Genomic DNA, 264572 nt, shown 5'->3' with positions numbered 1-264572 from the left:
AACAGATATTTTGAGATTGTCTGAGCCTCTCTCAGGCACTTAGTGCAAAATATGAAGAGCTAGCTGAAATCACTGGGGGATTCAGTGCTAAGCAGCCAGACTTTGCACTAAAACTGTGCAGGAGCATTCACATATTCCCAGGTTTGGAGCAGCAACAGCTTTACCCACTACTGCATTACTCTCATGATGCAGTCTCCAGCTGGGAGATGTTAGCAAAAAACTCCATCATCGGAAAAACTTCTGAACCAGCAAAGCTTTGTTGCTTAAGTAAACATACATCTAAGCACATAGTAACAATATCTGACTCTTTCCACAGGTGCTTTTGAAATCATTAGTCACAATTTATGGAGGAGAAACAATAGCACAGTGACTTGCCTCATCTCATACACCAAGTAAGGGCAAAGTCAGGAGCAGAACCCGCTCCCAAAAGTTAATCCCCCTGTTCTCCTCTTGCCTGCATCTCTCTGATGGGCACAACTACCTTTAATACTCAACACTCACAGGGATACACTTTACAGAAGATCAAAAGACAACTTTCTGCTCTTCTCACATATGGGTGTATGTGCACGTGTAAGCAATTAAGTGTGATAACATGTGCACAGTTAAGTGTATGGTTCCACATGCGTGTGATTACATGTGCAAAGTGTACCTGCAGCTTTGCGGGGCTGCTGGTGAGCAGCGTTTTCGGAGCTGTGGCCAGGGTGCAGCCATCTGATCAGCCTGACTGCACAAATACAAACAGCAAATTGTGGAGCAGGCTTTCTACCGCGGGGCCAAACAAACACGATGAGACAGAAAATGGCTGAAGGGATTTATTTTTTTTTTTCTGAAATACTGTCTGACAAAGAATCCTTTTCTTTGGCTGCCCAGCCTCAGAATTACCAAGAGAATCAGTCACTTGGCTCAGAAGAGAAGGTTAATGTTTAATACAATGCAAAGCCCACAGGCTTCAGATAGGTAAGTCATTTATAGCTTTTTTTTTCCCCCCTTTCTTTCGTGAGATTAGTGAGGGGATTTATTGCTCCTGAAAGCGAGGGATTGGGACTGCTGGCTCAGCCTGCATGAGTCTCATGCGTCCAGGCCTGCCAAACCAGCTCAGACCTGACCTGGCGTATGCACCCATCCCACGCCAGTCCTGGGCATCCCCTCTGCCAAATGCATCATTCTGGCCCTCCTCTGGCATACTCTCCGTGCTGGCGAAGGAGCAGAGCTGGGCTCTTCAGAGAGACCATGTCAAATTTACTTGTCTCCATCTCGTGATGCCCAGCTCCACACACACAGCAGTGATTTTTTGGGGAGGTGAGCATGGGCAGGCTCCTCTGAGCCCAGTGACACCCGCGCCCACCAAGGCTGCAGATGCTGCACCTCCCACAGCAGCTGTGAGCCTGACCAGCTGTGGTGCCCTCAGCAGCTGGTTCTTCATGGCTTAGTCTGTAACACATGTTATAGTTTCACTGTAGGCATAAAGGGCATTTTCTGCAAGTGGTATGTGCTGCATCTCCCCCAGCAGCATCCTCCAGGCAAGCATGTTCCCTACCGTGTGGGGATCCTGCACCAAGATACGCAATCTTCCAAACCAAACATAATACAGCGATCAGAGGAGCAAGAAAGAAGAGCATCACCGGCACATACAGTGGGCTGGGGCAGGGAACCAGAGGCCCAGGAAAAGATCAAGGTGAGGGAGAGACTGGCAGAGGCAACAGCACCAAGTCATGCATACTACAGTGAGGAGGAAAGTACAGAAATAAGGACAAGCCCCCAGGGAAAAAACTGCAATCTCATGGACTAGCACAAAGCTGGACATTAGGGTATGCTGAGCTGTGGAACTGCATCTCTCAAGCTCTCAGATCAAGTTTCTCATCTTGCAAAAGGGGAGGAAGGTTGAGTTTTCCCAGGGAGAGGGGAGGTGGGGGTGTGTTACTCAGTGCTGCCCTGGGGCTCAAAAGTTGCTGTTATGGCAGAGAGCAGAGCTCCCTGGGTGACCAGCAACAACGATAAGCAGGAATTTATCATGCAAAGACCTGCCAGTGAGCAACAAAGCAGGCCTGAGCCTCCTCTTTGGGGAACAGTATCTCTAACTGATTTAGAGGTAGAAACTCAGGTGACAGGACTATAAACCACCCACATTTCCCTTTCCAGCTCTGGTTGTTTTATATATGATCCTCCAAGCAACCTTTTCCTGACCAATTGCTCTTCAGTGGCCATGAGGCTGAAGAGAGGATGCAGAGTTTTCCACCCTGCTCAGTGCAGAGAAGCAGCTGTCAAGCCAGGCACAGTGTGAGCAGAGGTACTGCACAGAGAGATCATTGCAAAAGCCTTGCAAAACTCAGCTCAGAGAGCTCCTGGGTTCAAGGGAGGGGAAGAGAGGAAAGGGACCACATAGAAGGTGAGACCTTGTGGCTTCTGTCTAAGAAAAAGCTACCCCTCACTGCCCAGAGCCTGTGGTTGCACCAAGGGTGGCTTTCGGCGCTGCTGCACATGCAACAGGACCTGACTCACCCCATGTACTTTGGAAAGTCCAACAGCTCAGATGCAATAAGTCAGCAGGAAAGGGCCAGGGGTTCCAGTCACTGAACCCACCCCTGGAGCCCCGTGCCAGCAGGCTGGCTGCCAGCAGCCCAGCTCAAAGTTCAGAACGTGCTCTGTGCCCTCTCCAGTGCACAACTCCTATTGTTGGTGCCCAGGACAGCAAGATGCTCACAAGAAAGGACAAGAGTCAATCGACCAGCACTGGATACTTGCAACACTGGCAGAATCTGCCCTCCTTTCTGCTGCCTTCTCGAGGAAACTAAAATACTATGGCACCTCTGATCACTCTCCATTTCCCCTGGAGCCCTAAGGAGTGCTCATTCACACAATGTGCTGGTTGTGCCACTGGTAGTTAATCCTTACAATACCCTGGTTACTTAAGTTCATAATTATCCTCATTTCGTTATAAAAAATAGACACATTTTTAATGGCTCTGAGAAAGGGTTACTGAAGCTGGGATTGAAACTCATGCTTGTTTAACCTGTTCCTACCCAACTTTACTGCTGCAGGAATGTTGGGTCTGCCAGATCTGAGCTCAGTGGAGCCTGCCATATAAAAACATACCTGCCCAAATCTTGGAGAGGGAGATAGAAATCAAAGTCTCTGACAGCACTCCTGGATAATACAGGCTTTGCCAAGAACAGCATGCAGAGGTCAGGAGGACTGATTGGCAGTGACCTGGAACCGCTTTTCCCAGCATTTGGGGACAGTTCAGCACAATTCACATGCAAGGAGCCTCCAAAGCCCTGACTTTTTCAGTAGGCACATATATATCCTGCAGCTGCTCTGATGCAGCAGCATGGCTCTCAAACTTGCAATGAGGAAACAAGGGATAGGTTTATGAAATGCATTTAGCGTGACCTGTAATTCGTGAGCAAAAACCCCACCAAATCACAGAGATGGGGCAGTCAGATGTGCACCAGAGGAGCTTGGGTCCACGTGGATGGAGGATCTCCCACTTGAAATGATGGCTGAGATCTTAAGTTAAATCTGACTTATCAAGTGCACAAGGCCCATTTTCCTGTCCCAGGATCACCAGGGACAGTGTGCTCACCAGTGAGTCCTTGTGTTCCCAAATACTCATGCAGACCTGCTTGCCAGACCCAGGGAGACCAAACAGCAGTGACATTACGCACCACCACAGCTGAGATTTGCCATACTCCAGTTCTGAGCCACGTTCTCCTTGCCAGTGGCCACAATTTAATGCAGCTCTCCCCTTCCCTGCTCCACAGCAGGAAAACACAGATGTTCAGCCTCTCAGCATCAATTCACAATGCTCAGAGACAGGAGGCAAGGCAGCTGTGTTGATCTAAAGCCTCATGCATTAACTCTGCTTTTCCCAGTGGCTGATTCATTGGTTAGGACACAGCACAGCCAGCAACAGCCAGACTCTGTGGTCTTAAGTGCATATGGTTATGAGGTAAATAATTTAGCAATGTGTTTCCCAACTCCTTTCCCTGTGATTTCATCTGACAAAGAAACACCAAAGACCCACAGCTTGGCAGTATCATCATATATGGTCCAATGGTCATGCTGTTCTCTTCTCTGGGCTGATGGTTATGGTGAGGAAGCAAATAACTTAATGAAGCAATTACTTATATCAAATCAGCAGGTTTTGTTCTTTTCTTCTACCTTAATTATGAGAAACCAGGAAGAATGTTCAATTACTCAAGGCAGAATTTCATTACCAAACAAGATAGCATCTGCTTGACCACAAGGTACATCAGATGGCCATTTCCATAGAACAGCCTCTCCCATGGTTAGGGGAGGGAACACTTCAACCTGAAATTAAAGTTGAAGAGTGTGTGAAGAGACAAAAATTACAGGCAGTAGGCCAATGCCCATTCAATAGCAGGAAAAATCCCTGAACGTAAGGGAAATCTGAATGAAAGGTCATAAGTGTTTTCCGTTTTGAATAGCCCCAGCCTCTGAAAACAAAACTCTTCAAGGTGTTTCATGAGCTGACCCACATGAATACCTCCCCTTCATAATCATTGTAAAATCCTGGCATTTCTGAAAGCAGCCCCAGCTGAGCACTTTGAAACTAGCTGCAAGTTTGAAAAAACAGGTCAAACTCTCAAACCTTAATCCACTTTTTCACAAATATACAACCCTGCTTTATGGCTTTTACGGTCTGAGTTTTAGTTGAATCTACAAGGAATGAAGCAACGACCATAGCTTTGTGTCAATCACATCCTTCCAAAGAGGTACAGAAGAGATCTGGATCTTACTTGCCACCAAGTGAGAATATCACTGGTTTTTATCCAAGCATCATATATAACCCAGCACAGGGGCTGCCCTTGGTCAGATCAGATTGTCAGGTACATTTTCACAAGTGCAATTTAGAGAAGCGAACACACACCCCTTGGGAAGGAGGAAAGGTGGAACAGAGGCAGAGTGCTGGAGCTCCAGAAAGCCAGGCTTACTGGTCCACTGCACCTGAATGGACACAAAGAATGGGACTAAACTTCTGAGAGCAGAGGGACTGCATACCATCATCCTGACCCTCCTCAGCAGCAACCAGATGGGCTGCAGACCTCAGCATATGCCAAGCAAAAAGCCGGGCACGATGGTTTTGCTGCTGTTGTAGCTGCTTATGTTTAGAGACATCCGTGGGCACTTAGGGAATAGCACAATCATTCTTAAATCTATGCTTAACTCTCTGCCTGCCATGATTTTTAAATCAATCTCTGAATGCAACTCCCAGTCCTGCAAGTGTGATCCAGAGCACATTCTTAAATGTGCGAACTTAAATGTTTGCTGCCCATATTTGCAAGCGTGTGAGAGGCACAGGGTGCCCCTTTGCTTTGACAGCCCTTAATGGAGAGGCAGACCCAGATGCAGAGGGGGAAGACACTGGACAGGAGCCATGGGGCCTGCTAGAACTGGAAAAGGGGAGCAAGGAACTGGAAAAAAGAATCAACAACAATAAAAGAGCCCACAGAAAATGTGGATAAAGGAAAACCACAGAAGGATCAACAAGAGTCTGCCTATAATCACTACCAAAGCAATTACAGAATTAGGGAAGATTTATAACAGACTGAAGAGCTGGATACTTGGCACATGGTGTGGAAAAGCTGTAAGGAGGGAATTCTGTGTGCTGGCAGCAGGCTCGGGAGCCGCAAGTGATGCAGCCTCAGCAGTTCTGTCCTATACAGAGCAATCTGAGCAGCATTTTGGATGCCTTTTCTTGTACCTCTCAGCTTCCAACTATAATTTGGTCCAGTCATCAATTCCAAGTCTTAAAAACCAAAACAAACAGAATTTATTTATGCAGAATGTTGAAAAAATATGAGGACAGATTAATAATAGCCACCGTTTCCTTAATGCTATAACAGTGCAGTTTCTAGCCAGCACTGGCAGCTCTTATGGAAGCAAAGTACTATTATTCAACTTCGCAGGTGGGGAAACCAAGATACAAAAGGGCTACAGAAAGCAGCTGGTTTAACCCAGATCTAGAGTTATAAACCTGTACTATTATTACACATATAACTCCTGATATTCTTGAAAATTGATGTAGGTTTATCTATGATATACTGTCATCCAGCATTAGCCATCACTTTTGCCTCTGCTTCACATGCTAAGGACATAATTCCATTGTTATTTTCTCTTTTCTTACACTGACACATCTTCATTTCTTATTTTTCTTTATCTTCCATCTATATCATTTACTCTAGAATTTAAAAGGATTTTTGCCATCAACTAGCAGCACCTAAAATGCCTGCACAAGACTTGAGGCAGTGGACAGACCAGCCTCTCAAAACCAACACACTCATTTCCAATCAACTCATACATGAACAAGCCCTAAGCCTAGAAATCCAAGACTTCCAGATTATTTGGGTACAAGTACCTTTGCAGCTCCAGAAGAGCCCAGAGGATTTTCCCATTGACAGCAAAAGGAGCAAATCGAACAGACAAGGGAGCTGCAACAGGCAGTGGCTTTAAAAGGTAAAAAATCAGCTTCATCTAAAGCTCAGCAGTGCCAGTAATGAAGCAGCCAGGGCTGCCTTCACACCCAGCTCCGAGCTGATCAATCAAAATGAATCATTGCTTGAGAGAGACAAGGAAAGGAGTAATTTAAACACTGAAACAAGCCTGCTGCAGTTCAGCAGGTAACAGCATGACTGACCTAACATACCCACCTCAAAGAGAGACTGGAAACAGGCTTGAGAGGGAGGGTGCAGGGAGCATCTGTCACAGTCATGGTTAGAGCAGGGGGCTGGTGCTGCCAGGATCCTCCCAGTCCCCATGAGGGACTGTCCCAGTATCGCTGCTGGGGAAGCACCTTAAGAGCCTGAATATGTATTTTCACCTTCTGCATTTCTTGAAAAATATCATACGCTTTACAAACTGTGGCGATGTTTTAGCACTGACGGTCGCACTTTGCAGACGGTTCCTGTCACGGCAGCACCAGTGATAAATTGAGTAAATACAGCCATGCTATGCAAAGCTGCCTTTCTTCTTAATGAGAAAGGGACAAGGATAGCATTGAGGGTAACTAAGAAAATAGAGATGGAGTTTAATTCCAGTTCTGTATGAACTGGCAGGAAGCGCAAAATTGCATTGGGAAACGGCTGCATGAGAACAGAGGACTCGGGTCTCATTGCAGACCAGACCCTCATCCCTGCCAAAAAAAGCCGGGCAGCATCAGAGGCTCCTGACTGCTGTCAGGGGTTTAGTGGTGTGGGTTTGGGGGGTTTTTTTTTGGGTGGTGGTTTTTTTGTGGGGGGGGACTTTAAAGAGTCAGCTAGGGCTCTAGCTAGAGTATGAATGGTTTCCTAACAGAAATGATTTCAGAGTCTGGAGCAGTTTCAGGAGGAGCTTGCTGAGCTGGCTGGTGCCAGGAACTATGTGAATGTAGCAGCAAGGAATGTTTTCTCCCTCCTCATCCCCCCCACGCCTCTCGGCTGCTCCTGAGACAGCACTGAATGAATCAGAAAAAAGTCAATTGTCATCCAGAAAGCCCGGGGGGGGATCTGGCCTCTGTTTCCACAAAGGGAAACTCTGCAGAGTAGCTGGAGAAGTGGTCACCTGCTAGCAGGGTCACAGCACAAACCTCACCCGCAGCCAAAGGAAAACAGCTCTGCTCCAAGGAGAAGGAAAAACCAGGAACTATCAAAGGGATATTGTATAAGCCCTAGTGCAAAAGCCTTCCTGCTGTGGTTACATTTTAATAACTCATATTTCCGAGAGGAGCGGGGCGAGCGCTGCCTGCCGGGACTGGGAACAATGGCACCAGCCGGGCCCGCCGAGGTTCCTCATTCATCGCTTGCCCAGCGAGCTCCCAGCCTGGCCTGCAGCCCCGTTCCCTTCCCAGGCTCGGAGTCTGGCACAGCAGCCGCCTTCACGCAATTGTTTCCCTGCTTGACAGATTAATTTTCACTCTGGTTTTTGTTCTTGTCTTGCCCTCTTGTGGCTGGGCCAGAGATCAGACGATCCCCGCAAATGGGTGCACTGACACCATCCCTGCCGGACTTTGCGGTCACTGTCCGCAACAGGGCAAGAGCTTTGATTTATTTAACTTTGCAGCCAATATTGCTTACTGCTCCTTTTCCTATGAGGTCATTCTGCATGTATCAAAGTCAACCACAAATATTCCTTTTTTGCCTTTGCTTTTCTTTCCCTATTAAGATAAAACATACAGAAATAACTGCAGATGTATTCCCCCGGCAACGGCCTTTAGCCATCACCTTTCTGAAGGGAGTACATCCAAATCGTGATGATGAGCACTGACTTTGTGTGGCGAAAAGCAGTGGAAAGGAACAGCTTACCTAAACTGCTCAGAGATGCAGCTTCATGGTACCGCACATTTCAGTATTTACTCGCTGATCTGAACCCAAATGGATTCAGTTCTACCCCCAGGCAACTCATTAGTAGAAAAAAAAAAAAAAAAGAAATGTGTTGGGGAAATAATTCTTTCCAAAACATTCATCAAATTCTAATTTCACCAGACCATCTCTACAGCCACCTGTCGTAGCAAACACTGCATGTCTTACTTATGCATGTTGTTCTTTGTGGCAACATCAGCTTTCCCAAGGAGTCAGATGTAAGGTTGTTCATTCTGAACCAAAATGCAAGCTTTTGTGCAAAAATTTTAGCAGTCACCAGGTGGAGCTATTCATGATATTTCCATTTCTGTAGGTATTTAAACCATGAAGAAATATGGGAAAGTCAGCCAGCAGTGTGGTGCCAGGCTTTATAGAGGCTGAGCAGAAATCAGCCTGATCACTGTCTACAAATCTCTGCATAGAGTAATTCTCGAGCCACTACTTCCAAGCTCTGCATAAGCAAAAGAACACATGGTATAAATATATTGCTTCTTCCATTAAAGCCAAAGCATTTTTCTAATAATTATTACTAGCAGTATATGAGCAGTGCCTCTTAGCTCACCATTCTGATACAAGTATTAGAGGACACCAATACCCCTGTCCTTTCAGCAACATGGTAGTAACCTATTCCTACAGGTTTTCAAGAAGCAAGTTTGTCTTGCTGAGCCATGCCCATTTCGTTGACACTTCAATTTATCTAACCACAAAAGCAGCTTAGCCATTGACAAATTACACTGTTTATACAACTAACATTTCTGGAAGGGCATCTCTTTTCTAAGAAACCATGAGCACTTGCAAACCAGTCTTTTTTACAGAGAGCAAGAAAGCCAATGCAAAAGTGGTGCATGTGCCTGCCAGTTATAATTGAAATAATTTTAATAATTCATGCCTCATTACCTTGCCACATGGCAGTTCAAAGACCATCTCCTAATCCTTTAACCCATTTCTCCTGTGTCCTTTGGTTTGGTTTCTTAATCAGTGAAGAAACAAAATGGGGAACGCTCATCAGCACTTGCCCATGGGAACAAAACCCAAAGGGGAGCTGCTGAGTCCAAGATCTTAATCCCCTTCCTCCTATTCTTATTTTCCTGATTTGATCCATTGTCAGCTGGAAGAGCAAAGAAATGAGTAAACTATTTTATAACACCAAACAGTTGGCTGAAGCTGGAATTGCTTTATTGTGTGCTAGGTATTGTACCACTATGTGCAAGGGCTACTCTTGTTATTTAGCAGCTTCGTATGGCCAGTTAAGAATTGCTGGAAGATGCAGATTCCACATTGTGCATCTTTTTATCCTGGGATAACTCTTTTAGGCTTTTTCCAGCTCTGAGTTGTCCTCCGCATGCTCAGTCCCATGGCTGTGTCCTTTCTTGTTAGGGAGAATTAAATTTTGTAAGTTGTAGGAACAAAGCATTATATTTTTTTAATGGTTTTGAAGACTTCTTGTTGCCCCCTTCACCATTTAGTGAGATAACACCTAATATCTGTTTACTGTTTCTGTCCTATATGGGGAGATTGTGAACAAGTAAGGTGTAAAATTATTTATGACTGCAAGTATGGTCCTATTCACTTAGGAAAAGGAAATAACCTTGTAAAACCACATTCAATGTAAGCATGGTATATATTTACACACAGGAGGTGTCTCTCCTTCAGAAGCTTAACTTATGGGTATGAGGGGGACCAAACTACATATATGCAAACATGCATCAACATATGCAAAACAGCACTAGAATTAGATTTCAACACCAGAAATGCCAAGAGCAGAGACTATAATTTCTAAGCAGTTACTCAATATGTTTCAGCAAGCAGATACATAGAGCTATAGATAAACCAACTGATAGCTTAATGAAAGTTGGAACATGAAGAAAATCAGTCTATGCCATTGCCACCTCACCTACAGCACAGTTGACCCAGCCTACTCCAGGTTGTTGCTTTACTGAGCCATGTGTCTCCCAGCCCAGTACAAACCCCATCCCATTAGCAGCTAACCAGCATCCCAATTCCTCTGTGCCCCAGGCCCCATCTGCATCTCTGCAAAGGCACAGGGAAGGCTTCAGGAAAGCTGGTGGCACAGAAGGTGACAGCGTTCTCAAACCCCAGCAGAAAGAAGTGTATATGCCTATGGATTTCAGGATAGCATAGTCTCCTGAGAAACACAAGTCTTGGGCAGCTGGCAGCAGAGCCAGGGCAGGGTCACCTTGGGGAACTTTCCAAATACAGAAATCAAGCTTCAGGTGACATTGAAAGAGGTGATTTATGCCAGCTGACCTGTGGTATTTTAAACCAAACTTAACTAAGTCTAAGCAAACCAAGGTTTCTCTGAGCACACGCAGCTGTTTCCATGCCCTGGCTGCACCAAGTAGAGAGTGACTGACCCACCTACTCCCCTTTCTATAAAGTGCTTATCACACAAGTTGCTGTGCCTATGGATGGTCTGGATTCGAGTCCTCCCCGGTCTTTTCCCAGGATGGATGAATGCCCAGCAAGCAAAGTGATCTTTACAGGGAATTTATCAGGCAGCCTGAGCAGCACTTTAGAAGCCGAACGTTACCTTTGAAGCCCTAAAATAAGACCTTTTGCCATACCTCTCTACCTGCAGGGTGAGGACAAAGGTGATCAAACACAGGTTTCTTTCACAAATAAGCACTGAGCTGAAGAACACTCTTTTCCTGAACAGGAAGAGACAAGCACAATAAGCGTGACTCACAGAAAAGCTGCTTTGGTGACAGGCAGGGTGCTCAGCCCAAGAGGCCATTTCAACCTTTACACCCCATCCAACATGTCCTGCTCCTCTTCTCAAATGTTGCAGAACCAAGATGTTCAGGTGGCTATTTGTCTTCAGAATATTAATGAGAATTCTTAATTTCCCTTATCACTGTTCACAGCAACAAGCACTGCCCAGTTACAAAAATTTAAGATTTTCAAGCACCATCAAGTTGGATTTTCCAGTTTGTAGAAGAGTAAAAGTAAAGGTCACAGTTGTCATTACAGCTGTCTCCTTATTCAAAGCAGAGTGCTTTATAGTAGAGTTTGGCCCCAGTTCTAATCAGCATTCAGTACTGGAGAGCCTGGGGCTCTTCTGGTCTGGGCAAAGGGCCAGAAAGTGACTCTGAACAGAAAAAGCAAGCGAAGCCCATTCTGATTTCACTGAGCAAACCAGGTGAAATACAAAAATAAGTCAATTAAAACCACAAAGCTCTAATTCAATTTTATAGCATTCTTTCCAACATTAGCAATTAGTTACAGTAAAACAGGCGAGACAACTGATCTTTATTTTGGTTGTGTTCTTTTAAGAATGATACAAATGGTGCCTCAGAGAAACTGCTGCCAGCATGTAGCATAACTCGTACAAAGCATCAAAAAGGAGCCGTCGATCACGGACTGGATCAGAGCAGGAGTCCATCTTCCAATTCACAGCAAGGTGCCAAAGCCCTGTTCTGAACTGCTGGGAAAGATTATCTGCTCAATTCATCCTCTCTCAGAGCTGGCTGCTGATCCCTTCTCAATTCCCAGGCACATTGCACCCTTCAGCTTTGTGTAGCTGAATCTCCTCCAGCCTTTCCCTTCCAAAACCATGTTAAATTCTTTTAAAGGACCTCAAGCATTATCCAGTTCAACATGAAGAGAGAAGCTGACCATTTCTCTCCTCCCGCCCTGGCTACCCCAGGCAGCTCCATTGCCAACTTCCAACACATCCTGACCATATATTTAGTCTGTAGTAATTTGCCTTGTCTCGTGCAGATTGATTCCAAGCACAGGGATTACATATCCAGTGAGGCATCCAGCCCTCTCTGTAAAAGCCCAGAGTTGTGGATATTTGACTCATCATGCTGCTGCTGCCAGAATTTGAAACACTGCCTGGTCCAGAGCATCACTGTGAGTCAGAGGAGCCCAATGGCAACTCAGGGAGACAATCCCAAATATCCCTGTCTGTCTGCACTGAGAGGGTGTATGGAGTGGGGTGAGAGTTACCATTAGACTTGTTCAAGGAGAGGATCAATGCTGAGGGCACACTGAGTCCCCTTGGCAGTCCCACTCCAAAATGAATGCCCTCAACTGGGCACAGTCATGGGCATTTTTTGGCATAGGGTCTCAGGCACAGTAGAGTCACCACAGAGTCCTTAAAATGGCAAAAAATGTCAGCCTAACCCCCCACATTTTCAACTCAAGCTCATTCACTGCCTTTACAAGTAAAGACTGGGTTGAGACACATGGTTGTAGATAGATGACTGTCACTGATGTCAGACAACCTTCTCCTAAGGAATCCAGCCCCTTTGATTTGTTCATCTGTAAAGGTGGTATAACATGGCTGTAGAAGAATATCTGACAATTATTCCCAAAGGACTCTTATTCTGCTCCTGTACCAACCAGTGTCTTCAATCTAAGCCTGGAGGTAAAGCTGTTCAATCAAAGCAGATCAATAGTTTTGAAGAATCCCCTGCAGTGACCCAGCACAAAGTAGATGTGCACCATGGCTTGGAGCAAGGATGGCAGAGCAGGGTGGTGGAGGAGCAGGGTTTAGCATTCACTTCACAGATACTTCATGGCAGCAGGTAGGATTGAATGAACACCTTAAGTCACTTCGCAAGAAAGGGTGATTCAGGGCTGTTTAGACTGACCTGTGCCTTCCAGGTTGTAGGTACAAATGGACTGAAATTCAGCAGCAGAGCCATCGCTGCCTCAACCCCAAAGATCTACGCCCCTGGTCAAGCACACTACAGGTGAGACTGGCCTGGGGAGAGCAAATCTGATGTGCAAGAACAGGATGTGCTCAAGCTGGAAATAGTGCATAGAGCAGCACTGAGAGAAGAGCTATCGGGAATCATAATCCCTGCCTGGGGCAGAAAGTTTCTGCACTCAGCAGCGGGAATCCGGGCATTTGTGCACCACAGGTGAGAGATGTACATGCTGTAGGAGTCACTAAGACCCAGAGACATGGCAACAACTTGCACCTCTAAAAACACCTAAGGGAAGAGGCCTTTACAATGGTCTTGGTCATGTGAAGAAACCCTGGAATAGTTGCTGGTGGTCAGATTAAACTGCTCTGCAGGATCCCAGCAGGTCTACTTGGAGATGAGCAGCAGCTCAGAGCAGCTGTCCCAGAACACCCTCCAGCACTGAACCAGGGTCACACAGGAGCAACGGGGACCCCGCCAGGCTGGAAGGAAATGAAATATGGTTATTTTCTCTCTAGAGCACATACACCTAGAATCCTGTTCACCCTAACAACAAACCCCGGTAGGCAAATTTCTGAGGAAATATCACCCTCTTGTGTCCAAGGTGAAGATAGCAAGAAATGCTTCCAAAAGTGGAAAATCAATCCAATCCACATTGCAAAAGCTGCACGATGGCTCTTTGGGTCGTTATTCTTGAATTTAGAGAAGTGGCCTTCAGGCTGTGAACAGGGTGCTTAGAGGGAATGGTAGAGGACCTGCCCTCCAGAGCATCTGCAAGAGGTAGTGAAGGAACATACGCTGCTGTTACCAGTTTAAATTCACTAATTGAGAGTCTCAGCCCCACTTAAATATGTTTAGGAGACTATAAGTTGTTAAAGGTGAAAAGCACCAATTCCACAAAAACACAAGCTAAATACTGTGGAAAGTAATCACCTTTGCATACAGGCAGAGATCTTCAGGGTTGACACTTGCGCCTGCCATCAGACTACCCAGCATGAATGATGAATGCAGGAGAGAATCAGTGCAGAAGAATTAAATACTAATAGTTCTGTTGTTACCAGGGCTCTGCTACTAACAGTTAAACCATTACCAAAATCTATTACCCCAGTGTGTCTCCCACCCGTGACATTTCTGTGCTTTGCTTTCAAGAACCCAAGACACAGTCTGTGCCCCCAGCACAGTGTGACAGAGTATGAGCCAAACAACATAAAGGGGGATTTGCCAAGGTGCAGTCCTGGGACACCTCCTTGGTTTAAACTGTGCTTTCACTTTTCATAGGGATGTTAATCTGCTGCTCAGGTCTTACTTCAGAGATGAGCTGTTATCACTAACCACAACTTCATGTTCCATCACATTCTTACTCCATCCTTAACCATCAGCAAAAGGCCATCTGCAAGTACAACTTGAGTGAGGTGAACCCATTTTCCTTTGAGGAAAAAGTTCTCCCAGAAGGTCCAGGGCTGTTTCTCATGGGCTTTGCAGGTCAGTGGCATCTCTCCTGCAACAACTGCCACCAGCCAGTGGGACACAACTTGTGCTGGTTCTTCGATAACACTCACACTGTTCATCCACATCTCTCACCATCATTAAGGCTTCTGCATGTGGGTTCTGATTTTTAGCTTGTGGGTTTTAATTTTCATTTTGTCCATGGACATTTCTACATGCTTGTTCTATCACACACATGGCACTAAATATGATAGCATCTCTTCAGGGAGAGTTTACTGCATCTTCTGATTGTTTGACTACTTTATTTGGTTTAGTCGCCTCACTATCAGCCAGTGTGAAAATATTTCCTGCTGTCCCATCCAGGATAGTTCACTCACTCCAGGAAAACACAAGATGCTATCTCCATTTCCGTTCCCCTTGGTCTATTTCTGCCCATCTCCTACAACTACTTACAAAGCAACAAACACAAGCTGTTTAGCTTGGAGGAAAAAAAAAGTGATAAATAGCAATAAAATAGCCTACTGCAGAAGCAAGATCTACAATGTGTATGTCATTTAGATCTAATCAGAATGTTAATACGCATTAAATGGTATCCAAGAATTTCAGATGTGTTTAATACAAGGGGATTTGCATATCTACCACTGAGTTTTTAATCCTTGATAAACGCATAGAATAATCAATTATTCAATGAACATACAAGAGTTTGCTGATTAAATCTCAATTATAAAGGCAAGTCTTACCCACTCTATTTATTATGTCTGTTATCCCAGCATTGCCTAATTAAGCCACATTTGATTACGGGGTGAGAAACATTTATTGCAGATATTGTGGCTCTGTAATTGATGCATATCTGTGGCCTGGCTGTTAAGCCCTAATAAATACATTTTAAACAGCTAATTATTTAATTAACAACAGTCTCTTCCAATCTCAGTGTAAAGCATACTGAAATCCTTTCATAAAAGTCCTAATAGGAGTGAAAACACTGGAAGATGCTTCATTGTTTTCCTCCCTCTCCCCCATATGCCAGTTGTTACTGGGATTTACTGGGATGCTCCCAGCTCCACTGCCAATGCTTTCCAAAGAGACTCCACTGCGTGGTCTGGGATCCACCAGTCCAGACTTATCTGCAGTGTGGACATCTACATCTGAACCGATTGTCTGCTAAATCCCATGGAGAGGAATAGACCGTAGCAAAAATCAAAACCTCTGCAGCGTGTCCACAATTTGTTTGTTTTCCTTCAACTATGAGAACTTCAGTCTTCATCCTTGCTGAGATCCTTGCACCAGGAAAGCTATCACAAACAGTTGTAGAAAATGGAGAAGGAAGACTGAGGATGAACTCTTCCTACGTATACACACATACCCACAACACCAGCTCCCAAACAAATACACACATAGGGAAGGCACATTACAAGGCAAGATTTAATGACAGCTGCTGCAGTTTGGCAGCTCTTTGACTCTCTGGTGCTTGTCTGCAAGATTGGTAGTTTAGTCTACAAAGCTGCTATCTTTTGCTTGTGGTTTAAAATAAACATTTCTCTAATATCTCATTTTCTTCAGATGAGAACATTCAACATTCAACATAACACCCATGTTAAAAGCACTTGACTAGCTCATACCCTTCTAACACCTTTGCTAAACTGAAGTAAGATTTGCTAATGCAAACCAAGTGGGACACAATTGCAGCAGACTCCAACATAAGCAGATAAAGTTAGAACTATTTTTTGCTAAGAACTACGGAAATAACCCAAGAGCTCCTCAGAGCAGTCTGCAAAGCAAGTCTGCCTGCCTTCACAAGGGGGTTCCTCAGAGCAAGTGATCTTTGAAAATACCATCACTTAATTATCCATCTGTTCGCTATCAGAGAGTGATGTGCTTCGGGGTTTTTCCCTTTAGAAGCCAGAAATTGTGAACATTTGGAAAAAACGCCTGAAAAGGAGGATGTCAAGCACCATCCCCAGTCCCAGCCAGAGCCTGTCCATGTCCTCTGGAACTAGGCTGTGTTCAGAACAGAGGCAGTTTCCTCATTTGGTATTTTATGTAACAAGCACTGGCAACCATAATATGTCTTTACTAAATTCAGTACAGAGAAGGCTGTGCACAAGTCTGTGCATCACTCACCCAAAGATACTATTCTTACAACACTGGTGCCTCTTGTTCTCCTCTTTGCCACAAAAGAGCACGAGAGAGGTAACAACCAACCTGAGATACTTTTATATATGGATGGCATAACTTTCTCATCATGTCAACCATCCTGGTTTGTTTGCTAATGAATAATCAAGCATGATATGCAAGGCAACCTCTTCAGGAACTCTGTATGCCACTTTATAGAGTACCAAAAATAATAGTAATATCATGTTCTCAATAAATTTGTGTCCAGCTGTTGTCTGCCCCTAAATCTAAGTTACATGGCAGCAAATAGCACACTTGCCTTTCAGAGGATGGGAAACATCCTCAGTCTCTGTAAGCAGCAAGTCAGACGCTTCATAGTCTCTGAAAAAATCAGGCACTGCAGCACATCAAACCAAAATTTTGTATGTAAAAACAAGTACTGAATACTAATAGTTTACAATTCAGTTCAAATTGGCTCAATATCATCTGGTTTTTTACAGTGTCTCAAAGAATTACTCAAAGGACAATACTCTCATTTTTATCCTGGAGGACTATATGGAAGCAACAGCTATCTATTACACACTGGGGTTAAATGCAGGCCCTTTGTGGTAAGGCAAGTGTTGAAAATAAATACAACTACCTGCGTCATCCACCCATGGCTGATGGTCACAGTGCAGACATTTCTCTGGAGTGGGTTAATCTCTTTTCATTTGTGAGCTTATTTTTCCTGGGAGGAAGACTCCAAGTTAAACATCTATCATTAAGACTAATCTTCAAAAGAATTTTAATGAAGCAGAAATCTTAAATGTAGAAAATTAAAGAGGCTTCTGTTTTATCCCTAGTATCTAAATCCTGTAGGCAACATGAAAGTCACTGAAATACCTCTAAGCCTGAATAATGCAAAATGTACAGATGAAAACCTTCCTCTGATGAATATTTGATAGGAATAGGCTCAGGATGGGAGGTGGAGAACATGCCTTCACCCACGTGTGTCTGTATGTACATGCAGAAAGCACTAGAGATTTAGACGCTGCCCTTGCCATGCAGGAGCACAACTGCCAGCTGCTGTTCCATCACCCAGGCAGGGAGCACATCCCCCTGCTCACCACAACCTTCCCTGCAGGTGCATCAGTCCCTTGACCCTGTTTGCATATCAAGCCCCTCCACGTGATGCATCTACCTGCTCAGCCTTAAATTGCTTTAGGAATTATGTTTTTCTTGTTAAACACAAATTGCACCTCAATAATCTCTCTCATTAGCTCTTTTTGTGTTGCTACCAGCTCTACACAAGATTTATTATGAGTCTCTCTCCTCAGGCAGCAGTACCTTCAAGGTCCCCCGTTCTCGGCCAAACCGTACCATGGATACTACTCAAAGAACAGAGCTGTTTTGTTTGCCTGGCACTCCCAGGTACACGCTGTATTTTGAGCACAGCTCAGGATCAGGCCAGACAAATTACAAGGAAATTAAACTCTACCACAGGCTTTCTGAATTATGCCACCGGCAGGAGCCTTCAGGAGTTGGTTGGACAAGCACTGAACTCCTGGCAAGGTCTAGCCCTAGGTACAGCTAATTAGTTTTTGTAGTAGAGGTGTGGATCTGATGACCTCTCAGAGTCCTTTCCAGCTCTACACTTCTATCAGCTCTGATCTTCACTAGCTTTAGCCCAGTACTTCTGCTTTGGCATCCTTCAAGATGCCTCTTCCTGTGCTTGGGTAACATCCTGTACATTTTCCCATTCTCTTAAAAGGATATATTTTTAACAAATCAGTGTTTTCCTCCCTCATTAATGGAAATGTCCAGAGGGGTGGCAAGTGGTGTCTCAAGACAAGCATATGAACAGATATTAACAAAAATCCCTATGCTATCATACCACTAATCACAAACATGTGATCAAGTGTTTTCCTGTAAAGTACTGAAGCCAACTCCTACTGTAATATCCACCATTAAAAGTCTTTTAAACAAACTTCCAGAGATACGAAAAAAAGGAGGCAAAAAGTAAAACCATTTGAGACCACAGAGTATTAAATATGTGTTTCCTTCTCATAGCCTCTGGTATTTCCTTCTCCTCCAGCTGTAAAGAATCTCATAGTAACAACCTCCCTCTTCCTTGCTTCTCAACCAGCCAGGCCTTTTGACAGCATTAAAAGCAGCTTTAACTGGAATCTGATGTAGTAAATTGAAGCACCTCAGAGACAACACTTGTTGTTCTTGAGGTTCTTGAAGACATGTCCTGTTTTGTTGCAAAGGAAATGAGTAGCACACAAAAGTGGGGAGAGAAAGACCAACAAAGAATAAAAATGCAGCTTCCAACTCTCACAAACTAAACTTGCTGCTAAGAAGATATGTTGCTCAGGCAATGCATGAGCCTTCTTGGTCACAGGCTTGCAGCACAGTTGAAAACGGTAAAAATATCTAGGAGCTAATTTAGAAACCTGTTAGAGGAAGGACAGTCGCAGACAAAGTGCTGTACCAGGGAGGGGATGGCAGCCAATACCCAAGATGCAAGTTGCTGCATTTAAAACAACCACTAAGACATAGCAGAGCTGCAGAAGGTTATAAAGTCACCTCATTTGCTTGCTGGCTTGGTTGAGACCACTGCTAGATCAAGCACAATACACACTCAGAGCCATGCTGGGTGTGCTGGAGACAGCAGGCAAGTATAGCACCTTCTTCCCACCAACACTGCTCTGGTACAGCTTCCTCAGAGCAGAACAGCACCGCCATTCCCCAGCTTTTCCAAACACCTCAGGGACTAAAGCTATAAACATTTCTTGCTCTTTCCAGGATATCTTTGCACTGACAATTATCACAATTAACTTGCTTTCAAAAATTCATTGTATACTGCTCAGATGAGGTCATGTTTTACACAGGTAACACAGCAGGTTAGCACACAGAGCTGGGTTGCTTTTCTGAGACCAAGCTCCTGGAATACAGTAATGATGCTTCATACACTCCTCTAATCATGTTCTTCCCCATAACCACTACAGCCTGCCCCAAAGCAAACAACAAGTCAGCTATCATCTAATAGTATTTCTAATACAGAGTTGTTGGACCCACAATTACTAGAAAGCCAGCCAAAAACAAAGAAGGAAATGTAGGACAGTACTAAAGAATACTTTTCTACATTTGTCTTTTTAAATACTGCAGCTTTAAACCCAACAAGAATAATACAGCACTTACCTGAAAATCCTGGCTGAGAGCTCAAGCAAACCAACCTCCTCTCCTTCTGCTCCTGTTTTATACTGTGAATCCCTGAGCACCAAGGCAGCCCCGGCTGCACCTCATTGCCCGTTCAGTTCAACTGTAGGAACCGTCTGGGGGGAATTAGTTTCCTGCCTTCTCCTGCTCTGAAATGGGCTCTATACCCACCTGTGTAGTGTTAGTAAATTGGAGCTGCTTCAAGGGGAACATACGTACAGCTGAGCACACTTATTATTTACTATAAAAAAGTGACTTCAACCAGCAAAGGATCTTTCAGAACTGATAATATATTGTCCAAACAGATGCAAATAATCTGCAAGTTGGTCTATATTTAACTCAGGCTGAAGAGCATTCAAGAACCTCTTTCATATGAACATGTTAACATGAACCTTGGGATGATCAACCAGCTGGGCTACTTGGCAGAATTCAGTAGCACATCACAACTGCCATGTCCCAGCTCAGAGTGACTGGTACAGTCTGGTGTCATATTGAACTAGAAATACACAGAGGAGAGATGTACAAGCATAATGTGGAAATGCCCCAAAAAAGTGATATAGCATGTGAGCTGAAAGGCTCTTTCTGTTGGCAGGATATGTAAGTGGTCATAAACATCCTATTCAAATCTCCACTCTAATGTCAGAGGTGCTATTTGAGATAAATAAACCACACCAAAAGATAAAATTTCAGATCATATAATTTGTGACTGACGGAGCAAGGTCAGCTGATAATAGGTTTTGGTGACAGAGATGTTATAGTCACCAGCCACAGAGAAAAGCCACTTACAACATGCCGCTAGCACAAGCCAAAAGTTCTGAGGAAAAAAAAAGAAAGCAGGCGTGGTGTAAAATCAGGAGATGCTTTCGCGTGAGTCTTAGTGCTAGGAAGTAGATGAGATCAAAGATTAAAAATCAAATCCTTTCAATGTGAAGCAATGAAAGTGATGCCAGCTCAGAGCTGAAGAGGTTTGATCGTCATATTACCCTTTTCTGCTTCATTCCATATAATAACAGAATAGAAATATGCAGGACATGTTCATGTTGGTGGACCTGCATGATCTGCAGGAATGAAAAGTGCTTTACTGCCTGGCTCAGCCTCCGAGTTGCTGCATGGCCTTGGTCCAGTGGCATTAGCAATCTAGTGCCTCCGCTTCTCTTCTTAAAAAAAGAAAAAGCAGAATACTGAGTTAATTAGTGAATGCATAATGCTCTTAGCAGATCAAGCCTTATTCAAATATTGGCTATTGCCAGTAGGACTGCAGCTCTGCCCCAACTGCAGGAGCATCAGAGCGGTCGTGCTGAGTCTGCAAGGCACATTCATGTGGTCAAGAGGTTCTTTATTACAATCTGAACTTTGTGCTTTAGAGATGCTTGTTAGTAAACCACAAGGAGAACATTGTCAAAGCAGGCTGGTCTTGGGCCAGCAAGGAACTGTTTCCACCGACTAACTCGGTGGCCACAACCAGCTGTAATACAGAGCACAGCGTGGGAGACGGACAGTGAGGGACCGCAGGCCGGGTCACCCGCTGATGAGGCTTCAGAGAAGGACTTAGCGAGGCTGTGTTCAGTCAGCTTGTGCACCTGAGTCTTTCTGCTCTGCAGAAGCAGTGTGACAGCCCTTCCTAGCACACAGGAACCACGATCTTCTGAAGAACGTTATCACGAGTCCATCTCTCAGGACAGTGACAAGCCACACCGCTGAGCAGCCCATTCTGCATCAGCGCTGGGTGTCAGATAGAAACATAACACCTCGAGCATCCCTGCAGCAGCCAGACTGCTGTATCTTTACCACAAAGACCACGATTCTTTTTCTGAGACACGAGAGCAGCCTAAGAAAAGCTAGCTGAAGAAAGCAGGTATTAATGAATGTAATCGTTTTTATCATGATTATTTCTGCCTCTCTTTTTGTTCCACCAAAGTGGTGCCCTCAAGTCCAAGTGAATAACTAGAATTGAACAAACAGCCCATCTCTGCCTCCAGCCAAGTGCACTATTTGCTAACTTGCCATGGTCATAATGGTGAGATTTACCAATAAAAGAACCAGGAGGACAACAGACGTCCTTTTGAGGATGGATGCCTCGTGCTTTACCCACTTCTGAGCAAGTCTAAAAGCTGCAAAGCCTCAGTTCAGACTGTTCATTTGAGTTTTTCTTTGATCTGAAAACCTCCTAGAAGCTCTCCACTGTTTCCTGTTTTGGCTAAGACATAAATATAATTAGCTATTTCTGCATGTAACAACTTTATTTCCAAAACAGCCTCTGAAAGGGAGGAGTATGTGGCTCTCTGAGGAAGGCCTCTGTTTTTAATTTTAGCCTAGACAGTCATTACAAACTGTAGTTTCTTCACCTGCAGCGTGTGCACACATACATGCACAGTTTCAAGTTAAAGGCTTTTTTGGAGCCTTGAACTGGTTTTCTCTTTTGAAAGAAAGAGTTTTGAGTCCAAAAGCTGTTAGCGTCACCAACTGCCATCATTGTCAGGAGATTCCTTACAAAACTTGTACTATGAGCAGCACAGTGTATGAGAAGGAGAGTCACAGAGAAATCCATGGGGATGTTATGAAGTGCTTCTTAAATGAGTTTCTCAGAAGTCACAGACATTTGGACAAAATGTCACCTCACCATCCACCCCTAAAAAGCAGATGAGACCATAGCTATATACCTTAAATGTCACTCTCCCACAAGCTTGCAGTCAATTATGTCTCTGATCAAACATAACATAATGCAGGTGCAAACCATGAGCAGTGAGCTGGTCTCTGTGGTTTCTCAGAAGGCTGGTCTAGGAGTTGTAAGGCAACATGTACAGACAGAGAGCACCACAAGAAAAAAAAAGTGAAGTTAATATCACATCCACAGACTTGTTGCCCTCTGTGTCTTAATTTGGAAGATTTCTTGCATGCTGCACATCGCCAGTATCCAGTCATTACTGAAGTATTTGGAATAGTATTACAAATACTCTAAAAATAAGAAGCTGAGCAGCAGAAAAAATCATTAACTAGAGCAGGAGTGTATTAACCAAAGATGTCAGCTTAAAAAAAATGACGCTGAGAAGACATTTCCAGCACTTCAGGACTGTGTGAAAATCAAATCTGTGAACTACCAGAAAAAGCTGCATGTTTTCAAATTGACTGTAAGCTGACTGCTAAAACGCAATTGCAAGTTGAGTGTTACAAAACATTCAAAAAGAAACTAAATGCCTTGAAAAACAAGTGCTTACAAAAGGTTTATGCCGTGAATGAAAATATTTTTTTCACTAACAAAGGGACCTCGAGAAATCACCGCTCAGTGGCTTGTCTTCACCAGAACCAGTGGCGCTGGATGTATTTTGGTCATATCTTCCAAATAATAACAGAAAGTCTCATACATGAGTTGTTGGAAATTATCACAGGCAGCAACCAGTGGCAGACAAGTGGAAGAAAATAACTCCAATGTAGGCTTTAGAAATGTGTCATGTAGTACTGAAAGCTTCTAGAAGCGTATAAATATTTGTTTGCAGGATAGTCACTGGAAACAACCCAGTGTCCTACAATATGTCACAAGCCACAATGAGAGGAAAACCTACTTCTGTCCCGTACGTTGTCCTCCTGAAGAAAGTTTTGTGGCTCCACTCAGCTTGTCAACCTCCTTGGTACCTGAGTGAAAACATGTATTTGTCAGATGCGCCTTAGTCAAAGGGTTAAAATGCTTTTCTTAGTCAAATTTTACTGAGTCTATGGGCTCTGTTGGTGGCAATCTACATGTGCTGGCTAGTCTCTCCCATTTTGCAAATAAGTAAAAATTATTTCTGATGAGCTCTCTCCTTCCCGCAAGCTCAGCCCAGGCCTCTCCATACAGACCCGGTCCCCTGCGTCACTTCTGACGTGGTTTTACCTCACCTGTTGTGTTTTCTCTGTCCTGACAACACTGTCCTTGCTCAGCTGCCTTGGCTTTCTCGCCCCTGTGAGGTAAATCCTGATACTGGAGCTGTAGTTCTGCTCCTCCATCCAAGGTTGTTTTGCTTCCAGCTGCGGTTTCTGTCCTTTATCCCATAAAATGGGGTTGGGGACCTCACTAATACCCTGAGACCATTCTCACTGCTGGGGTCTTGACTTGTTCTCAGAGCCTTACACTGCACTTCCCACCTCTCCTTGAAAATCATTTCCCTCCACAGTGCAGGGACAGGAGATAAAAACAGCCAAGGCAACAGGATAAGCCCAGAGCAATTCTGTCTTCAACTCTGGAGATGAAGAATTCAGTTTGTCTGCCTTCCAGGGAAGCTCTGAGACGACACCGCATTTGAGGACCTCTTCAACCCTCTTGAACAGCAAATACCAAACCCATTCTGACACCACACAATTTCCCAAGCAGTTCTCTTCAAGCAGTTAATTCACCACTGCTTGGGTTAATTATGGGGCTGATTTTCTACCCCTCCACACAGATACAACTCATGAAATTTCTCACTATATGTCATTTTCCTCAGCTAGGTATTACTTTTTTTTTTTCTTCTTTTTATTTACACCAAGCCAAAGAAACCACCTCCACTACTGTTTCACAGCTTGGTTTTTTTTTTTTTTTTTACAGTTGTGGTCATGTTTGCACAGTAGTATTGCTACAGAAAGCTGATGTCAAATGCCACTTTGCTCATCTCGAAACTCTGTACCTTGCCTCTCTGCGAGTATTGCACTTTTCCACTAAACCTGCACCTTTTTTCAAAGATGAAAATGTGACGAAAAGGGATTGACTACGGGCACTTTAGTTCCTAGTTTGGTATCTGATTTTTCCTCTGGGAGCAGCTTTGGGGCGCGCAGGTGCCATGGGTGCCACAAGGCCACCTGTTACCATAGCAACGGGGCCTACTGCCAGTGGCTCAGCTCCCATGGCGAGGGACACCCATGACCGGACAAGGGACTATTCTGGGGACCCATTTGTGGGCACTTTAGACAGGGACAACAGTGGTGAGGAGCCATCTCCTGCTCCAGATTTAGCAAACCCTGCGGCACTCAGACACCCTGACCCGGTTCAATGTGCCATTCGAAGGACAGGACAAGCTTCCCCGGCACCATCTTGTTTCTTGCCAGTCTCCATTTGACATTTTTAGTTCTTTGGGAAATTCATCTTAGCCATTGTGAAAGGATTGCATGAATATGCATTGTCTGAAGTGTTCTTTGGTATTTTCTTCAGTGCCTAGTTTTAAAATGAAAAATCCCCCACGTGTAGACTGTGTAAATAAAGTGGAAAATAGTTATTATGTTGTCTGTTGAGGTGTTGTTAGGAGCAAGTTATACTGCATTTTGCAAGAAGACTTTGAATCACTCTATTTAAAGGAAAAACAAAAAAAGAAAACCAAACCCAAAAAGAAATCAGTAAAAGAAACAGTCCAGTAACTAGCATTCATTTACAAGACATGTGAAGTAGTCTTTAATACATGTATAAAAATATCGAGCAACTGCACAAAGCCACAATCACAAACATCATTTTATTCAGGTGCATCTATGTGAGGATCGCAGGTTCTGCGATCAGCAGACACCTCTCTGGTACAAGGTAAACCCATCCCTCCTCCAGCAGATTTCCCCCTCGGGTCTGGTACACGGCATTCTCGAGTGACATTTGGAGGGCGACGGGCTGTCCCGAGTGACAGGTTTGGCTCGGCAAGCTGCGACCTTGGCAGAGCTCGCCTGTGCCATAGCTCTAGCTATGAACTCCCATCAATGGCAAACCGGCCCTAACCCTTCAAAAAACTAAACAAATACATCAATACAGAAAAATTCCAGTCTCAGCCTGTCCCCAGAAGCCACAAGCCAACCCTTTCAATCCTGGCTCTAAAGAGGGCAACTCAATATTCCTCTGGGCATGCAAGATTGTTGACTTGCCACAGTGGACCCAGCTCTGCAAAACAAAAACACCCCTGGGAGAAGCTGCAGCCCTTTCTTAGCTAGAGGAGAATTAAGCTCATCATAGCAACCTGTTCTAAGCCATTACTAAACTAAATTTAGTTTCTATTTGACTGATGCGCGTTTTTGATAAATTCCCTTGTTAAGAGTGATTTTGGATCAGACTCACCCATGACAGACTGGAATACAGGCATTGGCGTTATCCCAGATTAGTTCACCTTGTACTGCTCAGTATAGAGTCATTGACCTGGAAAAATGCATTCTGCTGTGTAGTCCTAAGATATCTGGAGTTTGAGACAACACCAGCGCATCACAAATATTTCTGCTGTCCCACAAAGCCATTGTTCCCCGAGTCTAGTCATTTTGCATGTCAACCCTGTCAAGACCCACATCAACCACACCAGTATCTCTGACAAAAGCAGTAATTTAAAATCTAGGCTTGATTGCATTTTTATGGGACCATTATGTTCTTTGAATAGGTGAGCCCACACATATCTCACACTTCACTTGTAATGCACTCTGCCATGAAGGTTCTGAATTGTCTTCAGAAGAGATTTCTTTGCTGTAACTGTTGAGTAGTTTAAGGTACCTGAGCTTTTGGGCAGACCCAACGAGGATTCAGAAGATAACTGTTACCCATGCATATGTGGATCCATTGAATATTATTAAACAGGCCTGTTATGGTCTTCCTGAGCACTTACCAAAGCTCAGAACCAAACTTCTAACTCTATCCCCACTTCCCTGAACGGGTTATTCATCAAAGAAATGAGCCCATATGTTGCATCTAACTAAATGCATAGTCCAAAAATACTACTTTCCACACAACACTGCAAACACATGGGCAGGATATGTGCAGTTCTCTACATTTTCTGTACAGTTCTCTACCTTTTCTGTACCTTTAAAAAAAAATAAAATTCACAAGTGGTCAAAAAAGTAGAAACGGCTTAGGAAATGAGGCAGGTTTTTCCTTCCACTGAAGAAGGTAGATGACAGGATTTTCAGATCAGCTACTGCATCAGATTGCTCTCAGAGAGACCTGTAAAGGAGTGGTCAATCCACGCATGGTCCCAGCTGGCAGAAACTTAATTGCCAGTGCAGTAAATGTTGTTCCTGATCAAGGTGTTACGTCTGGAACTGTAAGACATATCTTCATATACTGTATTTGCTTTCCTTTTGTGGAAATATTTCTTCATCTGCAAAGCAAAGCAAAGCGCCATTCAGAACAGAGCTTGAAAAGACCCTCACCAAGGAGGGAGATAATTCACATCTTAGGAGTCCATTTGTTCGAAGTGGAAATGTACTTTGAAAATTCCTCTCAGAACCCAATGAGATCTTAGAGGATTAGGTGGAAATTGTCCTATTAGTTACCTTATTTAACCTATTTATTTAACTTTCTATTCTCGATCTGATGTAATTTGACTTAAAATTTCCTTCAAGAGTTGGGTGTAACTGTGGCCTCAACATAAATGTTTATCCTTAGTTTGCTACTGATGACACAAGAGACCAGTTTGGCTTTACCAGAATCATGTCATACTGCTGGTTTTTAGCAGTACTGAAGCCATATGTGGAGGAATGAGATAGGAGCCTGGCCTGTGAACCACATTCTATTAATTTTGAGTAATCTTTATGGAGCTGAAGTATCTATCAGTGACAAATAACTTCTGGGCACTTTCTGCAGAGTATGGATGTAAAGAATCCCATTAAAGGAAAAGAAATTGTCACTTTTTTTCCTAGGACAGAGCAAAATTGTTTTCTGACAGCTACTTTCAGACATTAGGCTATTTCATGACTTTTTGTTGCCCTTGTGTCCTCCCGAAACGTTCTCTTACATCTATTACAAGACTGGTGTGTACAACTCCATTCCCAATTGTCAGGAAAACAAACAAACAAACAAAAAACCAAAACGCAAAACAGAAGAGTGAGGTGCTTTAGGTTTATCAAATGTTTGCCTGACTGAATCACTATTTACAAATAATATCAAGGCACGTATGCACTCAACACGGTTCAGTTTTGCTTTGGCAGGGTAACAGCATACTTACATTGAGACGGTACGAGGTGCAGCAAATCAGCGCAGAAAACAGAAGCACTACTATGATGATAAGACCATAGAAGACCCAGGAACTACTACCGCAGTCCGTCTGCTCTGCTTCTGCATGTGAAATTATATTATTATTATAAGTATGAAAAGGTAGGGTTCTATTTTTCTTAGGAAAAGTATTATTTACTGGTCAGTAGGAAATCAGCTATCACCAGCATGCTACACAGCCCCATTTCTCATCCCATTAGTGTCATTCCCTGGGCTCTTCTAGAGGCGGGTGATGACCGCAGGTGGCATGTGAAGGATCAGTGAGGACACTACAAAGGCCATGCCTTCCATACCACTGATCATTTAGGTCAAAGAACTGATGTTAAAAACACTAATTCATTTCCTAAAATTGAGAGATTATTCACACGCATGCTGAAGAGTTTGTTGTTGGATTTTACGCCCTTTTTTTTTTTTTTTTTTGTAAGATGCAGGATTATGGCAAGTTTTCTCTTTTAAAATTCCCCTCCGGTTGCACAAGGCAGGTAGAAACATAGTGCCTGTTTCTGTGTCCTAGTACACCAGGGTGCAGAGGAGTCTGAGCACTCTCTCCAAACTTTCCCAGGTATGGAAAAGTCCAGCCATGGGTTAGTGCTTCACCTGTCCCAACTGAATTTCTGCAAGTTTTTAGTCCACCTTTTGTAATACAACACGCCTATAGTCATTTATGATTAAACAAGCAAAAGGACAGTACCTTTAATCAGCATCATGGTGCCACTTCCGTTCACTAGGAGGAAAGAGAAATTTTTCACCACCCCAGCACATACATATATACCACTGTCATTTTTCTGCAGGCTGTGGAGAGTTATCACTATTTTCTTTTCTTGCTTTGAATACTCCAAGCGATTAGAAAAAGCAGGGGAAATAGTTGAAGTATTCTGGCTTGAAACATGTAACACTCTTTCAGGTTGCATGTGAGTCTTGAGCAAGAAGATCCCTTCATCTTCATGGAAGCTTTTCAATGCACATGTAATGTTGACAGACTGGCCTTGCTGAGGATTGACATAGAGCGGTGACTGTTCCACAACTCTACTGGTTTTACCTAAAAACAAGAGAGATTACTGGCTAACACATAACACAGTGCATTTTCACTAGGGAGCAACCTTCTGAGAAGGTTGCAAGCATTGAAGAGGATCAGAACCAAAAAGAGATTTAAGGTAATTTATAATAACAAAATAATTTGGAGAAGCAGTACATAATCAACAAGATGGAATTCATTTGAGAAAACACAGCCAAGAAGTTTGAAAAGAGAAGCCTAAGGAAGGACATGATAAGTCTTCACAGATGTAAACGACTATTACTGATCCAGCAATCAATTAGGTTTTGCACGGCTCGGAGCCAGGAAAGAAAGAAAACCCTGTGGTTTTTGGTAAAAATGCTTTGGTTTAAATGGTCTCATCAGAAGGGTAGGTACATAGAAAAATAGCTGCCAAAGAATATTGTGAACTTAACCTTTTTCTAATTAAAAAAAACCCAAAAAAACATAAAAATTCTTCCCCTGACCAGCAATGACTGCCAAAAAGAGCACTTGTGTCCATTCATAAGTTATTAATAAGAGAAAAACCTCACATCCCTTTATTCACTGATGCCCAATTTGCAAACCTTGCCCAGCACCAGTTTCCCAATGATCACCAATTTGTCATTTCAGATGAAACAGTAAAAACAAAAGACATTCGCAAAAACTGCTACCAAAAAAAGGCTCATTGCTTTGGTAGTTACTCATAAAGATTTGAGGGATTGTTTTGTAAAGAGCTCTGGCTCCTCAGCGTTTCCAAACTGCTACAGCAACCTGTGACTCATGTGAAAACCTGTAGCTAGGATTAAATTGGTAATGAACTGATGTTCTAGGGCGTTTTTTGGTACTGTTCTATCTAATGTGTTTTCTTCACCTTTTCAGGGAACAGACCCACACTTTCCTGCAAATCAGTACAACCCCTGAGCGGGCATGGGTAAAGTTGGGTCAGACTCTCCCTCCCATTACACTTTCTTCCAGTCTTTGATTTGAAATATATACCTGTAATTAGTAATTCGTGACATAAAAGGTGGAATTGGCAATACCTTTCACCACTACTATGGTTGTCTTCCCAAACAGCTTTTTGTGATGTCCTTTGTTTTTAACATACTTAGAGCATCGGTAGATATTGGAATCGGATTCCTGTACATTGTTCAGAGTTATCCTGAGATTCCTTCCTTCTTTTGAATACTTGACACGTTTAGCCAAAGCAGGAAAGATATATGAAGTATTGTTCTGGGAAATATACAACACATTGACCGGCTGTATGCTAGTTGTCAAGTACATTCCTGCTTCATTTTCTGAATCTTTCATTGAGCAAGTTATGCTGATGGAGTCTCCTTCCCAAACACTGATAATATCTGTTGACTGCTCATTTTCTTCACCTAAAAATAAGAAATGCAATTGAAATTATAATATCAGAGTTCCTCTTGATCTATTATCAAAGTAGTTTTCAAAAACAACTACTCTGTCAACAGAACAGTTTTGTAAGACTGGACCTTAGTCTTGTTATCCTGTATAGATCATCTCTTGGCTGTCCTAAAACTTACAGTGTCTGTCATTCCCATTGACCTGTGCAATTCAACATCTCCCCAAAGCTGAAAGGTACTCAACAAAACACATTGTCTTCTGTCAACTCATGCAAAAAGTTTAGTCTGCCCTCTAGATACACAGTATGATCCTACTAGCTCTCAAAATACAAGCTTCGCCAAACTTAGTCCAATTATTGGAGCTGGTTGAGGATTTAAATCTGGAAATCAAAGGGATAAAAAAATGGCAGATTATGGAAGAAAGCTACAGATTTTTTTTTAAGGCAGCTTTAGCAACATCAGGAAACTAGACAATATAATCTCTTAGAAACAGAACAGCAGAAGTTGTAACTCCAGCCTATACCAAGAAACAAAGGTATAAAAATATATGAGACCCTTCGAGTTCTTTGACAAACTCAATATCAAAAGAAACTGGACAGTACGTACTAATGCAATGAACAGTGAGGAATAGAGGGATCGAATGGGAAACACCTAAAAGAAATTACATTGCAAGCAAGAGAAGAAATATTAAATGTAAAGTATTGCGTATCTAGGACAAACAGAAAAGGGAAAGAAAATATTGAAACTTGTGAAATGTAAAAGCGTCTATGTTGTACGTACCGTCCTGGCCAGGGAAGCAGGGGAGAAGCAGAAGAAAGAGAGATGCAGTTGGGAGACATGATATCCACAGCATTTTCTTTTTAGTTGTTCTCTATTTGACTGATGAGTTAAAGACCTGAAGAAAGGGTTGTATGCCACGAGTTGGCCTGTTTTCTTCCAGCTACATCAGCTGTCTACTAAAAGAAGTTAGCAATGTGCTGCTAACATGCATGAGAGGGAAGAGAGATTTATCTCAAGAGGTGTATCTTGGTTTTGACTTCACACTTAAAACGCCCACGGTTTCCTACTACCGAACAACCCCCAACCCTGAGGACAGAAGTAAAAAGTCTCTATGGTGAGCACCTACCTTCCCTCCACAGTCAACGGAGAAAAGGTAGGTTCAAAGTTGTTCTTCACAATGCTGAAGTTGGGCAATGATCTTCCTGTTGTGGCCTTACTGGAAATGTTGGCACTTGGTACAACCAGTTCAGTCTGTCAGTGTTCCACGGGCTTAGAAAATGCAAAAGTCTTGGCTTTGTAAGGAGCAGGTGGATGCTTCGTTACTTCAGGTAAACCTTAAATTATTATACAAGCCCTGCTCACAAATCTACAGGTGTGACGTGCATCTTGGCAATGACAATGTGCATGATTTCCAAGCGACAGCATGGTCTGAACCTCTCACATGCCTCTTGGCCTCACGTTTCATAAATATTCCAGTGGTGTCTGCAGTACCCAAGAGCTGCTCATCGCCAGCAAAAGGGAATCTCAGCTCACATGTAGCTCCTGCTGCCTCCCTGACATGAAGAGAAGCTCTTCTTGCAGGCCTCGTTCCCTGTGTGAATACACATGGACGAGGGATGTTCCCAAAGAGTTCATTGAATGCTTGAAACCTCAGAAATTTCATCAATTATTGTAAAGAAAACAGAGTTCAGTCAGGTTGTGAAATGAGCTTTCAATAAGCCCTACAAAGGCTCTCTACAGGATGCATAAGCAGATGCCAGAAGACATCTCTTACTCCCTGCCTTTTCTTTTGTAATATTTAAGAAGCGAATCATGACAATAATACTGGATTATGAGTTTGGGAATCATGTGACGGTGAAGCTCTGTAAAGGAGATGAATACACCAAATAATATGATCAACACAGGGTTACCAATGAATGGCCAGTTTTTAAATTGATGCTTTATTCTGAGTAGTATAATAACACAAACCAAGAATCATTAAAATGAAATTACAACTGTCAAGTCATGGCAGTTGGTGAACCAGACTCTTTAGTATCTTTACACGGTTTTTATTTCATAAACAGATATTTACTTGGATAGATTTACTTGTGAAAATTCACAGAAAACCACACAATTCAGTTGCTTAGAGAGAACACTCTAGATCTATAAAGCTATTTCTGACAGCTTTTCCTGAGATGGGGGAAGTGGGATGACTGGTATTTATCAGCAGAGCACAATTCAGGAGGATCAAGGGGAAACAGTTGGTAGTGATGCCTCTGAATATCACATCTGCATAATCACCAGAAGGAAGAACAGATCTCAAGGGAAGCGTGCTTGAGTGAGCCAGAAAGATCGAGCTGTGACTTGTGTCTCATGACTGATTCAGCCAAGTAACCGTCCCTGGGCAGAGGTGTCTGTATAAACAAAACATGTGCGGCTCTCTGGCCCCAACAGGTGTTAAAGAGCAGAAATTAAATCTGCACATCATTAAACCTGATCCTCCAAGTTAATACAATGTGAGTTCTCAAATAGCACTGGAAATTTCAGCCACAGGTTTATGAGTAATTAAACTATGTAAAAATTATTCAGCAAGTATTCATACTGTTTCATGGATCTGCTTTTCCAGTTGTGCTGCTGATGATTTTTGCTCAAAAGTCTGACACTAGATGAGGTCTAATGTGAAATTTTGAGGATTTATTCAAATGAAGTGAGAATGATAAATCATTTGAAGATGACATACAGCCTGTGAACTACCCAATGGGGATCCCTGACGTGCAGCATCCTTCACAAACTGCCTGCATGCAGGATACCTAAAACTATCTTCAGGTGCAGAAATATTGTAGTCTTTTCCGACAAAGATACAGAACGGGTATGTCAATATGCTTTCCTGTCCACTGGAGTTACTGCTGAAAGTGTCCTACACTAAAATTGCCAGTATTATGACCTAATTTGTGAGGGAGATTTATATCATTCTACTGTTCAGCCTGGGAGGGGACTATGGCCTCCATGACCCAACACTGTTTCTGAGGGAGCTGGATAGAGCCCGCCTGTTCACTCTTGAACAGGAACGAATACCCAGAGGAGACGTCCTCGACCTGCAGGTGGTTGCAAAATCAAGTGTCTGTTCAAAAGGCCAAAGCCCTCTACTTCAACAAACCAGTCATACGAACAAAATGCTTTTTTGGATCTAGAGACCACCTGGGAGTTAAAAAAATAAAGACCTATGGACATGCTATCGCGTTACAAAATGGAAGACACGCAGAGAGCACCTGCCTGAGGGTTCAACACATCCTTCCTGAGCATAGATAAAGTTCTCTGAAGAATTTCAGATGAACTGATAGCTTCAATCATGAAAACCATTGAGAGAATTCAGCTTGTTTAAACCTGAGCTGCTGAGCCAGCGACACATTTTGCGATGACTGGTGTCCTCAGTGAAGCACCACAAGAGGATGGGAGACCCAGGCAGCTTCTTGCATTGCTCATGAAGGTCTGGAGCTGGGTGACTGTGGCAATCACAGTGAACACAGGGATTTGCTGAAGGTACATTTGTGAAAACTGCCGTGAGATCCCGTATGAAATGAGTATGTGTTTATTCAGCTGAAGGCTGTATGTCATTACTGAGGCGTATGCTGCTGGTTTTCTCATTTGTAGGTGTTTTTTCAAATAGGTGTGCCGTCTTCCATGTCTGGAGCCCATTTGATTTTTTAAACATCTGCAGAATTGAAGGAAAAGTATCTGTGAGGCCATCAAAGGCACATGTTGATTTCAGAGAGAATCATAATCAACTGCCTGTATTTAGGCTTGGAAATCTGAAGTGTGAAGTCCTCAGGGCAGCAACTGTCCCATCTCCTACTGGACCACCTCTTGCCCTGAAAGGTGAAAGAATTGCAGCTTCATTGCCCAGCGAGTTCGTGGCATCTCTGCTGAAACCCTGCCGTGGTTGTCCTGGCCCATCAGCCTTTGGCTTATGGGGGTCTCTAGGACAGGCCTGAAACGTCACCAAGCATTACGGCACAGGGCAGGACCTCAGGAGTGGCAATTTTTTTACCTATCACACCAATATATCTATTAATCTGTCTTAATATAACAACTGAAGTGAAACTAGCATTGTGTTATCTCTACTGGGGTTTGCAAGAACTTGTGCAACCCATATTTTTCACAGTTAGCCTTGCATTTTATCTAACCGTAGATGGTCAAACATCTCAGTTTGTTCCCATTGGCTTCCTTTAGAGTTACCAGAGAGAAATAGGCACCTTCACAAGGTAATTCATCTGCTTCATCTTAAAACCATTTTAAGGTAGGATAAAACACCTTCTCAAGGCAGCTATTTCTCTCCATTTACTAGAAAGGGAACACAAGATAAAAATCTTAGGCTTTTACTAACTTCTAACCATCAAGTTAACCTTAAACAAATTCAAACTTAGAAATTTAGTTCTTAGACTCTTAGAAAGAAACAACCAACATTTGTTTCTAAAGGATGGACTCATTCAGTAACTGACAGGTGATGTCTTCAGCTTCTGGCATTACACAAGGTCCTGTAAACCCTGGAGCCAAGGTGGCTACGGGATATAGGAGGGAAACTGTATGTCAGGGTCAAGGGCTTTCTGTAGAAATGTGTAAATGACAACACATGAGCACTGGAACCACTGCAAGGTCATGGAGGGGCTAAAACCTATTGACTCAGATTTGATAAGGAGAGGAAATGGACAATCACTGAACGTGGTTCTAGTAAACACATCTAATGCTTCACTGAACACCTTACTGCCATTAGTAATGTGATTTCATCATTTGCCATAATTAAACCCCAAAAAGTCAAATCTTACCATTAAGAGTCTTATGGAGCACTATGACAGGTCCCAGGAAAAAAAAAAGCAAAAAAGTACAAGCATTAGAAAGGATTTACTTAGAAGAATTAAAACAGACTTGCCATTCCTTTTTCCCAATTCATATTTAACTGAAATTCCTGAGCAACTCACTGGTATTCATCTCAAACAGATCCACAGGCCTCCTTCAACACAAATATCATTTAGCAACCTCATAAACAATTTTATGGAAATGAGATCCAGACAGAAAACCCTGTATGCTTTTTCCACTACCAGAACAGCCTGTAATGCACATTACCCATAGGAAACATAACATTTTGTCAGACTGTACCTTGACGATTTCTGTTCCAGACACGACACGCTGCCAGTGCTGCTGCACAAACCCCCACGATTATCACTGTGGTGATGATGCCAACGTTGATTGAAAATCGAGGAGTATCTGCAGAGTAGAAGAAAATAAAGAGTCCACATGAATCAAACAGACACGCAACGCGCAGAAAATAAAAGCCGGAAAAATGTTTTTCAGGGCAGCATCATCCTGGATGCTGTCTGGACAGTGTGCATTTCAGGAACAAGGATCTGGTAAAGATAAGACATTCAGCTACATTATGCATCCTCAACTATGGGTTCAAATGTCACTAAGGAAATCCATTTTGACCATTTTTAAAAGACCTCACTGCACAGGAATTTAAACATATAAGTATCTAGAAAGGTTATTTTAATACTGGTCTAATTTGGAAGAGAAATAACGGAATCATCCAGCACACATTCAAAAATTACCAAAGAAAAAACTCCAAAACAAAAAAGCCCCAAACAACACCACAAAAAGCGAAGAGCCATACCCCTGTCAAGGACTCTCCCCAGAAAAGGATAAATAGTATTTACTTGTTTCAAGCAAAGACGCTCTGTCCATAACCTAACGAAGACGACAAGGATTTCTACAGTGAAAGAAATTTGGATATAAAAATAATTGTTTGTGATAAATGTCCACTTACTCTGGAGGTAAAGTCTCATTTATCATTTACTGGTAAGTGGAATTATTGGAAACTTGTTGCACACCCACCACACACCACCTCCTCTCAGCATCCCTATATCTACAGCTATATAGATATACCTATGGATATATACTTCCAGCACTAGACATCCCCATGGGCTAGGGGAGAGTCTCTGAATTGGACGGCTACAGCATGTTTGTGTCCAAGATATGAACGTGCAGTACAACCACTCCCCCTCCACATAAAACTCTGTTCACATTGAGCTGTCCGGGCAAAATACTCTCGGAGCAAAGGACAAACAAACACGTGAAGAGATGAACCTAGATTACCCTCATCAGGGATGTCGGCTGTTGATTTTCTGGCTCTCTTATCTGACATTTCGGTGTAGCACTTCAAGGAAGGGCTGGGCACTGAGACGTTTGTCTCTGCTACACAGCAAGTTTTAATGGTGTTATCCCTCGTGTTTTCTGAGGAAACTGAAAGATAAAAGTTTCAATTATAAATAAGGATCATTTATAAGATCTACGATCAAGGGTTAAACGTTAAAGATGTTAATAGGTTAATAAAGTCTCCCAAATATGAAAGAGTTCAGTTTCAAAACCAGAAATGTTTTCTATATGTTGCTAGCCAGGCTCCCAGCAGAGCATACCTCCAGAATCCAGCATGCCACATGAGTCTCCCATTCCTATGGCTTTCTCCCAGACGATGGCATAAATTCCTCCAGGAGAAGTATTTTCTTGCTTAAAGCACATAAGGATTTGTGTTTCGGTGGTCACCAACTGAATTATTTCATTTGAAAATGTCTCACTTTGCGTTTCACCAATTTTTACAAAGTCTTCGTAGTTGGATGATTTGCAGATGTGGCTCTCACAGTCTTCACAGTGGTAGACTGTCACGTATGTTTTGCCAAAGGAAGAGACTTGTGCGCCCTCCACAGGGTTGTTACTGGGCATGGCGATATCTAAATGAGAAAAGAAAGAAAAACTATTTTCTACCAGTTTTCTCCCCAGACTTTTAGTGTTAGAGAATGGGATGAGTTTTGGTGAACAAACCCAGTCATGGCTTAGGAGACATTGTCTGCCAATGGGCAATGAGCCCAGTCCCCAAAATAATTTTGGGGGTAGAAATGTGACATAATTGCCCCACTGCTGCCACTGGAGTTTCAACTAGGAAGCTGGCAGCTCGGCAGGTGAGTTGAAAGCCATTTCTGTTGTTGAGCTAAGAGGTCCTCTGCCCAGACTCAGATGAACTGTCTGGGAAAGAGCCAGTCCTCTGAGAGAGGACTCACCTCTGACTTCACACAGATCCAAAAAGTTATGCTTCCCAAGTCAGGTCATTGGAACAGGTCAAATCAATCAACCTTCACCTTCTTAATTTCTTTTCTCACTGTAGTGGCTTTGTGTTCTTTGTTTTAACTGGACACAGCTGAGCTTTCTAATAACAGTTTTAAAGTTTTGATCAGTGAAAAGCATTGAGAGCAAACGAGGAGACTCACTTGGACAGGGAGCTGCAATGGTCAGAAGCAGGAAACACAACAGCGTGAAGTGGGGAGAGTCCATCAGGCTGCCCTGGGTGCTCAGCTCCAGCAGCGTTGGGTGCTCGGCTCCAGCAGCCTTGGGTGCTCTCCTAGATCCTCCAGATCCCAGGGCAGGCTCACCAGGCTCTTCCCTCAGTCATCTCTCTGTTTGGACATTAAATATAGTGTTTAGAATCCATTATCTTTCTCCAATCAAAAAGAAAACAACTTCCATGCCAAGCGCATCAACCTTCTTCTAGCCAAGAACAGGCAAAGAAATGCTTGTGTTGCTCAGCTGCTACTGCACTCTGGGATGGCTTTTGCAAACACCAAAATCGCACCCTGTTTCAGCTCGGTGTCACTCACATCAAAAGGCACGGGGACTTTCGGCGGGGAAAAGGAAATTCCTCCTGAGGCTGCTGGGCAGCAGGCTCCGTGTCCAGCATCTCCAGGGTCCCCAGGGCAGTGGCCCTGCACACATCACTCAGTGGTGCACGCAACAAATAACATCTTCTCTTGCTATCGCTTCCAAAATACACAAAAAATTAAACAAGGGAGGTGTTTCCCACTGAATGAGTGTTTTGCTTGGCCTAAGAGGAAATATTTTCTGTCAAATTGAATTTTATTTTTAATTTAGAAGACTTGATGGGACATATCTGTTCAAATTAAATGAACAAACAAAAACTTAGTATTTCTTTTCAAAAAATGTCTTGGATTTAGTCAGAAATTCAACCTCAATCACTTCAACGAAAATGTCGTGAATTTGTGAAATATGCTTTAGTAAAACACAAGTTTCACTTTCCAAAGGAAAAAAAAAAAAAATCTGGAAAATTCTACTTTCCCCACTAGCCTGCCTCAGCAAAACACAAACTGCTTTGCCCTCAGGAGCTTTTCATTAGAAGCCTTGATTAAAACAACTTTTTTTGCTATGTCACTACCCAAGAAGTACCTTGAGGAAGTTCTCAAATTAATTATGCCTTAATTCTTAATAGTGCACTAATTCTTCTGCAGAAGTTAGTAATTGCTTCTCTCTCATGATCTGTGCTAGTCTAGAGCTGCTGAGCATCCCACCCCGATTCCCAGAAACAGATGAGACAGAGGAACACGACCCACAAAAACAGCCCTTTCCAGCTGCCGACAGGCACAAGTGGCAGTTTTCACGACCATCTGCAAAATTCCCCATGGAATAAAACCTGGGGCCCCTCTGCAGCACCCCAAGATCTCAACACCCCCATGCAGGGCCCAAGCCCAGGAAATGCTGAACCAAACCGAGCTCCTGGAGCTGCTCCACACACCATCATAACAGTGTGACCCGTCCACTTCCACCTCACACCACAGGAGGGGACAATTCTTGCACTTTACGTGCATTTCTTCTCACCTGTACAATCGTGCAAGAACTTCCTCTTGCCCCACTAAGTGTTAACAACACTCAGAGCACCAAATGAGTGCAGCATCTTTTCTCATCTTCTCATGCAGCTAAAAATAGTTCCTATCTTTTTGATTTTGAGTGGGTTTTTTTAAAAAAAACCAGATAAATCAGTACCATTTCACAGATTACTCACTTTATCCTCTTTCCTGCTTTGCAAAGCACCAGTTAACAATGCCAGTCCCCCCACAACGTGGGTGAGCAGAGTGCCAAGGGACCGTCATCAACCTTAAAATCATAGAGTCATTTTGGCTGGAAAAGATCTTTAAGATCATTGAGTCCAACCATTAACCTTGCACTGCCAGGTCCACCACTAAACCATGTTCCTAAGCACCACATCTACACATCTTAAATACCTCCAGTGTAAAATACCTCCTTGTCCTCCTCGGATCATATTCACCAGCCTGATGCAGTTCCCACAGACCAGCTGCAGCACATCTGGCAGAGTTATTTGCCCAGACGTTAAGAACAATAAGTGTTGTTTTGGTTCAGTTTTTTTTCTGCAGTAGTGTTCAGCCTGAGATCTGTATCTTCTGTTCTTGTTCATTCTGTTTTCTCCTCTCTTTTGTGGCTTTCTTGCCTCATCCTTGCCCTTCCTCTCATTCTGCTCCAACATCTCCCTTCCTCTTCTCTCTGGTGACATTCCTTCCTACTCCTGCTCTTCATTTCAAAAGCCAGAATGCTTCACCAAACATTTGTCCCCATCCACTGGTCTGTCTGAGAATTCTCTTTTTCGGCAGGTTTCTGAGAATCTTCAGCTGTCCTGGCCACCTCCTGCCATCAGTTTTAAACTTACTTTAACAATAAAACACTCAAATCTAAAACGAAACATGCTTTCTAGATAGCAAATTCTTTTCATCAAGTTTTTTGCCTGCTTGCCTTTATTTTCAAGGCAATACAAACCTTTACTTTTCAGAGCTACAGAAGCTGTCCACAGAGCTATAATAAAGCAAAACCAGACCCTAAAAGCAGATCAGCTGCAAGCAGAAGATGAGAAAAGTAACAACCAGGAGGATCTGGACCTTTCGCTGAACACCAATCATTCATAGTCAGCTGATGAGCTTTGCCCCAGGTCACACCTGACGCCAGGAACAAGACAACCAGAGATCACTATCAGGAGGGAGTGGATTTAACTAGAAAGTTGCAAAGCCTTAACCATGTCTTTTAGTTTTGTTTTTGAAAGGATCTGTTTGAGGAAAAAACACTACCTGAAACTCTCCTGCTTTTCCTTCTCCCATAACTTCATAGCAAACACAACACAATAAACACCACCAATGTTTACCAAGACAAAAAAGGAGTGTGAGTCATAACACAATAGCATCATTGCCACCAGAGGAAAGATCCTCTCTCAAAGTTAAAAGCTAACAGCCTGGAGTACTCTGGTTAGACACCTGCATTTTCCTACGCCGTTCCAAGTTAAACCAGCTCCCTGCCTTCCCAGGGGGACCAACCCCCGGCCCAGCTCAGCCCAGGCTGCCACCTCCGCGGGGACACTGTGGTGACCAGCGCAGAGCTGCGGCCGGAGGCCACACAAGTCCCGGCCATGGGAGGTGGCAGAGCAAGGCTATTGTCCTGGGGTGGGATGTTCTTCCCTCTCCAACCCACCATGAAGTGCAGCTGTGGACACGGGAGATCCAGCGCTATCCATAGAATCATTTCAGTTGGAAGAGACCCTCAGGATCATCGGGTCCCACCATTCTGCAACTGCAAACATGGCATTTCCCTGTCCCGCCTCTTTCTGCCAGCTGCACGTCCTGGGGGACTATGGCTTCATGAGCATTTTAGTGTATGGCTTACACGGACAGGCAGAACTGTCTTGGTGGAATAGCACAATGCATTTTCAGGAAAGATCTGTCTGGTAACCCAAGCATCCTGTGGAGAGAACTTAAGTTTCCGTTCGAAGAAAATAATACTATTGGAGGAAATAAGGAAGGAACAAAATCAAAAACAAAGAACTTCAGAAGATCCTACAGATTTTGTTTTCTGCTCCAAGTCCTTTACCAGAAAAGGAGTAGAATTTCCATAAGAGCTAATTTTTGTATTGCTTTCAGTTCCAGTTTCACCTTCTTGATAAGCTGAATACGAACTCCCAAAAGGCTTTCGCAATTAAAAAAATAAAGAAGTAAACAAAATCACGGGCAAAGGTAAAACAGCTACTTCCAGAGGAAGCCTATGAGTGCTGTTTGTTTCCTCGGTCCCAACAAGATAGTGCAGAAAGCAATCACAGGGCACGGCCTGAGCTGAGACATCTGCAAAAATCCTCTTAAAAAATTTTCCTCTCCAACCATTAGAAAACACTAGGAACGTTTTATTTTCTGCTTTAAGGCAAGTAGAATGAGCTGTTTCACTGGTTTAATTTATTTTCTTTTAAAACAAATGTCCCTCTTGAGTGATGCTTTCTGGTTTGATTTGTTCTGAACCCACAGCCACCAGGACCCCCACAGGTCCCTTTTGGGAGCAGAGCAGCAGCCCCAGGGAAAACAATGTACAACCAGCTCCAGTTTGAGTAACAGCTTCTCACTGAAAAGGAGGAGAGTTGCAAAGATTTCTACTGCGCCCCTCCTGGCAAATTATCCTTTATTTGCAAATGCGACAGCATGGCAATTTTGGAAAAGGAGATATCAGCAAAACATGCTAAGGAATTATGATAAAAAAATAAAGGTTAATTGCACGTGGGAAAAATTATTTGGGAATTACAAGAAGATGAAAATGCTCTAATAGATTTATTCTACTACTTCCGTGGTCACTCACAGTCATATAAAGGGCACCACTTAATTGAGCTGCTGGGATTTTGCATTCACACAAGCAATGGGAAAGCAGTGCAGAACTGCAAGTTGGCAGTCAGGGCTGTAAAAAGTGCTGTTATACATTGAGCAAGATCATGCACACAAGTAATACACATTCGTCCCTACAGAGAAAATGTGAAACATGCTCATCATTTCCCTTCTGCCGCAGACTTTTTAGTGATGCCTACTTAAAAAGAGGGAACAGCAACAATTTCTAAGATAAAAAACCTGGCTGTAAGACAGGACCCCTCTAGCAAGAAGACAGCATGAGTACCTCAGAAGCCAGTTGTGCCGGAGGAAGCTTTTGTTCCCTTCCCCTGTCCATGCGCCTGAACAGCCTTTCCGGCTCCCAGTTCATTCAGCTTCTCCTCCAGAGCCCTGCACAGGAAATGCAGAAGCCACTTGGATCCCAGAGAAAGAGGCACAGCAGCAGCTTCTCCCTTCTTTAAAAAACAACTAGATTTTCACTTTCACTTCTCACGGAGCACAGGGCAGCAGAGTCACAGGGTGATGCAGACAAGGTGAGTTCATGGGATTCTGCAGCTGGAAAACATGGAAAAAAAATTAATCACACTCCCCAGGAAACCTCTCAGGAACCTGCTTACGGGTACCTGGGTTGTAAATCTTTCTATTTATTGCAACAGTGGTGGGAATGGGCTCAATTTAAGATCTGCTCCTGAGTCTCCTACTAACTTGCCACGCAAGAGATCCCAGTGCGGCGGATCTGACCTGAGTTCAGTTTATTCCCTGGCAGTGATCAGTGGTCATGAGCTATCAAGAAGTTGTTCCAAAAATCAATATTGTTATAATAAGCCAGTCCCAGCCCAGCTGCACAGCTTGTGTTGGAGATCTTTCTTCTTTCATTTCCTCAAGGATAAGGCCCTCCACATTCATGTTAAGACACGTTGCTCTCCGAGAAAAGCATGAAAGACCAGTTGTGCAATATGTTTCCCATTTGTTAAAGATTTCTTTCTCTAGCAGGCTGAGTCTCCAGCTCCTGGGCAGCAGGGCTACTCTTCCATAAACTGCTCAAATAAGCTGCTGGGACAGTCTTTAGGAGGGACACCATCCACCCTGCCCTGCACGTCAGAGTTCGATGGGGCTACGAGAAAAGAAAGTGAGGGGCAGAGATCTGCAGGGCTATAAGTGTTGAACTGATGAAATTATACACCACAGGATGCACGGTCAGTACTGAAGGGCTTTCAGTGCACACAAAATATCCACCTGTCATATAGCTTGTCCTGGAAGCTGGGATTTTGCCTGTGGCAAATCACTTTTAGTCTCAAAAACCCAGAGAAAGTCAAAGAAGTGGTGTGGCATTCAGGGTAGGTGGCAGAACTGATGGCACAGGAGGAGAAGCCCATCGAGCTGGATTGGGAACTGGTGGCCAAAACCTGCTGCTGAGTCGGTGTAGGTGCCTGAAACAGAAGAGCTGCACAGTACTGAAGAATAAACAGCACCTCATAGTAGATAAAAAAAGTGATGAACCTCATCTCAAAACCAGGGAACAGTCAGGAGACCAAAATCCCACCCTGCAACCTGCTACTGAGAGGTAGCTGCAAGGAGAGTCATTCCTGTTCCCAGCACCCACATAAACAGACCTGGAGAAAATGAAGAAACACTTTTAAATCTGTTGTCATAATGAACAAACAAATCATTGCTTCCTTGTTCTTTCTAAGTCTGGGATACAGAGAAGTACTTTCATTTCTGCATTTGCTCAGAAACATTTCCTGTCAAAATAACTTCTCAGAAAGTGAGACCTGTAGTCAGAGAGTGGCTGTGAGGCGATGGCAGGGGCTGCGCATCCCAGTGCTCCTGGCATGGCCAGAGGGACAACGTAATCCTCTTCTTGCCCCTCCAAAATGGGGCTAAGCTCAATGCACAGTCAAAGCGTTGCAGAATAAGCTTAATCAAACTAACTTTTAAATTGTATTCTATTCTTTTAGCTGTATTCTTTTGATTTAGTAACCTGGTTTAGCATGAGTAGAGTGGCCAGGCCTGCTGGAATTCCAGGCCACATGCTGTGAACCTTTCCTAACCTGGTTGCTTGGTGGTGGCAGAGCCGTGAAGACCAGTACCAGGAGATAAAGAGGCAACACTGCCAGCAGAGGTTGCAAAACGTCAGGATAAGGACAGCGAAAATGCTGCCTGGAGGACAGAGAAAGAGAATCCAATAAGACACAAAAAAGCCCCAGACCCAGAGTTACCACTGGACCAAAAGGTGCATGGATAGCGTGTGAAGGACACGTGAAGAGTGGGTGCAGAGATTGTGAAGGATTTAAAAGCCCAAATGTCTTTTGTCTCAGGGTCCCTTCTCTTGAGAGACACCCAGTCTGGTTTGTTTCTTTGCTGTATCTTTCAATTTTTATCTGAGACTATGCTACAGGATACCTAGGGTCAAGAACGTTTCTTTAACAAAAGGACACCTATACGGGAAAGGCTCCAGAATTTACCATGGGTGGGATTACACGTGCACGTATTATGGAGTATGGTGAGAGTTCACTGGCTGCTGCTGGCAGCGTTGAGTTGCTCAGCTCATCCCAACACGATACGTCACACATTGCGTCTTCCCCTGCCATCTGAAATGACACATAATGCCTCCTTGAAAAATAACTTTGAATCATCAAGTCGTTTTGGTTGGAAAAGACCTTTAAGAACATCGAGTCCAACTGCTAACCTCACACTGCCAAGTCCATCTCTAACCCACGTCCTTAAGAACCTCATTTCTGCGTCTTTTAAACCCCTCCATGGATGGTGACCCCACCACTGCCCTGGGCAGCCTGTTCCAATGCCCGACAACCCTTTCCAGGAAGAAACTTATCCTAATATCCAATCTAAACCTCCCCTGGTGCAACTTGAGGCTATTTCCTCTTGTTCTATCACTTGTTATTAATACTTGGGAGCAGAGCCCGACCCCCGCTGGCTCCAAGCTCCTTTCAGGCAGTTCAGAGATCAGAAGGTCTCCCCTCAGCTCCTGTTCTCCAGGCTGAACCCCCCAGGTCCCTCAGCTGCTCCCTAGCACACTTGCTGCCATAGAAAGTGGCCCATAACTTGCCATTATAGAAGAAAAACAAGTCTGACGATACAGCCTTCAAGTCAATCAATTAATAAAGAAATTAAAAGCAGCCCTGTGCGTGATGTTTACCCTGAATGCGTTGCACCAGGTGTACTCTGACATGCAGATAAGGGAGATAACACCTCGTGATCTGTTGCTATCGCCACACGTAACCTCAGTCCCATGTACCACAGCACACAGCATCTCCATTGGGAGACAACGACCCTTTTGCCCCCCGTGAATCCACATGTACCCTCTTTCTCTGCTACATCATCTGTTGATCCCATTTCCAGGTTGCAAGGGGTCTCAAAGAACAAGGGAAGGAGAGATGCACTGCAGCTCCCCGCTTCTGAGCTGAATCCCCACGTGCTTCAAGAACAGGTTTTCAGCCACGTGCACTATCGCACTGGGCTGCCTGGCTCAGATATGACCTTACGGACACCGGGAGACGAGCACACATGCTAGTGCTGGGTGGAAAGCACGTCGGAGCTTTCTGAACGCTTTGGCTGCTCCAAGCAAGAGCAGTCCCTCAGCACCCCTCAGCTGCAAGGGACTCCAGATGAACCCTTTTACTCACTAGACAAGAATTGCTTTTTATTTTTTTAAATTAGGGAAACAATAATGGTTGTTTCCAAACTCCACATCTTTGCCAAGTGGACCACTTGAGAAAAATAGTTGTCCAGCACTGTTTCAATGTGTGACGCAAATAGCTTAAGGGAACAAGTCGTAGCTAAGGAATATAGCAGCAGAGGCACATTTGGCTTTTTTGGACCTCTGGAGGATTTAACAGTTTGAGGAATTTCTAACAGGACTAAACTCCACTCAAATCCAGCCCATCTCAATAGCAGCTGTGTTCAAGTTCTAGTGCAAGCTGTCAGTTCAAAATACATCAATATTCTGAGAATCTGACTCAAAATTTTGATTTTTCTTTTAACTTATATTTCACAGAAAAAGTTAATTTCCAAGTAAAAAAAAAATTGGTAATACCCATCCACACAACCGGTTCTTCAAATTAGGCTCTTCCTAAGGGCCACAGTATTGAGTTCCCCTGGCCCTGTTTTCATGTGTTTTTTCATTTTCACTGTTCCCTGTGAGCAATACCCAATTCCTCAAATGTCTGCTCTCTACAAGCAGGGGACAGACGTCTGAGGGAGACATATGCTGCCTGCACTACAATTTCCAGAAACAGGCAAAGAACTTCAGTATCCAATAACTGTTTTGAGTATTTTATTTTAGTTTATACAGATAGATCTTGCACTTCATCCTTTGACTATAAATTAAATATGGGATAAATAGAAAGAAAAAAAAAAAGTCTTCAGTGAGTAATCTCCCCTTCTCGTAGTCACCCAGAAATAAGCTTTAGGAATTCATTTTTCTTTGTGGGCTGCAGAACCATGTTGTCTTGCATTTTTTGACAAGAGACCGTCTGGAAATAAGATCACAAACAACATGCCCTTTATCTGCTAAAGCATTTGTAAAACCTCAAGTACCTGTAGTGGCTGACCCTCAGCCCACTCCTGCATATCCACCAATTTCAGTTAAAGACAAAATTTTCAAGTTAGTTACACAATTTTTTCCTCAAAGCCCAACCAACTAACTTTATGTATGAAGGACAGACAGTTGTATTCTGCTTTACTCATGTCACTACCATCCGGGTCCTTATTAGACTGTGTTTATATTGCGATAATCCTAGAAATTCTGCTTCTTAATGAAGCTTCATTTTGACTTCCAAGATAATCTCCAATGTGAACTTTCTCCTATGGCCAAGGAATCTTCTACTTCGATCCTCCCTGACACCACAAAACCCCTTTCCTTTAACCCAGAAATACCAGCCCAGAATAATAACATTAACTTTAGCCAGAACTTTACCCAGAAAACTAACATGAGAAATGAACCAGAAGACATGAGATGAAAATAGAATACTATGAATACAGAAGAGCTGGGAATTCCTCTTAGGCATATGCCTGACTACAAGTAGTGCTTTGGACTTCCTTTTTGCTTCAGAGAATGATTACTTGGTTTTTATATATCTTATTCCATGTTCTGGGAAATCAAGAGAGTGATAATAAGGCCCAGGGATTACTGTCCCATTATATTATTGGTCTCACGTGTTTTGCCACTGGTTTTGGTTTCCAAATCTCACTTAACCACAAAACCTCCAGTTTCATGTTTGCAAGGGACTTCCCTGCTAATCTGGTACATTAAGAAAATAGCACACAAAGTTGTTTATAATTATGGCAATCAATGTGGCATCATCCAAACACATGAGGTCTTCTGGTGCCAGCGCAACCACCCCGGGGGTGCAGCCAGGGTCCCCTGGCACTAAGGCAACCACCTCGGGGTTGGAGCCAGGATCACCTGGGACCCACACCACCACCCCGGGGGTGCAGCCTGTGTCCCCCAGCTCCCAAACCCATTCAGCACCCCCCCAGTGAATCAACACCCTGACAGCCGGGCCGGACGGGGGGTCCTGGCCCAGGTCCCAGCGCCCCGAGCGCTGAGCGGGCAGCAGCTGCAATAAATGGCGATGGGCAACCAAGCGCCGGCGTGGTCCGAGTGGGGGGCCCTGGGGCAGGGTGGGAGAAAGCCCCGCCGTGTTTGCTTTCTCAGGAGAAAAATAAGGGCTAAAAAGCCACTTTGGGGGTGCCCAGGTGGACCCAGTGGTATCCAGGGTCCCCCCAGAGGGATAACTGGGAGCACTGGGAGGAAACCAGGGGGCACCAGGGCAAAGGCCCATCCTGCACCCTGGGGGGGCTGGGGCATCAATGGGCTTAAAAAACACCCCCAGGGACTACCTGGGGGGTCGGGGTGAGGGGGTAACCAGGGGGCTGTGCAAGAAGCCGGGCTGACCGTCGGCAGCCGGAGGAGGGGAGCGCTTTGCTCTGGGCGCTGCAATGCGGGTCGGGGGGATCCAGAGCTGGGGGGACGCAGCAGCTTCATGCCCGGACCCAGGGTGCCCACAGCCGCCACGTCGCGGCACTTTGCAGTTACGAGAAAGCACCAGAAGGTTCTAGTTGATGATGCTCTGGTCGTGTCCACACCCCTCGGCTGACAGACGGGGCCCTCGTTTAATGAAACACCTCGGTGCAGAGAAGCTTCTAGACCACTGACCATATAGGGGCCCAGCTCGGAGTCCATTGATCTTTAAAAGGAGCCTGTGGGACTCTCTTTGCGTTTTTGTTGGGACAGCTGTGGGGACGGAGCGTTGTCCTCAGAGCGCGGACCCTGCGGGAGCTGCCCGGGCAGAGCCCCCCAACCCACTGGGGAGTGGTCGTGTCGTCTGGGGACCCTGGAGAGCCCCCAGCTTCCGTGAGTGAGTGATGTGCCTTTGCAATTGTCATTTAAGGGAGAGATGAGCACAGCTCAGCTTCAGCCAGGACACCTCTGCGCCTTTTTTTGTTATTTCCCCACCTTCCCTTTCCCGCCGAGCAGACAGAGGGCTGTGGGTGTGCATGCTTAGGGAACGCCTCGTATTCAGCAGCCACCTCCGTCGCTGTCTCTGCATTTATATACGTTAAATATATATTTTTTAAAAAAAAAAAAAAAAGGGGGGGAGGAGGTCTGGGGAGGGGCGGCAGGGGGCTCCCGGGCCCGTGCCGCCTCAGCCCCGCGCGCCAGGCTCGAGCGCCGCCGGAGCGGCCGCCATCTTGGGCGCGGGCAGTGAAGCCGCCGCACTGAGGCCGCGCCTCGTACCGCGGGGGAGAAGGGGGCAGCTGGTCGCTCTGTGAGCCGCCCTCGGGGTGCGGGTGGTGCACCCCCCGAGGAGGGGGAGTTTACGCCGTTTTCACGCCTCCTCCTCAGGTACCGGCGCCGCTCGGGCAGTGGCTGATGCCCCTCTCTGTGCGGGGAGAGCGCGGCCGCTGCGCCCTCACCTAAGATGGCGGCGGGGGCGGTCTCCCGCGGACACGATGGCGGCGCAGGGCGGCCCCGCTGCAGCCGGCTGGCGGGGCTCGCTCGGCTGGCTGAGGGGACGGGGCTCCTTGCAGCCTTGCTGCCTCACAGGGAACCCCCTTCCCAGGCTTCCCGCCCTCCCTCATCTCCCCCCCACCTTCCCCAGCCAGAGGGAACCCCTTCCCTGCCCGGCCGCCCCCCCATCTCGGGGTCACTTGTCCCCTGGTGTCTGAGGTGCCTCTGGGTGAGCGGGGCGGGTTTGGGCTGGGCTGAGCCCAGGCCTGGCTGCGGGGGGATGCTCTGCAGGGAACACCCCCCGCCCCAGGAGCGCTGCTGCTCCGGTTTATTTTCATATTTCCCGCCCTTAACACTGTGGCACGGCGGCGGACCAGCGGACTGCAGGTACCGAAGGGTTCCCCTCCTCCTCCCCACCCCTTTAGGGATGGTAATCATAGTGGGGAGTAAGAAAAGGATGCTACAGAAGCTGTTGTTGCCTTATAAATCTGTTTTTTCTCACTTCAGAGCTCCGCCGGGCCTGCACGACTCCCTGGCGATGAACGCAGCCAGAAGTGGCTACCGGGTCTTCTCGGCCAACTCCACGGCAGCCTGCACTGAGCTGGCCAAGAGGATCACGGAGTAAGTTCCTTCTCTTCCAAGTTTCTTTTCTCCTCCTGAGCTCCTCTGAGCAGCAGGATCTGTGCAGAGCGGCTGGAGAGGCTCCTGGTGTCCCCCCACCTTCCCAAGCCAGAGGCATCTGCTGCGGACACCTTTGCTGGGGAGGCTTTGCACTGAGAGCGTTCAGCTCTGTCTTTCTCCTCTGCAGCACCGGTGATCCCTCCTGATGAATCAGTTGGACCCAGCGATGAAAACAGTCAGTCTGCTTTCTGCCTCTTGAGTCTCTGACACCCATTTTGATGCTGGAAAGGCCGTGTTGCAGCAAAGGCTGTAAGTTTTGAGGAGGGAGGAGGTGAAACTGGGCTGAACAAACCTCAGCAGTTTTAACTGCTTTGGGAGATGCTCAGAACTTTCTCTGCTGCTTTGTGCAGGGACAGGTTGGCAACCTCCTTTGCTCAAGAGCTTCAGTGCTTGGAGAGTGTTGCATGTGCAGACCTGGGTGCAACACCTGCAGGTGCACTGAGCAAAGTGGATCAGTTAATCTCCACTTTGGTGGGGTAGGAAAGGTCGTCAGCACATGCTGACGGAAGAGGATTTAGCTTAGGGATAGAAGAGAGCCCCTTTTTGTCCAGCCCATCAATTTGGGCGGAGTTTGACCTGGGCTTGGCAGGGATGGATGCGCCGGGTCCTGCTGCAGATGTGGAACAGCTGGCTCTGAAACAGGGCTCTTGGCTCTCAGAGCAGCGCTGAGTTTCCTCCAGCACTTGATCTTTTGTTCTGAGTTAGTTTGCTTCAGATTGGGGCACCCCATGCGTGGGCACTCGCGGGCAAAAGTGCTTTTCTAAGAGGCAGGGGTCTATGTATTGGGGAGCTGTTACCCTGAAGCAGGATTTGGGTTTCCTTTCTGCTTCCTTTGAGCTACAGTTCATAGGAACCTGCTTCCAAAATCAAGACCATTAGGTGCTTATTTGCCTGCCAGGACAGAGAGCATCCTTGCTACCCCTCAGCTGCCAGCCCATGCCTGCCTGCAAGGGTGTGCTTAGATTGGAAATACTATAAATGCAGGTGTGCTGGCACCTTAAACTTGAAGACCATTTTGTTATTTGCCCACCTAGCTTAACAGTGTGTTCAGCCCTTAGCACAGGTGATGTCCATGAAGCTGATTCAGCTGTTAGGCTTTGAGCTGGGCCACGTGCTCCTTCACCATAGAGGTGGCCGAGCTGCCCAACCTGGCTGGGTTCCATGTGAGGGACATTTGGTTGAACCCCTGCTCTCTCTCCTTGTGTCCCTCAAAGGGACATCCCTGGCATGGTGCTCTGGGTGTCAGGGACCCAGACTGCAACCCCAAGGTAGCCTGGGTACCAGGGGACCATGGCTGCATCCCCAGTGAGATGCCACTGGCATCAGAAGTCCTCGTGTGATTAAAGGGAGCGCCTGCCAACTTCTCAGGGGTCACTGGTGCTGTCTCCCCGCTTGCATCCCCAGGGAGCTAGGATGCATCCCTGGAGTCCCCTTGCTGCTTCCAGGCACAGGCTGTGTCCCTAGTCCCTTTGACCCCAGTGCTGAGCCTTCCCTGCTCTCGGTGGCCACATCCAACTGGGGCTCTATGTGGCTCTTTACTTGAACCAAAGCTTGTTTCTTCCCACTGGGGATGCTGGGGCAAAGTGACTACATGGTATCAGTTCTCCTAAAGCAGTTAAGGAGCTTGAGACAGGAACATCTCCTGGCTCCAGTTTAACCAACTACTTTTGGCTTATGGGCAGGGTAAGGTTTGAACCAAGGCCAGGGGATAACTAGGGCTATGTCCTGAGAACAACCGTGGGGACAGTGGCACAACCCTCTACTCACTGGTTCCATAGGCTCTACCCAAACAGAGTCCAGGAAAAGAACCCTGAGCAGGCCAACAGCCCTCAAGAAGCCCTGACCTCACTCCTGGCAGGTCTGACAAGCAGTTTGAAGGGCAGAGAAGAGCAGCACTGCTCACATTTTTAACAGTGGTTTCCAGTATGCAGAGCATGTTCTGGTACTGGCTCCAAACAGGGCAGCACACACTTGTGGATCCGCTCAGGAATACAGGCGGCACAACAGTGCTGTCACACCAGGCTGAGGAGCCACACTGTGGTCACACGGCACAGCTGCAACCTGTTCTTGTACTTGGAAAACCATCAGCAGCCTTAACAGCTTATCCAGCCCTGCACACCCCTCCTGAGATTTGGCTTGGAGGGATAATGTGTGCTGGATGTTGGAGAAGACCTTGCCACTCTGGGCTTTCACTCACCCTCACCAACTATGAGACAGGACACCAGCACCATCTCCCCTCCCTGCCAAACACTAAAATAAACCAAAGCTCGGAAAACTCAAAGTTAGATTAACCACTTAAGTCATTCCTCCTATAACCAGTCCAGAATGCATAATGGGAAATCGTAAAGATGGGAAGCATGTCAGAATGCCACACTCAGACCCTGAATCGAACGCTGGCCGGATGGGGCCATTGAGCCTCCATGGCACTTGGGCTTGTGGGTGGCATCCAGCCCAGCTCAGAGCTGATTCCTTTTCCCCTGCCAGCAGCTGGATCCTCACTCTGCCCCCACCACTGTTCCCAGATCAGGAAGGTGAAGGATGCTCTTAGACAGCTGAGGGTGGCTGGAACTGGCAGAAAAGCAGACGACAGCGGCCACGTGAGCCAACAACTGGGGTGAAAGGATGGGAGAGGGTTTCCTACCCCACAGGGCTGCGAGGGAGCCTGGGGGTCTAGGAGCATCCCAGATTGGGGGGCGAGGGACACCCCCACAAAGGCTAAGCCTGCCCCTGTCTCGCTGGCCAGGCCCAAGCAGCGGAAGGTAAAGGCAGAGTGGAAGGAGTTGGGGGAGCAGGGGGAGCCAACCCAGGCCGAGCCGGAGCAGTTTGTGGCACGAGTATGTGAATAAGTTGGTGACAGAGGCAGCTGAGCAGCTGCAGGCAGAGGTGAGGTCTGGGGACAGCACTCCCAACCCCTGCTGGCTTGGGGGGAGTCCTGTCGGGGTCCTGGCCACATCACCTGGCTGGATGGGGCCATTGAGCCTCCATGGCACTTGGGCTTGTGAGTGGCATCCAGCCTGGCTCAGAGCTGATTCCTCTTCCCCTGCCAGCAGCCGGACCAGCCGAGGCAACGGCGCAGAGCACAGGGCAGGAGCAGGCAGGGTGCCCCATCTGCAACTCAGACACCAGGGTGCAGGTGGGGAAGCTCCTCCAGCGCTGCGAAAAGGTCGAGGAGCCAGCAGGCGGGGGGTAAGATGGAGAGGCATCCAAAGAGGCAGAAACAGGCAAGGGGATGTGGCGTAGGAGGTGAGGTGTAGGGGGCTTGGCAGCCTAAGACAGCATCCTTGCGAGCGTCCCCCCTTCTGGCTGTCCCCCTGGGGACCGTGATGTCCTGTCCTGGGGCAGATGGCTGAGGATGTCACCTGTCCTCAGCTGGACCACCAGGAGCTGGGGCCGTTCCGGCAGCAGCTGGAGGAGCGGTGGAAGAGCCTTGGGGGGCAGGTCCAGGAGAAGGTGCTGCCGCCAGAGAGTGACGATACCACTGGGATTAGGAAGTGAGTGCGATGGGGACAGTGGTGGCTTTGGCACAGCGCTGACCCAGTTCCTGCTGGCTGTCCCAGCTCGTGACGGTGTGGTACCCTGGCGTGGGAGCGCTGTGGGCAGCGCCCAGTGGGGATGCTGAGCAAATGGCTGTGCCTTCTGCTCCTGCCAGCTGCAGCTTCCTAGCATAGAGGAGGCACAATGAGAGGGAACGTGTGGGAGGAGCCCTCCTGAACCAAAATTGGGGGGTGGGTGCAGAGGCTTTCTGGGGCGGGGGATGGCATGCAGGCAGGGCTATGCCCCCCAGGAGCTCCCCCAGCCCTTATCTCCCCCCTCCAGGCAGCTGCTGGCTGGTTTCCATTGCGTGTCCTTCGACCAGCACCTGTCTCTCAGGGAGCGCACAGGCGTGTGCAGATACCCCACTGTTCCAGGCCACCAGCTTGGGGATGCAGTCTGGGTCCCTGGCACCCAGACACCCATGCCAGGGATGGAGCCACCACTTGCACGGTGCAGCGGTGCAGGCAGCAGCACAGGCAGCGAGCCTTGTGTGTTCCTTAGGCTGGGGACCACTCTTCACAGCCCTGCGGAGGTTCCAAATACCTTTCCTCTATGCTGCTCTGAAGGAGCAGGTGGAACAACTTAAAGCTGCAAAAGCAGAACGTACAAAGTTTGGGAACCTGCACCGACTCCTCCCAGAAGGAGGTGAGAGCACAGGGAGAGCTGACGGGGGTTGTTTGTTACGGGGACACCCTGGCTCAGGGGCTCATCATGCTCAGAGCCTGGCCCCAAGGGTGAGACCCCCTCAGCGACAGCACATCCCCTTGGACTGTGTCCCTCTAGGCCAGGAGAGCATCGCCAGGATCCTGGCCAACCTGCGGGGGCAGGTGTCCTCCATGCAAGGCCCGGCCAGGGACCTCCAGGAGAAGGAGGAGAAGGTGAGCTGGCAGCAGTCCCCAAGGGGGCTGTGGGGATGCCAGGGGCAGTTTGGGCACAGAGGGAACAGCCGAAGGGCCCCTGTGCTGGAATAACACAGGGGGCTGTACCCTCACTCTTGCCCGCACTGTGGGGCCTGTCTGCTTTTCTTGGTGGAGGGTCTGTCCCGCTGCATTCTATTCCCAATTAATTTTACCTTTTTACAGGTACAGCTCCCTGGAGAAGGAGCTGGCAGTTGGATTGCTTTTGGTGGTTGGATTGCTTTTGGCGGTTGGATCGGTTTTGGCACTTTCATTGCTTTCTGTGGTGAGGATGAGGAAGGCTGCCAGCTGCCCATCCCTTCCAGGCAGAAGGGTTGAGACCTTGCTGCCATGGTGGGGGGTAAACCAGGCTCGCTCAGGCCCACACGTGGCTCCTGCCCTCCTTGGGCACCACGAGGCTGTGCCATCCCTGCCTGTGCCGCCTCTGCCTTGCTGGCACAAAGGCTAAGCCTGCCCCTGTCTCGCTGGCCAGGCCCAAGCGACAGAAGGTAAAGGCAGAGCGGAAGGAGTTGGGGGAGCAGCAGGAGCCGACCCAGGCCAAGCTGGAGCAGTTTGCGGCTGAGTATGTGAATAAGTTGGTGACAGAGGCAGCTGAGCAGCTGCAGGCAGAGGTGAGGTCCGGGGGCAGCGCTCCCAGACCCCGCTGGCTTGGGGGGAGTCCTTGGGTTTGGGGGCGGCGTCCAGCCCAGGGTCGTCCCCGATGTCCCCCCACCTCCCTCCAGCTCCACCACAGGGACCGGTCGCCCCAGTGCCATTCTGATCCGACAGCTGCATCGCTTTGCTCTTGGACCAGGGTGTTCTCCTCTGGAGGACTGGCTGTTCAGTGCTACTGGTGGTTTGGGAGGGTTTGCACTGATAACTTTTATGTTATTATTGTAGTAGTGTATTACTACTATTTTGTTGGTTTATTAAGCTGTCTTTATCTCAACCCATGAGTTTCTCCCTTTTGACTCCCTGCCCTACTCAGGGGGTGGGTGGGTGAGCAAGCAGCTCTCATGGGTTTGATTGCTGCTTGGGGTTAAACCTCAACAGTCCTTGTCACCCAATGTGGGGCCAGAGGGGCTGGGATTTGGCCTTTGCACTGCTGCTGTTCCAGGCAGGGTGTCAGCTTGAAAGGGTCGAGATAATGACAGATTTTTGTGTTTTGGGGGCCATCTAGCAGTGTGAAAGCAAATTGCATTTGTTACATTGGCTTGAAAGCTGCTGATGCAAACCTTTTATTATTTACTGTGGGAATTGTGCTCCGTGATGCCTTCGGGATGGATGGTTTTGTTAGTGTTGATGTGGAGTTCATAACCTCTGCAAGTCGGTCTAAAGTCATTGTTTTGGGTTACATAGCATTGGTCTGCATAGTCAGGTTTGCGCTGATGGTGTATTTAGAGGGTGTTTCAAAAAGATTGACCCAGTTTCAAAACAGTATATTTCGCAATGGCAACACACTACATTTACACAAAAATTGACAAATGGTTTAAGGAGTTAGCAAGTTTTAGTAACGTTTTCATAAATGCTCCATGTTCCCTTCACCTGCCTTGCGGACAACATGGAGGTGATCGTTGAATTCTCAAGTTGAAGTTCCAAATCCCTCTCAAAGTGTCATCTTCTCCTGAGGTCCCTGCTGCCGTGGTTCTGTTCTTGAGGCCATCTGATGGTGGCACAAAAAGACTGTCTTTGACGTACTCCTACAAGAAAACATCGCAGGGTGTGATGTCGGGGGATCTTGGGAACCAAGAGTGTAGCGCCAAGTCTGGGAGTCCCGTGCAACCTATCCAAGGGTGAGGCATTTAGAAAACGTCAGACCTGCAGGCACCAATGTGGCAGTGCTCCCTCTCAGCGAAAAAGGACTTAACCAGGATCTTCATTAAGTTGTGGAAAGAGCCAGTTCTGCAGCATTTCCAGATACCTTTGCCCTGTAACTGTGTTTTCATCAAAAAAAGGCCATAGACCTTTCTTTGGGAAACAGCACAAGACATTCACTTCTGAAGAATTATGCTTGTGCTCTACAGTTTTGTGTGGATCTTCTGATCATCATATGTGCACATTGTGACGGGTAACTTGGCCGCTTAGATGAAACGTCGCTTCACCGCTAAAAATCAAACGCAGCAGAAGCTGTTGTCCTTCACATTCTGTAACATCGCATCACTAAATTCTACATGCTTTTCTTTGTCACCTGCACAAAGGGCCTGTCCGAGTTCCAACCCATGCAGCCTCACGATGAAACGTCGCCTTAACACACACCGGACAATTGAATGAGGGATCACAAGTTCTCGGTTGGCAAGACAAGGGGACTGGTGCATGTTACGCAGAAAACTCAAATTCTTCTCAGGTTTTCCTCTCAAGTGCATGGTCACACTGTGCTCTTCCCTTAGATACAGCCTATTTCATCAAATCGTCACTACCAACGATGAATGCTCTTTGGCATTGGCAGATCAACGCCAAAACGCCCTTGAAAGGCGCACTGCACCGCAGTTACGGATTCAGTCTTACTGAATTGCAGACCGCAAAATGCCTTGTGTTGCAGGGCCACTGTCTTGCGAATGACTGAGGCCATTGGCTGTTTGTGTGCTGGGAGAGGTGTCTAACCATAATTCTAAATTATGTTGTGCCCTTTCAAAGTGGTAAGAGGTTAATGGTGGTTTCTGGTTGCAGAGATACAGTGATTTCAAATTGGGTCCATCTTTTTGCAACAGCCTCTCTTGCTGCCGGGCCAGAGAGCCTGCTTGGAAAAGTTCATCATGTAGATGCTCATATGCCAAAAAATTGAGCCACTGAGGGACATGAAAACAACCAGCAGGGGGATGCGGCTGCTAAAATGAAAGTGGCTGAGGTGGATGCGAAGTGGCAACTATTGGTAGCTTGGTGAGCCCATGATGGCTCAGGTCATCAGAGCTGCAACGTGTACACGGGCTTGTGATCGAGGGGTGGGCTTAACTATGGACACTGTTGCGCTGCAATTAAACAAGCCAAATGGTTAAAGCATCTGTGGGATGGAGGGTGATGGTCGAAGTACAAATCTGGACAGGCCTGGCAGATTGATTGGATCACACTCCCACAAACCCGCCAAGGTAAGCACGATGTGCTGACAGTGGTGGAAAGATGCCCTGTGCCTGATGCCACTGCCCAGAACACTGTCCTGGGCTGTGGACAGCAATGGCTGTGGTGACACAGCACCCCAGAAAGAACTGAGTCTCACAATGGGACTCATTTCTAAAACAAGCTCAGACACAGCTGGAGCGTGATACAGTGTGGGTGTATCACATCCCCTGCCACGCACCAGCCTCTGGGAAACGGAGCAGTAAAATGGGCTGCTAAAAACTACGGTAAGGGCAAGGGGTGGTGGAACTCTGAAAAATGGGGTTTCCATTGAGCAATTGTGCCTGGTTGATCAACACTAGAGGATCCATCAATGGGGCCCGGCCTGCCCAGTGAGAACTGCACGAGCTGTGGGAGGGGATCAGGTCCCCGTGCTGTGTACGGAGCAGGGCAGGGAAGGCAGCTGGGGTGCTCCTGCTTCGCAAAGGCAAACCCACCCGTGGGATCGCTGCTGCTCAGGGACCTGGGGGCACTTAGGGGATGATGCTGAAGGATGGAGAAGTCCAGTGCGTACCTCAGGGTTTGATTCTGGGTGGGAATACTTAATATTGAACTGTATCCTGCTAATTGCTCCATAATACTACACACTATACCAAGAGTATTGTGTAAGTATTTTTTAGATGAGCGCAGTGGTGATGGAACCAGAGCTGACTTCAGCGAGCGGCACCTAGAAACTTCTTCGGGGTTGGCATCTTGAACCCACAGACCACGGGCACGAGCGCCACCAGATCCACCCTCTGTCCTGCCTTGGGAGACTGTTGTGATAGATGAAGCCCGAAGTCATTAATGAGTGTTTTGAAGGGATGGCCATGGACTCAGGGAATGGTATCTGTGTGTGTGTATGTGTACATTTATATAAAAGTAGTAGTAATTAGAGTAAAACTTGAGCATGATGTAAATGATATGTAATAAAGGGTGGAATGTGTTGGATTGACTGAAATAGAGTTTATTTTCTTCGTGCAGTTAGAGACTTACTGACAGCTAGCAGGCTGCTTTTAGATTCACTGTGATAACATTCTTTCTCTCAGATGTTTTTTGCCTGAGAAGAGCTGAATGATCTCTGTATCTTCCCAGTCGCAGCCCTGAGCTGAGGCTGGGTGCGGGGGGCTGGCAGGGGGCAGGAGCTGTGGGGGCTCTGGGGCACAGGACATGCCACCAGGAGCTCTGGGACCTGCTCCAGGAGGGCGTCAGGGACACTGGGGTGTGCTGGATGTTGCAGAGAGACAGAAGGTCTCGGCTGCTCAGAGTTGGGTCATGCGGGTGGTGTCAAAACCTCCCACCCAACAGCGTCTTTCGGAACACCCACCCCCCTCCAAATCCAATGGCTTTTGACAAGCGTGGCAAAGCTCTGGGCAGCACAGCCGTCCCTCCCAGCTGAGCCCTGTCCCCACAGCATGGCACTGCCCGGCTGGGGACACCCCGGAGTCAGAGACATCCTGATGGGTGCCCAACTAGCTGGGTTCTGCAGCTGCCGCAGTCCTGCTTTGGGTTGTTTTTTTTTTTTTTAACACCAGTTACTTGTGTTTGCAGTAGGAGCTGAGTATCTACTGAATTTTAATTTAGTTCCAAGACTTAAGGACTAAACTAGGAGTGGCTGTGGAGAGTCAGGGTCCCCCCACACCCTGGAGCTGGTGGCTCATCTGCGGTGGGGGACACTCAGGTGGCATTTGGTGAGAGTACAGAGATGGGAGTTTGGCCGCCCCCTGGCACATGGGGGTCTTTGCTGTGCCGGCACAGCCCCCCCACTTCCCACGGCTCTGGGGCGTCCCCTCTGTCCCATCATGGGGACAGCAACAGTGGCTGCTGCAGGCAGCGGGGGGGGACTCGGGCCCCATCCCCACTGGCGATGCTGTGGCACGGGGGGGCTCACCCCTGTTGTCAGTGGTCCCCCCCACCAGGAACATCCTCCCGTCACAGAGAAAAGGCAGGGACAGCTGGGGTTAAAAAAGTGATTTTTTTAAAATTATTTTTATTATTTTTAAATTAATAAAAAACCTTCAACCTATTTTTGTATTTTTTTCTTTTTTTTTTTTGTTTTTTTAAGCAAGATTGATTTGAAAACTAAAAAACCCCCCCTGGCTCCCCCCTCCCCTAGGAAGGGCCATGAGTGGCAGTTGCAGTGACAGGGGGGACATCACCTTGTTCAATCCCCTCAGGCCCTGGGGGTGTCGAGGGAGGGAGGACGGGGTGAGGGGGGACCCGGGGGGGCTGTGCAAGAAGCCGGGCTGAATTTCGGGAGCTGGAGGAGGGGAGCGCTTTGGGGGCTTCAACAAGGGTCTGGAAAGTCCAGAGCCAGGGGGGCCCAGTGGCTCTGTGCCCCCATTCCAGGGTGCCCCCATAGCCATGATCCAGGGTGCTGACAGCTGCCTCTATTTATTTTTTTTGTTATTTTCCCCCCGCCTTCCCTCTCCTGCCCCGCTGCAGCGATGCTGGTGGGAGGGGGGCCATAAGAAACCCCCCCACCCAGCACCCACCTCCGTGCTGCTGCTCCTTCTCTCTGGATTTATATACATTAGATATATTTATATATTATAGTTATATATTTTTAAAAAAGGGGGTGGGGGAGAAAAGACCAGCTAGAGGCTCTCAAGGGCCAGTGCCCTCCCCAGCAGTGTGTGCCCCCCCCCTTAAAAATAATAATAAAACCTAGAAAATTCTTCCAGTGCGTTTCTCGGGGGAGCCCCCGCTCCCAACGCCCTGGCCTGGGACCCCCCGACCCCCCCACCTCCACCAACCCAGTCTTATCTCTGGCCGTCCATGGTGGCCATGGCTTTCTGTGGGGGGGCAGCAGGCTGGGGGGCGGGGGGCCAGGCGGGCTGTGGGTGGTGCAGGTGGTGGTGGAGGCCGTGGGCGGTGGGTGAGGAGGGGGGCAGCCAGGCGGGCTGGTGGTTGGGGGGCGAGGAAGCCCAGAAAGGGCTGAAGCTCCCAGGGGGGGAACAGGCCATGGAGGTGATAGGGCTGTTGCTGCTCTGCAGGCTCTCGGAGGTTCGCAGCTTGGAGAACATGGCCAGAGCATCCGGGAAGTTGGGCGGCGTGGCCGGCGTGTTGCTGGGGGTGCACATCTGCGGGGGAAAAGAGTGCAGGGGTGTCAGATCATTCATGGATGTTTTTGGAGTCTCAACCTGCCAACCTCCCCATCACTGGAGATCCTGGCTGCATTGTGCAACAGGGGATGCTCAGAGCCCAGCTCTCGTGGATATTGGGGTACCCAGCGCTGCAGGGTCTGGGTGGCTCCCCCCAAGGTGTGGGGGCTGCCTGGGGAGGGTCTCCAGACAATTTGGAGCATCCAGGGTGCTCAAAGCGCTGGGGTGCAGTGGGTTTGGGGAGGGGGATGCTGCTCTGATACCAGCTGCCCCATGGAGGGGAGCGGCAGGGACAGGGTGATATAGTGGGGACCAGGACAATGGGTGGGGAGAGTTTTGGGGTCCCACAGGGCCCTCTTCACCCAGCTCCCTGTCCCGCCCTCCCCTTCACACCCTGTTAGGGCACAGAAAGTCAGGCAGGGCCCCCCGGGACATGAGGCACTGGCTGGGCCCCACACAGTTCCTGGTACAGACCCTGCTTCCTGTGTACCCAGCTAAATTTAGCGCCCTCCCCATCTCGCCCCCCAGGATCAATCTGGCCCTTTTTGAGGCCAATCTTGCTGTCAGAGGAAAATCCGGATGGGGGGACCCAAACCCATGCTGGGGCTCAGGGGCTGGAGGCACCAGGCACCCCGATTCAGCAAAGCACTTGCCATACTATGAGTTTGGGGGGTGCTAGAGCCCCAAAAAGGGGATGGGGTGGGGGGGCTTCACCCCAGCGGTGCCAAATAGGGTGGGCACCTGCCCTAACGCCCCTGCCCCCTTTTTTATCTGCAGAGGGGGAGCAGTGTCATGCCACAGGCTGCTCTGAACACATGCATGGGGAGGGTTACAAATGGCACCATTTTATCCAACTAAATCCCTGGGGGAGTGGAAAATGGTCTTGGGAGGTGCTTCCCCGCCTCGAGCAAAATTCAGGGTGGCTGTACAGCAAGAGGTGCAGGCGAGGGAAGGGGTACACGTATGGGGTGTAGACAGGGGGATGCACGGACACGGAGGTGGCGCGTACATGGGGGGGCTTCACCCCTTGGGGTTAAATCCACCCCAAAACCCTGTTGTCGTTGTGGGAGCCCAGGGCAGAGCCAAGCATCTCACTGCCATGCTGCACATGGGGACATCGAGTGGTGCCAAGGGGCCAGGGCAGCACCTGCTGCCTCCAGATTTTGCTGATTTAGCAACGGGGAACCAGGGAGATGCTTCCCATGGGGAACAGCAGCTGCATCTCCCCCTTCCCGGGGGTTATCCTGGGATTTGCCCCCAGCCCCAGCTGTTCCCCAGCACACGCAAACCCCCAAATCCCTCTTACAGGTTCCTCTTCATCCCCATCCCGGCTGCCCTTAGTGACAGTGCTGGCAGGGGATGGGGGAGCTCCTGCACCCCAAAAATGCAACCATGGCCAGGCTGGCACCAAAACACCAAAGGGGTTCGTGGTGAGCTGGGGGTGTTCCTCCCTCACCACACACAGACTTTGGGAGAACCCATTTCAGAGCTCACCTCAAAGTGGTGGAAAGCCAGCTTTCTTGTTTTAAATAAAAGACTCTTAAGTTTGGCAGTATCTGAAAAGATACTTGTTGCAAAACAAAACAAAACCAAACAAACAAAAAACCCAAACAAACAAAACCCCTATAAACAAAACCAACCAAAACTGAAAAACTTTTAGTGACTGTGTTTTGGAAAAAGCAACCACCACCACAGCCACACTCACACCAGCCCTGGGCTGAGGTTGGACACTGTGCTGGAGAGGGGGACACGGCTCTGAGCTTCTGGGGTGGTGTTTGCAAAATTAATTTTTTAAATTAATTAAAAAAAAAAAAAAAGCTGTATAATTATTGCCTTCCTCCTCTGACACACTTTTATTAAGGAGCTGGTTGGCCGTCAGAGGGTCTATCCCAGCACGAGCTGATGCTAAAACACACCAAACAGCTTCGGTGAGTCCCTTCCTGGGCCTGGGGGGTTTCACCAGGCACGGGGACCCCGCTCTCTGCGGGGGCGAAGGGATGTGCCACCCCAAAGCTCGCACCTTTGTTCTCTGCTGCTTGAAAAAGAAACAGAAACTGCAACCGTAAAGCTGCGCGGGGCATTTTAACCTGAACCAGTGTGCTGGGGGGGGGGGGGGGGGAGGGGGTGGAATAGCAGCAAAAAAATGCCAAAAATGCGAGGTGGGAGTATTTGGTGAGCAAAGGTATTTTGTGACCACACGGCGTTAGAAATACACCGCGGGGAGGGGGAGAGACGTCCAGCTCCGGACCCTCGGTGCCGTGCAGGGTGGGGGCGATGGGGTGGGAGGTGGGTCCTGTTTGATGACGGGGAGCGCGGGGACGGGGAGCGGGACGGGTTTCATCAGCGCCGCTGCGTGTCCTGCTTCCGGCAGGAACCGCCGCGACCGGGCTTCTGGTGTGAAAACACGGCAGCGAGGCCCGGATCCGGCCGGCAGCTCCTCCCGGCCCATCTGCCACCGGGAAAGGGGGTTTTCTGTGAGATGACCCTTTGCGAGCTGTTCCTGAGGCGGCGAGAAAATGCGCAAGGGGAGGAGGAATTAAAATAAAAGGGGTTTAAGTGGGAGCCAGCCAGCAAAATGAGTTTCTGTGAGAGAGAGCGCACGATGCCAGGCTGGCTGGCGATTTTCTGATGGCAGGAGAAAAGGAGGAAAAAACCCAAATATATACATATATACATATATATATAGGCTTGGCCCAGACGTGCTCCTTCCCCCATGTGTGGCACCATTTAGTTCCCCCAACAGGAAAAAAAAATTAAAAAACAAAACAAAAAACACGACAAAAACCACCCAGAGGGGAATAACTTCCTCCCCTCGGCCAAGGGGACGTGCCCTCGGCCAAGGTCAAGCGGTGTTTGGGGAAAGCGGGGGGGTGGCAATGTTGTGTCCCCCCACCCCGGCTCGGGGAGCCCAACTTTCAGCGCGATGCTCGGGGAGACAAACTATTTCCTGGCAGACATTTTAGCTCGTGTTTACATTCGCCGGCTGCGTGTTCCTCCGGGCGCGGAGCAATATGGCTGGCAGGGGAGCTGACAGCTCCGCGGCCGGGGGGCTGCGGACCCCTCTGGGGGGGCCCAGGGAGAAGTTGGGGGGTCCTGAGCTGGGTGGTGGTTGAAGGTGGGGGGGCTTGGGGGTGGTTGGCAGCTGCTGGGGGGGGGGTTAAAGGTGGTTTTGGGGATAATTGGGGGTTGGGGAGGGGATGGGGGGGTCTTGGATGAAGTGGGGGGGTCGGGGGGGGGCAGGTCCCACTTACCATCTGGGGGGGGTGGTGGCTGCTGGGAATGTTGGTCTCCTGGAAGAAGGCGCTCAGGGCCGTCTGTGGGGACAAGCCGTCAGCCCCAACCCACCCGAGACAAAGGGGGAAGGAAAACACGCCCCCCACCCAGCCCACCCGCAGCCCCTCTGCTCCCCTCACCCCAACTGGGACTGCCCCAGAGGGGGAACCCACGGGTGCCCCCCCCCGCCAGGCTTATGGCGGAGGGGGCCTGGTGCTGCCCTTCACCCGACCCACTCGGGATCGTGTCCCCCCCTCGTACAGGGGCTCCCCACGCGGAAGGGTGCAGCCCACCCCCTTGTTTACACGGCCCCCCCCAGCGGGCCCCCCCCCCGGCCCCAGCTCGGCGGTGGGGGGGGGGGGACGCCCCCCCGGCGCCGGCCGCTGGGCTGCAGCTCGGGTTACGGTATAAATAGACCGGGGGGAGCTCGGCGCCGGTTCCGCCCCCCCCGGCGTGGGTGCTGGGGGGTCAGCGGCGCGGCCACGCGTGTCCGTGGGGCCGGCGATCCCGTCCGCCTTCCGCCCCGGGGCTCTGCGGGCAGGGGGGTGGCGGGGTGGGGGGGGGGACGGGGGAGGTGGCGGCTCCCGGTTTGCAGCAGGGGGGGGGGCCGTGGCCCGTACCTCGAACTGCCAGTGGGCCGCCTGCAGCAGCTGCTTGGCCTGGTCGGCGGCGCAACCGGCCGCCAGCACGAACTGGTTGATCATCACCTGGTGCCGCAGCTCCTCCATGTTCACCGACATGGCCGGGCCGGGGCGGGGGGGGGGGACCCCGCCGAGCGCTGCCCGGAGCGCGCCCGCCGCCCCGCGCCGCGCCGACACCGGGGGGCGGCGGAGGGACCCGGGGGGGCACAGAGTGGGGGGGACACACGGAACCGCCCCGCCCCCGCGCCCCGATTGGCTGCCGCCGCGCCACCCGCCCCGACGGGCCTCCGGTTCGAATCTTCCAGCTGCCCCGGCGCCGCGCCCCGCCCCGCCGCCTTCCTATTGGTCGATGCTTGTGTTTTGGCTGCAGGCCGCGCTGTTATTGGTCCGCGAACGTCGGGGAGGGCGGGGCGGCCAGCGGAAGGAGAGGCGCGCGCGCTGATTGGGCGCGTTGAGTTTTTTTCGGAAGGCGTTGGTGACGTCACGTTCATTGAGGAGGTTCATTGGGAAGCGCGGGGGGGCAGCAGCCGCCCTGCGAGTGCCCCGGGGCTGGGGGGGCCGCTCCCCGCGGGGTGTCCTCCCTTCACCCCGCCTCGGCTGCCCCCAGCAGGGCTCTGCCTGCTGTCCCCCCGCTTCCCAGGAGTCCTGTTGTCCCCTGGGCAGGACCCACAGCGTGAGGCCGGGGGGCAGGAGGGGGGCCTGACCTGAGTTCAGCCGTGTCTCCCCTCCCATAACAAGGCCTCGCCAGGAGGGGGTCAGGCAGAGCTTCCAGGTTTGAGGGGGTTTTTTTCTTTTTTTTTCTTTTTTTTTTTTTTTTTTTTGGTAATATAATGTTTAAAATCCTTGTGACTCTGAGCCTCAGCCACAGCCTGCAAGGGCAAGCAAGCCTCTCCTGCCACATTTCCCCCCGCTGGGTTTGGGGACTGAGCAGGACTGGTGCACACCTGAAGGTTTTTAATTAAAAAGGAAAAAGCAGCATTTAAAACCAAAACAAAGCGGGGACTTTGCAAATGGATAGTGTGAAAACAGACTGAGCTGAGAAAGAGCCCTCGGAGGTTTGGACATGATGGTGGTGACGAGTCAGCTGAGGGAGAGGGATGGAGACTTCAGAAGCAGCATCTGTGGCTGGTTACCCCCATGGCAACCACCGTGCGGGGGATTTTGCAAAGTCCTAATGATCCTGTGGAGGTGGGGTCCCGCAGGCAGCAGCACATGGTGCTCCCCCAACCCACCCCTAAGGCAGGTGGAGGTGTGAGAGGAGCAATTCCAGCAGAAGACAGAACCCCAAACCTGATTGCCTCCTGCGTGCAGTTTACACGGAGCCCCAGAGAGCGCTCAGGATCTTGTGCTTGCCAGAAACACCCGCTTGTGAGCACAGCTCAGCTTCTAGCTGAGTTAGCACAGCTGCGAGCAACTGGCCTTGGGTAGTGACTGCCTGTAAAACCTGGGAAACGCTGCTTATGAGCCCTCACTCAGAAACCAGTGGGGCTTGCACAGGCAATGGGCAACCGAGACCATGATAAAACAGCATTGGTGACATTTGGAAGAGCGGGCAGGGCGTTCAGTCCTTCAAAATGAAACTCTTTGCTTAGCCTGTCTGCTGCAAACACCTCGCTGTTTCCCACCACACCAACCAGCTGGTGGAAAAACCCCTTTTTGGGGCAGAATTTGCAGCAAGGGCAGGACTCATCATCACCCTTCCCTAGCTTGATCCTGCCTGAGATGTGTTTCTATCCTCCCTGGCAGACACGCTGCTCTGCCACCCCACAGGGGGTGGGGAGTCACCCTTCCCAACACCTCACTCCACCTTCCCAGCCAGGAGCTGCTCTGGGATCCAGTCGGGAGGGCTGATGATGTGGCAGCCCTATTTAGGGGCTCAGCACCCTCTAATGAAGGGGCCAGCCCATCCCCAGTCCTTGCACCCCCCAGGGCTGCGGCAGCCTCTCCATGGGGCTGCACAGACCTGGGATCAGAGCAAGCCCACCAGTGGGTTGTTGGGTCTGTGGTGGGTGCCAGTGACTGCTGGAGGAACTGGGAGTGGACTGGGCATACTGGGTACATGGACAAATGTTTGCTGCCGTGAGAGAACTGCTCACTCTCCTGTTTAACCTTTGAGCAAACTGCTGCACCCTCTCATGCCTCAGTTTCCCTCTCAGCACAAGGAGGGAGAAGCAGGAACTCCTTTCCCTGCCAAACACATGCATCAAGTCCCACAGCCAGGCAAAATGAGCGCTTCAGGCTTGCATCTTGCCCAGCAGCAGGTGCATTTTGGGGGTAAATGTTGCTTCTTCTGTATGCACTGGATTCCCTTTCCCAACAGCCACGCTGGGGTTTGTCCCAGCTTTTCCCGTGCTGGGGTCTGGCACAGTTGCAGCTGGGCAGGCTTGGGAGGGAACCTGCCCTTGAAGCCATATCGTCACCCAGCTCCTGCCTGTGCTCCACTGCGGCACTGTCCTACAAAATCCTCTGCTGCAGTAATACACCGCTGAAAAAAAAAACACAACACGCAAGCCGTGCATGCAGGCAGCGGCTCTGTGTGTAATGACTGCTGGGTTATGGATCTGCACAGGGATAACTTTGAATTATTATCTGCACTAAAACCCTGCAGTCTGTTGTGTGCCGGTAATGAAATGTGCTGGCTCCCTCTCCCAGGCTTGCGTTTCTCGCTGCTGTCGCTGGCTGGAGCGAGGCCGGGGAGTGGGGCCGCACAGGCAGCTCAGCAATGCTGGGCTGGGCTCGGTTTTTGAATGATGCATCTGCAGAACAGGCTCCCCAAAATGTGTGTGGGGGTGAGCAGGGATCAGCCCCTGGTGTCTCAGGGCTCCAGCACAGAGAGCCAGAGCTCCCGGCATTGATTTCACCCTCGGCTCCTCTTTGGCCAATGCTGGCACCCACTCGGGCGTGACATCCAGTGGTGCGGACACGGTGTCACAGCCAGGGCCACAGGTCCCAGTGTGATGACAACAGGCAGAAAAATGGGGTACAAAGCTGCCCCTGGGCTTGCCAGGGTGGCGGCTGCTCTTTGGTTTGGGTTTTCTCGGCCGCCCTTGGGGCTGTGCGGGTAGAAAGCAAACGGGGAGGGAAACGTGTGTGTCCCTCTGCAGGGAGGCTGAGGAGCGGGGAGCCCCCGGGATGGCCTTTGCTCGTCACTGCTGAGTAGCCGAGGACATCGAGGCGGCTGATCCGCCTCTCTGCACATCTCCCGTGTGATATTTATAGCACTCGTGTTATCAACTCAAATCAAAATCGTGTGGTGCTCCACTGACTTTCACTGCAGGACTAATTAATCACCGGGGTTTTTAAGCGAGCGGTCGAAGGGTCCAGCTTTCACCTTCATCCCCAAGGGGAAAATGTGAAGGTGCCCTGTGCTTCCCAGTACCTTAATGCTGGGGAACTGGGGGAGTTTGGGGCTGTGTTGGGGTGCAGTTCCCTGCCTCCAGAGACTGCACGGGGCAAATGCAGCTACTCCTGGTGTGGAGCAGAGCTGAGGGGAGTGGATGAAGGTGTGCACTGGGGGGGCTTTTTCCCTGACCCCCCTGCAGCGCTGTGCAGCCTCAGGGTTGCTGCCGGAGGGGCTCAGCCCTTGTGCTGGTGGCTGCTCTGTTTCTGTCCCCCTGCACCAGGTCACCTCTCGGGAAAAGTGGGGTGGCTTGGCCTTCTCCAAGGGGACACCCCGGCTGTTGAGGGCCATGGGGACAGAGCAAGCCCTGGGCTGTCCCTGTCTCTGGGGGTCCCTGGGATGGGGCTTAGGGGGCGAGGGTGGGAGGAAGGTGAGACTGGGGTGGGCAGGGGTCAGTGGGGTGTGTGACTGGGAGGGGGCAGATGAATGGTACAGGGGGGCAAGTGGTACAGGTGATGCCAAAGGCGACCAGTGAGCTGCAATGGAGGCAGCTGGGTGGCACTGGGGCCACGCGTGTGCCACTGAGCGGGGCAGGTAAGTGGCACCAGAAGGGGGACACCGGGGCAGGGTGATCTGGGGGACAGGGGCAGCGCCTTCCCCCCTTTTCCCCCAGCTCTGTGGCATCCCGGAGCTGGGGCGGGGCCGGGGTGGGGCGGGGCGTGGCCGGGCAGGGGGGGCAGCCCCGGCCCCGCCCCGCCCCGCATTGGCGCAGCCCCGGCGCTGGCGCGGGGGCGGTGCCGGGCGCGGCGCAGAGCGGAGGATGCTGCGGGCGGGGGCCGCCAGCAGCCCCGGTCCCGGTGCCGGTCCCGGGCGGGAGGGCAGCCCGCCGCGTCCCGCCCGCTGAGCCCCGGCCCGGCCATGGGGGCTCTGACCAGCCGGCAAAACGCAGGGGTGGAGGAAGTGGATATCCCCGCTAATTCCGTCTACAGATACCCCCCGAAATCCGGTGAGCTCCAGTGGTGTGGGGGGGTCCCGTGTCCCGGCGCCGCCGCTGGGCGGAGGGGAGCGGGGAGCGAGCAGGGCAGGGACCGGGTACGACCTTGTTCCGGTCGGACGTGCCCCTGTGCACCCCAAAGCGAACCCTGACCGCACGCAGCTGGGGGGGGAGCACCCTAAAAATATAGCGCTGGTACTGGGCACCCAGCGGCTGTGCGGAGGGGACGGGGTCACCTCTGCGTCTGCCCGCAGGATGCCCCTTTGCCAACCAAACCCAGCTCCCGAACTTGGCTGAGTTGATATGACTTTAATTGATATTGTTATTATTATTTGAACCCAGGCTCTGCGGTGCCGGGCTGGGAAGGCTGGCGCTCTTTTTATAGCCGGTTGCTCCGGTGCTGGCTGCTCTGGAAAAGCCTGGGTTTAAATTCCCGGGAGGATGAGGGAGGCTGGGATGGGAGGGATTGGAGGGGATCCCTCCTTCCCAGAGCCCTGCCCCATAGCAGCACCCCAGCTTCTGCAATGGGGAGACGTCACCTCCCCTGGCTCCTCACCCTGCCTTGAGGCTCGGCGGTGATGTCTCTCCTGCTCCCGAATCCGGCCCTGTCTCAAACCTTGTGCGTGACCTTGGAAAATCTGTCCCTCCCCTCTGTGCCGCAGTTTTCCATGCAAAGGGACAGGCTGAGCCGGTGTCCAGGGGGGCGTGATGGGGTCATGATGGAGAGAGACGATGGAGTCTGGTCCTTGGATGGGTTTTGCTTCAGAGCTGCAAAAATACTGATATCAGTGGATAATGCCCAGGAGTACTGTGTGTGTGCGTGGGGATTGCCACAGGATCCTTGCGGCACTGAATATGATTAATAGGTAACTATTTTGGTAGTTAATAGGATAAAGTAAACGTTTGGATCGTTAGCACTGTGACAAATTACTAGCTAATTACAAATAAAGATCTCCTTAGGAAGAATTACAGCCAACACAAACCCTACTCTTGTCCTGAAAAGCTGTGCTTGGCTTTTTTTTTTTTTTTTTTTAATTCTGATCTAGAATTGGTTGCACAGCTGGCTGGCACATCTGCAGCAGTGGGGGTTAGCTGGGGCACTGCAGGGTGGAGATGGCAGATCCTCGGCAACCCGTCCTCCCGCGGGGCTCCCCCAGCTCCCCCATTTATGCGGTTTCAAGGCCTTTGTCACCCTGATGCCAGCTGAAGCTGGATGACCCCATCCGTGGCTTTGCTTGCTCTCTGCAGGGGCTGCAGCTCTGTGCATTAGGGGGTTTTATCTTGGACATGCCTTAATTAGGGGGTCTCAAAATATCTGGCCACAGAGGGGTGGAGGGTGCCAGTCCTGTGCCCTGCTCCTGGGGAGCAAATGCACCCAGCTGAGCACTCCTAAACTCATCTCAGCTGGCAGAGAACACCAGGCAGATGCTTAACTCTGGCTTTCAGGGAGAAATCAGGGCTTTCAGGTGTGCTCAGCTGGACTGGCCCCACCGGTGACAGTCCCCGTGCTGCCCAGAGCCCTCAGGGACAGTGGCAGGAGGTGCCCAGGTGACATGGCCATCTGCACCGGGACAAGGGCACGCGGGGGACTGTGGGAGATTATGGCTGTTTCGCTTTTAATCCGAGAGGAGATTTGCCTTCAGTGCTGCCGGCAGCCGAGAGGGAGGCAGGGGAGGACGTGACGGGCAGCGGAGCCGATTGCTCCACGGTGGCAGCGCTTCTCCTGCCTCGAATGACACCTGGAAACGGCTACCAGCTTTGGAAACGTGGCCCTAGGAGGTGTCTCATGGGACCCCAGGGCATTCCTCTATCTCTGCAGATGTGGTTTTCACTGCTGGCTCGCTTGGCATGGCTGGTGCAGCCCATTAGAATAGGGCAGCTGTGTCTTGTCCCAGTCAAGCATCTCCCCTTCCCATCCTGGGGGTCCCATCCCCTCCAGGCAGGCTGCAAATGGGATTAGTTAAGAAATGTTTCAAAGTAAAGGCTGGGATTTACTTCAGTGGCTCTGATCTCATGCTGGCAAAGGTGATGGGAGGGAGAGCAAGCGGAGGCTGTTAATGGAGCCCGCTGCCTGGCTAGTGCTGAATTAAATAATCCGCGGCAGGCTGGTTCACCAGGCAGCGATGGGACATCCTGGGGCAGAAGCACCCGGTGCCTTTTAACCACCCCGGGCTTCATCCAGGCAGTGCTGTGCCCGTGGCAGCACCTGCTGCCGCGGGGTGTCCTTGTGCCAGCACCGTGCCACGGTCACCCAGCTGGGATGAGCCCAGGCTGTGTAAAACCTGCCACTTCCCTCACTGGGAGCGTGTGGAGGGGCTGAAAAGGAGCTTTTCTATTCTCTTTTTAGCTGCTTTGGAGAGCCGGGCTGTGACCCTGCTGAAATTCAGGCTCTGACGTTCAAGAGCCAGGGGCTGCATTAGTAGAGCTGAGCCAGAGCCCAGCAGGACAGCGATGGCTCGGGGGACGAAGCAGGACATGTGCCACCACGTGCCAGAGCCAAGAGAACATCCACGGCACGCACCAGGGTCTGTGCCCACGGCGTCCTCGCCCGTCTCGGGGCATCTGGGCAAGGCGGCATCCCTGGCAGTCATGGAGAAAAAGGACTGACAGTGTCATCAACACCGGCTGGTGCCAGATATGTCCCATGTGACGATGCTGGCAGGCACGCAGGACATGCTTTGTTTGCTGGGAACATCAGGCAATTTGGTTTTATTCCTCCTTTCCAGCAGCCTCCGTGTTCAGCCCTTCCTGCACGCTCGCCAGGCCTCTGAAGTTTCAGATCTCATTAAAACCCGGGGCTTTTCCTTCCCCAGGGGCGGGCGTTGGGTGAGGATTTATAATTAGCTGCTAATAAGGTGGCTGTGGCTGGAAAGGTGATTCCTTCCTCTGCCACCCAGCCATGCCCACGGGGTCACCGGCAGGCGCTGGCACGGTCCTGCTGCTGCCCTGGGCTTTCCCGGGCAGAGCCTGGCACAGCTTGAGGTTTTTGGAGGACCTTTCCTGGGAAGGAGTGTGGGACCAGTGCTATCTGCTGCAAAGGGGGAGCTGAAGCCCCTGGGACATGCACAGGGTGCATGGGGAGCTTGCAGCACCCAAGGGTGCTCCCAAGCCCTGGCAGAGAGGCTGGGTGATGGCAGCATGGTCCTTAACTCCTCTGCTCATCCCATGGGAGCCCTGAGCACTCACCAAACCTCAGCTGGGGCTGTTGCAGAGAGCCTGCGCTCCATTTTCCAGCTTTCACCAAGTGCTTGTTTAAATATAATTCTTTTCCATCTCCTGCTCTCACCCCAAGTCAGAGCCAGGAAAAGCTGTGGATGGCCCCGTTCTCCCCTGGCCGTGCTGCTGCAGGCACTTTGCTCTTGTTGGTTTTTGTTTTTCTTTTTTTTTCACGTGGCTGCGTTCTTCCCTGGGGAGCTGCCTATAAATTATGCACATGGAAAATGGGACCAGAAAGCAGCAGGCATCAATAATTGATGGTCGACGTTTGCTAACGGGCACTCGGCATCCGGGCATCCCTGCGCCACGGGGCCTTTGGGTGAAGCTGTGTGGCCCCGCTTGTCCCTCCAGCCCCAGAGTTAGATCCCCTCTCCTCCTTCCATCTGAGCTTTGGGCTTGGTTTTGGGTTTTAAATGCAATATTAAAGCCAGATCCAGCCCTGGGCAGTTGCTGCATCTGCTGGGAGGTAACGGCGAGCTCTGACTTCAGCCCCCACAGGCAGAGCTGCAGCTCAGGCTTGAGCTCCTTTGTCTGCAGACCCCAAAGGTTTAGTTTTGGGGCGTCCCCGGCAGGGGCTGTGGGTGGCTCTGTGCTGTCGGGTGTGGGGTTTTTGCAAGTCAGACTCTGTCCCCATGGCTGGTGGGATGCAGGTGCCATGTCCATCCTCCATCTGTGTCCTCTCCTGACTCCTGGTACTTCTGCTGACCCCTCGCCAGCGCAGGGATGGCTGAAGGTTGGGGTGACCTTGGGTGGCTCAGGCTGGGCTGGGGCTTGCGGGGGTTCCCTGGGGAGGGGGAGATGAGGACAAGAGAGGCAGGAGGAAGGCAACCATAAAGGGTCTCTTCTTGGCCATCTGCCCCTTTGCCTCTACCTGCTTGGAGGATGCCAGGGCATGAGTTCAACCCAAAAAGTTCATAGGGAGGTGACCTTGGAGATGATGCCACGGATTTGGTGGCTTTGTGCTGCTCCATCACCTGGTGGAAGCCCCATCCTCCACCTCTGCTCAGACCATCTCTGTTTTCTTTTTTTTTCTTTCCAGGGAGCTACTTTGCCAACCACTTCATCATGGGCGGTGAGAAGTTCGACTCCACGCACCCCGAGGGTTACCTGTTCGGCGAGAACAGCGACCTCAACTTCCTGGGGAACCGGCCCGTGGTGGTGGGCGCTGGCGGGACGCGGGGCGGCGGGGGGACACAGGACCTGGGTGTGCCCCTTCCCAAAGTGGTGGTGACTGTGTGTGTCATGGGGGTGCACGGTGTGAGGCTGCTGGCTGCCACCCCCCAAGGGCAGAGCCAGCCTGGGGGTGGCCTGAGCAGATTCTTTGATGTCTGATATAAGGTTTGGCAGCTTGCAGCAGCCTGTCCTCCCTCGGGGGCTGACCCACATCTCCTCTCAGCCTGTGTGCCCACATCCACACGCTCCACAGCAACATCACATTAGTGCTGTATCTTTCCAAACTTGAGCTGCGATGGGTGAATAGGTTTGCAGATGGTTGGGAAAGGACTGAGCGATTGTGTGACCTCTGCCTTTGGGTGCTGCTCTCCCCAGTACCTTTGTTGTGGGTCATCAGACCTGAATGTATTTTCTGACCCTCGAGGGCTGCTTGCACGCACAAACCCGCCAGTGAAGAAGATGGTGAGGGGTCATGGGCTGATTTAGTCCAATTTTTCTCGCTCCCTCTCCAAGAGTGTTGAAGAAGTGTTTTTTCCAAGTGTTGAAAAAAATTCTAAGTGAGGAATTAAAAGGCACCGAAGTTTTTCTATTGAGATAAATGTACCTGATGCTAATGGCTCTGTGCTGGGCTGGCAAGGCTGCTGCCATCCCTATTTGGGTTTTTCCACCTTGAAATTGGTTTTAAGAGCATTTTGGCAGCATTGTACGGCCCTTCAGTAGGGAAGCACCTGGTCCCGAGGCTGTGCCAGAGTGTGGGGATCCTGGTAGAGCCAAAGGCAGGAGCCACCCCCCCCCCAAAAGCTATGAACACTGGGTGAGCAAAGCCAGGGCCTTTCTCCATTCTTTGTGAAAATGCAAAGTCAGCACTCAGGTTCTCTCCAGCAGCAAGTGCCGAGAAATCCTCTCGATTACAGTAACAGCCTCTAAACTGCCCAGCGAGCTGTTCCCATGTCAGACATCCCGACAGCAGAAGCAGCAGGGGAAGGTAAAGGAACAGCTTGGAAACAGCAGAAAGAATTAATATCGCACTGCAAACTCAATTGCATTGCTCTGGCTTAATTAGCGGCGGCTCCGGGCTGCAGAGCTGTGACCGAGGTCCCTTCTCCCTGGGAAGCGGGGGTGTTTTGGAGCTGGGCTTTCGGCTCAGGCCAGTTTGGGGGCCCAGGGGGGTTACTGGGGAGGAGCCGTGTTGTTTCTGGCCCAAGCCTGTGTCCAGGAGCTGTTTGGGCATCTCTGATGCTGCTTCTTGGCTGTGCTGCTTTGGTGTTCTGGCCTGCTGGGAGAGCCCTGGCTGGGCTGGACATGGCAGAGGTGGCCAGTGTTTTTTGATGGGGGATTTATTTTGGGTTCCTTGGGTAACAAGGGGCAGGAGGCCTTGGAAAAACTGTGTCCTGTGTCCTCCCTGAGCTGAGCAGCTCGTCTGAGCTGTTAACATTGCTGCTGCGGGGATGTGCAGAGCACCCAGAGGCTGGGCAGACTTTCCCCTCCACAGATACGTGATAATCTGGATTTTCCAGCTCGGAACAGGTTCCCAAGGGGCTGGGAAAGGCGTTGCAGGTTTAAGTCACCGTGCTGGGACACCTCTGCAGGGGCTGAGGGGCAGAGAAGCTGCTTGTGGCACCTGGAGAACATGAGGTGGCTGGGGGAAACTGAGGACTGTTGGACCGTGCTGCTGGGTTTCCCTGCCCACGCAAAACAGCCTGGCTCTGCTTGTAGAAAAACCCCAAGAAAGACTTCTTGAGGGGTTTTTTTTGTGTGCGTGGTTTTTTTTTTCCCACTTTAACAGAAACTGGCCTGACCCAAATGTTGCTGTAGGCACGTGGTTCATGTTCTTAAATGGGTAAAAGTTACAGCGAGGTGTGTTTTCTGTTGTTTTTCAGCTTGATTTAAATCGAGGAGATGCAAAAAAAAGTCCTTTAAACAGCCCCTTTCTGATGTGCAAATCCGGTTTGCAAAATTTCATTCAATAATCCCCCCACCCTCAAAAAAAAGATCCCAGGCGTGGGTGTGAAAGTGCCCAACGGGTGACGGCAAAGCAGTTTCTGCAGCGAGAAATTTGCCTGTGGCGCTTCCCCATCCTGCCCGGCCCAATGGCCCCCGCAGGGCTGCACCCTGGGGACCCCGCGCCCCCCATCACCCACCCGGGTGCTGCGCTGGGGGGTCGCACCCATGGGTGCTCTCCCTGCTGGGGTGGGCTCTGCCAGTTCCTGCGGGCTGGTTTGGGTATGGCGGGGCTGGGCGAGGTGCGAATGAGGAAGATTGGCTTCCTTCGTTAATTTGGATAGCAGAGGATGTATCGTGACATGGCGTGGCGTGTTGTGACAGGGTTTGGTTGCAGCTGGGAGACTCTTCTCACTTGTTCTCTTCCAGCTGCAACTGGGTGATTCTGCAGGTGCCTGTGTAGCACTTGTGACTCATTAAGAATCTCATTAACACCAGATTAATGACTCAGCTGCCCTTTTCCCCTCCCAGAGGGGAGGGAGTGGGGGAAGTTCCAAGGTGCTGTGGGTTCATCTTCACAGCATCTGCTGCCAGCAGCTGTGCTGGGTCCTGCTCAGGTTTTAACCTGCCTTTCGATGTCACCAGTGGGACCAGAGCTGCGGGATGGTGGGACACAGGAGGTGAAGGTGGAGCAGCGATGAGGCGGGGCTCTGCCTGTTCCCCCAGCTCCATCCATCCTGCTCTGCAGGACTTTTGGGATTTGGAAGGTGACGGTGGCTTTTGGGATTTGGAAGGTGACAATGGCTTTCCCACGTGAGGGCGCCAGGGACACGGGAAATGGGCACCTGGCTCCCCACAGGACATCCCCAAGTGCCATCTACAATTCTGTCTTGTCCCCTCGGTATCGGGGGTGCAGCGGGTGCCTTGCTGTCCCTGAGCCCCCTGTCCGGGCTGGGGGTGGCGTGGGGGGATGAAGGGCCCCAGGCAGCCCGTCTCGTTGCCGCTTCCCTCTCCCATGGCAGCGCTGAGCCCTTTGGCTCAGGTGAGCATCTGCCATCCCCGGTGGCACCTGACACCCTCCTGGCTCTGGCTGTCCCTTGGCACAGGGTGACAGCTCGCTAACGAGCTGGGCATTAATCCCAGCGTAAGCATCCATCTCTCAACACGTGTTTGTGTTGCTCCCCCGGTGGGGGGGCCTGATCCCTTCCTGGGGCTCAACCTACCTGGGAAATGGAGAATGGGGAAATGGTTCCTACATCCCTTCCCCAGTGCCCGCAGTGTCCCTTGGGTGGCTGTGGTTCCAAGGAGAGGGTGTCCCCTCTCTCCAGCAAGACCTGTAACCCCCATGGAGGGTGCAGGGGGACAGGAAGGACAGGGTCACCTTGGAGGATGGCACAACACTTTTCCCTCATAGCGATGCTGCCTGCTTGCCCTGTACCCTGCATCCCCCTCCGGCCAAAGGGACAAGGAACAGCCCCTCTCTGTGTGTCCCCTGGTGAAAGCATCCCCTGCAAGGGCTTCTGGGCTTGCTCTTTGCAGAGGTGATGTCCCTGTCATCACACTATCTGGTACCCAAGTGCCAGTGGAAGCTGTTGGTGCTCAGCACCCACCCAGATGTGCAGCGCACCCCAGGTCCTCCTGTACAGAGTGTCAGGTCAAGACTGGGTCGCTGGGGGGGCCCCAGGACAAGGTCCATGGCCGCTGTAACCCCCCCCTCGTGCGTCTGCCTTCACCGGTATCTCTCTCATCCTAGTTCCCTTACGCTGCTCCACCTCCTCAGGAACCTGTGAAGACCCTCAGGAGCTTAATCAACATCCGCAAGGACACCCTGCGCCTCGTCAAGTGAGTCCTGTCGGGGGGAAGATGGGGCTGGGCCCCCCGCAGCCATGACCCCTGGGAAGGGAAGGGTCTGGCTGGATGCTCGCAGGAGATGCTGAGCGCAGGGATGCTCTCAGCCCATCTCAGCACAGCTGGATGGAGAGGGACGAGCCACCGCTGTCAAATGTGCCCCTTCCCCTCCTGGCACGGCTGAGCTTCCCGGCTGTGCTGGCTCCACCGCGAGATTAAAGGAGCTTAGTGCTGCCTTTGAAGGGCTTTGCTTTTTCTTCCTCCCCCACCTTCCCAAAGCTTTGTTGGAGGGAGGCCGGGGATTGCGGCCAGGCCAGTGGTTTGGGATTATGGCTGAAATCTGCCTGTGGTGCTTCCCAGGCTGTAGGCTTGACCTTGGGCAAGCTGGGCCCTCCTGGTGTGCCTCAGTTTCCCCTGATGGATTGGGGCAGCCCCTTTTGGGGCCATCGGTGCAAGAGGATCAGTCCTGGGGCACCCCGAGCTGTCCATGAGGGGTGCCCATGTCCTGGACCCTCTGTGCTCCCCAGGTGCTCGGAGGAGGTGAAGACCCCGGGGGAAGAAGACAGCAAAGCCAAGGTGCACTACAACGTGGAGTTCACCTTCGACACAGATGCCCGTGTGGCCATAACCATCTACTACCAGGCGAGCGAGGAGTTTCACAACGGGGTGGCAAGGTGAGGAGCCCCAGTCTGTCGTGTGTGTCCACCCAAGCCGAGTGTTCCCCCGTGGTCAGGGTGTGGGGCTGTGCTGATGGAGATGGAGCTTTTCCTTCCTGGAGCATCTCCCCTCCTCAGGGTGGTGGTGCTGAGGATGGAGGGGGCTCCTCACCTCTTGTTACCTCCAGGTCAGAGCTGAGACCAGGAGAAATCATTGCTCCTCCTGGTCCCCCCCAGGTTGGCTATAGCATTGTCCCTGTCCCCTCCTGTCCCTGGGGTTATTTTAGCCCCATGGGTTTAGTCCTTTTTAGGACTTCTTACCTCAAGCCCTAAGAAGTATCCATAAGGGGAGGAGTGACCCACCTCTCTCTCATCTTCCTGGTATCCCTGTGACCTTGAGGGGCTGGGAGGAACTTGGGGGACATCTGTGGTGACTGTAACTCTGTTCTGTCCCTGCGGGACAGCTACATCCCCAGGGACACCAGCCTGCAGTCGGAGACGGTGCACTACAAGCGGGGGGTGTGCCAGCAGTTCTGCCTGCCCTCCCACACCGTGGACCCCTCGGAGTGGAGCGAGGAGGAGGTGGGTCCCACCAGCCTGTGGCATCAACCACGGGGTCGGCTATGGTTTATGGACGTGGGGTGAAGCCTCCAGTGCTGCTCCATCTCACCAAACCTCCTGTTTCTCTCCAGCTGGGCTTTGACCTGGACCGGGAGGTGTACCCCATGGTGGTGCAGGCGGTGGTGGATGAAGGCGAGGGTGAGGAGGGGCTTCCTTGCTGGGTTGGGCTTTCCCGGTTGCTGGCACCACAATACCAGCCCTTGCACCAACTGGGCAGAGCCTCCTGCTTCTCCTTGCTGCCACCACAGCCCTGCGTGTCCCCTGAGCCCTGCCCGTCCCTTTGTGTCTTGCAGAGCACATCGGGCACTGCCACGTGCTGCTGGCCACCTTTGAGAAGGTAAGTGCCAAAGCTGGGGTCACGCTACCCCATCCTGCCCCCTCGTTCATGGGGTGCGAGAGCCCGGAGAAACCCTGTGGGGCTCGGGATGGTGCTCCTGGGCTGGGGCTGGTTTGGGTCTGCTCCTGAAATTCTGGGAACGTCCCCAAAATCTTTGGTTTTTAAGCACTCACTTTTAAGGCGTTTGGTCTCAATTACACCTTCCTCGCTCCAACAAGTCTCCAGCCTTGCAACATGTGTGACATCCCACACCTGCCTGCTACCAGGGTGTTGGGGAAAAAATAAAATTGCTGCAAAATGGGCTGGTTGGGAGCGAGGTGGGAGCGGTGACAGGTGGGTGGGTGCTCGAGCATGGCAGTCCCTGAGGTCCTCAGCCCCGTGCCCACCCGTGTGTTCTCCTCCCTCCAGCACAGTGATGGCACCTTCTGCGTGAAGCCCCTCAAGCAGAAGCAAGTGGTGAGTGTCTGGATGTCCAGTGCAGGTGGTTGGTGTTGGCATCGAAGCTGCCAGGGCGGAAAGCTGAAGGATTGAGCATTTATTCCCCCAGCCTTTGTGGTCCCTTGAGGGTGTGCTGGCTGGATCTTGCTGGCTTAGGAGGCCATCGTGAGGCTTGAGGTGTGGGATATGCCCCCCGTCTGCTATACATCTCATAGAATCACAGGACGATTTGGCTTGGAAGAGACCTTCAAAGCTCATCTGATCCAACCCCTGCCATGAGCAGGGACATCTTCACCAGCTCAGGTTGCTCAGAGCCCCATCCAGCCTGGCCTGGGATGTCTCCAGGGATGGGGCAACCTGGGCCAGTGTTTTACCACTCTCAGTGTAAAAAAATTTCTTCCTTAATGTCATGGTAGCCATGCTGTGAGTTAGCAGCCTTGTCCTTCCAAAATACTTGGTGAGTTTATATATGTAGAAGTTAAGGTGAAGGATGCATCCATCCATGTGTCCCCATGGACGGTGGCAGCTACCGCCTTGCACATCCCTGGCGGGGGAGGCAACAAGGGGCTTTTGGGGAGCAGCAAACTCCTGTGTCAGCAGCCCCTGCCCTGCTCCTGCCTCCTAGGGAGCTTGGGCACCACCGGCAATTTGAAGTGCATCGATGCAAAGAGAAAGCAAGAACGTGCAGGGATGAGGAGGGCTCGCCCGAGGAGGGGGCCGGGAGCTGCGGGGGCTGTGTCTCTGCTCCTCACGCCTTCCCCATGGGGTTGCAGGTGGATGGTGTGAGCTACCTGCTGCAGGAGATCTACGGCATCGAGAACAAGTACAACACGCAGGACTCCAAGGTACCTGCCTGCATCCCCCAACCTGCATCCCGTGGGTCTTCCCTTGTCCCCCCTCCCCTTCCCCCAGCACAGGTCCAGCAGCTCAAACACACTTGGGGCAAGAGTTTGCAGCACAACATGGAGATGCCTGGTGTGATGGAGGTGGTTGGTGTTGGCGTCGAAGCTGCTAGAAGCAGAAAGCTGAAGGATTGAGCCTTTTCCCCCCATCCTTTGTGGTCTCTCAGGATCACGGTGCCTGGATCTTGCTGGCTTAGGAGGGCACCGTGGGGCTTGAAGCGTGGGACATGCCTCCCCCTCTGTTCTGTATATATATAGATGTAGAAGTTGGAGTGAAGGATGTGTCCCTCTGTGGGGTGCCTGATGGCTCCAGCCCCATCTCCCAGCCTCCAGGAGGGGAGGGATAAGGTCCCGGGGTTGTGTTTGGAGACCTGGCAGCCTAGGGCCGCTGGCAGGACCTTGCAGCCAGCTCTTGGGGCACCCAGCTGGTATTTAAGGGCACCCACCCTCATGCCTTGGGGGCTGGGGATGCTGAGTGGTTCCCATCTCTCCTGTGGGGCAGGTGGCCGAGGACGAGGTGAGTGACAACAGCGCCGAGTGTGTCGTCTGCCTCTCAGATGTGCGTGACACCCTCATCCTGCCCTGCCGCCACCTCTGCCTCTGCAACACCTGCGCCGACACCTTGCGCTACCAGGCCAACAACTGCCCCATCTGCAGGCTGCGTAAGGGCCGGGGGGGCTGGCATCACTGGGATGCAGGTGGCATCACTGGGATGGAGTGGGCTGGCATCACTGGGATGGAGGGGGCTGGCATCTCTGGGATGCAGGTGGCATCACTGGGATGGAGTGGGCTGGTGTCTCCCATCCTTGGGTTTTTAAGTCCCTCCAGCCCCACATACCGTGCGGGGATGCCCCTTCTGGGAAATGGGGTGACATTTTAGGGGGAAAGGAGGTGTCTCCTTTTGGCACGCAGTTTTCACCCCGACCTTCATCCTTGGTGCCGCAGCTTTCCGAGCTTTGCTTCAAATCCGAGCCATGAGGAAAAAGCTGGGTCCCCTCTCACCCACCAGCTTCAACCCCATCATCGCCTCGCAGACCTCCGACTCCGAGGAGCACTCGGTCAGTGCCCCCCACCCCACTGGGGCCAGACGAGGGAGGTTTGGGGGTGCATGTGCTTCCCGAGGTCAGGGTTTGTTTATTTAATTAATGCAAATTGATCTTGCAAAAAAATTGCAAGTTTGATATTTGGGGAAAAAAAAAAAAAGGCTTTTTGTTGGGTGGAAAAACGGCAGATTTGAGGCTTTCATTCTGTGCAGGTATTAATAGTTTGTCTGTTCTCTGGCTTTTGGCTTCTCCCTGGGGGCATCCTGATCCTGCCAGGAGCAGGGGTGGGGGCAGTGAAATGTGTCCGAGGGTGGGGACCCTCATCCCATCTCCTCCTTCTCCCCAGTCCACGGAGAACATCCCCCCAGGTTACGAGGTGGTGTCATTGCTGGAAGCCCTCAACGGGCCGCTGACACCCTCGCCGGCCACCCGGCGGGCACTGGGGGACCCTCCTGCCACGGGGACCCTGCCCTCCTACGGCAGCGACGGCCCCCTGCCCCCCCTGTGCACCCTCTCGCCCCTCGAGCGTCTCCCTGACTGTGGCCCCCCGGGGCTCAAGCTGAAGAAGAGCATCTCCAAGTGAGTACTGGGATGGGTGCGGGGGGCTGGGGGGCTGTAGGTGGAGTTGAAGCCCTCTGCCTTATTCCCCCCACCCCGGGCAGGTCCATCTCGCAGAACTCCTCCATCCTGCCCGAAGAGGAGGATGAGAAGTCGTGCACTGAGTCGGAGCTGAGGGTCTCCCGGAGGAGATCCCCTGCCCGGCGCGAGGAGGTGAGAGCTCCTCAAAACATGCTGGTGATGAGCCGAGGCACTTGGGGGTGGCTTGGGACCAGAGGGTCTGGCTGGGGTTTGCTCCTCGTGGCTCTTTCTCCATCCCTAAAGATGCCTGAGGGAGACGGATCCATCCTTGCCCAATATCCCCCATCCCGTCCTTTCCATGGACTCCTCTCGCAGGAATGCGGTGCGACACCCGAGAGCGAAAACCTCACCCTGTCGTCATCGGGAGCCATCGACCAGTCCTCGTGCACCGGGACCCCCCTCTCCTCCACCATCTCCTCCCCAGAAGGTACAGCAGGGCACAGCTGGGCTCACGGGTGCTGGCCAGACAGGAGAGCGGGCTCACGGTCGTGGATCCATCATGCTGCGCGGGGATGCAGAGGGGGTTTGCGTGGTGCTTTCCTACCCTGCCATGGGTGCTGCGTGAAGCCCCAGGGTGTCACCTCAGCTTTGCCACCCATAGACCTGAAGATGGGGGACGTGGGACACCAATTGCCTCTGTTTCATCACCCCATAGACCCAGAGATGGGGAGGCATGGGGGCACCAGTCACCCCTGTTTCACAGAGTCATTTTGGTTGGAAGACCCTCAAGACCATCAAGGCCAACCGTTAACCCAATGCTGGCACTTACCCGTATCCCTAAGAACCTCACCTCCATGCCTTTTAAACCCCTCCAGGGATGGTGACTCCACCACTGCCCTGGGCAGCCTGTTCCAATGCCCAGCAACCTTTTCTGGGAAGAAATGTTTCCCAATATCCAATCTAAACCTCATCACCCAAAGACCCAGGGATGGGGTGCTGTGAGCCCCTACGACCCACTGCTGGCAGCTTTCCACCTTTTGCACCCACATGGCATGCATTGGGTCCTTCCTCCATGCCTTGCTTCTCCTCATTAGCCCCGTTTTTAATTAGCCGGTGCTGTGCCGCAACTTGCACCAGTGTGCTGGGGGGGTCTGGCAGCCCCGCTCAGGCCCCGCTCTCCCCCAGAGCCCGTCAGCAGCAGCCTGGCCCAGTCCGTCATGTCCATGGCCTCCTCCCAGAGCCAGCACTCCCAGCTCAGCACCGACACCGTCTCCTCCATGTCCGGCTCCTATGTCGCTCCCGGCACGGAGGAGGAGGAGGAGGAGGGGGACATGCTCCCGTCGCCTGCAGCCGCCAGCGCCACAGCCTCCGATGGAGAGGTAGGGGCTGGGGGGGTTGTTAAAGGTGCCTGTCGTCCCCAGGTTTGAGAGCTTCCCCTTGGGATCTAAATTCTCCCCCAAAGCCATCAGCATTTATTTTTTTAGTCACAGAATAGTTTGGGTTGCAGGGCCCTCCCCAGCTCCCCCAGTGCCCCCCCTGCCATGAGCAGGGACATCTGCACCAGCTCAGGTTGCTCAGAGCCCCGTCCAGCCTGGCCTGGGATGTCTCCAGGGATGGTTCATCCACCACCTCTCTGGCCAACCTGGGACAGGCTCTCACCACTCTCGCTATAAATAATTTGTTCCTCGCATCTAGCCTAATCTTCCGTCTTTCCCACTTTCTTCCTGCAGTCGACGCCTGTGGAGTCCCCAGATATAAACTTTGTCAGCATCTCCGCTGAGGAGCGTGATGCTGAGGTAACGTCACCACCCCATGAGGGGCTGGGAGCCGTGGTGTCACCCGGCGTGGCGTGGGGACGCCGGTTGTGCCCACCGCATCCCCGCAGGGCTGGGATGGGGCTGCCCTGGGGATGGATGGGGTGGTGGGGGTGTCCCCTGTCCAGGATCATCTTCCTGGTTCACAGAAACCCCCGGGGCCAGGGGTGTCCCCCTAAGAGGCATGGAGACAGCCCCGTGGGGCTGCTAACACTGGCTGCCTCTCACCTGTGCCGCAGGGCAACGATGTGCTGGAGGATGAGGATGCTTCTCCCACGCAGGAAGACGGTAAAAAGCCCCGGGTTGTTGTTGTTGTCCCTTCGCTTTCAGTTTGGTGTCACTGGTGGGCAACTGAGCACGTGGCAGATGTTGTGCTGTCCCCAGCTGCCGTCAGGGGCAGCTCTGGGTGGCCCTGTAGGCACTGGTTCTAGGAAAGCATCTGTCGCAACAGGGCACCCATGGGTGGGATGAACACCAGTGGGTGGGGGGAAGCCGGTGGCCACGGGGATCCCAGGGACGCTGGCACGGGCCACAGGGCAGGTGGCAGCTGGTGATGGTGGTGTTTCCAAGCAGCCAAGTGGGAAAGAGGCTTCTCCCTGTTTTTTCCCCTCACCAAGAAGGTTTTTCCTCACATCTATGAGAGTCTCCACCTTGGGGACCCCTCTCCAGACTGGTTCCCAGCAGAAGGGACTGCAAAACTCTTCCCTTTGCGATACTTTCCTAATTTTTTTTTTTTTTTGGCCTGTCCTCAATGTGCTTTTTGCAAGCCAACACATGCATTGAGGGCTCCTCTTGCCTCCCCTCTTGTGCTCAAATAGCCCAGGAAAGGCATGGGCATCCCTGTGCCATCGGCCACCAGCCACCATGGATTTCTTTTGGGTGATAGGGAGGCCCCCAGTGTGCCCCCTCCCACCTCTGCAAGTCTCTGGTCTGCAAAAATAAACCAAAACTGTTCCCCTGCCCAGCCTGGATGCTCAGCCGAGCTGGGAAGCAGGAACACCCCTCCCCAAAACACGACCTCTGCCCTGCGGGGAGGTTCCTGCTGACAGGCGTACTCCAATATGACAACTGGGGCTTGTGGTGGACATCACGGGCATCCCAGCCCCTCCAGGAGCAGAATGGCCTTTCTCCTTCGGACACGGTCCTGCCCCCATTCTTGGTGTTATTTGGGAACATCCCTCTGGAGGTTTAGTCACCTGCATCCAATGGATGCGGGTTACAGCATGGGGGCTGATCTCTCATACAGGCGATGCTCAGAAGCAGAGTTACCTCCCGCAGCCCTGAAAGCCCCCATCTTCCTCCCGCAAAGCTTGGCTACAGCTTCTTTTGCCCCATGCAATCTCGTTGCTGCCTCCCCACAGCATCCCTGCGGCTTTTTTGCCTTTGTGCTGATGCTGCCGGAGAGGCGCCGGTGGGAGGTGACGGGTGACACCGTGGCCTGGCTCTACCAACCAGGGACCGCTTGGCCATGCCCAGGGGAAGGTTTGGTTGAACCCCGGGCCGGTGGTGGGGGAGCAGATCCTGGTTCTCATGTGCTGGAGCCCATCGCCACTGTTTCACTGCCCTCCAACGCAGAAAGGAGCAGCTCGGACCATGCCCAGGCGTTATTGTCCACTCTTCACCCGCTCCCATCTAGATATGTCATTTTAATTTTTTTTTTTTTTTTTTGAAAGAGGGTGGGGAGGGGAAAGGAAAAGAGGCTATATTCCCCCACCCCACTGCTTAAAAGGCAACGGCGGCCCCCGCAGCGTTAACTGCCTTAACTCCCTTCCAGGCCCGAGGACAGGCGCTTTCCTCGGTCTGAGGTGTGACAATAACAATGACTTGGGCATCGCACACGTGAAAGCGCTGGACAATAAACTGTGCTCTGAGGCCTGCTTACCTGGTGAGTGGCCATCTGCTGAACATGAACTTGGGGTTGGGGGGGACAGTTCCATTTTTCCCTATATCACCTCAGCCCTTTGCATCCATCCCTCCTCTCCCAACACCATCACCATCATCCCCACTGTCCCCATCCCCACCAAGCTGTCCCCACTGCACCCCACCGCCTGTCCCACTGTGGGGCTGAGCACCAAGCACGTCACCATAGGTCAAGGTGACCTGTCCCCACCGGGATGTCCCCGAGGGGGGTTGCAGACTTGTTTTGCTGGGGGTGTTGTCCCTTGGCCAGGGGGCTGCTGGCACCCCGGGGGGACACCAGCCCTCCCTGTGGTTTTGTGGGACAGCAGTAGCCTGGTCTGGAGTTACAGTGAGCACAGCAGTATTTTGGGCCAGCCCTGCCCAAGGGCTGCCTGCCTCCCCCTCCTCTTCCTCCAGCTGGGGCATGTCAGGTTGAGTTGTCCTTCTGCAGAGCCCCAAAGTTCACCCATCTTTTCCATTTCTTCACGTTTTCTCTCCCACATTCCTTCCATTTCTCTTCTGTTTCCTCCTCTCCTTCTCTCCATCCCCCTTTTCTTTTTTTTTTCTCTTCTTTCTCCTTCCCAGCCTCTTCCGTCCGTGTGAAAGTTCATGTTCGCTCTGTGCCAACACGGTTTTCTCAACCCACGCTTGTGTTCCCTCCCTGGCCAGAGTTGCTGAAAGACGACAAATGTATTGGTGACCCCTGGTCCCCATGCAGGCTCCTCTCCATCAGCCCAGGGTGGTAAAAACCGGGCAGGAGGAAAAAGCCCAGACAAAACCCTCTGAGGGTCCAGGTCTGCATCAATACGTTTGTGGACAAGCTAAAAGCAACTCTGCCCCTGCCTTGTCCCTTCGGCTAAATTTGTGGCAGGTCCCAGACCCACAGTGGGTGCTGGAGAGACAGGAGGGTGGCTGGAACCAGCCCGGCCCTCCCCGGGAGGCAAAAGTCCTTTCTCCCTCCCTTCTCCTCGAGGAAAGCTTTCTCTCCCGCTGCCTTGTCTGTTCCTTATCTGTTCTGTGTTTCCATGCTGGAGAAACACGGCTGAGGCTCTTGGCGAGGAAAAGGTGCCTGCCACAAATGTCCCATGTTCCCTTCATCGCCGTCTGGCAGCAGCAGGCTGAGCCCCGGGGGAAGGCGGGGAGGGGGCTGGGGTGTCCCAGGGCCCCCCTGCCTTTGCTGGGGGTCCTGGCCAAGCATCCCCTGGCCATGGCACCAGCCCAAGCCATGCCTGCCCCTGTCCCCTGTGGTTGTGCCAGGGGAAGGATGAGGAGGAGGTGGCTTTGCAGCCCAAAACAGCCCCAGCATGGGGACAAATTCTTGCTCAGCTGCAAGAACTGTGATGGCTTCGTGTCTGCCCCCCAGGCTGGGGGGCAGAATGTGGCCCCCGGGCTGAGCCCAGCCAAGGATGCGCCTCCCATCCTTTGGCCACCATGTTTGTCCGTGCGCCCGGTGGCTGCGCTGCTTGGAGCCCTTGTGCAGGGAACAGCGGGGGCTGCTGCAGGGCGGGCAGAGCGGGGGCTTCGGGGCTGCCCCTGGTCCCCTGGCGATGGCAGAGGGGCCAGAGGGGATCACTCCAGAGCTCTGCCCTAAAGGGTTTAGAGAAGGATTGTCCTGGGGTGCTGGGAATTGCTGGGGGATCTAGGGTGGTGAAGGAGAGCAGCTGTAATGGCCGGTTGGTCATTTCCTCATTGCAGTCGGTGTTTTGCAACGTTGGTTTTGTTCATTAGACTCAGGGCAGCTCCTTCCTTCGCTGACCCTGTCTGCTCCTTGTCAGCAGCCACCTGCTATTGGGACTCGGCTGCTTCGCGATAGAGATGATTTAAGGCGCAATTTAATGCTCGTGGTGCTGGATTGCAATCACGGGGCCAGTTTGCATGCACTGGAAAAGTCCTTTTTGGCAGAGATTTCTTGCAGGTTTGGATGTAACCGCATCCATGGGGCTGGCAAGAACAGGATGGACTTCTACTTTGGGGACAGATGCTGTTTTCTTGAAAGAAAAACACCTTGACCAGAGATGATGATATTATCACCATCCTCATCATCATTGTTCCTCCCCCAGTTTTTCTTGTGGGGAGGCTTAGCCATGCTCAGACCCACGGGGTGGTTTTTGCCATCTCTGTCACGGATGAAGATGCGGGACATGGTTGCTCAGAGTGAAAAGCTTTGCTCATCCCCAGCATTGGTGTGAAATCTCTGCAGATTTCGGCCTGATGGGAAAGGGCTTTGGGAGGAGTCGAAACACCACATCCTAGGGATTTTATAGGACACAAGGTTTAAATAATACCCACAGACCCCTGGTCTGTGCAGTGGGTTGCAGGGGCTGTCCCCAGGGCTCAGAGCATTCTCCAGACAGGGACAGGGTGGCTGAGGCAGCGTTGGAAAGAGAAACCGGGGGAAGGTGGCTGCTGGAAGGGCTGGCAGCAAGGTGGAGAGGGCTGGGGAGCTGCAGTGTGGGAGGCGGCAGGAGACCCAAAATCCCCCGAGGGCTTTTGCTGGTTTAAAGCCGCAGCTGAGCTGAGCTGTAAGCGATATGGCAGCGGTTGGGCGAGCCGGTTGGGTTTCGCCGGGATGCTCTTTGGCAGCCGGTGTGCGCAGGGCAGGTCTGATGGCTGCTGACGGCGGGGGGGACCCACCTCCCACAGCCCAAGGTGGGCACGGGGCCAGGTCCCCACAGTGGGGCCAGACCGTGTCCTGCTGCATCCAGCTCCAAGGATGTGCTGAGCTGCGCTGGGTCTCTGCTCCAGAGCACTGCAGTGACTTACACAATATCAAGCTCTTAATGGGATTTCAGTGCACGTGTGTGCAGGTGTGTGTGTGGTCCTGTGTAATTATCCATTCTCTCCGGGATTCACAGACTTACCGTGCCTTGCTCTCCAGCCTGAGCTTGCCACAAAAAGCCAGTTGAAACAGCAGCTGTCACCTCCCATAAATCAGCAAGCAGCAGGTTTTTGTTGCTGCTTCTCTGGGAAAGCCTCAGCGCTTGCCCTTGGACTTGGGGTGCCCCCGTATGGCCCCACCAAGGCCCAGAGCTGCCCTCATCTCTGGCTTAACCTCATTGGTGGGAGCAGCCACTCTGCTTTGGGGGTACAGCCCCTTCCAAAGAGCAACACGGAGCCTCTGTTTGTTTTGGGAGCAGGACACAAGGCAGGTCCCCAGCTTTAACCGGGACCCTGCAGGCGGAGAGGAAGAGTGCAGGGACGTGGCTCCCCAACATGCCAAGCATGGCCACCCCTCGGTTCTCCTTGGCACGAAACCCTGGGGGGCACCACGCGTGACAGCCCACTCACACTGTGCCCAGTGGCGGCTCCTCATCCTCGTCCCAGACCCATTCGCAGGTGGTCACCCCCTGGCCCTTCACGGTTTACTCGCTCGCGTGCATGTCCCCCGACCCGCCAACGCTCCCACCTTCACCATGTGCCTTCTGGTCTCTCCTGCCACGCAGCCGCCGCGCCGGACTCCTGCCCCATTCACATTGAGGAATAGGTATGACCCCCCCAGAGCCTGCGCCCGCCTCGCGCCCCATCACATGGGGGGATTGGTGCCCCGCGCCCCGGCATTGCTGCCGGTCCCCTCCCTGTCCTGGCCAGGGTGACAACATCCCTTAGTGCCTGATGTACAGCCCCCACAGAGCATCTGCATGTGTCTTCTCACTGGGTATGGGGGGGCAGAGGCAGCCCCCTTCCATTTGGGTTATTAAAACCCAGCCATGGTGTGCAGCACTTCCTGTTTGCCCTTCGGCATTCCTGGGAAATTGGGGATTTAAGGGGCACCCATAGCCCCAAGAGGTAAGTGCAGGTGCTTGCCAGCCCCCCCTGCAGCCAAAACCCACAGGGGGGCTGGGGAGGTGGGCATTATTTGGCGAAACTCAATTGCATCCCTCCTGAACAAATGAGCCAAGCATGCCAATGGGCTTTGGGAGCCCCTAAGCCCCCATTTTAACCCCCATTTTCTCCCCCCAGGCCTGGAGGCAGCCAACAACAACGTGCGGCTCCCACGGCAGACACCCTGGCCCCGCCGCCCCCCCGGCGCCCCAGACCCGGAGCAGGCAGCGGCCGCCCTGCCCGTGTGAGGGCTCAGCCTCGGCGGGGACACGCGTCCCCCTGCCCGCCCGGAGGGACCCTGGTGTCCAGGCACCGTGGGCATCGCCAACTCCACCCCTCGGCTGTAGCGGGACTGATTTTCGAAAGAAAAGACGGTAACCTCAACTCTTCCTCCTCGGGCCCCCCTTTGCCAGAGTGGGGAGTGAGAGCCACATCACTTTGGAGCCCCCCATCAGCACCTTCCCATCCTCCAGCCCCAGAGGGGACAGGTTGGAGTCCCCTCCTGCCCCTGGCCATCTCATGCCCCTGGGCTGCTCTCCTCCAGCATGTGGAGCAGATGGGTCAGGGTCACCCTAAAATGGAGTCCTGGGATGTGACTGGAGGGGGATGATGGGATGAGGGTGCCCAGGGGTGCAGGTTAAGGACGAATGGCATTGCCATTCTCAGTGCATGAGCTGGTGACCTTCATGGGGAGGCCGGACCCCCCCAAGTTTGCTGACCCATGCCCCTGCCATGCTATGGGATGTCCCTATGCCATGGGATGTCCCCATTAATGCACTGGTGGTGATGGTGCCCCCCCAGCTCCTCCTCCCTCCACTCTTCTCCTGGGCAGCATCTGGGCTCTTGTGCCAGGCCCGCAATGTGGCTTTTCCCCAGGGATGGAGCAGGGCGGCAGGGGTAGGCAAGGGACCTGGTACACACCAGCCCCCCAGTCACCAGCCCCCGCAAGGCGTTGCAAATTGAACCTCACTGTCTTCCGCCCCGCTGTGAGCTCGGGGCTCGGGGCTGTGCCCTCTCTCCAGAACAAGTGCCAAAAATGTCACCCCTGTCCCACCCATCCTGCCCTCTCCATCACACTTTGTAGCAGGGGGTGGATGAGGGTGTGGGAGCTGCCCCTGTCCCCCTGTCCCCTCCCCTCTGTCCCCATCCCTCTGGTCAGCACTGGGCTGACAGCATAAGTGGATTTTGCTCCAGGGGACAAGGACATCAGTGGGGTAGGGACATAGCCACAGCCCTCACAGACCTGCTGGGGCCATTGGCAGAGGCCAGGCTACACCCTGCGGAGCACCAGAGACAGTCAGAAGCCACTTTGAAGAGCATCAGACCCAGCATCCCAATCTGGCGAGCTCTGGAGCTGTTTGGGCCAGCCCGGGGCAGGAGGCTGAGCCACATTTTTCCCCACCTGGTTTTGTCACACAGATGTGACAGCAAAGGCCACCTCCTCTTTGCAGGAGGAAACCGTTTCAGAGGTACTTTAGGATGGAGATGTTCAACCAGTGAAAGCAACATCCCCCAGCAGCGGGAGCAGGTCCCCACTGCCTGTCAAGCAGGGTTCAAGCTAGAACACAAGAGGTTCCACTTAAATTTGAGAAGAAACTTCTTCTCAGTTAGGGTGATGGAACACTGGAACAGGCTGCCCAGGGAGGTTGTGGAGTCTTCTTCTCTGGAGATATTCAAAACCCGCCTGGACGCCTTCCTGTGTAACCTCACGTAGGTGTTCCTGCCCTGGCAGGGGGATTGGACTAGATGATCTTTCGAGGTCCCTTCCAATCCCTAACATTCTGTGATTCTGTGTCCCCACGGTGGAGCATGGGCTGTGCTAATGGCCATGACCCCACTGGTCCCACCTCGAGCTGACACCATCCCCTGTCTTCTGTAAGCTCAACAGCTCCCAGATTCCTCCCTGGGAACCCCAGGCTGTTTGGGGGGTGACATCTCCAAACCACTGTCCTGTGGGATGGGAACAACTAACAGCAGGGAGGGCTGGAGTGGCAGGGACAAACCTTGTCCCCCATTTGGGGACATGCCCGGTGCAGTGGTGGGGCCATCATGGGTTTGGGTGTCCCAGCCCTGAGCAGCCAGTGGCACCACACAGGGCACAGAGAGAGCTTTGGGGACTCGCCATTGTGCTGAGCTGAGAAAACCAGGGGGCCTGTGCGGGGGTTGGCTGTTCCCTAACCCTCTAGCATGGGCAGGGGAGGGAAAATCAGGCGGATGCTCCAGGCGTGGCTCATCTACCAAAGCCCAACTTGCCTCGTGGTTTCAAAGGGGACAACAAGAACTCTCCAGGCTTGGCCAGACACCACAGCGACGGTACTTGTGGCTGACACCAGGTCAGGGCAGAACAGGCAGGTCCTTGCTCAGGAGTGTCTCCTGAGGTAACCAGGAGGGTTCTCTGGCCACTTGGAGTTGTGTGTCCCCAAGGCTGCAGGAGCAGCAAAGCAAGCTCCTGGGGTGGCTGCAGGCAGGGCAAGCACTCGATGACAGAGAGGAGCCGGGAGGATGCTGCTGCCTGGGTGTGAGGAAAGAAATGAGCATCCTCCACCATGGCACAGGAGAGAGATGGGATTTGGGTGTGGGTGACAGCGGTGCCATCCTTGGCCACTCAGAAGGGACAAGGGGTGAGCAGAAGCTGGCAGTGCTGCCAGCGTGGGGTGAAAGGCAACAGCCCCTTGTCCCAGCGATCCACCCGTCAGGGATTTAAGGAAGGAAACCAGATTGCTGCTTACAACTTTGCTTTGAGCATGTTTTGGATTTTAAGAGTATGTTTAATAAAGGGTATCTTATGTCGACGAAGTGTCCAGAGCCATTTTGTGGTTACAAGGTGAGGGCGCTTGGGGGGCTCGGTGGGTGGAAAACCTTTTTTGGCTGGGAGCATCACCCAGGTACCTCCCCAAAACCAGCCCAGCTACTTCAAATCTAAAGCACTTCCCCAGGTCCCTTCCAATCCACATTACCCAATGTCCTGGTTCTGGTTAAAACAGGACCAATTCTCTTCTAGGTATTTTTACTTTCAGTTAAGTTTCTTCAAAGTAACTGTGCTTTTGTGAAGTTGGCTACATGGTTTTCAGCCCATGTCCGCTCCAGAGCTGATAGCACCTCATGTTTCTCCTTTTACTGAGCTAATGGTAGGAATGGAATGAAGAAAAAGCCCTGGTTTATATTTATTTCTATAGCAGCCAAGGTCCCACAAGTGAGGGGTTGTAAAAGGGCTAGGGACGAGCATGAGCAGAGGGGAACCTGCCCGTGTGCTGGGGAGGGGGTTTGACCCCCCAGCTTGTCTCACCCAAATACCTGCAGATCCTGGCAGGAAAATCCCTCATTCTACACAGCACTGAGAGAGTCCTCACTGTTCTATTTCAAAGCCCTTGGGCTGGCAGTGGGGGGCTCAGGGATTTCTTATAGAGGCATATGCCTGTAATCCTTTTAATTAAATAAACATGGGCCCCATCCTTTAATTTTGGGGGTCTACCAGCCCACCTCCCCCCTTCAGCTTTGCCTGAATTGCTGTGGGCACCTCAGAGGTCAGAAGTGGAGCGGGGGGCACAGGTAGGAGGAAAGGGCTGGGATTGCCCCTGTGCCAACCCTACTTGGGGGGCAGGACACAGGTTGTGGGTGTGCTGGTGCTGTGGGGGCTGGATTTGACCCCGGGTGGGGGGTTACGGCGGTCCCTGCATCCTCCCCGCAGCATCCCTGGGTACCACAACCCTGCCCACCCAAGACCCTCAGCCGCTCCCCTATCCCCATCCGGGGGGCGGGCTGTCCCCAAACAACCAAGTCTCAGCCAAAAACTGGCAGGGCCCTTCCAACTCCCCATGGCAACGCGCGGACCAATGGGAGGGCCGGAAGCTGTTTACGGGGCGGAGCGTTGCCGTGGCAACGCGTGAAGCCTTTCGGAGCAGCTACTTAACGGCAGCCCCCGGGCGGCGGCAAATCACGGCGGCTCGGCGGGCAGGGCCCGGCACCGCGGGCACCGCTACCGGAGGGGGGATCGCACAACTCCCCCCGCCATCCCCAGGGCCGGAGCTTTGTTGGCTTTTTTTTTTCCCTTTTTTTTTTTTTGCCTTGCCTTTTTTTTTTTTTTCCTCTCCTGTTTTTTTTTTTTTTCCAGAAGCTTCTTGCTCTCTCGTGAACTTTGGAAGTTGGGGGACATCTCCGGGACGGGGTAAGGGACGGCGGCGGTGGCGGAAAGGCGGGGGGAGTAGGGGGGTTGGCCGGGGAGGGCGGGGGGACGGGCCCGCCGGACAGCGCTGCCCCCGGGGGCTCGGCCGGGCGGCTCGGGCGCAGCCGGCGGTCGGGGACGATGGGTTTGCACGGGGCGGGGGGGATTATTGTTACTTTTCTTTCGATTTTTATGCCCCCCTGCTCCCCCTCCCCGACCACTGCCGCGAGCATTTCTGGGGTTTCCCTTGCTGCGGGCACAGGAGTTCGCAGAGGCTGGGTGGTGACACTGGGGACAAGGCATCCGCACAAGCTGTCACTGCCTTGAGCCGTATTTTTGGAGGAAAAACCTGTTTTGTGGGAGCGGGGCGGCCGGTTCCATTCCCGCCCCCCCCCCGCGACTGTTGGGCTCCGCATCATTCAAGCGATGGAACTCCCGGTCCCAGCGGCCCCGGCGCAGCCGGTACCGGCCTCCTCCGCCCCGATCGGCCCCGGGGGACCCTCTGCTCCCCCAAAACCACGGGATTTCGGGGTTCCAGCCCAGCAGCGAAGCCAGAGGCGCATCCCCAGCTCGGGAATAACTGGAGCGTGAATCCGCGGGCTCACTCTGAGTGAGGGTGCGCTTGGGGTGGGTCCGCGCTCCCCCCTCCCGGGTTGTTTTAGGGGTGCCAGGGGAAGGGAGGAGCAGAAATAGCCTGAAACCGAGGGAAGGTGGTAGCCAGGGGCGGGGCTGAACTTTAAGATCGGGGTATTGGATCCTGAGATTTTGTCCTGCTAGCGGCAGGTGGGAGGAACATCCTCGCTTTGTGGGACGGCAGGGCTGGATTTTGGTAGTTTGGGAGCGGTTTTTGTATTTTCTTTTTCAATTCTTTCTCCCGCCGAAGGCTTGCTGGGCAGCACCAGCCCTCATGGAGTTGGGTGACACCGGGGTGCGAGGGTTTGAGGCAATTTCCCCGAGGTTCAGGGCTGCTAAAGCACGCCGGGGGGGGATCACGGCTGCGGTGCATAGCACCCCGGGGATGGGTCTCACCCGGAGCACCCAGACCCAGCCCTGCTCGAGTGCTGGAGAGCGTCTGCACCTCAGGGAGCCTCAACCCTCTCCCTGTTGTTATTGCAGGATCTGCCCCGTCCCCTCCCTCCCCTTCACCTGCCCCCAGTGAATGCAAGAGCTGCCGACGCACCCAGACATGGCTCAGGGGTGGCTGAGTCGTTCGCGGCCAGGCAAGGGCAGCATGGGGGACTCGGATGACCTGGATGACAGCCTGACCAGCCTCATGTGGCTGCCGGACTTCTCAATCCTCGCCAGCATAGGCAAGTCTTCCTCCTGCCCCAGTGGCCCGGACCCCCACGACTGTCAGAGGATCCCCAGCTTTGCTGCTCCGTGCTCGCCCCTGGCTGCCGACCCTGCATGCATGGGCATGCCCCACACTCCCTGCAAGCCCATCTCCTCCTCCACCTCGAGGACGGCACACCACGCCGTGGCCATGCCCCCGCAGCTCGCTGAGGACATTGACTACAAGACCAACCCGCACATCAAACCACCCTACTCCTACGCCACCCTCATCTGCATGGCGATGGAAGCCAGCAAGAAGCCCAAAATCACCCTCTCTGCCATCTACAAGTGGATTACTGACAACTTCTGCTACTTCCGACATGCTGATCCCACCTGGCAGGTAGGAGATGTGGAGACCCCTTGCCTTGTCCTCTCTCCCAGCAGGGCTGGGGAGGGCTTTCCACCACCTCCATTGCACAAAGTAAGGTCCTGCAGGGATGCTGGATCCTACCGGGATGCTGGATCCCACTGGGAGGAGAGTGGCACCGGCAGTTGGTGGGGAAGGGCTGTAACGGGAAAGTGCTTGGGTGCACAGAAATGTCATGGCCATGAGAGCGGTGGAGGGAAGGAGCCGTGATGGGGGAGAGCTCAGGGTCATTTTGGGAGCAAGAAGGTACCTGCTGGTCCCTGTGGCTCCTCTTGGATCTAGGGTGAAGGCGTCTCTATCCGCAGCTCCTCATTTCTGGAGCCCTTTGGGGCTGCACACATGTGAAATCACCAGGTCAAGTATCTCTGGGTGCTGATGACCAGGCGTAGGAGAGGGATGGAGAGGAACCCTGGGGAGATGCCACTTGTTGGACAAATAGCTCGTTGGGGAGGTTCAGAGCAGAAATGCTGCTGCTTTCCAAGCAGGACAGAGGGCAGGTCACCTGCCCCTTGGACAGGCGAAGGAGGCTCGATTGCTGTGACAAGCTGCTGAGGCCTCAGAGGGAAGCCCAAGAGAGGTCAAATAAGGTTGTTGTCCCCAGCTGGCATGAGAGTGTCCCCAGGGGGTTGGGGACAGCCCCCAGGCTCACCAGCTGTGGGGACAGGCTGAAACGCAGGGGCTTTTCCCAGCCACCTTGGCTCGCTGCCCTCCTCCGTCACACGAGGGGACCGCTGGCATGTGAGACGTGGGCAGGAGGGACCTTGGTGGCTTGTCCCTCTGCTCAGGCTATTCCCAGCCCAAACCCACAATGTGCCAGTGATCCCGGCAGCAAAACTGCAGCAAACTCCCTGCCCAGGTGTTATCCAGCTTCTCCCCAGGGCTCTTGAAGCCCATCACACGAAGGGAACCCGCTGGTCCCTCTCCAGGGTCAGCGGGTCCCCCCCCCACCTCCCTCGTGCTGGGGGGACCCACAGGAGCGACTCGGGGGGAGGAGCTGTGTGCCAGCGTGTTGACTTTTTCCTGCAAACTCACAGCTGGATAATCACCACGTTTTTAATTAAATGTGTTTATTAAAAAAAGAAAGAAGGTTTTCAATCCCTCTGTGCAGAGATGCAGGGGGTTCATGGGATTGTTGCAGGAAGGAATGATAAATATGTTAACGGGACGAAGGGCAGCCCAGGCTGCATGAAATCTGGGATGGGGAGGGGAGATGGGCAGCAGAGAATTCAGCTTGCAAGTCTCTGACCCTTGTAAAATTTTGTTAAACTGTAAATCTGGAGTTACCACAGCCTGGGTGTTTCCAGGGATACCTGTGGTCCCGCTGCTTCTTTCTTCTTTTTCTCCTTTTTCTGTATTTTTTCTGTATTTTTTCTGTATTTTTTCTTTCTTTTTTCTTTTTCTGTATTTTTTCCTTCTCTTTCTTTTTCTCTTTCTTTTTCTCTTTCTTTTTCTCTTTCTTTTTCTCTTTCTTTTTCTCTTTCTTTTTCTCTTTCTTTTTCTCTTTCTTTTTCTCTTTCTTTTTCTCTTTCTTTTTCTCTTTCTTTTTCTCTTTCTTTTTCTCTTTCTTTTTCTCTTTCTTTTTCTCTTTCTTTTTCTCTTTTTCTTTTTCTCTTTTTCTTTTTCTCTTTTTCTTTTTCTTTTTCTTTTCTTTCTTTTCTAAGTTGCATTCTCATCCCCTATCCTGATTCCCGTACATGAAGACAGCCTGGAAAGGTCATGCCACCCATACTCCGGGGGGAGATGGATATATCCCTGTGGGAGCTGAGTGCTTTGGAGAGGAGCCAACACACCCAAGGAGCTTCAGCCCAGAGGAGGGTTTTGTTGTGTGTGTGCATGTTTTTCAACAGCTCTAGGCATTCAAGCCTTGTTTTTCCTATTTGGCATTACGGATTATGGATGAATAAGCATAAAGATATCCAGGCAACATTAAAAAAAAATACCCTCTACCATATCCAATCTCTTAATACAGTCTTGGCTTTGTGGAGTCCAATGCTGGGTTATTTACCCAATAACTGAGTTTCCTTTCTGATTATTCACATCACTCCAGGCACATTCAGGGTTTCAGAACAGCTCGACGGGAGCAGAAACTCCACTTTTTTTTTTTTTTACTTTTTTTTTTCCCCAGCTCATTTGAGTGGTGGCTGATGAAGTTGCAGTGATTTCACAGGGAGCTTCCCCAGGCCAGGACGCACTGCTGGGGACACCCAGGGCTGCGGTGGGACAGCCCACATGTCTCTCCATTTTTGCCCATCTGGATTGTGTCAGCCTGGATGCAGAAAGGCACAGTGCCTATTTTTAGGCCAAATATTTTCCCCTCAACACCAGCAATATGCACCGATGAACTGGGAGATGCAAGGAGGTCCCTGATGATGCTGTCCCCCATGGTGCTGCCATGTGTTGCCACATGTAATGGGGCCATGGCCATATCATGTAAGGACCCTCCTCTTCCTCCTGAGCCACCAAAGAGGACCTGACCTCCTCCAGCTTAGCTCCATGCCTAGAGCAAGTCTGGCCAGTTTCTCCTAGTGGAGAAATTGGGGCCCCAATGGCCACAATTTCCAGCCAAGAAGAATTACCCAAAAGCCTCACATTGGCTGGCAAGTCCTGGCTTGAACCCTGTGCTTGGTTTGGATGAATTGAGGTAATTTTCCATAGCTTTCTTGATGATGGCAAGCATGGTCTTCTGTTTTGAAGGTAGTTAGAGAATAATAAGACAGCACCCTGGTATAGAGTTAATGTTTTCTTCCAGTGACTTTCCAATGTTTGGAATTTAGTATGAGAGAATGTAAGAACTCACTGATGTTGATACGTATTGATAGGGAAGCCCTTGGCTCCTGCCAGCCCTGGCTGGATTAGACAGGAGGCACGAAAACTCTGTTGGTGACTCGGGGCGGGAGAGTTTCTGCTGGGCATGTAGTGTGGGATGTCTTGATGTTGCTGGTTCTTTATTCTTCTTCCCAAAGGTCTTTGCTGAAAACATGCTTTTCCATCAGCCTCCCTACACAGGTAGGTGCTGCAGCAGCAGCAAAGTGTTCAACCTTGGTTTTTTTTCTTTTCTGGGTCTAGAACTCCATCCGGCACAACCTCTCCTTGAACAAGTGCTTCATCAAGGTGCCCCGGGAGAAGGGCGAGCCAGGGAAAGGTGGATTTTGGAAGCTGGACCCCGAATATGCTGACCGGCTCAAGAACGGTGCTTCCAAAAAGCGGAGGATGCCCCCGGTGCAGATCCACCCGGCCTTCACCAAGAAAGTCCAGCAAGAATCATGGTGCATCACCAGCCCAACCACTTCAGCTTGCACCTCCAATAACATCCTCAACGTCAGCACGGAGTCGCAGCAGCTCCTGAAAGAGTTTGAAGAAGTCACCAGCGACCAGAACTGGAACCTGGTGGATGGCAAAGCAGGTCACAAGCGCAAGCAGCCCTTGCCCAAGCGAACGGCCAAGGCGCCCCGGCTTTCCAACTCGGCTTTGCTGACCCAGGAAGAGCAGAGCGAGCTGGGATCACTCAAAGGTGACTTTGACTGGGAAGCCATCTTTGACACCAACCTGAACGGAGACTTCTCCACTTTTGGGGATCTGGAGCTCACGCCTCCCATCAGCCCCGTAACGCGTGACCTGGACTTGACGGTACACGGGCACCACATCGACTGTCCCCAGGGGCAGGAGCAGGTCCTCACCGAATCCAGCCAGAACAACTTGGACTTTGATGAAACCTTCATGGCCACTTCTTTCCTGCAGCATCCCTGGGATGAAGGGTCGAACGATTACCTCTCCAACTCCATCAACGTGGAGCAGTTGTTTGAGCTCAACGACGTCTCTTTGCCAGCAGACGGGAACGACTGGACCAGTCTGGCCTCTCTCCTGTAAGAGGCCAGTTGCCATTCAAAGCCCACTCAGACTTTAGTAGGATGCTCCCTGCCATGCTGGTGGCACTTGAAAGGGACAAGATTTTCTACAGATAGACACACCCATAGTGACTTTTGCCAGCTTCATCGTAAGATTATTCACAGGAACACCAGGGGGGAGAAAAAAAAACCACAAAACACCACCACCACAACAGGAACTGTTTGATATATCTTTAAAAGACACACCAGAAGTCTCTAGTTCATGACTTTCCTCAAGAGAAGAATATAACATTACTTATTTTTTTACTTTTAAAGGAAGAAATGTGAATTTCTTTTTTTTTTTTTCTCTGGAAATGGACACAGCATATGTTCCTCCAGGGCTAAAGGAGAACATCTACGAAATCCCATACATGACATGAGATTCCTGGTGGCTTAGGACTCGATAGACTAAGTGCAATTTTCTCACCTCTTTGTCTCTCCATTTCTCTCTTTCCTTTTTCTGTCTACGGTAGTCGGTAGGTATAATGTGATAATTAGCTTACAGGTAAATAGAAGTCCCTTCTGGATTCTCTGAGTTCAACCTCCCTCCTGACTTGTGCCTAGGGAAGAAGAAAAGGCCTATATATTCAGCAAGTCTGCCTCTTTAGGTGTTTTTATATAATCTATTATATATTATATATTCAAAGAAACCTATATTTTTAGCATTAGAATTTCTTAATAGTGGGGGGTTAGGGGAAATACAGTTTGGGAGTTGTTTTATATTTTCAGTGGTTTTAAAGGCTTGTGTTTGTCATTTTGTAAACCAAGACCACACGAAGGAGGATTCCTGCACCAGCAGCAACAGGTTTCATTAAGGATCCAGGGACTGGCCCCAGCAGGAGCAAAGCAGCAAGGCCCGGGGCGCTCTCAGAACTGGCTTTTGTACTTTTTTGTACCCAAAATCCTCGCTGTGGTTGCTGGAGGGTCTAGACCACCATAAACTTTCTCTGTCCTTCACCATCTGACAAAGGCCCTCTCTGTTTTTTGGTCCAAAACTGCTCCTCTCCACTTCTCTTGCTCATCCATCAGGCTCCAAGCGGCTGCCGGGACAATGCAGGACCCCAAAGGAGGATGTGCTTTTGGGGAGCCATGAGGAAAACACCGTGGCATGGCCATCATCTGGCAGTGATGGGGTCACTCCGCATTGAATGCTCCCAGGTGGGACCAAGGAGGAAAAAAATCCACATCCAGGCTCCATCCAGGAGCCTCAAGCCAAAGACTATGCGTGCAACAGGCTCTGAGGAAGGCAGCGGAGATGAAGTCTCCCTGATGATCTTGCAGATGGTCCGTTAGCATCTCTGCAGCCTTGTCACCATCCGGCCAGGAGCTGTTTGGCACCCAGGAGAGCTGCTGGGACTGACACGGACTGAAACTTTGGCCCTTGGGCTCCGTGGGTAGCGAGAGCGTGGTAGGGTCCCCGCAAAGTAGCTCAGAATCATTTCAGGAGCGGAGCCAAACTCTGCTGAAACTTGACTGGAAGGTCTCCAGAACTGGATTCTTTGCCTCTCCTTCGCTGTAGGTTCTTAGAGATAGAGTAGCCATTAGGTAGGAGTAAGTAGAAGCTGTAGATGTAGTGGTGTGTCTTAGACTTGCCGAAAAAATGAAAGATTGTAAAGAGTTTCTTTTTTGGTTACAAAAGCACTTAGAACCTTTCATATGAGCAATATAATTTAGCGAGACTACAGTTGTGGTATAAGAATCAATAAGCAAGCCTTAAAAAAAATATATAAATTACCCTCGGAGTAATTTACACCCAAATTTGGGGATAGAGTTGGAGCCGTGGAGGTGGGAGCACAAGTTCTACATCCTCCCGGTAAAGCACAGTGCGGGCTGAGAACCCACAACTTCAGCTCATGCAACCAGCAGAGCTGGAGCCAGAGCCACCGCTTTGCCCAGGTGCCAGCATCTGAAGTCCCCCAGGATGCCACCACATGGCTGGGGACAGTGTCCTAGAGCCAAGGAGCGAGGGCCATGTTTCTGGGGGATTTGGGGGTTGGCGTAGATGTATATACCTGTATTGGCGATACTTCTTTTTTAATTGTTGTTTTTGTTATATTTTCCTGTTTTGGGGCCTCTATACTGATGCTGAAGAACTGCAAAGATATGTGTGCAATTTAACCTTTTTTTCATGGAAAGTTATTTACAAAGTAAAAAAAAAAGAGAAGAAAAAACCCTTTTGCCTCCTTGTTTCCCTCCAGCATGGCCTGGCTCTGTCTGCCCCTCTCCCTGGGGGTAGGGGACATCTCACCAGCCCTGGTTGTACACCCAGCCCCGGTACACGGCTGCTACCACCCCCCTCTGCAGTGGCACAACAATTCCCTGCGGGGAAACTGAGGCAAAACCACCACCGGTGGGACGATGGTTACACACCATCTGTGGCACAAGGGTGGCCGTGCCCTGAGTCCTAGGAGCTGCTCCCAACCCCTGGAGCATCCTTCCCTGCTCATATCTCCTGCAGGTGACATAGTGTGAGTGCCTGACACTGTCCCTTTGCTTAAGTCATGTCCCCACCTGTCCCTGTAGATGCCCTGAGAAACACAAGTGGCTTCGGAGCCCTCCTGGGTACAGGGTGGTGAGAGGAGCTGCACAAAAGCTGCAGGAACAGCCGAGCCCTCGTGAGGCCAATTACGCCGAGGAGCAGTCGGGCTCCACCACGGCACAGAAGAAAAGCGGCGTCCGATCAGCTGCCAGCCCAGGGACAGGGGGTCTGGGGGCAGTGGGTTTGGGGAGCCCCATGGGGAGGGCAGGGTGGCTTGGGGTCGTGGGGCTGGCCGGGGCCAGGCTGGGGAACCTCTCTGTGCCCCCAGTGTGGGACTGTGCTGTGCTGTCACGGGGGGGTGGTGGGAGAAGGGGCCTGGAAGAGGACTCCGAAAAAAGGTGGTTTGGCCCCCAGTTGGTGGCTGCCCAGTCCCTCCTGTCACATCTGAACATCTCCAGGGACAGAGATTCCCCTCTGGACCCTGCCTGGGGCTCATCCAGCTTGGTTCCTTGGCTGGACCCACTCCAGGCTCTCCATCGCCCTTGCTCTGGGGGCACAGCCCTTCCTGTCTCCTCAGCACATGAGGAGCACCCTATCACCTCCCTGGTAATCTACTGGATCCCATCAGCACCAGGCACTGCAGCCTTCAGCCCCAGAGCCGCCCGTTTGCTCTGCAGTGGTCACAGCTGCTCCCAATGCAGCTAATCTCAACCCAAAATAAGGGCTGGGCTCACTGCAGGGGCTGGTCTTGTCTGGTGTGGACCTTGTGCTGGGAGAGCAGGATGTGGCCCTTGGGATGAGGTAGGGTTGTCCCCATAGGCGACAGCTTTGGTGTGTCTAGGGGGGCTTTTGGAGGCAGATCTGGGCTCTCCTGTCAGCTTGGGAGCCATGAACCCCAAAAGGCAACAGGGAATTCCTGTCCAGGCTTCTCTCTGTGTGGCACTGGCCAGGGCTGCAGAAAGCGGGCAGCCCCCTTGTCACTTCATTCGCTTCTTTATTTTGTTTTGCCAAGCACAACCATGTAGTTTCTGTTTTTAAACCCCTTGGAAAAAGAGGAGCCCCCAGCACCCCCACCCTGCCAGGGGACTCAAAAAAACCAGCCTTGCCAGGAAAAAATACTCCAGCCCGCCGGAGCCAGTCGAGGGTTTTAAAGTGAGACAGGGTGAATATAAAGGAGGCACCAGGCGAGGCCTGAAACAACCTTGTTTTGTTCAGCTTCTGAAAGCAACACAACCAACTTGGACGTGAATTTTTTTTTCTTTCAATGGATGGTTTGGTGGTGAGGGGGAGTTATTTTTTAAGCAGCAGCCAGGAGGTGCACAAGTGGGGGTACTATGGAGTGGGAGCATTGCTTCCCGTGGGCAGCGGCAGGCAGGACACCATGTTGCTGCCCGCACAAAGCCCGTGTGTGCTCGGGACGAAGCCTGGTGCCAGGAGGAGGTCAGGACCTGGCAGCACCCGGCCTGCCTGGGCTTGCCCATGGCACTGGGTGACAGCCCATGGCTGGGGCTGGTCCAGCCCTTGCGGCTGCCCCGGCTCGCCCGGCACAGGGCAGCGATGGATTGGGGACTCTCAAGCTGGTGGTGTCCCCCCTGCTCTGTGCAAAGCATCGTGCAATGAAAACACGGACCATTGCGGAGTTGGCCATGTTTTGGGACATCTCAGCACCCACCAAAGTAGGTTTGGGAAGAGCCCATCTCCAAAAATCTCTTTGCAAACTTGGCCTTCACAGCCCCAGCCAGGTCCTTCCCCAGGTGGTTATTAAGCACATGGCAATTATTCCTGTATTATTTATTTCTGCTGTTCACCCATCCGGCTCTTCATCCATCATCCCTCCCTGATGGGCAAACATTGACACCTCAAACCAATCTCCTGTTCACAGAGGAGGGAAAAAAATATACACATAAGCCCTCCTTTTCTCTCCTTTTCTTGCCGTGTCTTTCTTTCCCCTCCATTGAGTGTGGGACTGGCATGGAGCCATTCTGGCAACAGCCGGCTTTCACTTGCTAATCATCCTAAATATTGAAAATCAATGCCTAGAATAAACAGCTCAAAGATTGGGGCCATCTCTGCTCTGTTTGGAAATGCTAATCTCGATGCCTTTTGTTTTCCTTGTGTGGATTTGGTGCTGTGAGTTTTGAGGAGGTCACAGCTCATGGGTTCTCCCTCTACCCCCAGATTTTATTTTTTTAAAATTTTCCCTCATCGTGAAAAATTCAGCCCCTTTTAACATCCCAGGCTGGGATGGCTGCAGCGGTGAGGGGGGAGCAAGGGGGAGGCAGGATGGAGGAGGGTAGGGAATAGACTCGCCTTGCATAGCAATGAATGAACCTCCAACGTTTGGGGAAAAAACACATTCCCAAACGTGCATCCAGGAGTTCACATGAGTGAGAAATCCCATGGGAACCGTGGCTGGGCAGGGAGCTTCATGGGGATGGAGTGACATTGGGACAGCCTGGCCCCCAGCCCTGCGATGAGGGGCAGAGCTTGGGGACAGCTCAGGGACTCCCTCCTCTGTGGCACTGATTTTTTTTTTTTTTTTTTTGGAGGGTTTTGTATCCGAGAGGATGGAGGTGCCATAGCAAAGCCCAGACAGGCTGTGACAGGCCCCAGAGCTGGACCCCGATTTCTTTGCCGGGAGGCATGAGGCTGGATGCAAACATCTTTCTGTGGGGTCATGGGGGCTCTGGGAAAGGTGGCCTTGGGGACAGAGAGGAGACAAAGCCCCTTTTCTGCTTTTCCAGCAGTGACCTTGCACTGCTAGCACAGCCCAGCAGCGTCTGTATATCTCGGATGGCTTATAGGGTCCTGACGGGGAAACTGAGGCAGGGCAAGGCGGGGGTGGTCTGACAGGGACCAGAACCTGATTATCTGGACAGCACCTTTGGAGCACGTCCGCGTTTTTGTGCTTTCGCTCATGTTTTTGGCGCTATGCATGGGGGCACAAGGGAGCCCATCCAGCAAAGCTCCCCTCTGTGCCCCAAGCAGCCCGGGACGGGTCCGTGGGCCGTTGCCAGTGGCCGTTCCCGGTGGTGCAGCCAGCACAATGCATTGGCAGGTCAGGGCTTGCCCTGCAGCGGGGGGGAATGCTGGCGGCTGCTCGCCCAAGCCACAATGCAACGGCCTCTGCGTAAATGCCGTCACGAGGAGACGCTCGGCATGCTGCCCCTTCCTCCTCCTCATCCCCTTCATCCCATTGAGGTGTGCCCAGGGAGGGGGCTGCAGTGCCGCAGGGCTCCTGTTCCTCCAGCCCATGCCACGGATAGTGGCCCCTGTAGGCAGTGGGGACACATCCAGCCCCCGCAGCAGAGGGGCTGAGCCACGAGAGTGGTGCCAACATTGCCTCCTTCTTTGGGAAACCACGTCATGCCAAGGTCGAAACTTGGCCGGTTTGCAAACAAGCACCAGGGCCATGGGGATTTCTTTACAAAGGCTATTGGTTCGGGTTTGTTTGTTTTTTGTGGTGTTGGCTTTTTTTTTTTCCTTGAGGTGATTTATTTCCAGGTTTGGAGCATTAGGGCCATCTCACGTCAGGAGATTTTTCTTTTTGTTTTTCACTGCTATCAGGACAGAGAGAAACTCACTTTAGAGACCCAAAGCAAACACCCTCCTTTGGTGTCTGTGTTTGGGGAATAGCCCAACTTGGGGCAACATGGAAATAACCCCCAAATATCCAGGGGTTACAGATGGAACTGGCCAGGCTGGGAGACGTGGGGGTGTGTGAGTGGATCCCGCCAGATGCAGGGGGAAGAAGAAAAAGTTTTTGAAGAAAACAGGAGAGGCTCTGGCAGAGAAAACCACTTAGAGTCCTATGTCTACACTACTAAGTCCCCTTAGGGGCAGAGGGTGTTTCAGGAAAGGTTTATTTAACCATTTAGTGTTCCCATTTTGCTTACAATCTTGCTTCTACTTTGTCTGCTTAGATTTCATGACTGTTTACTTCCAAATCCACCCAGTCCAGCTCGACCGCTCCATCAAGGGGCTGAAAGACCACTTCCGTAAGAGCAGCTCCTCCTCTCCTCCTCGGGGGTGCCCTATTCCCCTGCCATTCAGGACGAAAGGAAGGACACCCCCACCAAAAAGCCGATCAAGAGACCAGGTGAGTCCCTGAAAGGGGGATCTCTGTCCTGTCGCTCCCAAGATGGCTCCACAGCGGTGATGGGGGCTGTAGGATGGGGGGTCTCTATCCTGTTACCCCCATTCCAGCAGAGCACTAAGTAAATAGTGACGAGGGGAACCTCGTTAATCCTGCTCATTCATTTACAAAAAGCCATTTAAAGCTGGCTACGCAGGCAGTTATCAGAGTACAGGGGAGGTTTTCCCAGCGGGTCCTTAATTCCCTCTGCAAATAAAGCCAGAGGGAGGGAGAGCACAGCTTGTGTCTGCGATAGATGGGGCTTGGGAGGGACTTTTGGGACCAGCGTTCCAGGGACTGATCCCCACAAGCCCCCTTCCTGCAAGGAGCAGAGGATCATGAAGGGATCCTGCGCTAGCTTGGGCGCTGTTTCAGTGCAATTTCTGCCACACTATATCCTATCCTGGAGCAGCCGGTGCCGCACAGGAAGGACCGGGAAGCTGTAGGAGCCCAAACACCAACCCCTGTCCCACACAGACCTGGTTTTCTGGGAGCACTGTGCATCCCTACGGCACATGATGATGCTCTGCGCCCAGGTCGAAATCAAAGCAAAACCACTGGGACTTGGAGATGTGACCAGGGAGGCAAAGTACTCTGGTGGGTTTGGTTTCCTGGTCTCATTCCTTCAAGTTCACGGCACGGTAGCGCATGGGTGCACCCCGTGCTGTCCCTGCACGCTGACTCCCTCTTTTGGGGACTCTTCCCTTTTAATCCCACCTGGAAGGGAAAGTTGGGGACTTCTCAGCCAGCTCAGAGTTCCTGGTTTTTCTGGCTGAAGATTAATCACTTTTTTCTATCCAGCTGACCCAAGGAGAGATGAGAATAGGCTGCAGCTGGGGAGGAGGCGAGGGCAGCGCCACCAGCAACGGTGTTCCCACGCGTTGTCACAGCCCGGGTCACGCCGCGGGGGCACAGAGCCCGGGACAGCCCTTCAGCCCATAATGAAAGTTTTGTAATTTTATGTTAATCCTGGCTCCTCCATACTCTTGATCTCTCTCCTCTCCCACATCAAATGCAAAGCCCCGTCGGAGGCTCCTGGTTGTATTAATCTTGTTTTGCCCCCGCCGTCTCACCGCCAGCTCCCGTGGCGTGGAGAGCGCCGCTGCCCCGTCACGTCCCTGCTGTCCCCTCTGTGCAGGAATAGGATTAACCCCACCGGTGGGAGGCAAAGACAGGCATAATTCATTTTTTGCAATAAAGTGACTATTTTTCAAGAAGGAACTGCTCCTGGGGTGAGCAGTACCAAACCACAATGTAGGGGACAGAAAGTCCCTGCTTTGAGAACTATTATTAATTGAATTTATCCGAATCTTGTCAAGATTAAACATTTTGTGCAATGACCTCCACCACCACAAAGGCAGCCAGTTGCAATGTGGATTTGGGGGAAATCTGGGTCTTTTCAGTGACTTGGAGCCAAGCCCTGAGCAGGGAAAGCAGAGCCCCTCCCTGCCTCAGTTTCCCCACCTGCAAATCAGGTTGATTCTCTTTCCTGCAGCATTTTGGGCGACCAACGCCTTGAACACCTTGTCCCCAGAGAGAAGTGACTGTCACGTTCCTGCAAGCATGACCCACTTCCTCGTGCCTGTGGCAAAAACTCCTGTTGCTGAACAACAGGGCTATGATGTTGTTCAGACCCCACATCCAACACCCCAAAGGTGTCCAGCTCCAATCTGATCCCACATCTTGAGTTTTGGAGCACTGGATCCAGCTTTGCCTAGCAAATGCTGCAAAAGGGACTCATTAGTGCAGCAAAGCCTCATCTGAACATCACACTGAGGATGCAACCCTTATTCAGCCACGTTGGCTGCATTTTTCCCCAGTGCCCACGCTGACGGTGAGTGCATCCACCTGGATGAAAATTCCTTTTCTAAAGGATAAAGAGGGGCTTTTTCTCCCCGTTCCGCTTCACGGAGGGAGAAGCAAAGTGCGACTCAGCATTCCTGCACACTGCTGAGTCACCGCGTCCTCCTTTCATCTGCCGGCGCAGAAAGCGGCTCCTCAGGGCCCGCGGGGACCCTGACGCTGGCGGTTCGCAGGGTGGGAAGAGCGGCACGGCCGTGGTGACCGGCGGGAAGGCGGCGGGACCGGGGTTGTCTTGGAATTGCTGTTCCGCCTGTTGCACCCACCGCTGGAGAAACAGCCGGTGGTGAGCTGGGGCGGGTATTCACAGCCTGGAGCTCCCGGGCGTGCTTTGCACCCTTTTGCCCTGTATTTTAACACACGTTCAAGCTGCAGCTCTTCTACTCTTTCTTTTACATTTTGCCAGAAATAACCCCAGCTGCTTTGAGTCTTTGCATTTGACCAGCAAGACAGTTTTTTCCTCACCTTGGATGTGGCGTTGTATCTCATGTTTGCACAGCCTCTGTCAGTTTTTACAGTATTTATTGGCAAACCGACTTTCTGAACATTTTTTTCACCCTTTATACCCCACCTGGCAGCTGGGACATGGGCTGGGTGCCTCTATCCCAGCTCCCCTGCTTTGCTCTGAGGGCTCAGTCACCCCATGAGGGGCTGAGGAAGTTTTTTCACTGACTTTTCAGGAAATATAAAGCACTATACAGGGGAGCACACGCAATTGTTCCCCAGGCTCAGCAAGGAGAGATTTCCTTTTGGCTCTGGCTGAGGTGGCTCTGCTGAACAGGATAAAAAAACCTTCCCAATCAGACCAGCCCAGTGGGGAAAAGCACAAGAAGCTCTGGGCGCTGACCCTGGAAAGGGATCTTCTCTTATACCCATGGGACAAGATTGTCTCTAGCAGATGTCCCCATAAAACACAGGCTGGCAGCCACGGCCGGGCAATGTCACACACAGAAAACGCAGCGCCCTGGCTATGCATCGCCGCAGCCAGAGCCCAGGCATGGCTGTTTGCTGTGTGATAAGGTGGATTGTGAAACACGCTGAAGTTGTCGGACAAAAGAGGCCTTTTGGGGCTGTTTCAGCTCCTTTCCAGAGCCCGGGGTGGTTTGACAAGGGGAAGATGGATGGGAACGTGCCGGTCCCTTCGCCCAGCAGGAGAGTTGCCTTGGAGCGGGATGAGATGGCGGGAGGCTGGGACTGTCTGTGCTCATAAAAGCAGCTCCCTGCTCCAAGCTGGTTGTGGTTTATGGGGGTGTGGAGCCCCATAACCGTCCCAGTGTGTGATGAACTCAGCCATCCCCACTGCCACTGCAGGAGGAAGAGAGCAGCTTCCTTTCAGTGCTTAGAAGGGGCCGATAAGAAAGACAGGGACAGACTTTTTAGTCTGTTGTGGTAGGACAAGGGGTGATTCAGGCTGGACATGAGGAAGAAATTTTTTACAATGAGGGTGGTGAGAGCCTGTCCCAGGTTGGCCAGAGAGGCGGTGGATGAACCATCCCTGGAGACATCCCAGGCCAGGCTGGACGGGGCTCTGAGCAACCTGAGCTGGTGCAGATGTCCCTGCTCATGGCAGGGGGGGCACTGGGGGAGCTGGAAGGTCCTCTCAACCCAAGCCATTCTGTGATTCCATGATTCCCTGTGGTGTAGCCTTTCTTTCTGGAAAATGGATGCAGAACAGAGGCAGAGTGACTTGTGTTCCTGCAAATGCCTGCATTTCCATAATTCATATTCAAGTTTATTTCATTTCCTTGGGCTTAAAACTCTGTAATCTTCCTCCACACGTTGTTTCTCTCCCAAGGTGTGCAGCCTGGGCATGGCCACCCCAGCAGCTCGGCAGGGGGAAAAGCTGGGTGGCTTTGGACACCCCCTCAGGACAGGTGAGGACGCCGCTAACATTGAGGTTGGAGCGGTTGCTCTCGCCCAGGCGGGGCCGGGGATGTCGGGCTTCTGAAGCCCGCTCTGCCCTGAGAGAAAGAACTGCCACACTGGGACCCGCCACACAACCCCAACATGGCGGTCACCACAGCCGCCGTGCCTGCGCGCCTCTCCCCGCTGCCAACAGCGCATGCGCCGCCCGGCCCGTGCCCGCCCGGCCCGTACTTAAGCGGAGGCCGCTCCCTGAATGGCTGCCGGTCCGGCTGCGCATGCGCGATGTGTCCTGCCGCTCCCAAGATGGCGCCGCGGCGGTGACGCGGGGCGGGTGGCGGCGTTCGCAGTGGGACTGAGCGGCGGAGCGCGGCCCCGGCGCCCCGCGGCAGGATGATCCCCACCGAAGAGGTGTCGGCCCGCAGAAGGGAGATCGAGGACAAGCTCAAGCAGGTGGGGCCGGGCTGGAAACCCGCTGCGGGCACGGCCGGGGCCCGCAGGCCCAGCTCGTTGCCTGGGAGACGGGGCCGGGAGCGGCCGTCCCCACCGGCCCCGGGAGCGGCCCGGGATGCTCTGAGGGCCCGGTCACCCCGCTCCGGGTATGGCAGCACCCCTGGGTACCTTTCAGAACGTAGGGCCCTGGTTTTCAGCGTCAAGGGGTGTCTCTGCTCTTTATTTCCCCCTCTGCGGCCTGGTGGGTTCTGGGGGCTCCCGTGAGCAGCAGACTGCTGTTCCTCCTCCATCTCCAGGCTTTGGTGACTTAAAACCAGGACTTGGTGGTCGCTTTGTGTTGGCCACTTGAGTTCACGGCTGTTGGTGGGATGGTGCTTGTGTGACACTTGTGCTATGGCAGGGAAACGTGTTCTGAGCCAGTGTGTCCCCATGGTAAAAGTGTTAATATTATACTGTGCTGTGACTTGAGTGTGCTAAGGCTCCTGGGCTTGAGGTACCAGAGTAATCCATAAAAACCTCAGTCATTGCATTATGTACTTCTCGCCTTGGGCCAATTGCTGTGATTTCTGCTAAGAGGTGGCTTATTAAAATGTGGCCTCAGCATCAGACCAAACATGGTTTGCTGCAGTGTTTAGTGGAACATGTAAAAACCTGCACGTAATGTTTAGTGACTTAAATGCTTACTCTTCAGAATTGCGGACTATGTTTTCATCCTACTGGCAGGAAGAAGACACTTTGTCCTTTATCAAAGAGAGCCTTGAGAAGAGTGACCAGCTTACAAAGAACATGGTAAGGTGGTCCTTGAAGTTCAGCCCTGCTGTTGGGCCTGGGTTTACTCTTTTTTTTTCTTTTTTTTTTTTTAGGAGAATCTGTTTTCAAGACTGTCATTGTGCCCATCTGAGGAATGCAGAGTAATGAACCGCTTGCTCTGCATCTGTGTTTTACACTTCAGTGATAGGGCAAAGTAGAAAATTGATGAATGTTTCAATACTAAACTTCTCTTGTGGGGAGGTGAGGACTCAAGTGAGTTGTTGGGCTTGTCTCATAGTCTCTTTACAGCCTGTCCTCTCTCTTGGGAAGAGGCATTAATAGACCCCAGACTAGTTTGTGCAACAGTGTCAAGTTGTTGCTTCATGAAGTCAGGTCTGGTTTGGATTTTTATTTTGGGAGTGTTCTGTTTAAGATGTAGAAAGTAATCGTTGTGTTCTAATTGCTTGTAAGCCCTCAGCTGGTGTACTGTGTCCAGTTTGGGGCTCAGTGCTTTAAGAATGTCGTAGACGCTCCAGAGAAGCATGGAAAACATGAGAGTGAGTCTTGAAAGGATTTCATTTTGGCCTACAAAAGATGACATTAAGGTGCCCTTTATGAGTTTACTAAGATTTTCTACCTTTCGGAAGCGATGTGACAGTACCTTTTTAAAACTCTATGATGGAAAAGAAGGTTCACACTATACAGGTCCTGTGCTTTCATGTTGTGCATCTCGTGTGGGTCTTAGTGATATAGAGTAAAGTGGCTGCTGGTTTATGCTTTTGTTGCTCTTTTTATGTAGGGCACCTCCAGGCAGTTCCTGTGGATTTGGGTTTTTTGCTGTCAAATAACATTTTGGTCTTCCTTAGTACTGCTTGGAACATTATTTTCTCACTTTACAAACCTTAAATTCAAGTTGGGCTTATCTCTGTATGGTAGGTGGTCTGTTTTGTGATTATTAATAGAAATTAGGACATAGAGGGATTAAACAGCCTGCCTAAGGAACCGTGGCAAATTAGTACCAGAGTCCAAAAAGAGAAGCTGGGACCTGAAGGTCCCCAGTTACCCTGCTCTAACTACTCCCCTACTGCATGGATCCATGTGGAAGGATGTCCTCAGCTGTTTCTCTCTTGGCATGTAGGTTTCTATCCTCTCCTCCTTTGAAAGTCGTTTGATGAAACTGGAGAACTCCATCATCCCTGTCCACAAACAGACGGAGAACCTGCAGCGCTTGCAGGAGAATGTGGAGAAGACCTTGTCCTGCTTGGATCACGTCATCAGTTACTACCATGTGGCTAAGGACACAGAGAAGATTATAAAGGAAGGGTGAGTTGAGCAGCTGGATCTTGCTGGGGAGCTTCGTCCTGTTGGTCTTTGGGACAGAGGCAGGGGAGCTGACTCCACATGCTCATCATAATGTTCCTTGTACACTTCCCACACTTTCCCTACCATCGCTCCACAGTAAAGCTCCTGACTTGACCTTCAGCAACCCCCAGAGGGCAAAGTCTTTTCAAACTCTGCCCTGGCATCTCTTCCAGGTTTTGCAGACATGCTGCCATATGAGTCTCATGAGCACTGGTGGCTTCTTTTCTTTCCTTCACCCTTTTCCCAAAGGTTTTTCCTGCCCTCTTGATGTCGCTGCGTTCAGGACGAATCGGAACTGTTCTGGAACCCGCTTTCAGTCTGTGGGAGGGTGTTGGGATGGCCCTTGTCTGTGGTGGGATGTGCAGCTTCCTCTGCCTTCCCATTAGGAGCTGACTGGGAGAGGAAGGCAAGGCTGGTAGTTGTGTGCTGCTCAATCACGGGTAGTTGTGCACCTGCTGTGTGGATTGGGTGCTCTACTGTGGCACTGAGTGGAGGCAAAAGGGAGTCCCATGATCCCCTCCCAGTTGAAGAAAAGGGAACTGAAATTTTATTTGCTATTTTTATCCTGAGTTTGGTCTGGTGCTTTCTTGGTACCTTCTTTCTTCTGGGGGCACTACTTTTTATTTTTGGTTTTATTTTCAGCCCCACTGGGAGGCTGGAAGAATACTTGAATTGCATGGACAAAATCCAGAAGGCAGTGGAATACTTCCAGGACAATAGTCCAGACAGCCCGGAGTTAAACCGTGTGGTAGGTCTTGGGTCTGGAACCTGGCGTGGGTGAGACAGGGACAGACGCAGCCCTCCTGCTTCTCCTCTGGTTGTGTGAGGCTGACGGACTTGCTACCTGGTTAAAAAGTTGTGTGGGCACAGCTGAAGAAACAGTTGTTTTGGCTTCTGTTTAGGTCTGCACTCAGCAGCATTTCTGCTCGTGGCGTTTTGCTCTCTTTATGCATTGCATTCCTGAAAGTGTATCTTGCACATGTGGTGGAGCTGATTTAACCTCCTCCTGATTAGCTCTTGTCAACCCTTCAACTGCTTGAGCAAAGTGGGAGATCTGTTTAAATCCCACTTGAAAACTGAGCAACTCCCAAACGTTTTTTTTTTTTAATTTAATTCACTTTGAAAGTCTCTTAGTTACAGGCGTTGTTGGAGCTTGAAGCACAAACCACTTGACAGTGGTTAGAAACACTTCAGAAAGTATGTTCTTATGCAGAAATACTTGTGGCTGATTACAGAAGCCCTGTGCTCCTTCTGTCCTTCTGCTGTTTTGTGCCAGAAATCCCTCTTTGAGAGGGGCAAGGAGTCTCTGGAATCTGAGTTTCGCAGCTTGATGACACGACACACCAAGCCGGTCCCACCCATCCTCATCCTGGACCTGATCAGCGGGGACGATGAAATGGAAACGCAGGAGGAGATGTCTCTGGAGCATCTCCCAGAGAGTGTCCTGCATGACGTTATCCGTATTTCTGGCTGGCTGGTGGAAAATGGCAGGAATCAAGGTTTGTAGTGCTGCGTGTTGTTCCCTTGACGTTTTTATATTAGGTGAGCGCTCTCCAACTGCTGCTTGTGTGTGGTTGAGAGCAAAAGCAGGGGGTTGGGGGTTGTGTAGCACTACACAGCCTGGCTTGTAGATCACACTCCTTCCTCTGTGAAGCCCCTGCTCAGGTGCTACTGTGACTAATAAACCATGAGTAGTGCTGCTGTTGGTAGCTACCAGTGCTAGCAAAACTAGGGACTGCCTCAGTGGCTCCTTTCAGGTGAGTAGTTCAGTCTCCTTTCAATCACCTTGAGATCCTGCTTTTTTTTTTTTTTTGCTTTTTTTTTTTTTTTACAGCATTTGTAGTAAGACTCAAGTGTAGTTTTTCAATTGAATAAAATGATCTGCTGGTGGATGTGTTGAGAGCAAAAGCCATGTAAATAAAGCCCAAATTAACTTAATGCATAGTCTGTCCTATAGCAGAAATCCATTTAACTTGCATCTCTAACGCCTTCTGATGGAGCTGCGACTATCTAGTGCTCAGGTATTGTAAATGTGCAAGCCACAGGTCGCTTATTCCTTTTTGGGCACTATTTATGAACACAACTTTTTTCATTAAATGTGACCAAGGGTGCGGGGAAAGCAACACAGAAGACTTTCTTCAGACAGTATGTGTGTCTACTTCTCTGCAGCATCAAAATCTGCCTGTAGCTTTATACTCTATGTAACTTTTATTAACTCTGTATAACCCTTAACTTTTCCTTTGGGAGTGAATGACTTTGCGGACTTGTTACAGGAAACCTGTATTTTCACATACAGCTCCTGGAATCATCACCCACCTCAATGACTGGCTTCTGAGTGGGGATTACTGTGCTTACCAAGCACGATGAACATCTTTGAAAGCTCCTTAAGAATTTTGCTACGATCAAAGGCAGCTCAAGCTTATGTAGCATATTTTGTTTAGCCAGTTTTATTTGCTTTCAAATGATGGATACCTCATTTAGTTCCTGAGTGCCCTGAATCCAGACAAGTGTGTAAAGTATCTCATGAAGAAACTTGGCACTTGAATTGTTAAATGTCTCCCATCAGTTCTACAACTGATGTGCTCTCAGTAGTGGTGCACAGACTTAATCCCCTTAATGGGAGGGATGGGATGAATACTGCAGGGGAAGGAAGAAAAAGTTTTTGGAGAAACAGGAGAGGCTCTGGGAGAGAAAACCACTTACTTTGAGTCCTACGTCTACACTACTAAGTCCCCTTAGGGGCACAGAGTGTTTCAGGAAAGGTTTATTTAACCATTTAGTGTTCCCATTTTGCTTACAGTCTTGCTTCTACTTTGCTTAGATTTCATGACTGTTTACTTCCAAATCCGCTCGGTCCAGCTCGACCGCTCCATCAAAGGGCTGAAAGACCATTTCCGTAAGAGCAGCTCCTCCTCGGGGGTGCCCTATTCCCCTGCCATTCAGAACAAAAGGAAGGACACCCCCACCAAAAAGCCGATCAAGAGACCAGGTGAGTCCCTGAAAGGGAGATCTCTGTCTTGTCCATCCTCTTGTCTGGGTATTGAATGCGTATCTGCAGGCCTTCTCACTGCGGAGGTAGCCTCTGGGTCTAAAATGTGCTTTTAGGACAGGAGCAGGGGTGTGATTTCAGAGGTGAGCACCTCTTCTCTGCCCTGAGTTCAGCAATGAGAGTACAGACATTTTCTGTCTCCCTTTGTCAAGTCATCAGGTCTATTCTCTGGGTTCTGTGAAGGGAGGAGAGGGGTCTTGTGTCCAGGGAGAGAAAAGGCTCTTGCCTTAACAAAGGAGGGAAGTAAAAAGAGATCTGAGAGGGCTGTAAAAGGATATGATCTGAGAACACTTGTGCTCAGCCTTCGAATATGGAATATAGCCTGTGCCACAGCAAGATCGAAAAGTCAGATCTGATAAAACACATCACTTTAATCATTAGCTATTAATAAATTCTTGTGCTAGGAAATAAGGAACTCATTGGGGGCTGAGATGGGGACTAGGTAGGTGCCTTCAGAAATGACATCTGAAATTTTCTGAATTTTGGAAGGACTGTTAAAGCTGTTGCCTTGATCTATCGCTGGAAGAGTCATGAATGTGGCTGGTGGGTTATTCCACCTCTCCTCATAATGGAGTTTTGCTGCACTTTCTGTAGCTGGTGAGGCTGGTCACTCCAGTGTACTGGAGCGCAGAACTGGAGTTACCGTCTCTGAAATATGCCATCTAGTGGGAGCACAGCCAGGAGAGCACAGCGATGTACCTCTGTGTGTCACAGCACGCTGATGTCTCCTCTGTAATAATGATGGAAGTCAGAAAATATTGTATTTCTGTGTATTTGCATGGCAAATACTCTCCTACCCCAGTATTTTTTTTGTGTGTTGTCCAAATATTCTCACTGGGTTCAGGAAAGTAGTAGGAAATGTGGGTAGGGACAGGGAATGGATGGGATGGGCAAAGGGAGGAAAATAAATACCCATTTTAATTCTGTTGTGTTTATTTTTATAACCCTGATGTGAATGCAGTCCTCATCCCAGGTAACGTGCGTCTATGTGTACGTGTGCTGGCCCTGGTGCTCGCTCTCTCTCTTCTGTGTGTGGAGCGGCTTTGCTGGGCCTCTTCTTGCTGAAGCAGAGGGTGTGCCTGGGATATTTGGAGAGGGAGAACTGCCTGGAGAAGGCTGTGACATCCAGAGATCACCTCTCTGGTCTTTTAAAATCAATCTGTGCCCTGGGGCTGTTCCTGAGAGCTGATAGACATGTTGCAGTTGGTGAGTGCTGTCACTCTCTGCATTTCAGTGGGTTTTCCCCTGACAAGGAGGTGTCTCACCTCACACTTGGCTTTCCTCTGGAGTTTGGCAGATAGTTACTTGCATAATAATTTGTCCCCAGTGTTGGGAGACATGTAGAGGACAATATCCTCCTGCAAAGGAGAACTAGCTATGCTGCAGATGGCAGAAAAACAGTGTTTAAAATTGCTCCTAAGCATGATGGCAGTCACTTGTGTTCAGCTCCTGAACAGTGGCTCCTGCCCAAGAGCATGATTACAATAGGTAAATTTTTTTTTTTTTAATTTTTCTCTACTGGAAAGATGCCAGGTGGGGATCTGTAGCTGAGCCATGAGCAACTCAGGTTGTGGATGCTTCAAATCTAGTCTACAGTTCCCAGTTATCACCTGATACTGAAAAGATCTGTGGGTTTTGGTTGCTGTGAAGTCAGCATGGTTGGCAAATGTTTCTGAGCAGCCTGGCAAATGGAAACATCTTCTCTGTGGTGTAAGTAACTACTCAGGGACGAAGGTAGATTTAAAAAAAATCTCTAGGATTTTTTTACTGTGTCTCAGATCTTGGATGCTCACATAGAGAGTAGAGAAAGGAGCCCTCAAGCATTTGTTCCTTACAAATGGGAATCCTACAAAATGGATGCATTTGAGCATCCCAAATTACTTGTCACAATGAATGTCTCTGCTGTAGATCTGCCAGAAGATTTTTGCCTCTCTTTGTCCAGTCCAACTGGAGTTTGTGAGATGGGCCAGGTAGAAGCACAGAGCACAGTCTGAATGAACTTAGAGCTGACAGTGTCTGAAGGAAAGAGCATTTCAAATCATCTATTGAGATATTGTTAGTCTCAAGAAAAAAAGGGGCTATTTTGTCTCCAGTCTTCTGTGAACAAGTACAGAGAACCAGACTGTAGCTCTTGAAGAATGGGGATGGTTAAAACTCATACACTGGCCATTTCTTTAGCTACTAAATTGTACTAAAGTGAAATTAAATATGGGAAAAATAGTCTTTGAGCAGAGATTCACTGTTTTTTCTGCAGTTCTATCAGCTTTCAAGGACAGCTCATGAAGTGGAGGTCTAACACCTTCTGACACAGTAGCAATATTCATCTGAGTGTTTGATTCCCCTGATTTTAGCCTTTGTTCAATTATGGACAAAGTTTTTTTTTTTTTTTTTTTCCTTCTTCTGTGCTATTGCTTTGGTAAGTAAAGTCAAGTCCCACCAAAGGTGTTTCAGACCTGGGGTTTTCTTATTGTTCCAACAAGTGAGTTGATTTCCTTAGTCCTTAAGGAAGAATATCCCAGCGCACACCCCAGTGCACACTTTAACCTGTTGCGAGGGATAAATAACCAACTAAATCTGATGTGCTATGAACTGTTTACCCACAAAGTAAAGAGCAAGAGAGGCTACAGGTAAAGGGAAGGTGAGGCATTAGGGACAGAGTAACAAGGCAGAGACCCCCCCTTCTCTCCCAGTGCTATGTTGGATTTTGGAGAACATACTATTAATACATGTCTACGTATTGTTTCAGAGGGTCTTCATCTCTTCATTGTTTGTTTCATTTGTTGGTGTACTCTGTACCATCTCATGTTGTTACAACATGCAGTTGAAAGTCTGGCTGCTGGAGATGCTTCTAAAGCAGAGTCGTCTTCTCTTAACTGAAACTTGCTAAGTCAAGTTGCACTGATGAAGTGCTCTGTGGGCTTTTTTTTTCCTAGTAGTTTTCTGTTTGAAATGTCAGTCTGGCTCAGAAGGCAAGTGTATTCAGGTTCCCAAATCAGCCTGCTGCAAACAAATGCATATAAAATATTAAGGTAATCACTTCTTTGTGATGCCTGTAGACCTAGCGCACTTCCATTGGCTTGAGAGCAGCAGGTGGCTCAGAAGCTCTGCATTGCCAGGCAGGACAGGGCCAGAAGATGCCGGTGGGGCACTCACCCTGGCTGCCTACAGGCGAAAGCCAGGGAGTTTTAGCCAGTTTTGTATGGACTCCAGCAGCTGGTGCTTCAGAAAAGAGAATGCATTGCCATTCTGCGTGGTTAGAAAACTCTCTAATGAAATAGAGAAACAGGAGCACAATGTAGAATTGGAAAACTGTGCCTCATACATGCCCAAAAGCTAGTTAATTTAATAATTGGGCCACAGGAGAAAAAGTTTCAGGTGATTTTTGACTTTGGGGGGAGTTTGGAGGTTCTTATCAAGCCCTTTTCCAGTTTACCTAGGCCCGAGGTGCTACCTGAAGGCAGGCTGTGGAGTCTTTGTGTGGTAGAATAATGAGCCTGTTCCTGCTTCCCGCTTCCCATATCGATCACTGCCTGGCTTGAATGTGATGATTTCATTAGTAGCTGAAATGCCATCCCATTTGGTTTGTGAGCTGCCTAACAGGGGAAAACAATCATGGAACAAAAGCATTTGGCTTCCACTGGAATCCATTAAAGCCTAATTGCAATGCTAAGTAGGGGGGATACAGCAGCACTGGAGTGATGCCTGTGAACGCTCCGTGTGTGTCAGCGTAAACACAGGTAATTGTGCTTACGCAAATAAAACGCAGCAGAGGTGGTTTTTGCTCTCATCTGAGAAGCAACTGTCAGGGTGGGCTGTGGAGACACACACCACATACCTGTGAAGTGAGATCCTATTGACAGCAGCAGCAGTTTGACTGTCTGCTTGTTTTTCACACCCATTTACCCTCTTTTTTTTTCTTTAATATTCTTTTTTTTTTTTTTTTCCTTTCCCTGGATGCTTGAAAGCAAGTAGGAAAGATGAAAGAACTGGTAGAAGAACAGTTCCTGGGCTGAGCTGCTCTGCAGCAGCTTGGCCGTGGTAAGAGCAGGAAGAAATAGCTCAGTGCATCTCCAGAACTTGCTATATCCTGCTTGCTCAGAGGAACTCACTGTTGTGCTCAAACTCTTAAGATTTCTGAAAGTAGCCAAGAATAAAGTGGAAGTGTGGAGTGTGAAGAGCATCGGGAAGCCTGGAAGAAGTGGCAGAGCCCTCTCATATGATCATGTGGCAAAAGCTACGATTGAATGCATCAGCGCAGCAAGGGTGTTTAGTCTTCCCACCTCCTTGGTGTGGGTCTAGAGGGGAGTTTTTCCTGCTAGGAGAATGTTTTATGGAAATGATATGTTTTTTTCTTTACTAAGTGGTTAAGAACACTCTGAACTGGTAGAAGAAAAATGCTGCCAGTGAAACATGACACGGTAGGAACCATGTTCTGTTAATTAGTGAGTGCACCAGGTTAAGGCAGCTTGGTAATTCAGTGGGAACTTTGCTTTCCTTGTTTTTCCCCATGAGAGATGCCCTGCCTGGGGCCAGGTCTCCTTCCCCCTGCCGTATATCGCTTTACGGGATGAAGCCGTCCTGCACCCCAGGCTGCTGTTCCACAGCAGTGTGTGGATTTCCCATCAGGGTCACAGTCCTCAGCATTGGGGCAGCCCACACTCATTTCCTGGCTGTGCTGTGGCTCACAGTCACTGGTAGAAGTAGAGATTTTCTATGTGCTTGAAGTATTTATTACTTTAAAGCAGAAGAACAATTCTTAATTTTGGCAGCAGCATTTTTATTTCTCGGATCCCCCTTCATTTACTGGTTTCATCTGGGTCTCCTGTAGAAACTCTTTCTACCTTCCCAAAACTTTGTTCCCTGTTGCGCAGGCAACTGCAAAATTCTGCTGTGAGAGGGTGTCCATGTGATTGTGATAATTGTAGCTTGTTGCATGACGACTAACCTTTTAATGTGGAAACAGTGCTTAGTCTCCAGTTGTCACATTAATGCTTTGTTTTGTGCTTTCTAGCTGTATATCCAGCATTGGCTTTTGTTCCCTTCTGTCTGTTTTTTGTGTGTGTTAAGTATAAATCTTTTAACCCAGTGTTGTTTTTTTTTTCCATGGTTTTAATTGATTTGCAGTTCCTTAGAAGAGAAATGTCTTGGGGATTAGGGTGACTTAATACGAGTTAGGCATGGGTGGGCAGCATCTATTCTATGATTCCTGTGATGGGAATTGCTGCTGCGATTGCTCTCTCGAGCCCAGAGGTGGTCACCCTTTTATTGCTTCCTGTAATGCCAGAGATCATTCCTTGGCTTGGCTGTGGGGCTTCTGATGGGTCTATGTTGAGCATGCTCAGAAAATACCCCTGGGAAGGGCACCTCTTTCTGCAGGTCTAACCGAGTGGTTGCGATTGTGGCTCTGGGGAGCAGGGCATGTGCTGCCGAGCAGAAGTTGTCTGTACTGCAAAGCCCTGCTCCCGCAGCTGAGGGACACAACAAACCTGGTATGCTTGGATGTGGAGTACCAGTTTAAATAAAACTCTTACAGGGGAGGGTGCTTTGTTGCTTCCCTCCTCTGATCGTGTTCTCTCACCCGGCCATCCCACCTCACTAAGCTGATTTGAGCACTCTCTGATTCTGTAACCTTGGCTGGAATTCCTACCCTCCCCCCACTAAAGCAGGGAACAGCCTGGAAATGCCCTTGTATCCACACACTTGGACATGAGTTTGGGGTTCATTTTCCTGCACTGAGCATGCTCATGAGTGCCCAGCATCCTCTTGCTGGGCCCAGGTGGCTTGCTGGTGGAGGGCTGGTGTTCTGGGTTTGTTTTCTTTCACTCATTTTCTAGGTCTTGTCTCTTCTCTCTGGCTCTGGTGACAGGCACGATCCGTAAGGCTCAGAACCTTCTGAAACAGTACTCTCAGCATGGTCTAGATGGGAAAAAGGGGGCCTCTAACCTCATTCCTATGGAAGGTAATCACAGCTCTAGCTACTTCACCCTCGAGTTTCTCTGTGTATCAGCCTTGCTTTTCCAGGTGGGACTTCCATTAGCCTAGTGTTTGGTGGACAGCAATGGATAGGTACAGCTATCCTTGGGGAGCCAAGGAGATGCTGGAGAGCCAAATTACTTCTCTGAATTTCGTGTCTGAATTTCAAAGTCTCCATAAACATGAGTACAGGTGGAGGGCAATATTACTTTCAAGCAGCTGACCCACCATAGCCACCTGGCTAATGGAAGCTCTGCTCTGATGACATCTGCTTGTGATGTTCCTGTTCTCTTTTCTTTTTGCCTGGACTTTGAGATAATCTGTTTCCTAGTGACCTTTCCAAACCTGATGCTGAAGTGTCAGACCACAGCTAGCTCAGTGCATTGTGCCAGAACATTTTCTCCGTGGAGACCTACCTAAATGGTCTTCTTCCATAATCTGCTCTCCTCTGCTCATAGAGTTGTACCAGATAAGGGAGAACAGGTCACTTGCTTCAAAGCATCTGTAAGACCTTTCTGTCTCCTGCTATGTAGGCTTCCAAAGTAGATCTCTTGAGCACCTGCATTGTAGTCTACTAAATCCCAGATGGTGACTAAATCACTCATTTGGGGGGGGAAAAAAAAAATCTCAGTCCTGAACAGGAGATGAACTTTGAGTTTGGATTCGTAATGGCCGTGTGTACAAATTGGACTTCTGGTGCCTGCTATCCCATTCAGAACTTATGTCAGGAGGTTCAAGGGACTCCTGTGGCCCAACAAATGACTTAACTTGCACTTCTCATCAGGTTTCAAAGGGTTGCTACTGCTACATAGCCCAACAAAGGGATTTGGTCAGGTAGCATTCCTGGGACTGTCTAGGGAAAAAAGTGTCCATCAGATCAAATAAGCCAAGCTCGAAGCAGCTTCCAGCCAGTGTGAGCATCCATGCTGTAACCGCCCTGGATAAATTGCGCCTTCTGTTTGTGCCGGCTGACATCTCACTAGGTCATGAGCATGACTTACGAGTTAAACACCTTTCCGATACCCTGAGCGACAAGCATGGGCCGGCTGCGGGTAAGTACCATGTTGTCACTTCATAACAAGCTGGCTAACATCCCTTCTTTTCAGCATGTGTCACAGTAGTTTTGTAGCCAGCGGCTGTTCATCTGCATGGGCAGTCCTGGAGCATTGGCCTTCTCTGGCTATGAAGCTCTGGCTCTTTTCAGTAGAATTCACTCCTACTAATCACACGCACCCCAAGCCCTCAAACAGGGAACCCCAACTTGGTCCAAGCAATGACTGGTGGCCACTTTGCTGAGGGACACTTCCCTATAGGAAGCTACTGGCTTGTTCGATGCTGAAGCGAAGCAAACAGGGAAGGGGTCACGTGCAGCTTGCGATACAGTGGGTCACTGTCCCCGTAGGCAGCCTGTAAAACCATGTCATGTTTGTCTGTCCCCTGCTGACCATAACCTTTAAAAGATCAACCTGAGGGGGGACCTGTCAGTGTAGGGAAGAACTGGTTCTTTCTCCTTCCAAAGTTGCAGCTGTTGCTGGGAGGAGGGAAGCAGCAGCAGCCTGTAGCTTAGAGCAGGTCTGTGTGTAATCTTGCTGTCTTGTAGTAGTTACTACAGGGATCTGAGTAATGCAGGATGGTGTGAATCTCTTTGTCTGTCCTGCTGACGCATTCAGCTCATGGTTGGCATGAGTTGCTGTGGGCCCTTGTATCACACCAGCACTTGTCATGCCTACCACGTAGGTTCTTTGCTGGATCTTTGAGATATTCATACGCTACAACTTCAATATTTGCATTTAGATGCAGCGTTGTGTGGCAGATAGCTCACCTAGCTGTGTTGATATTCCTGCTTCACAGGATTTAAATGTTCATCTACCTGTTTTTTATCTTCTGTTTCTGCCTGTGGGAAGACACTGCCTGCCAGGACAGCCTTGATTTCCCAGAAAGGTTGATGCAAAACTGGCCATTCTTCATCTGCATGGCAGATGGAGATAAGGAATTCTAAAAATACAAGCAGATATGTTGAATAATTCACCTCAGACCTTCCTGAGTTTAGTACTCTGTGTTCAAGCCCTTGATTAAATTTAGCCTGTATCCCAGAAGAGCTCCAAACTTGCCTTCTGTCAGGAGGCTGGAAAGAGCTGAAAGAGCCCATTTCCTGAGCTGCAGTTGATGTTCCCTCCTGCAGGGTACGCAGAGCTACCCGTGCACAAACGCAGGGGACAGGTTTGGTGAAAAGATGACTCTTGTTCTCACACAAGGATGGGTGTAAAGCCAGAATCACCTTTTCCAGAAGAACCTTGTGCTCCTTGTGTAAGTCAAGGCCTTGGAGTAAGCAGAGCTGCTGAAAGCTCAGTGTGAATTTTGTTCTCTCTTAAAGCCATCTTGCCCTTACAGGGAAGGATGACGTCTTTGACATCGAGATCGATGCGTACATTCACTGTGTTAGTGCCTTTGTCAAACTGGCCCAGAGCGAATACCAGCTCCTGACAGAAATCGTCCCAGAGCACCACCAGAAGAAGACCTTTGATTCTCTCATCCAGGTCAGTTGAGCCTCTCTGCTTGGCTTGTTTTGTAAAAGGCACACACAAAGTCTTTTTCCCTTCCTCTTCATTGTGAGGATGTGGATTCCACCACCTGCTGTGGATGCCCAAGCACACCACCAGTGCTAGGACTTTCCTCCAGGACCTCTGCAGGGAACAGGAGCCTGCACAGGCCCTGGAGAACATTTGCTCAGTCACTCACGGGGTACCACAAATGACCCATCACCTAAATTAGCATAATTAATGGGTGTCCTGCATTGAGTCCCTTGTGCTGCTTGGGCAAAAGCCGTGCTGCTTCCTTCTGACTCTCTGGTTTTGTTGCAGGAGTCATTAGATAACTTGATCATGGACGGGGACAGCATTGTCTCAGCTGCCCGAAAAGCCATCATCCGACACGACTATTCGGCTGTGCTCACTATCTTCCCCATCCTTAAACATCTCAAGCAGATGAAGCCAGAATTTGACCAGGTCTTGCAGGTAAGAGTGATGGGACTGGAGAGGGTCCTGTGGCTTGGATTGTCTGGAGCACTTTTTGAAAGAGATCACAGTGGCTTTGAAGAAAGATATGTAGCTTCTGCCCCCCAGCATGGACTGGAAGTGACACAAATGCAGCTTGTTCCTTTCTGTGGTGGTGAACCAGCAACTCGGCATCTCAAGCAGTTCTTTTCAGTTCAAGACATGACCTGGTGATGGACTGTCTACATTAATCTGCTGTATACAAGGTGTTTCATCTCTGTTGAGCTTAGTTTAGACTCTGCTCGCTGAATTCTGGAAGATGGGCTGCTCTGAGGACAGCCTGCTTAGACCATGCCACAAGGTTCTCCAGGTATCAAATATGGCCTTTCTGTCTGCTTCCAGCTGGTGACTGATGCACCAACCTCCTGTATCAGGTACTGCATTAGAGGAAATGTTCTGGTCACCCTTAGGGTCTCAACATCTTCCCATCCTAACTGGCTGAGGAATGCAGAATTTCACACATTGTTGATGGTGCCGTAAATATTCTCCTGGCACATGGAGAACTGAGATGCTGGGCTAGAGAGTCAGGAAGGGTAGATGCTGAATGGAAGTTCAGATGCTGTTTGTTTTTTCCTTCTCTAATCTCTGATATGGGACTATTCCAGGGAACTGCAGCAGGCACTAAGAACAAACTGCCGGGGCTGATCACTTCCATGGAGACCACCGGTGCGAAGGCACTGGAAGAGTTTGCAGACAACATTAAGGTAGGATTCTCCTCAATGTTCTCTCTTTGCAAGAGCATTAGGCTTGGCAGAGGGGTTTGCTGAGCAGCACCCCTAATTTAGCTTTCTGCTTTCCATGAGGCCATATAGTTTCTGACTCTAAAGCAGGCCTGTGCTTGCTGCATCACTTTGGATGGTCAGCTGCAAATACCAAATGCCTGGTGCTGATTTCAAATACAGGAGGCCTCTGCCTAAGACGTTTAATAGGCACACTACAAATAAATTGCCATGAGTTTCCAGGCCTCTGCAGATATCAAGTCAATCTCAGAATTTAATCCTATTTAAAAAGAAAGAAAAATTGCTGGCTTCAAAAATTTTGGAGGACTCAAGTTAAACTGTGAAGGCACTGCCTGGTAGGTGAGCTGAACATTTGATGCTCACATGCTGAACAAGCCCCTGTGGTTCTGAGCTACCGTTCTGAGTGCCAGGAGATGGCACTGCGAGCATCGAGTCTGAGGATGTTGAGAGAGGATGATAGACAAGCCTACAGCTCACTTGCAGCAGCAGTTGTCTTGTAGATGACTTTAATTTCTTTACATGCTTACCTTATGTCTCTCTCTTCCCTTCTTAGAATGATCCAGACAAGGAATATAATATGCCAAAAGATGGGACAGTTCACGAACTCACCAGTAATGTATGTGATGAAGAGTTGAACCATCCTTTGTGAAAAACTACTTCTGAAATGGTTTTAAAAAGAGCAGTAGGGAAATTTAAGTTAAGCTGTCTTAGTTTTGGGAGGACAATTAACTGGCTTCCATGGAGAGATTAGCTATTTACCCTTGCTAAGCCATGATGTGACTGTGTGGGTAAAACCCAGCAACTCAAAGGAGTGTAGTGGTTTGTTTCTTGAAGGCTCTTAAGTGTGGAGGAACAAGTGGTCCTTCATGATCCTTAACAGCAGAGATAGGAGAAACAATGTTGGTTACTCATAACCTCCCTCCCTTGCTTCCAGGCCATCCTTTTCCTGCAGCAATTGTTGGATTTTCAGGAGACGGCGGGTGCCATGCTGGCATCGCAAGGTACATATGTGCATGGGGTTTGCTTGGGCATGCAGTTCCTTCCCCAAATTGTCTGGGTGTCTCCCCTGAAAAGATCAAACCTCCACATGCGCTGTGAGCTTGTTCTCCTCCTGTCCTTCACCCTGTGGTTGTGTGGTTGTGTCCTCTGATCTGCCACGACCACATAGTTGGTTATCTGGAGAACTCCAGGGGATGCAGAGAGTTTCCACATTTGCCTTCCCACACTTGCTCCTACCGGGTACCCTTGAGATGGTGTTTATTGCTCATGTGCTTTGTGGTATCGGGAGAGGAGGATGCCTTCATCGTTGAGCTTTAGATTTGGCACTGGGCTGGTCCCCTGTGACTGTACTGGAGTGAGGGTGGCTGGTCCAGCTGAGTCAGCTTTAATGTAGGCTGTGCTGCCCTTCTCTGCCACATCTTCTGGTCAGAATATGACAGCAGCAGCAATAATATTCTTCTCAGCATCTAGCTGTGGTCAAGCTGGGACTCTGGTTAGACTCTGCCTCTCCTCTGTGATCTCCAGCTCCATTTGTGGCCTTGACGGGACTCCTGCCTGCTCTCCTGTGTAGCGGTGGCTGCTCTGTGTTAATATCTGCTTTGTTCTCAAAGGGATGGTGATCTCTAACCTGTCTTTTTGCACTTTGCGTTTCTTTTTCTCTTTCCTCCCTGCCCTTTTCCTCTCTGCTCTGCCTAATCTTTGTAGTTCTTGGGGACACATACAATATTCCTTTAGATCACAGAGGTAAGCAGACTTACCCACACGTACCTGGTCATATTGCCTTGGACTCTGGTGATGTATGTTGATTCTTTATCCTCCAGGAGTGGTAAATAAATTAACACATAATTGAAAAGGAAAAAAGGGGAGGGCAAGTAGCTCTTGCCAGTGGGTTGGAGAGAATAGGGAGGGCTTGTCACCAGCAGACAATGAGGGATGCCACATGAGCTGGAACAGGCTAAAGCCGTGGCACTGAATCTCTTTGGCACGGACAGCAAATTGGCCCAGCTGGTGTCATGCTTCATCCCGTGTGCGCTCCGCTCCTCATTGTCCAACTCCCAGCAACAGGAGCCTTGAGGCCTTTCCCATGGGGTGCTTCTGAACTCGGACCACCCGAGCTAGGACCGTCTGCCAAACTCTCTGGTGGGGGGAGGAGAAGATAGCCACCCACATGTCCTGTGGGACCCATGCCCACAAGCCCTTGAGGGCAGAAGGCCGCCTCTTAGGCATAGACAGAGGAACATGTGCCAGCCCGGAGTCGTTGCTTGCACGGGCAGGCTCCCAAGCTGGTGCAGTCCCTTGTACAGAGCAAAGCAGGCCCTTGCAGCAACCATGGGGATGGCTGAAACTTCCCAGAGCCCTTCTGCTTGTTTCAATTCCTGTTGTGTGCCTGCTGTTAACAGCTCTGGCTTATTTGTTCTCTGATCACAAATTTCTAGTGCTTACAAACCCTTTTTGGGTGGTGGGGGAAAGGACAGGGAAGATGTGTTTAATGACTATTCCTGATCAAGAGGATGTCCTCTGAGCACTAGGAAGAAAAGGAGAGATTTCTGTGGGGGTGCTCAGCACTTGATGCAGATACAAGGGCTGAGGGGTGCACAGCTCTTCCACACTCACCCTGGATAAGCCGCTGACAATCGGCGCTGAAGCCAGGAGCTAATTTCTCTGCCCACGGGAGCTCTGCCCTAATTCCATAGCAACAGGGATGAGGCTTGTTTGAATAGAGGCAGGCTGACCACCCATACCCCCCTTCCTTGTGGCATGTTAACTGGCCTAAGGCTCTTTTCTTTTCAGAGACCAGCTCTTCAGCTAGCAGTTACAGCTCGGAGTTCAGCAGGCGGCTGCTGAGCACCTACATCTGTGAGTATTCACACCAACCCATTGCTGCCTGGTCGCCTGTCCTTCACTTGGCTCGTTCTTGGGTGAAGAGCACAGGCTGTGTTTCTTATTCCATGTGACCTTTCTGTGTTTGAGCTGGAGTCTGATGGGAGGGATGGATAAAGTATCAAAGTGAGAGTTTCAGGCTGTTGCAGTTGCACAGGACAGAACACAGTGCAGCACTTCACTGTGCGGCAGAGCTGTTGTCATCAGTTGTCTCAAACCATTCTGACCCGGTGCTTTGCACCTCCAGCCCCACAGAAGCTCCTAGCTGCCAAAGGGGCTCTAAAAATCTTGCGTTTTATAGTGAGATAGTGAGATGAGTTCACAGAACTTCCTTGTACAGGTACAGTGGGAATTGGGTCCATCAGATTCTCTGGAATCTGAGCCTGTCTCGTGGGCAGGCTGAGTCTGATCACCCATGCTGGTCCTGGGACTTATTCTGAACACAGAAGGCAAGAGTATTGCTGCTTGCAACAAAGGTTAGTTCACAGGGGGGTTTTGGTGACTTTCTGAGAAAAGATGTACCTAAGGCTTGTAGGGTTGTTAAATGCACATGATTGTACCCTCGTCTGTACGTGCCGTTGGGGCTGTGCTGTTTGCTTTGCTGTGGGCCCACAGCAACAGTACAGAGCACTTGGTTTGGATTGTCAGTAACAAGAAGTTTCAGTGCAAAACTTTTAGTCCTCTCTTTTTCCCTTTTTTAGGCAAAGTGCTGGGCAACTTGCAGCTTAACCTTCTTAGTAAATCCAAGGTTTATGAAGACCCAGCTTTGAGTGCTATTTTTCTGCACAACAACTACAACTACATTCTGAAATCTCTGGAAAAGTAAGTGTGTATCCAGGTAGATATCCCTGAAGTGCAGGCTGATTCTAAGCATGGTTTTGGAGCAGGACTCTGTATTGATTGCATTTGCTTGCTGGCCTGTCTCATCTCTGCTCTACCTTCCATTCTTGAAACTGCCCATTTGAAACCTTTGCACTGTTATAAACATCACATTGCATGAGAGTGGAAGATAAAAGCATCAGAGATGGCATTAGGTTGCAGAGAATCCTTTCATCTTGGGAGGACTGATGGCATTTCCAAAAAGTAACTTGGAATAGCTTTTGTCTCCCAATTTGAGCATTTCAAGGTCCTGTTTATTGTAAACAGCAGAAAATATCTTCTTGTTAGGAGCTTGAAATGTTGCCATCCTGCTAGCAGCCCTGAGAGCAGCTGGCTCACGTGCTTCTGCAGGTTTTCTCTTCTTTCAGGTCTGAGCTGATCCAGTTGGTAGCTGTGACACAGAAGACAGCTGAGAGGTCTTACCGGGAGCTCATCGAACAGCAGATCCAGACCTACCAGCGCAGGTCAGGCGATGTCCTCTGCTCTTCCCTTAGTTACGTCAGTTCGAGAGCTCCTTGGGAGCTGATGCTGCTGGAGCAGTGGGAGAGATTAGCCTAAACCACAACCTTGTCTAAAACCAAAGCCAAGTATTTTGGTTTCCAGGCAGTTAATCTAACTTGGGAAGGGGTCACTGTGGAAAGTTTTGGGGTGTGTATTGTCTGGGGTGGCCCTTGGGTCATGGATGAAGACATAGATGTTCTGATGAGACCTAACTCTCTTTGCCTCTTTCCTATCTCGTTTCAAATGCAGTTGGTTGAAGGTGACAGAGTACATCTCAGAGAGAAACCTGCCTGTCTTTCAACCAGGAGTGAAGGTGAGAGGGTGGACAAGGATGATTTTGAGATGATAGAGATTGCTGGAAACATCTTGTCCTTTGTCATATTCAAAAATTCCCAGAAACCTTATTTATATCTCATGCCAATATTGCTCTACAGAGTGAATACTGTGGCTGAGACAAGATGGAGAGCAACACTGCCTTCTAATCTCCCCTTCCCCGGGTTCATACAAGTCTTTTCATCTCTGCCTCCATTCTTACATTTTTCACCTGGGCAGATGCTTCTATTTTGGGTTTGCAGAGACCTTTCCTTAGAAAGGGCTAGAAGCATAAAAAAGTCTATTTTTATGTCTGTTCTGACTGAAAATTGCCCTTGTTAAATCTACTTCAGATGAAAGTCAATTGCTGAATGTGGAGTGTACTGCTCGCTGCAGCTTTCTCTCCCTGCTTTAAGAGAGGCGATTTAAGCCAAGTAGGTAGGATATTATTTAGGTTGGATGGGGAGTTGTGGGCAAACACTGTTGGAAATTTGTTTCTGGACATAAAATCAAACCCTTTTCTTCATTTTTGTAGCTCAAGGATAAGGAGAGGCAGATGATAAAGGAGCGCTTTAAGGTAAGGAGGTGTTAAATGACATAAAAACATCCCCTAGTTCATTGGGACAGGCAGACCAAGGATCTGCCTAAGGAGGAGACCTCCACTGTTGGTGATCAGCAGTGGAGAGAGAGAACATCAGATTCATTAAAGAGATGTGAGATTGCGGACAGGACACTCACTGAGTTTTACCTTGGACAGGGTTTTAATGACGGCCTGGAGGAGCTGTGCAAGATCCAGAAGGCCTGGGCAATCCCAGACGTGGAGCAACGGGATAAAATCCGCCGGGCACAGAAAAACATTGTGAAAGAGACCTATGGTGCCTTCTTGAACAGGTGATGACTTCTTCCAGTGTTGTCCTCTTTTATTTGGATTTACTGAGGCCTTTGGGCCCTAGAGTAGCCCAAGCTGAGGCATTTTTCTGCTGTCCTGCCTTAGCTTCTCAGCCTGGTACACTAAAACATCCCCAAGCTGAATGTGAATGTGAAGTTGTGAATGTCTGCTGTCACCCTGATTCCTTGGTCAGGGTGAGTGCAGATGTTCTAGCTAGCACAAAACTCTGAGCCACCCTGGGCTGTTCCTGCAAACCTCAGGAGACCAGCTGTAACCAGGTCACTTGCTCCCCACAAGATCCCTTGTCAGATTCAAGTGGGACGTGCTGGAGTGGAGCCGATTTGTGGCAGAGGAGGAGCCAGTGGTTCTCTTTGCATTCCAGTCATTTGTCACCTGGATGTTGTCTTCCTTTGCAGATACGGCAACGTGCCCTTCACCAAGAACCCTGAGAAGTACATCAAATACCAGGTCGACCAGGTGGGGGAGATGATCGAGAAGCTGTTTGACACATCAGCGTAAATCTCCGGCTGTCGTGTACTCTGCAGCTGTCAAGTACAAGTCGGCACTCCCTCAGCAGCCTTTGGGACTCCCTTCTCTTCTCCTCTGCCCCATTGTGGTGGGCAGGGTGTTATACTTGTATTTATCAAATTTATAAACCTGTGGAAACACTACCCTCCTGGCTGTCTTTGCCTGCTTCTGTGGATCTAGAGCAAAGTCTCTAGATGGCCACTGTGCTGCTGTGTGGGACCTTGTGTTTGTGCATCTTCAGGCCTGGGTATAAATGTTCATGCTTTGCACAGCAGACATGGTGAGCGTGTAAAAAACCAACCGAAAAGCTTGTGTGTACTGTCCTTCTGTGTAGAACAGGAGGCTGTAAGCTCCAAATGGTGCTGCCTGTGCTTCCGTAATGGGTTTTGGGAATCTCAATTCTGTGGGATCCCAAAGGATTTTCCCATTGTTACTCTTAACTGTCACTTATTTCAGTGATAGGATGAGATGCCGATTCCAGGGTACGGTGATGCCTGGACATGGTGGTGCCTGCCAGGGCTGCATTCTAGTTATATATGGGGCGTGTTTTAGCCCAAAGCTTCAGGAACTGTCCCAGTGGCAGTTCCCTGTCCTCCGTGATGCCACGGTAGGAACATCGTGGCAGCCTGGAATCGTGACAGCTGTGAGAACCAGAGGGAGCTCCATGGTGTCCTGAGTAGGTTATGTGTGGAAGCGTTTCCATACCCGTTTCTGCAGAGCGCCTTCTGCCTATCCCTGTTTTAGTTTGTTTCCTATCTTTTAAATCTGATGCATCTCTTCCCTGCAAGCAGCCAAGTCTGGTCCCTTCATTTAACCCATGTGCATCACGTGAGAAACAAGTGCTGCTCTCGTGTGTGCTTTGGAGTGATGCTGATGGGCTTTGCTACAGGAGCTGCACTGGAATGTCTTCGCACCAAGGCCTTTTCAGAGCACTGAAGCACATATGTGTTTCTGTGGTCTCTGGCCAGGCACCTCCTCCTCCCACCTTGCTTGTTCCTGCTGCTTGCTCTATTAATGTGGTCTTGGCCATTATTTGTGCACGGGAACACCTGAAATACAGGGTTTCCATAGAGCCAGGAGTGCTCACAATAGCTGCTGCTTTACAATTTGGAGCAAATCCATTATTCACCTAAGCCCATGTTTACATGAGTGAGTGTGTGCTGGTGTAATTAACCCAGGAATGGAAGAGCTGCTGCGGTTGCGTTGCTGTTCGGGGCACTGCAGACAGACAAGGCAGACCTGGGCATGAAACGTGGAGGGAGGACAAACAGCAGAAAGGTGGAGAGCTGCATTTTAACCTTTCTGCTGTTGGGCATCTACCAACTCTGTCTCTTTTCCTAGCAGGGGTGGCTGCTCTGTGTGGTGAAAGTTGCAGCGGTGAGGGGGGCTGTTCTGTGGGGACATCAGGGCTGCACGTCCTGGGAAGGGTCTGGTGCTGGTGGATAAGAGGGGCCATGTGGCAGAGAGCAGGGAGGTGACAACCTGTCTTGCCCCATGTCATGTGGGAGTTGAATGTTAGAGCCTGGATGAGAAGGCAGATCCTGTGGCAGACCCAGACACTCACCTGGGTTGTACTTTCCACAGATGAATGTTTTTCAGGGTGCTCTGACCTATCTAAACCCCTTCCCTCCTCTTCCGCAGCCTGGACCTGAGCGTGATCTGAAATGCTACCTGCTCTCAGTTACACAGAAAACACCTGAAAAAACCAGCAGATGCGACAAGCTTGTCCAGCCCAGACCTGAATTACTGTGGGGGGTCAAATCTTCATCGCACCTACTTGGCTGTTTTTCACGTGTCTGGCTCTGCAGGCTCACAGCATTGACGCAAGAGCCCTTCCTGCACAGACCTTCCCTCCTACTTTTAGATCTCAAATACTTGAGGCAACCAGAGATTCCAGTGATAGCCGTTCTTCTCTTTCAGCATCAAGAGCATCTCGAAGGCTGGCAGCTGCTGGACAAGGTGTGTTTAAGCATAAGCAAAGCGCTGCTGGCTCGTGTTATGTGCAATGTCGAGCCTCCTGGATACACACACTGACATTCACCAGATGGAGCTGGATTCCATCTTTCTGGATCTGTTATTGCCACAGCAGGGGTCTGATCTGAATTTCTTCTTCCAGGAGAGCGGGTGGAACTTGTTGATGTGCTCAGGCTGAGGCTGTAAAACATGTTTTATTGCAGCTTATCCGGGGGTGAGGAGATTCGCCTGGAATGGTGGCAAGTGAAGCCGGGAAGGGGGAACTTTGCTTGGAGCCTTTCTGGAGCATCTGAGCTTTAGTGCAGGAGCTGGTACCCTCCCTGTGCTGCTGCTCCTGGGCTAACCAGAGCTCAAAGAAAACATATGAGATCCTATAAGGTCTGGGATGGCACCACATCGTGTTCTCTTGGCTTTGGGAACACCTCTGTGGCCTAATCTGAAAGAGGCATCTCTGGAGTTTGCTGTCAGCCCGTTTCCCCAGGAAAGCTGTACTAATCTGGGGCTGGTGAGGAGCTGGTCCAGCTCAGGGTGGGGAGATGCAGTCAGAGAATGGAATGCAGAATGTCCTGCTACCTTCCTAGCACCAGAAGTTGGCTGGGTTGTTTTCTACCCCAGGCATGCCCTGGCCACATCTGGAGGAAGGATGAGGGTGAGGGTGCTCTGGGGAGATCCTGGCTTGGTGGCAGCTGTGCAGCGAGGAGGAGCTGGAAGTGGTGAGTATCCAAGGGAAGAGGTGGCCTCTGCTGCTCTCAGGCATGTGGCCCTTAGGTGGGAGCCCAAGACCCTTGTTTTCCCTGAGCTAAAGGGACAGAGGAGCCACCCAGTCCCTGTTTCTCCATCCAGTCTCAACTCACCTAGGCTCTAACCCTTCCTGCACCTCTGCCCTGCACAAGGAAGGAACCTGTGGAGATGGGTGGCTTCCCAGCCCTGCCAACCAGCCGCTGCAACAGCCAGAGCTGCTTTGGGAGCAGCAGCACGCTTTGGGCAGAGCCACCCCTTCCTCGGGGTGGGAGCGGGGAGACCTGCTCACCCCCTCTGGGCTGACCTCAAGTGTCCAAGTCGCATCCAATGCTGCGCAGTGCTGGGGAATGGCTCTGCATGCTCCTTGGCTTTTTATGGTAAGGAATGTCTTTGCAACGCATTAAATATGAGCGATCATGGCAGCCAGCACCGTCCCTGTTGCTCTCTCACGGTCGAGCACTTCGCACCCCCCGTCCCACTATGAGCTGAGCATGGAGCTGCGAGTGATGCCGAGACTGTGGGAAGGGGCCACGAACCCAAAACGTGGCTGCCCCATGGTACCGGGACTGAGTCCCCTCTGCCCTCCCCACTGCTCCCTCCCTTTAAGGCTCCTGTGGGGCGTAACACCCTCCCCTCACCTCCTGTTCTGCTCTGGGGGACATGTCTCTGATTCTCAGGGTCTTGGGGCTGGAGCCCCATTGTTTTTGCTGCAGGGGGCAGGTGAGGGGGACATGGCAGGGTCTGGCTGTGTTACCTGCTCTTGTGGCTTCCTTGGCACTGACTGTTATGTTGGGGCTGCAAAAGCTCTTTGTCAAACCTCCTTGGCATGGGAACCAGCAATTTTGGGGCTCCTCAGATCCAAAGCTGCAAAATGAGCAGCCTCCTGCGGCAAAGCCAAGCTGAAGGGCAGCAGCTCTTGGGGGTGTTGTTGTGTTGTGTGTGTTTTTTGATGAGCTGTTTTGGGGGAGCTGTCTTTTCTCCTCTAGCTAATAGTCACAGCTCTAAGCTGCTAATCCTATTTTGAGCCTCTTTTCCCATGCAATACCAAAATGCCAGTAATTTAGCACTTTTGCTGGTTGTTATGAGCCTGCTTTCACCAGGATGGGACTGCGGGGTTCACTGCCTGCGCAGCCCAGTGCTCTCACTTGGGGTCAGCCCCATGGGAGCTGCTGATCAGAGTCACCTCTGCTTTCTTCAGCTGTTCCGTGGTGGCCACGGTGCTGCTGTCAAAGGATCCAAGGTAGCCACAAGAAGCAGGTCCCCAGAGACGCAGCTCTGCTGCTCGGAGTTGTCCCCCAGCCTGGGGGCTGAGAGACTGGTGGCCAGGCTGTGGCCCTGGCTTTTCCCACAGTGGCACCAGGAGACCCCTTCGGGGCTGGGCAAAGAGTTTGGGGTGCATCTGCCTGCCCTGTGCCTGGCCCTGCTCCCCACTGGTCCCCTAGGGATGGGTGCTGGTTCACACTGAGCATCAGTAGCAAGAGCAGCAGCAGCCCCGGAGGTTCACTCTTCCTTTCGGCTCCTTCCTCCTCACACCCCAGCTCTTCCTTCGTGGTGAGATAAGATACCTGGGAACCACGCCAATTCCTTCCCCCCCTACCCCCACCCCGCCCAACCAAAAAAAAAGATGTATTTTGAGCCCCTCACCAGGGCACAAGGCATGGATGGAGGTTTGCTGGCTGGTTTGTACATCCATGAGATGGTTATTTCTATTTTCTTGTGAATACTATAAAAAGATGAACTCAGGAGCAGCTCCCGACCTTTCCGGAAACTCAACTCTGCATGAAGAACAGCCAGGGCTTAAAATTGAGTGCTGACTCTGTGGGGCTTCCTCTGGTGCGACCCAGGGACTGGCACCACAACGCCCTGCAGCATCTCAGGTTGAGATCTGTGGGTGCAGCTGGGCATGAAAGGGAAAAAAACCCCAAAACAAGTCTGGGGGGGAGCAGGGTTGGTGTGTCCTCTGCCATGGCATGAAGGGACAGGAGATGCTGCACCCCCAGCCATGCCAGCACAGGGACCCGTGTCCTTGGGGAATGCAGAGGTGCTGCGACACCGTCCCCACCCCGTGGCTCTCTGAGCAGAGCTGGATGAGGGCAGGAGGAAGATGAGGCTTTTAGCTTCATTTGCATGGCTGATTTGTGTTTTCCCTGGCTGGAGAGGGTTGAGCAGGGGAGATAAATGCAGATATAAGTAATAGAGGTGTTTATATGCTTGCTCCCTGTGACTTATGCTGTGAGCAGGCTTAGACTAAATATAATGGTTATTGATATGATGTAGTGGCTGATTTATGACCCTCTGCATGGGGACAGGAAGATCTGGTTATAATAACATTAAGCAGAGGAAAACAAATATTTGACAGCCCAAAGCTTCCCAGGAAGAAAGGCCAAGCACTGGGAAGGGATGGAGAGGAGCAGGGCTGTGTTGGGACCTGGACCCTGGAGCAGAACCCCAGGGAGAGCCAGGGACCCAGATAGAAATAACCTCCTGCATCACATCCCCATCCTGCCATGGGTGTGTCACAAGGAGAGAAATCTGTGCAGACAGATTTATACCCTCTGTAATGGCTATTTATAGAGACCTGATCTTCATGGGTGCTTGGTGCTGCTGGGGAACAGCCCTGGGCATCAGAGGGATGCTCAGCACAGCTCCTATATGTTTTCATCGCCTCCTCTGGCTCTGCTCTGCCGCAGCATTTTCAAAAGTGTTAATTGATCCTATTCCGGTGATGCTCTTCAGCTCACAAAACGATGGGTCTCTAAATAAAGCCCTTGGCCGACCGTGGTCACGAGGCTCAACCGCTCGTGGGGCCTTCGCAGCGTTTAGACCAGGACACACGTGAGTCACATCAGCCTCTCGTGCATGGGTACAGCTGCGTTAAGGCGAGTATAGGGCTGTTCCTCATGCTGCGGTGGTTCCCCTCCTCAATGGATGTGCTTGGACATAACCCATGGCTTCAACTCCCCCACTGGCCACAGTTTCCCTTGGGCCAGTGGGTCCCACCACCCCTCCAGCACCCTCCCCTCCTCCGCTGTGGACCAAGGGGTATCACAAGGCAGCGGGACACGGGATGCAGAATAGAGGGTTTATTGCGGCTTCCCGGCTGACTGGGATCCCTTGGTATTCACACAGCCCCTCAGCAGTCCCGTACTCAGGCCATGGCACTAGGCTCAGCTCTGGGTGCTGCTTCCAGCCGCGCTCTATCTTGGGGAAACTTCCCCCCAATCCATGAGCCCCAGGGAGAGGTTAAAGCCCAACCAGCACTGACTGCGCCAGGAGGGTTTGTCTCTGGATTTCCACATTTCTCTCCTAGATTTTCCCTACCTGAGCTGGATTTGTGCCCATGTGGCTGTGGCCAGCGCTGCCCTGGGACGCAGCTCCTGAACCGGGACACGAACAAACCAAAACTTCCCAAATATTCCTAAAAGTGCACCCTGTCAACTCCAGCCAGATGCTGTGTTGGTTGGAGGGACCAAAGCTTTCAGTAGGCTCCAGGTGTAGATGCAACAGTGTGTAAGTCCGTCCATGATTATACCTGAGAGCTGATTTCGGGTTTGATCTCTCCACTCCCAACTCAGTGGAAGCAAATCCTGCCCTCGGATCCTTAGTTGGTCGCTTGGCTGAGCCCATAGCCAGCAGCATTTCTTTAACAGTTATGATATCTGGGTGCATTTGCATGAAAAAAGGGTACGATTTCACACATTTTAACCCAAAACGTAGCCCATCCCCAGCCCTGCGATGCTGCAGGAGGCTGTGAAGCTGGGGGGTGGGAAGGAGCTCTGCTAGGTGACGTTGAAGGTGGTGAAGGAACCATCTGCTTTCTGCTGATGTCCCACAGGCTCTGGGACCTTGCAGTGCAGGGACGAGCGGCTGCGCAGGGCTTTGCTGCCGTGGGTTGCCTCGCTGAGCTCTGCCTCCAGCGTGCTGACGGTGTTTGTCACTTGGGCCACGTGCACCTTGTTGGCTGCCTTCTTGCGCAAGAGGCAGATGAAGATCTGCTTGAAGCCCTTGCGGAAGTGTTTGGAGACCAGGGCGTAGACGATGGGGTTCACGCAGGAGTTGGCGTAGGAGATGAGATGTGAGAGGATGCGGAGCACGTACGTAGCGTGATTGAGGGGGAAGTACCCGAACCAGACGCAGAGGATGACCAGGTGATGGGGCAGCCAACAGAGGCAGAACAGGACGGCTACAATGATGACCATCCTGGTGACCTTTCGCTTGGCCTTCTTGGACTCTGACATGTCTTGGAGAGGGTCCACGGACCTCCACAGGTAACGAATAGTCCGCACGTAAGTGAGGCTCAGGATCAGCACTGGGATGACGTAGCTGAAGATGAAGGTGCATGTGTCCATGACCTTGCGCTGGGAGATCTCCCAGATGGGGTGGCAGACGGTCAGGTTGGCCAACTGGAACTCTTGGTAGTAGCTGAGGTAAGGGCCTGAGAAGATGACAGAAAGCCCCCAGATGAAGCAGATGGCTGTGAGGGCGTTTCTGGGTGTCCTCAGCTCCCTGGAGTGCAGGGGGTAGCGTATGGCCAAATACCTGCATGAGAAAGGGAGAGGGACACAACTGCAGGAGGGCATAGAGAGCTGCTCCAGGAGCAGATTGCAGAAAGGGCAGAAGTGGTGGATTTGAGCTTTCCAGGGCAATTAGTCCCACAGTAGATTCCCTGGTGTTTCTCAGAGTCCCTGTGCAGCACAGGGGGGTGAGGAGGATCCTTTTCCGCAACACTATCCTGTCACCCTCTCACCTCCCAGTGATGCTTGTGGGGAAGACAGGGATGCTCCCTTTCTGTCCCAGCAGATCCTCACTTGATCATCATTTTGTCTGGCACAAGTGAAAATGGCGGTGAGGATATGGAGGCAGGAGCAAGTCCCCAGGGTCCCCAGACACCCCCTTCCTCATGCTGACATGCGCAAAAGCACATCACCCGTTTTCAGTTCTGCAGTTAGCTGGTTCCTTAATTGTGCCCAGATCTAAAGCCTCATGCAAGCCCCGAGGTGCTTGACAGCTCCATTCCTCCCAGCTCGGTGGGATGCGGGAGGAGAGGCAGACCCTGGGTCTGGTTCAGCTCCTGGCGGGCTGGGGGGTCTGTCCTGGCAGCCAGCGCGGTGCTGTGCTGGGATGGCAGGATCCAGCCCCCCTCGGGGGCTGTTGTGACTCTTCCCAGGGGACTTTCAGGAGGACTTTCCACATCCCACTGTCTCACGGGTTTCGAGCACCGAGCAGAGCAATACCAGGAGCTCCCTCCCTACCTCTTGCTGTGGGTCAGTAACTCACCAGCCCTTGCGGAGCCTGAGGCTGAGCTGGGATGGGGTAAAATACAGGCAGGAGCAACAGGCTGCCTTCTACAGAGCTTCCCGGCTAAAATCCACCCTGGGACAGTCACTGGGACAAGGGACAGCACTGGGACAGAAAGGGACATTTTGCTAATAAAAGGGGAGAGTGGGAAAAGCAGTGTCCCAGTTCAAACATCTCAGTGTCTTCTCCTCCCCAAGGTTTGCCCTCTTTGCTGTGGGTTGTCTAGAGAGTAAGGGCTCCCTCCTCTCATCCCAGGGCTGCGCAGGGACTAAACTTTTTCTCTCTGCTTTTCTATTCACCCTTCAGCTGCCAGAACCCATGGATAAACCCCAGTCCTACAGCTTTGGTGCCTGAAAACCTCCTCCAGCTGGGTACACGAGGTCAAATCCAACCCTCTCTGCTAGATCCTGTCCCCAGTGGTTGCATTTCCCTGCACACATGAACTGGGAAATGCGCCTGGATTCCCCCGGGAGCCTTGGGAAGTCACAGCAATTGGGGCTTGGTTCTAGGGGACTCTGTCCCTTCTCCTGCCAGGGGGGATCCAGATAGGTGGGACTCTCAGGGTCCAGGGAGCACCCCCGTCCCCTTTCCTACCTGTCGAGGGAGACGGTGGCCAGGGTGAAGCTGCTGGCGTACATGGTGAGGTAGATGAAGAAGTGGACGGCCTTGCACATGAAGGCCCCGAACACCCAGCCCTCCAGGGTGTAGATGGTGGCTTGGAAGGGGACGCAGAAGAGGATGAAGCAGAGGTCGGCCACCCCCAGGTTGAAGATGAAGAGGTTGGTGGTGTTCTTCACCTGCCCGTTGCGCAGCAGCACAGCCAGGACCAGGCAGTTGCCCACCGTGCCCACAAGGAAGATGAGGAGGTACAGCAGCGGGATGATCACCGACTCGGGCTGCCAGTCCCCCTCCAAGCCCGTTGCCGAGCTGTTCATGGCCGGGAGCGCACAACAAGTGTGCGCCGAACGCACAGCGGGGATGGACAGAGGAGCGTGCGTGGAGACTGCGCTGGGGGCGCGCAGAGGGGGAGCGGAGATGTGACAGGGATGCACGGGAAAGGGGATGCACAGAGAGCGTGGTGGGGGGTGTATCGGGGATCGCACGGGGAAGGGGTGCACGGAGAGCACAGCGGGGAGGGCAGCAGGGACGCGAAGGAAAAGGGGGTGCACAGAGAGTGCAGCGGGGAGCGTACGGGGCATGCACGGGAAAAGAGGCGCCCCGAGAGCACACGGGAGATGCACGGGAAAGGGGGTGCACGGAGAGTGCGGAGAGGAACCCGGTGGGGCACAGGCAGAGCCGGCCGGGGTTACCGGGGGATGCAGGGGGAGCCCCGGAGGTGCGGGAGGGATGCAGGGGGGTGCACGGCAGCCGGGCGCCCTTCCCTTCCTCCGGGTGGGCTGGGAGCCCGCGCGGTGCGGCTCCGGCGGCCGGCACGGTCCCTCCCGCCGGCGGAGCGGGACGGACTCCGGGGCGGGGGCTCCCGGCCGGCCCCGCACATCGCGCCCCCAGCCCGCCCCGCCGCGGCCCCGGGGGGAAAGCCCGGCCCCCCCCGCTCCCCACGGGGATAAATACCCCCCCAACCCGGCAAAGGGGCTTGGACCGGTTTGCTCGGGGAGGGGCGAAACTCGGTGCGGCAAAATGTCCTTCGGTGATGCAACTCCCAGGGAAGGGGCTGGGGTAGCGGGGCTGGGCACCCCAAAGGGAGCTGGACACTCAAAACGGGGGGTCCGGCTGATTTTTCTTATTACTCCCCCTCAGCGGTCACTGGGAGAGGGCTTGTCTAACCCCAGCGGCTGCGGCATGTAATTTTTTGGAATGAGGGTCCTCTTCGACTGCAAATGTATACATTGTCCAACATAGAGCTAAATCCTTGCACCAAAACACCCCAGAGGTGAGCTCAGGTTCGCAGGAGAATCTTTCCCCAGGAGTTAGGGATCAGGGTAATTCACAGCAGCCATAACAAATCTTTTTCACATCTCTCTTCTCTTCCTGCCTGCAAAATTGCCTCGTTTGTTCCTTCAGAGCCTTCACAGATGGAAGGAGCAGCTCCTGTGGAAAGCCCAGCCCCAGGGAGCTCTCCCCCTCCAGGAGCTGCCCCAGCTCCTTGTGCCCTCAAACACTCACAGCGGGGCACTAGTATTTGGGTTTATTGACAATGGTGGTGACTTTGGTCTCCCTTGAGCTGTGGGCAGTTTGCAGGGAGGCCAGGTCTACGCTCTCGCTGCAGTGAGAATGAACTAATAACGGGAGAAACAGTTTCTTTCCAGATGCACAACTCACAACCCACAGCACTTTGTGCAAAGATCTGCAGCAGGATCATCCATCCAGAAGCTGCAAAATAAATTCCTGGTCTGAGATGTAAATGGGTTATTTGGGCAGGAGTGCGGCAGGCTCAGGATCTGGCCTCTAAGGGTGGCTGAAAGCAAAAGGAAAAGGCAGGTTGTAAGGGTACCAACCTCTCAGGCTGCAGGGGCTGGTGGCACAGGGGTGGTGTGTGCCTGGCGTGAGTCCCTGGAGCTGGTAACCCTCTGTGGATTTATTCCCCACAGCTCTCCCTGCAACACCAAAGGCAGCTCAGACCCCCCGCCTTGCTGTAAGGCTCTTGTGAGAGGCTCCGCTTGACGCAATGGAACAGGCTTGCGTTGTCGTCCTCTCCCTCTGCCCTGGAGGAGGACCAGAGCTGGCTTTGCAGCAGGAATCCACGCACCGAGCCAGCAGCTGACAGCTTTATCCTCTCGCTTACAGACTCCAGAGGAGCAGCACAGCTTCATGCCAGCAGATGAGGAAGGCGGCGTGGCAGAAACGTGCCCGCGCTAAGCCCAGCGGCTGTTCGGCCATCGGAGCGGGTCCCTCGGCGTGTGACGTGCACGTGTTTGCGTCGGGGCGTCTGAACGCGGGTGCTGCGGTGCCAGCCTGATCCCAGCCTGCCCGAGCCACCACGGCTGCGAGAGAGGAGCAGGCACTGGTGAAACACGCTTCGATTGCCGTGTTTCTGCTTGGACTGAGCATCGTCCTGAAACACAGGCTGGTTTAGAGGGGAACGGATCCCCGGGAGATGCGGTGGAAACCCAGAGCAGACAAACATATAATGGCTGTGTTTGTGTGAGTATTTAGGACAGTAGGTATTCGGAAAGAAGTGTGGTGTTTGTTGCTAAAGGGGTATCTCAGAGCCAGCCCCGCAGAGCAGCTTTTCATCGAGGTCTTCAACCTCCACCCCAAAATCACATTTATTTTACTAGGAAAGACGTAATTTCACTGAGTTTCACCACCTGGCTGGCTCTGAGCAGGGGGAAACCCCTTTAGCCAGGGGTTGAGCAGGAATATGGGGAAACCTTGGGAGAGGGCTGGAAGGGGGCTGATCGTGGGGCTGGGGGGTGCCCCTGGGGCAGAGGAGGGGGTCAGGGCTGGGGGCCCGATCCTGGCCACTGATTTGGGACCTGGGGTGGGTGAGGGGGACAGGGCCGGGGGGTCAAGTCCCGGGGGGCTGATTTGGGGGCTCAGCCCTGGGGTGGTTGATGCTGGAGCTGGGGGGTGACCCTGGGGCATTAGCCTTGGGTCAGACGAAAAGAGATGTGGAGCGGGGGGCCCGGTCCTGGTTGGATGTGGGGGTACGGGCACGAGGCCCCAGACCAGCCGGGGCGGGGGGCACTATCCCAACCCTGCGTGCGACCCCAACCCCGGCTTGGCGGACCCGCACCCCCGGCTGGGTCCTCCCCGATCCCATCTGCCCCCGCGGCGGCCGCGCTCTCCATGGCCTCTCTTCCCCCGGCCCATGATGCAGCGCGGCGGCGGCGGCCCGGGCGCAAGATGGCGGCGGAGCGGCAGGGCAGCGGCGGCCGCGGCGGGGCGGGAGGCGGCGGAGGAGGCGCGGAGGAGAACAAGGAGAACAAGGAGAACGAGAGACCGGCGGGGCCGCAGGCCGGCAGCCTCGGCGACAGCCTGGGCCTGGAGAGCATCCTGCGGCGGTGCGGTGGCGGCGGGGGGACGTGGCAGGCCCGGCCGCGTGGGCGGACGTGGCGGGAGCGCGGGGCCCGGGCGGGCCGGCCCCTGGGGCCGGCCGGCGGGACGGGGCGGGGGAGGCTCCGCTGTCCCTGTGCAGAGGCCGCGCCGAGCGGTGCCCCGGGCTGTGAGCCCCGCGGGGGTGTCCGTGGGGCGGCCCGGGCTCAGCCGGGGCCCCTCTGCCGTCCCTGGGTGCGAGGGTTCGACTGGGATGACAAATGGGGAGTCGGCTTCTCACCTCTGAATTGTGGATTTATGGCGTGAACTGTGGGGTTGCCCTGTGCAGGGGCAGGGGTTGGACTCTATGGTCCTTGTGGGTCCAGCTCGGGACATTCTGTGATTCTAAGCTGCTCCTTCCGAACCGTGTGACAGCTGTCAACAGCCTTCGGAGCAGCCCTCTGCGCTGGGCTGCATGCTGGAGATAAGAGCAGGCTCTCAGTAATCTTCTGCCACTAGTATTAATGTTCAAAGCGGGCAGTAGTGGATAAAATAAATCTAAGAGGCACGTAGAGATGGCAAACTGGCTCCTCCAGATTGGGCACTTCTAAAATCTGAGGTGGCACGTAAAGCTCGTGGCATTTTTCTACGTAAAACTTCGATGTGAAACTAGTCCAGCTGCACAGCTGTGATAGAGATGAGTTTTATCTTCTGGGTGAGAGAAAGACTCAAGTGAAATACAGTTGCAGTTTTCCATTTAGCTTATAGCAGGTGGTGTAAGGTTTGTAACTGTTGAGTAAGATGCAGACATAGTAATTGCCCTGATAATGCTAGGAATACCAAAATCAATGGAAAAGTAAATAATATAAGGCATATGGATGTAGTGAGTAACTGTGCAGGCTGAAAGTCTGAAAAAGAAAAAGGTAGACAACCTTCCTTAACAACAGTAAGGACGAGGGGTGCTATGTTGAGGCACCGCAGTTTGACTTGTTTGATCTACAAATGCAACCTGATTCAGTGTGATAACTATTGGTGCAGGCTTTAAATACTTAAGAGACTTTCTTTTAGGTCTAATTCCAAGAAAACACTTTGATAGACATCTGCCACTTTAAACTTTTTAAAGTCTGGTCGTTTCTTCAGCTATAGTAATAGTATTTCTTTTGATGGTGTCTTTGTATAGTGTGGTTTTTTAGTTTTTTGGTAAATCTTAAAAGTGAAATTTTGGGATAGAAATAGGTATAGCACAGAGATTTCTTGTTTATGATGGAGATTTTATTTCACAAAATAAAATCTTTGCCATGTAAACTGAATTAATAACACCAGCAAATGCTTGGGCAGTCGGTTTTATTAGCCCAAATATGTCTGTTGGCAGAGCTTCTTATCCTGAAACAAGCTCTGGTAACAGCAAGACTCTCGTAGTTGTCTGTAAGAGGTGGTACGTGTAGTGCTTCTTAGTCCTGGCCTTGGTGACAGCCATAAAGCTCTGAATCAAGCAGTGGGGCCATCAGGTCTCTTAGGACCATCAGTTCTCTCAGCTGTGCATTTTTAGGAGGTTTCCGGGTGCCCCTCTGTTCAAAGCACCTTCGCTTAATGGAACCTATAGAATTCCCTTCCGTTATTTTGGGGTAGAACTGGTAGCAGACTGTACTGTCCATCTGCCTTAACGCCAGTCGCAGTCCTTCAGATCGTGAAGGAGTCTCAGCAGCAGCACGGTTTACGACATGGAGACTTCCAGAGGTACAGGTTAGTAAACAGTGGGGATCTCTTGGAGTTACTGGTGTGACTTGGCTCACTTTGTTTAAAATGTAAACCCGCTGCATCAGGCAGCAGCAATGATCTGCCAAATAAATACCCGTTGACAGGTTGCTTCATGTGAAGCTTTTTTCCATTAGATGTCATGTGCTGTGGCTGTTCCATTTAGGAGGATACAGCCTAGATCTTGTTTCTCCATTGCCCTTTAAGAGCTTGTTTGGTAACACCTCACTGATAATCAATATAATCTTCCAGAACTGAGTGTTCAATAAAGATACATAAAGCAATTGGACAGTAAGGAGAACATCATTCTGATTTTTCAAGATGAGGAATTATTACTTGTCTTCTTACTGTTCTTGTAGTCTATTAACCACTGGTTTACAGGTAGTTTTTGAACTACCTCTTAGCCTATGTCATATATGGAGTTCTTAGTTGTTAAAGTGTTACCTGTTACAGCCTCCAGTCCTTTTTTTTTTTTTTTTTTTCCGGTTGGAAAGAGCAGTAAACAAGACCTAAGTTGTTCTTTGACCAAACTGACTGTGGTCATCTTTTCTTTAGGGGTTATTGCTCCCGTAGGCTAAGGCGGCTCCGAAAAACTCTTAACTTCAAGATGGGAAACAGGCACAAGTTCACTGGGAAGAAAGTAACTGAAGAGATTCTCTCTGACAACAGGTACAGTCATGGGATGGATTTGAACATTCACTATATTAGCAAATAGTTTAGTTTCAGTAATTTATTTTCATGTGTCAAAGAACTAATGTTGATGTGTTAATACTTGTTTGAAGGTCGTTATTTTTTCATGAATCTTCCTCTGCCTTGTAGGTATTTGCTGTTGATTCTGATGGATGCAGAGAGAGCCTGGAGTTACGCCATGCAGCTGAAACAGGAAGCAAACACGGAGCCTCGCAAACGATTTCACTTGCTGTCTCGCTTGCGTAAAGCAGTGAAACATGCCGAGGAGCTGGAGCGACTGTGTGAAAGTAACCGAGTGGATGCCAAAACAAAGCTGGAAGCTCAGGTAACCACTGATACTTTGATCTTGTCTTAACAGCAAAAGCTGGCTAAGAAACCTTTGGATTTTGGGTGAAGAGATTATTCTCATCTAGCAATGGATAATCAAAATTGGCTGATTCTCGAACTGGATAATGTCTCTCTTTGAAGAGCATGGACTTAAAAATAACCAGTGGCACCAGCCAAGATGAGAAGCTGGTGTTTAGGAGTTGATTACGTGTATCAATTGATTGTCCTTTTTTGAAGAGCAGTATATGTAATAAAAAGAATTGAGAGTGACTAAGATGATGCAACACAGCCTAAGAAACTATGTCTATCTGTTGAGTTATCCATTTATTAAATGCCCCAAAGTAGCCACCTAGAACACAAGACTTGTGGCTTCAGTTCCTGGAACACAGATAGCAAGTGTTATGACACCAGCCTCTTTGAACAAGGGGCTGCAGTGCTACTCAGTTAATTAAAACTGCCATTTTGCAGCTTATTGCTGGAAAAAATAAGTTTTGTGATGTCAATGGGACGTGTTGATTGCATAACAAGTAATAAACACCGTTGCTTTCATCTCATTAGAAATATAGCCATGTCAGTTAAAATTTAAAAAAGTAGGTAGCTCGTAACCTGTAATCCAAATGAGTTGTCTTCTGTGGGAAGAGCAAATGAAAAGGGCAAGGCTTAATTAATCACTTACTGTAGGCGTCGCAGCAGCCTTTGTACTGAAGGTTGTACAAATGGGGTTTTCGATCTTGGGGGAATTAACTTGGCCTTGTGCTGTCTGCAGGCGTACACAGCGTACCTCACGGGAATGCTTCGCTTTGAACACCAGGAGTGGAAGGCAGCGATGGAGGCTTTCAACAAATGCAAGTGAGTTTCCCCACTTCACTAACTTCATTTAGTAAATAGTATTAGATCAATCTCATGAGTTTATATACTGCATATACAGCAACTCTGTGAATTGTGTAGTTAATCGCGCACTTAACTGGGAGGTGGACTCAAGAAATAGCATCCTCCAGAGTAGAGAGACAAACTCTTGCCTTAAGATAGCATCTCACAACACATACTGCAGTGTTAATAATTATTCTTTGCTGCAGGACCATATATGAGAAGCTGGCCAACGCTTTCACAGAAGAACAAGCTGTGCTGTATAACCAGCGTGTGGAAGAGATCTCGCCCAACATTCGCTACTGTGCCTATAATATTGGTAAGGAAAGGTACCTAATGTCCAACAAAGAACAGGGCTTGTTCACAGGAGGGGAATATTGACTTGATAGTTAAGTACTGGTCTAAGTGGCATTGCAGTCAATTCATAATATTTTGGGCAAATTCTGTGCATGTTCTGGGTCAGCTGAGCAGTGGAGAAACATACCCATTTTGCAACAGTGCATGTGGTTTTGTGTAAAAAGAAAAAATACCGGTTTGCAGTAGTTTGCTTATGACATCAGAATGAAATTGTAAATGTATCCCCTTTGTCTCCAGATTGCCAGTATAAAATCTATTGTATAACTCTTCTATGTTAAAATAATTTGTGAACTCAGATGGAGACGTGATGTTGATTTGTTAATTCTCTCAGGTGACCAGTCTGCCATGAATGAGTTGATGCAGATGAGACTGAGGTCAGGTGGCACTGAAGGTCTGCTTGCAGAAAAACTGGAGGTAACTTATTTGCATGCTTCGAGTTGAAACATTCATTATCATTCTGTTGAGCATAAATATTGCAGCACACAATTCAAGAGCCAGAATGTATCAGAAAAGAGCGAGCAAGCTTGGGCTCTACAGGAAACCATGCTTTCCTAAAATGCCCTTTGATTTCAAAATAGTCCAAGTCTAACGTGAATTTGAAAGGTTCAGCTTTGGATACCTTGAAGTTCAAGCTCATAAGTTCAGTCCATTCTCTACAGGCGCTGATTACCCAAACTCGAGCAAAGCAGGCAGCCACGATGAGTGAGGTGGAGTGGAGAGGGAGAACCGTTCCCGTGAAGATAGACAAAGTGAGGATCTTCTTGCTGGGGCTGGCCGACAACGAGGCAGCGATTGCTCAGGTAACCCAGGAGCCATCTCTGGTGCCAGTGTTCTAACCGTCCTCTTTCCTTCAATGTGGAAGATGATACATGGGCTAAAAGCTTTTGAATAATCTTTTTTCTCAAACTTAGGGTTGTAGACCAAAGATAAAAGTGGGAATATTGACTGTAACGCAAAGCTGAAGTCTCAGTTGGGGATGGCTCCCACAATCTACTAAGTTGTAGTCTGGGAGATCTGCTCTGAGTATTGCTGCTCTTTTGAACACTCTGCTGCCCACAAGTGCTGCCTTTCAGTGGCAGGGTGGTAACTGTTATTATTTGTGACTTAGAAATGCAATTTACAGTTTTAAGAGTAACAGATTTTGAATTACTGTTCTCGTTTCTTTAAGTATCTTGCTCAAATGCTCCAACTTCAGAGCAACCAAAAAGAAAAAGATATGTATCAATCATGTTTTTTCCACAATAAAAATCAATTTTCCACGTGAAGCAGGTGCTATGAGATTCGTAGCATTCTCTTCTTGACTTACGCAAATCCTCAAAAGCGGGAGGAGGATTGCTAAATGTCAGGATATGAATCAGTTTCAAATGTAACAGTTCTGAAACAGCTCAAGAATAATTATGATACATAGGCATTTAAATGATAAGATGAAAACCTTACAAAGATATAAGGCAAGCGGGCAAGATCAGGAGATAGTGTTAAGAAGATGGTATGAGTGGGAGAAACAGGATGTGGCTGGGTAGGAAACATCAGCGTTAATCAGTCCTGTCATAATATTATGAATTGTATGTTGCCGAATTTATTTTTTCTGTAGGGAGTATGTCGGTATGGCCAGCAGGTGGAAGTGCAGCTTAGAGCTCAATGTTCTCTCGTCTAATTTCCATCCTGCCAGGCTGGCAGTCGGACCTTTTCAGTTTAATTGCCCTCTTCATTCCATGAAACTGTGGCAGAACAGTGATCTGAATGTGTTTTCATCTTGCTTTGTGTTCCTTGGAAGCTCTGACTGAACAGAGGAGTTTTGTGGTACTGGATCAGAACTAGCAATGGTGAGAGCTGAGTGTACAGCAGCAGTAATTACATTCCCAGAGGGCTAAAACTTGACTTTTTGAAAGCAGTTCTGCAGTTGCTATGTCAGCTATGATGGGCAATGCAGCCTCAGCTAAAGGCGCTGTGGTTCCTGGGATCTTTGTCACCTTTCTGCTGCTCTTCACCAAGTGGAAATGCTAACAGTGCTCTTCAGGGTTTGATTAGAAGCACACACAAATGTGTGTTTTGTGTAAAAATGGAGATTCTCAGCACAATTATACCGTTGCCTTCAGTGTCTTGTTGGTAACGGGAGAAAACAAATAAGAACAAATAAGCCAAACTGAAATACAAATCCAAGTTTAAAATTACTCATGTCGACCCTTTTGTAGACTTGAACGCCTGACTTCAAGGCCCCATTGACTAACCAGGTAGAAGTGAGAGGGCTTAAGGGCAGAGCCATGGAATTGTGCTCCTGTCTGGTGTTGCCTCAAGGGTTCTGTGGTCACCTCTGCTAACTAGGACTGTAGAAGAAAAGAGTGGTGATCGTTTTCTGAGACAATACACAATGTTTTGGAACAAAGGAAAAATTAGAACCGCGCACTGCCAGACTTTCAGAAGTGGGTTCAGTTTCTGGATCCATTAAAGATGAACCTGTGCTATTCTATCAGGGCACTTATGATCTAATTTTATGATCTGTTATCTCCCAAAGCAGAACTTAAATGCATTTATGCATAGAATCCGTTTAATCTTAGGAGTTTTTGCTTGGAAAGGAAAACCTTTGTTTTACTGCACGGCCCAGCCCTTTCCCTGTTTGTGCTTGACTGATGATGTAGCTATGTCTGTTTTCATTTTTGTGCATACAGTGAAATTGCCCTGCTCCTCTGGGTGAGGTTGAGAATGCTGTCAGACTCGTCTCTGTCTATTCTCAGTAGTTAGTCCCACCTTAAAAATCCTTGCAGCAAATCTCAAAAAAAAAACCCAAAGCAAAACAACAAAACCCCACACAAAAGCAAAAAGACCCCCCAAAAACACCTTAATCTCAGGTCAAGATACCTGAGGCCTTGTGAGGGAGTAAAAATAACATTCCTTAATGGGTTTGCAAACTTGAAAAGAGGAGAGACAGAGACTGTGCAGCTGTACTGAAGATAAACAAGCGAGCATGTTTTTAGACAGTTTTTTTTTATTCATTTGGAAAACTGCACATTTATGGCCGCAAAGTTCATTTTATGCCGTAACATGACATGGAAGTGGTATAACGCAATTCTGATATGCTTTAATCCCTCCTTCGATTGCTAAGGTTGAGGTTTGCTTCTGGGTGGTTTTCTTTTACCAAAACACTAAGAGTGTTGCGATCCCCGTCTGGTCCCTTCTCAGTCGCCTGCATGGAAGTTGAGTTTGGTTTTGGGTGGATTGTTTAATTTGGTACATGATATGTCAGCCCATTAGGCAGAGATCAGGCTTCAACTTGTTTTTTAAAACTTGTTTTTGCATTTTGGTTTTGGAGCAGAAAGCCAAAAGCTCCTTCATTCTCTGACAAAACTTGTGGTGCTAGCAGAAAAGCACCATCACTGCTGCTACTGAAATACAGGGTTACTTGAAAAAATGCTTCAAACAAGCAAATAATTGCCACTGTGAGCGTTACTTGAGTGGGAGTGGAGAAAAGATAATCATCTACATGTTCTCACCACATGAGAAAAGTTAAATCAGCATAACAAGAGCAGGCTGCCAGTTCAGTAAAGCTCAGCTCCTCTGTGGCTGGGCCTTTTCCCACAGTGCAGCCCGACCTCAGCTGTTCGGAGCAATGTGGGTGCCCTCCTGGGAGGGAAGGGAGTTTCTGGGATGGCAATTCTTGAAGGGACGAGGCGATCAGAGCTGTGCGTGTTAGGCCTTCAGTGCTAAATTCTCAGCACTGACCCCGTCTCCCACAATTTTTGGCAGTTTGCCTCCTAGAACATGTTGCAGACAGGTACAGGTTGGGATTCTAGCTACCCATGGATCTTAAAGCCATAATTTTGTTTAATCTCCTCAGTTATTTTTTGCATCACAGAATGCAAAATACAGAAATTTCTAGTAGATATCTGTCTTAACTTTCCTTCGTTCTTAGGCAGAAAATGAGGAGACAAAGGAACGTTTGTTTGAATCTTTACTCAGTGAGTGCAGAGATGCCATTCAGGCTGTTCGGGAAGATCTGAAACCAGACCAGGTAAGCAGCAAACATCAGTGTTTCTACTTCTAACAACACAGTGTTTCTTTGGGACTGATTTGTTATTGTAAAACTTGCTTAACAGTAAAAGTGGCTGGGGTTTCTTTAATAAAAAACTGCAAAAGAGTCTGTCACCTTTGATTTTTGTCCTCTTCTGAACTGGAGAGGGTGAACAACAATGTGGAACCCCTCACTCTTTTGCCTGGAAGTCTGTTATAACTTCCCTGATTTACCCAAACTTTTGAGTTGTTTCTGATGTTTTTTTTCTCTTGGCTGCCAGTTTTAAGTATGTCATGCAATGTTTTGTCCCCAATTTCTGCAGAAGCAGCGGGAACACTCTCTGGAAAATGATTCTGGGAAAGTGTCCAACATCCAGTACTTACACAGGTAATAGGCAAACATTGCTGCCTGTACTAGTGTGATGAAGTCATGGTCTTATGTCAAGATTTTATTTTCGTTTGTTTTTGTTTTATGAGGTTTTTGTCCTGGGCCTCTCAGATCTCAAGGGATGACTGTATGGATAAGGATCTAATTTATGCAGCTTCGAAACCATTTTACTTAAGACTCTCTGTTGACCTTTCAGATGTTTTTCCCCTACTAGTATCATCTTAGACTGGAGGGAGGAGTTTTTTCAGAACAAAGGATAATGTCTGAAGAGTTCTCCCAGTCTTCTAATGGTATTTTATCTTAAATCTCCTTAGTTATTTGACTTACATCAAGTTGTCGACAGCCATCAAGCGCAATGAGAGCATGGCGAAGTCTCTGCAGAAGGCACTGCTGCAGCAGCAGCGCTCAGAAGAGGATGGCAAACGCACGCCGCGGCCTCAGGACCTGATCCGTCTGTACGATATCATTTTGCAGGTAATGCTGGGAAAACAAATGTAATTCTTCATCCTAACTGGAGAACTTTGGTTAAAAAAGTTAGTGTAGAAAATGTAGCAGTGCAAGTGAGCTGCCCATGAAATCTGAAGAGCAGCTCAATACCTACAGTAACCTGGTTGAAAATGTTCAACATCTACATGAAACACAACAGAATCCTGCTTGTGAACAGAAAATGCTGCTAGAATGGATGCCCTTGGTTTTACACTCTAGGGCAGTTTTAAAATAGTTTTTCTGATGGCTTTATGCAGCACCTTGATCGCTGCCTTAGTTTCTGCTTACCAGAAGAAGCAGCAGCTAAAAGTACTTAGAATGTCCTTCTTCTTCATAAGCAGTTTCCCAATTTCTCACATAAATTTTCAATTAACTATGGAAGCCTGTGGCTGAAGCCATTGTGAATGGGAAAGGAAAATGCCTTATGAAATAATTACTTGGTGTGAAATCAGAGGAGTCTTTGTCCTAATTCCTGTTTGTGTCAGGAAATCTGTCCTGAGGGCAAACTTGCACAAGTTTCAATGAGTGTCCTTCACAAGGTTAGCATACTGATAGTTAGAAAACTGGAAACTATTTCTATGGGAATGTATTGTTGAGTTGTTAAAAGGGGCAGCTTTCTCTTGCTTCAGCAGATGCCAGAGGAAAACAATGCCTGAATTTGTTCCTTCGTCTTTATTTTGCACAGAACCTCGTGGAACTGACCCAGCTTCCTGGCCTAGAAGAGGACAAGAACTTCCAAAAAGAGATTGGATTGAAGACGCTTGTGTACAAAGCTTACAGGTGACTGAGAAACAGCCACGTTTTCTTTAAGATTATTCTTCCAAAGCTCTGTGTGCTGTACAGGGCTTTGATGCAGTTTCCTCTGCTCTTTCGTGAAATGAAGACTGGATGCGAAGGGGAAACTGGCCAGTGCTGCTTAGTAATTTGTCCTTTTATCAGTTGTTTGAGTTGGCAAAAGGTGTGGATGACAAACATGTCAAGGATCCACTCTTTACTGTTGCAGGTGTTTCTTCATTGCACAGTCGTATGTCCTGGTAAAGAAATGGAGTGAAGCTCTTGTTTTATATGAAAGAGTGTTGAAATATGCCCGCGAAGTTCAGTCAGGAGCTGGAGCTTATACAAACAGCTTGAAGGTAGGAACTCAGTCCGGTCTGTAGAAGGGAGCTGAAATTTATGACAAAGCTCTGTCCCAGTATTTATTGTCAATTAGATGCCAGACAATTACAATTCGAGACTGATGTTTAAGTAGGGAGAAGAGTAATGCAAGTGTGACTGCTTGGCATATTGTAGTAGAGACTTTTTAATGATGTGAAAATGCTTCAACTGGCCACTTGTTTGCTAGTTGTAACTTGCTGTAAAAGTTCCATAACAATTTATCGCACTTCTTCACATGAACACTTTCTGTCATATGACTTGTGTAGTGCCTGAAGGACTGTACTGTAGCTTTTCCTCTTCTGGGAAGGCTTATCAGTGCTAGGACGTAATTTCTTAGTTCTTACTGTGTCAGGTTTTATGTTTACCCTAACTCTTAAACTGGTGCATTTCAGGCTCTCTGTTAATTTTCTTTAATGACTTAGGAGCTGCCTGATGTCCAGGATCTGATCACTCAAGTCAACGCAGAGAAATACTCCTTGCAAGCAGCAGCTATATTGGGTGAGTTGCACAATTATACTGGAGCTTTAACGTCTCTTGAATAATTCCCTTGCACCTGTTTCATTTCTGAAGTTCCATGTGTTTTTCCACTTTACTCTGATTTGTGTAGATTCTGGAAAATGTTTTTTCCCCTCAATTCTAGCAGCTTCTAGCTGTGTGTGGTGCAGCTTGGCAACCAGTGGCTAGACATTTGGCATCTTGCTCCCTGCCCATGAGGACGTGCACCTCTTTTGGTAACACACACAAAGTATTCTGGTTTAGTGTTTAATTTTTTGCTGCAAACAAGTTGGCCTTACTCAACTACCGAGGGGAGAGCAGTGATGTTCTGCTCTTTGTCAGTGTCAACCATGTTAGGGGAACTTTTGGGGAATGGATGGATTTTGTGATTTCTTGGGCTGCTGTTTTTGCTGTGCCTGCTGCTGGAAACCAAAGATAAGTAATGGATTGCCTTGACCCCACTGGGGTCTTATCATCTGCTGCTGTGTGCTTAGCTCAAAGTCTGGGCTTCATTCAGGAGCTTCTCACGATGGTTTGAAAGAGCAGCTCTCTGCGATTGGAGAGCTGCGTGGGCTGTAGACGAGTACGTGTGATCCTCTTGGTCTAGAAAGCAAGTTGATTCTACTAAAAATATTGTCTTGCATATCCCGGAAAGGAACGTTCATAGTTAAGCTTAAAGGACAGCCGACTCCTGAGACAGCCTTGATTTACACCAAGATCTTTCCTCTTATTCTTACCACTTTTTCTTCACTTTTGCAGATGCAAATGATACTCATGAGACTGAGTCTCCATCTCAGGTCAAGGATGGCAAGGTAAGAGCTGAGAGCTCAGGTGAATTCCAGTAGTGTTCTTAACAAGTATTTCTTTTAACCTGTTAGCTGAGTGTCTCTTAAAATTCCAGGAATGTCATGCTGATTGGAGGTTGGTCACAACTAGTGTATTTAAGAGATTTTATTAGGTTTGTTTTCATTCTGCAAGTCCTGAAGGTGGCTGACAGGGTGGGGGTCCTTGGGTAGAAAGTAGGCTGCTGCTTGCAGCTCCTAGTGTAGCATCTTCCTTTTTAAAAATTATCTTTCACCCTGCACATGGGAAGGTTTTCCAGAGATCCAGCAGTGATGCTTTGGCAGGGGTTCGAATCATTTTAAAGGGCCCAAGATGTCACACAAAGGAACTTCAGCTTCTGTTATCTCAGTTGCTCCTTAATCTTCTTTGTTTGTTTGACTCTTGTCAGCTTTGATTTGGCATGTGTTTAATTTGCATTTCTGTATCTTTCTCTTTCAGCCACTCTCGGAACGGTTTGAGACTTTCTGTCTGGATCCGTCTCTTGTCAGCAAGCAAGTCAGCCTTGTGCACTTCCCGCCGGGCTTCCAGCCCATTCCCTGCAAACCCTTGTTCTTTGACCTGGCCCTTAATCATGTTGCTTTCCCACCTCTGGAGGACAAGGTGGAGCAGAAGGCCAAGAGTGGCCTCACAGGATATATCAAGGGCATCTTTGGGTTCAAAAGTTAACCAGGACCCCCTGAGGAACAGAGGTTTTATTCTGCATTGAAGGAAAAGCTCCAAGAGGTTCTAGAACACAAATATCTGCACCTGGAACCGACAGAGGGAGGTTTTACCATCTTCTTCCCTGTGTTCTGTGTATATGTCTGTGCACTTACATTCTTTCCCAGTGTATTAAAGACAAACAATCTATTCATACGTACACTATAAATAGCTGAAAATGATCTGGAGCACAGAGAAATTCCATTCTGCTTGGAGAAATTGGAGCTTGCTTTGTGCCCAGTGGCCTGTTCTGGGCCGGTACACATCTACTTACCATGGGCCAGGACATAGGTATAATTTGATTGTTCCCTCCTCCCCATTATTCTACACTATAATTTGGTATTTTGGTCTAAAAGTCTGGGCGTGATGGGGAAACAGAGGCAGAAGTAGATGCAGAGCTAAACCAGCAAGGCGAGGCTGTCTACGCAAAGGCTATGAAACAGTAGCCAAGGGGATTAACTTCTCTTCCCTTTTGACTCCCAGCCCTCACTGAGAAACATACATAGAGAAGTCTCTGTGTTTTTTACAAATGTAGTGTTCAGAAATGACAAAAGTAGAGCCTTTTATTGGAAAGGATGGCAGATACCAAATGTTAATGGTTACCCAGTTGTGCTGGAGTGTGACCCAAATTTGTACTCTGGGCCAACTGGATCCTTGTTTATGAATACTCGTTTGGATAAATACCTAAATACAGCATAGAACTGATTCTTACAAGGTTTTTCCTGCAAAACCGGCTTCATGGGTGGCTTTAGGAATACCTACTTGCTCTTCATGGGAAGTTGGGTCTCAATGTTAATTTTGTTTCTGATCTAAACCTTGCCTGAAAACAAGGTGGTGTTTTTCTGGTGTTCATCTGTTGCTTTTTCCTCATCTTTGGTCAGTAGATACACCTGAAATGAGGAATAAGCAACAGGAGACAGTAGGTTCTTTCTAGAGTGATAGGTGTTCTATGTCATGCCAGACATATTTTTATAAAGCTCCCAGATGCTATGGTGATAGGCACTTTCAAAATGCAGGTGACTTCGTAATTGTGATTGTTTAAACGGGACAAAAACCACAGCACATGGGCAGAACTGTTCCTAAATAAAGTATTTGGAGGTTTCCACTAGCAGTGTTTGAGTTTGCACTCAGTCTGTAGCTGGAGGCTGAAACAACAGTTTGTTCTGGCTGCCTGAGCTCTTCTGCACCCGTTGGCTTGACTTTGTGTTGTTTCCCCGTTTTTAGGCATTGGAGTTAATAGGGATGGAAACAGAAGAACCATTTTAAATGATTGGATTGTTGTTGTGGGAGTTTTCCATGCAAGGCGGATGTCAGATGAATGGAGGGAATTAACAATCCCCATTATTTTAATATGAATGTTTGCTTCTTTGTTCCAAGTTGATCTGATTTCTGAGTCTCAGAGTACAAAGCAGCTTTCAAGAGGACTTTGTGCTCAGAAAGAGCTAAGAGAAGAAGGAGGAACTTCTTGTTTGTGTTTCACTTTTGCAATATGGAACAAAATGGCGATTTCTAGTGTTCTAGCTAATTCCATTTGCCTCTGGATGCCAGGGGGATTTTGCAAGAGAAGGGAGAAGTGTAGAGCCAAAAGAAACGTGGAAGACTGTTTATTAATCAGATGACAATTTCTAGAAAACATGGTCTCAAATGGCAGATTTCTGTTCCCCATAAAGCCTCCTTTTAGGCAAGGAAAGGTTGTGCAGTAGCCGGTGCAGCTGGGAGCTGGTTGATCTGCTTCATGGTACTTCTTTCTGTGTACGTTAATTTGAGCTTCTCTCTCCTTTTCAGCTTTTATATCAAATCACTTTGAGAACTGTTCTCCTATTTGGTTTGCAAACCAAACTTCTTTCTGCTTTTCTACCACAAATCGATGTGATACCTGGATCGATTCCAGTGAAACTTGTACTGCGGCCACTTTTTAATTGGTGACTCTTACAAAAAGCTATGAGCAATTGGCCTCTTTATGTCAAACATCTTTTGACAGTTAATTGATTAGTTGAACACAGATAAGAAATCTGAAAACAATAAAGTTTTATTCCTGACCTCTGAGGCGTGTAGTTTGTTGAGCGTTGAGAACACCAAGCACTTTGCCTCCGAAGAGTTCAGAGGATCAAGATCACACCATCACCTGGGGCTACTTAACCCCTGGAAAATGGCCACTTAGTTCTGCAGAAGGATCTTCTGCCTGAAGGCTCAGATAACAACCTGCACCACTGGCAGAAGTAATTGGGCTTATTTGTTTTGATGCAATGTTAGTTGGAAGTGAGTAGAGTGGGGTTTGTAAGCAGTGTTGTGACTTAAATCGTGTAAGGCACTGGTGAGGCATGAGGAAAAGGTGTAAAATTGTAGATAAAGAGGAGAGGGGGAAGTAATCCTGTTAACTCACCTGTGTGATGAAAACTATGTGAGTCTGGTTTATTGAAGCTTTTAGCCCTGCAATGGAGCTTGGAATGGCAAAGGTGGAGCTCGGAACGGCAAAGGTGGAGCTCGGAACAGCAAAGATGAGGCTTGGGCAGCAGCAGCTCTAAAGGAGTGGCGCAGACAAGTGACATGTCTGATGTGACAAACACCAAACCCCATCCCCTGGGACCGCCAGGTGTTAGTTGTGCCTGCAGCAGGATGCAGAGCGTGGGGTTATGGTGCTGGGAAACCTGCTTCCTACCTGCGCCGGCCTTTCATTAGCCTGCACTGTTGGCTTTAAAGTGTTCGCTCTATTTCCATGAATTAATTGGCAAGTTGGCCGCGTGATTCCCTCAAGCAGGCAGCTCCAGCGGAGTGGCCAAGATTACTGTTTTAAATCAACTTTTCCTATGGAGTATCTTTGGGCTTAGCACTGGAATTTTAATTACAGGCTGAGCTAGCTATTGCGTCAATCAGTTAGAATAGGAATGAGATGTACATCATGGCCCTCAGCCCCACCATCAGCGATATACTTGTGCCTTGGGCAACATTTGCTTCTGGCCATGCACTCCAGGGGGCCTAGGGACAGTGGACAGGTCTTGACGGACTAATGGGACATAAGAGAAATGATCAGCAGGAGATAAACCAGGCAGTTTAGAGAGAAAAATGAGAATAATGAGAGGTAACTGGTAGGATAGCAATAGTCTGGCCTGGGACCTCTTATGTCACAGTCTGTGGCTCCTTTAAAATGAGGAAAAGGGAGTATTTTAAACAGAAGGTATTGTGTTACTGGAGAAAGTCATTGCTGTCTAATCCAAGCTCCTACAGACAGACAGCGTCCCAGGTGAGCTCTGGCAGCCTGTGTCGTGTGCACCTGGCAGGGAAGGGCTGCAGGCCCGGAATTAAGTTGTGGGGAGTCCTTGTCCAGCTACAGGGACAGTGAGCAGAACTAGTTCTAGGGAGAAGGTGCATCTGCCGAGGGATGTCTGTGCTCCCGCAGAGCTCTTGTCAGCTGCCCCGTTAGAGCCGCACGCACAAACACCCCGTGGTGTTCCGCTGGGGGTGTAAACTGGGAGTTTGCTCATTTGATGAAGTGATTTGATGTGATCTTGATGGAGACATGCCAGGCTGGACGGGGCTCTGAGCAACCTGATCTGGGTGAAGATGTCCCTGCTCATGGCAGGGGTTGGGCTGGATGAGCTTTGAAGGTCGCTTCCAACCCAAACTATGATTCTGTGACTCATACGGCTGCACCTCTTTTTCCTCAGGCCGGGATTGCTGTTTTCAGGCACCAGAACAGCTGGGGGGAGGTTTGTCTGCCAAAGAAGAGCCTTTGTGATCCATGTGGGAGGAATGTGTGGGGGGCGCCCCCAGTGTATAATGGGAAGCTCCAAGAGGAAGAATATATAGAATAAGAAGCAGACAACAACCCTAGAAGCTGCTGGGCAGAGGTGGGCTGGCAGAAGCCTGTGTGCTCTGAGCTTTCCTGAGGCTGGAGCAGCAGCAGCTCTCGGGGGCTCTTTGCTTTCTGCTCCCCACCTTGCTCGCAGCCCAGGACATGCTGGGCATCGCTGCGGGCTGCAGCTGCCTCTCCAACCTGGAAACCGGGGCCGCTGCTTGAGTCCTTCTTCTTCCCAGGACCTGCCCTGGCACTTGGAGGGTTTGGTGTGGAGCGACCGAGTGCCGTGGGAGCTGATCACACAGCGGTTCAGAGGGACACACCTACAGCAAAGGTTGGTGCTGGGCTCACCCAAAGCGTGCCGAGGGTGAACAGGTTTGTGAAATGCAGCCGCTCCCTGACCCCTCTCCCTTTGGGTGAGGTCTCCTTGGCCTGAGTGTGCTGCTTTGTGCCTGAGGAGGAAACGCTCTGTCCTTCGCCATCCTGCTACAAATTGCTGGGTTTACTGCAACAATCCCGTCTCTCGTGGAAGTGGATCATGGTGGGATTTGGTGGGAACAGATCCGGGGGGTTCTTGCTGTGGAGCACCCAGCCTGAATACCTGGAGTGTCCTCACTCCTTGTTTTAGTTTGCATTAGGGATTTACTTTTTGCACTGAGGAGTGAATGATTAGTGCCTCGCTCTGTGCTGAGCGCCAGATTACAATGTTTGAACTAAAGCTAAGCCCAAGTGCAAATTCCTGCGTGGGAGGTTGGCAGCTCTGTCTGTCCCCCGACCTGCGTCCCCAGCCCTTCTATGGGCTGTTGCAAGTAACCTGGGGTGAAAACCTTCCCACCTCTGGCTTAGAAAGCACTAATGTCTCAGAGGGGAGATTTAAAACCACTATCAAAGTCTGTAGTTTGCATGTCTGTTGCACGCACGTGGCCTTGGGCGCAGCTTTCATGTGCTCCAGTGCCATCGAATTCTAATTCAGACCCAGGTACTAGTGTGTACTTAGCATTTCTAGGCACTGCTGGATTATGATCTTGGACAATCTCCCCCATTGCTGGGCACCCATGCTGTTGGGGTTATTAAAGTTAGAATTCTTACTCTGGAAATAGTCTTCTTGGCCCTGCCCTGTGGAGCGGAGGGCCGGTGGTGTCCGCGCACAGACACGGCAGTTTGCCCGGGGCTCACACGCTGAGGATTAGTCACTCTCACCCCAGCCCGTGGTCAGTCCGGGGAGCGATGCTGTGGCTGTTGTGGTGCCCGAATGACTAAAGAGCAGCATCAAAGCCTCTGAATTACCTTCAGTGTTTGCCTTTTTCCACAGGAGCAGGAGAACGTCTAATTTTCTCAGAGCATCAAATTAAGTCGGGGAAGGCAAAGTCTGGCTGCGCAGAATTAGTTGTGGCAAAGAGATTCATCCTGCTCTGGTCCCTGCCTGTGGCACGGAGCATTCAATGCAGAATGAGGCAATAGTAATTCAAAAATGGAGCTTTGCAGGAGATTAACATCTGATGAAAAATCACTTGGGGCTTCTGAGCTGGCAGGCGGTGGCTGGAGGGTGTGAGCAAAGCAGCTTTTTTGGGAGACATGGAAGAAACCAACCCCAAAAGCTCTGATCTCCCACTCTGATTTCACAAGGCGCTTCTCCAGCTGTGCCATGTGTGTGGAGGTTGCCTTTCCAGGCAGGTGCTTAATTACCTCTTGTTGCCTGGTTAATGATCCAGGACACATCTTGTTCAGATCAAATCACCGTGTTTGAGGAGCAGCTCCCTTCAACAGTGGCACTGGATAATAAAGCCAAATTTGCAGGCTGCATCCTGTAAGTTATAAACAAGTTCTCCAGACAAAGTCTCTTGAGAATCTGCCATTAGTGAATTTATTTAGTGCTATTACAGCCTTGCTAATCCTCTGGGGAGAGGAAAATTAGGCTAACGCATTAGCTGCTGTGGGGAATTGCTATGATGTCCTGCTCATTGGCTTTAGGGCTTAAACTCAGAAGAAGCTACAGGATGCTGTAACGAGCATGGAGAGGCGATGGGGTGGGAAGCAGGCAGGTCCTTTTGATGTCTGAAGGGTCTAGGGATGAGTAGTCTATAAAAGCCTTAAGACTGAGCTGTTAACGCGATGGCATGGTGCAAACATTCTCTGTACTTAGGGAGAGGCAAAGGAGCAGGACGGGGACTTCCCATTTGTGCCAGGGAGCTGTGCTGGATTCGGCCTCTTCTGTTTATCTGGGGGAAGGTCCTTGGGGCTGAGCTGCTCTGAAGGCAAAGCCCCTGGCAGGGTGCTGAGCCCAGCCCAGGAAGCTTTTTAACGGGTCTTAAGTGTGGGGGTCTTTGCACTTCCCCTCCTCTTATCAGTTGGTAAAGATAAAGTAAAGCGAAGTGAGGTTTCATTACTGAGTAATTTTGGACTCAAGAAAATCAAGTGTTGTATTTTTCCAGTGGGGCAGTTATTTTTTTTTTAAATAGGTGGACTATTCTGTGTCTCTGGGGTTTTGCTTTGGCTTGTGTAAAAGCTGCTCCACAAAGAGGAAAAAGGGCCGGGGAAAAAATGATATTAAAAGATGCCATTCTTGGTGTCTGTGAGGAAAAAGAGGCTGACTTGTGCGTGGTAGGAACGTGCTTTGCTACCTCCCAGGGTGGTGAGCCTGTGGCTCCTGCCTCCCCTGGCTGCTCTTCATGCTTTGCTCTTCATGCTTTGCTCTTCATGCTTTGCTCTTCATGCTTTGCTCTTCATGAAGCTCCGTTGTCCTCTGCCAATTGCTTGTGAAGGATCAGTCCAGGATTGTTCCTGAAATCTCCCTTCCCTGACATGTTCCCTGCTCACCAAGGTCCTCTCCGCAGCTGTGCCTGCTACCTGTCCCTGCAGGTGACCTTCTCATCCGTGTGAGCAGCATCTGGTTCTGGGACTGCTCTGTGAAACGGGCAGCTGCACTCTGGCACAGCTCCAGCCTGCGGGGATGAATCCCCAGATCCCGTTCTGGAAAGCAGATAAAATTATCATGATGTGGCTTCCCATACCAGCTCCTGCTGTGCCTGGAGCTCTGCCAGGGCAGCCAGCCCCAGGTCTATAACCCGCAGGAGATATGTCTCAGCCCCCAAAATGAGCTGTAGCCTCGCTGGGGACCTGCCTGGGCAAGACACAACCTCCTCTTGGGTTGGCTTTGGCTGTAGATCAACAGCAGCACCTCAAGACTGGTCCACCTGGGGGAAATGAAGGCTGCCCATCCCTGACCCGTCTCTGCGTGGATGATCTGCCCCGGGGAGCTCAGTCCCTGTTGCAGTGCAGAGCGATCCTGTTGGTATTACAGTGGGAGACCCTCAGTAATGCTGTTTTGGATGGGCTTCTCGGAGGTCTGCGCTTAGGTTTCCAGCTGCAGAGGGGTAAATACCTCTGGGGGCAGTTCCTCCCGGGGTTTCGGGCTCAGGTCCAAGTGCCAGGCACGGCCGTGTGGGTGGCTGTGGTGGGGAACTGGTTGAACTGGTCTCCTTGCCTGTTGCTTCTTGCAGGGCTTGGGTTAACCATGGTACGCTGCCCTGGCACAGCTGGGGCTGGCCCGAACAAAACCCGCTGAGGATCTGGAAGTGATTTGGGCTGAAGCCAGCGGTGCCCGGCGCGAGTGTTCCCCTGAGGATTCTTGCGGTGACGTCCCCTTCCCCTGCGCAGGTTGCGGTGGCCATCGCGGTGCGGGGAGCTGGGCTGCCAGCAGGCAGAGCATCTCTCCCTCGCAGCAGAATTTTCCGCAGCAGAAACTTGTTCTGGGCTGGATGTGGTGGCAGAGGTGCTGGGCTGGCAAAACCTGTTACCCCAGAGCCATCTTTGACTCTTCTGCTTCCCCCCAGCGGTGTCGTGTCCTGCGGCTGGGATGGTGACAGAGCCCCTGGGGCTTTGCCGAGGGCTGGGGGAGCCCTGGTCCCCTCGCAGGGGCTCTGTGTGGGCTGAGCGGGCTGGATCTGCCTCTCCTGCTCCCACCGGGTCTGGCTGAGCGAGGAAGAGGCAGGTCCCCTCACCACCTGGCTGCTCAGCATCGCTCCCAGATCGGGGCCCAAAAGCAGGCAGGATCTGGCCCTATACTCTAATTTGTGTCTCGCACCATCCGCAAGCGGACGGGTGCTCCGCTGCCAAACACGGTGCCGCTTCCCGCATCAGCCCAGAGATTAGCCTGTGTTTATCTGTCCCGTCTGCATACAGCTCGGAGGCTGCCAGAGCGTGTCTGTGTGTGCACAGGGCTGAGATCAAAGAGTGTCAGATTTTAAAATGCTCCGTCTTTCCGAGGGATCGTTGCCAGATGGGGACTTGGCTGGGGAAGGCTCACACCTCTGTCTTGTTAAACAGGAGAGGAAGGAGCTGGTTTAAAGCTCTGCAGGTGAGAGGCTCCAGCCCTCGGCTCCAGGTGACGTGATGGATGGTGGGGAAGGAGGTGGGGCAGGGGGGTTGGGATGTGCCTGCTTTGCTTGTTGTGTTAATTCTTAGAACTTCCTCCACGTAGGAGCCCTCTGTCTTCTGGGCAATTGCTGCCAGTAGATCTCATTCAACTTAGTTTCCTTGAAATTCGCTCGGATCGGTTCCTTGGATTGATCCCCTCCTGGCTTGTGCAAACAGCAGCCCTGCAGGGAAGGGGTCGTCCCATGCAACCGTGGGCTCCCGCATGCTCCTGGTTTGTGTGGATACAAACTGAGCTCTCCTTGGCCTCAAATGCTCTCAAATCTTGACTCTGGAAAAGCTTCAGCTTGCTTTAAGCCTTTGAATGCAAATGCGGTGGGGTCTGGTTCCTCCTCCCTGGGGCTCTCCAGCTGCTCTGCTCAAAGAGCATTGTTGCTGTTGTTGGTCAGCTGGATGTTAATGGCAAAGGGGTGATTTCTCAGCAACTGCTTTCCATCCCATCTGTAGCGCACAGCAACAACAGGCCCTGAAGCAGGTCTCCATTCACTTCAGATTAATTGGAGGAGAAGTCACCCCTCCTCCTAAGGTCCACACCAGCTGCCTCACAGCTCTTTGAGCTGGGGGGACCCCCTGCCTTCATACTTCTGAGATCCTGGTGTGAGAAGCAGGGTCCAAGCTGTGCTACCACCATGAAAACGTAGGGTTTTGCAGCCTGTAGAAGAGCAAAACCACAGCAAGCCCCTTGCAAAGCAGCCTTGTGCCATGTGTGTCTTTCCTTCTCTCCTGAGACAAGAGTGATTTGTTTTGTGCCAATTTAAAGAGGACAAAGAGGTCACCCAGGAAGTGGTGATGGGCCCCAGGCCATTGTGTCTGGCCCTGGGTCGTCCTTGGACCACATGAAGCAGGGAAGAACAGGAGCCTGTGTTGGCCTCACAAGTGGCTGGTGCTTATGTGGGGGCTGTGGTCCCCATCTCCTCCTGTCCCCTTCCTCCCCTGCCCTCCCTCGCTGGCCCTGCACTGGGTAAGGATCCCATATCCCTGCAGGATCTGTGCCAGATCAGCCTGAAACACAGGGCTTCTGGTTTGTGGGGAACTTTGAACTTTGCTTTATCTGAAACCAACAGGATGTGGACAGCCTGGATGGGCATCCCCAGGAGATGCCAGGGTGTTGTTGGGCTGTACTGGGAACCAGTTGGGACTCTCAACCTTTGCTCCACAGAGGAAAGAGCTGGCCAGAGGTGAAGCCTGCTCTAAGGTGTAGATAGAGCCTTAGACTCGGGTCTTTGGTACCTGAGTTTGTCCCAGAACCTGGATCCCCCTGGCTGAGGCTCCTGTGATGCTGCGCGGGAGCTGCCGACCTTCCTTCTGCCATGAACTCTCGGTATTTTGCTGGGAGCTAGAGCCAGCTGGTCCTGAGCCTGGGCCAAAAGTTTACTGAACTGTAAAATAACATCATGTTCTGCAAAACAGGGGTTCTCAAACTACTGCTCTGGAAAAACTCTTGGTTGGCTTTGTAGGGCTTCTGCTGCTTCTCTAGTGTTTTAAACAGCTAATGCAAGAAGATGCTTTAGGATGTGTTTCAAAAGTTGCAGTGCACTCCCTTGAAGTCATGTTTGCAGACTTTTACTCCCAGCACAGGCCGTGTTCTCTGCCCCTCTGCTGGGAAACTGCTGCACGGTTGTGCCTGTGTGTGCCGAAACACTCTCCAAGCCAGGGCGAGGTCTCCCATTCTCCCTCTGGGGCTCTGCTCTTTCCACCCCAAACTGGTTTTTCGAGTCATTTTTTCATATGTGCTTCCATCTCTGCTGCTGCTCGCCTGGGTTTGGGGAGGAGCCTCCCAGAAACTGCTCTTTAGCGCATTGCCAGCTTTTCCTCGCTGAGTCTTGTCATTCCATCCCAACAGACCGGAGCAGAGAGCCAGCACCCAAGACGACTTTGCAGACTCCAGGGCACCAGCTGGAACCTCACCAACATGTTCAAGGGAGTGGGCAAAGGCTCCCCGAGCAGAAGTTCCCCCAACAGAGGTTCTCCTGCCAAGCCTAGCAAGTAAGTGTGACTCCTCTCCTCTCTAAGCTGTCCCGTGAACCATGGAGGAAGATGAGGGATGGGCGCTTGATGTCTCCTAAGCCACCCTAAGAACCATCCCTCTTTGTGGGGCAGACAGAAAGTTGGGGTTTGCTGGGAGCTGATGCCAAAACGTGTGGTCCCAGCTCTTGTCCTTGTCTTTGCTGGGCTTTGTGCTCCAGCCCAGAAGTATCTGTGCAGCCCCTGGGATGTGCGGTGCCTGAAGATGTGCTCAGAGGTGTCTTAATTAAGCAAGGAGGTGTAAAGCCCCTTTTGGGAAGGTAGGAGTAGGGAGATTAAATGCAACCTCCTTGCTTGGGTGGAGCAAGATCTGCTTGATGATGAAGCAGATACCAGCCTGGATTTGAGATCCCTGGACTCACTGGTTGTGTGAGACTGGTGTGATGTTGCCCCGGGTTCTGGGATCCCCAGAGAAGGATGCTCCGTTTGGTGCTGCTCAGGTGGTGAAGAAGATGGGGGAGCAGTGGGTTTGCTGGTGGCTGCTCTAACCCACTCTGGTGACAGCCTGGGTCTCTGCAGGTCAAATAGCTGAGGTTGCCTCTTTCAGGCCTCGGGCATCACCAAAAGGATCTGACAGCTGTGTTCTCCTCTGAAGACTTTCCCCAAGCTCTGGGGAGTGAGATGTGTGATGGGACCAGGATGCTTCCCGAGGAGAAGAGGGTGTCCTCTGGCAGGGGGTGCTCCTGCAGGGAGAGCTCTCATCCCTCCCTCCAGCTGCGGTTGCTCAGCAATTTTGCATTTCCTAGAGTTAATGAACTGATTCTACAGGAATCCCCATCCTCAGCCAGGGTTAGAGGCTGAGGAAATTGCAAAGGGGCTTGTTCTGAGGACCCGCAGGGAGCAGGAGGTGCTGAGCCCATCACTTGGCCCCCCAGCAGCAGCAGCCGGGGATGGCGTGTGCGCAGGTGGGTGGACATGGCGCGGTGCTGGCACCAACTGCTCCGTTTATGGGGGCCAAACCCAGAGTTAGCAAACAGCCGCTGAAAAGGGTGGTGGCCCGGTGCTGCTGGGCAGGGCAGCGGCACCTGGGGAGACGGAGCCTCTCACAAAGGTTGAGGCTTCCACCTGTGGATGTCAGGAGCTGCCCCCCTGCCATAGGATGCTTCTGCCTCAGCAGAGCTGAGCACTCACAAACTCGTCTCAAAGACAGATTTGGGGGCTGTCTGAACACTAAGCCTTTGTCGGGGACTGAATGCAGCGAGACAACTCCCTAAAAGCCCTGGAGCTGTGTCAACCCCTGGTTTTCGTCTCACTAATGCAATCTGTCCACCTTCTCAGCCCGTGCTGCGTGAGGCTTCCAAACCTAGGCTGGGGATTTCGTGTGAGGCTTCCTGAGACAGCTCGGAGCAGCCCCTGCGGTGCCGCAGGAGGGTTTGGGCCAGGGTCTCCCCCAGGATGAGCCTATTGGGATAACTGGAGTCCCATCGCATCCCAGTGAGACCTCACACCTCTTCCCTGTGCAGGATGGGGGCTGCAGCCAGAAGCACAGCAATTACCGACCTGGTTGTGCTTGCTTTAGGAGGCACCAACTGTCAGATAAAGGCTAGTTGGTTTGGCCATGGCTTGGGGCTCAGTCAGCGCCCGTATTAGCTGAGAAAATGAAGGTGAATGAGTTGTCTCAGGACCAGCCACCAGCACATGCTCTGCAGATGGCCCCAAGAAAATGTTAGTGGCCCATAGCTGCTCCTGGTGGCCCTGAGGCGAGAACCTCAGCAGCAGTCAAGGTTCCCTGCCTCTGGGAGTCCCCGGTTGGCATGGACCTCTAGAGAGACACCTCATCTTGGTCCTTGGGACCGTGGGTTGAGCATTCTGGTTCACAGGGCTCTTTGCTGTCTCCACTTGGTGGATGCAGCCCATGGAGGCATTAGAAAATGTGGATTTGTCCCCGAGGAGCATCCTCGCCATGCCCAGCTCTAGGAGGTGGCACACTGTGGGGCTGGAAGGGAAAATTCATCAGGTGGAACTGAATCAGATCAGGCTGGACTGGCTGCTCGGGTGCGATCTTGGCAAAGGCTGTGGGTGGTTTTGGAGATGGATGGCAAGTCGTCATCTGGTTTAGTCATCTCCTGGCATTGCTGCTTCTGCCAAAAAGCAAAGTCCCTTGGAAGGAAGGGATGGAGAGAGTTGGGGACAGAAGGGGGTGGGTGCTGTGGTCCTGCCCAAATATGCTCTGGCAGAGAAGTGACTGGGACTGGGGAACAGCCCTGCTCCTGCTAAGAGACACCGTCCCTTGTGTGCAGTTGGACTGTCTAGGAGGCAGAAAGTGGTGTGAGAAATGAACCAATTAATAATGATAATAATAGTGCCCTGCCTCTTCTAGGCATGAGATAGCCCTAGGGAGGAGGCCTGCTCTGGCTCTTGGAGGAGCAGGAGGAGCTCTGCTGAGCCTTGTCCTCAGCCATCTCCACCAGCCTGAGGTTGTGGCTGTACGGATGCACCATGTGTGGAGTCGGACCCAAGCCTTGGGAGGCCGGGGGTTGCCCAACGTGAGTTCATAGCTCCTCATATCCCACCCAATGCCACGCGGCTTCTCTGCAGCCCAAGTGTCAGCATCTTCACCCAGAAACACGAAGCCGCGCTGTGGTCAGCTCTCTTGGAGTGAGAGCTTCTGCCCAAAAGGGAGCAGGGATGGGGCAGGAGTGACAGCCCCAAGGAAGGATGGTGACATGGCTTGGGGGCTGTATGGACTGGTGTCAGCACAAGCTTCTCCTGTCCCTGCTCATCTCTGCACGGTCCGTGGTTGAGATAGGAAGATCTGTGGTGGTTTGAACCCTTCTCCAAGTGCGCATGGATCGAGCGGGTTCTTCAGCATTGCTTCCACCTTGACCAAGGTGCACGGTGAGTTGGGGAGGCTCAGCTGAGGACAGCCAGCTTCTTCACCCATGCATCAAGCCTTCTTCAGGCTCACAGTGTGTAGACAACCCTCTCCTCCTAGCACATCCCCTACCAAAGCCCCTCAAGCATCCAAACTGCTTTTTTGCAGAGCCCTTTTGCCCCTGAGATGATGCTCTCCAGGAAACATCATCTCTGAAGATCAGGTGTTTGCAGCAACACCCTTGTTTCTAACTTCAGGAGCCCCATGCGGTGCAAAGGCAGAACAGGTTGGGGGTGGGCAAGGCTGGACCCCTGTGACCAGGAGGTTGTTGAAGTCTTTTCAGTCCATAGTTTTGTTGTGGCTTGGCCTAAACAAAGGTGATTCATGTATCCAGCATTGTGAACCAAGAGACGGAGTGTCCTAGTGCTTCCTTCAGCCAGGATGGGGGTACCACCAGGAATAAGTGGGATTTTACTGGTGATTTACCCTCCCTGGGAAGGATGGATCCTCACTTCTCCACTCTTGGAGCTGCGCAGAGGTATCCGTGGTCACATCACAACGGGGCTCAAACCGGGGACCATATTCATGCATTTCCCAGGTGGGAGCTGAATTCAGCTGGACCTCCCAGGTGGATGGTGCTTGTCCTGGTGCACGGGGAGCAGCGTCCATCCCCTGGGACCGTGGCCAGCCCGTGAGTCACCCTCTCCTCCCTGTGCAGAGAGCCCGGGCAGGAAATTTGGGTGGCGCTCAAGTATGTGCTCATGGGACACCACCTCATTCCAGGCGTGTCAGGGATGAGTGGGAGATTGTGTAACCTCCTGGGGAGGGGGGATCGCTTAGAGCTTCCAGCCTGCAGAGGCGTCCGTGGGGGACAGATGGGGCAGGAGGGATGTTTAATGGGATATGAAAGACAGGTTGTAGTAGCAGTGATGCTTTGATGATGATGGATGCCTTGCTTGGGATCTCTGGCTCTGTGATCCCTGGAATTAGACCCTGTAGAAGAAGGCACTGCTGGAGCACAGCAGTCCCCCGTTTCCTTTGCCAACATGCATTTTGCAGGCAGAGAAGCTGAGACAGGGCCAGGAGATGCTGCCAACCCAAAGCCCCTGAGGGAACTGCTGTGTTGCAAGCCCATACCACCCTTTTGGGAATTCAAAACGGAGGGAGGAGTTGGAGAAAGGGGACAGCAGGATGCTGTGAGCAGGAGCACCAGGGCTGTGTCTCTTCTGGAGTTACACGGGCTCAGTGTTGGTCAGCGTGGGCTGAGCTGACTGGAGACACAAGCTCTGTCTGTGGCACCGAGTGCTTGGCTTGGGGTGACTTTGACACCCACTGGCACTTTACAGTCACTTGGGGCTGTAATAAACGAACATCCCAGCATCTGCTGTAGCCTTTGGTATGAATTGTGGAATAGCTGGAGCCACAATGAGGAGCTGGAGCAATGACGGAGCCATTAAGGGAACCGCTTCCCCTTGTCCTTTGCTGGATTCAGGGGCTAGGAAGGAAACCACACAGCTGGAGAGCAGATGTGAGTGGCTCTGCTGCAGGACATCTCCTTTCTCCTGTGTTCTTTTCCCCCACCGAAGGCACCTGGCAGGTTGCACCAACCATCCTGTTGTTGCTGCTCAAACTCTTTTCTTCTGGTCTCAGACTCCAGAGTCACCATGTAACCGAGCTGAGCTTCTGCTGAACTTTGTCCCGTCAGCAATCGTCCAAGGGCTTGAGCCCTGGGTGATGCTGTCGGTCCTCACCCTCCCACCGCTGCTCACCCACGTGCTGGCAGCGCTGCACTCTCCTTGCCTGGAGGGCAGGGCCGGCATTGTCCTGAGGGGCAGATGCTGTTAGGAACAACAGGACGTGAGGACAGAAGTGGCACCAAGGCTTGTGCTTCCTTGCCCACAGGGAATTTTGGGGCCGCAGCTGCAGGACCCATCCTGTGCCTTGCTGCGGGCTCTGGATCCAGCTGTTTTGGCAGGGCCCTGGGTGCCCATTCGTAATAGTGGGGATGGAATAAGGGCTGTGATGGCACCCATCAGTTGTGTGATGGCACACATCGGTTGTGTGGTGGCACCAAGGTGAGAGGCAATAGGGAACGGTCTGACGGGGACCTCCAGTGAACCTTCACTGGGGTGAGGAGGGCTGTAGGTGCATTATGGCCTTGGGAAATTTGTCCCCAAGCCTTGAAAGCAGCAGGACTGCAACAGCCCACGCGGTGCCCAGAGGGGGTTGTAATCTGTGCAGGGAGTCCTTGTCCACTGCTGCCTGGTCCTGGGGTGGGACTGGGCTCCCCAGTACCTCAGTGAGCTGAACTGCAGAGCACTGTCTGTGAAACAAGCCCACAGGATGGCAGTTCTGGGTCAGGCTGAAGGGCCATCTTGTCCACTTCTACCAGCAGCCAAGGGCGGACGCCCAGGGAAGTGCCTCCAAACAGGGCGAGCATGTTGTGCTGCCTCTGCAGGGTGCTTTCCTGGCCTCCAGCCATCTGTGGCTTTGGGTCTTCCCAACCCAGATGTGGTGTCGGTGCATTTGGAAGCCCTACAGCAATTTTTTTTTTTTTTTTTTTTTTTTTCTCCTCCCCCTCCAATGCCTTTTGAATCCACATGAACCTTTGAGCATCTGTGGTGTCCAGTGGCAAAGAGTTGTCCAGATGAGCTGCGTGGTGTGAAAAAAGCCATCACCTGCTCACTCTGAACATGCCACCTCTTACCTTCACTTGGCTGATGGCAACAGCCAGGCATCACCTGCTTGTATGTGTCTGTGCCCTTAGCCACAGCTGAGACTCTTTCCTCTTTCTTTGGAGACCAGGAGGACATGGGGGAAAGGCCTGGAGAACCACACCTGTGTCAGGTCCTGGGCAATGACGAAGAGGGTGAGAATTGCCTTCACTCACCCCCCTGCTTCACTGCTCCCTCTCTCAGGTCTTCAACAAATGAGCTGGCCGTGCTCATCTCCCGCATGCAGACAAATGCTGACCAGGTGGAGAAGGACATCCTGGAGACACAGTCCAGACTCAAGCAGGTGGGTTGTGGCAGAAGGTGGTGGGGAGGTGAAAGCCTTTGCCGTGCAATGCAGTGTCCAAGATAACAGGTCAGGTGTCTGCTCAGTGCATCAACTTACTTGGAGCAGGTTTGGGGGCTGACTTGAGGCTGGGGAGGAACAGATCACCCCACGGAGCCTCCCAGCCCCTGGGGCTGCCTACCAGAGCCTCCCAAATTCTGCCCTCGGTGCTTTCTGCTCAGTGCCTCATGCTTCCCACAGCCAAGGCTGTCTCACCTGCGTCTGCAGTGCAGCAGCACAGCCCCGTGTCCCCCAGCAGCCCCAGCCTGACCCACACCAGTCCCTTGGATGGGAGAGATGCTGGAGCAGGCAGCTTGGCTGGGCGTGTGCTCCCCAGCTGCACCGTTGCACCGGAGTTCCTCTGTGGTCAGTGTGTTGAGCATCCAGGTCCTCTGTGTTGGCCAAGGAGGATGCAGTGAGGTCTATGTGGTTGAACAGGGCTTTTTTCTCTGCCATCCCTGGTCTCCAGGATGCCAGCAATCACCAGAAGAACAAGGCTTTTGAGTTCCAGCCAGAGAATGCCAGGAACCTGAAGGAAGCGGAGACCCTGCTGAAGGACCTGTTTTTGGATGTGGACCGTGCCAAGCGGCTGAAACACCCTCAGGCTATTGAGATAGAGAAAGAGTGAGTACAGCAGGAGGGACTGGTGTGACGGGAGCACCGAGCAATTGGGAATCCCCCTAGGATCTAGGCTGAGCTCCAGTCATTGCCATGAGAGAGTTTCACCATAGACTTCAGCCTTAAAATCAGGGCTTCTGTCAATATATTGTAAAGATAGTGGTGTGCAGGGTGACTGCCACAGTGATCACTCAAGAGACCCCAGTATTATTTGGGAGGTCTAGTAAAAGTTATCAGAAAAATGCAGAGTTAAAACGTGATCCCACTCCCAGGACAAGTTCCCTTTTCCTCTGTCTTTCCTAAAATTAATGTCTTTTGCTCAGGCAAGCAGAGTTGCATGTTTGAATGGGAGAAGGGCTTCAGCTGGCCTCTGGTGCTTTGCTCCCCTTTGCTCTCCAGCCCTTTTAGGTGGAAATCAGGAGGGCAGAGTTGTTCCCTAGCTGGGAAGGGACAGCCCTGATCTCCCTGCAGCTTCCTCCTGGGTTGTAATTCCTGAGGCGTCCCTGAGATAGAGAGCACCAGGACAGGTGCCTTCACTGCAGAACGATGCCAGTGTCACAAAGGGACGACAAAGTAACCTGGGTCTTAATAGTGACATCTGGGCTCCACAAACCTCACCTTGATTTTCCCCCATCCAAACTGACACAGAGACATGTGCCTTTTCTCCTTGGCAGCATCCAGCAGCTCCACGACCGTGTGACACAGCTGTGTGCGGAGTACCGGGCTCTCTACGAACAACTGAACATCCCAGATGTGGGGCCCAGGGTAGACTGGGCCAGGATCCTGGACCAAAAGATGGTAACAGCAGCTGGTTTTCGATGTATCTCCCAACTCCTACAAGGCCAGACAATGTCTGCTATTGCCTGTAGGGCTCTGTGAGACGTTGAGTGTGGTGGAAGTAACTCTGAGAAGGAGGACACACCTCTCACCTCTTAAAACCCTCTGGAGGACCCCCTTGCTTGACCCCTTCAGATTAAGAGCTGCCAGAGGTAGAGATGCCCTGCTGTGGGATGAAAATATGGAGTAGGTGATGTCTTTGCAGCCCTACATCCTAGGGTTTCACGCTGCAAGGTCTTGGGTATGTGGAGTGCCCAGTTTGCAGTCCACTTGGATTCTCTTCAAAATTGGATGGTAACTGTGTCCATCCAATGCATGTCACCATGGGAAGAGTGACAGGTTCAGCTTAGCTTTGTATACCAGGATTATACAGCCTGGTTATCTTTGCCCCTGTATATGGCTGGGGAAATGGGAACCAACAACAATCACGGTAAACAGGATCCCATCCTTCTGGACTGCTTTCAGACACCGGATCTTTTCACGCCCTGCCAGCACTCACTGGAGTTTCCCCCTGAAATAGTCTTTCATTTTAGTCTCTTCCTAACCCCTTTTGCACAGAAACAAGTCAATGCGGGACAGTACGGCCCTGGCATGTCAGAACTGGAAAAGCAAATAGCTGAGCACAACATCCTCCAGAAGGAGATTGAAGCCTATGGCCTCCAGATCAAGAACCTCCATTCCAGGGTAAGACACCCTCTGTCCTGTCCTTGTTCCTGTTGGCTCCACTGGGGACCCTGCGGGCTCCGCTCGCTCTCTGGCCATGTGTCCCATCTGCTCCTTCACACGGTGAATATCCCCCCCTTGTTCTGCAAAAGGCATGGGGAGACCAGAGTTTGGACAGATCAACACATGCAGGGGCTGGGAAGGTGGTTCCTGGGTTCCTGGATGGTTTCTAAAGCACCTTCTATAAATCAGCTCATCAGCATCTACCACATGTTTTGCTAATGGCTTTTTAATATTTTTTTTAAATTTATTTTTTTTTTATTTTTCCTTCCCTTGGTCTTGGCCGGTTTGCAACCCAGGATGTGGCAGATTTAAAAGGCCAGTACAAGGACTTGCTGGTAAGCTGCTTGGTGGTTTTCTGTACAGATGGGGTCATACAGCAGAGTAACACCATCCCTGACGGACAAGGAATGCCCAGCTCAGGGAGCAGCTGCCTCTGGTCTTGCACAGTGAAGTCGTGTCCCTCGTCTCAGGGAGGCTGGACCTTTGGAGGTCCCTTCTAACCCAAACTGTTTTACGATTCTATGATCATCTTTCTCCATTTCTTCCCCACATTGGAGTAGGTGTAAATTGAGAGCATGCTCACTGCCCTCAGGACAATGCTGTGGGTGAGATCTGGGTCTCCTCTCCATGGATCGTTGATCTGGAGTTGCCTGTGTGAACACAGGGTTAGGAATGCGGCAGCAGGAAACCCTGTCCCAGCCCACGTAGTGTTCCAAATGGGGATTGCAAATGCTGAGGCTTGCACCGATCCCCAACAAGGGCTCCAGAGAGGAAATGAGCAGTCGGAGCAAAGGAGGGAAGGCTGGGAAGAAGGTCCTGGGTTTAGCCAGCTAGGTCTGTAAAGGTTAATGCTGAAGAATGGCATTTGTGAGGAATACAGCAGAGCTGGGCCAGCTCTCAGACTGCCCAAGGCACCATCCCACACCTGAGATTCTGGTTAGACAAACATATCCTGTCTGTGGAGGAGGGAAAGGGAAAACCAGCCCCATCAGATAAGAGCGAGCAGGGCAGATGTCTCATGAAGGTCTCTGGGAACCTGCTGGTGGATGTGCAATGCGAGCAGGGTCCTGGGGAGCAGGAGGAGGAGGGGAAAGGGGGTCTTCAGCCTGAGCACCAATGCTGTCTCTCCTGTGTGTGGGCAGAAAGCCTCCATCTGGCGAGGGCAGAGCCTGGGCAGCCTGTACCACCACCTCCAGGGCTGCACCAAGGAGCTGGGCTACCTGACGGACCAGCAGACCAAGATCCTGAAGCAGGACTGGAGTGACCAAATGATGGACGTCCAAAGTGTGCGTCGGGAGTACGAGGTGAGCTCTCGAGGGCTGGCAGCGTGTCCTGGCCGTCGGGGGCTGGCCAAGCCCAGCGTGCAAGATTTGTAGGATGGATCCCATCCTCCTAGACATCCACCACTGGCTCTGTTGTGTTCCCAGGGTGGTTTGACAGCACTGGGCACAGAAACAGAGGTGGAAGAGACACTCTGAGTTCACGCCGAAGTTAAGGAAGAGCCACTTTGTGTGTCCCCTCCTGTTCCATGAGCTGGCAGGTGGGATCACACAGGAGAGAGCTGTTGGTGAAGCTGCCGGTGGTCAGAGGGGAGGGAGGGGCTCAGCGTCATGTCAGCCTCAATGTCCAAATTACAACACCCAGTGACTGCTACATACTGGGACCAGGAAGAAGGGAGGGATAATTGACTAGGAAAATGCCCTTTGAACAAATGGCCTGATGTTTTCTGAGGCCCCAGAGTGTATAATTTGTTTTAGCTTTGCTTAGCCCCTACCTTTTTGAAAAACAAACAAACAAGGATGTCTGTACTTTGGGAGCCTTTTCTCTGCTACATGGGGTTGGGTGCCCCATGAGCTGCTCTGTGCTCCCTGTGCTGTGCTCCTCCACTGTCATGAACTGTCATGAAGTTTCTTTTGCCCTTCAGAACTTTAAGTCCAATGAGCTGCTCAGCCAGGAGGAGCTTGTGAACCATCTCCAGGATGACGGGGATAGGATGATTGAGCTAAAGCACCCAGCTGTCAAGCCTATCCAGGTAGGGAAAGGTAGTCCCCTCCCAAATCCTGTGAAAGAATGAGAATGATTTCCATCATTTGTGCATCAAGAGCCAGGAGACAGGTTGGAAGAGACCTCTCCACATCTTCTGCAGAACTACTCTGTTACTCTTCCCTTGCACATTGCACCGGCTATACTGCAGCATCCTTCTGCCTGCTCCAGCCCTGTGGGGAGGCTGGGGACTGTGCAGGGTCCTCACCCCTTCAGAAACCTCCAGGAGATAGTGGCTAACATCTGTGTGGTGGGACCAGCTCCTGGGCTGGTGCTCAGACCTGTGGTCAATGCAGCCACATTCATGCTGCTGTGAAACTCCAGCTGTGACACAGCATGACCTCTCCCAGCTGAAACCAGCTCCCAGCCTCCACAGTTGCATTTCCAAGCCTGCAGATGCAGTGGCAAGGTGAGGTGGGCTCACAACCACCCACACCACTGGAGCTGAGACCTCTTGAGAAATGGTGGCTGCTCTGTATGAGCCAGGTCCTTGCGGAACAGCATCCTTGCTCAGGCTCAGTATCAGCGTTGGTCTCTTCTCCCAAGTAGCAAGTGACAGGATGAGAGGAAATGGCCTCAAGTTGCACCAGGGAAGGTTTAGATTGGATATCAGGAAAAATTTATCCACAGAAAGGGTTGTTGGGCATTGGAACAGGCTGCCCAGGGCAGTGGTGGAGTCGCCATCCCTAGAGGGGTTTAAAAGACGCAGAGATGAGGTTCTTGGGGACATGGGTTAGTGCCAGGGTTGGGTTAATGGTTGGACTCAATGACCTTGAGGGTCTCTTCTGACCAAAATGATCCTATGATTCTATTAGGCGATGCCTGGGCACAGCTTTGTCTCCACTCACCAGCGGTCCGTACCCTTCCTCTGATCTCCGGGACTGCGGGGGAAAGGAGATGGGTGGTGGGGGAGGTAGGACTAGCTGGAGCCCACTGAGTCGTGCTCTGTCCCATCACAGGCTCACCAGGAAGCCTTGAAGAATGAGTGGCAGAATTTCCTGAATCTCTGCATTTGCCAGGAGAGTCAACTGAAAAACGTGGAGAGCTATAAGAAGGTAAAAAGCAACAAGGAGAGCATGGGCTGTGGGACTGCAGGGTCAGGCCAGGGTGGGCAGGCTGGGAAGAGATGCAGCAAAGGGATGAGGATGGGAGATCCTTTGCTTGCACCTAGTCAGGGTATTTTGGGGAAACACTCCTCAAAACATGGTCCTTTAGTGCTGCAGTGAAGAATTGCTGCCCAGCTCGTCCCATCAGCCCTATTGTTAATGTGCTGGTTTGGAAAAGAGAGGCAGGGGAGGGTTTGCTCACTGTTGTTCCCTGGGATTTGTCTGTTGATCAGGATTATTTGCATGTGGCTCAGGTGATAGAAGGTACTTGTCCAAACACACACTCTGAGGATGGTCTGTAGGGTCTTGTGAGCCCTAGACTGTGGGAGAGTCACTGTGAACTGAGAGACCGCACTGGCTTGGAGACAGTGATGTCCTCCTATCCCTGACTGTTTTCCTACCAACTCCTCCAGTTCCAGGACGATGCTGAGGCTGTGAGCCGCTCCCTGAAGAAGATGAACTCTGACCTGGACACCAAATACAGCAAGTTCAACAAAGATAGCCCTGGGGTAGTGGCAGATCTGCTGCTTCAGCTGGAGGTGAGGTCTTCAGGGCTGGCGGCACTAGCCAAACCTAAAGGGCAGACCAAACATTACAACCTCCCCAATAAATAACTGTGGGGAAAGGGAAGAGGTGAGTGAATAATCCTACCAGGACAGCTCATCCCAGCCCTGTGCTAGACAGGGGGAAGCCCATGGTAATACTGTGCCCTGGATGCTGAGTCCCTGTAACCACAGAAGGTCCATGCTGTGGGGCAGTGACCCCTGGAAAGAGACTCATCTCCACTAGTGACACACTGTCAGGTGCCAGGTCACCATCAGAGTAAAGGAGAAGTGGGGGAAGGAGTTGTGTGTTGTCCTAGACATGAGACACTTGGATTAGAGGGCCTATAGAGAGCATGAAGTGCTGGTATCCAGGCAGTGGGGAAAGGTCCTCCCATCTCCTCTGCACTCTCAAGAGCCAAGGGTGAGGAAGGGAATAAAGAAATCTGACCTCAGGGTTGAGATGTGGGTAGGAAAAGATCTTTGCCCAGGAGAGAGGGAGGGGACACCTTCAACACATTATCTTCCCATGCATGCAATGCATTTCGATCCTGGGGGGTGCCAGGATCTCACAACCTTCTGATATTGGAATGCAGCCACCTCTTGGCATGTCTCTGTTCCTCTTCCAAGAAGAAAAACTTCTCCAGGAGATTCAGTATGACAGTGTGGGATCACCTGAGGTTAACTCAGGCTGTGCCTTCAAGGGCAGATCTGCTGCAAGGGAAGGAAACTGAGGAGAATGTTGATAATGAAAGGGGAGGAAGGGACATGGAAGGGTCAAGACTGGAGATACTTCTGACTCCATCCCTGCAGTGATCACACAAGGATGGACAACTGACCTCAGTGTACCCACTATAGTGTGACCCCCCGCTTCCTTCTCATCCAAGCCTGATTGCAACCACTGTTTTATCTAGAATGAAGAGAAGGCAGTGAAGCAGGCAGAGAAGAGCATCGCTGACCTGAAGAGGAGGAGCAAAGAGATCAGCCCACTGAAACTGCGCAGGACACGTCCCTCCCAGACCCTCACCTTGGACACCCTCTGTGACTGGGATGCTGGGGAGGTGAGGGCCTGACCAGCAATACCCTTAGATGAGACAGGCAACTGGATTCTTCTTTGGTTGCTCTAGATCTTGGCTCCATGGTGGGAGGAACTGGCCTTGTGTCAGAAAGCCAAGCCATTCACTGCGTTTTGTGTCTTTGTCCCAGGTGCAGCTGACCAGAGGTGACAAGTACACTCTGAAGGACAACAGCAACCCGGAGATGTGGGTGGTGCAGAGCAGTACTGGTGTGGTCCAAGAGGCACCTTCTGCTTGCTTCTCCATCCCTCCACCAGACCCCGAGTCCATAGACAAGGTCAATAGGTGAGTTCAAGGTGGAGAGCCTGACCCAGAGAGATGTTCGGACTTGCTCTTAGGTTGCAGCCAGCCTGGCTGCCTCAACTGCAGAGAAGTAGCAGCTGGGAACAGACCTCTAACTATCTAGTATAAAATCCCTCCTGGAGGGCTTGTTCCCTGCACCCAAGTATCTCCTCCAGATTCCTGCCATTCCTCAACAGCACTGCACACTGCACAGACCTTGCTGCCAAAGAGCCTTCTGGCAGTCAGGCTCGATTTCTTCACCCAAACATGTGACTTGTATAGATTTGACTAAATTATTTGCAGAATCAGTCTGGAGCTTGGGACTTGCCAAACAGGACAGAGTTATCTGTGGAATCTCCTCTCAGCCAGCCCCAGCTGGAGACTAAGAAATGTTCCTTGAACCACCGTGTAGTCTGCTGCCTGGTTGCTCAGTCAGCCTCTATGGTATCCCCAGGATGGGGTGGTAGAGCAGACAGCTTCCATGTTACTTTTTTAATCATGTCCTTGGTGCCTGGAAAAATCAGTGCTGCCCAAGCACTGTGGAAAGACCCCCAGCCCAGATTCAGAGGTACTTGGGCATGTCCATGATGCGAATTTGGTTCCCCAGTCACACAGGCATGATTATTTCATTGTGTTACTTTTTTCTGAGTGTGTACCCCTCTTCACTCGTCCCAGATTACTGAATCCTTTGGATTTATGGGTTTCACGCATGTTTTAAAACAGAAAAGTTTGTGACATCCTCCTAGAGAACAGCTCTGCAGGTGTTGCCTGGAAAACTCTTCCCCTTTTTGGGCTACATCTGACAGGTTGTTTCTTTTTCTGGTGTTTGCTTCCCTTCTCACACTAAAATATTTGTTGTATTTCCCAGCCTGTTCCACCACTCAATCCCTCTGTGTGTCCTGGCCCCGCAGAGGAGCAGCCCTTGTCTGATAACAACTTAGCAAGCTGGGACTTGCTGCGTTTAGAGCTCAGTGTTTAGCTGGAGCAACCTATAGCAGGGATGTGAACTACCCTGGTCCTTCAAAGGTCCCTCCTCCTGGTGCCGTCAGTCTTCTCTCACCCAGAGATTTTTTTTGGTCCTTCTAGCCCCTGCTTATCCCAGGCCTAGTTTCATTAGAAAGGAACAATCCTTACAAATGAGACCTGGCGTTTGTAGTGCAGCAGCCACAGAGGCAGCTACTTGTACTCGCTTCCCGCAAAGCACTGTGGTGATGTGAAATAAATTTCCAGCTTTGTCAGCATCTAACGAGAGCTGGAAACAGTGGCTCCACTGGGAAAACCAGCTGCTTGAACCAACTGGCTGCTCTTGCTGCTGTCCCCTTTCCTAAGGAACATCTCTGAGTTACAACAGGCTGCAGGATCCGAGCCTGCCCCTGCCTTTGGGAACACCTGGCCCTGCCTTTGGGAACACTTTTCCCATCAGAGGCACGAAGCTGCTGCAGGGTGGGTTCTGTCAGAGCTTGCTCAGCGCAGCAGTTTCCCATCCCGTTGGCTGAGGATGCTCCTCTCTGCTCACAGGCTGGAAGGGGAACTGAACATGGTGAAGCAGAAGCGAGCGGCGGTTCAGAGCACCCTGAGACGCAGCCACAAGGAGCAGGTTCAGCCCAGCCAACAAGGTATGTCAGCTGGTTAGTTAAGCCCTCTGCAAAGCAAAGCCCATGCACCTCCCTTGTGGAGCTCCCAGACCTGGCTGGAAGCAGAGCAGCCTCCCGAGCAGGCAGAGGTACCTGCGGGTTGGTGAGAAGATGCCTTCTGCTCTACGGAAAACAGCAGCCGGTGGGATAACCTGGCTACTAGAGCTGCCAGTCTCGGGCAATTCACTTAAAATCTCTGTTGCCCTTTTCAAACCTCTGAGATTGACCTCCAGGTCCATCAACAGTTGCAGAATATTTAGGGTTGCAGGGGGATGTACCTATCCAGAAGCCTTAATTAAGCCTTCTTTGGGATCTGGGTCCCTCGCAGTTCTCTTCCTAGCTGGGGGCTGTGGAATAAGCAGGCAGCTGTGGCCAAATCCTGACCCCTGGCTCGCTCTGTTACCCCCACAGTTGCAGTTCAGAAGCTCTCAGCAAAGCTGAGCAGGGATATGTCTGCATGGCAGCACATGGCTGTCTGTCCCTCTTTTGGATTTGAGCTCTGGCTGGCCGGGACAGAGCTAAAACCATTTTCCTAAGCCTTTGCCTTGGGTCAGCACATGTATGAGGCTCTGCAGATTAGAAATATTAACTGACTCATTAATGGTTACATCCAAAACCCATGCTCAGGAGAAGCCTGTCTGCTTCAGAGCTGCAAAACAAAGGGCAGAGCTTTGCAGTAGGACTCTCATGAGAAGGAGCTGGAGCTTTAGGGTCAATGTATGGGAGATCTTGGGGGAAGAGCTGTGCACCAAGACTGGGATGGAAGATGATAAATGGAGATTAATCTAAGCTGTGTCTCACTGCAGCTCTGTCCAGGAGCCCCCCTGTAGCTCAGGATGATCCCCAAGCTGACCAGCTTCTTGGTAGCCTGGATCGTGTTGGCAAGGACCTCGTTCAAGTAGAGAAGGATATCTTGAACCGAGTGAGGTCTCCAGTGAACTACAGTGATCCCACCGAGGATCTTGCCAGGAGGATCAAACACCAGCAGGTGGGTGTTGCTGCGGGTGTGTTGGGGCAGGATGAGTTTTTGGTAGCACTGTATCCTTGGCCTAAAACAGACCTGACGTAGGAATTACACAGGAGATGAGAGCCACTGCTTCAAAACCTGTGCTGCAGTTGCAAGGGTTTCAGGAAGGCTTGAGCCCTTGAAATGGGACAGGTTACGCCAAAGCCTAGGGAAATGCTGGCTCTTCCTAAGGCTCAGCTCTGTAGCAAGATGGTCCATTCATTTCAGAGCTGTGGACCAGGAGGCAGACTTGGGGAATCCTCAGCCTCGTTGTGGGGTTGCTGTCACCCTTCGCTCTCAAGTCTGCAGCATAAAAGACAACAAGACAGGGAATTAATCCAAGGACCAGCTTTGGCTCACCTGATGGGGAGTACAGGCTGGTAGATGTGAGTGGGACAGAAAAAGAAGCAGTGCCCTGGAGCCTCCTGTTTTTCTGGGGTAAGGTCTGGGTCTGTAGTAGTTCAGCTTGTTACATGTTCATCTGTGGGTATTTACCTGGCCCTGGCAGAAGGATGGATTCAGGCAGGTAGATTGCTTCCATCCATGTCTCTTTGGATCTCTTTCCCACGTCCTGCTGTTGCCAGACACCCACAGTCTGGATGGGGCTGTGCCCCAAGGGCCAACTCCTAATGAGAGGGCTACCGCACCCTGAGCCCCACAGCAAAATCCGCCCCCCAGGGAGACACGTTTTCACAACTGTTATGACTGTGTTCGGTGACTCTGCTCCCATCTGATGTGCCAGGAAACAACAAAGAAACTTGAGAACCTGGGGGCAGCCAAGGATGCCCTGCAGAAGGAGTGTGAGACCTACCTTTCCAAGAAACCCACCAGCACCACAGCTTCCCAGCTCCCTGTCACACTGAATGCCCTCAGGAGCAAATACAGCGATGTCAATATGCTCTCCAGCCTCTACAATGAGAAGTGAGTGATGATGGCAAGGCCTGAAGGGGATGAGGGGAGGAAGTCCTTGCACAGAGGTGTCAACACAGAAGCATCAGAGAAAATGCTTTTGGTCTAGATGGACGTTGTTTGAGGTCCATCCAGCCCAGTGCAGGTTGGAAACACCTCCCATCTGTCACCAAAGGCACCTCTGAAGGAGTTCCTGTGTGTAATCTGTGCTCAGATGCCCCCACTGTGGGAAGTCCACCACAACGGGTGTGTGTCCCAGGTCTGCTGTGTGCGGTGAAAAGCAATATATCTGATTTCCGGGCAGCATGACAGAGTTTTGAGTGCATATTCCTTATTCTCTGCCATGCTGCAGAAGCTCTGGTGTTAAATGAGCTTAAACATGCAAAATCAGAGAGAAAAGGAGAAGAATGGAGTCTTTTGTAGTTAACCTTGTCTTGTCTTTTCTTCCCTTCCCCAGGGCTAAGGCTGCCCTGAACCTGGAGACTCAGATTGAGAACACAGACAAGATCGTCAGCACGTTTGAGGCCAAGCTGGCTCAGGATAGCATCATTCCTGCATCCCCCAATGCCCTGCAGGATCGGGCCAACGATCTCCAGGTAGGGGAACATTGGGCTCTTTGTTAAGGAAGGGAGATCTCTGGGCTGAGGTAGCAATGGTGGGGACAGATGGCCTTCGCTCATTTGAGCACCTCGAGGCATCAACAGTGAAGCCTTTCCAAGGGCTTGTTCCTTGAAGGCTTAATGTTGGTGTTGCAGGCTGAGCTGCACTCACTGGCTTGCACAAAGCTCTGCCACTCACAGGTTACATTTGGGGTCCCTACAATACATGATGAACTCAGCATCAAACCTCTGGTGCTCTGCCTCACACTCATCCCTGTTCTTTCCTGCTCCCAATTTCCCTGCCACATCATTAGCACTCACAGCAACCCTTTTTTACCTTCCCCAAAACTTCTCCTTTCTACTCCATGCGCTGTCCAACCCATCTTGACTCCCACCTTCTTTACTGAATTAGTCTCACTGCTCCATCTCTTCCATGCTGCACGTCTACCTTGGAGAGCCGGGCCAGCCCCTAGGTGCTGCACAGTTAGTACTGGTGTTAAGGAGGGTATTTCTGGTTGGTGCATCGACTGGGACAAACCTGGAGGTGTCTTTTTTTCCCCCTGCAGAAGGTGAAGCGGGAGCTGGTGGCCCAAGAGGACTGTGTGCTGAAGCTAAACAGAGGGCTCAAGGATGCTGAGCACAGCTGCAGCGCCGTGCAGAACAACTTCCAGGAGTACTGCCCGGACCTGCCCCGGCAGAAGCGGGAGGTGCAGCTCCTCAACGATCGCTACCATGCCATTGCAGACCAGCTGGATCAGCGGTGAGGAACTCGGGTGTCATCTCTGCTCCTCTTAGCTAACATGGACCAGCATCAGTCAGAGTCCCAAGAGCATGTTCTTCATTGCAGGACACTGATCTGACCACTCTCCTTTTCAATCTCTCACCTCCCAAGTTATGCCCATGCTGCAGTAGCAAACCTGATGTGCACACAGTTGTGCTCTCCACTCAGGGACCAGTTGTCACCCCCTTGGTTTTGTTATCTTGGTGGGTTTTGTGGTGTCGTTCTCACCATAGTGTCTTTTTGGGAACTTGCACATGAATCTTTACCCTTGCTTTTAATGTGTCTGTTCATCTTTGTGCTGTGCAGAGAGAAGACCCTCAGAAATATCAGCCTTATCTACCAGCAGTTCCAAAACTCCAATGAGAACCTGATGTTCTGGATGAACAATCTACCCAAGCACCAAGTGAAGACCACCGATGGGCCAAGCCAGATCAATTACAAGCTGCAGGCACAGAAGGTACGTTCCAGGGCAAGCATCATAACCCGCAATATTACAAGGATGGGGGAATTTTCTCATGAACGGTGTGCGAAATAGTACCAACCAGCTCCTATGTCCCAGTGAATGAACTAGAACAAGGAGACAACGGATTGCAGCTCACAGATGATGTATCTTGCCCAACTGTGTTCATCTGCAGTGCTGGTGTACTCATCTGTGCTAGTCACCCCCGGGCTGGTATCTTCTCCATGGAGAGGATGCACCCAGATCTCAAGAGATTGCACCTTGGGCTGAGATGCTACATCTGGGTCCTGCATCTTTCTCTCCTTGAGTAGATCCTAAGATGGCCAGCTCAGGTGAAGAGATGTGAAGGTCTCTGTGCTGGCTGGTATTTATCTCGTGGTAGTCCTGGGCCAATGAGAGTTGTGTTGGGATCCTCTAAATCCCAGGAGGCTCTTCCTAAATGTCCTCCTTTTCCCACCACTCCCCCCGGTACCAGGCTCAGCTACTGCTATTGCTTGCAAGAGTATTAATGGATTGCTGTATTTCAACCTGTCCTTAACATCATGTGTCTCTCCTGCAGAGGCTGGTGGAGGAGATCGAAGGCAAGGAGCCCGAGAAGAACGCAGTGGTCAGGCTATCCCGGAATGTGCAGTCCACTCTTAATGTACGACTGGCTTTCCCCAGATAGCACTCCCTTAGCGTCTCACCCGAGAGATCCCAACTGATTCTTCTGTTTCTGCTCTGGACAGGACTATGAGCTCCAAGCAGGCAAATACAGCTCTTCTCTGGACCCCACCTTGACCGACTTTGCTGCCAAGAGGCTGCGTGTGACCCCTCTGCAAGAAAGCATCCAGGCCCAGGTAAAATGTGAAGATGAAGATATAGAAATGCTTGTCTCCTTACCCAAGGCCCATGTGTTCTGCAAGGCCTTAATCCACTATTACAATAACAACTGATCATGGTCCTAGTTCCAAGGACAAATGTCACCAGGGATCTCTTTGTCTATGGGACGAAGCAACACGTGAGAGCCAGAATTAGGGCTGTATCTAGTACCTTTAGTTGATATTGCTGATGATGCCTCCTGTGTGTGAAGATAAAACATTCAGACTGGGTGCGTGGGCTTGTATAGCCATTTCTTGATGTAGGTTAATTTGATGTTCTCCTCCAAACCCTTTTATTCATGCATTTTCTGCATTTACAATCAACAAGAATAATGTAGATGTTTTGCCACATTTCCCTTGACACTTGAGTATGACTTGGCATTAAAATATAAAACAGGTGTTTGTGTAGAAACAGCTCTATTTCCAGAAGAATCCAATGTTTTTCCTGCGAGTGGGTTTAGAGGAGGCCTTCAGACCTTTGTCTCAGCCCTGCAGAAGCATGGCAAAGAGCAAGTAATTTTCTACCTTTCTGAGTATTCCTGATGAATGGTGTTTGTGTCACATTCTCTCCAAATTTGGGGACCTGTTTTAGTGGTGTCTTAAAGACTGACTTCCATCTACCTGGGCAGAGCAAGTGATCAGGTACTGGAGACAGGACTGAACTAGAACTCCTGTGTGCTCTTCTCAGTTACACTCCAGTTCTCCTGCATCACCTTGGGTTATTCCATCCATATGTGGCCTAAGGTGAATTTGGAAGTCTTGGACCCTGTGCAGGCTAGCAGGTATCTAACAGCCATTCAAATAAGGGGACAGGATCTCCTACATGAGTCCTTAGACTCTGTGTCTCAGTTTTTCTAGGAAGTCAGATGGGAAGACACTAATTCCTGGAATGGTGCAGTACACAAAGTGCATCCAGGTGAAATGAGGGGTGGGAAAGTGTGCCATTCAACAGAGCTGTGTCAGGGTGAGGGGGACAAGGGTCTCACCGCTCTTTCTTTTTCAGGAAAATGATGTAACCAAGCTCTACATGGAGCTAGCAGCAGAAAATAAACAGCAGCTCAGCCGGCTGGAGTTTGCCAAGAAGGTTGTTGAGAAGGTACCAGCTTGGCCAGATGGGGCTACTCTGGATTGGGGTTTGAAATGATCTTTCCCAATCTGTGAGCGATCTGCTGAGCCTGGGATCCCCCCACCATTTGCCAGGTCTCCACATCTAGGTGGCAGGAAGGACAGGAATGGAAACCAATGTGAGAAAAAGACCATGAGTTTCACTGATATTTGTCACGTCTGTGGGCCCTCAGCTGTCTACTAAGCTGTAGTTTATGCTAGGAAAAAAAATGTGAATTAGGGCTCTCGAGTCCTGTTCTCAGCTATACCTAATCAACATTCATAGACTGCGAATTCTGGATTTGTCTGTGGATGTGACTGGAATTTAATGCTCACAACCTTCTGGAAGCATTTCAAAGCAATAGGACTTCTATGCCTTTCCAGGGCTTGATTCACCTGTAGGAAAGTTCTCTGGTCTGGATAACGTTCAGTGTGCTCAGGAAGGACAAGAAATTAAACTGGGGTTTCTGTACTGGTTCTGTCTCCTGCCGTGCCTGGTCATGGAAAAGGCCTCTGTGCCAGATTTGAACAGTGATTCAATTTCCCTGCCTTACTTTTTTTTAACTTTTGTTTTTCCCTTGCAGAAGGAGGTGCATGAGGATATTGAAGCTGTATGTGAGCAAATCCAGCACTCTGAACACAAAGCCACAAAAAGCAGGGAATCTGAGGGCTTGAAATGGCAGCTGGAGGAGGAAAGAAGGAAAGTGGCCAAGATCGAAGAGGACCTGGAGGAACATAGAAACAAGCTGCTAATGTTGAAAACTCAGAAGCCCATTGAAAGAGTGGAAGAAAAGGAGGTAATAGAATATTACAGAGACCCACAGGTGGAGAGCAACCTGTCTAAGATGGCGCAGCAGATCGAAGAGGAAGGCAAAAAGAGGCAGAGCCTGCAAGAAGACATTGAAGTGATGAGCTGTAAGCTTGCTCAGATGGAGAGCGAGAAGAAGGTCGCTCCTGCCCAGCTCCTCACCAAAGAGATAACAAAAATTGAGAAAGATCCAAGCCTGGATAGCGAGGCAGCCGCTCTTCGTCAGGAGATCAAACGTCTCCAGGAGGAAAGCTTGGCTGCCGTTTCCGAACTTGAGCAGTGTAAGAGAGAGCTGCACTTGCTGGAGCGAAAGCAGCCCAATATCCGAGAGAAAGTGGTGGTGAAGGAGCTGATCAAACTGGAGAAAAACCCAGAAATGCTGAAGTCCGTTAGGACCCTGCAGCTACAAATCGATGAGGAATCTTTCAAGAGGAAGTCCGCAGAAGAAGCCATAGTGAAAGTAAAGAACAAGATTGAGGAGGTGGAAAGACTAATTGAAACGGCAGAACCCAAAATTATTGTTAAGGAGGTGAAGCAGGTAGAGCAGGACCCAGAGCTATTGAGAGAGTCTTCTAAGCTTAAAACTCTGATTGAGGAAGAGAGGAGCAAAAACTTGATGCTTATAGGTGAGCTGGGAGAGCTGCAGAGCCAGTACAGCGTTGCAGAGAAGCAGAAACCAAGGGTGGAGGTTAAAGAAAGGGTCAATGAGATTTTCCTGGTGGATCCTGAAACGGAGCGGCAAATTGCACACCTGAAAAGGGAGCTGCAGGAAGCTACTCTGAAAAGGACAAAGGTTGAAAGTGAAGTGGAAGAGGCCTTAGCAGAGCTCAATGTCCTCAGGTCACAGAAACCAGTGGTGGAACTGAAGGAGGTTATAGAGGAGGTGGTGAAACATGAGAAGAGTCCAGAGATTCTTAGAGAAATTGATAGGCTGAAACAGCAGCTCAATGAACTCGTGAACACCAATGGCAGGACCCAAGAGCAGCTCATTAGGCTGCAGGGTGAAAGGGATGAATGGAAGAGGGAGAGATCCAAGGTGGAAACCAAGCTGGTCAACAAGGAAGTCATCCGATATGAGAATGATCCACTCTTGGAAAAAGAAGCCGATCGCCTCCGTCAAGAGGTACGTAACATGTCTCAAAAGAGGAGAGCTGCAGAGGATGCAATCTATGACTTGCAAAATAAATACATGCTACTGGAGAGGCGAAAGCCAGAGGAAAAGGTAGTTGTCAAAGAGGTGATACTGACTCAAAAGGATCCAAAGCTCCGAGATGAGCACAACAGGCTGAGACGGAGTCTGGATGAGGAGGTGAGCAACAGGCGTCGTCTGGAACGTGATGTGCAACAGGTTCGGGCACTGGTGGAAGAGCAAGAGAAGTTGCTCAACTTCCAGGAGGATCGAAGCAAGAGGCTTGCACTAGAGAAGGAGATGAGGCAAATCACATTGCGAATAAAGGAGCTGGAGGAGAGCCCAGCCCCAGTGCAAGAAAAGATCATTATGGAAGAAGTGGTCAAGTTGGAGAAGGACCCAGTCCTTGAGCAGTCTGCCAGCAACCTGCGCTTGGAGCTGGACCGTGAGAAGATGGAGGTGCTGAACTTGCAGAGAGAATGCAAGAACCTGCAGATGCAAGTTGATGTCCTGCAGAAAACAAAATCCCAGGAGAAGACCATCTACAAGGAGGTGATTCGAGTAGAAAAGGACAGAGCACTGGAGAGTGAACGTGCACGCATCTGGGAGCTGCTGAACAGGGAGAGAGGGGCCAAGCAAAAGGCAGAGGAGGAGGTACGGCGGCTCAGGGAGAAGATTGAGAGAGCTGAAGGCATGAAGAGGACATGGGCTCGTGAAGAGACAGAGCTGCAGAAAGCCAGGAACCTGGCCATCCAGGAGAGAGCCAACTTGGAGAGTGAACTGCGGGAGTTGGAGAGGCAGAAGCAGCAGAAAGTCCTCTTCCTTCGAGAGGAGTCCAAGCTACTCAACCAACGGACTGAGAATGACAGGCAGAAGAAGAAGCAGCTGGAACATGAGTTTTCTCTGCTGGAGGCAGACATCCTTAGGGAGAAGGACCAGATCTACAACAAAGAGAGGTTAATTCGAGATCTCCAGTCAAGGGTCAACCGGGAAGAAATCAATCACGAGACCCAGATGAGAGAGACTAACCTCTCCACCAAGATCTCTATCTTGGACCCTGAGACGGGGAAGGATATGTCCCCTTACGAGGCCTATAAGAGAGGTATCATAGACAGAGGCCAGTACATCCAGCTGCAGGAGCTGGAGTGTGACTGGGAGGAAGTCACCACCCTGGGGCCAAATGGGGAAGTCTCGGTTCTCCTTGACAAGAAAAGTGGGAAGCAGTACTCCATCGATGATGCACTAAGGCTGAGGAGGATCACAAAGGAGGAGTACCAGCTGTACCGGGATGGCAAGATTCCCATCTCTGAATTCGCCTTGCTGGTGGCTGGGGAATCCAAACCTCCACCATCCCTCTCTATTGGCTCCATCATCTCCAAATCTCCGCTCTCCTCACCTACCACCCACCAAACCCAAAGCTTTTTTCCCCCAGCCTCGCAGAAGGGCTTCTGTGATGACACATTCCCCATCGCTGGGGTGTATGACACCACCACCAACACCAAGTACAACATCAAGACTGCTGTTGCGAAGAAGCTACTTGATCCCATGACAGCTCAGAAGCTCTTGGAAGCCCAGGCTGCCACAGGGGGTATCATAGACCTCATTTCTTGGGACCGGTTCTCAGTCCATAAGGCAATTGAGAGGGGGCTGATTGACAGAACCTACATGCAGAGACTGCTCAATGCCCAGAAAGCTTTCACAGGGATTGAGGACCCGGTAACCAAGCGAAGGTTGTCTGTGGGGGAAGCAGTTCAGAAGGGATGGATGACCAAGGACAGTGCTTTCCCCTACCTGGAGGTCCAGCATCTAACCGGAGGGCTCATTGATCCTAAGAAAACTGGCCGCATCCCCGTGCTGGAAGCTGCCCAGACAGGGATGATAACAGGTGACCTGGCCAACAGGCTCCAGGATGACTCCAACTACGAAAAAGATCTCATTGACCCCATCACTAAGGAGAAGATAAATTACAAGGAGGCCATGGCTCTCTGCCAGAAGGATTCGCTGAGCAGCTTCCTTCTGCTCCCGGCAGCGTCGGAGGGGTATCAGCGGTACCACCAGCCGAGTCGTTCCCCCAAGCTCTCACGGTTCAGGCATTGAATGGATTCGGGCACCTCCTGGATCTGGTTCCTTCAGGAGTTCATCCCTTCAGAACACATCTCCCCATGGAGGCAGCAGCCATCACAGGAGCAGAACGTCTGGCATTTAGGGCTGCACATTCTTCTATCTTAGCTATCTCTGCTTCCCAACGCAGCGTGGTCATGCGAGGATGAAAGCGTGATTGTGAGCGTGCAAGGGCCTGACACACAGAGGTCCCCACTGTCCCCCGGCTGCTGCTGTGACAGCAAAAGGGGGTTCGTTGTGAGAACTCAACTGGCAGCAGGTTAAATGTGGTTACGCCCAGAAAGTGGGGAGAGCCAGAGTGTTTTAACGTAGGGTCATTCTTCTGCATGCAATAAACATAGAAAGTACATCTCTGTGGCTGTGTTATCTCTGCAGGATGAGGCTGTGAAGGGCTGAACACGGGGAGAGGACTCGCCATGTATAGTCCTGTGCCCTGCAGCCCCATCTACAAAGGGTTTGCAGGCTCTTGCTCCCTCTGATCTCTCAGCACTGAACTCCCTAAATTTCTTTCTGCATGTGAGTCCATATTTTTAAAGATTTTGTTACATTTGTCTTTAAAACTGAAAACTCATGGGACTTTGCTCCCTGGTCATTTGGACACCTCTGTAAGGACTGGGTCATCAACAGGTGCGGTTCCATGTTATGTTTGATCCAGTCTAAGTGCAGGCAAGTACTGAATGGAGCAGCCCCCCTGTCCCCTCCAGCTGCCTGTCCCCGGTGCCTCTCTGGCCACAGCCCAGTGATGGTGGTGGCTGTATGGTGACTGGGGTCACTTCACTGAGCTGCTGGCAGAGGAAGCCCCAAGCAAAACCAAACCCTGTTGAAGTGGATGATTTCTGGGGCTTGCCCTATTCCTGCACAGAGGCAGATGTGTTGCAAGGGAAGGGATTACTTCAGTAGCAGACTGATGCTTGTAGTCAACAGTGATGTGAAACTGCTTTCTACAGCCCTTGGCCTTGACTGCAGGATCCACCCAGCAATACCTGAAAATCTGCACTTGCTATTTCTTTAGGCAGGCTTTCCCTCCTTTGGGTCACTTCTGGTATCAGTCCTTGCTGACACGAACAAGTCCTACTTAACACGTGTCCCAGTTGACAGATGAAATTTTCATCCCTATCCTCAGCCTTATTCTGGAGAGTCCCCTGGCTTTATGGGATGACAAAAATTACTTTCTATTGACATGAGCTGCTCTTCCCCCCTCTCCCAATGACTCTTTTAGCTGATGCTGCTTGAGAAATCCAACACCCTCAAAATAATCCCTAAGGGTAGAGGTTTTCTTCCCTTTCTTCCGCCATCAGAGCAGCAGCAGAGCCTCTATTCCCATATAGCCCAGCTGGGATTTGCAGTCCAAGGAAGAATTGTTCCCATGCTGGCAAGCTCAGCACAACTATAGCTCCCGTTACCTTCCTGCTGGTAGGTAGCACTCAGCATTAACAACCCAAGCCCAGCTATGGAAACACCAAGTTTCTAGTCCAGGATCTGCCCAGGCTCTGTCCCGTGCTCTGTAGGGTCTGTGTTTATTGTCAGGCCTATGGCTGATGTCTGTGGCCATCTCAGCTGCCATGATCAACGTGGGGAAATTCGTTGGTTTATAACGGGGAAAACTGTTGCCCACACCCCAGAGCATCTTTTCCCAGCTCGTTTCCTCTTGGGAGGTCACTGCTGCTGCATGGGGCACTGTGCTCCTCCGCAAGCTGGTCTGGACAAGCAACAAGGGCTGGAGCTGGGCTGTGATGGACCAGGAGACACATCAAGAGAGAAACTCAGTCCTGGCCTCCTGCTAGGACAAGCCCAGCAGCCCTTGGAGCACAGGAGCATAGCCAGGTGAGGACCACATCCCAGCGCAACCAAGGAGCCCTGGACCAGTGTGGTTTCCAGCAGTCCTTGGGTTCTGGCTCCTCAAAGCTGCTGGGAACAACCTTCCTGTGCTTTGGCTTTGCTCCCCTCGGTGGGAGGATCCATCAGCAACAGGGCTGTCGCTTTTTCTGCAGACAGGTGAGTTTGCTGTCAGCCCTTCCCTTACCTGGTTCCATGGGGCAGGGCACTGGGGCTGCATCCCCCAGCTGCTCCCCTTGCAAATGAGATAAAACTGCACTTGTTTTAAAGCAGAATGATATTCATGTGGTGACTCTTTCCTGAAGCGCTAGTTAAATAGTTTGAGGGAATGCTGTGTAACTAAGGAACTCAGAGTACTCATAATTAATCATTTTGGATAAAGTGCTCCCTAACTGTGTGATGGAAAGTATTTACCTAGGGCTGGGTGAAGGCGCTAAGAGACGATGAGGTGGCTGAGCAGTCCAGTTGGCTGAGCACTCTCTCTTGAAGGCTGGCCTGCCTTTTGTTTCTGGAAAAAACCCCACTAAAAATCCTTTTCTTTGCTATCAAGCAGTCCTCATCTGCAGAAAGCAGCTTGTATCATGTCCTCCTGATGTGTCCATAGGAAGCAATGGGGCTTCCCCAAAGCCTGACTGTCTGGCAGAGCTGTAAGTTGCTCAGGAGGAGCCAGGTGCTGCATCTCCTCCCTTCCTGGGCACAGGGCTATGGGGCTGTGTTGTGGCTGTCCCAAAGTTGTTATTTCAACACAGCTGTTTGCTGGCAGTGAGGTTGGGTCATAAATATTTGAAATTCAGCCTGTTGCTTCATCTTGTCAGGCTAGATGAGCTGTAATATTTTTATTTGTGTTTCTGGACAGGATGAATGTCCTTGGTACTTATGTCTTAATGCAGATTTTAAAAAACAAAACTTTTCTGCAAAGGGCTTGTCTGGTACAACACAATCATTTGTTTGTGTAGAGCAGAAAACGGAGCAGTGTCTGTACAAATGAATTGTTTTTAAAACATGTTTGCAAAGGCAGGGAAATTATTCCTGTGGCAGAATTCATCCATGTCTCACAAACGTGCCCCTGCAAGCTGGATGTTATTGTACAGACGCCATGAGATGCTGCAGGAGCAGAGCAGGGCTTCAATTTTTGTGCCACATGGCTCTCAAGGCTGCTGTGTGAGCCCTGCTCAATCAGAAAACCAGCCCTCCTCAACACCAGGTCAGCTCTTGCCAGGCAGCCTCTCCAGCACGATCCCAAACAACAGCTTCAAAAGAAAAGCAACCCCCACCCACCCCCAAAAAACCTAATTTGTGCAAATTGCAGGGATGAGTGAGCTCCCACTGTCCTGGCGGCTTCCAAAGCTGCAGGGGAAGAACAGGTGGGAGGTGCGGCAGGGCCCAGAGCGAGGTGAGCAACAGGTCCCAGGTTTGCTGTCGGGGATCTGTCAGGAGGTGTGGCTGCTACAACAGGGATGACAAAAGCCTTTTTCGACATCAGGAATTAAGCGGAGCTTACCCTACTGCCTTTGGTTGGGTGGGGAGAAGGAATGAATGATGGAGGAAGCCAAAGGACAGCAGAGATTGGCTTTAGATGGGTGGGTCTTGGGAAACGAGGTGCTTTTTTCAGGAGGGACTCTTAAAAGTTTCTCCCCTGTGCAAATTCTCCAGTATCACGTAGGTGGCGAGGGAGGTTTGTGCTACAGCTGTGTGTGAATGTGAGAGCTTTTGAGAGCTGTCGGAATGTGCTGAAATCAGTTCTTAGGATCACAGTTACTTGGATGGCACATGTGTGCATGTGCATGAAAAACAGGAGTGCAGAAGTTTGGCTTCCCTAAGTTAAAAATCTGCCTTTTGAGTATTTAAATAAGTAGAACATAACTCTGAACTGGTTTGTGGCAACCTCTGATGGAAAGCAAGCGCATCTTACCATGCCGAGACAGCACTGTGCTGCAGAACCATCAGCTCCTCGTTCCACAACAGAATCGAGAGCACGTCTGTGTACCTGCCAGGGATTTGGGCTGGAAATGATAAAAGAAAGAGTGCAGGAGATGAAGAAGGGAGAAGAGCTCTATGGAAAAAAAAGGACCAGCCAGGCTGTCCTGCGTCACTAGCCTAATGGGCTGCACCAAGCAATAAACACTGAGGTTTCTGAACAAATGACAAACCTTTATTTTTTTCTGTACTGAAAGAAAAAACACGAAGATGTCAAAACCACACCAAAAGTCAGTGACAATTCTCCAAATATTTGAACAGCAAAAAGACATTTCCAAGGCAATAAAGCGAAGGAAACGGCAGTACATCTGGAGTGATGATGGAAAGCTAGTGTTTCAGCTGTTACTCTTTCCAGCCATATGCAACAAGTGCTTTATATTAACTGGATCTTTTGGCTTCTTGGTCCCAGCTAAAGCACAAGACACTGGATAGTGCTCTTCAGCTTGTGAAACAGCAGAATGTCAGCTCTGTTAAACAGCTCAGATTAAACAACCCAGTCTCTGATAACAGCAGGAAACGGCTGAACGAAGAAGCGTTCCGCTATCCAAAGCAGAGCTCCAGCACGCCCTGGTGTCAGCCACTGCCACCGACAGGCCTGGGGATGCTCCAGTGCTGGAGTGACAAAAATCGCTGTGTGTCACCTTAGCTCGCTGAGTAATGCAAGGACGAACCTCTGAAAGATGCTTTCTCATCCACATTTCAGTGTTTTATGCTGATAAATATCCCACATCCTTTTGCAAGTGATCTTTTCAAAACAGCTCTACTGGCTGTAACCTAGACAAACTTTCCCCAGCAACAAGCTGAGAGTCTCAAAACACAAGAATATCCCCCTCCAGGCTCCTCAGGAGAAGTGAGACCCTGGGTCCCAGCCAGCCCCCTCCTAAGTGCCCAAAACCAGGTATGCAACTGCTACTCGGAGGTGTGAGGGCAGGAGGAGAGCTGTGCCTTCTCATCTGCTGTGTCTCTGCAGCACATGTCGCTCTTCAGGGCTCTGAGGGCTTCTCCTGGAGAAATACCGGTGACTGAGAGCATCCTTGGCTGAGATGCGCCTGCCAGGATCATACAGAAGCAATTGCTGCCAAGAGAAAAACCCAGCAGATTTAGGATTTCAAAAAACAAATGATCGATTGCTCCTGCATGCATGGGTACCCAGATGCAGATGTTGCTCCTGCCTTTTCCCCTCTCTGGGCTTCAGGAGTAACCCACAGCTGAAGTTACTGTGGGGATTATGCTAGAAGGGTTTCCTGACCCTTGATGCAGGTTTCTCTAGGAAACCACTGCAAAGACAGTCCTGCTTCAGAGCCAGGACTGAGCCCTATTTGTGATTCAGTGTCTCTGCAATGGTAGAGTTGAGCACCAGAGCCAGATCAGCTAACACGCTTCCAGGTAGATCAGTCCCAAATATCCCTATTCTTTGCCCAGTTTGAAAACTCCTGTTTGTCCCTGGGTCTTGTTCTGAGCCCTCACTCACCACCAGCAAGTCTCTGCCATCTCGATCTAAGTTGGGAATGACATCCTTCATCTCCTTTCTTGCCCACTGGGGAAAGTCCCTCTTGTAGTCAGGCAGCTGGGTCACCCCAGGCCAGGTCGCCTCGGTGGGAGTGCCCAGGGTGCGAAAGATTCGGAAGAGCTGATCGATCTCAGAGTCCCCTGGAAACAAGGCCTTCCTGGTAACCTGGGGGAAAAAAAAAAGCCAGTTTCCACCTTTCCACCGGCTGTGTGCCCTATTTCCTGCTGTGAGCAACCCTTTGTCCCAGCAGACGCAAACAGCTGCATAGGCCAGGGCAGTTACAATGCAGCGATTCTGCCAGGCACTGGTTCGGAAAGTCACAGGGAGTCTCTCTGCTTGTCTCCAGCTCCTCTCCTTGGATCCCTGTTCCACAGGGCCATCCCCCTTTCAGCCAGTCCCTCATGCCTCTGGGTCTCCAGTTTCCTAACGCCCACTCTTGCAGGCTATTTCTCTCCCTGCCTACTCACCCGGGCTCTGCTGATCTGCAGCTCAGGGGCTTTGGGAGCTAGGGACAGTGTTATTACACTGTAGGGATAACAAGAGCTCTTCAAAGCGGAGTATGGACCCCTAGGAGATCCACTCCTCCATCCTATGTGTGCTAGTTCTCTCCATCCCACTGTGGGGACATGTGCAACAGTCACCTCCTCCCAGGATGAAAATGCTGCAGCAACCAGACTGAAGTCAGCCCTTCTGCAAGGACAGGCATCACTTTCCCATGTGCCTGGAACTGACTACAGAGGCTTCTTTGCCTTCTGCCAGGCCACTGCTGGTGGCAGATTTCCTTCTGAGCCCGCAGCTCAGGATTAGCTAACCCTCGGGGTGGACTTTCCATAATACAGAGCCCAGCACAGGGTGGGACCACAATGTTACAGATGTTCTGCATCTTGTCCCTCCTTCCCCACTTCCCATTGCAGCTGCATCCTCCCTGCTCATTAAAGAGACTATTAAACCCCATTTTACCATTTCTGCAAAGATGCAGCCAATGCTCCAGATATCCACAGCAGTTGAGTAGAATTTGCATCTCATCAGTATTTCAGGTGCTCGGTACCACAGGGTCACCACCTGGTAAGGAACCAACAAACAAACTTTGTTTCGTTTCCCTGGGTGAAACTAGAGGCACAGGATCCTCTCTTCTCAGCTGTAATGCAGAGACTGTACAAATCAGAGTATGCTAAGGCCATGCTGAATTAACAGACACCTTAGTGACAGCAAGATTGGGATTAACAGATCATTTCTTCAACAGGACACTCGAACAAATAAATACACCTTACGCAGAGAAGGTGGGAAGCCAGCTTGCAGGCAGGCTAGGGTAGAAGCAGTCAGCACACTTTGTGGGGACGTGAGGTAACCCTTTAGCTGTGGGTTAGGTTAAGAGCACGTAACTTGGCACAGATGGGCCTCTGTTATGGATGAGTAACTTGTGATGCTGCTGTTGTCTACCCACTATGGACCATGTACCCCACTCTCAGGTGGCAGGGAGCCCCAACAATACCTCATGAGTGTATGTGCGCAGGGGGACTCCAAAAGCTCTCGCCAGTCCAAAATCAGCCAGCTTGATTGTTCCTGCTTCGTTAATGAGCAAGTTCTGCGGCTTCAAGTCCCTGTGGATGACTCTGTGCGAGTGGCAGAAGCTCACGCCCTGCAGCAGCTGGAAAAGGTAGTTCTAAGGAGAGAAGAGATTTCAGACAAGGCCACAATGAAAACACTTTGAAGGCTGGATCATTTTGGATCATTTATAGACCTGAATGGGAAAAAAGACCTTGCTGTAATACAACAATACTTAGAGATACACACAAACTGTTGAATGCCTCCAGCCAAAGATGAAAGCCTTCCAGATGCCATCTGGATAAGAGCAGCTCAGTGCCGGCTCTGCCCAGCAGAAGGCAGCAAGGACACATGCTCGCTGCCCTGCCTGTTACTGCTTTCACACTGTACCTTGACCACACTTAAAGGAAGCTCTCCATTTTGGGATGAGTCCATGTATTTCCTCAGGTCCTGATTCAGATACTCAAACACCAGATAAAGCTTCTTCTGGCTGTGTATGACATCCAGGAGCCTGCAAAAGAAGTGCAAGCACTTCCTTCAGTACCTTTGTGTGGGAATCCATGCTATGCAGGAGTGTTAGTCTTTTACAGAGTGCATGGGAAGACCTTCTCCAGATCTTTGCCTAAACATACCCAAACAGCCCAGAGGGAGGGAGATATAAAAGCAGCATCTAGTATAGGGCAGCAGCAGCTTTGGACCAGCCTGTGTTGCTGGAGTAAAGTTGCAGTGCTGTGGGCTATTGCTGCAAACCAGAGAAGTGCGACTCCTGCACTCTCCTGTTTATTTTGCTCGTTTCTGTGCAGTCAGGGAAGGGCTGGAAGGCTCCTTGTCCTGCCTGTACCCAGAGCTGCCAAAGGGGATGTGCAGGAGCTCGTCAACACGCTGGTGGGGAGGGTTCTTCCAGGTCTTACCTGACAATGTTGGGGTGCTTCAGCTCCTTCAGGAGGGAGATTTCTCGGATCGCAGTGCTGGGGATGCCCTCGGTCTCCCTGTGGCAGAGACAGACGACATGGCACCCCATCCCCCAGTGGGATCCCACAGCCCATCAGGGTCCTATGTCCCTTCTCCCTTCTATCGTACCCCCTCGCCTGCCATGAGGAAGGTCTCTTACACCCCGGGTTGGGATGGAGTTGTGTGTGGGGTGGGCTGGGGCAAGGCAGGGGGACATGGAGCCATGGGGAAGGAGAGGGAGGGGGTGACCTAAGCAGTGCAAGCTGTGGGGGAGAGTTTGTTTGGGGGCACATTTGGAGAACCAGTGGTTTAAATGCCCAAACCTCACTTTCTGGAGGTGGGGGGAGATGAAAGCTCTTTGCCCCTCAAGCAGCCGCCTCTGCCGTCCTGAGGGGCCGCCATGAGGTGCAGTCCCACTGCCATGGCCCCTGGTCCACGCTGACACCCCTCATCACGGAGACAGCCCAGGGCCGACCCAGAGGAAAGTAATAAGCTTTAATCTGCTCAGTCCCCACCCTGGAGGGGTTGAAGTCTGCCCTGCCGGGAGGCTGCACCTCAACAGGCCCCAGCAGCCCTGAGGGAGACAACACCTCCCAAAATGGCGGCTTCTTCCCTCTGCCCTGGGCCATGGCACCAGGGCCAGGTGGTGCCAGGTCAGGCCCTAGCTGCTTGCAGGAGCCAATAGACGCATTGTTTTCCCTTATGTCAGGCTTTTTTTGAGCCTCTCGCATCATTTAGGACACTGGGCTAGGCCCAGGGGCCACCTGCTCACTCCCGTATGGCAGGTGGGCGCAGGGCTGGGACGAGCCATGGCAGCCCCCAGCACTGGGGACTTGTCCCACTCACGAGTCCAAGCGGATCTTCTTGAGGGCCACCAGCTGCCCCGTGCGCTTGTTGCGAGCCTTGTACACCACGCCGTAGGTGCCCTCCCCGATCTTCTCCACCTTCTGAAACACCTCCTGGAAGGCATCCATGGCGCCACCTCAGCCTTGCGGCGGGAGCAGCTGGCACTGCTGAGGAAAAATAAAAGGTAAGAAACCCCCAAACAATTGTGCAGAAGGTGTTTGCTCTCCCTGTGTGTCCTCCGAGCTGTTTTTGGGGTCTGGGTCCCAATTTGGTGCTCCCCCAGCACAAAGACCTGCCTTGAAGTGGGGCGGCCGCCAGCAGACAGGGCTGCCTGGGCTCGCTGAGCGGGTCTGGGGGTCTCGGACAGACCCAAAGAACCAAACGCACCGTGCACCAGCTGCCCGGGAGCGGCTGCTTGTGATCAAGGCTGCAGAGTGTGTTGGCTAAAGCAAAAATGGAGCAAAATGGATGCAAAGAGGTGCTTTGGGCCAGCAGGAAAGGCAGCAGGGACCGCACAGGGCCAGGGGAAGCTCGGCAGCTTCGTTTGTACAGCGCCTGGCGCCAAGGGGGTAATTAGGGTTCCCTGGGACATGCTCAGGTCAAACACTCAGCAGAAATGTCTTTTTTTGTCTGTTTGTAGTTGGTTTTTTGGTTGTTGGTGGTTTTTTGTTGTTGTTTTTTTCCTTTTTTTTTTTTTTTTTTGGTCTTGCGCAACTGTCCCTTGAACCTCCCCACCATGGGCTGCACCACTTGGCCAGCCTTTTGGAAGCTGTCCTTGGGTGGGGATTAATCATTGACTTGACAGACAATAGAATACAAAATTTAAAAAATATTATGCATCGTGTCACCAGGAAAGGAAGAGCCCCAGGGACTGTCTTCTGGAGGAGCTTGTAGGCTCCATGTCTCTGGATGAGCCCACAGGCTGCAGACCTCAACATTTAGGTGACCTAAAAATGACTGATTTAGCCCAATGCTGAACTACCAGGTCAAAATTTAAAAAAAAATTATCATGATTTTGACAGTTCGAAAGAACCAAAGCATGGTTGCTCTGTGGATGAAGAGGGATCCACATGGCCACGGCAAACTCCCATGTGGGCTCTTCAGTGGATTGTGAAGGTTGAGTTTGCGCTCATGTCTCCATCCAGACTCATTGACAAATTTGCTCTCCTCTTCCTGGCTGGTCGGGTTTGTGTTGGTTTTTTTTTCATAACATTTATAGGAACCTGGAATTTCAGACATTCCCAGTCCTGGCATCTTAGACATTCCCAACTCTCTGGCAAGCCTGGCCACTTGGATAAAATTTAAGCAGGGGGTGGACGGTAGGAGAACAGACAGGAGATGATGTCTAAATATAAACACATCGTGGCAGACTCTTACAAAACCAGGTTAAAATCTTGCTTCTTGAGGTGATGTTTTCAGACTTGTGCTGAACAGAGACTGTGCTGAGGCAGGACTTTTGTATCTCTGTAACTGCATGAAGATAAACATAAGGCTAAACTATGATTAAAGATTATGGTAAGCACTGCAATTACTGAGCCAGCTCAGGCCCTTGAATCAAGTCTGCTGGTAGCAGGGGACTTTGCCAATACCTGTCGCACTTTAATCTGCTGTTGTGCATTATATGGCTTCAGTCCTATTTTCTGAACATTTCACCAGAGAATCTGAACAAAAAGAAGAAAAGGCTGCAGGTGGCTCATTTCCCCTGCAAACCACAGTCCCAGCTCACTCCAGGTCTGGGGATTCCTATAGCACAGGAGAGTCTTCTCTCTTGCACTAACATTTTATTCTCATCTCACCTTAGTGATTTTCTGTCTTTTTGTTGATGGTTTAATTCTGCTAAGTGGGCTTGGTACCATGTTTTTAAACCAGAGTGGTGGTGATGTAACTTCATCTCCTCTTCTTGCAACTTTTTCAAAGCCAAGCACTTCCTTACACACCCAGTACTTCGGAGAAGGAGGAAAATTGCATATAGCTAAATTTTCTTACATCATCTATAGAGTTTCTGCAGGGCCTTAGCAAGAAAGCTTAGCATTGGCCTTAGCAAGAAAGAGGTTTTTAATCAATAAAAGACAAACTGCTTTATTTTTCAATCTTTATTTAGGAAAGTATCAATCAAAACCTTTCAGTGCTTAAAAAAAATAGTGATTTAAGGTTTCCTAAACTTAGCTGTGTCAAGCAAGAAAGTCAAATGGTGGTTCTCAGGGCACTGCAAATATTTATTTTAGAGCTCAAGTCAGTTCCCCACCTTGGACATCAGCTCCTGAAAACCCGAAGAGGCAGGTGCTACTGAAAATAGTGACTCGTTGTTCTTCTTGTTTCTTTGTTGGTCAGTCCAGATATGTGAGAGTTCTGCCAGGAATACTCCCGTGTGGCAGCTGAGTCACAGTAACTAAACACACACATTCATTGACCCGCAGCCACACAAGGATAACGAACTTTGAGCTAATGCCCTTTGCTTCAGATCTGATGACAGCCCAATAACCCGCTGCGCTTTGGCTTTTGGGTGTGAGCTGTTTAACCCGAGATTCGAATACTTCTTTTTCTGATGTCTCCAAGCCTTGCCTTACAGAAGGAACCAGTACAACTCAAGCGCTCCCTTTCCTCAACCACCCTTTTAAACAGAGAACAAACCTGCTTCCCAGAGCTATTTTTGGTGATGACACCTGGCATGAGTGGATAACCCACAGTCACATACTGACTCACAGTCTTCAAGTATTCCCCTGCTTAGAGAATTTACTTTGCCATTTGCCATGGCGAAAAGCAGTATGTTGCAAACCCACCTTCTAAATTTACTTCTAACATATTTCTTGCAAATGGCAGGGCAGGGATCAGCGTATGGCTGGTCTCAGAGCTGCTGTCAGGACACGCTGTTTCCCATCCGCTCCTGCCTCTCACTGAAGTATTTCCTCTGCTCCTGTATGGCTTGTTCCAGCAAGGGCACATTCATCCCTTCCACGCAGGTCAATATTCGCGCCTTTACCACTGGACCCTCACCTGGGAATATAAACAGGAAATTTCTGTAGAAAGGAAATCAGATGGAGCAGCTTGAAGGCAAACAGACCTAAGGCAAGCATATGGCTCCAGCTGGTCAAATAACCATCGCCTGAGACCTTGCAGGAGACCAGACCTGCCACATGCCACCACCAACGCGAGCAGCAGGCCCGGGAGCTGGTTAATTCAGTGACGAGCTTTCTCTATGCCCTGTTGGCTACAAAATGCTGGTGACAGACACTGTGTTCTCCCTGCACTGGGGAACACTGAGCCCAAGACGTGTCAGTGCCAGTGTCTGCCATGCAGCATGTCTACTTTGTAGCTGGATGACATTTGGTTTTCCCTGTCTAAAAAGCATCAGGGACGGGTCTAAACTCATTTCTGAATGACTCTGTGCAGACAAGAAGAGGACAGAACAAAGTTGGGCTTAGAAGGGGCTCAATGCGGACTATAACCAACAGTTCATCAGTGGCATTCAAATGGTAACACAGAGCTGCTCAAAAGGGGCCAAACGTTGGTGACACAGCCGCCATCTCAGCCTGCTCCCCTTCCACTCCTGCAAAATGAGGCCAACTCACTCCTAAGCTGCGATGACCAAAATAACATCTATTTCTAAAGGAATTTTGCAGCAGTAGCTTAGCAGGTCACTCACTAGATGCCACATGCAGTGTGGCTTTCCACATGCCGCCGAGGATTTGAATGGCACGAATGCAAATGCTTGTTACCAGGTGTGGCCCAGACAATCCTTGGGATTTGCTTCACAACCTCCCAGCCCAACCCAGCGCACACAAAGCCCCGTACAGCTGGAGCAACACTCAGGGCACCCTGGGAAAGGATAACAGGCTGCCGTGCGTGACAGAGCCTGCCTGCATTCCTCACGCCCCGTGTGTGAGGGCAGGGGTATAATTAGAGCCTTTCAGGGATGGCAAGGACCAACCCAGCTGGGTCACAATGCGGCATTGCTGCAATCAACCACGTTTGGAGGGAAGAGGATGTGGTGGCTGGCAATGATTCCCAAAGGCTTTAGCCCAAGTTTCACAAGCTCAGTGATGCTGCTGAGGTGCTTCCTGTTTCTAATAAAATATGTGTCAGAGCACCAGATTTTCACCAAGGTACGGGTAGCTTTTCTCATGGTCAATGGGGAGAGACAGGCTTCTCCTGTCCCAAATCACTCGTGTGATGGACGCAGCCACAGGAGATGAGCCTTGGCCAACACCAGCCTCAGTGACAGCGTGTCTCACCGTGCTCCGCGAAGGAGCTGATAACCATGAACAGCAGCAAAGGGTGCTGGTTCCTGGAGCATTTACCTTCCCTGTGTTCAGCCTCTCCCAGGACCAAGTAGCAAGATCCCAGCTGGGCTTGGAACGGCTCCACAAACTTGGTGTCCACACAGACCTGGTACTGAGCTGAGCTGTGCTGAGCGGTGAGAACGGCTTCGGACCGAGCCAGGTTGTAGTGGCATAACCTGCGAGTGATGGATTTGGGAAGCTCAGCGGTGCAGAGACAACAATTCCAAACAAAGGGAGGAGGGTTAACCAGTAAAGGCAAGGCCTGGCCTGCAAGGAGAGCGGGGTCCCCTTCTCACCTGCCAAACGTCCTCAGCGCTTCCCCCTCTGGGATTGAGCTGTTGATCTCCCACGGGAAATAATAGACACCAGCACTTGGCAGCATCTCACACACCCGCCGCTGGGCCTGCAGTATGGCAAAAGGTCTGAGTTCATGATCCACGTACCAGGTCACGCTGCCCCAAAACTCCTTCCTTGCCCAGGACCCCCCCACCCAGGGGGCTGCAGGAGCTGCACAGCTTCCCCGCTGAGACTAGTTTGCAGCTCAGTGCACACACCAGGCCCCAGGGATCCTGGCGTAAAGAGGAGCCGCTCTACTCCACCGCAACCCAACAAGAACAGCAACGGCCAGTCCACCAGACCCTCCAGGTCTTCCCCAGGCTACGGGTGGGTTGAGAAAGGTTAAGGAAATGGGAAAAACAGTGATTGAGAAATTCAGAGATCTCTATATGCGATATGCTACATGCCCATTCAATGCACTATTTAATGCACATGCAACCTCAACCGCAGTGTGTTACATGCGCATTTAACGCACACTTGGCCCCACATGCAGCACGTTAGAGGCACATTCAGTGCACTAATGGAGTATATAATGCACTGCCAGTCCCAAATGTAGCATGCTATATGGACACTTAATGAACAATTTAATTAATTATTAAGTGCCTGGCTGTGGATGCAGCATGTTATGTGCACACTCAATGTGCTCTTTATTGTACAACTTAACGCATACACAGCCCCAGCTGCAGCACGTTACATGCAGACTCGATGCACTATCTCATGCACGCCTATTTTACTGTATGTTTATTTAGTCCAGCGTTTCACGCACAATTTACCGCAAGCCCGGCCTCAAATGCAAACGGCTGCATGCACACCCAGTTCACCAGCGCTTCCTGCTCCAGGTGCAGCATGTTATGTATGCATTTAGTGCACGCTCTAAAGCACGCCCAGTTTAACGCAGGATTTAAAGCACAGTTTAACGCCCGCCCTGCCCAGCTGCAGCCCGTTCCGTGCACATTTAAACCCGATTTAACTCGGCCCCGGCTCCCGCCCCGCGCTCCGCTTACGGCCGCGATCACGTGTCCGGGCGCGGCGTCGCGGGGCGTGACGTCACTGGGGGCGCGGCCAGCAGCGGAGGCTGGTGACGGGGCCGGGCTGAGGGCGAGCGGGGCTGCCGCGATGGCGATGAACGCGGACCTGCGGAGGGAACGCGCTGCCGCCACCTTCCAGCCCGAGCTCCTCACACACATCCTGGACGGCGGCGCCGAGCGCACCCGCCGCCGCAAGGAGATTGGTGAGGGAGGCCCCGGGCCGGCCGCTGCCTGCCCCGCTGAGGGGAATGGGGCCTGTCCGGGCTGGGGGGCTGTGGGGAGGGGGAGACAGCCCGGGGTGGCGGCTGAGGGGAGGGGGAGGTTTTAGGAGAGGGAAATGGGAGGTGAGGGGAGGTGGGAGGCTGCGGGGAGAGAGGGAGACCCGAGAACGGGCCTCCAAGGAGAGGGGAACCGGGGTAACGGGGGTAGGGGAAGCCCTGGGTGAGGTGAGGTGAGGGAGGAAGTTTTGGGGAGAGGGAGGAGGGGTGGGGAAGAGCTTTGGGGAGAGCGGAGGCTTCAGGGAGAGAGGGAGGCTGTGAGGAGAGGGCTGGCAGGCGGAGGGGCTGCCTGGAGGGAGGGGTTTTTGCCTAATGATTTACAAGGGAGCAGGAGCAGTGTTATGCCCCTGATCCCCCTCTTCTCCCCTTCCCAGAAGGGATTTGGGGTGGCTTTGATAGAGCAACGACCTTTTACCATCCTCCAGAGGGCGAGAGGCAGCTTCCTGTGGGCATTTCTCTTGGGCCCTCTCCCCTCCCTTTTTCTTCCTAGAACGCTCTTGCTCAACAGTACAAATATGACCTGTTTCTCACCCACCAATACCGTGATACATGAGATTAATGAAATACCTCCGTTCTCTTTTTCCCAGCATGTGCCAGAATGGGATTGCCAGAGGCTGGTGTTGTGTAACTTGTGTGCCAAAGGGGACACAGAAGGTCTGTGGCCTCTGGGTACTTTGGTTTCCAGTTGGCATAGTGGGAATAATAGCTGTGCCCTTCTGCAAGGAGTTGTATAGGGATCAAAGTTCACGTTCAGTCGCTACAATGGCTATTTGAGGCTTTGAAATTGGTTTTGAGGGTCCTACGGGTCTTACATCAGTGAATTAACTTCCTGCCAAGTCCAGAGGGCTCCTAACTTAAAATGTCGTTTAAGTGTGGAATGGGAGCGTGCCCTGTTGCTAGAATCCTTCTCCAAGAGCTTTGATTTCTTTCTGATTTTGTTAACTTTTATTTTTAACTTTCTGATATCAGTATCTTGAGGTACAGCAAGTGAAATGTTGAATAGTTTCTCAGTCACTGTCTACTGAGGTTTGCAGAAACTGAGTTTGTTTTCTTCTTCTGTTCTGTCCCTAGAGGCCTTAGTTTTTAATGACCCTGACTTCCAGCATGAGGATTTGAATTTCCTGTCCCGCAGCCAACGCTATGAACAAGCCATCAGGAAGAGCTCTCTGATGGTGATGAAGTTAAGAGAATATGGAATTGCAGATCCAGAGGAGATCTTCTGGTTTAAAAGGTACCTGACTGTAGAGTTTGCTTGTTGTATGCACTTTGTTCATCACTGAGCACAGTAGAGTTGTGCTTTTTTCCTGTTTCCTGTCCAAAGGAAGCTATGAAAGCCCACTGAAGTCTTGGCTTCAGTGAATTTCAGGTGAAACCCTGATTTCCTGAACAATATGTTTTCTTAAATTTTTGACTAGAAATGCACCGTTAATAATGACACCTTTTTATTATCTATGGTGCAGAAAGTAAAAAATGGGACTTGTATATTTTTTTCTTTTAATTTTGGTTTTGTTTTTTGTTTTTCCAAAAGGAATAAAAAATGCAATGAAATACTTGAATCTGAATAGGTCTGATGAGGTTGCAGACTCTAATGAAATCTCTTAAAGCTGATTACTTCACTTTGCACTTAGACCTGATAAAGTTGTGTTACAGACATACTTGAAAATGTTCCCAGATAGCTTATAAATTCTTGTTTATAACTATCTGTCCTCCAGGCTCCTGATGCTATAGTGGTTCCCTTTGACCTAGCAGCTTTTTGTTGTATCTGACCTTTTGTTTATCTGACATTATTACCCTTGGATTAAGTTAATACAAGTAAAACTGTCTTTACATCTGAGTTTCACTCCTTCCAGCTTGCAGGGAACTTAATTCCTGTCTTTCACTTGTTTCTTCCCTTAGTTCTGTTAAACTTATTCTGATATAATCAAACAGAAACCGCTTAACAGCGAGATTGCATGCCTCTAGAAATCTGAATGTAATACCATGAATATGTCCTCTGGCACATTAAATGAACATTTTACATTAAATAACGCACCAGTAGAATCACAAGCCCCCTCTGACTGGATTTGTAGAGAAGCTGTTATTGGCCTCAGGGTGTGAATATTAGGACTAGTTAGTTGAAACCACCTTGTCTGCTGTAGCTTTAATTTCAAAGAAATTGGTCAATACTGATCTTTAACAAGAAAAGTCTGATTCTGTTAGATTATTCAGGTACTGCATGGCAGAATGTAATAATTAATTTTTCCTACATGGAGGTTATTAGAGGTAGTAGGGAAGCTTATTCAATTATTTTGGTGGAGAAAAATTCAGAGAAGTCTATCCTTTATACCAGCTGGCAAACTTCAACGAAGTTTGCAAAATAAATGCTGTCTTTGGGTAGCATTACTGACAATATTTTAAGAAAATATGACTTTTCTGAAGTAGTCAAATGGTAGATTCTGTTTTTGTCTTTCCGTAAACTTATTTGGGAGTCAGCAGTTCTTAACTTTAAATAGATGAAAGATTAGTATTCATATAGGTAGCAAATAATACATCCATCTCTTATGTGATATGAATAGTCAGGTGTGACTAGTCAGAATTCATGATCCAAAATCAACCGAAACAATGAGGCAGGTTCAGAGTCGGTTCTAATTGCAGACATTCAAGATCTCAAAAGATAATTGCAATTACTGTAGACTGACTGTATTTTCCAGTGTCTTCTGTAATAACATGTAGAAGAATGAAGAGCAATACATGTACTTCTTACATACAAGTGAAGTTTGTTTGCTCTAAGAGCTGCACACTGTTAATATTCTTGACTTGAATTCTTTACCGTCATGTCTGGTGTTTGCAAGGGAGGATGTTGGCTTACTGCTTCTTAATAAATGGAAGAAATGAAAGGATTATTTTTTCATCTTTTGATTTCATTTGCATTTTAAGATCTCTCCTCACTTTCTCACCTGCTGAGTGTCAAACATTTTTTTAAACTTGGTGAACTCCACCAAACTTGCAAAATTGAGTTTATTTTTATCACGTATCCAAACATGCTAATTGGTTCTAACTAGAAGGGACTTAATTTGTGTAAAAGCTGACCTGGAGAAACTGTGTTTAGGTTTATTTAGTTTTCCAGACTGGAATACTGAATGGATATGGTGTTGAATGAAGTTTATGAAATAGGTTGCAGCCCTGGATTCTCATGTCAAGTTGGATTTATTGTGGTGGACAATCAAGATCTTTACATGTGGAAGCTTGAGATATTTTGCCAATAATCCCTCATGCCTTGTGATTGTTCCCAAATAGTTGGAATAGATTTCTTTACATATGCAATTTTTGAGAATTTTGAGCTAGCTGTTCTCCTGTAGCTTTTGTACACTACCAGAACTTCACCAGGCACCTTTGTATGCCGAGCAACCAATTCTATAGCTTGATTTATGAACAGGTGAGGAGAAATGCCTATTCCTTCAGCTGCCCTGAAGATGTGCTTCAACAGTTACTGCTGCACGTTGAACTGGATGCTCCTCCTTCCTGTTTCCACAAGGGCTTTGTTGGGCTCCAAAACATAAGAGGATCTATTAAATATATTTAGAAGCTGTTTTAATTGCTTCTCATCTAGTCAATTCTTCCTGTGTCTTAGCACGTGTCAGTGTGGCGGTTGCTGCTGTGACTACGTGTTATGAAAGCCAGCAGCATTAAAGTGCCAATATTTAAGATTTCTTTTACGGTTTAACTGCAGCAAAATGTAAGTTAGCATGAAAAATGGGAAATTGTTCTGATGTGTAACACTAGACAGCTTTTTGAAGAGAGCAATCTGGTCAGTTTTGATTCACCTTCAAGTTGAAATAACCTTAATTGGGGAAAATGGGATTAAATGAAGAAGTGAAAAAAAGCTGAGAGAAACTGGGGCAGAGAAGAAAAGATCTGAGAGCTGCAAGTCAACAGGTGATTCCTGTGTTCATAAGCCTTGCATGAATGTGCACTCTCCCTCTGAGAATTTGTTCTTCTCATTTTGTCACTAAAGTTAGGACCTGGAGTAGCTTTTGGGAAATCAAACCAGAAAAACTGTGGTAGGGGCACTACTGGCCACTGCTTAATTCATTTGGAGTGGATGAGCCTGGCTTGAGTTTTTGATACAGCTGGAAAAGGAGTTTATTACCATGGCATCTGTTAACTCTGAAGCCCAGTAATCACAGGTCAGACATTCTCCACTGAGGTGACCCTTCTCACTGCTCCTTGGGAAGGTTACCACAAAAAACTAGAAATGTTTGCTTGTGGATTTTGCTTTAAAGGAAATGACCCTATTCTGTGACCCATTTCTGCAGTCTGAGAATGTCTTTGCAATTGCTCATTTAAATTTGGAGTCTCTGAAAGCATAGACTTTGTTGTCCTCTGTTCACTGACAGATACTCTATCAAACTCATCTGCCAAATACGACTGCCTTTTATTAAGTGAGTGTCATTGGCTGCTGTGAAATCTGGAAAGGTCTGTATTGCCAAAGTAGTTTATTACTGCACATCCTTCTCCCGTCAGTGGATTTGGAACTGCAGCTCCCTTCTTGACTCACTGGTTGTTGCAGCAAGTCTGACTTCAGAGCAACGAGGCGACTGTTGGTCGTGGATCAAATGACTGGTACTAAATGCAGCTGACCACAGTCGGTCTTGATGTAGTAAAGTACTTGAACAGTTACACAATGCAGCACAAGCTGTGTAGGTACTGGGAAATGCCAAGCGGGAATGTAGAAATTGGGAGGGGAAGGAGTAAGTGTTCCGAGGAAGAAAAAGAAAACCTGTTCTTCCTCCCTTCACAGCTCACACCTCTTCTGTTTGCCCTGTGTCATGAGGAAAACAAGATTCTCTTTCGTTGTCATTCAAGTTGTTAAAAGGCATGTTAAGAAAACCTTAATCGTTCTGTGTGGAGCATGCAGAGATGAAAACTTTCTGCTGTTAATTAGCCAGCTTTCAGTTCTGCCTCAGCTTTGTGGATGCAAGAAGCTGTTAAAATGCTGCATGTTAAGTCAGTGAAATAGTGTGACCTTCTGATTCAGGGATCTTATAAAGGGTCTGCTTGTAAAATGTCATTTTTGCTCCTATCAAAGAAGGTGCTAGTTAAGCATGAAATGTCTGGTACTTGCAATTAGACTTACTGCTAGGCAGTGAAAGTTGCTGGTGTGACCTTTAAGGAGATGGTCTTTTTTCTGGAGCATTATCTTCCAAGCAGCAGTGTCTGACCTGATTTTTCTGACAGAAAAGCATGTGCTGCATCTTCTTCACAAATTCCTTCAATGGCTCCTGAAAATACACAAAATACACGCTTTTCCCAAGCTGCCCTGAAATAGTGTATTTCAAAGTCAGCGTTCATTTGCTCCCTGTAGTTTTGATTTTTTTTGGGCCGAAGGAATAGATGCACAGTAATTGTACTGTAGGCAGTGAGGAAGTAAAGGGTGCTGCTATTGCTCTACAGGTCCTGACCTAAAAGAATAACTAACATAGGAAACCACAAGAATGCTGAAAAATACTCTTGTCTCGTTGTCCTCGTCACATTTTTAAGCCCTTGGTTACCCTGATAACTTTGGCTTTGTAAACATGTGCTGCTGTAGGCAGTAGAATATTTTCAGATCAACGAACTGGCTGCCTCCTTCCAAGAACTCTAGACACTGTACCCACACTCACACCAGCTCAAGCACAGTTAATACATTAAGCACCAGCATTAGCTCACTTGATTACAATAGTTTTGATCCTGAAAAAATCCTTGGGTCATTCAGTCTTGTCCATTTAAAAACTGTTACATTGAAAATAAGCATCTTCAACATGCAGTTCAGTGGTGCTGAAGAAACTCTGTCGTGTGTTTTCTTACCCTATGGCCGATTTTCACTGTTTATGCAGGTATTTGCTTTTGAATTATCAATTATTTACACTCTACTCCTAAGCACTCGTTCCAGGCCTGATGTAAAATGCCAGCCACAAATGCTGCTCTAATTTGACCAACTACATGCATAGCATCCCCTATGCATGGCGAATCTGTGTTGGCAACAAACTCTCAAATGTGCTCCCTGGGCAGGTGTTAGTACCTCAAGATGGAAGGATATATTAATATTTTCCTTGTAGGTATCTTGGGCAGGTGGGAGTGATCCTGGATGTAGGTATTCATGCAGAGTGCTCATTTGGTCTTCTGTCTTCAAGTTTGGATGGAATAAGTGTTCGTGTGCAGTAGGTGGAAGATGAAAAAACTGTTCAAACTGCAGAATGTTGAAGGGAAGATGCTGCCATTTCCTACATAGCTTTTACACAATGAAACTTTCGAGCATGTTTGTGTTATGGAGCTTATTTTGATTAGGAATGTACTTTGCCTGCTGTGGTGGCTACTAAATTAATTGAGCATTCTCTCATGAAATAACTTCTGTTTTGGTGAAGCATACCTAAAATATCTGATTTTTTTTTTCCTTCCATTCCCTCCAGCACTAGCCTGTAACAGTAATTTTGATCGAAGGTGAGTTCCTGATCTCCCAGCTGTTACAAGCAGCTACAGGTAATACAGAGCTCTTCTGAAAAGCACTTGGGCACCTAAGAAGCCTTTTCCTTTTCAATACATAGTGCTTCTAGCTAATAAGGCCTAGTGCTATGCTACCAGCAGTAGTATGATTTATTCCTCGCAAGCCTGAATATATTGTTGTATAACATCAGGATCCCTAGGGTGAATAAAATACTTGAAATACATTTATTTTCCCATTAGTGTTGCCTCGGATGCCTTCCTATTTGGAGGTTGCTTGTGGGACAAAAAAAAAAGGTTGAAATCGGCAAGGAGATTATTTCTCTTACGCTACAGTTGAAGAAGAGCCTTTCAGGATCACAGTAACAGTAAGACTACGATCCAGATCCCTCTATTTCTCTCCTGTAGAACATGCTTGGGCAATTTTCCTGAACCTTTTGGTCTCCACTTCAGCATGTTTCAAAAAACCGTAGAGACCCAAATGACTGCTGCTCAGAAGGAGAAATGGCTGCCTCTGGTCCGTGGAGTCAAGATAATTGGCACCTACGCCCAAACCGAAATGGGACATGGTTAGTTGCCTTCAGGGATCAATGGGTAACCTCTTTTCTGTAATTCCACTTTGTAAACTGATGATGCTCCATAGGTAAATCTAAAAGGTAAAATAGTTTGGTTAACTGTGGATGTTTTCCTGCCCTATAGCCAGACAGTTGCTTCATTTTGCATCCTAACAATCACAGGGTTAGTTTTGGTCTTTTCCAGAATGCACCTCTTAGCTGATCACTGACTTTGTAGTTCTTTAGCTTTGTTTTAAGATGAGGAAGTTGTTCTAAGCCCTGGGAGCCTGAATTTCACTTGAACTGGTTGGAACATGTCAGTCAACCGTACTGTGGTTTTTATTTTTGCCTGAATTTGGGGCATTTGTATCTCAGTTCTTAGTGCGTGACTGGCCAGTACAAACAGGTCAGAAGTATACCTTTAGATGCAATGTGGCATGGTGAGATTGTGCATTTTTGGGCTTGAAGGTAAGGTATGCTTTGCCCCGAGCACTTTTCTTCCAGATGCTACTTCATCACAGCTGTACAGCTTCATGGAAAAATCTTGGTTTCAAAGAAGAAAAACATCTTATTCCTACTATTGTTGAAAATGACTTTGACATATTTGAATGGAATAATGTTTAATGGATCAGAAAACAGTCTTTTAGCCCAGAACCTGGAATTATGGCTGTTAAATACCAACAAGAATAGTCTAAGAAACCCAAGACTCCAGTGCTTGTCCTGGCATCTCAATTTGGAAAGCATGATATGTACAAGTCTGGACAATTGCAAAAGTCAGATGGCAATGCCAGTGGCCTGGCTGTTCAGTTGCAGCTGCTCACGGTAGCTGAAACATTTGTAGAAGATGCAGCGGAGGAAATCCTGTCATCTATTCCACTTGGGAGAGATGGAACGGGCCAACCCAGCTCAGCACCGAAACCGAAGACACAATGGGATGGCAACAATAAATGGCTGCTAACCTTGTCTGCTTTGTCACACCAGCTTTTTCAAATCAGACACATCCACACCAAAGTGATTTGTTTTACTTGCTATTTCACACTAGATCATTGCATTTTCTTGCCTGGTGACGGTCTGGTTTGCTTGTAGTTCTCATGGGTTTTGGTGGTAATATGAGTATTTTGAGACTTAATAGAAGTAGTATAGTGTTAGTATGGTAAAGTAAGTATACTTTGCATGCTGAATAATCATAGTGCAGCTGTTTGATATTCCTACCGTGAACGTTGAGTATTTAGCTACTTTGTCAGTAAAACTTCTGCAGTACTTGTCACTGAGCTCTACTTAATCTAATCCTGATGTTTAGAAACTGGTGTTGAATTGAATCCTAGTCTGGATGGGTAATTGCTCGGTTTTATCTTAGTACCTACTTGGTAGCCTGTGATTTTAACCAATAACCAGTGAATAAGTCTCTTGGAGGAAAAAAAAAAAGCAGCAGCACAAGTAGCACAGGGCTGAAAAGGAAACAGAGTAGTGAAAACACTGTACTGTTTCTACCTGGTTTTATAGCTATTGCCAGTAAATAATTATTTTCTTTCATTCTTTGACTGTCTGCTATGTACTTCTCACCAGTACTGAACTCGCTTAATGTGGTGTTCTTGATAAATCATGAGCCCACTGTTGAGCTTGGTCACTGTTCAGTCCAAAAGTTTAGAAAACATTGCTCCTGGGTTTATTAGATGGTTGAATTTATTTGTAGGTGCCTGAGATTATCAAAGGGAAGAATTACAGTTCTTAGGAAGCTCCAGGTATAGAGCTAGTTCATACTAATGTGTGTTTAGAGGTAATACAAGGATGCATTCTTCCCACTTTGATAAGAAAGCCAACAGAGCTTGAGCTAAGCTCAGATCAGTGCTCTTTCCATAATGCATATCTCATTTAAATATATTTCTATTCCTGTTAAAGACCAATTACATTATTTCATACACAAATGTGCCAGATGGACAACCTTTGTACAGAAGGTACCGATCCTCAATATACATCCCAACTATTTTAATATTCAATGCTATCAATATTTAAAGATTTAATTAAGCATTTAATTCTTTATATTGAAAAATTTAATAGACTGGTTAACTACCTGACAATGTGTGACAGAATTTGGAGGAAGAATAGTTCTAATGAAATGTGTTTAATTGGAGAGACTTCCTGCTGGTGACTAACTGGTTGAAAAATGTTGCCTGCCTTGCCATGTTGTTTATGTTTGCAACTTTGACACATGCAGAGCACTGTCCTTTTAAGAGGGCTTTTAAAAATAGCAGAAATTGAAGGGAGTTGAGCTTGAATGTAATATATACTAGTTGTATCTAATCTTTAATTAAAAAGAAACTCAAGTAGATAATACAGGAAGTTAGGAAAAAGTTCTGTGAAAACCTAGCTCATTCAGCTGAATAAACTGGGACTTCTACCAGGTTGCACCCTCAAATCATGGAGGGAAAAAAAGGGGACTTCATGTCTTTGGGTGAACTCTCGCTTCATCCAGCCAGATCACATCTTCAACAAACTGACATTCTGACTCGGTTTAACTCGGGTATGCTCTAGTTTCCAAACTATAGTGAAGGTCTGATTGTTTGGTTTGAATTAATCCTTTTTTATCAACCATGGTGCATCAAAAATACGGGAATGTTGCAAATGCATCTCATGTATGATTAGAACAAAATGTACTGCAATATGTTTATTTCAGAGTAAGTGTAATTTTTTATTGTTCGGGCTTGAGAAAAGGAGAGTGCTCTGGCTTTCTAAAATACACTTGCTGAACTCTGATTTACAAATGAATTTTTTTCTTCTCTTCTCAAATCTCCACCATCAATCCTCATGCTTGCTTCCATCCCATAACATTGCCTTCACACTCGCATCCCATGACACTTCTTCACAGCTTTGTTCATCGTGGACGGCCTGAACCTCTGGACCTTCATCTGGGCATGTTCCTCCCCACCCTTCTCACCCAGGCAACCCCAGAGCAGCAGGATCGCTTCTTCATGCCTGCCTGGAACCTGGAGATCATTGGCACTTATGCCCAGACGGAAATGGGCCATGGTACAGTACATTCACTAAATGCTATTTTTAAAAATGGCTTTGTGTACAAAGGAGTTCCCCCGCCTGGGAAAAATGGTGCGTGTTTACCCCACAATGTTATGTGTGCAGTTGTGGCCCTAGGGAGAAGTGGACTGCCTCTGAAATTGTTAATAGATCACTATGTCACACGCTCCTTGCCCTTTTTTTTTCTCCTATGGGCGAGTTTGATGTCTGTATTTCTATGTATGAGCATATCAAGTGCTCTCGTGCCATTCAGACCCCTATAGATTATTGCATATGGTTATGGGATGTCAGTGTGACATCTGTTCATTTCTACACTTACCATTCTTTCCAGTATGATTTCTGCTTTACTTAATGTTCAGTGTGAAGACAAAAGGACAGAGCTTTAACACACTGAAAGAGATGGCAAAAAAAGTAAGAGTTGCTTCTTACCTCGGGACTGACCTTGGATCAGAGAACCTGTGGATGACTTGGTTCCAATGCTCATGTTTTATGGGGAGCTTTATTCTCCCGGTTATTTAGCTCACTCATATGTGTTCTTTTTATTGGACCATGAAATTTTTTCGCTGTCTCAAGTAGACTTTGTTGCTATTCCTTTGCTTTCAAGCTTTGAAATGGATTTGGAGAACTCCAGCAGTATTGTGATTGCAACAGTTTTAATCCGAGTTTCAAAGGGAGGATATTATGACCCGGGAAACTTAATTTTGACATCTGAGAGTTGCAGATGTGACTTTTTTTTCTAAAAATGAGCAGGATTCATCTTTGTGCTGAAGTGAAATGTAGAGACTGTTTGAAGCATAAAGTAACTGCAAGTTTGTGGAGAATCTCTTGCAACTAGTGAGGTCTGAAGATCCTTTGCCAGCAGAATAAATCTGTGTTAAGCTCCCTGTGGAAGTCTACGATTAACTACTACGTGCTTTGGAAATGTGGTTGCATCAAGGTGATATCCTTTTTCATGTTGAAACTCTTGTGTAGAGTCACTGCTGTCTTGCTCTGTTAGTCCAGACTATCAGGAACGTTCACAGCTCATCTAGTTTAAGCAAGTAGGCCTGGGTGATTAATTTTTTTCACACATGCAGGGACAAAGCCCCAAAGACAAGTGTGTGAAGTAAAGAGTTGAGGGCAGAAGACAAAGGCTGTTCCTGGAGTTGTTACCTTCATCTTTTTGCAGTCTGTTCACCTACCTGCATCAGTACCCTGGCATATTCATGCCGTTACTTGCTGTCTTGGAGAAACTGCTCCATCAAGTGGGGAGAATTGTAGGCCTGATGAGGGAATGAAGAGATGGTGGGCACTACTATTTCATTTTGTGGCTGACAAGTATATGATTTTTATTTTGCAATTTAATCAGATTGCAGTTTTAGCGAAATCCAGGTGAGTGTGTTTTTGTGAACCTTTTTAACTGAGAAAGGGCTTCTGGTGTGTAACAGCAAAAAGGTGTCAGATTGGAGGTGCTTGGAAAACTAGTCTTAGACCACTGGGGGAAAAAAACCCAACATGTTTTCTGAGAATTGGCTTCAGGTCCCAGAATATGATTAGACTCTCACTGGTTCTTCCTTAGTTGATTGATATTTAGTCCTTTATATAGCCAAAAAGCAAAGTTAGAATTTGTACACTACTACTGGAGTTCAACTTTCCATTGTCCAGTTCTGTCCTTTTCTCTGTTTTGTGACTGACTTTCTGCCAAAACCAAGTGTTCGCTTGTTTTCAGGAACTCATCTTCGGGGTTTAGAAACTACAGCTACTTATGACCCTGCTACCCAGGAATTCATCCTCAACAGCCCCACTGTGACCTCCATTAAGTGGTGGCCAGGTGGACGTAAGTGCATTGCTGTTTGTCTAAATCTGGAAGATGTATGGAAAAACTTTGCAAGGTGATGTCATGTGTATTATATATACAGAATGATAGAAAATTGATCCAAAGAGTTGGCTGAAAAGCAGTTACTCTTGCACAAGTAACAGACTTACCAGAGCCAACTAAAACTTTGGATTGTCTGTGTGGTCTGAATTGTTTCTCAGAATCATTCACACTGTATGGATTTGGTGTAACTTTTGGTTGTATCAAAATTTTTATTTCCTTCAGCTCCACTGGCAAGTTTGCCAAGGACTTGGTTATTGTGTAGTCAAGAGGATCATACTGAACTTTCATTGACTTGAGCAACACTGTTTGTCTAGCTGTAGAATTCAGATGATAATCAGTGTTGTAAATCTGTTTTTCTAATGTGTGATGTGGTTATCTCAGATCCTGCTTTAAGAAAGGAGCCTCTGTGTGTATAAGTTTGACTATTGTTTTTTGTTCTCCTTCTGACTCCCACGCCTTTTGCAGTTGGAAAGACATCGAACCATGCCATCGTTCTGGCTCAGCTCTACACTCAGGGCCAGTGCAAAGGCCTGCATGCCTTCATTGTTCCCATACGGCAGCTGGGCACCCATGAACCTTTGCCAGGTAAAAATTAACATTGAGGGTTTAGCACTCATGGAATACATTAATTCTTTTTCTCTCCAGTTCTATACAGCTGCATGTATCCTGTTAACATACACGGCTTATTTCACTAGCTGATTTCAGGTGTTAGGTCACAGGGCTTAAAGGAATCTTTTTTATGACTGACCTACCACTGAGTCATCTTTAATGTCCTGCTTTCAATGTGAAGGTTAGTTTCGGATTGGATTCTGTCCCAGCGTTTCCCAGCTATGCGTTCTCTGAGGCAGTATGTCCTACTTTCTGAAAAGGAAAGAATACCTTTCATCATCGTTTAGCTAGAAGTGAGCTGGATGATCTTTAGAAAGAGCTCCCCCCCAGTGACTGGATAGTAGGACTGCATGTAAATTGTGAAGATCCCCATATTTTGATATTTGCTTTTCTATCAAACTGATTAAGGTCCCAGTTAGTTGTTACTCCTAACAATGCCAGGATTTGCTAGAAAACTAAACAGTCTCTTTATTGGTGAAAGCTTGAACCTTTCACATGGTGTTTAGTTCCTATTTCCTAATGAAAGCGGCTTTGTCTGTGGCAGGTATTACAGTGGGTGACATTGGGCCAAAATTTGGTTATGATGAAATGGATAATGGCTACCTGAAAATGGACAACTTCCGAATTCCTCGGGAAAACATGCTGATGAAATATGCCCAGGTAAAGCAGTGTCTTTCAGCATACACTGTTAGAAATGGACACTTCAAGTGCTCATGTGTGGTTGAATAATGTACCAGTAAGGTTTGAGGTTGCTTGTAAGTGCTACTTGATGAGTTTAGAGCTTGAGATGTGAATGTGTAAAAGGAAGGAAGGAAACTTTAAAAATCGAAAGGCTTTTTGTTGGGTGTTTGGTTTTTTTGGTAGGTTGAACCAGATGGCACCTATGTGAAACCACTCAGTGACAAGCTGACCTATGGGACCATGGTGTTCATCCGATCTCTCATTGTGGGTGATTCAGCTCAGTCCCTGTCCCGCGCTTGCACCATTGCCATCCGCTACAGTGCAGTGAGACACCAGTCTGAGCTAAAGCCTGGGTAAGTGCAGTGACATCAGAGAGCAGACTTAACTGCTGAGGGGAAAATTCTCAAACACTGGAGGGAAGAGGGACTGTGGTTGATGTTGTTTGCTTTGGCACTTGATTTAATCCAAGGAAGTGAGTAATCTTTCATTCTTGACTGTATGGTCTTAGTCTGGCTTGAGACAGATGCAGCTTGTACTATCCAAATGGAGAACCTATGTAGAGCGCAACAGGACTTGCGCAGCTGTTTGCTAGCCACTGACATGCTAACTCATCTGTGTTTTGCTCTAGGGAGCCAGAACCACAGATCTTGGATTATCAGACCCAACAATATAAACTCTTTCCTCTCCTGGCAACAGCATATGCTTTTCAATTTGTGGGAGCTTACATAAAGAACACCTATCGTCGAATTAGTGGAGATATCAGTGATGGAGATCTGAGTGAGCTTCCAGAGGTACTGTGTCCTCTCTTGATTTTGTGTAAGGTTTCTTTACAGCATGGGAGAAAAGGCATGAAGCCTTTTTTGCTTTCGCCCAGGAGACATCTTTTAATTCTTTAGATTTTGAGATCCTAAGCCCAGTATGTGCTGGTGACTTTTATTTCTCTATTTGCACTATTCATTTAGCAGTCTTTTACAAAAAAAAAAAGGGAATAATGAAGAGAAAGCTACTGTGAATATATATATTTTTTTTCTATGTATGATGGCATATCACTTGGTAGTGGAGTGAAGACTGGCTGTGTGTTTGTGCTGTAGCTTCTTGATCCTTCTTGCAAATAACTAGGGTAGAACTGGCATGTGATCAAAGGTATCAGTACTATACTGAGGGGTTAGGGTTGTAAAATGTCTGTTTTCAGATAGGGATTCTGTCTGAGAACCTAATGTGACAATAGGCAGTTGAGGACAGTCTTGTACATATAATGCATAGAGACAGAAAGGACAGGGTACTCAAAAGAAGTCTTCACATGTACAGATATTTTCAAATAAGTGGTTTGGCTCAGAAAAGAGTCCTTACAAGAATAACAAGACCCTGTGGGACAGTGGAAGAATGGTGTTGACTCTACTTTTTAATGAGAGCTGCAGTACGTAGTGTGTATGTGTGCAAGCTTAGAATGGAAAACTAAAAAAATCTGACTTGGCTTTGCTTTTGTCTCTCAGCTGCATGCCCTGACAGCAGGGCTGAAAGCGTTCACCTCCTGGACTGCCAATGCTGGCATTGAGGAATGTCGGATGGCCTGTGGTGGGCATGGCTACTCTCGCTGCAGTGGCATTCCTGACATCTATGTCACCTTCACCCCGTCCTGCACCTATGAGGGAGAAAATACTGTCATGATGCTGCAGACAGCTAGGTATAGTAGCTTCTCTCCAGAGACATTCTTGCCTTGGCATTATGACCTTTGTAGCTGAAGTGATGAGCGGAAGAGTATTCCGTATTACTGTGAAACTAGTCTCCCAGATTTCTGTCACTTGCCCTATTTTTGACAGAAAAGTGTACAGCTACAACTGCTCTTCGTTAGTCTGACCCTAAGTAAGATTACTTCTCTCCAAGCAGCTCATGAGTAAGTTGCCATCTGTCTGTTTTCAGGTTCCTCGTCAAAAGCTACACCCAAGTGAGTTCCGGGCAGCGGGTCACTGGCATTGTGTCCTACCTTAACGAACTCCCCAGGCAACGCATCCAGCCACAGCAGGTGGCTGTTCGGTCTGTGACTGTGCGGATCAGCGATCCAGCCAGCTTGGTAGAGGCCTACAAAGCACGTGCTGCCTGGTGAGTTCACACTTCCTAGCCTGAGCCGAGCACCAGTAACATTGTGTGTGTTGGGAAATGGTAGTGATGCGCTGCCCTGTTAATGTTAGAGTCTCAAGATGTTTGCAAAGCTTTGCCGCATGTGTTGCTTTCAAGAAGTGGCACGCTTTACTAGGTTACAAGAGGCTACAAACAGCCTACCCATAGCCTAGTCACTCTGCTCTGTTCCATTTTGAAATATCTTTTTCTTATTTAAGTGTAAAGTATATTTGAGCATACAAATACCAATGTTGTTCAAACTGCTCAGAGGCCTATCTGGAGAGAAACAATCCTGTTGTGAAGGAAGTATGAGAGTAGAACAGATAGCTACATGTAAGTATTCAGGCACCACGTCTGTGCTGTCAAATGTTGTATTCCTCTGTAGCTGTGTTCAGGCTGCAGCAGCGATGATGGGGGTTTTAGAGCCACAACCGCTCACTCCAGGCAATGGATTCCATCGTGGCACGCAGCCTCCGAGTTCTGATGTGTTAGACCGAAATTCATAGGAATTCAGTGTACTTAATCTTGTTGATGTGGTATAATTGCATAACCTGTTTTTCTTCCTTCTGTGAAATAGGCTTGTAGAAGCTGCAGCAAAGAATTTGCAAGCTGAACTAAACCACAGAAGGAGCAAGGAAGATGCCTGGAACAGAACTTCGGTTGATCTTGTGCGAGCATCTGAGGTTAGCGATGTGCCCGATAAAGAAATGTGCTGTAAGAGCTCATCTCTTCATGAACCTGATTCACCTTCCATTCTTTTCTTGTAGGCACACTGTCACTACGTGGTAGTGAAGCTTTTCACTGCAAAGCTCTCTGAGATCACTGATGCAGCTGTCCGTGCTGTCCTGACTGAGCTGTGTCTCCTGTATGCACTGTATGGCATCAGTAAGAACACAGGGGATTTCTTGCAGGTTGGTGTCTTTCTCCAACGCCTTAAATATCTAGAGCCAGAGTAATTGTTTGCAAAGATGCTTTAAATGCAAAGTTGTGTGAATGCTTCAATGTAAAGTCTTGGCTGTTGACTTCTAGAAGGCCATCAGCAGTGCAGGTCTGCTGGAGGCTCTGGCCAAGCTTCTCTTGAAGCAGAGTTGGATGAGAAGTGGTAACATGGCATCTGTCCAGGTTAGCTTAAATGTTTTCCAGTTGGTGACCAGGTGTTCTGTGTTGAAAAACAAGGAGTTAATGAAGAAGATTGCTACCGAAGGTAACATGCAGGCACTCTAAAGAATGAGTCTCCCATCGAAGGTGAAGTGGCAGGCTATGCTAGGCAGCTCCTTTTGCTTATACCCTGTGGCAGATTGCCAGTTTGATTACTTAGCACTTATAAAACACTACATTTTCTTTTTTTCCTGAACTGCTGGATATTTGTGGAGAGTAGGGCTGACCTACATTAGACCGTGGGGAAGGGAAGGGTCTTGTGACTTGCACACTCTTCTGATAATCTTTTTTTTTTTTTGCCTTCCAAGGCGGGTATTTTGACTGATGCCCAAATTACTCAAGTGAACCAGCGTGTGAAAGAGCTCTTGGCTATCATTCGCCCCAATGCAGTAGCACTAGTAGATTCCTTTGACTTTCATGATGCTCATCTTGGATCTGTGCTTGGCCGGTACGATGGCAATGTCTACGAGAACATGTTTGAGTGGGCAAAGAAATCCCCACTGAACAAAACAGAGGTAAAGCAACCTTAGTTCTTCCTCTTAGGCCACATCTGCCCAGGGAAATAACTCAGTTTAGGGTTGTTAATTTTGATCCAGTGATCTCGGCACGTAATGGCTGAAGGAGGGAGAAGAGTCGCTAGTGGTGATGGATGAAAACAAGCAACTTCTGCTCCTCTGCTTTCAGCAAATTTTGTTTAGCTACTCCCCCTTGTGTGCCTCACATGCATCCCTGTGGGATACTGTTGAGTTTCTCAGTTGAGGGAGGAAAGAATTCTCTCCCTAGAGAAACAATTGAATAATCTTATTGAATTTAAAAGCAGTTATCACTTGTTAATTCTGCTTAGTTACAGGAGCTGTGAAAGCCTTAGCTGTTTCCTGGCAAATCTTTCAGTGCTTCAGGCAGTAATAGTGACTGGAGAAGAAAATAAATTGCTCCCATGTAGTACTGAGTGTCAGGTGTTGCATGTCTGCCCTAAAGCTGCAGCTCAGCTAATAAAAGCAACTGAGTTGAGAAGTCAGTGCCCTCTTCCATTAGTCAAAACAGAACTCTAAATCCTATCTCAATGGCTTTTACTGCCTTTGATTTGGACAGACTGTATCTCTTGTGATGAGCTGCCAGAGACTGTGATTGTAGTTAAATCCCATCAGAACTTGCTCCCTTTCTGTGCTTCTGAAGTCAGTGGGGCTTAGGAGCTTCGGTACAGTCCCCTTAAGAGACCTCTAGCAGTTTTCTTTTAATTACGAATGCCAAAGAACTGTGTGGATATAAGGTATCTTGCATTGTTTTCTTACAAGAAAGGTAGTGGGGAGGCTGTTTGTTCAGGACTTTTATTCTCATGCTTTGTGTCACATAGACACTCAAATACAGGATGTAGCTGGCTGTTCTTCTATCTCCAAAGTGCCTCAGATTCACATTTTCTTAGTATAAAAAACACACTGCAAGATGTGAAGAGCTAAAACTGTTTTAAAGCTCAGGCTTGACCTTGTTGTAACCACCACCTTGTCCTCTTCACAGGTTCATGAGTCTTTCCACAAACACCTGAAGCCGTTGCAAGCCAAGCTGTGAAGCCTGCTGGTTTTGGAAGACGCACACTTTTCCTGGCCTGAAAGCTGGGTGTTGGCATCCTTTCTTCAGGCACCTGAATCAAACTTTTCAAATCCTGGTAGCTGTAGGACAATGAATAATTGTAGCCACTCTTTCCACTTTTATAAATCGAAGTGTTTGGGGAGAGTGCGTAGGGATCGATGCCTGTTTTTTTTAAAGTGCAATTATAATGGTAAAATTAACCTTTTAAAAATTTCGGAAAGCTTTATGGATTCATACAAGGATTGCTTTTGTGAAGCTGCTAACTAGAGAAAAGTTACTGTCAACTGGAAAGGTAGCAGGATTTTACTACTAAGTAGTTAACAGCCCTTAGGCAGTAGCTTCTAATGAGCAGTTATGTTCTCCCCCCAAAAAGCATCAGTTTGGGTTTGGTTTTTTTTTGTGTGGTTTTTTTTTGTTTGTTTTTAAGATTAGCACCATCTCTCCTTGTTTGGCAAATATTTATGCTCTCTAAAGCCTCCTACATAGTTTTGTGCACATGAATCTGCCCATGGCACTACTTTGAGGTAACTGGGAAGTAAAATCCCCATCCTTCTCTGGAGCCTCTGCTTCCTTCATCTTTCCAGAAGACTTTTTCACGTTTTCCAATGCATCCTTTTTTTTTTTTTACTGCCCTGCAGAAACTTTTGCCTCTGTGCCATCTCCAGCATTGGCACCTTGCTCGTTGTTAACAGGAAGTCAAAGGAGAATATAGTGATGCTGCTCTGAGGAAAAAAACAAATAGTAATAATCAGCTAGGTGCTGATAATGATGTTCTGCCCTTCTTTTAACTGTTATTTTTGTAGCACTATCTCAAAGCACTTTACAAATGTTAATTTTGGTGATTTGATGTGAAAAACCACATGTAGTGGTAGAAACTGCAAATTTGACCTGGAATGATGAAGCCAGTATTTGATGGCAGAAATCAGTTGACCAAGGTCCTTGGGTCTTCAGATTGTTCTGGGATTTTCTTCTGTTTTTTAAAGGCATTCTTCAAGAAAATGACAATCCCAAGTGTCCAGATCTTTTTTTTTGTGGGGGGGGGGGGGGTGATTTTTTTTTTTCCCTACCCATGCTTTTCTAAGGGGCTTTCTCTGATTTGCTTCATTTTGTTTTTATATTGACTTGGGACTTGCACAGTGTTGTCTGGATTAACGGATGAAAGATTGAGCTTCTAATAGAACCTCCTGATGCCCTGTGAAATCCCTACAATTACACAAAATCCTTGCTGTTTTTCAAAACCAATAAAAATAAAACCTCTCTTCACAACAGATAAGAGCAAATTTGAGCTTTTAAAATGGTAAAAAGCTTCAGCACAAACACAGATCCTGCAGTTCTGAGGCAACATCTGAGAAGCTGGTTCTCTGACAGCTTTGGTATTAAGTCTGTCATTTTGGATCAGGTTTTGTGGAGTTTTCCTCACGCTCACGATGATCAGACATGATGTTTGGCTCCATGTGCAGTAGCTGAACAGAAAGAAGTGTATAATTTTAAATAAAATAATCTAAACTTGCCTTTTGACTGCTGAGTCTTTCAGATCGAGGGGAACCGCTGCTGTTCAGGCTGCCAAAGGAGGTGAAGGGCTTTGCCTTTTGTCGAGTCACTAGAGTAGACTGGGGAGGGAGTGTGGAACAGCCAGTTAAAAATCTGTTAATGAGAACAACACTATGCACAGACAGAGTTAATAAATTACAAAAATGTTTTTCAGATAGAATGTCTTTCATGTGTTGCCTTCAGTGGATCTCATTTAAAATAATGGGTGAAGCAGAATGTAGTTAAAAGACCTTAAATGAGTGGGATTGTGTCTTTTTTCTGGCTTTGCTCTGCAGTGTTCTAGGGCAGCTGTTCTGCACAACCACAGAAAAAATAAAACAGGCAGAGAGCAAAGCTGCCTGTGGCACATTGCTCAGTATCAGGATGGCTCATAGGCCAGCAAAAGCTGATGGCTGCCAACAGCAAAGATTGAACAGTGGTGTTTGGCAGCAGCAACTTTAATTCGTAGAAGCCATTTCTTAAAAACTGTTTCCTCCTGGGTTTTTTTGGAGGAAGATAGTGATGTAACGGCGGGTGCTGCACTCCCTTGCTAGGGGCAAGGTTAATGTACGCTTTTTCAGTTTGCTGCTGTGAGTGGTAATACCTGAATGCCACAACCTGGGATGATTTTTGTTGTGTCTCTTGGTCAACAAGTCACGTTTCAGCTCTGCTAAATGTCCCTGCAGCTTAGTGAGGACTCATCCATCCTGTGACAAAATGTGATGGTACCATTTCCACAAGTGTTGAGCCTCTTCTGCTCAAGTAGAAGTGATTTCAGTGTCACGTAATTAGAACTGTGCTTCCTCGTTATCAATCACTTAGACAGGGCTTGAAAGCCCAGCGGGGGGGATTGTTTGTGCCAAAACCAGCCTGATGTCTTGGAAGGTTCAGCTCGGGGACAGTGAAACCCCTGTTCCCGGGGTGTCTGCTCCCCATGGGGAAACAGAACAACCCCGCTGCTGCCCTGAGCCCCTCCTGGGGCGCGGGGTGTCCGGGGGTGTTGCAGCCGACGGGCACCTCGCACCTCCCGCCAGCTCCGGGGGCAGCGGAGCAGCCGGGCGCCGGCTGCGGGGGCTGGAGCTCCCGGGCAGGCGGGGACTACATTTCCCAGCACCCCGCAGGGGGAAAGGAAGGACCGGGCGGGAAGGGAAGAAAAGAAAAGGACCAGGCGGGAAGGGAAGGACCGGGTGAGGTCCGGGAGGAGCCGGGGCAGGTCGCTGCGGGCCGGGGATGCTGCGGGCGGGCCGGGGATGCTGCGGGCGGGCCGGGGATGCTGCCGGCGCGGCCCCGCGGTGCCGCGAGCGCGGGGACCGGGACGCTGCGGCCATGGCCACCAGGCCCGCACGCGATGGGGGCCGGTGGGGGCAGCGGGTGTCACGGCAACGGGACGCGGAGAGGCGGCGGTGGCGGTCGGTCTGCGGAGATTCGGCGATCGGTGGGCGGAGAGGCGGCGGTTGCGGTCGGTGCGCGGAGAGGTGACGGTCGGCCTGGGGAGATTCGGCGGTCGGTGCGCGGAGATTCGGCGGTCGGTGCGCGGCGACGAGCTGGTCGGACACCTCCGGGGCTGCTCCGTCCTGCGCGGCCCCCGCGGCTGCAGCCGTCCCGCTCGGTGCGGTCCCTCGGGTGCTGCGGCCCCGGAGGTACGAGGTTTCTGTCTCCTCTTCCCTTCGTCCTCCCCGGGGGTTCTCCGGGCTCTGGGCAGATCAGGAGCCGCTCTCGGGCTCCGCTGGGGTCACGCGTGGGGCAGGGTTGGTGGCACTTGCTCCTTCTGGTGGGATTTTGCAGAGCGATTCCTTGGTGCGGGGGTGTCGTTCCTCATGCGAACTGCTGCGGGGTGCAAGAGAGTTTTGGGGAACGGAGGGTTGTTTTTAAGACTCAGATTAAGCCTGGTTCCGAGGGTCTGGGAGGAGCCGGGAGGGCTGCAGGGGGGTGGTTTTTTAACAGCAAATCAGAAAAATCCTCCTCTCCCTGCAGGTAGTATGTTGGTGCAGACGTGACCAACGGTGCTCGATCCCCCTACAACGTGGTCGTGCAGATCGGTAGAATCTGTGACCAGACTCGCTGGAGCAGGGGATAGCTGGAGTGCTGCGATGGTGAGTGTGATGGGTGCTCAGGCAGGCCTGGGAAATCCCAGTGTGATGCTCTGGTACCTCAGTGGCAGGCAGGAGCCATCCCGAGGGCTGGGGGCTTCTGCCCAGCTGGCAGGCAGGAGGGGCTGAGCTCCCTGGTGTCACTGAAGGTGTCACTGAAGGTGTCACATCTCTCTGCTTGCCCGGGGTTTCACCTGCCATTTCCCAAGCAGCGCGGGCAGGACGAGGGCTTCGCCGGTGCTGCTGGGCTTCTCTGGAGAAACCTGCCTCTGGCTTTAGTGTGCTGAGAAAGTCCAGCTCAGACTCGCTTTGTTTTCTAATGAGGGAATTTGTCTTTCTCCATAGGCTACACAAGCCAAGAAAAGTTTAAGAGGTACGTACACTGGTGTGCTTTCCTTTTGCTGTCCATCGGTGCTTGGATCTGCTGGGAATGGCTGGTACAGAGGAGGGGGGACACTGGCATGAGGTGGCAGCCCTGGCTACCGGAATGGTCACCATCCTTGTCTGAAAGGTGCAGCTCAGTGCATCATGTCATTCCTGACCCAAAGATATTCACCAGCCTCTCCAATCAAAGGAATTTGCTTCTTGGGCTCCTGTATTCCAAATCCAGGGGAGAATATATGCATTTATTTCAGTTCTTCCCCTCCCCTGCTCCCTAACTGCTTGTTTAGAAGCTTCTTGCAGCCCCTGGTACTGAACCAGTGCATTTGGGATTGCCCAGGGGCTCTGAGATACTGTCAGGTGAAAATTCACAGATCAGGTGCTGCTTGTGGCCAGCAACTACCCGGAGGGAAAGCAGCTGGCTTGCTTGATACAAAAATCTTGTTTCTCACTCAGCGAAGCCAGTTTTACATCCATAAAATACAGGATCAAGTCCTTTCCCTGGCAGCTCTCTCTAGAAGACATGGCAGGCATTTCATTGCTGATGCTTGAGACCAAATCTTTATTCCTGGGCAATCTCAGAAGAGTGAGCCTTATTGACATTGGGAGCTTTTCTACACCAGCTCGATGAGCTCACCTGCCTCAGCATCTTTAATTTGTCTTGTTTCAGGCTCCGTTGATGACATCCTTGATGACCTCCTGGGATCTGATGGTAAAACAAACCTTTGCAGCTGAAAGGGCAGCATCCTTGTCCCGGTCCTCCCTTCCTGGGAGCAGGAGCTGCTGGTGCAACAGCCCTTGATCTGCGAGGGGCTCCAGTTGTGAGGGGGGAGGCAGCAGGGAGCAGAGAGGAGAGCCGGGTTCCCAGAGCCAGAGGCCATGGAATAGGTTGGCCAGTGATCTGGGGAGGCAAAGTAAAGTTTGTCTCTGATTAAAACCTCTGTGGTCCATGAGAAGCCAGCAAATCCCCCCCTTGGAGTGCCTAGGCTGGGACTATGCCTGTGTCCATCATCCTAATCTCTCCCCGTCTTGTTTTCAGATGAACCCAGTGTTAAATCTACCAGAGCTTCCCAGGCAGCCGGCAGCAGCGGTGGGAGAGCCCGGAACCCCAGCGTGCAGACCAGCAAGAAGTGAGTCCCTTTCAGACACCAACTTCTCCCACTTTGAGATCTCTCTGAAACTTTCCAGGAAAAGTGGGGTGCCTCCAGCCCTGTACATTTTCTGTAAATGTCCCTTAAAACAATTTATTTCTTAACTACAGCAGCCCCAGCACTACCGTCTTTTATCGTGGTATTATTTGAGCCTCATTTTCTCTGTGCTGTGATATGGCTGCTCTGGTGCGCTCACGAGCTCATGTGTGGCACTGCTAATGTTGGGCTTGTGTCACAGGTCCTTCCTAGAAGATGATTTCTACAGCAAGCTCGCTGTCGAAGCTGCAGAGGTGAGCCCAGATTTGGGGAGAGAGCCTGGATGTCCTGAGGGCTGGGACTGAGCCAGGCCAAGCTTGTCCCTGGTGTCACCCCATCCCAGTCAGCAGTGGGATACCAGAGATGAAGGGAGAAGTTTGGCTGAAGAGGTCATCCCTCTCTGGCATCACTGTGTGGTGGGGAAGACAGGAGAGGGGAATGGGTGGATGGTAGAAAAAGGGCTTCCAGGTACCCAGGAGGAGACGGAACAAAGCCAGGGGGGCAAATGCCGCTGCAGCCCAGCCTTCCTGGGTGCATAAAATGAGGAAAAGCAGGGGCTGGAGCAAGGGGTGAGGAGCTTCCGAAGTCTGCTCGTCTGTCTGATCCCTCCCCTCCCTGGCACGCAGGGATCCAGTGCGTCGGACACGGATGTGCAGAGCCTGGGGGTAGGTACAGAAATCCCCCCATCTCACCACCGCACGCTGCAGCCGCGGTCCCCAGCACCAACCTCCCAAGGGAGAAGCAGCACTGAGGCATTGCCACGCTCACCCTGCACCCGTCCTCGTCCTTTTGCTTTCCAGGACATGGACGACTTGGACGCTGAAATCCTGGGAATACCAAAACCTGGTTCTGGGCCATGGAAAACCCCCATGAAAGGTCCTGGGAAATGTGACTCCTCGAGGGGAGCAGTGAAAACCAAAGGGAAGCTGCCAACTCCTGGGAAAGGTAAAAAGAAGATTCTGCTCTTTTTACAGCCTGGTTGCAAACAAGCAGGGGGTGTTTTTGTCCTGGATATAGGGAACAAAAAGTGGCTTTGTTCCCTAAAATCCTTTTCCTGGTCCTTTTTGGGGCTGTCCCAGGCACAGAATGTACACATGGTGGGGGATAGTGCTTGGCTTATTGAAAACTCTACTTCTAAATGACATTGATTTTGTTTGGTTTTATTATTATTGTCCTTTCCTGCCCCTATGGGGTAATTCCCAGATCTAGCTGATCCTTTGGCAGACCTTTTATCTGATAAGGAGCAGGATGCTCCCATGAAGGCAGGTCCAACAAGCAGTAAAAGCAGCTGTGATAGAAAACCAGAAGAGAGCAAAGGGAAAGGTAAGCGGGGTTGCTCATTGCATCCTCTCTATATTAAATGAATCAGAAGACTGGCTTAGTTTGTGTGAGATCCGAACTGATTAAATCAAAAGCCACCTAGTCCCATCTCTTATGAACCAGTGTGGTCATTTATAGAGGAACTTGATAATGCAGTTAATTGTGACACAGCTCACTGAGTACTCAATATTTCCAGTGTGCCACAGGTTACGGAACTGGCCTTTTCTTTCTGGGAATGGAGGCTCAGGTCTTACCTTGAACCTCACCCAGCCTGTTCTGCATGTTGTCAAATGAGAATAAGTTTTTGGGGTCAGGATTTGGGTGGCCATAGCATCCCCGGACCATGCTAAAGCCCAGCTTGGGCACCCTGGGAGGGATCCAGCTGCACTGTGGCTGTGTTCCAAGGCACTCACCCCTCTTGTTCCTGCAGCAGGGATGCTCATGGGTCTGGCAGCCCCCTAAAATCACTTTTCATCCTGATAAATCCATTCTGGGCACAAGTAGCAGCTGGTGGGTTTGTGCAAGGACTAAGGTGCATTGGTGGAGCAGGGGCTTTGGGCGAGGGGGACAGGAATCATCTGATTGGAAACTTGCAAAGCTAAAAAAGCTCCTGGTGTTGGCCAGAGCTGGAAACCCCCGTGTCAGTGCCCCCCAGCAATGTCCCATCAGTGGATACGCAGCCACAGAGCAGGCAGTGGCGCGTTGCCACTTTGTCACTTGCTGTGAGATTAGGTCACCGAAAAGAGTTATTTAAAAATGACTGTGTAAATCATCCTGAGAGATAAGAGGAGGCAGGGCTGCTTTGATTTCTTGTTTAAAAAAAAAAGAAAAAGCCCTGTTCAAACCTCTTCCCACGTGTGATCCCATCCGCAGAGCCACTCCAGACACCGCTGCGCACCACGGCCCCGGTCCAGAGGAGGAAGGAGCTCATGTTTGAAGATGACGACGACGATGACCTGCTGGAAGCGCTGGGATTTGGCAGTCACCGGAAAGAGTAAGGGCAGTGAGGAGGCGGTGGGAGTAACACAGGGGGTGGGCTGCAAATTGAGCTGGTGCCACCATGCTGGGGGGGGATGCTGGAGCTTCTGCCTGTGGGTCCCAGCAAGAGGCAAGAGCAGCTGGTTTGGTGGAGAAGAGCCAGAGCAGCCTGGCCAGGCTGTGTGAGGAGGGACAGCCCTGCCTCTGGAGAAACCATCTGCCACCGCGTCCCCACAGACAGGAGCTCCGGCCAGCGCACTCCAAGCTGGATGAGTTATTCGGACGAGGCTCTGCAGCCAAAGTCTTGGAAGAGCCAGGCACGGGAGAGCGCAAAGAGTTCAAACTGGATGAAAAATTCCAAAAGCAGCCAGGTGAGCCCAGCCAGGGATGTTGGGAAGGCCTGCAGAGGTGACAGCGTTGGCTTGGGATAGTGAGACTTATTTCTAATGCCCTTGCAGGGGAAATACCCTTTCTGTCGGGGTGAACAGCGTGGTTAACAGGCTCTCAGTCAGCACTGGGAGGAAGGTGGTTCATGCTGAAGTCTTGTACTCTGCCCTTGAGGCAGCCGGGGAGCATCTTTCATCGTGGGCTGATTCCCAACAAAGATGTGTTTCCCAGCCACGCTGGGGAGAGACGTTGCTCGCGGGTTTCTGAGGAAGATGTTTCCAGCTGTGTTTTCCCAGAGGCAGCGGTCCCGGTGGGGATTGCAGGGGAGGAGGAGGAAGGGAGGGCTGGTGTCTTTGCAGTGACTGCTCCTCTGGGCGCTGACTCAAGGCTGCTTGTCTGTACAGAGAAAGAAGAGGGCCGGGACAAGGAAGATCTCGTTTTTGGAGAATACCAGCCCTCGATGGGCTCCAGGCCATCAAGGAGGCAGTCGGTGAGGTACGGTGCTGCGTGTGTGTCTGCAGCTGCAGCCACCACCCCGCTGTCCCTGCGGTGGAGCAGGCAGGTCCCTGGGTCCCCTGGCAGGCAAGGGGTGCAACTGCTTCTCCTTCAGCAGGTTTTCAGCCGAGAACACGTGTGAACCGAAGACAGAGCCCCGCTCCAAACCGTCCCCTCCAGCCAGCCTGAACCCCGTGCGGCGCAGAGGGTCCGGAGGCGACTGGCTGGGCTTGAAAGATGAAGTTTTTTTTGATTCGGAGCCGCCGTCCCCAGTGAAGACCAGCATGGTGGGGGTTTCGCCCAGCCCTGCCAGCCAGCTCCCGGCCGCAGAGGAGGCAGCGGCGGCTAAAACCGGCCCACAGGAGCAGGAGGACTGGCTGATGGCTGCCTTGGCTCGCAAGAAAGCCCGAGCACTAGCCAAGGCTGAGGAGAGAGAGGCTAAGCCCCTGGAGGCTGCGGGCGAAGGGCCGCGTCCGCGCTCTCCCCTCAGGTAAAGGCCTGGCCGATGGCTGCGGCGCTCCCGTCTGCTCCACGTGCGGCTGCTCCAGCAGCAGCTCTCGGCAACTCTCAGCTCAGATTTAAGAAGTTAGTTTTAAGCACTATTTTGTCTCAGGTTGGGGTGATAACCTTGTCCGTAATGTGGGGATTTGTCCCACTGATCCACCCCACAGTCCCATCCCAGCTCTGGGCTGTCTTTCCAGGTGTGGCCAGGATTGCACACCCTGTCCCAGGTCCCACGGAACTGTCCTGGATCAGCACAGCACCACGGGCTCCCCCCGTGCTCCTCATTCCTGCCCCAGGACAGTGGTGGAGTCACCGTCCCTGGAGGGGTTTAAAAGACAGAGAGATGAGGTTCTCAGGGACATGGGTTAGTGCCAGTGTTGGGTTAACGGTTGGACTCAATGACCTTGAGGGTCTCTTCCAACCAAAATGATTCTATGATTCATTCGTTCTTCCTAGTTGCAGGGAATCCCCCTCCTCTGGTGGAGTTTACATGGACGCAGGTTCAGACTTGTGCTGTTCAAATGGGACCCAGGAGGGAATTGCAGCCAAGCAGCCGTGTGTGGTGGGCAGGGGGTGTGAGCTGGGGGGCTGCGCGGAGAACACCAGCGATGGAGGTGTTGAGGCCCTTTGAGGCTGAATCCTGCCGCAGGCGAGCGGGACAGAGGCAGGAACTGATGCTGGGGAAAGAATCTTGTCTTCCATCACCTCCTCAGCTCTTCTCCATCGGGTGCTTTTTGCTTGCAGCCAGCCAACAGCCTCCTCAGCAGCAGCAGCACAGCAGGCGGCTGCCCCACAGGACACGGCAGCGAGCACAGATGGCTCCAGGTAAGACCTCCTTCGCTTTTGGGGCATCCTCCATGGAGAGAGATTGGTCCTGCAGAGAGCAGCTGTGGGTGTGAGATGGGGAACGGGGAGGGCTGGTTGGCAGCAGCGATCACTTTGGTCTGGGACCTCTGTATCTGGGAGGGAAGGCTTAAAACTTAAAGCGATGCCAAGCAGAATGTTCGCGGCCTGTCCCCAAGCTGTGACGCTGCTGTGAGTCACTCGTGTCTCTGTGCCCATGCAGGGGGCCGGTCCCCTGGCTCAGCACCGCAAAACCTGCCTCAGTGAACCCGTCGGAGACTGCGAAGGAGGATCCCTCTGGAGATGCCAACGCCATGGGTGCGTTTTGTGTGGTTGTACAATTTGGGCAGCAGCTTGTAGAGAGGGTCCCCTTTCCCCGAAAAAAACCCCAAAAGGCAGGAGCTGCAGCATCGCCCTTGGCCACGTGGAAGTTGCCCTGGTTCTGCCCGGCCGTTGTCAGAGTGAGCTGTGAGCTGCAGGATCCCTCCATCCCTGTTCCATGGGGACATGGGGACACGGTGCTGAGTGCACTGAGCTCCACCCTGCTGCCTTTGGGGCTTAAGGGGGCTGCAAGGGACTTGCTCTGGCTGAGTTCGTGTTGTCCCTTCTCTCTCTCCCTTCCCTCTTGCTGCCCCCACACTTGTCCCACCAGTGCTGTGTGCTGGGAGCCCATCCTGCCCTGGGCTGAGGCTGGGCACCAGCTCAGACACCACTGAGAGTGGCTTAGGGACCCCAGCCTCCTCCTTGGGTGATGGAGATGATTCCCATTGCCATGTCTGAATCACGGATTTGTTCAATTTTCAGTGCCCACAGCTTTGTTGCCGGGAGAGGAGGAGATACCGAGCCCTGCCCCACTCACTCAGGTGGGTCTGCTGGGCCTGAGCCCCAAGAGGGGCAGGATCAGCGGGTGATCGTCAACCCTCCACTGCCAACTTGACAGATCCAGCTGGCCGTGCTCCCTGGGCAGGAGGAAGGACGGGCCGCACTTTGCATCTCTGGGAGCCGTGTTCATGGGTGCAAAGTGTTTGGAGAGCCCCAAGATACCACAAGTTGTATTTATCAGGCCAAAGTGCTATGGGTGCTTTGTAAACCATGTGCATTTACAACTCTGCGCTGCCTGAGCAGCATGTACAGAGTTCCCCAGGCATAGATCTATCACATTAATGAGACAACAAAGGCTCCAGTTGATAAATGACTTTTTCTTCAGTTGGTTTTCTCCACTATGGTGGTGAAGATGCTCTGAGATTGTTTCTAGACAACTGAAGGGGAATCAGAGCCTTTGGCAGAAGGGCAACTCTTGCTCGTTCTTTGAAGCGCCCATTTCTCGTCCAGCTGGGCCTCCTCGTCCTGCCCTCACGGCAAGACTCGTGCTGTCTCCCAGAGGACTTGTGGCCTTGTCCTTGTGTCTGTCCCCAGACAGGGAAGAGCCCAGCGGGCCTGTGTCTCTCTCCATCCCCACAGGCAGAGGCCCCAGCCCTGGATGTGCTGCCCGAGAAGAGGCTGGGGGCTCCCACAGCCCAGCTGTGCGAGGAGACATCGGGCTGTCGGGCAGAGCTCCTCAGCGCCCAGGCCCGTGTGGCAGAGCTGGAGAGCCAGGTGAGCCCCAGCGCCTGCTGGATGGGGGGCACGGGTGACCCAGGGGGAGAAGGGGCCATGTCTGCTCCAAACGGCATCAGGGTGACGGGAGAGGGGGGCAACCTCCCTGTCCAGAGATGCCTCTGGCCTCCGAGTGCTGCTGTGGGGTTTGTGTCCCCGGGGCAGCACAAGGACCTTCTCCCCTGGTGCCCGGCAGGTCCAGACGTTGGAGATGCAGCTGGCAGAGCAGAAACTGTTACTGGAGAGGGTCCAGCAGCGGCACCAGGAGGACCTGGATCTCCAGAAGAACACCCACAGGTACCAGGCTCTGGCCTGTGCTCCCCTCCACTCCCACCAGCACTGTCCTGTGGGTGACGAGGACCAGGGGTCAGTCCCATTGCCAGCACGTCCCCAACCAGGGCACAGCACTGGGCAGCAGCAGAGGGCTCAGGGCTCAGACTGCGGAGAGCGAAGCAGCCCCTGCCTCAGTTTCCCCACGCACAAAACACCACCAATCTGCTCCTAAATCCTCATGTGCCCTTTGGGTGCAAAGTGCGATGAAAGCAGCGCTACTTCTGTGCCATGACCCCTCACGGGTTCTCTCCGGGCAGGACGTTGATGAAGGTGCTGGAGGAGACCTATGAGCAGCGGGAGGAGACCTACAGGCAGCGGGAGGAGATGCTGCGGTGGCAGAAGGAGCAGCTGCTGGCTGAGATGGAGCAGCGGAGGCAGGACGCGGAGCAGGAGCGGGCAGAGCTGCTGGAGCAGCACCAGTTAGCGCTGGACAAGCTGCGGGAGATGCAGAGGTGAGAGCGGCACGTGCGTGGGGCCGGTACCTTCAGGCTGGGAACCAGGGAACGTTTTGGGGCCACGGTGAAAGGAGAAATCAGAGTCCAGAAGTGCTGAGTTTAGGCAGCTGGGTGGCTTTTGCAGTGGGGATTTGCTTTGTAGGTAGACACAAGGAGATGCGGCTGGAGACAGACTGAATGCGTTGTATTTTGAAAGATGCTGAACCCCCTGTTTTCCCTCCTCCAAATCCCTTTTATTCAGGTCAACAAGTCACTCACGTCCACATAGTTTGGGACAAGGAGAAATCCATTTCTGGTAGAGAAACCCATAACCCCCAGATGTGGTCTGTCCCAGATGTGGGATGTCAGTGGGATGCCCCATGACAGACCATCTTGCCAGTTCAGCAACTGGGACCTGGTTCTCAGCCACATGACCACAGTGCTCATCATGGGGAGCACCAGTTTGTAACAGCCCATGGTGGGCACCTTCCCTGTGTCCCGCAGGGCATCTGTCCTGAAGATGCGGAAGGATCAAGAGGAGCAGCTCCAGCACTTGAAGTGGCTGAAGGAGCAGGAGATGGATGCGGTGACCAGCGCCTTTTCTCACACCAGGTACTGACGGCCCCACGTTGGTCCCTGTTCTACAGGAAACCAGCCTTGGACCACTGGGGACACCCCTGTCCCCCTGCTACCCCCAGGCTCCCCTAAGCAGCAGTTATATCTTCCTACTGCTCTGCTGTCACCCTGAGAGGTTTGGGGCAGGGCTGCCCAGCCTATGGCCCACCACGCATCCCCCTCTCCATCCTGATGACACGAAGTGTGTCCCACAGGGATGACCCTGCCCTTGCTCCTCTCTGCAGGTCTCTGAATGGCGTCACAGACCTGCACGACCCCTCCTGCAAGGTGAAGGCCATACACCACTCCACCTCCCAGGAGCTGGCCACGGAGGCACAGCAGTGGGACACGCAGCTCAGGAGTAAGCCTGCCATTGCTCTGTGCCAGAATGGCTGCGGGGTCCCTGCCGGGGCTGGGGACACTCGGGGAAACACGGAGACAGTTGAGCTCCGAGTCAGGCAGAAGCTGGGAGCCCAGGCTGGCAAAGCTCTGCCTGCCTTGGTCATGGACATCTTGGGGTTTTCCTCTTACAAACTGATATCCTGGGGATATGCAGAAGGTGATGTGTACAAATCTGTGCAGCTTCTCTGTGAATATGGTGTGGCCAGAGGGGGTTTCCCACCTCCTGCTGCTCACGACCTTGCTGCTGCCTCTCCCCAGTGCTCCAGGACAGGCTGTCACAGCAGCAGAAGGACATGGAGGAGGAGCGGAGGTGGCTGCGGGAGCTGGCGGCCAAAACGGAGGCAAGACTGGACAAGCAGACTCGGCTGCTGGAGCAGGTGAGCCCACGCTGTGTGCTGTGCCCAGACCAGGCTCCTGGCTGGGTCTGGGGCATTTGTCTGACCCACGGGGGTCCCTGGCCTGGAGCCCCATGAATGGCATCTGTCCCAGACACATAGATGAGGTACTGAGGGATATGGTTCAGTTACACTGTTGAGTTAATGGTTGGACTCGATGATTTTGAGGGCCTCTTCCAACCTAAATGATTCTGTGATTCTGTGTTTGAAGGTGTGCAGCACGGTGAGGGGCTCTGTCCTTTCTGGGGAGGAGCGTTTGTGTGTGTGTGTCCAGTCCCAGGTCTACCAGCCCCAGTCCCCACGGGTGGGCGGGTGGGCGAGGGCACTGCTGGAGCACCTGGTGCTGTTGCTTTGCACCTGAACTGGCACCCACGAGGAGCTCAACAGGGGCAGGGCTCTCCCATCCCTTGGGAAGTCTCAGATGGTGTCCAGGACAGGGCAGGTGACGCATCAGTTTCCCCCGTGCCCCATCCTAGGAGCGGGTGGAGCTGAAGATGCGCAGCCAGGAACTAAAAGCCAAGGAAGAGCAGCTGGGGAAGGACCAGGAGAGGCTGGATGAGGCTTGGAAGGAGCTGCGGATGGAGAAGGAGAAGGTGAACGATGCCGCGCTGCATGTCCAGCAGCAGGAGGAAGAAATGGAAAACACGAACAAGGTGAGAGGAGCATCTGCGCTGCAGTTTGCAGCCGACCACAGGCTGGCAGCACAGCTGGGGTTTCACACCCTTCATGAATCCCGGGAGGGGAATAAAGGGACACATAGTGGAGCCCAGTCCCAGGGCAGCGAGGATCCCTGTCCCCAACCTCCTCAGCCGCTCTGCTTTGCAGCTCTTGGCCCAGAAGATCGCAGAGGCACGCAGGATAGAGTCAGAGCACCAGGCCACGCTGCAGGACATGCTGCAGAACCTGGAGCAGCTGAAACAGCAGCAGGAGCGTCTCCACCAGGGAAGTGTCCCCTCAGCTTCCCCACTGGGCTTGGGGCTGCCGGGCCAAGGGTCTGAAGCTTTACTAACAGCTTTCTCTCCCTTTCTCCCGGGGTTGAGGAAGGAGAAGCCAAGCAGGACTTGCCCGAGGAGACAGCCTGAACGTGAGGAGCTGCTCAAGCACCCCGCGACATCGCTGACTGCAGCCCAGGACCTCAGTGCGCCAAGCAACGGCCTCTCCAGCACCACAGGTGAGGTTTCCCACGTGCTGTGGGTGGGAAGGGATGTGCTGGGGGGCAGCTGCGCTTGTACCCACTTCTCAGGAGGCTCGGGATGTTCCTGGGGGCTGGTTTAGTGCCCCCGTATATAAACCTCAGGTGTGAGTTGGCCTCCTCGTCCTCTGCAGGGGCTCAGCGGAGCTCTCTGAGCCAGGGCAGTGCCCGGAGCGGGCAGGAGGGGAGAGGCAGGTGGGTTAAAGCCCTTTTGTCCTGGGAGGCTGTGGAGGACCCCGCTGCAGGAACACACAGGCAGCAGAACAAGGGATGCTCTGGTGTCTGCGTCTGCAGTTCCTCTAACAGCAGCGGCACTTTGGGCTCCTGTTCCAGACTTGTCGCCGCTCGTCGAAACGCCGCCTCGCCACAAGTTCCGGGATATCAGGGAGATCATGGCCGTGGCTGACCGTGCCCTGCTCAGCGCCCAAGTGCAGACGCTGAGGTTCCAGGTCCAGAAGGTGAGGTGGGAGAGCGGGGCTGGAAGGGGCTGCGAAGCAGCTGGGGGAGCTGGGCTGGGTGAACCCAACGGGGGCCTGAGAGCCGGGGGGTCTCCCGAGACCATGGCTGGGCTGGGCTGGGCTTGCAGAGGCCACGGGGCACCCAGAAGACTGACACCAGAAGGAAGGAGAGGTGGATGCTCACAGCTTGTCTCAGGTTGGTGACCCCTTTTCTGTGGCACTTTCTGGTATCCATCCCACCCTTCCTTCCTCTCTTCTCAGGAGAACTATTCGTTGGAGGATGAGAAATTATTCCTCGAGTCCATGAAGAAAGCCTCGTATAACACTTCATCTCCACTAGCGTCGCGTCCGTCATTCTCGGGGCTATGACTTTGTATATATGATTGTGTATAATGATAATGTATAATGTGAAGAGTCTTCCTTTGCTTCCTGAGCCAAGGGATTGGTTACCATGGATTTCTCGTGGACGTGGTAGGTGTGCATGCTATATTCTCAAGGTAACTTTTTTGAAATGCTGCCAGAAAAGAGAAATTTGGTAATTGATAATCTACTCAGGTAAAAGACCATCATATTCTTGGTATGATGGAAAAAAATCATAAGCACCTGTGTACAAAAATTATAGGAAATTAAAGAGAATTACACTTCAGAACTATTCTCTCTCCATGTCTGTTCTTTATCTGCTGGGGGCAAAAAGAAGTGACAGCGAAATTTAAAATCAATTGAAAGCTGTCTAGCACTGTAATATTCAATAAGTAATGATCTTCAAGTCAAAGACACTTGAAAAATGCCTGAATTGCTGGCAGTGAACTCTTCAGAACACATGGAATCCTACTTAATTCTCATGAATCCAAGTTATTCTTTCCAAAGCTTTTAAAAAGTTAGCAGCCAATGATTTCAGCCTGTCATTTGTGTCCTGCCCAGCACAGCCACTCTTAAACCTCAGAGATGGAACAAGAGCACTGCATGGACAGAATGATTTATTGGAAACAAATATTTACACAAAAGGTAAAGGCAATCACTTCAACCATTTCTTTTTCAACAAGACAAAGCTATCCCATTACAAGATTTGTTCAGTAATAGGATTAGATTTAATAATGATGCAGAATACTTTAAATCCCTGAGACTGAGGCCCCCTCATCTTTTATGCACTCCATCCTCCCCCATTCCCCCCAAAGCTGCTGGATGTTTAATTTCCTCCTCGGTTGCGCTTTTCATGGATTACCATCCAAAATTACAATTCCATTCTTTACATCAGCATGAAATTTCAAAATGCAAGCAAGCCCAAGTTCCACACCAAGTTCATTCACATTCAGTTGCAGGCATCCAGTTTAAAATTACTTCCAATTTCAAGTTGGTATCCAACTTACAGATCAGAGTCAGTAGCCTTAAGATATAACTTCAATCAGACATGGAAGCCAACTCCTCCTTTTTTTCCCAGCTGGACAAACCAATTGTTTTTACTTTTCCTGCCGGGGTATGGAGATGTGAATGCCAGGCTTTACGCACAAGTACTTTTATATCTGGACTTAAAGCCATGACAAGGATGGTTAGTAACAGAGTTCAGTTCCTACTGCAGCCTTCTAGTAATTTTCCTATATGCCCTCAGCAGTTTTTAGGTTTCCAGCAGGCAGACAGTTTAAGAATGTCAAACTCAGGTAGCAAAAGTGTTTCCTTCAAAGCAATGCAAGGTCTAATTCTCAATTTCAGTAGGAAGCCACCCTGCAAGGCCACAAAGGCAGATCAAGGCCTAACACATGCAGAGAATTTTCAGTCCAAGTTCAGACATTTTTCCCAGCAAGATCATTGTCTCTTGTCTGAGGATGTAATATTTGAATCAACAGAACTCCTCTGGCTGACACATGACAATGAGTATAAACAAAGCATGGGGGACAAAGTTAAACTTAAGCACTTTCAAAAGGATGCAGCTGATGTTGGTGTCACCTTGTGAGCGGCTAGCTCTTCAGTTGGAGACGGAAAAAAAAATCTAATAAAATTCAAGGCATAAATCAACTAAAATAAAATTCTTTCCAATATCAGAGGTAGATTTTATCCAGTGTAATACACAATGGCCACTCCTGTAAGCGCGGAGCTCTAGGAATTAAACAATTAAGATGAACTTCGACCTATGTCCTCTTAGAATAACTACAGCAAGCTTTTTGCATATCCTTCAAGAAAGCAGGCACACCACTCTGTAAGGAGAGAAATGGAAAAGTAATTATTGCATAAAGTAATCAAGAAAAGCTGTAAGCAGGATGAGAATTCCCACTATGTAGATCAAGGCAGTCAAACACATGCAGGACAATTCTAAGATCTGCCACAAAGCAGCAGACCATTCCTTTAATACTTCATGGACCAAATTAATTATTGACATTTGCTTGTGTTAAGGCTATTCACATATGCTCTGGAACATGGATTTGTCATTTTTGTTGCAGAAACCTACCTGCCTGGCTGATTAACCAAAGGAATTTGAAAGGGGAAAAAAAAAAAATCAAGACAACTGCCACTCTAAAAATGGGACTGCATAGAGCTAGAAAGCTCAATACATCCATTTCAGAAAAAAAAAAAAATACTTCTACCCAACATGCAGAAGACAGGGATGGATGCAGTGAACACATTGTTCGAAACGGATCAGCCAAAGACAACTGCGCTGTCAGCTGTTACTTACCTTGGCAGCCCAATTGACCAGCCACGATGGAATCATGCCACCAGGATTATCAAAATAGTACATACAGACTAGAGATGGGAGAGAAGTTACCAGAAAGTTATGCAGCCATAGTCTGAGTATTCGCTCTAACACCACATGACAGAAGCTGTTGCTGTGCATGACTGAAGCACCAAGTACAACAGTTCTGCTCTAAATTCTTCACAAGAACATCAACTTGTACTGAAGTGGAATGTGAAATAAGTACAGCTGTTCCCAGTCAACCTCTGGGAAGTTGAGAGCACCACAATATTAATTTAGGCTGTTGCCAACCATTTTAGGCAGCTTGTCTTATAAAATAAGGTTGTCTTTAAAGGACTAATCTCAGACAGGAGGCAATCTCTAGGCAAACCCTTTAATTTAGACATCTGTCAAACACGATACTTGAATCCCTGCCGAGGTAACCAGACTGCAGCTGGTTTTAGCTTAAAATTCCCAGTCTCCCTCTTTGTGCACTTTGCTAATACACGCATTCTTCGGCTTCGTGACTTGTGATCACGCTTTCCTGACCTCTTACCTTTAGATCCTGTCTTGCCATCGCTTTCAATTGCCAGACTTTGTTTATAACTTTTAACTCTGATAATACCAGGCTTTTCAGGGCACTGAGGAACAGACACACTTTGAGCTAAGACAACCCAGATCTTCCGCCCATCAACATCCATCTCTCGACACTCACGAATATAGACATACTGTGTTCTAAGTTGAGGAGGCATGTCAAAACAGTGTCAGTTTGACAGATGATGAATGGACAAGTGAATTCCATTACAAACACCAGCTCCTTATGCTTCTACAGGATTCAGTCCTGCAGAGCAATAATTCAGCTCTGTGAGCTTCAGCTGTGTGTGGGAACAGGCACCCACGCTCTTCTCCATGCTATACATATTCATGTAAAATGACGACTGCAAGATCTTAGACCGAGCGCAGCAGAGCAGTAGAATCAGCACATTGTTGGCATCCCCGGATGACCAGGTGAAAAAAACTGCAAGAGGAACAAAAAGCTTGAAAGGATACATCTCTGTTTGAGAGAGGAAAAGGGTACTTCACTTCCCAGTAGATTACTTTTTCACCATCGTATGTTTTCTCATATAGTTCTACAGTGGAAAAAGGAAGATTGTTAGAAACTTTTATTTTCTACTGCAACAGAACCATACATGGCGTGAAGAACTGCTCAGATTTCAGACATGACCACATTTTACACACAACCCTTATGTCAAAATTGGTATGTATGTATAGTTGTAGCAGAAGAAGACATTAAAAAAAAAAGTTCTCTAGCAGGTTTGCTCAGGAATCAAATGCACAAAAACAGGTGACCTGTTTTTCTGCTGCTATTGAATTCATTGATGAAAAACAAACCAAATAAAAAATGAACCAAACAAAAACAATAAAACCCCAAACAAATAAAAAACCCAAACAGTTTCAGACAGTTAACTCATTCAAAGCCTTTCCATCTCAAAGCTTTTTCCTCGCCTATGTAAACCCTGTGTAATTCCGAGCCACAAGTACAGTATGATTTTTTACAAGCCTGTCATCATTCTTGTAAATGATTCTGAGTTAACAAGGAACTAGGACAAGCACTGCTTTCCCAAAGAGGTCTTACATGAGGGATTAGTGAGGTCTGAAAAAGCTATTAGGAATTTCACAGCAGTATATACAAGCAGGGAACAAGAGGCTTGAACAGTTTATGAGCCTTCATTACACCATCTTCAGTCTGCCTGGAGCTCAATTGGAAGGCAGTTGAATAGGAAGAAAGTATCTAAGAATAGTCCCTAAAACATGGCAGTGACTCAGTCACATAGTAGTGTAGCATAACGGAGAAAAATTAGTTTGAACTACATAACTGCGTTTGAAAATCTGTCTCCTGCACAGCTTCTTGCTGTGAGGCAGCAATTGCCATTACCAGGTTAATGGACCAAACAATCCATGGGGCTGAGCTGGGGTAACTCCTGTCTGCTCGGGGACTGGTCATTATGTGGGTGCAGTTAAAAGTGTGTGATCCAGAAAGGTGGTTCTTGTTAACAGAGCAGCTTTTTCCTCCTTTTGAGCAGAATTCTGCCTGAGGTGCAATATACCCTTCAAAGCCAACGCACACAGGCTGCCACATCACTTTCCGTGGTTTTGAAAATAAGGCTAAACCAGGTTTATAATCTCATTGCTAAAGCAAGATGGGTGCCACAGATGGGAGATTCTTTCCCTATATAACACGTTCCAAACCAGGCTTCTGCTGGCGTGCCCTGCAAGTCAGCCATCAGCCACGAAAACCTCTTCTCTTCTCCAGGCTGGAGCAGAACTGGATGCACAAACTCCCAGTGCTGGAGCGAGCTACAATATTACAGCATCCACCAGAGGTCACTGGAGCATTGGTTTCTTATATTAGATTTACTTCCACTTCTAGCTGCAGGGCTTTCCTTTTCCAGCATTTCTGAGGCCTCAAGTAAACCTTTGGCAAGAGATCAAACTGAAGTGCTCACAGGAATCCTGTCCATATCTGCCTCCCGTCCGGCCTTCATAAAGAGTTCTGCTGAACAGAACTAGAGGACAGAGATCAGCTCCTCTCATGCTTAGTGCAGGAGCAGGTAACCTTTAAACTAAAAAGGCAACAACTACTACTTTGGGCACATTTTTATTTCAGTGCCAGCCCGCAGTTCAGCAGAGAACTCTGGACAGCTGTGATTGCACAGCTGTATGAGCAACAAGGAATACGAACAGTAAAACAAATGGCAAGAAGGCTCTGAATGAAAGTTTTCTGGTTTTTCTCCCTAAATGTGAAAGAAGAAAACCCAAGCTTATACAGTTTACATCGAAAACAGTAGTTAGCCCTATTTCATCATACGTACAATTCTAAAGAATGGGTGGATTTGTGTCAATGTTTAAGCTAAAGGGAAAGCGTTAACATTATGCCTATGCCCTTCATGAGTGAACTTCTGTGAAATGCTGAAGTACCAGCCCAAGTATAAATTCACAGATGAACATATCACGGTCAACAAGGATGTAAACATCAGCTCTGAAACATTATCTAACTAAAAGTTTAAGGGTGTAGCTTCCCCCAACTGCTTCCTTTCTTTTCTCTAAGAAGGCATTACAAAAAAAAAGTGTTTGTTTAAGAAGGATTCAGTTCTCCTAAATGCACTTAAATCAAAGACTACTAAATTAAATTAAAATAACACAATATTTTTACATCCAATGTGATAATGTTGAGTCCCACTCCAGCTCTTTTTGTTTCATTAATGGCAAAGTTGCCTTTGCTACAAGAAAGCTATTGCCCCTTTTGACAAATAACACTTACTAATGAAGATACAGCATCTTAAGCTTGAACAAGTACTGACGTGAGTCACATGTGTGGCTCTCTGTACGATACAGCCACAGGCATTAACAGTAATTGTTCACCATAGAGCTGTCCTAGACTTAACAAGCACAACATTTAACAAATATTTCCTTTTTAACACTGTTCTTTGTTCAGCAAAACACTTCCAGCACGTTTCAGTTTTACTGGCCTGAACCAATGTTAAGCACAGGCTTAAGAGGGAAGAGCTCCTCATCTCCAAAATAAACGGGTTATCGGATGCCTGCATCAGCTGAACCCTTGCCTTGTCACTGCTGACTTAAGGTGTTCAACCCTCTTTTTCAAAGACAACATTAACTAAAACCACAACTAAATTAGTTATTCCTTTCCCTGTAAAAACCCGAAGCCAGCAACTATTCTCTCGATAGACACTTATTTCTGATTGTAAAAGGTGCCAAGAACAACCAATGTTTTCAGGAAAGGACCGAACTGGTGGAAGCCATTGCACCGCTCCGCTGCAACATGCAAAGAGGCACAAAAGGTACTATCTCCATTTCTCCCCAGAACATCTACTAAAATTTAACCTAAGAATTACAACCCGAAGCTGCACGGTTCTTCAGCATAACAAGTGATGCCAATTATATGCTTTAATCAACATGGGAGGAATTCATTCCAGAAGGATGCTATATGGTGAGGAGATGTTAGCTGTTCCATGTCAGTGTGTACTTGTGTATTTGCAGAGTGCAACTTTATCCCAAAAGATACTTAAGTCTGCCTGAAAGTCTTTGGATGCAGCAACTTTAAAATACCTTTGAAAAAAATTTTAGTGGGAAGAGTCACTGTGGACGTAAAGCTTGCTTTAAAACTGCCTAGATGAGCTTACCTTTAACATACTGATCCCATTGTTTCCTGAAATCTAAATCCATATAGACATCCGCACACAGTTTTGGGGGACAGTCGGCAAGACCACCGAAGACTTTATATTCATAAAGTCCTGATTGCTGTGGAAACAGAATAGGGGGAGGAAAAGTCACACAGGAAAGGGAAGCACTCTGCAGCAGGGAGAACAGCTGAAGGAAGTTAGGTGGGGCACAACTACAAATTTGCTCAAGAGCTGTGAAAGCAAGTGTTCAAAAAACAATAGAAGATTCAGTCTTTAACCTCTCGACTTTTTGATCTATACATGAAAGTTTAAATCCAGACAGGCTGAGCTGCCCGGCACAATGGTGGTTCCTTCCCTTACACCAGTACCCTTTTACTGAGTAAGTACTTCCAAAGGGAACATGTTTCTACACATACCCCCCCTTTTCATCTCCAGTGGTCAGTGTGGACTAAATCCTGCCCACCCTGAAGCTTACCAGAAGCATTAAATTGTTGTGGCAAGGTCTCCATACCCTATACAATGTGCTTAAGAATCTCTGCCATTTCCAGGAGGTTACCGAGTACTGCATGATCTGGAATAAGCTTTCCAGTGAGTCAGGTGTCCTTGTACTTCAAGCTGTGATACACGAATGTTTTACAATGTTCATGCTTATATACAATGCGCTATTATATCTACCTTGAATATTTATCGGCTACTTTAAAGCTATCTGCACTGAAGCGGCGGGGCACAGGATATCTCCTATGTTAATGGTTTTACTGTTTCTCTCAACATATGGAAACTCCATCTGTGCCTATAGAGCAATGTTTGTCCTATTGTTAGTACTGGTTCAGGACTAAATTAAAACAATGAGAGTATTTTGAATATACAGTGTAGGAGTCAAATTCAAGCATTGCCAAGGAAAGGGAGGGAAGGATTATACAACATTCTGTTAGTGAATGGTTGGGGTTTTTTATATTGGTTCAGTCATTCTTACATCTGTAGCCTTCAAGTTCTTATACTGCAGCTCAAGACAAATCATGAAATTATGTTCTTCTTTACCAATCTATTTGTTCCACTGCGCAGACAAATCGTGGCATACATCATTAAATATCTTCTAGTAAAAAGGTAGTATCTTGCTAACAGTATGAAATAACGAATCATGATCTGAAAAGTGAACAGTACATCTTGCAGGCAGACAGGCAAAAACATTCAATAAAACCAGCAATTTACAATGAGAAAGTTAAAACAGGAGTGAAATGTTCCAGGTTTGGAGAGGCCTGTCAGCGGGAGAGTCAATCAGTGGAATGGAATACAGCACAGAGCAGGACAGCCCCGGAGACCTGTTTGTGTAGGCTGCAGAGAAGGTGGAAAGAGAAGGCAAGAAGAAATATAATTGCTGCCTTCAGCTTCCTGCACTGCCACTGCTATAGTGGACTTGCAGTTCAATATGTATTAAAAGCCAATTTTTCCACTAATGACTTTAAGCAAAAGCCCTTCTCCTAGAACTTGGTTCTTCTTCTCATGTTGCAATTTGAAGCAACTGAAAGACAAAACAAACAAGAGACTCCTATCCCGGCAGGATCAGAGGACTGGACTTGGAAAAGCCCCTTGCATCCTACCCAGTCTGTCCGTTTCCCCTGAGTTGGGGTGGTTGTACAAGGCAGCGCAGGCTCAGCTCTGCTGTGTGCACACCCACCCATGAGCTTGTCTTGCTATTGCCAGTTACCATGTTCATGCTGTAACCAGGGACTACTTACCACCAAAAAACTCCGAGGTGTATGAAGTGACTTTTTTTAAAAAAGATACTCTCCCTACCTTGTCTTGCCTTTCACACAGACCCATACGTTTGCTGTATTTGCTATTTTTTTTCAAACATGACTGTGCCTGAAACGATTTTTCAGAATACAAATCCAAGATTTTCATCCAAAGCACTGCATGAAGTCCAGTTTTATAGAGCTGAGATGTAAAGAAACAGCATATTTATATGGATCCAAAGTCATTAGTAAAGCATAAATCACTGTGATTTATGATTTAATAAAGACTCCCTACATTAATCACTTAGGAGTCAGTTCTGGAAGCCTAAACTTTCAAACTTCTTAAAAGAACTAAGTCTTCCCCAAAAGGGAATTCCAAACTCTTCTGAACTGCCTCCTGATTTTAGAGGGAGAAAGCTGGAAAATCACAGAGTCACAGAATGTCAGGGATTGGAAGGGACCTTGAAAGCTCATCCAGTCCCATCCCCCTGCTGGAGCAGGAACACCCAGATGAGGTTACACAGGAAGGTGTCCAGGCGGGTTTTGAATATCACCAGAGAAGAAGACTCCACAACCTCCCTGGGCAGCCTGGGCCAGTGTCCGTCACCCTCACTGAGAAGAAGTTTCTTCTCAAATTTAAGTGGAGCCTCTTGTGTTCCAGCTTGATCCCATTACCCCTTGTCTTACTGTTGGTTGTCACCGAGAAGAGCCTGGCTCCATCCTCGTGACACCCACCCTTTATATATTTATAAACATTGATGAGGTCACCCCTCAGTCTCCTCTTCTCCAAGATAAATAGCCCCAGCTCCTCAGCCTTTCCTCACACGGGAGATGCTCCACTCCCTTCAGCATCTTCGTGGCTACGCTGGACTCTCTCCAGCAGTTCCCTGTCCTTCTGGAACTGAGGGGCCCAGAACTGGACACAATATTCCAGATGTGGTCTCACCAGGGCAGAGTAGAGGGGAAGCAGAACCTCTCTCGACCTACTAACCACCCCCCTTCTAATCCACCCCAGGTCCCACTGGCCTTCTTGGCTGCAAGGGCACAGTGCTGGCTCATGGACTGAAAATCTGACTGAAGGGAGTTTTGGGGAGAGGCAGAAGGAAGGGGGATGCTCACGAGGATGCTCCAGCACGGGAGGTGCGGGGAGCCGGCGTGCACGGGCGGTCTCGCCCTCACCACCCGCATCCTCGGAGGGGTTCGGGAGTGGGACACGCAACCTCCCCGCTTAGACCCACGACTTCCACCAGGAATTCCTCCAGCCACCAGCTATTCACAAGCTTTAGAGCCTCACAGCTCGCAGGTTCCCCCAGCAGTTTGTGAGAGCGGTGTTTACCGCAGCAGAGCAGCTTTCTCCATCAGCGGTTAATAGCATTACCCTGAAAGCTGCTTGCTGCCAGCCTGGGGAAACCGAGCCGAGGCCGGCGGCGCCCGGACGGCCAAGGGAGCTCGGCCTGACCTGTGCGGAGAAGCGGCGGCTCCGCAGCGGGACGGGCCGCGCTCCCCCGGCTCCCCGCCCCGGGGGCGCGTCCCCACGCCGCGCTCAGCCCCGGCGGGCAGGGCCGGGGCCACGGCCGCCCCCCCGGCGCCGGGAGCTGCCCCCCGCACCCCGCCGCCCACCTCGTCGTACAGCCGGTAGATCCTCACGCCCATGCTCTCCACCAGGAGCTGCCACGGCCCCCCCGCGGCCGGCGCCGGCTGGTCCAGCTCCAGGCAGGCGGCCCGAAACTGCTCCTCGGAGAAGCCCCGCGGCGGCGGCGCCTCCATTCTCCGCGGCCGCAGGACAGCGAGGCCGTGCCGGGCTCGGCCGCCGGCCCCGCCGCGTCCCGGAGCCTCCGCGCCGCCACGGCGGGGCTGCGGGGCCGGGGAGCAGGCGCGCAGCGGCTGGGGAGCGCGGGTTTATATCGCTGGCAACCCGCCGGTTTCCCCGCGCTTCCTCCCGTTCGTGACGGGGACTCCGTTTCTCGGTGCTACGTGCGGGAGGCGGCCGCTAATTGCGTCGTCGGTTTAGTGCCAGCGCAGGGCCCGGTGCCCTTGGCGTGTGGCTCAGGACCTCTCTTTGGGTGTTCCCCAAGGACACAGATTGAATAGTCTCTATGGGCACATGTATTTGTGTATATATATATTTTTTTTTTTTCCCCGCTCCCCCCCCCATTTTAATAAAGCAGTTTCCATTACAGCCGTTCCAATGAGAATATATAAAGAACGCGTTCCGATGAGAATATACAAAGAACGCGTAGGCGCTGCCCAGCTGGTTGGTCGGTGTGTTCGACACGCGGAGGCCCAGCCAGCCTGGCAGAGGGGACAGCCAAGGGGTGGCCGCAGGCTCCGGCCGCTGGTGGCCTGGGCTGGATGGGGACACGAAGCTTTGTCAGGGCGCTGAACTCTGGAGCAGGAGGACGGGGACACACCTCACACCTTGGGCTCCTGCTGAACGACATCAGCTATAACAATATGCGAATGTGTGAGGCCGGAACATTCAGGGCATCAAAACATTAAGTGGCTAGGGCAAGTTTTCTCCCTGGAGTTGTAAATCTGTTCTCATTACAGCTTTATTATTCTAATTCCTGAGAGATTTTCCTTCTGAACACTGTGTCCTCAGAATAAAACGCCAACAGCTCTGAGCTATGGGACATCATCAAACCTACTGACTGACAAAGAGCCTGCTTGACAGCACCAGCCCAATGGACTTGGTGGTGACCTCTGTGCAAGGCTGGCAAAATTTAGCTTTTTCTAGCTTCCCTGCCAAGTGGCTGACTTCTTTGACAAAGAGTTCACTTATGTCGGCTGTCCCTTCTGGTTACAGTCAATTGATTTGCAAGCAGAGCATGAGGATTTCTGCTGACTCTGGTTTGGACGATATAGGCTGAGTGTCATCCTTGCACAGCCCAGAAGACTTGGGGAGTGTTGTGGCAGAAGGCAAGACGGTCTCTCATGACTCTCCCTCAAAATATAAATTCGATGCCAGAATTTGACCTGTAGCATCTTTCTAAAATAATGTCACTAATGGTGGAAAGTCTCTGCTCACACATCACCTGCTCTCACCTCCCCAGTGAAACTGCTAGGCAAACAGTCCAGTTCTTCTGTTTTATTTTTGCAGTATGCTTGCACGTATTGTGAACTTGTTAATATTTATAAAGTATGTATAAAATATTTTGTGTTCTTTGTGAATTACAATAGCGTGCTTTCAGTCAGCTCAGCTGGTTCTCCAAAACACGATTGACAATACATTTCTTACGGCTCAATCCTTCTCAGTAGATTCTTGGCTGAGCTCAGTCGACTCCAGTGGAGCTGCGCTGCACACCCAGCTGAGGATCTGCTCTTTAACATGGAATATGAGGCAATGGTCTGTAAGTGAGACTGATTTAGTTTATCTTGCAGAAATATTTCCTTAAACAGTAGCTTTGCAGCAATTTTATCAGACTTCTATCTCGCTTTTAAATCCCATTCATGCTCTGAAATAGGACTCGTGTAAAACTGAAAGAGTTTGTGGCTGTTGTTTGTACAGAGATGGCTTTCACCCAGTATGAAAAAAGAAGAGTTGTGAGTCAAAGGTTGATGTTTAACATCCAGCAATTTACATGCCTGTAAATGAGCCTGTGTGATTACATGACCTCTTAAGGAGCCTTATTTGAGCAAAAGGACTAAAGGGATTGCAGCTCAACATTGCCTATTGTTTTATGGTAAATGTTTTGTATTATATGGTTGTCTACATGGCATCAGAATTGGAAGTTGGCTACAGCTGCCTTGCCACTCCCTCCTCCCCCCAGCACTCTCATGGAAAAAGAGATTTATCTCACAAGGCTACTCTAGGGACCAAAACTTTGAAAAAAGTCATTACTGCGTGACCTTTTTTCTTGGTAAATAAGGAGTGGTGGTTACTAAGAAAGCACAAAAAGTTCTGGGAGGAAACTTTATTTTCTCTTTTCATGTATGTTTATGTAAGCGTTATTGTTTTTCACTTATATGTCCACGTATTGCCCTTAGTTTAGGAACAGAAGCTGAATTTTGAACCCAAACCCTTTAATACCTGCACTACTAGGTAGCGTGGCTATAGTCCGGGGTGATTCACGGTGGAGACTCACTTCGCAGAGCTCTGCCCCAACAGACGGGGGACAGCAACTGCTCCAGGGCAGCTGGGTCTGGGAACATGAACCCAAGCTTGAGCTCAGCTCCCAAAGGCAGCCTAGATACAGCACGATCCAGTCCCACACACGGATCAGGGACCTCAGCACTCACTGAATGAAAACAGAGGGTTACTATTCTAGGAGTTTCGAAAGTGCCCACGACTTGACCCACATACTTAGTATTTCTTAGGTATTTAGGTGCTGCTACTTTCAGTGGGAAACGATACCTCAAGGAAACTTGCTGATCTGGGCTGTCGATGGGATTAATGCACCTAAATTAGCCACCTGTTTTTTAGAATGGAAATAATCTGTGCTAATTCCACCCTGGCACCTAACCTTTCTGCTACCGAATCGAACATCGAGTAATCCATTGAGTTCTACGGTGTGTAATCAAACCAGTAAACTGGACAACTCCTCCATCAGGAAATCATGCGCGGCCAGAAATGCAAACAGCGATGAATAGTGCATTGATGTTTTCAGGCCCCAGATGATTTTCAGTGTTTTGGATGTGAGTATCCATGTATGTGAGAGTGTGACCAGCTATACTGTGTTTTCCTGCGTCTGTCTCTGTGTGGCACTGGTGCACTTTGAGAAATTCTTGAAGATGAACTAAACATGCAGGATTTTGAAGGATTCAACTGCTGTGCAGACATTTATATACTACTAATCATTCCGTTTCACTCAGTGCATTCCAAAAACTTTACATAAGTGCTGCATAGTCCTGACACGCCATTTATACGGTATGCACATTCATATTTCTGTTATACGCAGCCAAACCAATCATAATCTTCTGCTACTGTTGTTTTATTGATTGCATTATGTAAAAGCCTTTCTTACAAATTGTTTCATGACTTTTGCAGCTTGCAAGAAGCAAGTTCTTCATCCAGAAACTGAAAAATAACAACAGCGTATCCTACTGCAGATATGCACGTGTAAGGCAGTCTATATTCCCCTCTCCTGTATCAGTCAAAGGGAAATCTGGTTTTTTTCAACACTCTTAGAATATGCAGAAGTCTAGCCTGTCTGCCACAGTGAGATTTTTCTATATTTTATGTATTTTATACTCCTGCCCAAGTATAATAGGTGTATTCCTGTTCATCTTCAAGATGGGATTTCTAATCACTTCTAATACTAAATATTTTTTATCTTTGGTAAAGAGTTTTAATATGCTGGACTCCTGGTGTCAGGACCCATCTCTCTCATTTGGCCATGTTTACTTCTGATTTACACCTTTTAGCCACAGAATTTCTGAAAAGTAATGCACTCCCAGTGCAAATAAGCTGGAGATTGTGAGGTGCAACCTGTTTACCTGGTGCTGAGGAAAGAGGGGCAATTTAAAAACTTTGCTGTGGGAAAGAAGGGAGTGCAGTATTATCTGCGTGGCCTAAAGTGACTCATTCAAAAGATAAGCAAGGCTGTTTACGTCTTGATTTGATTTGGCTAATGCTTGTCACTACCACACCCTCTACTTTCCTAACCTGTTTACATGGATGTGGAAATATTTCTAAAAAATTCCTGTAGCATATGATGCTAAAACAGATGAGATATATATGAAAAGCTCTCTTTTAGGGGAAGAGTGAGAACCGGTCTTACTGCAATAGTTTTTTCTTTCTTAACTACACTGTAGGTCAGACACGTGACTTACTGTTAATTTGATGGAATGCATCTATTATGTAGGAGGAAATCTGGGTATTTTACCTACGTGCAGTATTTTAGATAGATCTTGTGTACAAATTTAGTCCCAAGGATTATGGTGGAATAGGACAAAGAAAGACTCGTCAGACAGGGTAAAAGTAAAAAGATTTAGAATTAATAGAAAGAAATTAGAAAAAATAGAGGTGAACTCTAGTTTTTTAACAGGGAAGACAGTAACATTTGAATGCATTGGCAAGACGAATTCTCCATGTCTTGATTGGATGATTTTCTGAAAAAATATACTTCAGATGAGCGGAGAATTTTGGTTTTGCAGGACAGACCTTGGACTGAGTGTCAATTTAATGCTCTGTGTTATGCAGGATGTCAGCTAAAATAATCTGCTTCTGGCCTTAAACCTGCATATCTATGCATCGACAGCCGCTGAACACCATTGGCAAGTGATGGTTTCCCCACAACATTTTCTTTCCTTTCTCACCAGCTTTCCCGAGCCGTGTAGAGCCTAAAGAGAGGCCTGTTGTAAAGGAAGTAGCACAACCCATGGCCTGTTTAGGTTAGCTGAAAGCTCATAATTTTCTTTCTACTGCTGGGGAGTAAATTACAAGTGGCTGAAATGCTCCGTATTCATTAGACCGAGCATTTGAAGAGGGAACGGAGTGTGCTTTTTATGCCATTTCTACTGGCAGAGTAGGGAAGCAAGAAACAAAATGTCTCTTGACATCATCTGCTAGGTGAGCTTGGACAATTCACTTTTTCAGCGCTTTGTCTGCATTTCCCTTCATGTCCTTGAGCCCTGTAAATTCTTTGGGGTACTCAGTGCAGGTGGAAAACCAAGAGAAGCCCACAGAGCCATTGGAAGAGGTCCTGCTGAGCCTGCCTTAGATCTCGGCTGAATCTGCTGGATTCTACTGCAACAGTCTCTAACAAAAAGCACAGTTATGGTGAAATTACATTGTCTTGTGTTTGTGACCAGGCTTCCTCCTAGCTCAGCCAGAAAGCTGCATGTTGCAGAGTTCAGTAACAGACTTGTGCAAGATTCAGGATTTGGCTTCTGGTAGCGTGGTGCATCCCTCTGTTAATGAAAAGCACACATCCCCATAAGGAATGCAGCTCTTCAAATGCAAACTTCATGTAATTATGAAAGCAGTAGGAGATAAGAATAATCGTTTTCAGTTCCAGACGTCCTGTCTTCTTCAGCGCTGCAGCAAGATTAAGTGAAAGTCGAGTAGGGCAATAACGAAGTTCAAATGCACAGCAGGATAACTGATGTTGGCCAAAGTACTGGTAGGATCTAATGGAGTTCAAAGAAAATTCCTTTCCATGTTCTTAGTCACCAAAGAGGTTTCTCACTGTCGTTATAAGCACATCCATTTCATGAGCCTGATTACACACAGCGTGGGTGGTTTGCATAGCTATCGACCAACAGGGCTGAGCTCCCTTGTGCTGTAACCTCTTTTAATGAGAGGGGAGCTACAGGATTTGATGTGGAGGTTTAGTTCTTTGGTTTAACTGGCTTTGCTAAGGACTCTATTCCCCATCGCAAAACACATACACTGCATGACATGATAAGGACAATTTACAACATATTAAACATGTTGAAAGAGTGTTTTCTAAAAGTTCCAGTAAATGTAATCAACTGGCATGTTGTGTCCATGTGTGGGCTTAGGGATGAAATAAAGGGGAAATTCAGTGGAGGGTTAGGGAAAAGGCAAGAAAAACTAATTGAATAGTGAGTCCATAATGGTTGTCTTTTGCCAGATTAATGAGTCACTGTTTGCTGTGCTGTTAAGGCCCAGGAGACTGGTAGAAACTCAAAGGAAGCCTTGAAGCATTGCAAGTGTGTCTTAGTAGGCAGAGCACCAGCATTGCTCAATTTAGGAGCAAAGCTCTGCTCTCTCAATAGGCTGCGTGAGTTCCAGAATCACACAGGCTTCTTGCTCATTGTCCCAGGCGCTGCGGCTGCATCTCCTCCGAAGCAGCTGTGTTAAGGCCCCAGGGAAGAGATTTTGTCATTTAGGGCAGGTCCTAAAGGGGAACTATGAAGCATTCAAGCATGGCAGTCCAAAATTGTGAACCTGTAACCCCTCACTGCAGCTGTTCCTCAGCTGTTTGCACTGAATTTCTACAGGTGCCAAACGTGCTGCTTCGGGTATGTTTGGTGCTTCTTTCTTTATATCCTTGGAGAGTCATGCTCGGAACGCAGCAGGACCTTAAAAGGCAGAGGTAATCCATCATCCCTTTTTTAAAAGGCCAGAGGGGTAGTGCCCAAGTTGTATTTGACCCTTATGTGCTTGAGAGCTACAAACCCACCCTTGTAGGGGAAAGCCCACTAATCCCTTGGCACTAGCAGGAGATGTCATTCCCATCTCACAGCTTTTCTGCATCACCAAAAGGAGTTACAATTGCCCTGCATCTACAAGAGAGTGTGACTTTCTAGCCTGTTGTTAGGGCATTTATTTGTACAGAAACATGTGAACCCTAAGCCCAGCTTCAATGCTTGTTTATGTGTACTTCAGATTAGTTCATCAAAAATGAGTATTGGGAGTTATTTTATGTAATACTTTCCATATTTTATGTAATACTTTCAGTAATAAAGTTGGCATGAAAAAGTAAGAATGTACTAGTGAAACTGTTGATGGTGTAAGCATGGGAGGGAGGTCTATCAACATAGGAGGACAAAATACTACACTGGAAAGACTAGAGAGGAATTGATGTAATAGGAATGGGTGAAAACTAGGTCATGCACATGTATGCTAACAGCAAGTATTTCTGATATAAAGTGAGTAATGGAACTCATACTGGAGAAGAATCCAGATACAGTGAACAATCAGAGGATAATTATGAAATGTTAGTGATTTCTGGTAGAGACAGGAAAATACTTGACTTGTATGCAGAATACTGGTAAGGCCGCATCTGAAAAGATCAAAAATAAGACTGAGAGAGTCTGATTTCTACCTCTTAGGACATTAGAGGTTAATTGCGAAAGGAAAGAAGATCTATTTTTGCCAAAGGCTTGTCCATCCATGTATGACTGTCTGTGAATACAAGAAGCTAGAAACAAGACTGAGGTACCTAGATATCAGCAGAATGAGGCTGATAGCCATCCAGCTGGAGGAGCAGGAAACCCACTTGGTTTGAGGTGGAACTCGGCAAGTTTAATAAAGATATTACCTGGCATGGCTGCCTGTATTAGAAGGACTGGACTTAATGGCCCAAGAGATCCTCCCTAGTGACAGTTCCCCTCAGATCCAGTTTGCTTGCCATTTCTGCTGAAATGCTTATGTATTTGGAGGGAACACTGGCAAATGGTGAAAATAAATGCCAGTATCTTGTGTAAAGCTGTAAGCTCTTCCAAAACCCCCTGGCTGATTTGGCTGGAGGAGATGAACTCTTGGCAGGATCTCCATCACTGGGGAGTGCTTAGTGATACACAGGGTGAAACCCTGGCCCCGGTGAAGCTGATGGAAGTTTTGTTATTAATTTCTGTGCAGCCAGGATTTCACCCTGGAAAGGGAGTCAAAAGGACATGCATGCTTTCAGAGACAGAGTGGTTGATTAAATACATCTGGTGCTCTGCTCTTTTATCAATCATTGATAAAATAGTACCTTTTAAATATAAACTTTGGGGAAGCTTAACTGCAAAATTCAAACATGTCCTTTTACAAGACTGCAAAGCAAAATATGCCTGCTTTTTGTCTGAAAAGAACAGAAATCGCAGTGAAAAATTACATAGACCCATACCCATCCACTCGAAACCCCTGTAGTATTTGACGTTCCACTGGCATAGGTGATTAAAGCATAGAAAAAGACAGTTAAAATATTTCTAGATGATACATAAAACTTCTTTTCAGCAGGGACTGTGCTCTGGCAGGACCCCCCCGCAGTGCCGCTCCGTCCGGCGCTGGAATCACCGTGTGCTGATCCCCATGGGGCCGGACGCCCCGCATGGTGCTGTGCAGGAGAGCAGAGAGGGCTGGAAAATACTCTCCCACGCCCCGTGTTTAAGCAGACACAACTTTGGGGGGGGGGGGGGGGGGTGGTGATGCTGAGCCCTTGCCACGATGTGTGTGACCTGGCGAAGCAGGAGCCACGCGGGTCCCCACCGTGCGCATCTCTGAAATGGGCGTGTGAGCCGCGCAGCGCCGGCATCGCCGGGCCGGACAAGCAAAACCGCGGAGGGCAGGGCCCGCTCCTTGCTCGCCCTGCCCAGCCGGGCTTCTGAAGGACAGACAGCCAGACAGCCAGCCAGCCAGCCAGCCTTCCTCCCGGCCGCCCTCCCCAACCGCAGAGGGACCGTCCCCGGTGAGTGCCGCCCCGCCCGCGGCAGCTCCCGCCGCTGAATTTGCTCCGGTCCCTTAATGGTTTCGCTCTCACCAAGAACTTTGTTTACAGTCCCTTGTGCAGCGAGCTGCATCCCCCTCTTATGCTGCTCCGGGTTCGTGTCCGCCGCAGTCCCGTCCGGCGGGCGGCAGGTAAGGATCGGCACGGCACGGTGTGGCATGGCATAGCATGGCACAGCATGGTATTGCATAGCATGGGCACGGCATGCCACGGCATACTATAGAACGGTCTTGTACGGCTCAGCTCGGCTCGGCTCGGCACGGCTCGGCTCGGCAAGGCTCGACTCGGCAAGGATCGGCACGGCTCGGCAAGGCTCGGCTCGGCACGGCTCGGAGCCACCGGATCCGCACGCCCGGCGCCGCCACCCCGGCTCGGCGGCCGCGCCCCCGCCGTCTCTCGGTGCCCGGGGAGCTCCGGGGCCCGGCTCCCCGGTACGGCGGGGCGGGCTGGGCTTGCTCGGGCACCGCGGGGAGCAGCTCTGCTCCGGCCGGCGGGTCCCGCGGCGGTTCCAGGCCCCGCTCCCTCCCGTGCAGCACAGGGCTGCTCCCAGAGGATGAACCATCACCATGAAAAACTTCGGGGTCCCCGCAGCCGGAGCTGTGCCCCGCGATGCCGTTTCGTTTCGGGCGGGCTGGACCGCAGCGAGCGCGCCTAAAGCTTCCCCTTGCTTTGCCTGTTGGCGGCTCTTGCTTGCACAGGTGTTTGGGGACTGGCGGCACACGCGGTGTTTTACAGACGCGTTTGGAAGTTTTGCAGTTTGCAGATTAACAAAGTTAGTTTGTGGAGGGGTTTGGTTGGCTCCCCTCCTACCCTCCGACTATGTCTGAAAAACGAAAAAGGCGTGAGAGCTTAAATCTGGTCATTATTTTGCTTAAAAACTTGGTGGTGGAAACTTAGGGCATCCTGAGGCTCAGACAGTTGTCATGGGTGCAATGTGTTCTCCTGCCCCTGTAGTTCAGGGCCTGATCCCGGAGTCTTGTAAGTACAAATCCTACTGTATTTCCAGGAGCATCCGCATGGGAAAGAGCTGCGGGATTGTGTTCGGGATTAGTCTATTGAATTCCAAATGAACCCTGGCTCTCCTCTCACGACAGAAAGACTCCTTATGCTGTTTTCCACGGTCACTTTCATGCAAAACCAAATGTGAAGCATGAGCATTATGATTTATTGAAATTTTACATAAGCAAAAAAGAGTGTCTGAAATATTATGCAAGATGCAGGGAATCAGGTCCAGAGCCTGAAGGCAGAAAACTTAAATTTGTGTCCAACTGGTTCTGAGTAAAATGCAAAAAAGCGGAAAGGATTGCAGTTACTGAGACATAGCAGCTCTTTGCACTTGCACAGATACATTCAGTATTTGGGAAGCCTCCTGAGAGAGCACCACATTGAAATGGTTCAGAATTAAAATATTGGAAGCTTAATGTATAGATTTCATGGTTTTCTGCTTCTCAGCTTTCTGGTGAGGGAGGGAAGGAGGAGGGAAGGAATCCTGTCTATAAGAAATTGTTCTGTCAGTCAGGCTTTTCGATAAAGGCATTCATTTAAAATTAAAAAAACCCCTACCTAAACTGTATGTGGTCAAGGACAAATACAAATAGATTACTGACAGAGCAATTAATCTTTTCAAAGAATGATGCTAGCAGAGCGGCTTAGGGGGCACAATTGCACTAGGAAGAGCTTTTCAAAGAAATGTAACCATTTTTGTATATGAGTGCAAGTTGACTGCAAGATAGTTTCAGAGGTCTGCTTTTGTTTAATCTTGATTATTTATCTAAAGTGGTTTTGGGGGTTTTTTGGTGTGGGCTTGTTGTTGTTGTTGTTGTTTTTCTGCATTTCCCTCCAAACTTTTCAGAAAGTTAAACTGCTTGCTAGGTAACGTGCACAAAAATATAGTCAAGGAGATACGCAAGGAGACTTCCTTATGATTAGCTAACTTCAATAGTCGGCTAAATATACTTTAGCTATGTCACAGGCTGATTCCAAGGCTCATCTAGAGAAGAACAGCGGCAGTTTGTGCCTGTAAATGTTTGTGTTTGTGAAATGTTAGCATGATCTAAATAGCTCAAAAAGAGAAAAAGCCCTTAATGTTTATACGAATTTATGAACTTAATCTCATCCCCACTTAGGACTCCTGCTTCAGCGTCAAAATGATCTTCCATAATCATACACATATAGAAAGGGAATGTTGAATAAGATTAGCAACAAAAATCTGTGCTGCTTCGCAAGTTTTACCCAGCTGCTTGGTGATTTCACAGCTGTTTCTGCAGCTGATAACAATTTCCATCACTCTGCTTTTTGCAGAGTTGTCACACTGCTCTGCTGCAGATTCTGCCTTGTCCCTATTTGATTTATTAATCTTGTTTTTAAAAATCCAATAGTAGTAATGAAAAATAATAATTATAATGGACTTAAGTTTATTACAGCGAGTTCTTGGACTCAGTTACTCAGTTTGCTTTTTTTTTTTTTGTCTGGGAGGAGATTTCAAGATGGTATTAGTCAGGTTTTGTTATAGCAGAATAGAGTTAAAAGAGGTTTTTAGTGGGAAGCCTATTGCCACTGTCCATTTCTAGCTAGGCAAACCAAGGCACAGGGAGATGAAGTGATTTGCTCAACGAAACTGGAGGCAGAAGAGACAAAACCCCAAGTATCCTGAGTCATGATTCACATAGCTGAAGTGAGCGATAGAAATGAAGCTAAATGAGGTTTTTTAACTACAGAAATTAATGTGCATTATCTTTTCCTGCCTGACTCTTTCTGGGGGACTTGCCTGGATTGTGACACTCATCATTGAGACATCACATCATCAAAGGAAAATGTTACATAGGGCCAGAAATGGGTGACTGCCAAGAAAAGAGGCAGAAACCACTGGGAGAGCCAGATGGAGAATATCTCCGGCTTGGGCTGGGTTAGGAGCAGGAGCCAGCATACAGTGGGAGCTCTTCCGTGCAGGAGTTTAGTTCTTAAGAAGCTGATAAATATCCAACAACTTTTCTTGCAGGAAACTTCCGCGCTAGAATATTGTCACTTCCAGTTCATCATTCAGCAACATCTGACACTTCAAAGCGTGGAGCGGCTCTTAGTGCTGTGTCACTCTGCCTTGGGTTGGCATACGAGACATCTGAAGAGTCTTCCTCTGCTTCCTGAGCCAAGGGATTGGTTACCATGGGTTTCTCGTGGACATGGTAGGTGTGCACGCTGATCGATTTTGTGTCTTTTCAGTAAATCTCAACTTGCGCTTATCGGTGGGTAAAACGTTCCTCTCTCCTCTATCCAGTGGTAGCCACAGGTTGCCACAGAAACATATTCCTCCTCCAAGTCCCAGCGGCTCCTTCAGACCGCACTCCCAGTGTGATTAGTGAGAGGATGCTGGTGTTGCCGCGTATCTTTGCCTAAATTTCTTACCCCGAAACTTGAACCAAGTCACCTGTTGGCATAAGTCAGAAGTGACTTTGATAGCAACGAGGATCTAGGGCCCTATTTTATAGGGCTGAATACCTTTGTTCACACTTTAAATAGGTTCTGTTGTTTATTTAACTTACAGTATTTCAATAGAGGCATGTTTATTTGTTTTCTAGGAACACTTCTCTCCTCATATCCTATTACAGGCAAGAGCTGTGCTGCCATTGACTTAATTTTGGTAGTTTAGGAGATTTTTTAAAAAATTCATGTTAGTTTTGACTGTATAAGTATATATTCTTCATAAATCTCTGTGCAAGACATCTGAGAGATTTAGTGCTCATTGGAGATGTATCTGAAGCAGAGGGACAAGATCTCTAGAAGCAGACATAAATATATCCTGATTGAATGTTGAAGTTTTTCAGAAAAATTGTGTTTATTATGAGCCAAATCCAAAGCCTTTTCAAGTTATTGGGAAGTTTCCATGTTTTGTGAGTGTTAGACTATTTAGACTTTAGAATGGTAATTGTAATGTATTTGGAACTAAGAGACCTTTTATATGGGAAACGCTTAAATTTTTATTAAATTGTGCGTTATGATTTGAAGGACAAAGCAACAGAACCTAGGAGAGTGTAGGGTGTCTAAGGTGTCAGCAGAGACATTTGCTTTGTCTGATACGCACTGATCTGATCCCCTTCCTGTCCTTGGAGATACCAAGTACCTCCAGAAACACACAGAATCGGTGTTGGGTGGAGGTCTCCTGGTCCACCTAAAGGCGGCTGCCCGGATGGTTTTTGAATATCTCCAAGGATGGAGACTCCACAACCTCCCTGGGCAGCCTGTTCCAGTGCTCAGTCACCCTCACTTGAAAAAGTGATTCCTGATGTTCAGAAGGAACCTCCCGTGTTTTGGTTTGTGCCCTTTGCCTCTCTGTGTGCTCAGTGTGCGCTCGGTTGTGTTGTACCGGCGTTGTCACTAGGGAGGGACGGGCTGTTCTGCCTTGTCGCTGCTGAGCCCCTTGCAGGACTGAGCCCCGAAGACGGGCGAGCAGCGAGACACGGGGTTGAGCAGAGCGCTCTCCTTAGAGCAGGAGAACAAAAGCTCTGTCAAACCAGATCTGAACTTTCCTTCTCTCATTAGGGTTCAAGGAAACTCGGATACAAACTCTCTGACGAGAGGACAGCGTATAGCCTGTTTGTGTGTGTCTTTAAAAATAGTGAAATCCTCTTTCTCACAAAGGCACGTATTTATATGAAGTACTGAGATTCAAAACCAAGGGCTCTCCACAGTGGGCGAATATATCTTAGCAACAAGGGTGGGAGTGGTGGGAAAGGAAAAGGAGAATATAAGTATCTGGCAATTAACTTCCTGGTCACAGATGTGAAGGTGATAAAAGTGATAAAAGCATTGCTGCATTGCCAACACTCTTCCTTCTCCTCTGAGCTGGATATCGTGCTGCTCATGAGAGCAAAAGCTACATCGCCCATACTGGTCAGCAGTGGAGGAGTCTGTGAGTTGTTGTGATGTACCTTGGAACAAGTCTGTGTAGTGTTTGCATAGGTGTATATATAAAGAAACAGTGTGAAAAAATGTGTAAGCAAGAGTAGAATTTTAAGCAAAACAGCCTATGAACTTCACCTCCTTGTCAGAAGATGTAGTGCCACTGAAATCTAAATTACATCCAGAAATAGGATGTAACTTGAAGTGAGGTTTGGCCCACAGCACTTTAAGCTTGGTGTCTTTTTTCATCTGTGACTGTTCTTTCTAGCACTTACGCACGTGCTGATGACTACCAAAAGAATTGATTGAGATCCTCCACGATCAGTAGTGCTGCAATTAAGCTTGTGCATAAATTCTTGCATGGTCAGAGTGTCTGCTTGTCTGCAATGCCGGGTGCGACACTTCTGTGTCATCTACTTGTCACATAACGGTAACGTTTCTTAGTTGAACTCATGCTCTTCTCCCCACAGTACACTGCGCGTTCAGCAGAGCCTGCTGTAGCCGAAGAATTGACGAAGTCAAGACAATCAAGATGACAAACGAACCCATTAAAGAGATCCTGGGCGCTCCAAAGCATCCCGATTCCACAACCACAGAGAAGAGTAACAACAATGACTGTGTGATCACCACCATCCCCCTTGTCAGAGAATGCCAGCTGACCGCAGCAACGGGGGGAGCAGAGCTGTCCTGCTACCGCTGCACCGTTCCCTTCGGTGTGGTTATCCTGATCGCCGGCATCGTGGTTACTGCTGTGGCATACAGCTTCAATTCCCACGGCTCCATCATCTCGGTGTTTGGATTAGTCCTCTTGTCATCAGGACTCCTTTTGCTGGCTTCTAGCGCAGTGTGCTGGAAAATCAGGCAGCAAAACAAGAAAGCAAAGAGGCGGGAGAGCCAGACGGCGCTGGTGGCAAATCAGCGAACCTTGTTTGGTTAAAGACAACCAAGAGAAGGCTGCACGGAAGACGGAACCTTTGTAAGTCAACTTGACTATTTATCAATAGGAGAGATCGCAGGTTTTAATTTAACTTTGGGAATGGACTGAAATGAAAATGGAATGGATTAAGAGATACTCTTAAAAACTCTGCAAGTGCTCTTAGTATTTTTCTTACTGCAGACTTGGTAGTGATTCTTTCAAAGACAGAGGAAAAAACCACTTTTCCTTCACAGAAAACAATGTCGTCATAACTGCAATCATCATAACTGCATCCTCCAACATGCTGATCGTGTTGGAAAGGGAACTTCTGAGAACTAAGACAATAATTTGAACTGACTTGAAATGCTGGAGATCTCATTAAAATACACACTGTGACATTTGACCAAGGGAGAAGTCATAGGATTTGAGGTGATTTGACTACAAGTTTATGGCCAGATTGTCTGTGATTTTAAACTGTAGCTCAAAAAAGAAAAAAAAAAAAGAAAAAAAAAAAAGAAAAGCAATAACAACCAAACACACTGCGGATTGCTCAATAAGCTCATTCTTATATCTTATGTAACTTTCCCCTCCCAATATCTGTGGTACTTTCCCCTTTTTTTAAACCAACTAATATTAATTTTGTTTCACTATTGAATAGAAATATAGAAATAGGTAGAAATGTGTAATTATATTGTCTAACCTAAATAACGAGGTATGATCATAGCTTAAAATATGAGACTCTTTTTTGTAAATTTAAGTGGTCAGGTTTAGCACTTTTGATTATTTTACTATAAAATTAAAAATTAAATTTCATTAAAATAATACTCAGTGCTGCTAAACCTTTAGAACACCTTTTTTATTGCCATCAATATAGTTTGTATCTTCAACTCTGGCTGCTTTATGATTCTATTTTTGTAGAACAACACCTGTGACAATAACTGTGATCATAAGTACTGCTGGTCTTTTCCAATAATCTCTATAGACTATGAATTTTGGTGTGATAGCCCATCCCTCTTGCAGCTTGATTAAGAGCTCAGTTATTGAAAAACTATAGCGGTCAGTTCTGCAGACACTCACTGGCATAGTCAGTTTTAGACACAACTATTAGTAATTACTTGTGGAAGCAAAGTCATCTGTGTAGTCAGTGTTTGCTGAATGAGATTTGGGATGATTCACCTTTATGAAAAGCAGGTGCCAGGTGTCCCCCATGTGCATCTGAGACATTTGATTCTGTAACTCTTGTGTTCTAGACATCTTCCAGCTTTTCTCAGGTAATGAACAGTTGAGGGTCTGGTCCCAAATTGAAGCAAACAAGGATGTGATTCATCGATATCTTGAAGGAGAAGTGTTGCCGAGCCAAGTCAGACTCCCACCGCAGCGTGTGTGAGGGTGTCAGAAGGCAGAGGGGCTGCACGGAGTCCTCTTTCTTTATATTTTTTTTTTTCTCTTGTCTTTTCCCCTTATCTTCTCCAAACTCGAAGGGGCCGGATGTGTATTTTGCAAGCCAGGCCTGGGCGACCGTGCGTCCTCCTTGCCCTGCGGAGCCCCTGGCAGCCACGCCGGCCGTGGCGATGCCGCGGCAGAGCACATCTGCCCAGAGGCAGAGCACATCTGCCCAGAGGCAGAGCACACCTGCCCAGCAGGTGCCACGGGGCCAGCCCAGAGCCAGACGCTTCTGCTGAAATCACCCAGGCATCCTGGCTTAGGTGCCGCCTTTTCCTCTGCCCTCCGTGGTTTAAGCTCGTTACATCCATAACTTATCCCCGGATTTGCAAAGTGCACTTCGTGTTTTAAATAGAGTGAGCTATATGTATGGGAGGGGATGTTTGGAGTCAGTATTTGCGTTGCCACACTCCATGGTTACCAGACGCTATAATAAAATCACTTGCATCAGAGGAAAGCTGACAACACATTTTAGCACTTCCATGGCCCTAACTTAATCACGGCAGGAAGCTTTCCTGCTGCTAGGAGAACATGTTGCGTCACCAGAACATCTGACACCGGTGTCTAATGTCAATCACTTTGCTTAAGGTCATTAAAAATATTAGGGTGTCCCCTTACGATGTACAGGTTTTGCATGAGCGACAATTCATGCGAAATGCATAGCATGATAAATAATGGAACAGGTGGACTAAAGTGGTGTCTTTCCTGTTTAAAACGAGAAAAGTGATTGACATTAGCAGAGCTGGATAAGCTAAACAGGGCTGTTTATTTTTTTCATCCCTGGGAACACAATGGTTTTTCTGACTCCTTCTTCCCCCTCCCCATTTCTTTTTCCCTCAGTGGAATTTTGCAGGCTGCGGAGGAGAGAATTGCAGGGGCTGTGGAGGTGCGGTGATTTCCACTCCACGCGCGTAGCAGCTCGGCCCCGTGGTTCCCAGGCTGAGCCCGGAGCAGAACCAGCCCGGTGTGCCCTTCAGAAGTCACCCACACCAGGGTCCTCCCCGCGCCATTGCTGTGACACGGGCGAGCTTGTGTGCGCCGTGCGGAAATCAGAAATCAGAGGTGCAACGTGAGCCCCTGCTCCAGTAAAGGCCAAAATCAGTGGGATGGAGGCAGTGGGTTTTGGGGAGCAGTTTTTTTCAGGAAGGGGGAGTAAGAGTGAGTAAAAGTCGCTCTGCTGCAACTAGAGATTTCCTTTCCCGTATCTCTGCTCTCTTATCTTTGCACCGTGAACACAAGGACGCAGCAGAGCGCCTGCACCCCCCTCTGCCTTGCTCATCGTGGGGCATCTGGGCATTAAGCAGCCGGTAAGAAGTGACAGACAGCGCTGCCGTCACGCTGGGCATGGTCCCCTAGCACAGCAAAGCTCCAGATACAACGTGGTGTCCCAGGATACCAGCTACCTGATGGATTGAGAGGTTTCACCACTAAAATGCCACATGGCCTTAGAAACTGGCAGAGACTTCACCACGATTTGTGTGCATTGATCTGGGGACAATCCGAAGTAGTGGTAGCATCTTTTGTGAATGACCAATGATGACACCCAGCACAAGTCTCACAGTCTATGTTTTTTTCTTCCTGTAAATCTACATATTACAGACATTTTCATTACTATCCTCTTTCTCACTGCACCCCTTTGTCCTGATTCCAACACAGGAAAAATACATTATTTTTTAAAAAACGAACATTCTGGGGAAGGTGATACATGGGTGCAATGTAGCAGGCTTAGCATCTTCATTTTTCCAGAAACTGGTGATATCGTTAGATCTGAAATGTTTTCACAAGGGTCAACCCCCTCAAACCGGTCACCTACAAACAACGAAATTTCTGCATCAGCTTTTGAACCCCACGACTTAATCTGGATTGATGTGGGGTTTCACCCCTGGGCGCTGGGTTGTGTAATCCACCAAGTCTTTGATACAAACCCCTTCAGAACACCACAATTGCTGTTTGGTGTTTCTCATGGGAACCTGAGAGGCAAAAGTCAGCCTGGAGGATGCAACCCTGTGGAGATCACAATGAGTTTCCAGTTCAGAAACACCTTCCCTTCGGGTGTGAAAAGGCTTTGAATGTGACAAACGGTATTTCAGTTCTGGGAGAGGTTGGGTGGGGGCTGATGCAAATTTTATT

The 264572-nt window shown here is 49.7% G+C and overlaps 15 protein-coding genes across 27 annotated transcripts in view; 8 read left to right on the top strand and 7 right to left on the bottom strand.

Moving 5' to 3' along the window:
• Nucleotides 1-26667: 26667 nt before the first annotated feature.
• Nucleotides 26668-30978, bottom strand: CD7 (CD7 molecule). Its single transcript, XM_065648105.1, has 4 exons — nucleotides 30906-30978; nucleotides 29802-30140; nucleotides 28438-28785; nucleotides 26668-26696 (listed from the first exon to the last, which is right to left on the bottom strand). The coding sequence occupies exons 1-4, from the start codon at nucleotides 30976-30978 to the stop codon at nucleotides 26668-26670; spliced, it is 789 nt and encodes a 262-aa protein (XP_065504177.1).
• A 1110-nt stretch (nucleotides 30979-32088) lies between these two features.
• On the bottom strand, nucleotides 32089-42167 carry LOC135996192 (uncharacterized). Of its 3 annotated transcripts, none has more exons than XM_065647975.1 (7): nucleotides 41925-42167; nucleotides 37418-37603; nucleotides 36572-36883; nucleotides 36252-36398; nucleotides 35259-35366; nucleotides 34928-34948; nucleotides 32089-33973 (listed from the first exon to the last, which is right to left on the bottom strand). In XM_065647975.1, exons 2-7 carry the CDS (start codon nucleotides 37479-37481, stop codon nucleotides 33954-33956), a joined length of 672 nt encoding a protein of 223 aa, XP_065504047.1. In that variant the 5' UTR covers nucleotides 37482-37603; nucleotides 41925-42167; the 3' UTR covers nucleotides 32089-33953. The 3 variants fall into 3 exon arrangements, with proteins under 3 accessions (XP_065504047.1, XP_065504048.1, XP_065504049.1); XM_065647976.1 differs by having other exon boundaries at nucleotides 32089-33816; XM_065647977.1 differs by lacking the exon at nucleotides 34928-34948 and having other exon boundaries at nucleotides 32089-33816; nucleotides 41925-42165.
• Nucleotides 42168-59190: 17023 nt separating this feature from the next.
• UBALD2 (UBA like domain containing 2) lies at nucleotides 59191-64059 on the bottom strand. Its single transcript, XM_065647862.1, has 3 exons — nucleotides 63810-64059; nucleotides 63168-63230; nucleotides 59191-59895 (listed from the first exon to the last, which is right to left on the bottom strand). Exons 1-3 carry the CDS (start codon nucleotides 63927-63929, stop codon nucleotides 59575-59577), a joined length of 504 nt encoding a protein of 167 aa, XP_065503934.1. The 5' UTR covers nucleotides 63930-64059; the 3' UTR covers nucleotides 59191-59574.
• Nucleotides 64060-68009: 3950 nt separating this feature from the next.
• Nucleotides 68010-88714, top strand: RNF157 (ring finger protein 157). The gene is made up of 19 exons (XM_065647660.1): nucleotides 68010-68176; nucleotides 72420-72538; nucleotides 76248-76336; nucleotides 76870-77016; nucleotides 77463-77580; nucleotides 77691-77757; nucleotides 77913-77956; nucleotides 78365-78412; nucleotides 79168-79239; nucleotides 79799-79958; nucleotides 80242-80354; nucleotides 80686-80918; nucleotides 81002-81110; nucleotides 81294-81405; nucleotides 82104-82297; nucleotides 82649-82714; nucleotides 82972-83020; nucleotides 84507-84617; nucleotides 88592-88714. Exons 1-19 carry the CDS (start codon nucleotides 68089-68091, stop codon nucleotides 88699-88701), a joined length of 2049 nt encoding a protein of 682 aa, XP_065503732.1. The 5' UTR covers nucleotides 68010-68088; the 3' UTR covers nucleotides 88702-88714.
• A 5060-nt stretch (nucleotides 88715-93774) lies between these two features.
• On the top strand, nucleotides 93775-98181 carry FOXJ1 (forkhead box J1). The gene is made up of 2 exons (XM_065647659.1): nucleotides 93775-94287; nucleotides 97381-98181. Exons 1-2 carry the CDS (start codon nucleotides 93775-93777, stop codon nucleotides 98179-98181), a joined length of 1314 nt encoding a protein of 437 aa, XP_065503731.1.
• Nucleotides 98182-108823: 10642 nt separating this feature from the next.
• Nucleotides 108824-130038, top strand: EXOC7 (exocyst complex component 7). 4 transcript variants are annotated; one of them, XM_065647711.1, is made up of 21 exons: nucleotides 108824-108988; nucleotides 109712-109777; nucleotides 110877-111061; nucleotides 111743-111848; nucleotides 112377-112599; nucleotides 113922-114089; nucleotides 115111-115122; nucleotides 120016-120108; nucleotides 121106-121174; nucleotides 122514-122659; nucleotides 122984-123136; nucleotides 123781-123879; nucleotides 124469-124531; nucleotides 124850-124916; nucleotides 126706-126771; nucleotides 127497-127617; nucleotides 128043-128138; nucleotides 128425-128488; nucleotides 129023-129064; nucleotides 129245-129378; nucleotides 129793-130038. In XM_065647711.1, exons 1-21 carry the CDS (start codon nucleotides 108929-108931, stop codon nucleotides 129893-129895), a joined length of 2136 nt encoding a protein of 711 aa, XP_065503783.1. In that variant the 5' UTR covers nucleotides 108824-108928; the 3' UTR covers nucleotides 129896-130038. The 4 variants fall into 4 exon arrangements, with proteins under 4 accessions (XP_065503783.1, XP_065503784.1, XP_065503785.1 ...); XM_065647712.1 differs by lacking the exon at nucleotides 115111-115122; XM_065647713.1 differs by lacking the exon at nucleotides 121106-121174.
• A 6360-nt stretch (nucleotides 130039-136398) lies between these two features.
• Nucleotides 136399-139116, bottom strand: GALR2 (galanin receptor 2). Its single transcript, XM_065648018.1, has 2 exons — nucleotides 138512-139116; nucleotides 136399-137158 (listed from the first exon to the last, which is right to left on the bottom strand). The coding sequence occupies exons 1-2, from the start codon at nucleotides 139114-139116 to the stop codon at nucleotides 136399-136401; spliced, it is 1365 nt and encodes a 454-aa protein (XP_065504090.1).
• A 2582-nt stretch (nucleotides 139117-141698) lies between these two features.
• Nucleotides 141699-155953, top strand: SRP68 (signal recognition particle 68). Its single transcript, XM_065648076.1, has 16 exons — nucleotides 141699-141869; nucleotides 143530-143596; nucleotides 144164-144277; nucleotides 144428-144623; nucleotides 145392-145474; nucleotides 145702-145811; nucleotides 146181-146263; nucleotides 146509-146649; nucleotides 149757-149855; nucleotides 150178-150242; nucleotides 150557-150716; nucleotides 151414-151508; nucleotides 151732-151861; nucleotides 152306-152381; nucleotides 153138-153190; nucleotides 153660-155953. Exons 1-16 carry the CDS (start codon nucleotides 141725-141727, stop codon nucleotides 153885-153887), a joined length of 1845 nt encoding a protein of 614 aa, XP_065504148.1. The 5' UTR covers nucleotides 141699-141724; the 3' UTR covers nucleotides 153888-155953.
• Nucleotides 155954-163981: 8028 nt separating this feature from the next.
• EVPL (envoplakin) lies at nucleotides 163982-189037 on the top strand. 2 transcript variants are annotated; one of them, XM_065647960.1, is made up of 22 exons: nucleotides 163982-164136; nucleotides 169909-170008; nucleotides 170517-170671; nucleotides 171340-171463; nucleotides 172061-172186; nucleotides 172525-172563; nucleotides 173371-173532; nucleotides 174153-174260; nucleotides 175231-175326; nucleotides 175791-175916; nucleotides 176834-176980; nucleotides 177126-177280; nucleotides 178796-178893; nucleotides 179718-179899; nucleotides 180660-180838; nucleotides 181284-181422; nucleotides 181992-182185; nucleotides 182513-182663; nucleotides 183226-183309; nucleotides 183395-183505; nucleotides 184530-184622; nucleotides 185215-189037. In XM_065647960.1, the coding sequence occupies exons 1-22, from the start codon at nucleotides 164063-164065 to the stop codon at nucleotides 188662-188664; spliced, it is 6093 nt and encodes a 2030-aa protein (XP_065504032.1). In that variant the 5' UTR covers nucleotides 163982-164062; the 3' UTR covers nucleotides 188665-189037. The 2 variants fall into 2 exon arrangements, with proteins under 2 accessions (XP_065504032.1, XP_065504031.1); XM_065647959.1 differs by lacking the exon at nucleotides 172525-172563 and having other exon boundaries at nucleotides 163997-164136.
• Nucleotides 189038-193450: 4413 nt separating this feature from the next.
• On the bottom strand, nucleotides 193451-197481 carry CDK3 (cyclin dependent kinase 3). The gene is made up of 7 exons (XM_065647791.1): nucleotides 197354-197481; nucleotides 196468-196545; nucleotides 195947-196067; nucleotides 195504-195674; nucleotides 194972-195073; nucleotides 193973-194176; nucleotides 193451-193576 (listed from the first exon to the last, which is right to left on the bottom strand). Exons 1-7 carry the CDS (start codon nucleotides 197479-197481, stop codon nucleotides 193451-193453), a joined length of 930 nt encoding a protein of 309 aa, XP_065503863.1.
• A 2005-nt stretch (nucleotides 197482-199486) lies between these two features.
• TEN1 (TEN1 subunit of CST complex) lies at nucleotides 199487-202981 on the bottom strand. 2 transcript variants are annotated; one of them, XM_065647664.1, is made up of 4 exons: nucleotides 202974-202981; nucleotides 201930-202036; nucleotides 201652-201809; nucleotides 199487-200347 (listed from the first exon to the last, which is right to left on the bottom strand). In XM_065647664.1, exons 2-4 carry the CDS (start codon nucleotides 202013-202015, stop codon nucleotides 200211-200213), a joined length of 381 nt encoding a protein of 126 aa, XP_065503736.1. In that variant the 5' UTR covers nucleotides 202016-202036; nucleotides 202974-202981; the 3' UTR covers nucleotides 199487-200210. The 2 variants fall into 2 exon arrangements, with proteins under 2 accessions (XP_065503736.1, XP_065503739.1); XM_065647667.1 differs by lacking the exon at nucleotides 202974-202981 and adding an exon at nucleotides 202188-202266.
• Nucleotides 202982-203023: 42 nt separating this feature from the next.
• On the top strand, nucleotides 203024-222839 carry ACOX1 (acyl-CoA oxidase 1). 3 transcript variants are annotated; one of them, XM_065647661.1, is made up of 14 exons: nucleotides 203024-203200; nucleotides 204347-204506; nucleotides 213155-213315; nucleotides 215027-215134; nucleotides 215642-215761; nucleotides 216330-216445; nucleotides 216650-216819; nucleotides 217095-217257; nucleotides 217960-218150; nucleotides 218387-218566; nucleotides 219162-219267; nucleotides 219352-219495; nucleotides 220051-220257; nucleotides 221258-222839. In XM_065647661.1, exons 1-14 carry the CDS (start codon nucleotides 203086-203088, stop codon nucleotides 221306-221308), a joined length of 1992 nt encoding a protein of 663 aa, XP_065503733.1. In that variant the 5' UTR covers nucleotides 203024-203085; the 3' UTR covers nucleotides 221309-222839. The 3 variants fall into 3 exon arrangements, with proteins under 3 accessions (XP_065503733.1, XP_065503734.1, XP_065503735.1); XM_065647662.1 differs by lacking the exon at nucleotides 213155-213315 and adding an exon at nucleotides 210143-210303; XM_065647663.1 differs by lacking the exons at nucleotides 203024-203200; nucleotides 213155-213315 and adding exons at nucleotides 209704-209734; nucleotides 210143-210303 and having other exon boundaries at nucleotides 204382-204506.
• A 954-nt stretch (nucleotides 222840-223793) lies between these two features.
• On the top strand, nucleotides 223794-237091 carry FBF1 (Fas binding factor 1). The gene is made up of 24 exons (XM_065648104.1): nucleotides 223794-224499; nucleotides 226001-226042; nucleotides 226370-226460; nucleotides 226720-226771; nucleotides 227144-227182; nucleotides 227318-227462; nucleotides 227721-227840; nucleotides 228711-228831; nucleotides 229053-229186; nucleotides 229607-229697; nucleotides 229816-230187; nucleotides 230946-231026; nucleotides 231268-231362; nucleotides 231849-231907; nucleotides 232506-232640; nucleotides 232837-232937; nucleotides 233231-233425; nucleotides 233912-234019; nucleotides 234268-234383; nucleotides 234683-234801; nucleotides 235296-235472; nucleotides 235645-235990; nucleotides 236345-236469; nucleotides 236731-237091. Exons 1-24 carry the CDS (start codon nucleotides 223794-223796, stop codon nucleotides 236836-236838), a joined length of 3678 nt encoding a protein of 1225 aa, XP_065504176.1. The 3' UTR covers nucleotides 236839-237091.
• A 345-nt stretch (nucleotides 237092-237436) lies between these two features.
• On the bottom strand, nucleotides 237437-246906 carry PCTP (phosphatidylcholine transfer protein). Its single transcript, XM_065647828.1, has 6 exons — nucleotides 246687-246906; nucleotides 243334-243451; nucleotides 240182-240261; nucleotides 239688-239859; nucleotides 239135-239202; nucleotides 237437-238658 (listed from the first exon to the last, which is right to left on the bottom strand). The coding sequence occupies exons 1-6, from the start codon at nucleotides 246831-246833 to the stop codon at nucleotides 238593-238595; spliced, it is 651 nt and encodes a 216-aa protein (XP_065503900.1). The 5' UTR covers nucleotides 246834-246906; the 3' UTR covers nucleotides 237437-238592.
• An 8112-nt stretch (nucleotides 246907-255018) lies between these two features.
• Nucleotides 255019-264572, top strand: part of TMEM100 (transmembrane protein 100) — a 10726-nt gene continuing 1172 nt past the window's right edge. The window contains exons 1-4 of one of the 4 annotated variants that reach the window (XM_065647957.1): nucleotides 255019-255148; nucleotides 255239-255318; nucleotides 258186-258369; nucleotides 260554-261766. In XM_065647957.1, the coding sequence (XP_065504029.1) occupies nucleotides 260616-261020 (405 nt within the window). In that variant the 5' untranslated portion in view covers nucleotides 255019-255148; nucleotides 255239-255318; nucleotides 258186-258369; nucleotides 260554-260615 and the 3' untranslated portion in view covers nucleotides 261021-261766. Of the gene's footprint in view, nucleotides 255319-258043; nucleotides 258370-260553; nucleotides 261767-264572 lie in introns of those variants that run through there. The other 3 variants (XM_065647956.1, XR_010607242.1, XM_065647955.1) reach the window with 3 other exon arrangements.

Source organism: Caloenas nicobarica, chromosome 18 (genome assembly GCF_036013445.1).
Source record: "Caloenas nicobarica isolate bCalNic1 chromosome 18, bCalNic1.hap1, whole genome shotgun sequence".
In the NCBI taxonomy this organism is placed as follows: Eukaryota; Metazoa; Chordata; class Aves; order Columbiformes; family Columbidae; genus Caloenas; species Caloenas nicobarica.
This window is presented reverse-complemented; position numbering and strand designations above follow the sequence as displayed.

Bases quoted from the DNA above. Each gene is read 5' to 3' on its own strand.
- CD7 (XM_065648105.1), bottom strand. From the start codon at position 30,978: ATGCTGTGGATATCATGTCTCCCAACTGCATCTCTCTTTCTTCTGCTT. The intron at 30,141-30,905 runs GTACGTACAACA...TCTTATTTTTAG, and splicing joins CTGCTTCCCTGGCCAGGACG to GTGAAGAAAATGAGCAGTCA. The intron at 26,697-28,437 runs GTACTGTCCTTT...ACTCCTTTACAG, and splicing joins CACCATGATGCTGATTAAAG to GTCTCTCTGAGAGCAATCTG.
- LOC135996192 (XM_065647975.1), bottom strand. From the start codon at position 37,481: ATGGACTCTCCCCACTTCACGCTGTTGTGTTTCCTGCTTCTGACCATT. The intron at 34,949-35,258 runs GTACAGTCTGAC...GACCTGTCATAG, and splicing joins CTGGAACAGAAATCGTCAAG to TGCTCCATAAGACTCTTAAT. The intron at 33,974-34,927 runs GTAAGATTTGAC...TTCACCTTTCAG, and splicing joins GCTCCATAAGACTCTTAATG to GGCAAGAGGTGGTCCAGTAG.
- UBALD2 (XM_065647862.1), bottom strand. From the start codon at position 63,929: ATGTCGGTGAACATGGAGGAGCTGCGGCACCAGGTGATGATCAACCAG. The intron at 63,231-63,809 runs GTACGGGCCACG...TTGTCCCCACAG, and splicing joins CGGCCCACTGGCAGTTCGAG to ACGGCCCTGAGCGCCTTCTT. The intron at 59,896-63,167 runs GTAAGTGGGACC...TTTCCCCCGCAG, and splicing joins GCCACCACCCCCCCCAGATG to ATGTGCACCCCCAGCAACAC.
- RNF157 (XM_065647660.1), top strand. From the start codon at position 68,089: ATGGGGGCTCTGACCAGCCGGCAAAACGCAGGGGTGGAGGAAGTGGAT. The intron at 76,337-76,869 runs GTGAGTCCTGTC...TGTGCTCCCCAG, and splicing joins GACACCCTGCGCCTCGTCAA to GTGCTCGGAGGAGGTGAAGA. The intron at 82,298-82,648 runs GTAGGGGCTGGG...TTCTTCCTGCAG, and splicing joins CCACAGCCTCCGATGGAGAG to TCGACGCCTGTGGAGTCCCC.
- FOXJ1 (XM_065647659.1), top strand. From the start codon at position 93,775: ATGCAAGAGCTGCCGACGCACCCAGACATGGCTCAGGGGTGGCTGAGT. The intron at 94,288-97,380 runs GTAGGAGATGTG...TTCTGGGTCTAG, and splicing joins ATGCTGATCCCACCTGGCAG to AACTCCATCCGGCACAACCT.
- EXOC7 (XM_065647711.1), top strand. From the start codon at position 108,929: ATGATCCCCACCGAAGAGGTGTCGGCCCGCAGAAGGGAGATCGAGGAC. The intron at 108,989-109,711 runs GTGGGGCCGGGC...TCCTACTGGCAG, and splicing joins TCGAGGACAAGCTCAAGCAG to GAAGAAGACACTTTGTCCTT. The intron at 123,880-124,468 runs GTAGGATTCTCC...TTCCCTTCTTAG, and splicing joins AGTTTGCAGACAACATTAAG to AATGATCCAGACAAGGAATA.
- GALR2 (XM_065648018.1), bottom strand. From the start codon at position 139,116: ATGCCCCGTACGCTCCCCGCTGCACTCTCTGTGCACCCCCTTTTCCTT. The intron at 137,159-138,511 runs GTAGGAAAGGGG...TTTCTCATGCAG, and splicing joins GCCACCGTCTCCCTCGACAG to GTATTTGGCCATACGCTACC.
- SRP68 (XM_065648076.1), top strand. From the start codon at position 141,725: ATGGCGGCGGAGCGGCAGGGCAGCGGCGGCCGCGGCGGGGCGGGAGGC. The intron at 149,856-150,177 runs GTAAGCAGCAAA...CAATTTCTGCAG, and splicing joins AAGATCTGAAACCAGACCAG to AAGCAGCGGGAACACTCTCT. The intron at 150,243-150,556 runs GTAATAGGCAAA...AAATCTCCTTAG, and splicing joins AACATCCAGTACTTACACAG to TTATTTGACTTACATCAAGT.
- EVPL (XM_065647960.1), top strand. From the start codon at position 164,063: ATGTTCAAGGGAGTGGGCAAAGGCTCCCCGAGCAGAAGTTCCCCCAAC. The intron at 164,137-169,908 runs GTAAGTGTGACT...TCCCTCTCTCAG, and splicing joins TCTCCTGCCAAGCCTAGCAA to GTCTTCAACAAATGAGCTGG. The intron at 170,672-171,339 runs GTGAGTACAGCA...TCTCCTTGGCAG, and splicing joins GCTATTGAGATAGAGAAAGA to CATCCAGCAGCTCCACGACC.
- CDK3 (XM_065647791.1), bottom strand. From the start codon at position 197,481: ATGGATGCCTTCCAGGAGGTGTTTCAGAAGGTGGAGAAGATCGGGGAG. The intron at 196,068-196,467 runs GTAAGACCTGGA...CTTCTTTTGCAG, and splicing joins AAGCACCCCAACATTGTCAG to GCTCCTGGATGTCATACACA. The intron at 195,074-195,503 runs GTATTGTTGGGG...GTTCCTTACCAG, and splicing joins TGCGCACATACACTCATGAG to GTGGTGACCCTGTGGTACCG.
- TEN1 (XM_065647664.1), bottom strand. From the start codon at position 202,015: ATGCTGCCAAGTGCTGGTGTCTATTATTTCCCGTGGGAGATCAACAGC. The intron at 201,810-201,929 runs GTGAGAAGGGGA...CATCACTCGCAG, and splicing joins GCGCTGAGGACGTTTGGCAG to GTTATGCCACTACAACCTGG. The intron at 200,348-201,651 runs GTAAATGCTCCA...TTATATTCCCAG, and splicing joins AGAGGCTGAACACAGGGAAG to GTGAGGGTCCAGTGGTAAAG.
- ACOX1 (XM_065647661.1), top strand. From the start codon at position 203,086: ATGGCGATGAACGCGGACCTGCGGAGGGAACGCGCTGCCGCCACCTTC. The intron at 218,151-218,386 runs GTATAGTAGCTT...GTCTGTTTTCAG, and splicing joins ATGATGCTGCAGACAGCTAG to GTTCCTCGTCAAAAGCTACA. The intron at 218,567-219,161 runs GTGAGTTCACAC...TCTGTGAAATAG, and splicing joins TACAAAGCACGTGCTGCCTG to GCTTGTAGAAGCTGCAGCAA.
- FBF1 (XM_065648104.1), top strand. From the start codon at position 223,794: ATGGGGAAACAGAACAACCCCGCTGCTGCCCTGAGCCCCTCCTGGGGC. The intron at 227,183-227,317 runs GTAGGTACAGAA...TTTGCTTTCCAG, and splicing joins CGGATGTGCAGAGCCTGGGG to GACATGGACGACTTGGACGC. The intron at 233,426-233,911 runs GTGAGAGCGGCA...TGTGTCCCGCAG, and splicing joins AAGCTGCGGGAGATGCAGAG to GGCATCTGTCCTGAAGATGC.
- PCTP (XM_065647828.1), bottom strand. From the start codon at position 246,833: ATGGAGGCGCCGCCGCCGCGGGGCTTCTCCGAGGAGCAGTTTCGGGCC. The intron at 243,452-246,686 runs GTGGGCGGCGGG...CTGTTTCCACAG, and splicing joins TCTACCGGCTGTACGACGAG to CAATCAGGACTTTATGAATA. The intron at 238,659-239,134 runs GTAAGTAACAGC...CTCTCCTTACAG, and splicing joins TGGTCAATTGGGCTGCCAAG to AGTGGTGTGCCTGCTTTCTT.